The sequence below is a fragment of the Sceloporus occidentalis genome, unplaced genomic scaffold (genome assembly GCF_023333645.1).
Source record: "Sceloporus occidentalis isolate IW3139 unplaced genomic scaffold, rSceOcc1.0.p SCAF_18, whole genome shotgun sequence".
In the NCBI taxonomy this organism is placed as follows: Eukaryota; Metazoa; Chordata; class Lepidosauria; order Squamata; family Phrynosomatidae; genus Sceloporus; species Sceloporus occidentalis.
This window is the reverse complement of record NW_028316998.1, coordinates 8,608,825-8,883,077: the sequence shown is the minus strand read 5'-3', so window position 1 is coordinate 8,883,077 and position 274,253 is coordinate 8,608,825. Positions and strand designations below refer to the sequence as shown.

General features: G+C 39.3%; 3 protein-coding genes across 3 annotated transcripts; 1 reads left to right on the top strand and 2 right to left on the bottom strand.

The window, feature by feature from the left end:
- Nucleotides 1-115,224: 115,224 nt before the first annotated feature.
- LOC149302579 (zinc transporter ZIP6-like) lies at nt 115,225-128,400 on the bottom strand. The gene is made up of 9 exons (XM_089482244.1): nt 127,744-128,400; nt 126,145-126,328; nt 125,571-125,740; nt 123,725-123,913; nt 122,447-122,546; nt 121,053-121,436; nt 119,622-119,702; nt 116,145-116,335; nt 115,225-115,377 (listed from the first exon to the last, which is right to left on the bottom strand). Exons 1-9 carry the CDS (start codon nt 128,398-128,400, stop codon nt 115,225-115,227), a joined length of 2,109 nt encoding a protein of 702 aa, XP_089338370.1.
- Nucleotides 128,401-140,697: 12,297 nt separating this feature from the next.
- LOC149302578 (protein Abitram-like) lies at nt 140,698-153,566 on the top strand. The gene is made up of 7 exons (XM_089482243.1): nt 140,698-140,748; nt 149,659-149,734; nt 151,291-151,342; nt 151,871-152,000; nt 152,195-152,271; nt 152,912-152,981; nt 153,420-153,566. The coding sequence occupies exons 1-7, from the start codon at nt 140,698-140,700 to the stop codon at nt 153,564-153,566; spliced, it is 603 nt and encodes a 200-aa protein (XP_089338369.1).
- Nucleotides 153,567-157,471: 3,905 nt separating this feature from the next.
- On the bottom strand, nt 157,472-260,654 carry CTNNAL1 (catenin alpha like 1). The gene is made up of 19 exons (XM_089482275.1): nt 260,529-260,654; nt 203,667-203,856; nt 193,711-193,898; nt 191,562-191,681; nt 191,162-191,251; nt 190,402-190,572; nt 189,932-190,132; nt 180,028-180,114; nt 175,428-175,586; nt 171,567-171,659; nt 170,850-171,000; nt 166,919-166,956; nt 163,177-163,227; nt 162,530-162,684; nt 161,898-161,946; nt 161,326-161,382; nt 160,722-160,841; nt 158,946-159,029; nt 157,472-157,636 (listed from the first exon to the last, which is right to left on the bottom strand). The coding sequence occupies exons 1-19, from the start codon at nt 260,652-260,654 to the stop codon at nt 157,472-157,474; spliced, it is 2,295 nt and encodes a 764-aa protein (XP_089338401.1).
- Nucleotides 260,655-274,253: the final 13,599 nt, after the last annotated feature.

Sequence of the window (274,253 nt, the reverse complement as noted above, 5' to 3'; positions counted from 1 at the left end):
GAGAGAAGATGACTAGGAGGAGGGGAAGCGGTGCACCACGTGATCTCAGCCCTCTTCTCTTCTCCAACCTCTCCCCTTCCAACAAAAAGAAAGGATCCAAGTAAACCCGTGTCACTCCATCCTCACGTGTGGAGAAATGGCATGTTAATATTCCTTCCACAGAGAAATGATACTTTTACATACATTACATGCATATGCTAGATAACATGCTACAATGATGTCAATCAGCGCTTAAACAGTTAAAAAAAGATTTGTTATTCAAATCATAAATATATATATATATATATATATATATATATATATATATGTATGTATGATGGCGCCATATAAAACAATAATATATATATAATATATATATATATATAAGAAGTATTTAAATTGATTATTAACATGTTAAGCACACTGGTACAATAACATAGTTACATAGTACATAAGGTTGAAAAAAGACCTAAGTCCATCAAGTTCAACCCTTCTACCTAACCTTCCTATTCTTGATCCAGAAGCGGGTCCTGCTCTTGCAATGGTACAATATATGATTGCCCCTATTATCCATTTCAATGTAGACACAAAATTAATACCATTATATCACACAACTTTTTCCCCTTTTTACTTTTTATTTGCTTGTTTTTCATTGTGAAAACACTTTTTGCAGAGGGTGGTAGATAAGTGGAGTGGCCTCCCGGCAGAGACCAAGGACCGATTTAAGGCTCGAGTCTTGACAGCAGGAATAAGGTGCCGACTAGATGGGCCAAATGTTTTTAGGTATTCTGGCTCCTATACAAAAACCCAACTCCTTTCTTAAAACTCCCTTAATACAACCAGCACGAGTATAAAAGCCAGCTCTAGCACTCTACTTGCTGCTAATTTGAATCCTAAAACATGATTAAGGGCTGTACCTCTCAAGGAACAGAAACTCCTTCTTAATATCGCTCTTAAAATACTTTCCAATTGCGTTAATTGCTTTTTGCCAGTACATGAGCAGTAAACACATAGTTCACTTGTGACTCAGTAGAAAAGTCATCAGATACACTCTGCTGAGAACTTATTTCACTCATTGCATCATTTGTTATTAAAGCAAAATATTATGTTTCGGGGCAAAATCTTCAAGAAAATGTTCAGTATTATACAGCAACGATGAGAATGCTCCTAAATTATAGTGAATTAGTTGCACAGAAGTGAAAAATGTTATAATCTACCCATTACTCCTGATGCAAAGACTCTCGTCTTGCATGTTTATTATTATTATTATTATTTATTGTTTTATACAGCGCCCTTACTGTATTAGCTTCTCACTGTATTAGCTTCTACCACTTCTGCTGGGAAGCTGTTTTACTTATCTATCAGTATCAGTAGTCATATTTGGGAACTTCATAAATGAGCTGGTCCTGAGGCACGTAAAAATATTAACCATGACTAGCCCTGCTCAAGTAGTTAGTGTTGTGTACCGTAACCATTGGGTTCTATATAACCTGCCCTAGGGAGAGCAATTAATCTGCCTATCTCCTAAAGCCAACATTTTTCAGTTCAATGGACCCAGTAGTGCAAATAAGGTGGCATTTATGTGTAAATATGTCTATATGGAAATATATAGGCCTAACCCAGGGCAGTACTGCCTGCTGCCCCCTCCGCACCGCTGTCCTTGCTATTGGGCGTCAGTATGTAATGTCACATCCCTGCACTCCAATATGGAGGCCTCTGCCGTAGTGCAAGTGGGCCAGTTGGGAGATCAGTGATCTACCTTTGTGTGCAATATATAGTCATTCCTGTTACCTGCCGGAGCCGCCCCTTGCAGGTAAGAGGGTGCGGCCGCTGACATCACGGGACACACGCTGATGGAGAGTGGGCGGGGAGTGGGGCGTGCCACAATGCCACTCCTCCGAGCCTGAGTTTACCTGCAGCGACCTGGAGACACGGAGAAGCAGCGATACACCTGGAGTCTCCAGGCAAAACATCTGGTATGGCATGGATGGGAAAATAATGGGAGGGGGATTTTTTTTTTTTACATTTGTATCTTTCATAGGATGTGATCCACAGTTTGTTGGACTATACATATAAAAAAGCCCTGTCTATCCCCCGGAAAAAAACCCAGTATATATATATATTGTGGAGGTTCAATAAGTATAAAAAACAGGCAAAAGTGTCAAAAAGCTACAGGATTTAGGAAACCTTTAGTACAGTTGGGGTTAAAACATCAAAACGGGCAAGAAGTATTCCGCACAGCCTACTGTTCTGGCAGCTAGAGGATAAGTATGTGTCTAATCAGATCTGATTAGACCTCTGCTTACTTCTGATTTTGCTCCTTTCCTTCCAGTAATTATAGGCTACAAGACATGGATCTAAAACAATGTTATATTAAGTTGCCTCTTTATATGGTTTTTAATTGTAAAGTCTGTTCCCACTGATATGAAACATCCTTTTGGGGTTTTTTTCTGATCAACAAATCTGTCGCAAGAAGCCCAGTCTTCCTCCAAGTGCACATAGTACTGTTCAAATGATCATGAAATGTCATATTTATACATGTATGTAAGTGTTCTGTTGCACAGTGCATGGTTCCCAGGGGGTAGGGTTGTCTTATCAGGTAACTATGGGGGGGGGCTTCCAGAGGTTGTGCACCTTTTGTGTGTGGTGGCATTACCCCCCAATTAGGATTGCCATAACGGCCATGTTTTCCAGGTCTAGTTTCTCACTGATACGTTTATTTTAACATTAAATGTAAACATTTGATGATTTACATATGTCTTAGAAATTATGCGGACCCCTTCAAAATAAAGATACATCTCCATAAATGTAGGTTATAATGTTAGTATTTTATAGATCTATACAGGTAGAAAGCTATAAATGTATCACATTATACCATTATCTCCTTTCTCCATATCAATCTACTCTGACTTCCACAAGCATTGGTTACATACAGAATAGCTCTGTCACCTCCCCCCACTCGCGCGTTGTAGGCAGCTGTTGACAAATAGGCAGCTCTCCCTGTGCCCACAGTGTATGAACAGCAGAATTAAAGCTTGTGCTGATTCCAGGATTGGAGAGGTCAAGGACCATCAGGTTAGCCAGGACAGTGACAGATAGAATACTGCAAAATGTGACACAGTGAAGGGAGATAGTGAGAAAATAGATTAAGAGATTGAAAAATGAATAGATTAGGAGAGGTGGGCTGACAATAAAAACAAGTGAGAGAAACCGACAGAATAATTGAGATTTATGGGAAATATTCATTTGTGACATCCAATTAAAGAAAATGTAAGAAATTTCAGCATAAAGTGCACTAGCTGAGTGACTAGAAAGACCAAAATAAGCCCATCAGGTCAAGCCAATGCTTAAAAACAATACATATAAAAAAAAACTACAAAAAAAACAATACATATCTGGGAACTGTATCAATTAGCTAACTCTTTATTAGTATCCCTTTAATGGTTCATCACAACAATTCTATTGTAGTCGCTCCCTAGTGGTGGTGACCAAATAGGCCTAGTGGATCTTCAGAACCTTTTCTACTGTGCTTTAATGATAGCTGAATATCCTGTCCAGTGCTTGTCTAATTAGCATAACACAGATTCCCTGCTTAAACACAGGTGTTTTAATTCAGAACATCTTTATCCCAGACAAATAATAGTTGTTGAGCTACCGTAGGTGCCAAAAAGGACCATACACACATTTCTAAGACATCACACATATCATGTTGGGCTATGGTAATTTTCCACCAAACAGTGAGCAAACTTTTAAAAATTATAAAAAAAAGCAAAATTTTTAAAACAAAAAACAAATTACCAGCATTCAAATCCAAACCTTCAAATTCATATTTCCAATGAGGCTTTAGTACCTCATTTTGACCAAAGCAGATATGCAAATACTAGACTTGGGTCCCAGCGGAAAATTCATGTTTGTTCACGAAAATGTTTCTTCTTATCCAACAAAATTTGTCTGTCTTCGGTTCGGACGAAATTCATCCAACAATTTTGTTTTCGGAAATCCTATTTGTCCGTCCAGTTGCCATGGAAACAAGAATTAAAGTTCAATAGGGAATTTGAGACCAAAGGATGGAAGAAAGATGGTCAAAATTATCTTAGCGTTATGGGGTTAAGGTTGAGGATAGTAGTGGATTTGTTAAATGATCTTAATTAAATAAATAAATAAAATTAATTATTGATCTTAATTTAATCAAAACTTTAGAGTCTTAGACACTGTGAGAAATGGCTGGCTGAGCCTCTCCAAGTCTCACACAGAAGAATCTCACTCTGTAAAATACTCAGATGCAGCACAGCAGTGTCACATAAAGCAGTCACAGTGAAATGAATGGATCCCCTGTCTGCTCTGCTCTTATATAGGCTCCCTTCTTTGAAAGAGACAGCACAGCCATTGGACAAGCTCTCAGCATGATGTAACAGGAGTGATCTGATTGGACCAATAAAGATCAACTCACTCAATGTCCCTTCTCTTAGTGCAGGCAAAATGGCGAGATTATCCTCCTCTTAAGTATGGTTACAATGGCATCGGTGGCGACGAATAAAAGAACGAAGATTTTTGTATTGCATTCATTCGTTCCTTATTCGGACTAATGGATGAAACGGTAAAATTCAGCACGAAAGTGCATTCGTACGAAAATGAATGCGCAAATCTAGCAAATATCTGTGATAAGTAAGAGGGCAGGCTGTAGATACCTGACCCACTTTACCCTTTATGGGGCAAAAGCCTAAAAGAAAGGGACAGAGCTTATCTGAAATCGTTTTATAAATTATTTTGTAATGAATGTATTTTTTGCTGTAAATGTTTTACACACAGCACATTTTTATCTTATGTTGTCTTGTGACATGTTTAATACATCTACAACTGAAAGTTAAGGTCATTATAAAGCGTGTAAGTCTTTGCCTAATTACTTCTTTGTATCTCTTACAGTAGACATTTTAGACATTATGATGTTTTGAACTGTGATATTGTAATGTGAATTCATGAAAATACATCTCTAGACGTTCCGTAGCCACAATGAGCTAGAAGAATACTTCAAGCCGAAAACTTCCTTCAGTTAAGTCTTTCTAAGCTGTCACGGTTTTCCTTTCACACCAATTACAGACGGACTTGGTCCACTGAAGTGGACGTCAATTGTCTGGGGCTGTGCCAAATTGCTACTGATCCAGCTATCTCTTTTTGTGAAGGCAGGCAGGCGCAGCTTGAACCATGGTTTCAAAGTCAGAGACTCACAGCTGGTGGTCGGGCCTTTGATTCACATAATAAGAAGCTATTCACTTTGAAAACTTGACAATCTTTGTGTGGCATTTGAAGAAGGAAAAAAAAGCAAATTGTATACATAAAAAAGAAAAAAAAATATATAAAAATACATATTTAGACATCACTAATACAAACGTTCCTTTTTACTAAATGTGACTGCTTATCATACACAGAGTGCATAGATATTACATAATATATAAATGATGTCGATAGATACACAGATAAATCAAATAATGCAAAATGAGATCCGTTGCTTTGCTTATCACAAAATAAACTGAATTTTTTAAACAACTCATGATACTGTTAGATTTAAAAACATGCGGCATACACATGATAAATCACAAGACGCTGTTATACCGTGTATAGCACATATCTAGAAGAAATCCGTTGAACAAATCTGTCGGTGCATCAGTTTGTGAATGAACAAAAAAAATATTTACAACATATTCCAATATTAGAATAATAACTCTATGAAGGTATCGTAGATATAACTAATAAACCTAAATATATTCATACAGAAATTTTTTGCCTATTTTAACAAACTGTATTTTTGCCTTTTTTTAACAAACTACAACAAAAAAGCACTGTATCACATGCCAGGAGATGCACTCAACACAACGGAAGTTTAAAAGCACCACTCAGCGCTATTTTATGGATTATTAAAAGCACCACTCAGCTATTATATGGATTAAAGTGTAAATAATGGCTGAAGTGTCCCTTTAAAAGGCTTGGTTTTCCATGGATTCATAGACCATAACAAAAATGTAGATGTCAGCATTACAATTTGAGGAGGCACAGCCACCAAGATCCTGCCTTGGTTACATTCTAACTAATGGCGTTTTTCATAATTGCACACTTGTTATTAATGTTTTTCGAAGATTCTTCAAGTTGGCATCATGACACAGCACCAAAGAAATATTATGTATCATCAGGTTTATATAAGAAAGTATACCCGAAAGAATGCAAGGTCATTAATCCTGACAGGTTAGACCATCACAACGCAAAAAAACACATTTTAGTGGTATCCATGGTAGTCGTCTACAAGCAGAAATGCATCATTTTGGTTGTGTTATAACTTGAATGGAACTTGAAGACCTACCAAGTGAGTAGAAGCCATAGTAAAATAAATTGAACTTAATAAGCACCAACTACTTGTTCTTCAGCTTATCTACTACGTATCTATCTATATATATGATGCACTGCTCTACAAGTTAATAATTACATTTCCAATGAAATCAGTATCGGATGCCAGCCTTCTAACAGCTTCTCCTCAATCACGATGGTTAAGCTAATGCCCCTTTTCTCTTTTGTTCAGTTGAGCTATGCTCTGTTACCTCTTTTATTTGAGCTGCATGACACTGAACAAAGACAGCAAACAGAGGGACGCATTTGTGAAAAACGGGTTTAAAAAAATTCTATTTGCTGATCTCTGGAAATTTTTGCAATTTCCTGGAAATACAAATACTTTGCAGATATATTAACCACTCTCCCAACTCTAAAATATAATCAACCAGCCCCTCTAAAACCAACATACAAGGACGTTTAGGTGTTGCAAAATGTCTTATTGTATTTATTGTATTGTTGTTTTTTTTTAATCTAAACTGTAAATCATCCTGTCTTCTTGTTTTTTTAATGCTCTTGTTTTGGACTTAGTAAGCACCAACTCAATTTTCCTGCTTGAATGGCGTTTCAGTAGAAAAAGTTTTGGAGAACTTGCTGTATAGATCACGGTTAGTCTGGAGCAACTAATATATTACTTAAATGGGAAGAACTCAAAAATGGCTGAGCTTGGAAGTCATGCTCAGAAAACAAAAACCATAAAAAAGTATATTATCAGCTATAACAAAACAGCCCAGACATCATCTTTTTAAAATTAAAGATGAAGACCAGGCCTACTAAAGTATATTAAACGCTTTATTTAACCAGATAACGCTGACATAGTTTGTCATGGTTTATCCATTTATATATATTTTGAAGTAAACTATATTCATGTGATGGCTAAATGATGTGGTGGCTAAATGATAAGTAAACTGTTGAAGTCTTATGACCGTTTAATTAATCAGATATTTTATGTTCTAGACTGAGGTCAAAAAGACCAGCAATTGGAATAAAATGAAACATATTTGATTCTTTCATACTGGTTTGGTTTTAGGATAAGTTTAAGGAGGATGTCTATTTCTGTTTTGCCACTTGCTTGATTCCTGATACCTGAACAGCATATACCGTATAGGTACTGTGATCCTGCACCCACACAGGGTACCAAACAGCACGGTCCTCTAGGGTATTAACGCCACATCTCAGTTAGGTAATCACCCACGATTTATTTGTAGTCCACGTATGAAGTTATTTACAGGATTACATAGTACACAAATTCCCTACAAACAAAAGCCTAGCTCGTCTGAGCGCTTACTAACATATAACTCCCTCACTACTAAGGGTCTAAACTAAAACAAAACGTAATCCCACCAACCTCTTTGATGGTCTCTTTTGTGCATAGCAAGCTCTGCTGCTTCCAAACAAACTCTCCCTCCCCCTCTGTCCAACAGGTCAGGTTATATTGCAGTCAGTGCAGCTAATTACTTGCAGCTGACCAGTGCATTGGAGTCAGCTTAAACTCCCGGCCTGGAACCCGTGTCAGTCCAGGTGCATGTAAACTGCGGGGTGGAGCACCAGCCTGCCCTATATGTCGTATAAAACCCTGCAAAATCGAGGGGGAATGTATACCCCTTCCACGACAACACCCCGCACCTTGTTACATATCCTCCCCCCCAGCTCAGACCCATCGGGGCGAGCGGCCTTGGACCACAAACAGTGAACTCGGGAGAGGCCATCCACATTACCCTGGGCAGTACCAGCCCTGTGAACCATAGTAAACTGGAATGGCTGGAGATTAAGGAACCACCTGGTAACCCTGGCATTCTTTTCCTTGTTCTGCCTCATCCAGGTTAAAGGTGCATGGTCAGTAATCAGTGTAAACCTTCGACCCAACAGATAATACCTTAAGGACTCTAGTGCCCATTTAATAGCCAGGCATTCTTTCTCAACCACCGAGTACCTCTGTTCATGAGGATTTAACTTCCGACTTAGATACATGACTGGATGTTCCTCTCCATCATGTGCTTGAGAAAGAACCGCGCCCAGGCCAACATCCGACGCATCGGTCTGTACAATGAATTGCTTAGAAAAATCCGGAGCTACCAATACGGGGTCAGAACACAAGGCCTCTTTCAAGACCTGAAAGGCATGTTCTGCTTCTGGGGTCCACTTAACCATAACCGGGCCTTTAGCTTTTGTGAGCTCAGTCAACGGGGCAGTAATGGTGGCAAAGTCAGGGATGAACCTGCGATAATAGCCGGTTAAGCCCAAGAATGCCCTTACTTGTTTCTTTGTTACAGGACGTGGCCAATTGGAGATGGCTGCTACCTTGCTCTGTTGTGGTTTAAGGAGCCCCCGCCCTATCGTATAACCCAGATATTTAGCCTCTTCTAAGCCTAAAGAGCACTTAGCGGGGTTGGCAGTCAAACCGGCAGCCCGTATACTATCCACTACCGCCTGAGCCTTCATCAGATGTGTTTCCCAGTCCGCACTGTGAATCACTACATCATCCAGATAGGCAGCTGCATACTCTCTATGGGGCCTAAGTATCCTATCCATCATACGCTGGAAGGTGGCTGGGGCACCATGCAAACCGAACGGTAACACATTGTATTGGAACAACCCCTCAGGGGTAGAAAAAGCGGTCTTTTCCTTTGCTCTCTCTGTTAAGGGAACCTGCCAATATCCTTTGGTCAAGTCCAATGTACTCAGATACCTGGCTTTACCCAACCTCTCTATGAGCTCATCCACCCGAGGCATAGGATAGGCATCAAACTTGGAGATATTGTTTCATTTACGGAAGTCATTACAGAAGCTTATCTCTCCATTTGGTTTCGGCACCAACACAATCGGGTTACTCCACTCGCTTTGTGACACTTCAATCACCCCTAGTTTTAGCATCTTTTTTACCTCGGCACTAACCGCTTCACGTCTAGCCTCGGGTATTCTGTATGGCTTCAGATTGATTTTCTTTCCGGGTTCGGTGATAATATCATGTTTTATTATGTGTGTTTTTCCTGGTACTGGGGAAAACACATCTCTATTTTTTAACACAAACTCCCTGACTTCCTGTTTCTGATGAGAAGCAAGAGTGTCAGCAATGTACACCTCAGGTTCTTTGCCCTTTGGTCATGGTGAAGACCTCTCGCTCTACCCATGGCTTCAATAAATTCACATGGTAGATCTGTTCTGCCTTCCTCCTACCCGGCTGTCTTACTTTATAATTAACCTCACTGACACGCTCAATAATTTCATATGGCCCTTGCCAGCTGGCTAGGAACTTGCTTTCAACTGTGGGGATAAGAAGCAATACCCGGTCCCCCGGTTTGAAGATCCGAAGCCTTGCATTCCTGTTATAACTGACTTGTTGGGCCCTCTGGGCTTTTTCCATATTCTCCTTCACTATGGGCATTATAGCTTCCATACGCTCCTGCATTTGAGCTACATGTTCTATAACACTACGGTGAGGGGTATGCTCTTGTTCCCATGTTTCCTTGGCAACATCCAAAATACCTCTGGGGTGCCTGCCATATAATAATTCGAAGGGTGAAAACCCAGTGGAAGCTTGTGGGACTTCTCTAATAGAAAACATAAGATAGGGTAAGAGATAATCCCAGTTCTTACCGTCTTTGTCTACCACTTTGCGTAGCATGGCCTTTAATGTTTTATTAAACCTCTCTACCAGTCCGTCTGTTTGAGGATGGTATACTGAGGTTTTTAGCTGTTTAATTTTGAGCAGCTTACATAGCTCGGTCATAATCCTGGACATAAAAGGAGTTCCCTGGTCTGTGAGAACCTCTTTTGGTATACCCGTCCTGCTGAACATCATCATTAACTCCCTTGCAATACTCTTAGAGGAGGCATTCCGTAGGGGAACTGCCTCAGGATAACGCGTGGCATAATCAACAACAACTAAAATGTATTGATGTCCCCTAGCTGACTTAAGCAGAGGCCCTATCAGGTCCATTGCAATTCGTTCGAAAGGGACCTCGATAACAGGAAGGGGTACCAGTGGGCTGCGGAAACCTTTGTGCGGTGCCTTTAATTGACATTCAGGGCATGATTTGCAATACCTCTCTATTGCAGCGTATATACCTGGCCAATAAAACCGGGTCAGAACTCTCTCTCTGGTCTTCTCAAATCCCAGGTGCCCACCTAGCACATGGCCATGGGCCAGCTTTAACACCGTGTGTCTATACGATTGTGGGACCAGCAACTGTTCCATCTCCTCCTCCCCTTTCTTCTCTACCCGGTAAAGCAGGTTATGTTTTACTTTGAAATAAGGAGAACTTAAGTGCTTGTCAGGGTTTACAATGGTATCCTCCATTACTTGCACATTCTCTCTAGCCGCTGCCAGGGTTGTATCCTCCCATTGGGCAGCTCGGAAATTTCCAGGGTGGACTCCCAGATCCTGAAACTCTACTTGTGCTAAGGGGGCCTCATTATGGGGAGGTTCTACTTCGTTACCCAGGCACACTACTGGTGACTCTTGTTCATCGCCTGGCTCCCAATCAATACTGGAGAAAGGAAAAACATCCATTCCTTCTACCTCATGGGTTTCCTCAGAGCCCGTTACCTGAGGAACTGAGGGTTTTCCTGTTATGTTGCAGAAATGGGGGAAGTCCCTCCCTAATACTACATCGTAGGGCAATAGGGGTACCACCCCTACCTGCCATTTGACCTTTCCTACATCCGTGACAATATCAACCTCTGCCGTGGGGTATGAGTGGGTGTCACCATGTATACACACAATATCAAGAAGTTGCCTGGTATCTACTTTCTCTGGCTGAAGCAGAGCACTTTTTATCAAGGTAACTTCACTCCCAGAATCAAGCAATGCTTGTACACTCTTCCCTTCCACCCTCACTGGTCTTAAATGAGTTGTATCAATCGCAATAGTAACCACACACATTTTTGAACAAGTCAACACAGTCTTGTGTAGGGCCCTGGCTCCTACATCACACTGCATGGGCTCTTCACCCTCTGGACAATTACGCGCAAAATGTCCCAGCTCGTGACATTTGAAGCATCTTATGTGTTCCTCAGTCTGCTCTTGTGGCCGCAATGGGAATTTTGGGTGCCTGTTACCACCATAGTCATACTGTCCCATGCGGGGTACAGGGTTTTGTCCTTTGCTTCCGGTTTTCACACTTGTCCGGTTGTTAAGGGATCTGGACTTTGGCTGTGCAGAAGTACTATGCAGCTCCTTAACGGTCAAATACCTCTCAACCAGACACATCATCTCCTCTGGATCCTTCGGGTCCCCTTGGCTGACCCATTGTCGCAGTTCTGTAGGCAAATTCCTGAGAAAGCGATCCATGACCACCATCTCCATTATTTTAGTAGCAGAGTTGATCTCGGGTTTCAGCCATTTCTGAGCAAGCCTCAGCAACTCATACATCTGGGCCCGTGTAGGTTTACCCATGTCATAAGCCCACTTATGAAACCTTTGGGCTCTAAGGGCAGGGGTTATGCCTATACGCGTTAGAATTTCTGTTCTGAGTTGTACATAGTCCTGGGCTTGGTCATCAGGTAAATCTTCATAGGCTTTCTGGGGTTCCCCACTTAGACAAGGAGCTAGTAACCCCGCCCACTGGCTTGCTGGCCAGTTTTCTCTGGTAGCAACCCTCTCAAAAGTAGTGAGATAAGCTTCCACATCATCTGCCTCTGACATCTTATGCAGGAAATCAGTTGCTCGAATACGGGGCCCCTTATCCACAGTGGGGCTCCCTGCAGAGGGCGATAGCACTTTCTGCAAAACATTAGCAAGGACAGCTCTGTCCTCATGCTGGGCTTCTCTCAGGTTTTCAACTTGTGCAGCCAGTACGATTTGTCTCCTGCTGTACAGCAGTCGCCTGTACCAAAGCCTTCACCAGCTCTTCCATCATAACACCAAGGCAGATGACTAGTATGAAGGTACTGTACTGATTGGGTATCCCACCAATTCACAAACAATCTTCAATATGCAGACTGGCAGAGACTTTGCATACCCACAGACCTTTTATGTGCTGTGCCTGCATTCTCCACCATATTGTGATCCTGCACCCACACAGGGTACCAAACAGCACGGTCCTCTAGGGTATTAACGCCACATCTCAGTTAGGTAATCACCCACGATTTATTTGTAGTCCACGTATGAAGTTATTTACAGGATTACATAGTACACAAATTCCCTACAAACAAAAGCCTAGCTCGTCTGAGCGCTTACTAACATATAACTCCCTCACTACTAAGGGTCTAAACTAAAACAAAACGTAATCCCACCAACCTCTTTGATGGTCTCTTTTGTGCATAGCAAGCTCTGCTGCTTCCAAACAAACTCTCCCTCCCCCTCTGTCCAACAGGTCAGGTTATATTGCAGTCAGTGCAGCTAATTACTTGCAGCTGACCAGTGCATTGGAGTCAGCTTAAACTCCCGGCCTGGAACCCGTGTCAGTCCAGGTGCATGTAAACTGCGGGGTGGAGCACCAGCCTGCCCTATATGTCGTATAAAACCCTGCAAAATCGAGGGGGAATGTATACCCCTTCCACGACAACACCCCGCACCTTGTTACAGTACTTAAGAGCACAAAGATTCCTGGCTATACACCAAGTAAAAAAAAAACCTATACGTTAAAAAAACATTTTAAATGGACAGATTTGAATAATTGAGAACTGCTTATCTGGTGATAACTAGAAATTAGTGGAGCATATACAGGAGATGGCAGGACTTTGTCCGTTGCCTCCAAGAGCACCCCTAAACAGTATAGCTCTGCTTTACACATATACGGCCCAAACATGTGTACAACATGCCCTAGCAGCATAATGCAATTCATCCATATCCATATGGGCTTGGATTAGCCATTGGGCAGAAACCTACGTCCCAACAGTCTGGTCTTCAAGGGCCTGTTGCGATTTTAGGGTACTGTCCCAGTGGGGATGATAGGCCAGTTAGGGAAATTCTCATATGTTCGCAGTTGTATTAAGGCTGAAAATGCATTCTTTATTAACTATGCTGTTGTATGAATTACTGTTTTTGCCTGGATGTTCCAAAGGACAGAGTCTGACAGGGTTTTTTTTACAGACTACTTTTCAAGCCATGTGGTTAACATCATATCGTAGTGCTTTGTGTCAGACACATAGTTTGGACCGCTATCGCTCCTAATATTTTTCCTAGAAGTATCCTCGGAAGTCATATAAAAGGTAACCTCAAGTGTCCCAGAGAGCCCCCTTAACAATGAATGTTCATGAATGTATTTTATCACTACTTTTATGAGCATTCTTCAAAGCTGCGAAAAGAAAAACAGCTCAACCTTTTTTTTTTAATAACCCTAATAATTAGGGTTAATTTGGATAAACCTAATACTGTATTTGCTCAATTATAAGACGACCCTGATTATAAGACAACCCCCCATAATTTTAATATTAATTTAGGAAAAAAAGAAAAAGCCTGACTACTCTATAGGAAAAACAGTTTTACTAGTAAATATTAATTCACATGTAAACAATGTTTTCATATTTAATAAAAACATTGATTGAGAAAAATGCATTTCTTGTTTTTATTTACTTTCATTTACCAACCTGCCCCCAGTTTTCCACTTTGTCCCCCTGATATGCCTTATATTCCTATATGTCATTCTGCCTCCCTGATATGCCACTCTGCCCCCAGATATGCTTTATACCCCCCTATATGCCACTCTGCCCCCCCCCAGATTTACCAATGCATCCCCAGACTTGCCCCCCGTACTTCAGACTCCCTGGTGTCTAGTGGGGGCAGCCGGTGAATGTTTGCCAGGGCTTCCATTACCAAGCACCGGAAGGTAGTGTCACGCTGGCACTCTATCATAGAAGCCCCAGCAGAAGTGTCGCCAGCAGCGGAGGTTGTCTGCGTGCATCGTGCAGGCGTTCCCCGGCTGCCAGAGAGGAGGATCCAGGTACCCTGCAGCACTGCAGGAGATCTTAGTCTTATAATCAGACCTCTATTTGAAGTCATAACCTTGTCTTATATTCGAGCAAATACAGTAATACATCAGTAATAGTGGATGTGAAAAAAATTGTGAGATTACATTTTAAATTGTGAGATTAAATTTAAATTATCAAATCTGTTGGCTATGTAGAGAACTCTGCTAGTTAAAGGAGATATTTTTTTTAAATCCCTATATTTGAAAATCAGGGATTATTTTTTTTCCGTTTTTAAAGAAAAATAGCCTTGTATCCTATCTCTAAGACATGTGGACAGGGTTAATTTAAATACAATTAGTAATACATGTTTGTATAATAATATAATCGATGGACTGGCGATAATGACATGGCCCTTGCATTTTAAGTCTGAGGACAACCTGATGAAGTGTAGCAATGACCCACAGTCCTAATGGCTTGCTCCGCCCAGGTGGCTGCGGTGCTGGGGTTGGGGGTCCAGTGGGGCCACTGAAGTGAGATCATATGAGGATGCAGGCTTTGGTGCCTTATAGGATGAACCCCCTATTGTTCTTCCCCTGGTCAGAGGTTTAGATGTAGTGTAAGGAAATTTTATGTTAACAATATGGTCGTAAATAGATGGAAACGTCAATGGTGGAGAGTAATACAGTAAGCCAATTTAAACCTGCATGTAATAGGCATAAAGCTATCCTCAATCTAAGGCAAGACCAAGGAATGATTAAGATCTGAGTCTTTCCATCAGGAAACATGGGCAGACTAGATGGGCCAAATGGTTCTTATCTGTCCTCAAAGTTAAATTCGATGTTGATTCTGATTTTAATATGTGATCAAATAAAATAAAAAATGCCATGTTTATGAATTATGACACTGGAAAAATGAGCAGGCTAGATGGGCTGCTGTCAGATTCTGTTTCTATTGTCCTCAAGCGGTAGCTTCACTCATGTAAGTGGGAATATGTTTATATTCTTATTGTCAGAACACTTTTCAATGTGTATACACAAAATTGCTTGAATATACCAAAGGACTCAGGATATAATAATTGATGGTTGTTTCCATAGTTAGCTACTTCCTATGCTGTTTTACAAAAAATATCCACAGTATATAACACATATTGACATTTTAGCATGATTGCAGAAATGTTTCGCCAAGAGTGCCTTTGTTTTAATTCTGCTGACATGACATTTTGACTCTCACTTTTATTGTGCTCTCTGTGATAGCTCATATTAATAGGTAAAGCATTGCACACTGGTGACGAAAGAGATTCCCCAAAGATTTGGCCAGATTTTTGCCATTGGCATATTCACCTTTATTAGAAATGTAATCAGGGCCGGCCGAAGACTTAACGCCGCCTGGGGCAAAGTTTAAAATGCCGCCCCCCGCCGAGGGGGGGGGCGGCATTATCTACCACCCCCCACCGGTACTTACCCTTAAACAGTCCTGCGGCGAGTCTCCCTGTGCTGCCACGGTGCCGGCTTGTAATGCTGAGCGCCGGAAATTCACGTCACTTCCGGCGCTCTGCATTACAAAGTGCCGCCCCTTCTGAAGTGCCGCCTGGGGCAATTGCCCCAGTCGGCTCCATTGTAGGGCCGGCCCTGAATGTAATGAATGTGCAGTGTGCAATGTATTCATACCCGTTATCTCCATTAAACTATGACATTTGGTTTTATTTCACTGTATTTAGGTCAACAAATGATTCACATATTTTACGCTTTATTATTGATACAGATGTAAGGATAGACAGAAAAAATGGCAAAAATCTGTTAGAAACCTTGCATTTAGAACTTGTATTTCTTTCTCTAACCTTAGATGATGTGGTGTATGTAAAGTTTTAAGACTGAAAAGCTCTAAGTTTGACCACAGGAAATATCTAACACATGCAAAGTGGCCATAAATATGACTAGTATCTAATTTCTTAAATAATTCATATTATTTAATAATTAAATATTTGTTAGATAATACAACTTTGCAGTCCTTGAATACACTTTTATATGAAATCTTACCCCAACCCCTATTTTGGAAAATGTGTCTATATAAATGTGTCATATAGCGATATATATATATATATATATATATATATATATATATATATATATATATATATATTGTGGTAAAGTGTATGGGAGAGTGCTTGATGGGATATATATCTCACCTGGTTTCCTCAGCCAGGCACGATAGCAAACCCAGGAGCCCTCAGGTGAGGCTTCCTAAGCTCATTACTGGGGAGGAAGCCTTAAAAGAGAGGGCTGTTAGGTTTGAAGGAGAGAGGAGAAACTGAGTGAAGGAGCAGCTACAGCCCACCAGGTATGAAGCTTTACCTATGGAAAACCTGTTGCTTTGCTTTGTGCCAGACCTTAGGCTTGTAGAGAGGTATCCGGATGTTTAGTTAGAGCCGGACAGGCTTAGAGTTTGTTTTGTTTACAAGGTGCTCTGTGCCTACAGCATCTAAATAAACACGCTTTACGTTTGAAACCTGTGTGAATACTGTCATTGCCGCCCCATGCGTGAGCTGTTCCCTACAATATATATAGATATACCGTATTTGCCTGAATATAGGCCGCACTTTTTTCCCGCTTTAAGTTTTTAAAGTGGGGGTGTGGTCTATATTCGGGGTCTAGTGCAGGAATGCAGAGGTTGTCTACGCGATGTGCTTTGACAATCTCCCTTGCGGGGAAGTACCGGCGAGGGATATTGTTAAAGCACATCGAGCAGATGGGCAGCGGAGGTTGTTTACGCGCATACCCTGGCGGAAGTGCCGGCAACGGAAGTTGTGTAGGTGTATCATGCAGATGTCCACCGCCGGCCCCGCTAGACACCAGGGAGTCTGCTTTTGTAAGTCTAGTGGGGGGGGGGGAGTATCTGGAGGGGACAGAGTGGCAACTTTCTCTAAGTCTTATTCGTGTTTTAATTAACAGCAACTGATTGCGTGACATCTTTGCAAAATCCAGACAGACCATTTTAACAGTGTGTCCTTGGTCAACATTGTGGATTACGTTTTTAAAAAAAAGTAAGTTAGTTTGCTAACTCCAACTAATAATATTGTATAGAACATTTGCTTGGATACATCTCCCTTCACATAACTTTCCTACTATAGAATAGGCAGAATTTATTTGTACGTGGTTTTGATAGGACATTTACCTTTCATACCACATTAACCAATAAATAATAATTATAAATCCATCTTGTATTTCAAAACCAAGTCCCAGATCATAGGCAATCATATAGGCAATTGGATCATTGATGGCCAGGATTTAAGTGGAAGTAGGTAAAGATAGTATTAGTCTGTCCATCAGTAGAAGTTGACCCTGGCTATTGTATGGATATCTGACATCAGCAGATATATTTTTCTTTGACCTTTGGGTGCAGCCCCTATATGTAAATGTGCTGTAGAAATCAGGTTCACTGATCTTGCTCAGTGCTTAGCACAGCAGTAACACTGGTTTATTTGGTTGTGCTTTTCCCTCTGACACCAATTGTTGATCGAGTCTGTGGTGTTAAGGAGGCCTGTAATGATCAATGAATGACTGTCTGGGATGACAGCTGCAATAACCAGTTAGCAAGCATGATAAGGTGTGTGTGGTTGGGTGAACAAATCTCCCAAAACACTGATGGTGCATGTGGTTAATTAATGCTGCAGATGTTTTTGTTCACACACAAAATAAGAAAGAAGAAAGTGAGCAGAAGAAGAAATGAGTAAAATTGCCTTTTTTTTTTATTTATTTTTTTTACAATATATTTTGTGTATTTTGGTACTTAATTTTTTGTGTAAGCATTGCGTATCAGTCTTGTGTCTGAAAAATCTGCTAGCTTAATCCACTTCTATTCTTGTTAAATTTCAAAAGCTCATATTCTGCTATATTAATGATGAGCTTTGACTTTTGCATTTTAAAATTGTTAAATAATCCTTAGCAAATGCACACTATGTGAGCAATATATCTAATAGAATGTAATAAAATTGCACTGGATTCTAACATTTAAAGAATGCTGAGTATGGTCCTATGATTTGAGAGTCTGAATTAACAAGTGCAGAAAATAATATTTCTTTATAAAATAAGTTTAACTACTTTATTCCCCTGAGGTTGAAAGTGCTTTAGAGAGAAAATTAATAAGTAAACTTCATAAGAGCAACTGCAGTCTTTGTATTTGCATTAAATAATAATGGAAAATTATTTCTAAATGAGTGGCCACCTTGTAAGGCACATTCGCAAGAACATTCCATCTGTTGCCATAGTGATTAGCCACCATCAGAAATAATCCCCTACTTTGGAAATAAATCAGTTAAATTCCTTTGGAAATCAGAAGGAATTGTTGCTATAAGCTAAATAACCCTTGTTTCATATTAGGGTATAATTTCCTATAGGATCATGATATCTTCAGCACTTATTCTCCCACGTTGCTTATGCATACTTTAAAGCTTGGCCATTCTTAAGTTTAGATCAGATCCTTATACACACACGTACATGGGTTGTAAAGTAAAAACAGATTAAGTGAGCAGTAGAAGACAAGCTACCACAGTAACATTGGTTCTACTTACCTCCTAGATCTGTAGAGTTGTAGCACAACCAATATTTGTACATATACCACTAAAAGTGACGTCATGGAGGCATTAAAAAAGAAGTGGAGTGTATTTTTAATGTTATATTGTATAGAGAGTACTTATTTATGTCTATCCTAGCGCTTACATACTTTGGAGCCATGTCAACTGGGAATTGTCAATGTCAGTCTTTTTGGGTTACTGATTTGGAACATAACATATGTTATTTAGTATTATTCCCATCAGCTTCTAAGTCCCAGGTGCAAGGTGTATAACACATATGGTTAAATCTGGTCAACGAAGCTGATACCGGGGAGAAGCAAACGAAGAAAGAAGACAGTACACAGCTGACAGAAGAACAAGAGTCAAGAGAAGAAGTGGAGCTGTGGGAAAGGAAACAGGAATGTGGAGAAGGTCAGTGGAGTAGGAAGAAAGACATAGAGAGAGAGAGAGTGCGAGTGTGTGAGAGAGAGTGACAGTCTGAGAACGCATGAGTAAGAGTGTGAGAGAATGTTAGAAATTGTGAGCAAGAGTGAGTGAGAATTTGAGAGTGTGAGCAAGAAGGAGTATGAGAGAGGGTGATTTAGACTAAAAAAGCAACAAAATGCAAATTAATATTATGGTGATGGAAGATAGGAGTTATGCTGTACCACTGTCAAGGACTGCCACAGTATATAATGATGGGAATTATGGTGTAACACCATCAATGTCTGGCTCAGAATATAGTGATTGTCTGGCTGCTTTTCTGCTCACTACCAGAGTTACTCAACTGAAGGCTAATTAACAGCCTATCAGAGGCAAGTCTCCTTTGGATCAGCTCATTATCCAGCCCACAGCCAGAACCTTTCCGCTGTTGGGTTGTTTCTGGCTGCAAGTGCCGTCTCCTGTGTTTCTGATTACCTCTGCATGACCTGACTTTCCTTGATGTCCCTCCCAGCTCCTGATTCCTGGCTTGTTCCTGACATTTCTGATGTCCATATTTCTGACCCTGGCTTGTCTGAGTACCCATCTTGGTTCCTGATCCCAGCTTGTCTTTTGGTATGTGCTGCTGGATCACGATTTGGCTTTGGTTGCTTGGTTAATACAACAAAGTGTTTTTCACTTTATATTTTGTGTCCTTCTGGTTCCTGGTCCATAAGAGTTATTCTGTACCACCTTCAATATCTGGCTTGTAGCAAAACACTTGTGAAAGTGCCCCTGAATGGCAGTTAGGAAATGTGGTCACCCTTTAGGATCTCCCCTCACCAGCCCTCTCTCAGCGCTGCAGTCCGACATACAGAAGTATTTATTTATCGATCCTTTGGGGTTTGCGTACCCTACCTGGATTTGTTTGAGAACTACGAAAGATGTATGTTATGTATCCTATGGAATATATTTTGGAAAATATTTGCTGTATCTTCTACATCCCTATATCAAAATGGGAGAAAAGGAGACCAACAATTCTAAGCTTTCCTATTTCCAGGAATATGTGAGTGCATTACTAAACAATACATAGTATTTTCCCTGCCATCCCAGGTGACACTGATGAGAGACTCCTCCTCCGTACCTGAGATAGGGCAGGACTCAAAAGGTTAAAAGGCCCCTCCTCTCCTAGCACCCTCAGTGTTTTTTCCTGTCCTACATCAGGTAGGGAGGACTCGTCTCCCGTTTGTTGTTTTTATTCGGCTCTAGGTTGAGCCGGTTCGCCCTAGGGCTAAGCCCCCTCGGGTGGGGGTATTTTCTGCACCGTAGCCGGATGGCTGGTGCCACGCTGCCCGGCGCATACTCACCTCGGCTGTGTGGTGGTCCGTCCGGCTTCCTTCCCTCAGCTCCCGCTGCTTTCTCTTCTGCCGGTGCCTTCTGCATTCCTAGACGCCGCGGTCCGGCGTCTCGGCGTTTTTCAAGATGGCGTCTCTGCTTCTTCCGGCTAGGATTGCTAGGCATGTCCGGTATGCGTTCCTAGCCTCGTTTTCATTCAGATTCAACATTTTGGCGCCAAATTTGCTGCTGTTGCAGCTTGCAGCCTGGTTTGGAGCTATTTAAGCGGTATGGTGAGTTGAGAATGGATTGTTATATATTTTTTCTAACAGTGCTGTTGCATTCTGTCTGATTATGTCTGCTCCAGATAATTCTGAGCCTCCCTCTGTTGAGGAGCGGCCTAAAAAGGCTTTAGCTAAAACTAAGCATGCGCAGTGTTCTGGTTGTCACAGGCCTCTTCAGGATGCCAAGAAAAAGCTCTGTTCCGCCTGTTTAAAGTCCGTGGCGGATTCTGAAGCCTCTGGTGGGAGAGAGTTTTTAGCCTGGCTTAAGGAAGAGATGCAGTCCACCTTTTCTGCCTTTCGTCAGTCAGTTCCTGCTCCTTCCCATCTTCCGGTACGGGAACCATCTCTCCTGGGTTACCAGCAGTTCTCTGACTCCGAGTTGGAGCTGGAGGAGTATTCTTCAGAGGAAGGTGAAATCCGGGAGGAAAGCTCCTTTTTGTTCCCGGTGGAAGAAATCGATACTCTTGTTTCTGCTGTTAAGTCTGCCATGAACTTGGAGGATACAGCGACACCTAAGAGGGATCACTTCTTTTCCGGCTTCTCCAAGCAGTCACCTGCTTTTCCTGTGCACCCTGCCTTATCCGACATCATTAAGCAGGAATGGAACCATCCAGAGAGGAGAGTTAACCTGTCCAGGCGGGTGAAACGCCTTTTTCCGTTTGAGGAGGACTTTGCCAAATTTTGTGCAACCCCGCTGGTTGACACCGCGGTGATGAAAGTTTCCAGAAAGACTGCCTTGCCGCTGGAGGATGGCTCTCATTTCTCGGATCTAATGGAAAAGAAGGCTGAAGCGGCCGTTAAGAAATCTTTTGAAGCTTCCACTGCTGCTTTTAAACCTGGCATAGCATCTGCCTCAGTGTCTCGAGCTGTAAAAATCTGGCTGTCACAGATCGAGGAAGACGTTGCAGCAAAGACGCCTAGAGAGACTATCCTCAAGAACATTGCTGCTATCAAGTTGGCTGTGGATTTTCTCTGCGATGCCTCAATTGAAAATGTCAGGATGTCAGCCAGGGCCTCTGCACTTTCGGTGGCGGCCAGACGGGCCTTATGGCTTAAAGCCTGGGGGGCTGACAATGCCTCAAAGAACAGACTGCTTAATATCCCTTTTAAAGGAGGGTCTCTGTTTGGCGAGGAGCTGGAGTCCCTGCTTGAGAAGACGACTGGTGATAAACATTGGATGCCACAACGCAGAACTGCTGCCAGGAGGCGGCAGTCCTTTCGTCCATACTTTCCAGGCCAGTCCAGGGGCTATGGTTCCGGTTTCTCTCGTCCTGCAAGGGAACATGCCTTCCGGGGCAGATTTCATCGTGAAAGGGGTAGACATGACAGGTTCGCCTTCCCCAAAGCGGCCCAGGACCCCAAAGGTTTTGCATGACTCGGCAGTCATCCCGGTGGGAGGAAGACTTCGGCATTTCATAGACTATTGGTTCTTCATCACCCAAGATTCCTGGGTGAGATCCATCATATCCCAGGGTTATCGACTACAGTTCGAGAGCAAGCCTGCAGACCAGTTTTTGATTTCCCACCTTCCTCAGAACCTGGAACAGCGGGGATTCCTGTTGTCTGCCGTCCAACGGTTTGTAGATACAGAAGTCCTTATTCCCGTGCCCCTGCAGGAACAGGGTCAAGGGATTTATTCTCGTGTCTTTTTGGTTCCAAAAACACCAAAGAGGTTTCGTCTCATTATAGACCTGCGTTTCCTGAACCGTCACCTTCGTTTCATAAGGTTCAAGATGGAGACCGTACGATCGGCCCTGGACTCTCTAAACCTTCAAGACTTCATGGTCTCCATAGACCTAAAGGATGCGTATCTTCATGTCCCTATGCACCCCTCCCATCAATGGTTTCTGCGGATAGCTATTCCTTGGGGTTCAAGAATCAGACATTTTCAATTTCAGGCCCTTCCATTTGGACTGTCTCCAGCCCCCAGAGTATTTACACCAGTGGTGGTGGCCCATTTCAGACGCCAGGGCATTTCGGTCATCCCTTACCTGGACGATTGGCTGATTCACACTCATTCAGCAGCTCTCCTTCAGTCTCACCTTTCCCGGGTGATCCATACGCTTCAGGATCTCGGCTGGATTCTAAATTGGGAGAAGTCCAACTTAGTTCCTGCTCAACAATTGGTGTTCCTCGGCCTTCGCCTGGATTCCTGCGAGGGAAAGGCTTTTCTTCCTTCAAGCAAGATCAACGGTATTTATTCCCTAACCTGCAAGGTACTTTCTGCGCGCAAGAGTCCACTAAGGCTATGTATGTCTCTTCTCGGCAAGATGACTTCAGCAAGGTATGCAGTTCCCTGGGCCCTGGCTCACATGAGGGTCCTTCAGAACCATATTCTTCATCTGCTGGAGGAGAACCCATTCGCCCTGGACAGACTGGTTCGTCTTCCTCCGCATGTCAAGGCATCCCTCTCCTGGTGGCTCCTGCGAGACATTCTGGCCTCGGGAAGACGATGGGCCTGGTCATCCAAGGAGCTCCTTACCACAGACGCGAGCAGAACAGGCTGGGGAGCCACTTATCGGGACAGCTTTGTTCAAGGTCTCTGGTCGCCTGCCACTCAGCTCCTTCCCTCAAACTGCCTGGAGCTGCTGGCGGTGGAGAATGCTCTACATCACTGGGAAAAGCGGCTCTTCGGCAAGAACATCCTGCTTCGTTCCGACAATCGGGCGGTAGTCGCCTACATCAACAAGCAGGGTGGTACGAGAAGTCCTCGCCTGCTGCGCCTAGCTCTCAGGATTTCCTTTTGGGCAGAATCACGTCGAATGACTCTGTCCGCGGTTCATCTACAGGGGTCTTTGAATTCCCAAGCCGACTTTCTGAGCAGGACTTCAGTTCAAAACAACGAATGGGCTTTGCATCCTGCAGCCTTCCACATGATTGTCCAACGGTGGGGAATGCCCGAAATAGATCTTATGGCCTCCAGGGACAATGCTCAAGTTCCAGCATTCTTTTCTCTCAATCCTCAGGACCAGCCACTGGCGGTGGATGCCTTCGCCCAAACTTGGAGTTTCAGCCTCGCCTATGTTTTCCCTCCATTTCCTCTAATATCCAAGGTTCTGCAGAAGATCAAGGCCGACCGGGCGTCTGTTATACTAGTAGCCCCAGACTGGCCCAAACGTGTCTGGTACGCGGGCTTAGTCGCACTCAGCCACGCACCGCCCCTACGGCTCCCGGCTTGGAAAGACCTGCTTCACCAGGGTCAGTTCCTTCATCCAAATCCTGCGGTTTTTCAGCTGACGGCTTGGAGGTTGAACTGAGAATTCTGAGGTCTCGAGGCTTCTCTGAGTCAGTTACGGAAACTCTTCTTCGCAGCCGTAAGAAGGTCACATCCCTCAGATACATTAAAGTGTGGACGAAGTTTTGTAACTGGTGTGGATCCAGGAAAATTCATCCTTCAGACAGTTCTCCGGCTGCCATTCTGGAATTTTTACAAATGGGGTTTGACCATGGACTTCAGCCTTCTACCATCAAGGTCCAGATTGCTGCCATCAGTGCTTTACTTGGCTTCAACTTGATTTCTGTTCCAGTCATCAGGCGTTTTTCCAAGGCTATGGTGCGCATTCGTCCTCGCCCTGTCTCCAAGATGGTGCCCTGGGACCTGAACCTGGTCCTTCGCAGGCTCATGTTACCACCTTTTGAGCCTCTTCAATCAGTTTCCCTACACCTGTTGTCTCTGAAGACGGCCTTCCTGGTGGCCATTACCTCTGCGAGGCGTATTAGTGAACTCCAGGCCCTTTCGATAAAGGAACCGTTCCTGCGGGTTTTTCCGGATAAGGTCGTCCTCGCTTTGCCCCCAGAATTCTCACCCAAAGTTCAGACGGCTTTTCACAGGGACCAAGAAATTGTGTTGCCTACGTTCTTCTCGTCCCCTCAATCGGCGGAGGAAGAAGCGCTGCATACTTTGGACTTAAAAAGATGTCTTTCAATTTATCTGGAACGTACGCAGTCTCTGCGCAAATCTTCTAGTTTGTTTATAGCCTCTTCTGGTCCCAGTAGAGGTCTTAGCATTTCTAAGCGTACAATGGCAAAATGGATTGTGTCAACTATCAGCTTGGCTTATACCGCAGCTGGCAGGGTTCCCCCTCCCGGGATTCGTGCCCACTCTACCCGCGCAGTTTCCACTTCATGGGCTGAACGATGTCTCGTCTCGCCTGAACACATCTGCAAGACAGCTACGTGGGGAACTCTAAGTACTTTTATACGACATTATAGACTCGATCAGATGGCGCAGGAGGATGCGCTGTTCGGTCGTACGGTTCTTGGGGCTGTTCTTTCCCCCTGAGGTTCTTTGTTTCCCACCCTTCTTCTTTGGTATATCTCTCATCAGTGTCACCTGGGATGGCAGGGAAACATTAAGTTCTACTTACCGAGAGCTTCTTTTCCCTGCCAATCCCTGGTGACACGTTTGGTTCCCTCCCTTCCTTTCAATAAATGTTTTTTGCAGCAGTTCTGTGTTCCTGTGTGGTCTTTGATATTCACTGAGGGTGCTAGGAGAGGAGGGGCCTTTTAACCTTTTGAGTCCTGCCCTATCTCAGGTACGGAGGAGGAGTCTCTCATCAGTGTCACCAGGGATTGGCAGGGAAAAGAAGCTCTCGGTAAGTAGAACTTAATGTTTCTTGTTTGCATTATCACACTATATACCCTTTCTATGGAATATCACACTATATACCTCTTTCTATGGCTATTCTGTGAATGGAAGCCTAACTACAACATAGATCATCTCTGAGGAGCCTTATTACCTTCGCTTATATGTGAGTGCACTACCAAACAGCATCAACATTTTGAAATTTTTGCAATATTACACTATACATTTTCTGCTTTTCTTTTTTATGTATACCCCAAATTTGGAATTTTATACTTTATTTAGATTTTTGGGGTTTAATTGAGTGTACAAATTTTATGTCTATATTATTCAATGTGATAGGTAAGTCACATTGATCCACTGTGCAGCTGGTGTGGTGTCAAGCACCAAGTACATTTGTATTACGTACATTTATGAAATAGCCAGAGGACGTAGAGATTAGTACAGTGAAGGAGTTTAAGCATGCATGGTATAGGCAGGGACAAAGGAAAGTATTTAGAAACTGGGCAGACTGGATGCGCCAAATGGTTCTTACCTGCTGGCACATTCTATGTTTCTATAATAATAAGAGATAATAATAATAAAGAGGAGAGATAAGATAAAGAGAAAGCTGAGAGAGAAAAAGGAGGCGAAATAGAGAACAAATAGATAAAAGGAGAGGGTGGCAGAAAGGAGAGCTAAAGAGAAAGAAGAGAGGTTGGCGAGAAATTTGGAGAAAAGGGGGGGAGAGAGAGAGAGAGAGAGAGAGAGGTAGTGTGTTTTGAAAGTGTTATATTAGGGCAAACAAGTGTGCAAATGCATGGGCAAGTGTAAGCCAGGATGCTTCTGTGTAAGGGCAAGCGTGAATGCATGTGTATATATGTGTGTATGGGCAGGCATTTGTAAGGTTAAAGTATATGTGTGTATTATGGATATATCCATTACTGTTACTGTTTTGTGCCCAAAGGGTGTAGCATATTTTTCAAATTTATCCCCAATACCTAACACCTAAAAAAATACTCACTAAGCACTGATAGAGATGATCACTGTAAAATAAACTGATCAAACAAAATAAAACAAGACAAAATAATAAAAATATTCAATCAGAAACAGATTTAAAAGGATGGCACCACTTTGTATCACAGTTCTCTCTCCTACTTACAATCAGAGCTAAGGGCAGGGGGGTACCTAGAGTGAGGTAGATCCTGTATATGGCACTCCCCCACAAAAGAATTAATGTTCACAAGAATATTTATTTCACAAATTTGTAAACTGTACGTCAACTGGAAAAAAACTAGAAATCTGAAAAAATAAATCAGCTTACAATGAAATTAAATAAGTTTAAATAAATAACATTTACTGAACAGATATGGTACAGCATAACTCCCATTACTATATACTGAGCCAGACATTGATTGTGGTTCAGCATAACTTCCATCACTATACACTGAACCAGACATTGAGAGGTAGGCCTCTGTCCCTAAAACAGCCTGCGTGCCTCTTTAGCAGCCTGCCTGTGCCACCTCTGCCCCTAAATCCCCGCCACCCTTTAGGTACTCTACTGGCAAGGGGCAGAGAACAGAGACAAATGCAATGTTTACTAACATTTTTTAGATTTTATTTAAGAGAAAATATATTTACCAAGCAACTTCTCTCTTTTTCTATCAAAGGATAACTGTTTCCTAGAATGCATACAAAGTGCTTTAGAACATAAAATATATGTAGTTTGTACCTAGATGAATATTTGATGTGTTTGTACTTGAAGATTCTAAGGTAAAAGACTTTGCAATGTTTAGCTTTTCTACCTCACCTGTGATATTGGCAGGGCTTTATTTACATATGATTCCCTTTCCAGCTGTTGAACAGATGTTAAGTGCAAACTTGCCACCTGTTTATTTGGAATTTGTTTTTACTTTATTCAGCAACTTATCTTAACTCTCCTATATCCTATATTGGGTTTTTTTTTGTATGTTGACAGATTATGTCTTAATTATACCATAGACCTACAGCTCAACAGACTGATCCTTGGATGCCTATTCTACACATTCTTCATGCTCCTTATTACCTCAGCTGTCAGCATACGGGTTTAGTTTTTGCCTTGGCCAGTCTTCTCCCTGTCATCATCTAGCTGCCTGACCAGTCTAACCTGGACTGCATTTAAAATCAATCCCTTCTATTCAAAAAGCACCATGGCTGTAGAGTCTCTACCAGAAATGCACTTAGCTCCTCTAGTTCTAAAATCTTCTGTAATATATTGCAATGTACTTTTCTAAAGCAGCCTTTGAAATTTAAGAGGTTAAAATAGAATAGAAGATTCATACCTTATACAGTCACAGCAAATCATAATGGTAACAGCTCAGCACATGAGTACATTTTCATCGATTACATGCCCTTACCACTTAAGATGCTGTAATATTTTACTACCTGAATGTGTTACAAATAGCTTGAAGTGCCTAATTACGGAAGTCCATCAGTTACAAAAATTATTAAAAAGACATTATATTATGAAGGCACCTTGAGTTCTGAAAACACTGCATCTTTTGTCAAATAATATGGCAAGCTGTGACTATGCGGGAGATTGAGGGATACTGTACCCCGCCGAGTTATATTAGGGTATGGTACACAAGGACGTTCTGCTCTTTGGTACAATGGAGATGGAAACATGATGAGTAAAGGGTCACAAGCACTGCTTGTGTTGATTACAATGTGATTTCTGGCACACAGCACATGAAACTGGCTGCTTCTAAACATTAATATCCTCAATCAATAACATGTCTCTAGTACACTAGGAAAGCTGTCAGTAGATGGGAGCTGTCAGAGCTGCTAGCCTCGGGCCATCGTGTGGGACCAGAAACTCTCTCTTTCTTGACAGCTGGAATTGCTCAACTGCAGACCAGCACTTTCTATCCTATATTTGTATTCAACTAATATCCATTATAAAGTTTATGTTCCAACGTAAATGTTTCTTTTTATGATTTTCAGCTAGGACATGGAAATACCACTGTCTTAGCTGAGTGCAGACGTTTCTTTTAGGAACTGTATAATTTCCGACAGATGACATTTGCTTATACTTGCTTTGTGAGAACATAAGATGGAACTCTGTTAACTATCAAGGTGCTTTTTTTACCTTTTTAGATGTGAAGCATGTGCTAGGAACACACTTTCTCTATCCTGGTCAATATGATGTACAAACACAGTTCTTTTATTAAGTCAACGAAGTATAATTAACAATTGTGGCTTATGTTATGATTAATAAACATGGCAATTTTTAGACCTTAATCGGACCTTGGTTTAGACATAGAATCATGACAGCCATAAGCTTATCCATGCATGTTTAAATTTCCTTACTGTATAATCTTCTAGCATGTCTACTGGGGGTGCTTCTCAAATGCTTATTTCCAAGTTGATTCACAACACTTCAACTGTATTCAATAACAATTCTGTATATATGTCTATTGGACCAACATATTGATTTCACACACACAAAAAAAAAACATTGCCAACCATAAATCCAATTATAATTAGCTACTGTTACAAGGATATTTCTCTTCCATGTCAAGTTTAAATACTACCAGTGAGCACTACATCAAGTCAATATATCTCTGTACAAATACTTCCACAATTACTTAGACCAATTGATATTCATTGTATCGCCAGTTCAATGACATACTGTATTTCAGCACCAAACATCTTATTCAATTATCGCTGATGAATAAATAGACCTTTATAGTGATGGTTCATCCGCATTAACCACATAATGTTAAGTAAACAGAGATTCCCTCGTTGTAATGGACTATTAGTTTATGTTACATTCAAGTGCAGAAGCCACTTAGCCTGCCTAGTCTGCCTAATTTTACTAATTTTTAATATCATGGCATTTTCTTGTATTAAGGATAACTTTTTGCTTAAGGCATTTGACTTAACTAATGTGTTTACTAAAGGGACATTTCAGCTATCAATGCCTATACCACTGTTTTGCTATTCATATTCTGGCACATGATTATTCATATTACCAGTCGGGTCCAGCACTGGCTCAATGAATATGTAATCCACATTCATGCACATTGGCGGAAAGGGCTCCCATTGACTTCAAGCAACCAATCAACTGCATGAAACCTTTGACCATGGAGGAAGCAGGGAGATGCAGCTTCTACCTAAGTGCTTTATTTATTAACCTATTTATTAAGAATACCTATTAAAATACTCACAAAGCATCTCAACATGCATTCTTCTTTAGCGGGGCCATCAAGGAAAGTAAACTGGCCCTTTTAAGCTCCCATTAGTATGTGTTTTGTATTTGTTATCAACAGATCTGTTCTGGACATGTTCAGTTTAAAAGTTATGGCAAAATCTTTCAATGGACTACACGGCAAAGATCTCCCAATTCTCCCTGCCGGCTGCCGCGCACCCACAGATCCACTCAGGGGACGGGTAACGAAGACCCACAACGCCTCCACAAAGTGCTTTCAAAGCGAACAAAAATTAGAAACGAGCTTCGCACTCCACAAGGCATTTATCTTATGAAATGCGTTAACCTTTGTGTTTTTTTTCCCCCTCACAATTGTACTGGCGCTTGATTGCACATTAAACACTTATATTTATTACCGGGGTGCAAAGGTTGTTTCTAATTTTTTTGGTTCAAAAGTTACCCAAGTTTAATTTTGCTAATACTTTTACTTCTGGTAAAAATGCATTGAGCTAGGCAGATTTATCAACACCAGTTTATTGGGGGCCAGCATAATCTGATCCATAACATTTCACAATTATTAGGAGGCTTTTTCATCCAGGCCCCATGGTGGCACATTACATGATCCCGTAGAAGAAACATGGCAGTTTATATGGAGAATACGAACACACAGTCTGATAGTCTGAAACTGAGGCATTTAAACATGAGTTCCAACCAGGGTTCTGCTGCAGTACCTCTTTACAGCATATTGTAATATGTGTTCTATTGATGCTGATTAAGTCATACATGCGCAGGAACCCTGTTACTCTTTGAAGGTGAACATTGTTTTTTTGTTTTGATGATTTGCAGAAAGGGTAATCATAATTATTGCTAAAATATATTTTTTTTAAATTGGGGAGGGGGCACCAAAGGGTATTCATGTCTGATGTGCCATTTGCTATAGGGTCAGCCTTGCTCAAATGGATTGTGATAGGTGGAATAAAAAAAATGGAGTTGCTCAGGTCTTTATGATCTGTTTGGGGATCTATACTGAGACACAGCGAATCCAGGTTTGAGGACATCATGAACGTCTGAAACACTCACAGCAAGGACAGAATGGATGTTTTTGTATTATCCACTGGGCATGGTTACTAAATGGCTCGCAATTTTTATACAAGCTAATAAAATGAACTGTTGTATGGTTTTAACTGCAAGGAAAATGCATACATTTTTATACTAAACATAAACTGCTAAGATGTTTTTGGCATTAATTATGAACCTTAATTGTTGTTAACAGTGAAGAAAAATGCAGTGTGTGTGATTCAACTTCCTGACTTAACACAAAGTAGCGATTGTAGATACTTGGCTATGACCCATAAACAAGCTACATTGTCATCATGATTGTATTACAATGATTGTATTACAATGATGTAATACATGATTGTATTGCAATGGCTGTAATGAGCTTCCTCTGTTGCAAGAAGCTGATATTTCAGGTGGGCAGTTGTTTAGACATGGAATCAGCACACACACAGGGTTGTGATAATGAGTTAAACGTGTATCATGCATTAGGTTGCATTACTTTTTTTCTTGAGAAAAATAAAAAAATGGTTTCTTATACAGACAATTGAACCAAAACAAATAACTTGAAATTATACATAAACATCAATTTGAGATGAACAGTGGTGGTTACGTACACTGTACTTCATAGCTTGTTTATAACTAAATGTATTACTTTCATTAGTTTAGTGCTTAGGATGCTTAGAAATCCAGAGCCATCTGTACCCATCCGTCTGGAGGTCAAAGTACTTGTGCTGGTAACTTCATTTATTCCACATGGCCAGAAATTGACCTGGTCACTTCTAGGATATGTTAAAACATACCCGGTGAGAATGCAGATTGTTGTTTAACTAGTACTAGAATACCTTTTCAGAGATAATATATAAGGTTAAGTGAATCCATGAGATGATTTGGAAGGAGTAAGAGGAGATGGGAAATCTTCCACAAAACTTGAGATTAGTTGAGTGGTTCAGAGAGGTCTTTCACCAGGTTTTGGGAGCCTGGTGTGGTCAAGTGTCCAGCCTACAGCCAGGAAGGTTCCTAGAGACAACTTGTTCTTCTAATAAGGTTAAGTATGATAACATTCATGTTAAACAGGTTATCATTGTACTATGATAGAGCCACAGTATTCAAAAAAAGATCAATCATCTCCAATTCCCTCCACCGCAAGCATTGTTTTTGGTTTTTTTTAACGGGATTCATAAAACGAGACTCCTCTGCTGCCTGAATTCACTGCAGCATGAAATGTATGAACGTAGGTTTATGTTGCAGACACTCATTGTCAGTCAGTGAGTGGGAAAACATTAGAAAGGTTTGAACCCCGCTCAGCCTACTTTTAAAAAGGTCCAAGTCGTTTGTGTTATGTTACTGGCCATTATAATGTATTGAAGACATTGTATACCTGACCAAAGGTTGTCATCCATTGATGTGTGAAGGAGAATTCTACACCGTCTGCATTAAATGAAATCCAAACATGATTACATAGAATAGAGTTTATTCCCCGTTTTTCATGAGAATTATGTTAATTATTGTACACGTGTGTACCACAGCTAAGAGTCTGATAAATGGATGAATGTGACTTTTTATTTATAATAGAAATTTACAGTACATCATGAGTCACTAGAAAGGTCTTCGTATCTTATATTTTTATAATACACAGCAGACTGGGATTTCTGATTAATCCCCTATAGTTTTCACCAAAAAGGCATTTGACTTTGATCTTTTCTACTATACTTTACAAAGAAAAAAACATATAATGGCACTTTTCCTGTCAGTTTAACAAGTAAAACACAAAAGGATAGCAATTTACTGGGTGACTCGTGTAAAGCGTGATATTTATCTCATACTAAGTCATTTGAACAATAGGCGGAAATTACATTCTTAAAGTAGGATTGTGCTTTCACACAACAGATTTTAAAAAACTCCTCCTAAAACCCTGTCACCTCTCCTTAAGCCAAGTTACCTGTCATTATCCATTTTAGTAACATGTTAACTAACTGAATATGTAAAAGCTGGTAGAGCATATGTATTTATTACGTTATCAGCCATCCTAACTTTCCTTGGAATTTCAATTTTCAATCCATCCCAGTATGTTGGTGGCTCCATTTGCTAACTCACTGTTCTTTTTGGTGGCTACATGTTAGCTTAGTAAACCTTTTGTAAGGATGGGGAAGGAATGAATGCCAGCATTTGACACCAGTTATAGCTTCAATGAGATATAATACCCAATTACCAACCACAGGTGCTAATTTACAAATAAAAAATGCAGGTTATAGATATAATAAATTAATATATTAGTTAATATAGTATATCATTCAAAAACACAACTTGCTACTGTATAACACCCTAAAACATGGTAGCTTAGCTCAGCATTGGGTTATTTGGAAAATATGAATAAATATAAAGTTATCCCATTGTTACAGAAACCAATACATGCCAAAGCAAGAGAGAATAGAGAGAGAAATGCAACATACAGTAAAACCAAATTATACCAAGTACAACCTCTATTTCAGCTAGCACAATAAAATAAAGATAACCATCATGCAGCTTTAATTTACAAGACTCAGGAATTAAAGACCAGAATGGATGAATAGGGGAGAAAAGGTAACTGTATTTTGAAAAGAATAATGTTAATTTTGGAAATACAATTACATTCCCAATGAATTCATAGATTTCAACAGATTTAAACAAAGCCCTCTCCTAATGTGAAATTATTTTATAACAATTGGCTGTGTTTTAATGAATAGAAAGGTATATTGCAATGTTTACCAGGACTATATAACTTTTAAACCATTTTTTAAAATGAAGGCAATGTAACTAAAGGAAATTGACAATTTTAATATTATTACATATGGGCCTCTACAACCCAATGTGTTACTTGTTTTAAATATGTTTTAAATCATCTTACCACTAGGGTCCAATATATAATATGTATTAGACAATTGCAAATGGGCCAAAAACGATTTGGGTACATTTTTCAGTTAGTTTTTGGTTGTGAAACCAAAGACCTCACTCACTGGACTACCTTGTCCTCTGTGTTTGTGGAGTCTTACTTCTCAAGCCTCTTAGGTTTGATGCAGGCTTCATTATCAGACTAATCGGCTTCCATAAAGCTGAGAGCGAGTCTGGCTTTCTGACAATCAGAAGATCTGGGCTATGTGGTTGGGATAGTAAGCAATTCTCCCCACATTCGTTCAAGATAGGAGGCTTATAGGGCAGCTTCAGATCATATTAAGGGTTTTCAAATAGGTTCAAGGTTTACATCTGTTCTCATTTGTTGTGAATATTTTCCATCTAGGTGGTTTCCAAAGGGTCTTGGGACACTTGTACATTTACTGAGCAGCCCAGCATGCTGAGTCCGGGGTTTATCAAAACATTTTGTTCTGCAGTGTTTGGGTATGCTTGAGATGTTTGCGTGGGCTTCAGTCGGAGCAAGTTTATCAAGAATTTTGTGCTCTGGTCAGGTAAGTCTTCTCTTCTATAATATTGGTTATTCATGCCAGTGGCAATGATCTTAAGAAGATTAGGACATTGGATCTGATTCAGTATGGTCCAAGTTGGCATCCCATCCAGTGAGCAACCAGAATCCTAAAGCTGTAGAGTGCTGTCTTAGGAAGATTTGTCACAAGGATTGGCAGCCTAATCTGGGGCTGCGGTGACGAAGATGTTCCCCTCCTGCTAGTGTAGATTGGTTGATATGTGTGTCATTATTTGGGGTAGGCATTTGGGGTGCAACAATATTGCCAGGATGAGTTATTTAAGGTTACCCAATTGTAAGGGTCCCGGTTCGTATCACCTACCGGGACGCCCGCTCGTCCGTAACAGCAGGTCCCGCGTCACGTCCGGCGCCCCCTCCACTCTTGACATGCCGTCCGCCTCCTCCTCTACTCGCGACACGCCGTCTAGTACCCTCTGGCATAACTCTATGCGTTCCCCGACAAGGACGGCGGGGAACGCGCCCGAGCGACGTCACGCACGTAGGAGTGGCGTCCACTATCGGGCAATTCAAAAACTGAGCACTGAGACTCATTCAGTGCTCAGTTATTGTGCTGTGTGGACCGTTGTGCCTTGCTCCTTTAGTCCTGAGATTGACCCTTTGTGTACCAGACCCGGCTATTCCTGAGATTGACCCTTTGTGTACCAGACCCAGCTTTTCCTGAGATTGACCCTTTGTGTACCAGACCCAGCTTCAGTACTTCTGTCTGCTACCTGCTTTCCGGTCTCCACCTGTATTTACCTGACGCTCTTCCTAGGGCTTGCTATAGATTTAATGGAAGTGTTTTGAAATTATTTCATAATTTTAAGGGGTATTTGTTAGATGTGATCGCAGGATGGGTATTGTAATAAAGCTGTTGCCATGCACTTAACCACAACGTCTCATGTCGTTATTTTGGTTAGGGTCAGGAGTGGGATTATCTACTATGTTGTGAAGATCTAGGCCTAAACACTCATGCTGTGGGGCTTAGTGGGACATTAAACTGGCCCTTTACAACATAATGGATTATAAACTTTGAAGATCAGAGCCCTCTTGTACTTCTGTATCCATATGCCTTAACACATTTTTATTATTGTTAGCTATGTAATTTGCCTTTTTGAATGTTATTCATGATTTTGAACTCTCTTTTTTGTAATAGTGCTACGGAAACTGCTGGTTCTGGTAATAAAATGTAATTTAATAGTCAATTATAAAACATTTGAAGACTCTAAATAAATAAAAAAATCCTTTTTTCATTATAATTCCCATATTTTTCCACCTGTCTTGTGATCTGTTGGAGTTGTCATTACACAATGAAATCTATCTTATTAGCCATTCTTTGTCAAGCTTGCAATTCCGTCTTTTGTATTAATAACATTTTCCAAAGTGACACTGTGCATTTTAAAACATAGTTTAACTTCATTCTTCTACACTTTTTCATTTGATATAATTGTATTCAGACTTCAGCATTCTATGTTTGATTTGCAAGTACTTATTGTGGAATACTTATTATTTTCAATTTAGCGCTAAATGTTAAAAAGATGGGCTGCTAAAAAAACAAGTCTTTTTAATGTTTAGTTGCTGTCACGTTAACTAGAACAATGAAACACAGTATAATTAAAGGCAATTTTTTTTTTTTTTTAAACATTACTTAAGTTACTTGTGATTAGGGAAATGGCTAGTTTCCTTTTAACATGTAAACCTCACTCAATATAACTATATGTGTCAGTGGATATATAATTAATATGACTTAAATGCAGGGTACTTTGCATACAAAAATATATTTTAAAAATAAATTGGTAGTCAGGCCTGCAAGGAGCAGTGTCTGCTTTACTGATTATTACTTACTATAATTTTACTTATGTATATAATTCTATCATATTCCACAGCACTCTACAATCGGAAATAGGATTTGGATTTACAGAAAGAAAAGGTAACAAAGGCCCTGCTCAAACAAGCAGTGTGAGGGGGGTACAAAACATTACTCAAAATGTTTAGCTGCGCATATTCATCCCAGTTTTTAAAATAATTTTATTACTAGATACCTGACAGATGGAATTGGAAAAGTGAAGTAATGTTGAGGAAGGACTTCCCTCAAGAATGACAATGATCCCCCACTTACCCCACATTGTGGGCAGTGGGGTTGGGGGTGATTAAATCAACATTGGGGATATAACCATAAAATAAACTAAATAAGTCCAGCCCACTGGGGTAAGGGGATGGCTTTGTGGAATCCTAACTCCAAATCTCCCAGGTATGAGGGGATAGGGTCCATCCAAGCTCCCTTTGGGTCAAGCATAGCCCTTTCTTACTAATTTTTACACCATAGAAAAAATGAAGCCTGGAATTGAAGGGATAAAACATGTTTGTTGGCTGAGCAGAGCATGTATGTATACTCCCAAGCTTCGGTGGCCTCTAGTGGTTTGAAGATGCATTACATCCTCCATAGACTTCAATGCGCCTCCATAGACTTCGGTGTATGTTTTGTGAATTTCTGATGAGGACATACACGTTTTCATTCAACTTGCATGCCTTTTCCTGAAACATGAAAAATTATACACATTTGTATATCCTTACAAACAACTGTTAGTGAGTTGTTTTGGATGTGAAGGGCTAATCTTTTTGGTGAACAGACCCTACCAATATGGTGGATGATGGTGAGTCAGTGCTTTTCAGTTTCACCCTAGATTGACAATTGTAACTTGTACTGGTGAGATAATGTTGCTGATGCGGTTCCATTCTGTGCCTGAGTGCATTGACAGCATAAGTCAATGTTGTCAGCTCATCAGCTAAGAAGAGGAAGGGAAGAAAGTCACTGCATATCTCAATGGATCATAATCCAAAATGCTAACTGAAGTTTTCGCCCATATAGTATTAATTTCATATTCCTTATAATATGCGTAAATCTATGCATTCTTACCTATTGTTCTCTTGTCTGCAGTGAAATGTAACAATTTAAGTGGCTATAAACATAAACACGGAATTGCCTTTATTACTGACCTGGATATGTGCACATATGGTTATGGTTGCCCATGTCCATTTTACAAGAACATAATAACTATATATATATATATATATATATATATATATATATATATATATATATATATATATATAAGATTTGTTTATTTGGCCAACTTGATTAGTTTAGCACATTTTATCCAGTGCACAGAGGACTTGCAATTATTGATGATTGACGCACAGCATGCCTCAGGTGTCTAATCTGTACAGTTGAATAATATCTCCTCTAGCATTCACAATTGACTCATTCAAATGCCTCTGCTTAAAATATGATAAGTGGGTTAAAGAAAAACCTTACAACACATTGCATAACATATTTGCAGGCACTTTCTTTTCATGGTTAATAACATTTGAAAGACTATATATTCGGTTCAATGGGTGAAAATATCAGTAATTTAAATATATTTTCAATTCACTAATCAAGCGTTTCTAAGAATTGAAATAAAATAGTTCTTTTTTCTGGGTAATATATTATACATATTTTCTTCTTAGAAAACTAGCCTTTGTTTATTTTTAATTTGCATATGCATCTGCATTGAGATGATTTGCCAAAGGAATAATTAGATAACATTAGTAAAGTGTGTCCATGCCACATCCACAACATGCCACAAACATTTTGACATGGTATCAGCACCAATTATCACTTCATATCTGAATATACCTTATATAACTAGAGGGTGCTTAATTTAAGGTAGATTTTAAAAGGTTTAATGCATACGGTGGCTGAGGTTTTTTTTTCCCCTCATCTGAATTTTTCCTTTCATCAAACTACCATTTATGCATTTGCACTGCCTTCCAGTACCTCATTTGGCCAAAAGCATCTCCTGCTTTGCAATTTGTATCTCAAGTGAGGTACAGTGCTGGCTCGAGTGAGAGCTTAAGGGGTCTAATAAGACACCGTGCACTCATGTGCAGAAAGATCTCCTATTAATTGAATGGAGTGCACTCCTGAAAGTGATTGGTAGCCTATGATTTAAAGTTAAAAGGGTATAAGACAAAGGGTTAATGTGTTTTCAAACGGGTAGTAGGTATCAGGAATAGACCTCCAGTGGAATCAGGATGGGAAAACATTACAAAAGAAACTGAGATGTCAGACAAGATGGGCCAGTCGATTCTTTTGATTACCATTTGTGTATCTATGTCTCAAATATTTGATAAAGGTGAAGCGAGATATATTGCTTCAATAACACGTTCCTAAATCCAAAAACCAAGTTCATAAGAATGAAGAACTTAGGAAATAAGTAGATGGTGCAAGAGCCTGGAAATTGAGGGATCACACTGTGTCTTCTGTATTTTGGAGGACCATCAGTCAACCTTTGGTGTCTGTGTAGGGCAGTCAGCCAACATTCCATGGTATAAAAAACCCCAAACAATATTGTAACAAAATTTGAATTTTCTACTGTATTCTGGATGTAAAAATTGCTATTTTTTAGAAAGGTATCAAAATTTATTGGTATTTGAACTAGAAATAAGTCCTTCCCGTCCATGGGTGATGGCTGTCTTTTATGATTGCAAGTTTTTTACCAAAATTTGTTAACCAGAAGCCTATCTTCGCAGAATGAAAATGATCAAGCAAGACTAAAATATTTTAACATACTGGTTGAAGGAAAGAAGACTAAAGGGGTGTAATACAAAGTTTAAATACATAAAAGGTTTCAACAAATTGCAAGAGTATCAGTGTATTTTAACAGGAGGAGAAACTAGAGGGTTGGAGGCTTAGATGTAATGTAAGGAAGTTTACTTCATCAAGAGGGTGGTAGATAAGTGCAGGGGAAGATCGAGATCAGATAGGGTTCTGCGGCAACAGTGTTTCAAGGACCCCCATCCACAATAATTATATATAATCATATATATATATATATATATATATATACACACACACACAAATATACAATATACACATGGTGTATGAGCAAACCATTGGCTCCTCAACAGGATTACTACATTTCCCTTCTACAAATGTGGTACGTTTTTTATTCACCCACTGAGAGAGAGAACAATTCACCTTGGCACTGGAAAGCTCCAGACAGTATCATGTCCAGGAATCATACTTAAGTGGGCAAGAAGGGGCCACAGACAAAGGCATAATGCACATTCATGCATACACATGCATAGACATATATGCACAATAGGACAACCAAATGAATTCATATAGAGATAGCCCACATAAATACATACACAAACCTACATACACACTGACCGCCATAAATGTAGATCCAGGTTAATACCTGCATAGTATATCTTCCTGTAGCTGCAGATTTCTGGCTGAGGGATCCTGGTACAGTAATCCTGGCCCTTGCCTTTGCATTACAACCAGAGAGCCATGTAGCTTCTGGGACTAGAGGACATCTTACTGGCTGATATGATACACATGGCAGGAAGGCCTACAAAAAAATACTACAGTTTTTCTGAAGTAATACTGCAGTTTTTTGGACATGAAAAAAATGCAATACTGCACTTTTACTGTAGTATTACTGCACATTTACTGCATTTGTACTTCACTGTACTGCAGTTGTACTGCAGTTATTTTTGTACGGAAGTACAAATGCAATAAAGCTACAGCACATTGAAGTAAAACTGTAGGTTTGCAATATAAAAAAAAAGTGCAGTAAATGTGCAGTAATACTGCAGTAAAACTGAAGTAATTTTTTTGTAAAGGGGAGGAAGCTGACTCTGCCATCACTGATGTCCATAATGGAGTCCACTGCTGGGGTAGTAGGGACTAATTTGGCACCCCACATAACCCCATTTGACCCATTGTTTATCCACCCCTGGATATGTGTTCAGTCTCTCAGCAAAACTGGTACAGATTAATATAGTGAGGGAATTAAGCATTCCCAAATATAGAGAAAGACCAACAACCGAATAAGACTTGAAGTTTTTACAATAGTATAAGACATGCAGACTACATGGAATGAATAGTTCTTATCTGCCATAACATTTTGCTTTTATTTGAACCAATATCTAATTATGGCCAGTGCTGTATTCTGGCCTAGGCCGAGAGTAGGCAAATTGGAAGGAGGTATCAACTTATGTGCTGCTTTACCAGGGACAGGTTGCCCTACTTGGTGATCAGGAGTGATCTCACCTTCCCTAGCTGTCAAAGTCTACAGTAGTATCTCTTCCACTGTGCTGTGATACTTGCTGACATCATTTTGTAGTGGTGGGCACAGAGGACACTCCTCAAAGTAGCCCCTGGCTCCTGAGGCACTTCATTATCTATATGCCATTTTGTTTAAAAGCCAGGTATACTTTTCACACTTTTACAATATTTCCTATGTCATATTTGTCATGAGACATGTGATTAGTTAGTTAGGGTAAGACCATAGCAAAAGCATAGATGATTTATATAGAAAATCAAAAAAGAAGCATAGTAAATAAGGTTGGGAAAAACAATCAAGCTCATCTTGTTTACCATTCCTGTTGCAACTGTTAATTTAATATTTAAACCTGAATACTACAGGTCTATACGCCTGTCATCGACATTTGATCATCGACACCTGCATCAATGAGCCTTGGCCGTCCAAGACCCTGTCACCGGTTCACCACTTTTCCTTCCTTGGACCACTTTTGACAGTTTTGGAGACCAGTTGTCTAGCCATCACAATTTGCCCTGGTCAAAGTGACTCAGATCCTTACACTTGTCCATTTTTCCTGTGTCTAACACATCAACTTTGAGGAAGAAATGTTCGTTTGCTGTTTAATATATCCCACCCACTGACAGGTGCCATGATAACAAGATTATCAGTGTTCACTTCACCTGTCACGTTGCAAGACGTGAAGGTGACAGTTCCCTATTAAGTGCAGAAGTGTGCAAAAATACATCCATGATGCACAATATGGTAAATGGAGAATAGATTCTCCCATAATGTTAAGGCTATATTTTTCTGTATAAATTAATAGACCAACAAATGACATAGCATTTATTAAGATAGGGAAATTAATATTCTACAGTCAAAGACCAATATAATTGTTTAGCTTGATGACTTTCTGTAAATTATATACTTTAAAATTTAAATTTGCTCACAGACTACAGAAAAAAATGCTTTAATTAAACAAACATTTCAAAAAGTAATTGGATTACTGTAACAAGACAAACCATAATGATTTTTCTACTTGCCAGAGGACCGTCTTTACACTTTGACTGCCTCATGAAATGACAGTGGACGAATAATTGAATACAGTATGTCATGTAATTTCTCTAAGAATCAGTAATAGCATGGAAGCTTAGGTACTTAACACAGACAATGTTTTCAAATTATTCAAAAGTAATGACCCTGCATAGTTATGTTTTGTCCATGTGGAACAGAACCTTTAATCTACAATTCTAAATGTATGATGTATAGAAAAGCCCCTTAGGTATAATCATTGAGGACACTTGAAGACTCTTTGTTGTCCTGTAGTGTATATGGTTGGACTGTCTCCATTCTTCACTTTGAAGACCATTACTAGCTTGTTGTCATACTTGCTGAAAGGTTAACATATTTATATTTATATTTTAGAATATACAACATAATTAATACAGTCTTATTAACTTATTTCTGCTTTGATGACTAAAATTGAATAATTGAAATAAATAAATTAAATTAAATACAGTATACCAAGTCAGTAATGTTTCAACATTGTAGAATACATGCATATTTTCTTTGATACAACTGATAAGTATGACATTTGGTGTCCTTGATACAAACCATAGAGCTGGGGACATGAAATCATTTTAAACTAAAAGATACAAAAATAACTACTTCTTTTAACATGGTAACCTCTTTACAACCTCTTTTGTTGTTCTTCAGCTGCTGAAATCTAAGAGGACTGCTCTCTCTTTCTTCATATGATATAAACATAAATAGGATCATCAGCTGGGTACAGTGCTTACATAAAATAAGAAATAATTTTAAAGATAAAATCAGAAACTAATACCCACAGCACTTAAAACCATAGTTAAAATCAATGATTGTCAAGCATGTTTCCATTCATTATGATTTATCAACCAAAATATAAAAAATAAGAAATGCATCTAGGGTATAGAGTCCAGCTTCAGAGTACAATGGAGTGGGCCAAGAGATTGATTATGGTTAAAAGGCAGGGGGTGCACACAAAAGGGCTTCTTCACCAAATTGGGAGCTTACAGGAGAGTTTGTAGGAGAGGACGAGTTGGTTTCAAGGTATTGTAAAAGGTCATACCTGGGAAATCTCTCTGCAAGAATAGCTGGTCCTGTACAATACATAGTTCAGTTACTAAAGTAACTTGAGTGAAAGCTCACTGATTTAATTATGCCTTTCACAGGACCTTCCAACCTACTGAAGCTAACTAGGGTTGGGTATCTAGCATCCCATTTTAAGGAATCCTATCCAGTCACCTAGGACATAGAAATGCCTGGAGTTTTTGTGTGGCACTCATCCTAATGTTCCAATACAAATATTAAGCTGGTATAGAGGGTAATACCTTTTTAGGGGATGCTGTGTCAGGTAAATTGGACATGGGATAAATATGCCATTACCTAGTACTATGATTATTATGCCTTTTTATGTCCATGTTCTACTCATTTTTACCTATGTTTCTCCACGTCTGAACATGACTCATCTACAAAGGGTTCTTTTTTTTTTTCTAGGAATCCTGATATGTAATAAAGTGCTCTATGTGAACTGTTAGGGTGTGTAGTTATATGGCACGATATCAAAAAGCTAAATATAGAATGGGTAGAAGTACTGAAGAGTCTATTGTATGAAGAATGATTTTGATGGTGATAGAAAGCCAAGACTGAAGCCTGGGGTTAGCGGTGTTCTGGAGAAAACATATTCTGGTGGCATTGAGAATGGAGAGATTGGAGTGGGTGGGAGTAGACTAAGCAAATAGTATAGGAGGTATGCCTTACCTGGTTGAATTTGATGATGGGGTAGAAAAGTAGGTTTTTTTTAATTAGTATAGCTTGATTAACTTTTTAATTATTGTTACATGCTGTTAACTCTCTCCATCTCATAGAATGCAAAAAAGCAGAATGTTGCAGAATCTTGTAATACCTTTTTTATTGGAGTAACAGTATTTAAAATAATAGACGAGCTTTCGGGAGTCCTCCCTTTATCAAGTCAAAAGCATTCTTTTGACTTGATAAAGGGAGGAATCCCGAAAGCTCGTCTATTATTTTAAATACTGTTAGTCCAATAAAAAAGGTATTACAAGATTCTGCAACATTCTGCTTTTTTGCATTCTTATACACTGGACTAATACGGCTACCCCAAACTACAGTTCCATCTCATAGGACATACGAGGAATGGGTGAGGGGAGTTAATATGCCTCTCCAAAGTGTTTGGAGGGGATGCTAAAAAAATATATGTTGATTGTATGCCCCCCCCACCACACTATGTTTTAACTGTTATCCCTACTCCATCACATATAGGATAGGGAAGGGGATCATCAGCCCCTTGGTTAAGTTAAATTTAACTGGCGGGATTGGTGGCTCACATTTCACAGAGGATGAGAATTGAGAGTATATGGAGTTGAGTGTTAGTTTATACAAGTAGAAAAGCCTAAATTATAGTGGCTTCTGTATCTGTACTAAACTGGTTAAGATTTAATTTTATCTAGCAATGATTCCTTTTATTTTTTTCATGTTACATAGCTTTGTTATTACTGTTCACCTTCATCGCGTTTTTATCTTTTCTTGTCAAATTCTTCAAAAGTCTAATTCACTATAGTTATATCTCCTCTTAAAATGTTCTAATTTTCCAAGGTTTAACACAGAACATCGGAACTCTAACTCTTTCATCCTTCTTTCTTATAGTTACAACTCATTTTGCTTTTCCTAAGTAGACAAGTGGTCTGATCTTCTATTTTGTCATTATTATAAAAAAATACATCTTTGAAGCTTTACCTGGCTTTAGAAAAATGCAACAAGATGAAATTGGATAGACATCCTATCAAGCCCAATTTTACGGAGTAATATAACAATTGAAAAATAATATGCTTGTGCAAGACCTATTCTGTAACAGTATTGCATACTGAAATTGTATTTCCATTCTGTTTATGTTAGAAATTCGGTGTCGAGGTATTTGTGCGTGTCTGAGTATTTTAGCATGTGTGTTTAGGTGTCAGGCCGGGGTGTGGAGCATAGCGCAGGAAAACAGAACACAGTCCACAAATGCCTTCTGTCCCTTCCACTTAGACACCCCCTTATTTGGCTGCATCCCCCACGGAGACGAAGACACACACCCTCCTCGACAGAAGCGCGTGCACATATGTGAGACCCTGCACATGTAGACCTCAAGGTCGGGCATGCGGCCTACACCGTGGAAGTACGGCCTGTGACAAAGCCTGTAGCATGAGGGCCATAAATGCCACAGTCTGGGGTCCTAAGCACAGTCCTCTAGGGCAATCAGAGTCAGGAACACCAGCTTATAGCAAAACAGCGCTTTATTTTAACTGTTTAAATGCAACACCACAAAACGAAATCATAAAAAGAAATACCTAGCTCCCAATTGGAGCCCTCTCTAACTCTACGATGCTGGCCCAGACTGACCAGCCTAATCACCCACTAACTTGACCCTCCCAGCCAGACCCAGCTAAGCCAGGCTCTGGAAAACCTCCCCCAGACAGCACACAAAAGGTCCAGGCAGGTATTGCCTCACTTGGCTCAGGAATGGTCTTCTTCAGGGCCTCTCTTTGCCCTGGGAGCGCAGGGAACTTCCTCTTCTCCCAAAAGTCTCTCTGATTATCAGGCTCCAGGGGTTTTAACGTCCAGCACCTGTGCCTGATGAATCCCGGACTTCAGACTTCTACCCTCCTGGAAAAGCCGGTATGGATTGGGAGCGGTGGTCCGTGGTGGCAGCCCCCGGTAGGAGGTGGGTTGTGATCTCTGAGCCTGACACTAGGTATGTTAGTATATGTGTTATTGGGTATGTTGTGCATGTGTGTTATTGTGAGTGGTTGTATTAGTGTCTAGTTGTGTTGGTGTGAGTGTCTGGTTGTGTTAATGTCTAGATGTGTGTGTGTATGTTAGAGGGAATGTCTGGGCATCTTAACGTGAGTGCCTTTGTGTGCATGTTTTAGTTTTAAATGTCTAGTTACGTTAGTGTGAGTGTCTAGGCATGTTAGTGAGTTTCTGGTTGTGTGTGTTAGTGTGTATTAATGTTGAATCTCTAGTTGTGCTAGTGTGAGTGTCGGTATGTGTGTCATCCCTACACTGTCCCTAACCATGATGCTTGTTTTCTATGTTTATAAAAAATATATAATCTCTGATCAAAACAACATAACGTTCATGGCTTTTGCAATATGTCATAAATAGACATGAATTCCAATTATATTGTGATGTACAGTCTTAAATCATTTTAACAGTGTTTTTCCTGCAGTTAAACAATTTAAGTTGTCTCCTGATATTTTTACCCGATGGCTGTTTAGAAACAAAACTATTTATGACACTTTCATAACCGTAATATATACATATACAATTACTCACATATCACCTTGTGACAGCGAGATTGTGCCCAAAAACCAGAAGTCTTGGAATGATATTATTATGAAATCCCAATTAAAATAGAGAGGACTATGTCAATGTAACGTCTTCTGAGGCAGAGCACCAAGACATGACATCATGTTCGGGCTCTCTGCAAACGGGATGTTCTGTGTAAGGAAGAGAAAACAGGCATTAGGGGAACTCTTTCTAGGGTCTAAGGCAGTATCCCTCATATAATTTTTTTATATGCTTTATTCTTTCATTCAATTCAGCTGTAAATCAAGAGTACATTTAATGTATCTAATTGCTCTAATGTAGTGATAAATAGTTAAACATAAATAGCAGCTAGGAATGTTTCAACCTAAATAGCACAAGGTTGGATCTTTAAGCAGCTATATTATTTAAATATCATACTACAATAAATATGACTTAAATGTTCTTAGAAACATAGAAAGTGACAACAGATAAGAGCCATTTGGCCCATCCAGTCTGCCCAACATCTGAATACTTTCCTTAGACCCTGGCCTTCACTGCATTAACATCTACTATTACAAATTCTTTTAGTTTTCAAACGCCACAGAAAAAGAACCTTTTTTAACGTTTGGTCTAAAGGACGGTGGTTTCTCTATATTGATCAACCATCTTACTTTACCCCAATTTGGGGAAATTCAAATCTGAAATAATTTTTTAGTACTGATTTTTTAGCCACCAGATTTTGGAAAATACGGGATGTTCAATATTTGGGTGATATTATAAGAGAGGGTAAGATTCTTTGTCTTGATGAAATTTTTATAAGCATTTGCAAGGAAGTCTGACAAAATTTGGATATTTTCAGTTACAAAACACCATTAAGTCACAAGGGAAGTTAAGTTGCCTGTCCTATAATATAGGACTTGGAATGTTTGTTAAAATCAACAGTGGCTAAAATATATGCCGTGATACTAAATATGAGAGGGCTAGAAAGACTTGAACGCTTAAGAAATAAGTGGATTGGTGAAATTAGTAATCTAGAATGGGCTACGCTGTTGAATCTGACGTACAAACTTTCCATCTCTGAATCTCATAGACTGATCCAGTTTTCTATAATTCATATATCAGAATATCTGAATTTTGGTTTAAGGTTTTGAAAATTAAAGGGTCATGTATTGATACAGTTTTGACTATTGATCCCAAATGGTGTATTTTGGGTTTGGTTGACAAAAATAGTCATCTAGATAAATACGCTTTTACTCTAGTCTCTACATCATATTTTAATGCTAGGAAGAAAATTGTTAAAAATGGATCAATCCAAATCCACCATCTATTATACAATGGTTTAAAGTGATCAATAACAACCTACCATTGATTAGGAAGCATTATTTGGTAACGGGGAAACTGGAGGAATTTGAAGAAATATGCAACGTATGGTTGAGCGATCCTAAAACAGGTTCTTATAAACAACCATGACTCTACTTACTATAAATGTTCATGTGATGATCTTTTTTTATTAATCATGACCATACTGCAGGTTTGAAGAATTTTCTTTTGTTCTTTTCTCTCTCTTGTTTGTTTTAGTGATGTAGGTTGGTTAGAACATGGTAGATAAGATGATACTAAAATTATTTTTTTTGTTTCAGGAAGGCTATTCTTGTATCTTGATTGAAATATACATACCTGGGAACTCTCTGTGGTTCACCCAGAGTCTCCAGGTAAAGAGATACTTCCCTGGGACTCCTGGCCACTCTGAGGAGCAGTGTTTAGCCTGACTTCCCTCCTGCTCTAAAACAATTCAATGCTATATAAGGCATTGATAGTATGCCCTTCTCGGCAGCTAGCCATGCTACTAGGATGGCTAACCATGCCCCTTACATGGCTAGCCCTCCTAAGTCTCAGAAGAGAGAGCGCTCCCGGTAGCATGCCCTAGGAAGTTCCCATGTATGTATTTATGTATTCGTTAATTAATTTATTTCTAAAGATACTAAAAGTTTAATAATTTAGGGATCGCAATGATCTCTCCATTTATACATCCTTTAAAAGCTGACTTACGAGGTATCTGAGCCAATGTGTTTATGAAAAAGAACGACAGAATGGAAAAGACTGCGTGTATTTCATTTATGAGTGCAATGTCCCTTTACAACGTGTGATGTTTGTGGAAATGTAGTAAGTAAACAGGTCCCGCACTGAATTTACATTTTATATAAATTAGTGTAACGTAAACTCATACATTATCTGATAGATCTGACGTACGATTATTGTTTTTCTTGCGGAAATGTCCTATAATTGATGTCATAGCAGCTTAGACAATTTAATATTTTTCCTCCTGAGGTACTGTGATTTAAGAATCTAATTCCTGCACTTGATGATGCATTTATAACAGAAATAAATTGTGATGACATGCTTAGTAGAAGGCTAAAACATACTTATTCATGCAGAAGGTCATACAATCATCTATCTTATTAAGGGCATACACAGTTTTCTTCCCAGTACATAAATTGTATACATTGCCGTGTCAAACGGTAAAGTCAGTTTAGACAGGCTTCCATATATAAAGGTTGTGTACCTTAACCTTTTGAGTGCCAGATGTCAGTGCATATTTTTAGTAATGTTTAGGTTACACTATAACTAGGGAAACCCATATTTTTTTGTTTCAGGATAAATTAAGCTATTTATAGATACCTAATTTAAGGCAAACCATGCACCACATAACATGATTTTCCACCATTATTAACCCATACATTCCAAACCATATAGTAAAAGAAACTAAAACGCAATCATTCTCTTAAAAGTGTCTTGCACCCCTAGTAAATGCACAATCCAACCGGGATCCATTTGTTTCCATCATGCCAGCCAGTTGATCAGCTGGCAGCATGCTGTCCCTAGATTTTTTATGCATCATGATTGCCATACTCCATGGACCTGACAGCTTCCTAATGGGAGTGATCAGAATTTATAAAGACACGGAGGCTCCCATTATGCATAACTGTAGGCATCCAATAAGGGCCTATCACGGAAACTCCTCCTCCTATATAACTGCTTGGATCCATCAAACTTCCTCTTTTCTTTGCTGCTCCCTCAGGAGATAAGTATACCATTTTGCCTATTGGTCTATTTGTGTATCTGTATATTCATCCTACCGTTCTGTAGGGAAGGCGGTTGTGCCTTTTCCCCATTTTTTCTCTCTCCGTCGTCGTTTTATTTCTTTTAAAGGTCAGATGGTTACTGGCTTCTGCAGGAGCTTGATATCTCCATTTTCGGCCCTCATTCGACTAGGGGCGCTATGGCTTCCAAAGTTGGAGGATATCTTGAAAGCCGCGGACTGGTCCAGAGAATCAACGTTTCGGGAATTTTATTTTAAACCTGTCACACATTTTTCTTCCGCGGTGGTTGCGCAGCTTTAAACTAGCATAATGGGAGCCTCCGTGTCTTTATAAATTGCCAGATTTTACTAAATTATGACGTAAAGTCATGATTTATAAAGACACGGAGGCGAGCATTATTCCCTCCCGATATTTCATTTTTCCCTTTTTGTTTTTCCTCTTGAATAAAGTGCTTGTTTTCCCCACCCTGGTGTTTTTTGGTGTCTTTATTAATTTCGTATTTTGATCTGTTGTGGGTGTGTGTATTGATTAATTTCTGTTTTATTATCATATAATTTTATTCTATATCTTCAGAATAGACTTTTGTTTATAATCCGTTTTCCTTATATGTCTTTTTTCTTTCAGCTTGAAGTGTCGTCCTGATGGTCTGCCGATTGGATGCTGCCTGTTCCTTATTATAGTTTTTCTATTGCCATCTGTTGTTCATGTGGACTGTTTTTCATAATTTTGTTCTCTTCGGTTCCAGTTCAAAGAAAAGAGTAAGTTTGATGGATCCAAGCAGTTATATAGGAGGAGGAGTTTCCGTGATGGGCCCTTATTGGATGCCTACATTTATGTTGATTGTTTTTTTCTTGTTGTAATTTCTAAATATTCCTTTGCTGCCGAGGGAATAAAGAAAAGAGTTATGCATAATTCTCGCCTCCGTGTCTTTATAAATCATGACTTTACGTCATAATTTAGTAAAATCTGGCAATTTTTAAACATAATTTTACTTTAAGAGATGCTGCTCACCACATACTGATCTGCATCGCCTATTCTCCTCCAGACAGTGCCTTCGCCTTTAACACGAGTCATCTCTTCTTAGCACACGTCTTGCATGTAGTACCAAAAATGCAAGACCACCAGCAGAGGACGTAGGAAAAGGCTGCGTTTCAGCCTGAAAGCTGCTACACTACAGATCGGAGCCTATTTTGCCAGCTATGTATATCCATCATATACACTTTAATACATATTATAGCTAGGTGTTTCCTTTAAATTACCATTTGTGTCCAACTTGAAATGCTTCCCTTTGCATTTGCCTCTTACCCTGTCCCCAAGTCTAAACTTCTCAAAGTGTTTGGCTGCCACTGGTCAATTATCTGCCACTTCGAAGCACAAACCAAACTACGTTGACCTTCAGATGAAATATTCCATGCATAAGTTGTGAGGTACAGTATAATTCATTTGCTTTTGACCACCTCTGCCTGCTCAGGAATTCTGCTATTATCATAAAGTCAGAAGAGCACAAACCTGTCTGTACAAGTGCATGAGACTGATTGGATGTGTTGTTTATACGGTTTAGGTGAAGGTTAGTCATATATAATCTGTTCTAATGCAGGTTACTGCTTCCAACAATCATACTGAATAAATATGTAATATACCGTATGTCTTTTAAAGAACTCCTTGTGAGGTTTAGTACCGGTATTTCTCCATGGCAAACATAACTGTATATGTTGTTAGAAGCAGATATGGGGATAACAGAGATGCCTCATTTCCAGATCTCTGCAAATGAGAGATGATGTAGAGTAAGAATGCCAAATCTGACTCAATGTTAATTTTAATCAAGTTCTCCTGAAAATACCAAGTGCATAGATTTGCACAGAACAAGATAAGAAGGATTTATGTTGATGGAGCATGCATCTCACAGCTCCACCACTAGATTGCAAGTGGTCCGCACTCACTATATTTATGCCACTCAGGACCTCCTGTTTGAAACCAAAGCATGCCAATACAGACTAGTGAGCATAATGCAAATACAAATCATACAACTGCAGCTGTTGGCTGAAGAACTGCACTTGATTGAATCAGATGTGAACATACAGTTTCATTGTAGCAGAAAGTAGTGTAAAAAAAAACAACAACAAAAAACAGACATAAAATCCTGCCATTTACAGATATTACAAGAGTGGAAGCCATTCACGTCATCATACACCATTCACTTTCACTGACCCCATAGACTTGAATTGTTTACAAAGACTTAAATGGGGACCATTCAAGTCAATGTGGGATGCAACTTTATTGGACAAAAATGGATTAGTTAGATTTCTTTTGGGGGGCATTTTTCCTTTTGTTTCAGGCTTTTACAAATTTTGATTTTATTTTACAAATTTTGTTTTTTGAATTGCCGTTTCCTATGAGTACCAGAGACTTTGTAGATCATTGCTAGATGGGCCTTTAAAAGGCAAAATGGTGCTGTTTTATTCCCACAATCTGCACCTCTTTAGTGCCAAGGGGGTGGGTGTGGATTTTCAGGATTTATAGGTAAGGGGTAAATAGGTTTTTAAAATTATTTGTTTATTTTTATATAACTCCTCCATCCCATAGGACAGCAATGGAGAGAGGCAGAGAGGCACAGGACAGGTCCTTGTCCCTCAAAAAAGTTTGTAATACTTTTTAACCCCCTCAACCCGATGGACAAGGGTTCCTGTGGATCATTGCTGGATGGGCACTGAAAAGGCAAGTGATGATATGTTTCCCCACAGGCTTTCACCCTTTAAGCGAAAAGAAAAAATGTCGGTGCGCTAAGCTAGTCTCAGGCTCAAATAATACAAATGTGAAATACGAGGCCTACCAAACAGGTGTAAGCATGCTGCAAGAAACAGTGTATTGGCTGTACAGTGTATACAAAAAACAAAAACTGTCTGCGCTTCTTACCCTAATAAAGTTGGCAACAAATATATAAACATAATATAAATGAGAGGTTTTGGTTATATGAATTGGCCAAAGCATAATTAAGCTCACCCGCCACGTCAAGGCACACTTTTTTTTTCACCCTTTAAGTGCAAAGGCAGTTAATGGTGATTTCCACTGTCCATTTTCCTGATACGTAATGGGTGCTTGAATGGATCTCATCCCCATCTCCTGGGGGTAGGTAGGTATGATCTTTTATTATTATTTTTTTTTTATAAACTATACCCCTCAATCCCACAGGGGAAGGATGAGCTAGTCAAGACAAAGCTTAAGGTGTGTGCCTCTACACATGAGCATTTAATCCTCCTCACCTCAGTGGGCATGGGGTAGGGGGCAAGGATGCCCCTTACAGGGCAAACCTTTATTTTAACCCCCTCCACATTCACAGGTAGATGCCATACAGTCTTCTCTCTTAGTAGATGCTGCGTGTGACTACAAAAGTAGTTTTTTATAGAGTGATGGTGTCACATAGCAGAAAGTTAGAAATTCCCTGTGCCATCACTGATCATACTCCTAAAATGGAACACTGTTCCTTCTGGAACCATTTTTAACATGTTTTATCATTTAAGAACCACTGACTTACCTGCAAACCATGAATCTTTTTCATGTGTTTACACTTGGAGATTGACAACTGGTAATCATTTTGCACCATTACAGTGTATTACAGGGATAAACAAAAAAAAAAGACATGTTAATGTTTAAGAAAAAAAAAAAAGATTAAAAATAAAAACAATTTACCCATAACATTGTAGACCTACTGAAATTTTTTAAAGTGGCTAAATCAGTTTTGTTCTTGTACCAACCCACTGCCAAATTATATACCACGTACAAGTAAGATCTGTGCTGGATAACATTTAATACATAGGAAAGCCTGCACTATATAGGGGTTTTTAAATATTGTCCCAGCCATTGTTCACTAATTAGGCAATCTTATAACACGTACAATGTTGGCTGAGCAGTTTCCAGCAGAATCTGCCTATTGTGCTTTTTTTGTTAATAAGAGGTTTAGACATCACCTCAAATAGCTTCTGGAGCTTGTTAGTGCTTTGTTACAGCATTTCTCCTGATCACTCAACAATTTCCAGTGGAGAAGATAAGACAAAGAATCTCCATGTAGATCAAACTGATTTCCAAGTAGACTTTTCCCTTCTTTTAATATTTGTTTTTAGAAGAAACACGTTGTAGTAATTTGCTTTGATTAATAAAATGTCTATGGTCTTTAAATGTCAGCAAAGTTACTTCTAGGAGATAGCACTATGAACTATAGCTGTGGATTAATGGCACATAGGCTTAGACTTGACAGTGACTCTTAACAGTGACTGCTTTGTTAGTAGATGAATAATTACCACAATGAATTTTGTTGATAAGTCATATGACTTGTTAATAAGTCATATGTAGCAAGCCTGTTTTTGTTTAAAGTGACACTATTAACTTCAATGTATATGACAACTGAGAGCTCCCTTAAAATTTACATGGTTCCCATTTCAAATGTGTATTTCTGCAGCCTGTCAGCTCCAGCACTAGTTTAGCATTAAAATTAGTGTTGTGTCTTCCCAGAAATCCTGGCATGAAATAGATAAAATACTAGCATAAAACAAAATACTAGTGCATGGTTTGATGCATACAAAGTGCATGGTTTGATGGGGTCAATTGAATTCACCAGGTTCACAGATGTCCCAAACAGGACATGGGCACAGACTGGCTCAAATGTCAAAATAAAAAGAATAAAAATGTCACTCCTTCTAAATGTGGCCTTTTAGTCCCTAAACAACCGGACAAACCTATGCATGGGTGGCATTACTGTACTCAAGAGTTGTTCCTGAGCATATCTCAACTGTTTGTCAGTGACATATACCAACGGTTATAAAATAATTACCTAAAAATGACTACCACAAAATATGACACAGGCTAGTAGATGGTAGAATTAGATTTAAAATACTACCATGTGATTGTAGATCACTTTCTAAGCTTGTTTAATGAAATTATGTGCCAGGCATTTCATAGGTCGTCATCTGACCGTTTTTGCATGACATGCCTGACCCGTCAATGGACGTTAAGGGGTTAACAGCCTGAAATTTTTTGCTGTTTGGTTCCTGTATGGTGCTGTCATTTAACTCAGTGTCAGTAGCTTTATATGGCACCTATGATGTTGTCCTTGTTAAGGGAGCTTGTACCTCAGGGGCAGGGTCCCTTAGGGAATCATTGGTATTCAGACCGGTCCGCCTGCTAGTGTAGGGTAATTGCAGGCAGGGTAATGTCAGCACAGTTTTACTGCGGCATGTTGCCGTGTTTGAATATGTTAATGTGATGCGGTCTTAGAACCAGGTATTATGTTCTGTTGAAACTTAAGCATGTTGAAATGTTTACAATCTGGTTCTGCTTGACAGTGGCAATGTCAAGGTGTGTTTTACTAATTAAAAAAATTGATGTACAGGCTTGTCACAGTGTCATACCAGAATTACACATTCCAACTTTGTATATGTTCTCCTGTGTGCTTTTTTGGGGGGTGGGGGGGCACAATAAGTGGTGCATGGACATGTAGTTATTCAATTAATATTTGATATTGTTTGTTATATGTTATAATTTACATAAAACATATCTGTTTAGTACTGTTCAAGCATGAGCAGACTTATTCTAGTTATATGTCTCACAAATGATTTATTCATCAATAAAGGATTAAAGCTGTCTAATTGTGTTTTTACACAAAATACCATCTGCATTGGGTTTTCTTTTTCTAAGTATACAATGTTTCTCTATTACTGTTCCTTATGAAAATATTAAAGAACTATTTTACTAACACAAGGCTTCAATACGGTCTTTGTTCAGTGTCTGGTCCTCTGACACTCCCCATAGCTGAAAGAAATCAATGTTTAAACATGCCACAAATCAATGACGTTTCATCATGTGATGGATGTGTTCTAGCACAGTGCAATACATTCTGGCCGCAATAACCTGCATATTAAGACGTAATTTATTCTGATCAATCCATACTATGAGTATTACAATACCGTATATACATGTTGCTGTCAAATTCTCTGTTGACTTGTGTACACTCAAATGATACCATACTATAAATTCTCACCCTTGTTTGACATCAGATGTCTGCTTAACCCAATTAGCCAAATAATTAACTTAAATATAGTCAATAGCTATTAAGAATGCCCATAGATTGTGTAAATCCACATATTGTAGATATATATATTTATTTATTAATTTTTTGTAGATATTTTAATACCTTGGTATATATTGACATGCAATTGGCCTACATAATCGTTGTGTAATTTTCTGTGTGGACCTACTTTTCTTAAATATGTCATGTTTTTACCGAGGTCGTAGCGGCTTAACAATACAATCATAAAGGTGAATTTCTAGAAACACACCTTATCTTCAATATGGTGCTAGAGTGTCTTTTGTTAAAATTACTTAAATTGTGTATTTTTTAATGGGTTAATCAGGCTCAGATAAATGGGGATATTTATTGATGAGGTAATGAGCCCCAGAGTGATTCTGGTACAAAATGGTATTATCACTATAGTAACACATGAAATAAACAAGCTGAATAAACCATTTTCATTGATTGTATTATATAAGAAAATAAATGTCTCAAAACTATACTGTAAGCTGTAATGGACGGGATGTCACACAAAAGGCAATTTTTGTTGATGTTGCATGAAATGCCACATAGAGCGACCACATGTGAAAGTCATCACCTTGGAAAATGCACATGTGCAGGCAACCAAAATGCCAAAATATTATGTTTTATTTTTTTAGCAAGCGAAACATGTCATATACACATGCGTAAAAATAACCATTAATTAAAGATTTATCCTCGAGGTGAGGAGAGCTAAAGTATTAAAGTGCCCCTTTGGAGGGACATGGACCTCATAAATTGTGGGATAGAGGTCATAAAATGATTTTCTTATTTATTTATTATTCTATGGAGGGTGGAGGGTCCTGCATTTGATAAAATCAACGTTATCGTGTCTCTTAGCCAACAAAATGTGTTCCTGGCCAACACTGAATAAAGAAAATACAAAAGTATGCTATAATAAACCATATATCATATATAAATATTCTATGCTGATTTTAGTAGAATCAATGTCTATTAAGTTGATTAGTTGATTAGGTGTAATATATATACAAAAAATGTTTCCCTGTCCAAGCAAGCTAACTGATTAGAGGAGATTTATATTTTGTCTATGATATCAGATGCCACACAACAGTTCTTGGCATTTTAACACAGTTTAAAGAGGAACCGGATTTGTGTCCTTTGCGTATAAGTTCCACAGCATGTAGTTTTTAATTAATAACTTAGCATATATCCATGCATTTTCACCATTTAGAATCCATTTTTTACATAACACAACTGTTTCATTAGTTGCACAAGAGCAAAACTTTTAGTTTCAGGTCAGAATCAGACAGACGTGTGTCATCCATATGAATGTAGGTTATTGGTATGACTAATGTGTGTAATATGAAGGTCGTGATGTTCTGCTCCTGTTTTGACTTCACAGCATATTCAGGGCTTTATTGACTGATGATGTAAAACACAGGAACAACACGCACGGCCTCTTTAATAGAAGTTTTGCGGAACTGATTATACAGTTTAAAGAAAAATATTCCTTAATTTAATGCATATGATAGCTGAGAGATCGCTCTATATTTTCTCCCTTTGCAAACGCCTGAGTACTGCAGAATAATAAAGAAGAAAAAAAATAGGGAGTTATAAAGTAAACAAAACTTACACCAATATTAGAAATAAAAAACAGCAATACAATTCTCTTTATTCCTTTAGAACATAAATACCATCAACAAATACTCCCTGGTCATGTTTTTTCCTTTATTAAAGCCCTTACATTCCTTAGCATGTATTGTGCCTTAAAGGAGTATCTTAGCAGATAATATAATAATAAAATAAATAATATAATATTATTTAGTTATATTATTATTTATTATTTCATTTTAAATAAGTAACGCACGATACATTTCATTCTGCATTTAAGTTCAACACATTTTTTTTTACAGGACTGTATATATTTTTTTGTTTTCTTACTAAAACAGTTGTTCTTCAGTTCCTAGCTAGCTAGATAATTGAACCACACGCCTCCATCTACTAAAAATAAAGAAATATTATGTTGTTACAATATTTAGTGGAACTTCTTCATAGAGATCAGTAGCCTTTGCATTAAGTAGATTCACAAAACTTAAAAAAGAACAGTGAAAACATCTGTTTCAATGGCTTCCATCTTCGAAAGCCTAATGATTTTCTCAATATGACTATGCATTATAAACACTGAGCAGTTCTAAATCTACTTGCCTCTGATAATGATTTTAATGTAAATTAAATTTAAGCATCAGTTGGAGACATTGAGACCATCTGAAGAATATCAGGCAATCCGACTGAAATCAGACTTGCTAATGCACATCTCAGGGGGGTCTTTCAATGTGCACTAAGTAGATGTGTTGGCCATTATCACGCTCTTTGTGATCTTACTGTGTATTGTGCTTTATTCTGTAGTAAAAAAGCAATTTCCAAAGAAAACTAACAAATACGCAATTACCCATCACTCTGTGCCTATTACTCCCACATGTTAGGACTACCAAATTCACTTTTAAGGAGACCTCCTAGAGGTTTCTAAACAATGCAATTGAGCCAGAGACTTTCAAGAAAGGACAAAGATTAATAGCATGACCTATGGTCAGTCTCCACTTTTTTGCCCACTTGTGCCATTATGGAGTTGTTATTTTTTTCATCTGTATATCAGATGTAAGTGCAGCCCAGTTCCAAAATGCAAGGCAAATTTCCAGCACCAGAAATAACTGATGTTATTCTACTTCTGGACTGCCCTTAATCTTCATAGTAAGGGGCACTAAAGTCTACAGAAAAATGGAAATAAGTCCAAGACAATTTTGAAATACAACAAAGCAAAACAGGGAAAGTAACACGTTGCACTATGTTTAGTCTGAAATCAGTGATGTCTTGAGTACTGACTCACTTGTGGCATTTAGGAGAAAGTTGTTTTCTTTGTATATCATACCGATCCTATCCTGAAGAACAGCGCAGATGCCAAATTTAATGCATGTTTCTTCTTCTGGAAATCCAGAAACATACATTTTGACCCTGTTGTCCATGCATGCCATTAATGGCTCAAGCCTTCAAAATAATGGATATGAATCCGAGTCAACATATCAGACTGAGCCAAGATTGAAGTGCAGTACTGATGGAAAATGCAAGGCAAAATTCCTCTGTACAGGAGAACTGAGAAACCCAGACTAGAATATATTTCAACTGGAATTTTTTAGGCACAGTAAGTAGTTCAAATTTAGATTACCCTATGTTATATTTTCACAATGTCATTTTGTAACAACTGGACTTTTTCTTACTTCCCTGAAATTTACTATCTACTTATTGTTTGTATTCTTATCTTGTTTACATTTTATCCAGTCATAATGAGATATGTTTTCATTTATCAGTTTTATTATACATTCCCTCCCTTCCTTCCTTTTCTATGTGCTTCCATTGTGTGAAGGGTGTCTCTATTCATGACTGCTTTTCTACTTAGCCACCTACCCATCCGTTGTCAGCAATACAATAAATTGCAGAAGAACATCAATGCACCATGCTGAGCCATCAACTAAATGAATAGCGTAACAGTATAAAGCACAACCATATTCCAGTGAAATATCTAATGCATCTGTGGCTGTAATAAACCCACACTGTATATTTAGATGGCTCACCACATTGCAGAATTTCGCATTTTCACACAATGGTTTCTTAAGCTGCTACAAAATTTTATTTTTTAACTCTTTGAGTATTAAGAGTGAGGACACATTTGTAACCTTGGGAGACTGGGTCAATGTTTGTAGTTTTGCTACAGCAAGGTTTAGCAAACACTTTACTTACATACTTTACCTAAGAAACTTCATCAATCAACTTTCAGGATAAGTTAAGATATTGGTTTAGGTAAAAACAACATTAACATGTTAAAGAAACAAAAGATAGGTAGAAAATATCCCTTATGAAAAAATTACTGCAGTTTTTCTGAAGTAATACTGCAGTTTTTTGGACATGAAAAAACTGCAATACTGCACATTTACTGGCATTTGTACTGCAGTTTTACTGCAGTTATTTTTGTACGGAAGTACAAATGCAATAAAGCTGCAGTGCATTGAAGTACAACTGTAGGTTTGCAATATAAAAAAAAAAGTGCAGTAAATGTGCAGTAATACTGCAGTAAAAGTGCAGTATTGCAGTTTTTTCATGTCCAAAAAACTGCAGTATTACTTCAGAAAAACTGCAGTAATTTTTTCGTAAGGGATATATTTCCACAAGTATGCCAACTAGACTTGTGCATTTGGATTCATATGAATTTTCGAAAAGCAGGGAGACCCCAATGAAACAAATGAAAATGAAGCAGAGAGCTTTGAATTGTTGTTGCATTTTGCTCTTACAGTCTCACACTCATGCACTCCGATTATGCGTCTCGCAGCTCTGCTTCTCTAGCATCCTCTTCATCTTCTTGTTCTTCATCTTCTTCTCTCTTCCATCTTTCTTCTTCCCCACCTCTGTGGACATGACCTCCCGGTGAACTTGCACCAAAATGGCAGAACTGCAGGTGTCCTCCTCCAATTGGGGGAGAGGATGTCACTGGAAACAATTTTTCCAGAAGTGCCCACGGGAGGTGGAACTTTCGGGCACACTCTCTCCCCAGTTCTCCTATCGGGGGAAGGGATGTCACCAGAAGCTCCACAATTTTTCCAGACGTTCACCAGGAGGTCATGTCCGTGGACATGAGGATGAAAAAAGGAAGAAAAAAAAGACAAAAGCGAGAAGAACAAAAAGATGAAGAAGATGCTAGAGAAAAAGCTGAGCTGCAAGACACGGAAGTGGTTGGCAGAGAGAAGGTTAGGGAGACATTCAGAGAGTATGAGAAAGAAAGTAAATCAGAATGAGAGAAATTTAATGAGCCCAAGAAATTTGAATGAAAATTTAGTGCTTTTTGCCTAGTTTTCATTCATTTAGTCGGGGATTCTGCCTCCTTTTCGAGATCATAAGAATTGACGAAATATATGTGAATTTAATGAAATAGTATGATTTCAAATGCAAAGTCTACAAAATACTACACTATATGTATTTTAATTTTCTTATTTTCTAAGTTGTATTTATCGTTATGCACTAAGGTAAAGTGTATTATGTTTAAAAGGTTGAAATATAACTAAAGCAAAACTGCAAAAAATGCCCATGGCACTCAATGGTTTATCTAGCATGGTGCCCTTTATTTACATGATGAACTTCCTTTCCCGTAAACAGTCTCCCTGCAGCTTCAGGGCGATTTAATGCCTGTTCCTGTTGCAGGCTTCATAAAAATCCTGGACTGGATTGTCCATTCAGAGCTATACTGAAGTTAGAGCATTGTCCTGCCCTGCTCTTCAAATGCCCCACCACAGGAACTCATACAAATCTGTGGCATTATGCAAGCATTCTAATGCAATATATTCCTGAATATATTCCTCTTTTAAAATAAATGTTCATTTCTAAAAAAAAGAAAAATAATTTCTCAGAGCTAAAAGAAATATAATTTAGGACACACATTTATAAGTACAAATGTCCGAAAATTAGGAGGGACCCCAACAAAACAACCGAAAATTAAGTAGAGCGCTCCAAATTTTGTTTCCATTTCATAGCTTTTTCACGCTCAAACCCCACGTTTTCTCACATTACCTTTTAATGTCTCCTTACCTTCTCCGCTGGCCGCTTTGCAGAGAAAGAGAAGCGTTTCTGCACCTCTCTTTCTCCGCAAATCTGTCTGCATTATTCTGTCTTCTTGGAGTACTTCCACAAAAGGGCAGATGGGCATCACTGGGACAGCCTCTCCTCTGTTGCACCAATCTGGGGAGAGGGTGTGAACTGGGGCTCCAATATTTTACGGAAGCACTCCAGGAGGCATGGTTAAAGAAGGGGATAGTGGGGAGAAGCTGACTAAGAATGAAGACAGAAGAACAAGAAGACCCAAGAGAAGAAGCTGAGATGTGGAAAAGACAGGGACATGAAAGCGGTCAGCGGAGAAGGTAGGAAAACATTGAGAGAGCGCATGAGAGAGAGAGTGAATGAGAGCATTAGAGGGTGTGAGACAATGCAGGAGAGAGTGAGTGAGTGACAACAAATTTAATTCCTGAATGGAAAAAGTCCTTTCAATTTTGTCTGAATTGAAAGGGTAGGAAACAAAATTTGTTGTTTAAAAATGAATCAACCAAAACTGAACTGAAAAATGATTGTACAAAATTATTGAACCAAAAAATATATAATTTTCCATAAACGCCCAAGGATTATGCAGTTGAACACTAGCTGGAGAGCTACCTGTTGGTTTCCCCTGGTGTGGGTGAATCTAGTACAGGTCATTACTTGTGGCAGGGAGCCAAAAACCATTGTAGTGAAGTGCAGGAACTGTCTCATAAGTCAGAAAGTGCCTGCTGCCAAACTGCTCAGTCTGCTAATATTTTCTTTGCTGGAAGTCATAACATTTGCAATAGGGCACATTCAGCAGGGCAGAATATGGCAACAGACTTTGTTTGCAAGTCTCTTTATCAAGCTACCATCTGCTACAAACTCTGTTTAAACGGCCACTGCCATATGTCAGTTTACTTTGTTGGTTAAAAAGACTCATACACTGATTCCAAGCTGTTCACTGACCCTACTCAACTGCTTGTTTCACATAAAATGTAACATAAAATGTAACCTTCATTCACCTGTTAAATACAATTCCACACTTCTTTGCCTGGACCACACATTAAAAGTCTAAGCAACAGCTCAGTGGGTCCAGTGAGCAGTGGCGACTCTAGAAACAATATATAGAGGGGGCACACAAGATACCACAGTCAAACTGGGGGGGCATTAATAATTTCCACCATTAAATCATACCACTGAAAACACACACACACATATATATATATATATATATATATATTGCCAAAAGTAATGTGCTATGGAATGATACTTTTGTTATTGGACAATACAATACTTGATCATTCAACATGGGAAGCCTGAAGCCACAATTTAGTACGACTAATCCTTGAAATCCTTTAAACAACACAATACCTTAACTTTTCCACTAAATGATTTCAGGGCCTAATATTAGTCCCTGCTGCCGATATATATATATAAATATATATAAAAATATTAGACCCTGCTGCCGATAGCAGGTATAGATCAACACAGTAGGGACACAATATGTATATAGGTTGAACTTGATGGACTTTGGTCTTTTTTCAACCTTATGAACTATGTTACTATGTTACATTAACACACAAACCCAGCTTTGCATGTATAGATCAATTGAAATTCACTTGTGATCTCAGCACTGAAGGTATATGTCAAATAAACAGAATCAGACATACAAATCCTGTATTTGCAGGTATACAATAATAATATATGAAATGTAGCATTGCAGGTATAGATCAAATCAATACATGGAAACAGCATTGCAGGTATTAATCAACTGAACAAGACATACAAACCCTGTATTTGCAGGTATACATAAATAATGTATGGAAACATAGCATAGCAGATATGGATCTACAGAAGAACACACAAACCAAGCTTTGCAGGTACAGATCAATTGGAATTCACATAAAAACACGGCATTAAAGGTATATTTAAAACCCCCTAAATTACAGGGATAGATCACAGGTTGCACACCCCAACCACGCTGCCCACATAGAACCTGGCCAGCACCCAGATAACACACATAAGATTTGACGTCTTTGTCCCATATACACCCTGCCTGTGCCATCCTGTTCCCCAAGGCTCAAACATCCTGCTAGTGCCATCTTTGCCCTCCCACAATTATACATCTATGATACACACAATCACATTAACTCATGCTCTCCCTCATTCAGACAAATCATCCACATACTAACTCATGCTCTCCCTCATTCAGACAATTCATCCATTTTAAGAAACTACACCCCTTGGAGCTTCAAATGAGGGGCTACATGTATTTCTAGGACAAAAGTTGAGTGCACAAATAATGATGGAATATGTCGCTTTGGCTTGAAAATATTTTTTTTGCTAACCATAACGACATGTTCATTTGTGTCTTGCGCACTCCAGGTTTGTACTAGAAACACATGCAGCCCCTCATTTGATGCGCCAAGGGATGTCGTTTTTGCAAATGTGTACTTTTTGTGCCATAATTTAACTTCCTACGTGAGCAGTAATGCCACGTCAAGGCTTCAACCCTAATTACTGATCATTCACACGCCTTTCATATCTCCATTCACTCACAGAACGACACGCCATTCTTTCCATACATTTACTCACAGTAGCACACACCATTCTTTCCCCTTACAATCCCAAAGAAATGATGGTAAAGGGAGAAGAAAAAATCACTTTTACAGCAAAAATAAGTTTTGCAGTAAAAATGCAAGGCACTCCAGGGATGATAGGGATCATAGGATTAAAAATTAGTATCGGCCATTTTTAAAAAGGGAATGTGACTTTTTATAGCTATATGATCGCTGTGGTAACATTGGCTACCACAGTGATCATTTAGCTAGAATACTTAAACTTTTTTTTTTTTAAAGTTAAACTACTTTATGTTTAAATAATTTAATTTGGGGGTCTCTAGGCAAATTTGATCTTTTTTTATCTGCCTTTAGAGACCCCCAAATAATTTTTTTTTACATTTTTATTTTTTTTTATATTTTTTATTCTTTTTTTACAATCTATATACTATTGGAAAGGTGAGGCGATTACACATCTAAGCAGCATGCCCCCATACCTCTTTGACTGACAATTGTCAGTTGTTAATAAAGTTGCGCGGTGACGTCATCGCGTCATTGCGCGAGACGTCACCGGGCAGATCGGATGGCCCCGGTGATGCCTTTCAGTGTGAGGGGCAGATCGCCGGGGTAGGTGGTGATGGAGGTCCACAGACCTCCATCAAGGTAAGTGTCACTGTTTCACTGGACTATTAAGGAAGGTCGTCCCCGCAGAAGTTCTTCCGCCCAAACTACCGCTACTGAGAGGGGAATTCCCGGCAGCAGCAGTCCAGGACTTAGACGATCCCAACAGTGGACAACCTCCCACCAGCTGGAGATAGATTCTGAGCGGCAGCAGCCGCGGCAAGGCACAGCACGAGACAGGAACACAAAGCAGGATAGTCAGACAAGCCAGGGGTCTGATACACGGAGCGGATAGTCGGACGAGCCAGGGGTCTGATACACGGAGCGGATAGTCGGACGAGCCAGGGGTCTGATACACGGAGCGGATAGTCGGACGAGCCAGGGGTCAAAACCAGAGATCTCAAGCAAAGGTACCGAATCGTGGAGCAAAGGAGAGTCAGGCAAGCCGAAGGTCAAAAACAGGAAACAAGATGCACGAGCTAGATACACGAACTGAAGACCACAACAGGGTGCTTGTGAAAGGCACAGCCGGCTTTTAAAACTGGCACCATTCCACAAGCCCCTCAGGGACCAGAACCAAAACCACGCCCCCCAGCCTTCCATCAATCCTCCTGCAACGTGCAGTGTGCCCGGGAGGCGGACCGACGACCGGAGGATGGGTAAGTACACTGGCTCCGGGAACTACTGTTCCCGGGGCCGAATCCTCCCCGTGTCCCACTACCTCGGGCGGAGGGTCGTCCGCTGTCCGGGGAGATGTTTTCCCGGGACCCGCGGACAACCCTTCGCCCGCTACTAGTGCCGCGAGCGGAGGACCGCCCGCCGTCCCGAACGGCCGGCGTACGGGAACCGCGGCCAGACCTCCTCCCGGCGGCGTCCGGAGCCGGGACGGAGACACTCCCGGCTGCGTCCGGAGCCGGGATGGAGACACTCCCGGCTGCGTCCGGAGCCGGGACAGTGACAGTAAGATAGTGCTAGTGACGGCATGGTGCCGTCGTTAGCACCTGACTGGGACTGCTAGCGACGGCACCATGCCATCGTTAGCAGTCAAGGACTGTCCTGGGTGGTTACAAATTCGGCGGGCGGGCAACAGGGGTGGCAAGGAATAACCTAGGGGGTGCAATTTCCCCCCCTTGCCCCCCTGTAGCGACGCCACTGCCAGTGAGCCCTGCTCGCGAGCTTACAATCTTGAGGGGAATGAGGACAAACATAAGGAACAGAGAAAGCTTAGATGTAGTGTGGTGGTTTTATAGTCACAGCAAGTCGCACAGGAAAACCACAGAATATACCAACCAAGGGTGACCCAGAAGAGGAAGTCCAGGTTTAAATAGGGACAGGTGGAGGTGTATCCTGCATTAAGGAGGTCACCCGAGGTTATAAGAACACGTTACAGATGTAACATGTAATATTATGTTTTGACCACACGGTGGCACTGTGTTAGCCGCGTGGTCGGCCACGCGGTGAAGACACCGACCGGATAGCGGTGGTACTCGCTGCCCGGGAAGCCGGCCGAGGAGGAAGCGTCGCGGGACCGGAGTCATTACAGTCCTTATAGAGGTAAAAGCTGAAGGTTCGGTAGAAGTAGGTTCCAGAGGTACAGGGCAGCACGAGTGAAATCTTGTAGACTGGAAAAGGAAAAGGTGTTAAGTGAGGAGGAGAGCCTTAGCCAATGGGAATAACGTAAACATCGAGTGAGGGAGTATTTGTTTATGGGGGCAGAAATGTATGGAGAAGCAGTGTTATGGAGGGCCTTATATGTTAGTACCAGGATTTTAAATTTAATTCTAAAGGTAATAGGGAGCCAGTGGAGGATTTCATAGAGTGGGGAAGCAGAAGTGGAGTGGCATGCAAGGAAGATAAGCCTAGCAGCAGCATTTAGGACAGACTGCAGAGGAGAGAGTGGAATACCAACCAGTGTTGTAGTACTCAAGATTGGAAATGATAAATGCATGAACATGAGTTTTTTTTTTCTTTTTGGATTCTTGGGTGAGGAATGGGCAGATAGAAGAGATGTTTTTAGGTATAAGCGGCATGATCCGGCTAGGGACTGAATATGAGGGATGAAGGAGAGGTTTGAGTCAAGGATGACAACAAGGCATCGGGTCTGGTTAGTAGGAGAGATAGTCATGTTGTAAATGGTGATACAGAATTCAGGTACTGGGGTGGAAATGGAAGGAGGGAAGATAATGACTTCAGGTAGCATTGTGACATCCATGAAGAAATAGCAGACAAGCAGTTTTGGTAATATGGGACATGAGAGATATAGAGAGATCAAGAGAAGACAGGTAGATTTGAGTATCATCTGCATATAGATGATGCTGGAGGCCAAATGAGTTGATTAGTTTGCCAATTGATAAAGTATAAAGAGAGAACAGCAGAGGGCCAAGGACTGATCCTTGGGGAACTCCAACCGAATGTGAAAGAGCTGATAAAGTCTTGCCAGAGAAGTTGGCAGATAAGGAACTAACCGAGCTATATCTTGAATGACTGTAGAAGCAAGTTAGTTAAGAAGAAGGTAGTGATCAATAGTATCAAAAGCAGCAGAGAGATTCAAAAGTATCAGGAAGAGAGCCGTTTCAGTAGAGTGAAGGGGTTTGAAACCAGACTGTAGCGGGAATTAGAGGAGAGGAAGTCGGTAATTTAGAGGAGCTAAACCATAGTAACAGCAGCTAATCCCTCAACAGTTATCACACAGATTATACCATAACTCATATTTTACAGAATCATACATTTCATCATAGTACAGAAAAAATAAAAAATAAATGAACGTGCTAATATGAAAGACATATATGATCATTCTTCATTAAGTCCTCAAGGTGCAACTGTGTCCTAGGTCCTGATCGCTTGTCACCAGTCAATAAAGGGGGGACGTGGTTGAAGGCTATAAATCGAAGCTGGGATAATTGATGGCGCTGACCAAGAAAATGCTTTGCCACAGTTTTATCTGTTTTTACATCTCTATAAGCAGTTCTTCTTATAGACAATCTATCTCAGAGGGTCAGATCAGTCTCACCTATATAGGACAGTCCACATGGGCATATACACCACCACATAAGCAAACATTGCTTTTTCCATTGCTGCCATAACAACTTTTTAGAAATACGTTTTCAAGACCTCAGAAGACCATTCTATAGAAAAACCTGTTAGGGATACAGGATTGCTGTATATAAAAACAGTTTGAGGTGTGGCCATAAAAGAGCTTTCAGGACCAGCTATTGTGCCTGATTGCAAATATTGGAGAGAACATAATTTTGGAGCCTTAACCAGTTCAGCAACCAGGAAAGCTGACTAGTTCACCTATATTGTATGGCTGACCATGTAGCCATTAGTAAACACATTATTTTTTGTTTTATTGATGTGTAGCTCTAAGATGCACTCATAGATATCAATCATTCTTAGCTCTCAGTGTTGTGAGACGCCACAACTGTAATAAAGGGTTTTCAATGTTAAAACGTGTGTGCAATAACATTACTAGTTCATAATAACACAATTCCGTGAAACACAATTACCTCTTATATTGTTATATGGTATAACTCCTATGAGAATTGTAAATTAGTTTTCTTCAAATTCAAACTTATGAAGTGAAATTATTAGAACTACTGCATACTGTACACTGTCAATTGACATTAAAATTACTTTGCCATGAATTGTTTGTGTTAAATGATCAGTATACGTACCGGTATGTTTTCCAGAGGCTGACTAAGCCTAGACCTAGTATGACAATTCCAGTTGGCGGCAGGCAGGCCACAGGTTGACCTGTTGGGTGATTATACTTAACAGCATGCCGCTGCTCCATGGACTGGTTGGAGGAGATTACAGATCTCCCTTGTAACCTGCCCATATACACCATGGAAGAGTGTGCCTAGCTGACACAACATCCATAGCGAAAATACTCTATTAAGTCATTAGGAACTACTTTCAGTGAAAAGAAGAACAAGGAGTCCTGGAAGTGAAGGCACACCCCTCTGACCACATGTCCAATTATATGACACCTTTTCCAAGAATTGGTTCCCATCTTTGATGGTGGGTTAAAGGTGATGGAAACCCCTCCACTTAAGATAGGAATGGAATTCCTATAACTCAGGGTCCTTATCTGTTGGGCAATGAATCACCACAGGGGTCCTTTGGGAAGATGACACCTCTAGCCAGAACAGATACAGAGGGCATGCACAAAGAAACACATTAAATCAACCTCAGATTAACTCATTAAATGCTTAAACAAAGAAACTACCCACCTCTGCTGGGTTACCCTTCCATGCATCCACTACATTATATGAGTTAATCATGACAGTCTCTGCTTTGATATAATTCAGAGCTCATGTCAAAGGGATGGCTAAGCGTCTACTGTAGATGCAGGAGGGCAGGATCATACATAGAAAAGGAAGGTTTGTGATAATTATAGGTTATAATAAGATATTCTCCCAGCTAGCAAGAACCAAAGTGGTGAACAACCTAGTGTAAAGGGCTGGCTGGCTACAAGCTACATAAAACACTAACATGTTAGACCCCAAAGGTCTCAAGTTACCTTTTGTTTTCCAATCATAGAGCTCAAGACATATAGGCCTTTTTTTATTTGTATGTGTTGCTATTTTATTAAGATTTTTTGTTTTCATTATAAATCCCTAAGTTCTAATTTGTGATTTTTTAAGTGCCTAGGAAAAATAACATTTAGCATCCAGTATAATTAGCAGTGGATCTTATTAAAGTAAAACTGTATATTAAAATGGGAATTTTAACAAATATTGTGAATGTTGAAACTAGAATTTAATTTTTTTTTGAAGAACAAACATAAAAATATGTTTGAATTATTGTACATAATTTATTTAAATTGGATGTAATGCAGACTTATATGAGAAACATGCAGCAGAAGATAAATTAGGAACAGAGACCTGCTGAGCCATTGTAGACTCATTTGGATATTTTGCATTCATTTGAGAAGAATATATAAAAAAAATTTTTATTTTGCCTAATATATTAGAGGCTGTTAGAGAACAATGAACAGATTGTACTGTCTGTGAAAATTTGAGCAAGAAACTTCTAAATCTCACAATTATTTCTGTGGGAACAACCTACTAAACACAAAATGTATTAGGCAAAATAAATTGGGGTCTATTTAGTAATGCAGAGTATTATAAATAACACGCATGGTTTATGCAGTGGTGTGAAGTGGACAGCCTATGACTGGCATAATGTCTAGTGGTAGCTTCCAAAATAAAGACACAGACATGTGACATTCTGTGACAAAGTGGCCACAGTATTTATTCACCAACAACATGGTTGTAAATAACATCAAGTCACAAAACTAAGACGTATTGCATAACTCTTCAAAAGGGTTCCAAGTAAATAAACCACCCCAAACTACCCCACGATCTAAAACAATACACCCACCAACAACCACCACCAGCCACAACCACACCCAGCTCACCAGGTCCAGTAATAAACATATCCATCTCACCATCCCTAGAGTCTCAAACTACTGAGCACACTCCACTCTTCACAAAGGAAGTATAACTAAAACATGTGAACTAGAATTTAAGAATGAACCCACCACCACCTACAAATAGTTCCTGAAACCTGCCCTCTCTTTCAATTCCCTCTTGAATGCCAACATGCAAAATATTGTTCCTGATATTATTTAAATGAAAACCATTGGATCGCGCCTATTCCTCATAATTTGTCCCCGTTAAATTATGCTGAACCACTACACCCCCTTTCCTCGCTACCAACCGAGAAACCGGCTTATTTATGTTTTTACAAGCCTAGTTAACTGCTGCCACTGACTGGCCGTCAAATAATCTCAGACCACACCAGGATTAAACCAGGGTAGCACACAATCAGCCTCAACAAATCACATTTATTATGCTGAACCAAACAACGAATTGGGATAGATCCAACTCACCCCCCCCAGCATTGACCACCAAAATATCTGGAGGAATTACATCCACCATCCTACGCACTCCTCCTGTAAACCATTCTGCCAGACCATTCCATGCAAACCTGTGCCCTAGTTTGTGCTTCACATCTTTCCAACAGCTCCTAGAAACCCTCCAACAAATCTAACATAAAGGAACCTCATAATGCCACTGACTTCAACACCCCTACTCATCAACCCATCCTTAAAACCCAAAGCGGGAAATGGATTAACAGAAATAGGTGAACAAACAGAAGAAACCTGTATCCACTTACTGTCGAGCTGAAACCATTCGCATCTCTATGACTTAGGAACACCCCAGACCTGCAGCAGTTGCTACGCCAGTCTCAGATGCTGACCTGTATTGAACTGCAGAGGAGGTGAATTGATCCACCTTCTGCTCAGATGCAACAACTCCAGCATCCCCCTCTCTATACCACCTAAGGCCCTCGCTCTAAACACCTAAGGTAAGGCCTGGCAATACGGCCCCCACTCTGCTCCCAGTGTGGTTTTCTTGGGCGTGGTTGTGGTGTTGGGTGCAACATTTCATCCTCAGACACAAGCAGCACAATGTCTTGGGTTGGCCCTACTTCCATCAGAAATAGATTGAGGTCCACAGAACCCTTGATATTTTTTTAATTTTCTCATCTTTGCACCTCACTATTATAAGTTGATGTTTTTTTAAATATATTATTAAAAGTTTAGTTTTAGAGTGATCTGAGGTAGGATTTTTTCCAGTATCTATATCTGACATTGCATTGGTTAGCCTTTTTTCTTTAGCTGTATGAAACCCCTTGCCTTGATTGTTTCCTGTGGAGGTTGCATTTGCTAATACTTAATAAACAACAACTGTTAGATTTATTGGACTCATCATCTTAACCACATTTTCTGGGAACATTGACAAAATGCCAATCATAGCTTGTTTAAGCCTGTATGACTCCAACAACTGTAACATCTTCTAATTAACTGGCAAACACCAGAGAGAAATTTCAGAGGTTCTGCCATTTGTTTTACTTGGGAGCCCTCCTCCTTATCGGAGATATACCGTATTTGCGCGATTATAAGACAAGGTTTTTTTCAGAGCAAATGCTCTGAAAAATACCCCTCGTCTTATAATCGAGGTCATCTTCTAATCAGACCTCGATTAGGTTGCCAGGCTGCTTACCGGTACTTTGGTCGCGAGCAGCGTCTCTTCTATTAGCAGCAGGAGAACAGGAAGCTAGAAGAGTGTCACATAACTCTGCCTCCCCCTCCTTCCTCTGGGGGCGGGGCCAGAGAAGTTGCTCGCACAGCCGGGCCCCTGCAGAAGTCTTCGAGTGAGATATCTACAGTTCAGGTTAGGGGGTGGGGGAGGGTTTTTGTGATTAATGTGTGAAGTATGTGTGATTAATGGAATGAATGAGTATTTAAATGTTTGTGAATGAGTGTGTGTATGATAGCATGCATGTGTAAGGTGGGTGGTGGTGGTAGCATGGCATAGGGAGGCTGTACTCACACTCCTATCATCCCCAGGTTCCAGCATGTATTGGCTGCCGTGACTTGATAGGAGTGTGATTGTTGTTAGCAGTTATATATATATACCTCCAGAAATGCCTTTTAACCCCCTATATGCCACTCTGCCCCAAGATATCCCTTTTAACCCCCTATATGCCACTCTGGCATATAGAGGGTTAAAAGGCACATCATGGGGCAGAGTGGCAAATAGGGGGTATAAGGCATTTCTGGGGGCAGAGTGGCAACCCTGGGGGCAGATGTGCATAACTGGGGGGGCAGGTTGGCAAATAAAAGGAAATTAAAAAATATATATTTTTCTCAATCATAGCTTTTATTAGATATGAAAAAATTGTTTACATGCATTAATATTTACTAGTAAAACTTTTTTTCCTATAGGGTAGTCTTATATTCAGGCTTTTTGTTTTTTTCCTAAATTAATATTTAGATTTTGGGGGGTCGTCTTATAATCGAGCAAATACGGTATATGAATGCACAAAATTTGTTAAAAATAAATTCTATGAATTCAATGCACAAGTCTCATATATGTATACTTGTGTGTATACATATCTACACCAACCTCCATATTTTTTGTTCCTTTTACCAAGCCACATGCTCCAACTTTTATGTCTCTTCTACCTTCATCAACCTCCATATTATTTATTTTCCACCAGATCACTTTTCTGTATTGAACCCGGTTTTCTGTATTGTCCCACGATCCCTCTCCATGATCCCCCTCAAGCCTCTGTTATGTCCCCACTAGCCTCTGCCAAATCCCACCAACCCAATGCCATGTCCCCCGGCACCTGCTTTACCCTCACCAGCCCCTGCCATCTACATCCCAAGCCCCTGCTGTGTCCCCACCAACCCCTGCCATGTCCCCACCAGCCACTGTACTATCCTCATTAGGCCCTGTCATGTCTCTCCAGCATCTGTCATGTCTCCATTAAACCCTGATTGGTTCCCATCAACACCCCCCCAATTTACCTTCTTTTTTCCTGAAAGTGGCACAGTTCCCTCATTGTCTGGTGTAGAAACCGCAGCAGACCTGTACGGCTGTATCAGAAGCTCTTCTGATACAGGGGTGCTGGACCTGCTGCAGCCTCACAGACTTGTGCTTCTGCAAAGTGGACCGGTGAAGGGAGATCTTATGATCCCTGTCACCTGGCACCCCAGGAGTGCCGGGCCTGGAGTGCACCCTTGTTAAGTGGGCACCTGGGTGCAGTAAAGTGAACATAGAGGTGAAATGTGATTATTGTTAATCGTATTTGCATACACTTACCTAGAATGCCTTGTGGTTGTGGCAGGCATACAAGATTTCTGAGGGAAAACAAGCTTTGCTTCTCTGATAAGTGTAGATTAGTGTTTCATAATGTCTCTGCTACCCTTTCATTTTAAATGGGAGGGCTTTCCATCACCTTTACCCCACCATAACTTTTGTTACCTATATTTAATGTAGTTGATAGACACATCTGTAGAATGGCAGATGTGAAATAATATGTTGAAAATGAAAACCTACTGTTTTTCATTTTTTATATGTGTTTTTAAAGGGTTAAGCTCAATGTAGGATACATTTTTAGACAGTGGCGTACCTAGCGGGGGGCGGGGGGGGCAGTCCGCACCGGGTGCCGCTCATCAGGGGGGTGCCAACTTGCCGGCACCCCTCCAGGGACGGACAGCAATGTCCGCCGCTGGAGGAGAAGGCTCGCAGGGGAGAGGTATCGGAGGTCTTTAACAGACCTCCGGCTCCCTTGAGTGATTTTAAGCCGGTTCAAGGGAACCGGCTTAAAATCACTCAAGGGAGCCGGAGGTCCGTTAAAGACCTCCGATACCGCTCCCTCGCGATCCATGCGGCAACTGCTGTTGTGCGCCGGGGTTTGTTGTCAGATCCCGGCGCACAACACTGAAGCCGCGCCCACCGCCGTCCGTGCCCTCTGACCCGGAAGAAGAGAGAAGAAGAGGAGCGAAGAAGACAGAAGAAGAGGAAGAAAATTAGCTTACTGCTGTAAGAAGAAAAGAGGAAAGGTAGGAAATCATTCGGTGAGAGTGGATTGGTATGTGTGGAATCTGTGGATTGTTATGTGTGGATTGGTATGTGTGGAATCTGTGGATTGGTATGTGTGGAATCTGTGGATTGGTATGTGTGGATTGGTATGTGTGGAATCTGTGGATTGGTATGTGTGGATTGGTATGTGTGGAATCTGTGGATTGGTATGTGTGGAATCTGTGGATTGGTATGTGTGGAATCTGTGGCTTGGTATGCGTGGAATCTGTGGATTGGTATGCGTGGAATGTGTGGATTGGTATGTGTGGAATCTGTGGATTGGTATGTGTGGAATCTGTGGATTGGTATGTGTGGATTGGTATGTGTGGAATCTGTGGATTGGTATGTGTGGAATCTGTGGATTGGTATGTGTGGATTGGTATGTGTGGAATCTGTGGATTGGTATGTGTGGTATGTGTGGATTGGTATGCGTGGAATCTGTGGATTGGTAAGTGTGGATTGGTAAATGTGGAATCTGTGGATTGGTATGTGTGGAATCTGTGGATTGGTATGTGTGGATTGGTATGTGTGGAATCTGTGGATTGGTATGTGTGGTATGTGTGGATTGGTATGTGTGGTATGTGTGGATTGGTATGCGTGGAATCTGTGGATTGGTAAGTGTGGATTGGTAAATGTGGAATCTGTGGATTGGTATGTGTGGAATCTGTTGATTGGTATGTGTGGAATGTGTGGATTGGTAAATGTGGATTGGTAAATGTGTGAGAGTGATGGGTGTTATGCTGTACCATTTCCAATGTCTTTTTCATTATATAATTATGCTCTAAAGTACATCATAACTCCCACCACTCTATACTGTTCCATACAGTGGCAGAGCTGGGAGACAGAGTCCTTGCACCCCCACCGCAGGACTCCTGAAAGGTAAGTGAACTTCAATGGGTGGAGAGGGTAGATAGGGAGAAGGGAATGAGACGGGGGGATAGGGGGTAGATAGGGAGAAGGGAGTGAGAAGGGGTAGATAGGGAGAAAGGAGGGTAGCAAGAATATTGAAATAAAGAGTCAGAATGAAAGAGTGAAAATGAATGGATTAATGTGTGGATGAATTGTTTGAATGAGTGAGAGAATTAATGAATTTGTGAGAATGCATCAATGAATATGTGTAAATAATTTGTGTGAAAGAATAAATGATTGTGTGAATGAATTGTGTGAATGAAAGTGAATTAGTGAGTGACTGTAAAAGTGTTTGTGTTAATCATAGGTGTATAGTTGATTTGTCAAAAAGGCAAAGATGGTATAAGCAGGGTGTTTATGGGACAAAAATGGCACAGGCAGGGTGTTTATGGGACAAAGATGGCACAGGTAGCGTGTTTATGGGACAAAGATGGCGTACACTCGGCTGTTTGGGGGCAAAGATGGCACGTCCTATGTGTGTGTAATTTGGGTGCTGGTCAGGTTCTATGTGGGCAATGTGGACGCTGTTTTTTTTGGAGGGTTATTAAAGAAAGCACTATTATATGTTCAGTAAATGTTATTTAAATGTATTTATTTTACTTATAAGTTATTAATTTATTTTTTCAGATTTCTTGTTGTTTACAGTTGACATACAGTTTACAAATTGGTGCAATAAATATTCTTAACATAATTTTGTAGATGTCTTTACATTTGGTGGGGGGGGGGGTGCCACTTACAGGATCCGCCCCGGGTGCCAAATACTCTAGGTGCGCCCCTGTTTGTAGAAGTTTGCATTTATAACATGACAGAGGAACTTTCTATCTACCAAACAAGAAGGAACAGTACAACAGATTATGACCTTAAGTTTTATTCTATGGATTTTCTTATTTGTAGTTTTACAGTAAAAAAAAAAGCCAGTCTGTACTTTCTCTTTTTATCTGAAGTTGCATTCTTTTAAGATTGGTGTGGACTCATCTGTGCAATGACCTTACCAAAGGTGCCATCAGATGTGTTTTGTTTCAAATCTTATATAGACCTTTGGGTTATTTTTGAAGTTTTTTTTTCATCTGTTGCTTTTAAAGAATTTAAACTTAAAGCTATATTGAAGACTTCAAAACACACCACTCGGCTTAACATCCCATGAACATATGTTGTTAAAAGTTTCAACATCAAGTATTTTTTTTACATGCTCAACATTTTTTTAACATTTTACTATTTCCCTGAAGAAAATGCAATTATCTTGGTAAAAGGATTAAAATGCTTCAAAGAAACCTTTAAAGAGACACAGAACTTATCCGATGGCTCTTCCTCTACCTACTTCCCTGCCCAGTGGGATTTAGGGCTTTAAATTAAGACACTACCTTACCCCCCCCCCATACCCATGTAGGTAGGCTGAGGTCCATCCAGGCACCCTTTGGATGTCAGGAATGTGAACAGTAAAAATCACTTGCTTTTTTAGACACCTACTTAGTATTGTCAAATGATGCTTTAGGAAAGGGGAAAATAAAATAACATCTAAATACATAAATACATTCCACACTTTGAAAAATGCCCACTGTTTTCGTGGAAGTAAATTGAATTGAATACCAAAACATTTGGTCAAAATTGCCAAAGGAAATTTCCAGTTGTTCAAGATGTGTAATTCTCTGCCATTTTGGAAGCATTATAGCCCTGGATGAATGAAGGCTTATTCAAGCAACAAATCAGCTCAGTTCTGTTTAACATTTACTATCTTTCACACAAAATCTGATGCATACATTTTCATCGTCTTGGCTATCCATTTATATTACTAAACAGGCAAGATATATAGCGTATAGGGAAATTATGTATCCCAGGGACGAGTATATATTTCCACCCCTCTGTTCATAGCTCTTTGCCTCTATTTTGCAACCCGTTTTTTTACATCATATATGTGTATTTTGCACTGCCTTTGCATTGGTTGCCATAGACAGCTGAAAAAGTAGATTAAAAGGCTATATTTCTTAAATCCTTTCAGTTTTTACTTATACCATCAGGAGACTACTGGATTAACATTTAACGTATGCAAAGCTTTATCTGGATAAAACACTACTTGATTTGCTTTTATATTTCTTTTATCCAGATAAAACAGGAGTGTTAGAACAGTACAAAAAGAATTAACTCTATTTAGGAAAAAAATACTCTTCCAGGTCATCACATTATCTCTAATGAAATAAAATATAAACACCTTAACATTTTTTTAAAAAATATTGTCAATTATTATTATAAAAAAAGCATAAATTAACATGTTGCCATTTAAAAATGGTTGTGTGCAGTGCTGTGTTGGTATTACTAAAGAATACATGCACAGAAGAATTTATGTGCATTCATATACATTTAATAAGATAATGAATATTTTAAAGCATTTCAGTCTTATGGGAACGCACTTTCCAGCTCATGCATTTAAAATATTATAAAGTCAAAGGAAGGATGTACTGAGTGCATTATAGCTTTTATTATTTACTTTAATGGACAGATATGTCATTTTGGAAACATGCCCAATTAATAGAACTAAATTAGTATTTACATTGTGAATTAAAGCTGTCATATACTGTATATGTAGGTATTAAACTTATATACAAGATGATTTATATGAGGGTTCTTGGCAAATGTCTCTAATACTGTACTAGATTTCACTAGAAAGTTAAAAGTTAAGATTTACCAGTTTCATTTTTTGAGAATATACCCAGTCTGGAAAGGAGGCTTCATAATAAAATCCACCCTTTTGAGGGCTACCTCTTAGTAACGTGTGAGAAAAGCTCTCGTTACCTAATGTAACAGTTTGTATTATTCTGTCAATTCTAGTTTTCTTATAACGTTTAAATGTATGTACTCTAAGAAGCACTGCGGAAATTATTGGATCTATATAAAAAAGATAACAACAATAATAATAAAATGAGAGTTAAATTTAAGAAGCCATAACATAAGAAAATGACAGAAGAAGAGCATAAATAAAACAGATAAAAAAGTGGAATAGAGAGGAAAAAAGTAAGAAGGCAAAATTATAGTGTTCATAAACTGATGGAAACAAAGGAGGCAGTCAACCTGAAAATATATAGGTAGTTAGCAGGCTGTTGTAGGAGGCAGCATCAGTAAGTGTTCTGTCTGTGTATATATATATTATATATATATATATATATATATATATATATATATATATATATATATATATATATATAGTACAGTATAGTACAAATGTCGAAAAGCATCAATACATTTCAAAACAAACAACAAGATTTTGGTCCACAACTTTGGAAAAAACTAATAATTTTGATCATTTTAACACGTTCATTAATGTGAATAAATTTATTAGAGATTTAACAGTGAAAAAATATTTTATGGTAACAGCTAGTCAAGTGAAAGGAGTCGTGGATCAAGAAATGATCAACTCAGAAAGGAATCAGGATGCATAATACTTTCCTAGAAACATGTAACTTATTGTTTGAACAATGCCCTGTAATGGAACAAAATCAACATCAAAATCTGAAACCGTGTCCCAGGAGTTGGTTGAAAGGGAAGTAGAAAAAGAAAAACTAAGAAAAAAGATTAATTATAACAACAATAAAAATATAATGAAAGGTGAACAATCGTCTATGAATAACTTATCAAAACATAGGAATATAAACATAAAACAATGACAATGAAACTTAAAACAGTTAAATGATACTAAAATGTATACTAGATAATTAAGTGATCCCACCTTAATATTTCAATCCACTCTAAGCCAACTCCTAGAACATGGCCATAACATTTTGACCACTGATGGGTGAAGTGAATAACACTGATAATTTTGTTATCATGGCACCTGTCAGTGGGTGGAATATTTTAGGCAGCAAATGAACATTTCGTCCTCAAAGTCGATGTGTTAGAAGCAGGAAAAATCGGCAACCATAAGGATCTATGCAGCCGATTCGTGTGTGGTGTTCCTGGAAAAACAGTGAACTGGTGACATGTCATAGGCGGCCAAGGCTCATTGCTACACATGAGGAGTGAAGGCTGGCCCATGTGGTCAAATCCAACAGACGAGCTACTGTAGCTCAGATTGCAGAAAAAGTTAATCCTGGTTGTGATAGAAAGGTGTCACAACACACTACCGAAAGCGCCTACAATGGGCACATGAGCATAAGAACTGGATCATGGAGCAATGGAAGAAGGTGGTCTAGTCTAATAAATAACGTTTTTTTTTACATGATGTGGATGGCTGTGTGTGTCACTTACCTGGAGAACACATTGCATTTGGATGCATCCATGGAGGCCCCACCTCGCAACTTACAGGACTTAAAGGATCTGCTGCAAACGTATTGGTGCCAAATATTACAGCACACCTTCAGAGGTCTAGGGGAGTCCATTCCTTGACAGGTCATGGCTGTGTTGGCAGCAAAAGGGGAAACTACACAATATTACGCAGGTGGTCATAATGTTATTGCTGATCTGTGTATATAGTGAACCACTGTTTTAAAGCCAAACAGAATATATGCCACGAGATAATGTTGGGAACATTTTCCTACTGGGAAATTGAACAGTACTTCAAGGTTACAATGTAGATGAAAAATGGGGGTAGTGAGGATTCAAGTTCTGGTTCTAAGTTTCTCAACAAAGGCTCTAAAGACCTTTTAAATACTTGGGATTATATATGCACATAGGTAGTTATTTTTGTATATTTGTTTATGTTTCATACATATATGGCATGGGAAATCATATTCAGTGACTGTAATCATTTTCAATTTGCACAGCACAATGTATCCTAGTGGGTACACTTGTGTTGGGGGTATGCTTAGAGGAAGGGGGGGGGGTGGGAGTAGCACTGTGAGGGGCATAGCTGGATTTGGGAGGGGTAAGGTCACCTATCCACCCTACCTGAAAAGCTACTTTGAGGTGCTGAGCTGCAAAGCATCAGAAGGTGGCCATTTAGGAGCTGCAATTGTGGTCTGTAAAACAACAGCAGAGATCTCCATTGATTTTACAGCTACCTAGAGGATCTCCTTGATTAGCCCATGAGTCCTGCTGTCCGCAAAAAGCAGCTAAGTGCGACAGCGCCTTTAAATCATCATTAAGTTAGGAATTAACTGAGAAGTTCTCCCAACTAACCCCCATAGACTACGATGTGAGATAGAATTAACCAATGCTAACCTGCAAAATGTAAATTTAGAATTTTGTAAAAACATTAAATATAAGCAGAACATAATTACAAAAAAATAAATTATGTTAAGAAACAATGCAAACACTTTCGGGAATATGTGTTAAACGTATTTCATAAAAATGACAATACCTGAAAAATGAAATTATTGTTTATGATTTATCGCTTATTTCTTTCATAAACTAATGAGCTAACAAACTAACACATTCTTCTAATTAGATTTTAGATCTACTATTGTGCTCTGGAAAAAATAATGGTGTAGAGATTTATGTGCATGAATTTACATATGTACAAAAATATATTCACACATTACAATTTTTTTATGAACAGTATTTAGTAAATGTTACGTGTATAAAATGAAACTATATTAACTATTTCCAAAGTAATAGGCAAGAAACAGTAGTTAGAAAAATGGAAACATGTTTTCATTTCCAAAAGAGAACAGCTTGTAGGTACCGTAGGTATCAAGTTGTGATAAAGGATACCTCTGGACTATAAGAATAGGGCAATATGTCTACTGGCCTAGGCGGGAAGTTAAGGGCATGCCAATAGATAACCCGTTGGTGGGTGCAACATTATTGCAGCCACAGGGTTTGTTAAAATGGGGGGGGGGCAATTACCACTTTCACTCTTATTCCCTGGCACAGAATGTTTTTTTCTGGACCTCTGGTGGAAGAAAGATGGCTGATCAGTCCCAGTTGGAAGGGTTGCTGCAGGGGTATCTGAAACACACATGCGTGCCTTCTCTCTTCTGGTGACGGCTTCCTTAAAGGGGCAGAGCCTCCATAAACACCCTCCTTTGCACTTTTGAGGAAGTTGTCCATGATGCCTTGGTCAGCGGAGCTGGTACCAGGGAGAAGAGGACAGAAGAAAGTAGCAGAAAAAAGAAGACAGAAAAACCAGAGGCAGGAGAAAAAGTGGAGCTACAGAAAAGAAGAAAGGGACTTTGAACGATCACTTGAAACGAGTGGGAAAGAGTGTGAATGAGAGTGAATGAATAAAAAAGTAAGTGAGAATGTGAGACCGAATGAATAGGAGTGAGTGAAAGTGTGAGTATGAGATTAAAAAGGAACAAAATGAAAATGATGATTAATGATGATGATGGGAGATGGGAGCTATGCTGTACCGCCACTAATGTCTGGCTCAGTATATAGTAATGGTAATTATGGTGTACCACTGTCTGTGTCTGGCTTGCTATATAATAATAGAAGTTATACTATATATAGTAAAGTTATCTAGTAATGGGAGTTAGGGTGTACCACCGTCAATATCTGGCTCAGCATATAGTGATTAGAGCTATGGTTTACCACCATCAGTGCCTGGCTCACTCTACAGTCTGTGTTTGGATTTATAATGATGGAAGTCTTGCTATACCACCGTCTAGGTCTGACTCACTATATAATGATAGGAGTTGTAGTTGTACCACCCAGGCTCAGTATATATTGATGGGAGTTACACTGTACCACCCTCAGGCTCAGGATATAGTGATGGGAGTCATGCTGTATCACTCTCAGTATTTGACTTCCTATTTAAGGATGGGAATTACGCTATACCATGTTGACTAACTGTATGCTGATGAGGGCTTTGGTATAACACAATTTTTGTTGCACAGAGGTCGATACAAACTCTGAAATACTGCTAAATAAGCTGTTTCATTTTATGGTGTTCTAGAAATAATTCTATTTGTTGACTGTTTGTAGTCAGAAGAAGACACAGATGACTGAGCACCTACTATATTGCATAGTTTTTTTGTTGTAGAAAAAAGACATGCTGACCAAAGCAATTCTTGTTTTTTATAGAGTGGGGATGAAAGGGTCATATCATGATGTAAATGAATTTCACAACCTTGAGCCACAGATGTGATGAATATGTCTTTCCAAGTTGTCCTTTCTATTAGATTAGCTTCCCTTATTTATATTGCCCATATTTTCTAATGGTTTTCTAATATACAGTACCAAGTGTATGGTTTTAACTATTTATTGCCCATAGGACTAAAGAGTCATTGAGAACTCATGGGAACTGGTGGCAGTGTTGTACAGATTTATTTATTAAAGTATGGATTATGTATATTCTTGCCTCCAGCATTTTATTTTAGTATATCTTATCTTTTTTTTTTTTTTTATATATATATAACAGAATCCAGAGCACATACCTCTATGTGATGTCATACTGCATGTTGCTGGTGGCTGACAACTAATTGAGAAGCTCAAACGTATGATCAGTGATGTATATTACATTTTTCTTCAACTATTTGCACTACAACAAAGGCTTACCTAGCTGCAACCAGCATTAATCAATTAGCTAGGGCTGTTTATTTTTCTTTATGTTTCTATACTGGTGCATATATCGTTTGTAGTATTCAGTAGGTTTATTGACAAGGTCACCAAAATAAAAGTTTACAGAGGGCATTGGTCATTGAAACTTGACACTTTCCTTTTTTTAACAAAAAGAATTTCACAGAGAACCAGTATATTACATCATAGTCTAGTTCTATGAAAGGTGCACAGAAGTGTGGATAAGCAGTGAGTAGGAGACACAGACCTTCCACTCAATGTTACATGGCATGTGGTTTAGCATGCATATGGCTATACCAACACAGGCCTGCATAGACATGTGGTTGGGCCACCACTGCTACACTGGGAAGTAATCATTAGAATAAAGGGCCTAGTGAGGTAATCCGACTCCTCTTGTGTATATGCCTAAAACGTGGCTTTTCATCTGCAATACTTGAGACCTCAACCCAATTTTATTTGTCAGATCTTTATGGTGGGACTATATTCTCCACAAACAGCAAAAGGGTTTAGCTCCATCTTCCAACTTATCTTCTACAAATCTATGATCAGAATATCTGGTTCTACCCTTTTCTTATGTTCATGTAATTATTGAAGTTGTCATATGGACACAGAAGAAGACGACTCCTGGTAAGGAGATTAGCTACTCACTACAACTCCAGTAGTCAATGGCTAGCAGAGGCTGCCTTGGGTCCGTACATTCATTCTCCAGAGATGGCAACACCCCTGTTTTAATGTAAACTGCCCCAGGGTGATTTAGTAATTGCTTTATATGTTCAAAAGCAGAAACTGTTTTGAAGTGCTTGTTTAAACAATGTTATGTGACATTTCAGAATGTGACACCAGGTCTTTTAATCAACTGTTGTAACTGTATGTAGAGTTTAAATCAAAATTACATTTTCGGATTACGCCTTCAATTTAATTTTGTGTGTGGTAAATTCAAAATCGTTTTAATAAATTATGCTTACTTTAAAGATTTGGATACAACATATTCAAGACAGTTTGACCTGACAAAAAGTATGTAGCATGGGGTTCATATCACTCCACATTTCATATTTATGAGTTTGATGACCTAGTCTCCCTGGGTTAATGCATTTTGGATGAACAATAAAGTATTCTCTGTTGAATTGCATGGCTATGTGGACCAGACTGACACTAGGTTGGGGATAAAAGAAGAAATCATATAGTATTACAGGAAGAATTGGAATATTAATGAATTTACAATGGGTTATTGATTGCCTTGCCTATGAAACTGCATTAACAACCTGATTTAATCACAGTGTTGCACAATTAGGACAATGTAAAATCAAACAAAATCCAAGAATTTAAAAAGTGTGAATTATTTAAACTGTATATACATATATATCTGATGGTACTGTTGTTACCATTTAAGTAGAGACATAGAAAGCCCCTTCACCCCTGACAACCCCTACTACTTTTATTTAGACCCTTTAATGAGAACATGGAGCAGAATATCCTTCAAATTGATTTGCTAGATAGTTCCAAAACAAAAAGAAATATTTCTCATTTTGTTTGCATTATTCTCTGAAGTTACAATGGATAGGTTGAACCTTTGAAGTGACACAAATCTCAAAGTATTAATATTCAACTTATTTGGATTAACTTGTTTATTAATACACAATAAAACAAAATGAAATGCAAACGTAATCAGATCTAATGCATATAATAGAAAATCCAATAAAACGGTTTAAACATAAACTGTATATAACTATTGTATTGGCATGACAAAAAAAATAAACAATATTTAAAAGTAAAAATTAATGTTAAACCATTGATGACAGTCCCTTGCTTCTGTTGTTTCCAAACACAATAATGTAAATTTCTGTTTTGAATTACACAAGGTTAAAATTGTCTTCAATACAGTAGAATACAAATAAATATGATGAACGAAGCAATCATCACAACCCGAGTATTTTCTTTTCGATTCAGTCAATTGCATCAAACTAGATTTTCACAGAATAACTTTGGTCTGGATATTGGCTTTCTTGATTAAGTTTCACTATGAAAAACCATTGTGAGGATTAAGAATTACAGTATGTTGAATGTGAGATATGAAATATAATTCTTTAGATGCCTTCTACTAAGTAACAATTCATAAATTAATCATTGTTTATTGATCTATACAGATCCCTAAATGCTTGTATCGTAATAGCATTTGGATGTCTTTTATTAATACATCTCAAAATTGTTTTATCATTTTAATACAACATAATAATTGCATCTATATAAATAAAGCAAAATGTTTCAAATCTACCACCATTAAAAAGTTTAATATTTCATAAAATATGGCATATTTCATAAGTGTATTGTATTCGTATTTTTTCTAATTCGAATATTAATATTTAAAATATCTCTGGTAATTTATGGATAATTTAGATTTAACCCCTTCACGACAAAGCCCGTACATGTAGGGGCTCACAATGCATTGTCCTTAATGGGTTTCAGCACAACCTGTTATCCTTAAGAGGTTAAAAAGAAATTATGAAAAACGGTGGGCATTATTCGTTTTCTAAGATGTGAAGGATGACTTGCAGCCAGCATGTTTTAATGTAGCGCCAATCTTACTTTATAGCTGAATAAATCAGTTTATAGATCACTTTTACGAGTCGATTTATTCAACATCTTAAGAGGTCTATGGAAAACGAAAATGACTTCTTTCTTCATTCTTATTATTTTGCTAATAACCAGTGATGTTTTATTGTAGGGAGGCGCAGCCAGCGTGGGAGGCAGCCCCCCTGCAGTATTACAAGAAGCCTTGTAGTGTCCCTGTTCAATTAAAAGGGACATCGCTAATTTCCACTTACAGCCTATTAAGGACTGTGTCGGTGGTGCGGAGGGGTCGGCTGGTTTAGGGCAGCATAGAAGGTAAATACCTCACTACTAATACTTTCTTAATTTTTTAAGTAATAATTTTACCAGTTGTAGGCAGCCATTACATCAGAGCAGAAGCTGTTACCAAAGACAAAGAGCATGTATACCAGTTGTTGTTTTAGGAGGTCTCCATTTTGTCCAATATGAATGATAATCCACTAGGAGTTTTATGTTTGCTAGTGTTTGTTCTCCATTCGAGTATATATTATTTCATATGGAAGGAGAGGAACCTTGCAGGGCAAAAAAACCCACACCCTACACTCATTTAGAAAGGAAATCCATTTGACTGTGAAGACCGATTCCCATGTGATGTTACTGACATATTTCTGACAATAGAATACATCTGACAAAGATCTCATCAATAACTACAAAGTTCATGTCTGGCTTACAGTGTGCATTAGTAAGTTGAAGACAAGCAGTTAATATAAGGGCTATTTGATACAGATCTCCAACCTTATGAGTTCTTAGATACCCTTTTGCATTCAGTAAAACAATACAACCTGCACACCTTTTCTGTCTCAGCAACCGTTCTTTCATTTTCTATGCCCTGGTATATCCATTGTAGAGTAGAGTTATTGCCATTTAGAAGAACGACCTAGAATATTTTTTTTAAATGGACAACTACTATGGCTGCAGCCACTCTGGGAATTTATTTTACTTTGGAAAAAACTACTGTGGATATGATTTCCATATGCAGGCCCCTTCAGCAACAATGAGGAACATCATTGATATCTTTCGCAAACATTTTATAAAAATTAGACATGTGCACAGCAAGCAAAATCATTTTGGAATACATTTTCATTTAGTTTTGCCCCTTTCTTTTTCAGGCAGCAAACAAGCAATTTTCATTAAAAATAAAGTTCATACGAAAATGAATGCACAAGTCTAATAAATACTGTTTCATTCATCATAAATGCATTAACTTGCGTGTGCCCATATGACATTCCATGTTGTCATGGAATCTATAATACAAAATAGTAAATAATACTTTTTAAATATGTGCTCCAATATACCTTAGTTCTAATACTACAGGGAAAAAGTTTTTTTTTTTAAAGTCACTACTCTTAAGACAGTAGTATTAAAAAATATAATGCAGGGTAAAATATAGAGGATGGACGTGACCCTTTTGAATGGAAATAACAATGTTGTTGTAATCAGTTTTCCTGAAGGGTAATAGTGTAATAAGTAGTAGTGAACAAAACTATGTATAATTTGTGTGGGAATGTCAAATATGGAAAAGAGAAATAATTGTTTAACAAACATATTGTAAAAATGACACAAAGCTTAGTTTATTAGAGTATGAAAACCCCCCGGTCCTGTAAGGGTTAAATACTGCTTGTAAAGCACATTACGTGTATTTTACTCTGTAATAGAAGACTTATCATGCAGTTAGCTTGTGTTGCATTTACCTCAATTACATATATTTTATATAATTTACTCATGCGATTCAGAGCTTCTCAAACATTTATAGTCACTTATCTCATTTTGTTACAAATGTATAAGGAGTAAAAAAAATACATTAGGGGCTGTCACGTAATGCACAGTTTATCGTTCCCAGTATTTATAGAATGCCCAACCTATCACAAAACAGTTACAATATTTGTTGGTAAATGTATGCCTGATAAAAAAAATAGCATATTGCTCAAAAATAAGGCAGGTTAAAAAACCTGAAAACCGGCATCTGCTATTCATACATTTAAACCATAAAAACATGAACAGTAGAAATACACAGCACCTCCTGTACTCAGTATGTAAAGCTAGTGTATCTATAGATCACTATAAACATGGTGCAACAGGGAAATTTTAGGTGCAATAATACTGGTTGACCTTAGGTTGAGTAAGTCAGGGACTGGTGAGGAACTTGAGCACCATGTACGGTTAATTGGCAGGTATCAGTCAGAGGGGTAGTACATAAACTAGGCCGAGACAAACACTAAGGTTATAGGCTGACAGTTAAGCTAGGAACCGACAATATTCAGGATGTTAACCTGCTATTCATGATTCTACATACATGGCACAAATATTAATTTCTTAGCACTTGAACATAACTTTTCTCGCAATGCTATGTCCCTTCCTCAATGGCCCTTGTGATGGTACCAGACTTACCCACCTGTAGATAACGGGAGTTAAATCCGTAGGTCCTCCGTCAGGAGTTAAAGGTCCATAAGAGCGACTCTATTGGTCGCCGGCAGGGGTCTCCTCTAGAATTAACCAATGATCGTTCGTACGGACCTGTAACTCTTGGAGTGGTCTCGAGTTTCAGCACCAGGATTTTAAAAAACTCTGTACGAGCAACTCTATTGGTCGCCAGCAGGGGGCTCGTCTGCCATCAACCAATGAAGTGCAGTTCATTGGTTGATGGCAGAGGAGGCCCCTGCTGGTGACTAATAGAGTTGCTTGTAGGGACCTGGCGCCAAAGCTGCTGCGTAGCGTGTACCATGTTAACCCCGTATTAACCCCTTCTACAAAAACAGCAAAAAAATAAAGAAAAAAAATGAACACGAAGAATGTACATAAATATTTGCCTGAACCGAACACAGGAACGGGTGAATATTCCTGGAAGATTTTTTTCCCCACGAAGACGAACACAAAGACGAACACGAAGAGTTGGCTGGTGCCCAAGTCAAGCAAATATAATTACTTTGTACATCTACAAGAAAACCAGAAATGTATGGGGCGCAGGTACATATATAGGGAAAAAAACAAAAAACAACACAATATAGTGTAGATGGTATGTTCAATATTAATTACTAAGTGATATATTGCACTCACAAGTGAAAGAGGCAAATCCAACCCATCAATATGGACTTTTAAAAAACTTTAATGCTCTTCAAGGTAAATCTAAAAAACAAACTAAAATAGTGCAGTATCTTCAGGTAAAACAGTATATGCCAATGGTAATGCACTCACAGTTTTTTCATGCACGAAGTGCATTTGTAGGCGTTTGGTTAAAAACTCATCAAAAAATGAAGTCCAATTGAGTCTTTCTACGCGTTTCGCCCTTTGGGCTTCTTCAGGAAATCAATTGGTGCAGATGTCTGTAACTATCAGCAAATTCGGTAAAATCGGCAAAAATCAGAAATCTATGTATCTATGTACTCATCTACTTATAAAGTGTAAGCTATACAGAAGATCCTCACATATATGTATGTATGTCACAATGACATACTACCCCTAATTATACAGAATGGTGGAATCTTTCAGTGCTGTATAATTAAATGAGAAAAATATTATCAGATCTTCCCTAGCCCCTTAATACTGCTTGGACTCCATTTGTTATATATACCAGAAGTTAAACCATTAATCTATGCATATGTAGGTGGCTAGGTAGCACATATTTCACTAAATAGAAAGCTATCTCCTCAAAGACTCCTGTAAGCATTTGAGGAAAGGGCATAATAAATTATTCCAGGGTGACATTACTGAACTTTTCTAAACATCTTTCACTTACCGACTGTAATGTGGAATTAAAACTCTCTCACTTATCTCCGTTCATCCCTCCCTTCTCTGAACAGATGACTTTAGGCCCACAGTTTGTCATTCTTGTGGCATTTTAATTTCTTGATAGCCTGTTATGATGCAATCCAAATTACATTTAACATTTCCTCCCTGCACAAAAATCTATGTTAAGCACTTGTATAAGTACCCCTCCTTTTCTGAGGACATTTAGGCAGAGATGATTTTGCATTACCAAGAGATCTGCTTGGCACCTGGATTAATACATTACTTAACTTGTGGGTTTGTTGTGTCCTTCAATGCTTCTTGATCTCCTAGTCACCTGACAAATGTTTCATATATTATATTCCTGTAGAATACGCTTTTACTATTCCAAGTAAGATATTTAACAGGTTCTGTCCTCCCTTTACCTGATGTTTTATACTTTTAAACGTCTCTATTCAAAACTAATTTTTTAGACCTACTTATTTTAACGTCAGCATTATCTGCTGATTCCCTCCATACAAACAGATTGCTTAGCACTTGATGTATTTATAATAGGAATATATAGAACATCACTTGAGTGATGACAATTCTGTTCTTCTGCCTGATAACAGGAACACAAATCACATAACTGAAAAGAATATCTAATCCTTTTCAAGGCCACACAACCCATACTTTTAATCTTGTTATACAGTAAAAGAAGTTTTGTAATTGGCAGATAAATAAGGTCTACATTATAATAGTAACTACTGTATTTGCCCGAATGTAGTCTTTAAAGTGGGGGTGCAGCCTATATTCGGGGTCTAGCACCCGACGCCCGGGACATGCAGTTCCGGGCGCCGGGCAGGCAGCAGGGTTAGGATACAGATCCCCCGCAGTGGTTCAGGGGACCTGCTTCCTACTCTCCGATACGCTCAGACAGCCTCCCCTGCCGGCACTTTCCACGGGGGGAGAGCCGGCACGGGAGGTTGTCTAAGCGCATCGTGCAGACGTTCACCGGCAGTGGCGATGCGCGTAAACAACCTCCGCTGCCGGCACGATGTGCTTTAACTATGTATAACCCTTGCCGGGAATTCCCACGGGGGTGTCCCGGCAAGGGAGATTGTTAAAGCACATCGTGCAGACGTGCCGGCAGCGGAGGTTGTTTACGCTCACCGGTGAACGTCTGCGCGGTAAGCTTTAACAATTCTCCTTACCAGTGCAGCACGGTATACAACTAACGGTGCCGGCACTTCCGAGTCTGCACTGGTAAGTCTAGGGGAGGGGGGCACATCTCGCTGGGGGGACACAGAGTGGCAGCATATCTCGGGGGGGACACAGAGTGGCAGCATATCTCGGGGGGGCACACGGAGTGGCAGCATGTCTCGGGCGGGCAGAGTGGCAGCATATCTATTACACTTTAAATTACATTTTTTCTTTAAAAAAGCACCTAACTTTTAGGGTGCGGCCTATACTCGAGCCAATACGGTAGTACCATGGTATAACTGTCAAGAATTAAGGCAAGGGTCCATAGCCTCTTGTGTTGGTCTTAATGAGAGATGTGGAGCCACTAGTAGATGCTTTGCCATATGTTTCACTTGCAATACCATATTTAGCCACCAGGTAATAACAATATTTAAACAAAATGTTACACTAGTGTCGTTTTAATACAAACATTTGAATATATATAAAATACATTGTTTCATTTATAGACAATTATATGCATTGAATAAGTTAGGTTTAGAGGTTTCATCTTGTTTTCACCTAGTGTCTGTACATATTAATTACAGTATTTTCATCATAAGGGAATATGAACTACAAACAATGTATTATTTGAATTTTATTTAATCTAGTTGTATTATTTTACAGAAGACTTAAAAAAATAGTTGACCTACATTTTTTAATGCAACACTTATGAATATCAGATTATCATATCATGAGATAAATGTTCAGTTTTCCAGCAAAAAAAAAAAAAAAGACCTCCAGATTGGTAGGCAAAGCTGATTAAAGGGTTTTGCAGCTCTTATGTGGATAATTAAAGTATTCATTATGAATATTTAATTTAATAGGCTGTAAGAGAACCCAGTATGTTTTTCATCTGACCATTGTGTGACTTTACTAGCCTACTGGTCTCTAGTAATTTTCTAGACATCAGTTATTAGATTAAGTATTTGGAAAACTCACTCCAAAGTTATTATAAATGAATCCAAAGCAAACCCTGCATATCTTAACTACAAGTGCACACTAGATTGAATAATAAAATAGAGAGAAAAAGTCTTAAAGAGGTTTAAAGATGGATCTTAAATTTATACAGAAAGAGGTTAAGATGCTCACCAAGAACATATAGTCGCTTCGGTACTACGGTACATCCCCACTTTAGCTCTCTTGTTCTATTACAGAAGAAAAATCTCCATCTACATATCAGTCAGATCCTGTTCATAGGGCAGCCCATAACCCAAATGTGAGGCAAATCCACACAGTAGTGTAGAAAATAAAGTACACCCTCTTTGAATTCTATGGTTTTACATATCAGGACATAATAACAGTCCTCAGTAGTCTAAAAATTAGGAAAATACAACAACAACACGACATATTACACCGTGTCAGGATTTATTCAACAAAAATAAAGCCAAAACGGAGAAGCCATGCGTGAAAAACTAAGTACACCTTATAATTCAATAGCTTGTAGAACCAGCTTTAGCAGCAATAGCTTGAAATAATTATTGTCTGTATGACTTTATCAGTCTCTCACATCTTTGTGGATTAATTCTGACCCACTCTTCTTTACAATGTTGCTTCAGTTTATTGAGGTTTGTGTGCATCTCCACTTTGGTCTTGTTTGTCCAAAGGACATTGTCCTAGCTTGTTCAGATGCAACTTTGCAAACCAAAGCCATGCTGCCATGTTGTTTTAAGAGAAAGGAGGCTTTCTCCTGGCAACCCTTTAAAACAAACCATAATTGTTAGTCTTTTTTCTAATTTTGGAACTTTAACATTTCACATGCTAACTGAGGCATGTAGTCTGTCATGTAACTCTGTTTTTTTTTTTTCAGCATTGCACAGTCTGAGCTTGGGGTGAAGTTGCTGGAACGTCCACTCCTGGGAGGATTGGCAATTGTTTTATGAATAATCTCTCTCATTGTAGACAGATTGTCATATTAAATTGTTTGGAAATGGCCTCCCAGATTGATAGATAACAACAATTGCTTTACTATGATCATTGATATTGTCTTTCCTCCTTGGCATTGTGTTAACACACACCTGAATGCTCCATACCAGCAAACTGCTAAAAACGTCAGCTTTTGTAGAGGTGATCACACTTGCTGATGATCAATTAACCAAGAGCATTTGATTAGCAGCACCTGTCTGCTTCTTAGCATCTTAATTCCTATGGAAGCAGTAAGAGTGAACTTGGTTTCTCACACATGGCTTCTCCATTTTGGCTTTACTTTTGTTGAATAACTTATGACACAGTGTAATATGCCATGTGCTGTTGTTCATCTGAAGTTCTATTTACCTAATTTTACACCTACTAAGGAACAGATTATTGTTATGTAAAGCCATAGAATTCAAAGTGGGTCTACATTATTTTTCAACTGTATCGTAAAATCAGTCTAATGGCCAATCAGGAGAGCTTTGTATCTAATGAGCCTGATGGACATTTCACCGTTATCCAGCAGTGTTTGCTGGTGATGAGCCCTTTACGTCAGTGATTTGTCCTCCTGTCACTTAGACGGCCACCAGGAAAAGCTGCTGTTTTGCAGTCTTGGCAACATTTACCAGCCACTGTAGATTCAAAGAGAGTTTACATTTTGTTCTTGTCATTTCATGAGAACAGGGTCATTTGTCCTAATGACTTTCTGCCACCAGCTGATTGCACATAAAATGGTGACCACTACATGGATGCGATTGAGAATAGAGTTTGCATATTTAAAAGATCGAAGGGGGGCCTACTGTAATCTAGCAACATTTTTATTACTGTGACAGGGCTAGTTCTCCATCAAGCTCACCAATATATTACTAAAGCCATTACTTTTTCAGAGAACTACACAATGCAGAAGTGGATTATATTCAATCTTTTGTAGTTTAAATATTAGCCTTGACAGAACTTAATATATTTCAAATTTCCAGAAAGCTGAGGGAGAGGATTTTCCTTCGTATTCCTCACCTCACGTAGTGCCATAAAACTCACAAAGTGATTATAAAATACTCAGGAGAGTAAGCATGAACAAAAAGTAATTCCCCAGCTTGCTGGGGGAAAAAATCACAGTTTTGAAATACTGGGAATAAGTATAATCTTAGTTTTTACATGGTGTTCTCAGTGGGCTACCCTAACAAAAAACAGAAAAGTGATTTTTCTGATTTTTTTTTTGTCATATTAGATTCATGTGAACCTATGTAACCCCTTGTTACACCTTTAAAGATATACCAAAATATATCTTTAAAAGGTATAACAAGGGGTTACATAGGTTCACACTGCAGCTGGTGAATAGGTTTAGCACTGTGTTGTTTTCATGCTTTGTCATATTAGATCCTATTACAATTATGTCAGAAAAGGAAGTGTTCATATGTATGTATGTACAAAATAAAAAAAATGCTCTTTAAATAATATATAAATGGATATTGTGGATACAGTCATTGTGACAGGAATCAGGGCTCAATCCTTCTTCCAGAGGGTCCATAGGAAGCTCCACTTATAATTGCTGCTTTAAATGACTAAAAATAATATAGCTCTTTATGAAGCTATAATATATATACCGTATTTGCTCAATTATAAGATGACCCTGATTATAAGACGACCCCCCAAAATCTGAATATTAACTTATGAAAAAAAGAAAAAGCCTGAATATAAGACGACCCTATAGGAAAAAAGTTTTACCAGTAAATGTTAGTTCATGTAAACTATGTGAACAATTGTTTGTTAATAAAAGCTATGATTGAGAAAAATATTTTGTTTTTATTTCCTTTTTTTTTTCAACCTGCTATGCACATCTGCCCCCAGGCTTGCCACTCTGCCCCAGAAATGCCTTATACCTCATATATGCCACTGTGCCCCATGATATGCTTTTTAACCCTCTAAATGCCACTGTGCCCCATGATACGCCTTTTAACCCTCTATATGCCACTGTGCCCCATGATATGCCTTTCGACCCCTTATGTGCCACTCTGCCTCCAGAAATGCCACTCTGGCATTTAGGGGGTTAAAAGGCATATTATGGGGCAGAGAGGCATAGAGGGAGGTAAAAAGCATTTCAGGAGGCAGAGTGGCATTAAAGGGGTTAAAAGGCATTTCACAGGGCAGACCCCCCATTTAACACTCCCCCTCTCTCCTCCAAACTTACCGGTGCTTCTGAGTTGGGGGGGCGCATAACACAGGAGGATCCAGGTCCCCTGCATCTGAGCCCCCGGTGCTTAGTCCGAGCAGCATGTAGAGCTCCACGCGAATCGCGTAGAGCTCTACACGCTGCCCGGACTAAGCACCGGGGACTCAGAAGCACCGGTAAGTGGGAGGGGGGGGCATAACACAGGAGGATCCAGGTCCCCTGCATCCTCCTGTGTTATGCCCCCCTCCAACTTACCGGTGCTTCTGAGTCCCCAGTGCTTAGTCCGGGAAGCGTGTAGAGCTCTACGCGATTGTATCGTGTAGAGCTCCACGCGATTGTATCGCGTAGAGCTCTACACGCAGCCCGGACTAAGCACCGGGGACTCAGAAGCACCGGTAAGTTGGGGGGCATAACACAGGAATATCCAGGTCCCCTGCATCGCTGCGGGGGATCTGGATCTTAGTCTGATTATAAGACGACCCTGATTATAAGACGAGGGGTATTTTTCAGAGCATTTGCTCTGGAAAAAACCTCGTCTTATAATCGAGCAAATACGGTATATGTATCTGTCCAAAAGCCAGCTGGACCAGGTTGAAGGTGTAACAAGACAAAAACTTTAGTAGGGGTAAACATGGTCTTTTATAGGGTACATATCAAGGGAGAAGACAAAACAAACAATTTGTAGTGCATTTAGTGCAATTACATTTAGTATTAAGACAAAATGACCAATAGGCATTAAAGAATTAAACAACCAATGAATAGTCAGGGCAGGAATGTTAGCACCCATCCCTTTGGGTGTGAAAAAGCAGCCAATCCACTCCGTTGTGATATCCCACCTGGATTATTGCAACTCCCCGCTAACTGGTCACACCCTCTCCCACCTGTCACAGCTCCAATACGCCCACAACACTGCAGCTAGATTCATCTTTCTCTGTCATTATTCCTCATCTACTGCTCCTCTATGCCAGTTGCTGAACTGGCTCCTCATACCCTTTAGAGTCAAATTCCAACTCCTGACCTACAGAGCCCTTAACAACTCCGCACCCCCCTTATATCTCTACCCTCCTATGCAAATACACCCTATCTGCCCTTTTTGTTTCTTTTCATGACCTTCATCTCTGTTCTACCATCATTACCTCTTCCCAGTCCCACACCCAGGATTTCACCTGTGCTGTACCCCTTCTCTGGAATGTCCTTCCCCCTTCTGTCAGATTTTCTCCCTCCTATGCAAATTTCAAAACCTCCCTGAAAACCCACCTCTTTCGAGAAACGTACAAGCTTTCCCCATAACACTCTCAGCCAGCATCCTGCCTAAACCATCACTTCCCCCTCAACTGACTAAATTATAAGCTTGCAAGAGTAGGGTCCTCTTCTCCTTTTGTACCAATTTGTTATTGTTTGTGATTACATTTATCCTACCAACTTTGATTGTAAAGTGATACGGAATCTGTTGGCGCTATATAAATAAGTGTAATGTTACGCCAACGGGGAAAGAGTCTTTTTTTCAAAGGCCCTCCATCGTTATGTACACTATGGGAATTGGCGACCAATGAGGTGAGTGCCTAACCTTTCCATATTACCCTATAGGAAAGGGCATCCCAGCATAATCTAAATTGTATGCAGCTGACAGATACTGATCCCTGGAACACCTTTACCCCAACTAGGCACATTACCCCCATTCCCTCACAGTTTGTATTTAATGATTTGTTCCAACAAAGTTCACTAAAATAATTAATATTTCCTTGCAATTTTGTGCATCAGTCTATGTGTGCTGACAGAGTTACTTTTGAAAACATAAAGATGCACATTTTAAAAAGGTTCTTTAATCTTCATTCTTGTAATTAGTCTACTACTATAATCATAATGGAGTTTTTAATTCTGCTCTTACAATGTGGTCATAAAATAAATGACACCGATATAATCAGTCCGATTCAATGTAGTTAAATAACAGATATGCTGTATCTGAAATGAAGTCATGTCTGTACTTTGAGAGAATCAATGATGTGTATGTAACTGGAGAAAACCAGAGAAATAGAAAGCCAGCTAACATATCTATCTAGAGTGTTTACATATGCAATACATTGGTGGCAGACAAGGGAATTATAGCATGATCTCCAGGTTACTCATGCATGAATTTCTTATTAGATAGGGTTACCGTAAATTAAAGTGGTCCTGCCATCTTTCGTATCTCTAGACTGATCACACAGAAAAAATAAAAATTGTGTAAGCAGGTTCTAATTTACTTGTTTACTTGACTTGGGTGCCAGTGGAAAATTTGTGTTTGTTTTCGGGGGGTGGGATGTCTTTGTATTCTACGGAATTCGTCCAATATTGTAATTCTCGAAAATCCTATTCGTCAGTCCAGCTGCCATGGAAACAAGAAATAAACGCATAGAAGTTGGAATAGGGAGTTTAGGACCAATGGATGGAAGAAAGAGCTATAGGGTTAAGGATAGTATTGGACTGGTTAAATAATCTACATTTTAATAGGTGTTATTAATTAAATAAAACCAATTCTTTAAAAATCAAAACTTTAGAGAGTCTTAGACACTGTGAGAAATGGCAGACCAAGTCTAGCACAGATTAATCTCACTCTGTAAAATGCTCAGATGCAGCACAGCGGTATCACATAAAGCAGTCACAGTGAAATGAATGGATCCCCTGCTTGCTCTGCTCTTATATAGGCTCCCTTCATTACTAGTCTGCTTTTTTCCTTTGAAAGAGACAGCACAGCCATTGGACAAGCCCTCAGCATGATATAACAGGAGTGAGCTGATTGGACAAATGAAGATTAACTCACTCAATGTCACTCCTCTTAGTACCAGCAAAATGGCGAGATTCTCTTCCTTTTAATGAAGATAAAATGACGGCCACGGCGGTGGAATGAACGAACAAATGACTGAAGATTTACGTAATGCGCACATTATTTTTTTTGTTTCTTTCGTCCAATGTTGCATCCGTTCGTTCATTATTTGGACGAATGGAGGAAATGGCAGAATTCGGCACAAAACGCATTTGTACGAAAACGAATGCGCAAGTCTATTGTTTACTAATCAGTAATGTAATTGCATGTATCAGAAAATAATAGTGGCGAAAAACTAATAGTATGTTCTCTGCAGCTAGATAAACAAATGTATCTAATTCAACACACATATTTATTACAAAGTAAATGAGCGTTGGCTTCCTACAAAGTAACTATAGCAATTGCTTTTATGGGATAATTCAATTTTTGCTTCTTTTTTTTATTTTGCCTTGTTATCTAAACTAGATTTAATATAGAAAAGACAGCATGGTTTACACATGGTTTACCATCTAGACTCCAATGCTAAAAATGCTGGCTGAAAAAAACAAAGCATAATAGATTTGCCTAGTATGATAGTATAACATATCTGACTTTATATGGGTTGGCACATGTCACATGACCTGTGTGCGCTAATCAATTTATATTTTAACTTTCACCGCTCATATGTTTCATTACTTAGTAAGCCTATGCCTACAAGCATAAAGGTTGTATACCTTTCAGTCACCGAGAGGGTTAAAATACCTGTTAACCATAAAGTATATGAAAAAAAATAATTTAGGTTCATATTCTTTTATTGCTGTAGGGGACTTATGTTTCTTTAGCAATAAGGTCATATGTGATTCACCGTGACCTGAACAGTCTAATGTTGATTGCTATAGGCACTATTATGCTCATGACCAGAAGAATCTAACTAACAAAAAAAAAACAATTAAAGCAAAATCATAATATTAATTGATCCCCTATGTTATAAAATAATAATGTCCCAATAATTTCTTTTGCATTGGATGTGGATTATAGCCTCTTCTAATAAGCCATTGTACAATATCCCTAGGATGTGTGCTTTTTGGTCAACCATGTTTTCCTTCTCATTTTGAAGTAAAAATGTAAGGAACTAAAGTTGGGGCTGGCCTTACCATATATCCTACCACTTTTACTTCCTCGGCTACTATTTTAAGTATATTATGGATGCATTAACGTGTACAATTAATAAGAAAAGGCGCTGTGCTGGCATAATTTAGTAGTGGGGCGCCTTTCTATTTCATAGACCAGTGATTCTCAACCCAGTGTTTAAGACACACAAACAGGACAGGATTTGGTAAATAGCCACCTTATTTCCCAATATGGAAATTGGTGTGCTTTGTGGATTGGTGTGGAAAACGCTGTCATAGACATCCCTTGGTGTCATTATTAAAGTAGGCCATGATGTTTTTGAGGACTTTCGGTACTGCATCTGAATTGATTCATTACTTATCTGCTCAAAGCTACCCAGATGCTCTATACACCTGTTATCCTGTTCTATGGTTTAAACGAGAGTGATATATATCCACAGAGGTAACAAGAAAGGGCACCAGAATCTGCTGGAAATGTAATACAGAGTAATTTCAAGAGTTAAAATGAACAGTGATTGCTTTCAGGTGCCTCAAGACAACCCATTTCTTAACAGCAATGGGTTTATAGGAGTAGCAAAGTGACAGGCCACGTTTCTTTCTGTACACACTAAACCCAATACCTGGCTCAGATGAATAAAACATCATTAGACCACACTTCATAAAACATGCCAACACAAGATGATCAGAAATATGGAGTGGGGCCCTATGCATTGCTGAACACAATCCAGAATGAACTAACAAATTCTTTTTTTTCTTTTTCTGTATATACATGGCAATTGCAAGGACCAACCTTAGAAGCTCTAGGTCACTTCATAGCTCAGATGGATGGCCACCTAGTTTGCCTATTGGGTAGGGCCAGTTCCTTGCCATTGCTTCCTAACCAGTATCTATCTGTGTAGATATAGTTTTTGTTTTTGGGGGCTTTAAAATGTGATCAGTTTCCGAAATGCCATGGTTCATTTTTTATTTTTAACCTCTAACTGAAGACTGTAATAATAGCATACTGCATTATTTTAACTGCATCATAAAATCCTGCATTTGTAGATAACACAGATTTCTGGCTCCAGATAGATACAATTTCTGCACTACAGGGAGCAAATGGAATATCAGTCGGTAGGAATTTCATTAGTGAAGAAAGCAAAACATGGTTAATCTGATTGTTGCATTGCATTAATATGTCTGTGTTCAATGTATGTGACAAGTACATATGATAAGTAATGTATGATGCACAATGAATAAATTATATAGCTTAATTATCCTGTGGGATAATGTTTCAAAGAGATAATTTGCCATGGATGCAAAAAATTCCATTGCTCTATTAGATAAGTAAAGTAAAACGGTAGTAAACTATAATATAACATTCTTTTTAGCATTACTCCTTCCACAAAATATGATCATTGCCTAGATTTAAAATATTAAATATTAAGATAGAGTGGTGTTTGCATTTGCCTCAATAACATGCACTTTTCATAAAGCTAATCTAAGTGCATATACAGTGGGGTAGAAAAGGTTTAAAGGTTTAGGGAATTGATGGATTACGATAACATTACGTGTGTGTAACTAGATGCCTCACAAATATTAAAGGAGAAATATAATATTAGCTAGGGAAAGAGTGGTTTGATCCCATGTACAAAAAAAGGTGTACACAGTAAGTTATTGGTCACAGAGTGGGGAGGTGAATGAAACAATATCCAATGGTTTTATGAAATATGAAAAGAGTGGACAGTACAGTTGAAATGGAGTTAAATGGAATAATAATCATGGGACTGTTATGCAATAATGTTGAACCCCCAACTGTACTTTTCAGGAAAAGGGATAGAGAGTTGTTTGAGGTTGGTCAATTGGTATTCCAGTTGACGCAAAGGAGTTTATGCAGGTTATGACATCATAACTTAACTCTTTCAGTGCTTCTAATAAGAAGCAGGTGGTGCAATTTTCTTTCTTCCACACTGGACCACCAGGGACATGAGTTGAAGAGAGCTCAGTGCAGCTGGGACCCTAGAGACATAAAGGTCATTCATAGCAAAACCACCTGTCACCCTAATATTTATGCCACCACTTTTCATTCTTGTCAGTGAGTGGACCATCGAACTGCGTTTTAATCAGTTTGGAGAACAGACCAATTCAGCCAGCACAACTAAATATGACATGTAAAAGTCCAAACCTTCAGTGCAGTAGAATATGGTGACACCATATAAACGAAAGACAACAAGGGTTCATTGGTTCCATGTTCGCGCGTCTGAGTATAATGGTACAGGACTAAAAATAGATGGATTTATCTAGAGAGTCATGTATCCAGGAGGAAAAGATTGAGAAGTGGTGGCATAAAACCAGAGACCAGGAAGTCTGGCTTTCATTTGTGTATGGGTCATTTTAGAATCCTAGAGTGGCTTATATTTCCATGTGTAGAGATGTATATAAGGAAAAAGCTTAAAGGTATGAGTCAGGAGAGTTGAGAGCGAACTGAGAACATTTCTACGAGAAAGTGGTTATGGACAATATCATTTCATCAGAGAAATCCAGATGAATTAGCAGGAAGACAGGATCTTTGTATTTGATTTAGTCATTACAAAGGACATACTATCAGAGAGTTTAGATTAGAAACATTCTGAAGAGTCAGTGATTGTTAGAAGAGATGCAAGTGTATGCAAATGAATATTCAGTTCATACTAGTTGGAATTGAACTTACCTTGTCTTCGCGGCATCGCAGCATCGCGGCAGTTCCCGGAAGTGGAAATCCGCAGGTTCGCCGTCACGGGTTACAGGGCAGTGTGAATGAGCCTATTGGTCGCCTACAGGGACCTCCTCTGGCATCAACCAATTGGTCGCTCGTACGGACATTTAACCCGGCACAGACTAACTAATTGAACAGGGAGGGAGACCAGTGGGATGTGCCGGGTAAGTTGCAGCATTGGGGTTTTAAAACCCCAATGCTGCAACTTACCCTGCAGATGCCACTGGTCTTTAACTAATTGAACAGGGAGGGAGACCAGTGGGATCTGCAGGGTAAGTTATGGCACCAGGAGTTTAGCAGTCTGTATGAGCGACCCTATTGGTCGCCAGCAGGGGGCTCGTCTGCCATTGGTTGATGGCAGACGAGCCCCCTGCTGACGACCAATAGAGTTGCTCATACAGACATCTAAACTCCTGGCGCCAGAGCGGCTTTAACCCCGTATTAACCCCTTAACCAGGGAAAACGAAGAAAAAACTAACACGAAGAATGTCCACGAATATTCGCCCGAAGAGAAGACAGGAACAGGTGAATATTCACGGAATACGACGGTTTTTTTTTTCCCGAAGAAGAACATGAAGAGCCCCCTGGTGCCCAAGTCTAGTTTTTACTTCACTACAACTCCTGAAAGTGACATTTAATTTTCAGTCATTACACTGATGAAAAAGTGAGATGGAGAACCAGCTCACCCTGCACTTCTGAATACTCTAACCCAGGGGCACAAAACAGCACAATACACCAATAAAGAATAAAACCTTTCGGACCATACATTGTCGTCGGTCACACTACACATGAGTACCCAATTGCACTGACCCCAAATTAAATAATTCTCCTTAATATCTGAGTAACATGAGGGTTTGATGGTAAAACAAAATAGTTTTAATAGTAAAAGAAATAATGAAATAGTTTTTTCTGACTAAAAAAGAACATCTTATTTTCTATGACTTACCAGGAGAGAGGATTAAATATTCAGTGAAACCCAAAATATGATGTATAGCGTTTACAGCTAAAACTATGATTTAAACAGCATTGCAGAGAGAGTTACAGTTGACTGTTTTAAATAAATTGTGTCTGAAATCTCTGCATGGCCTATTCATTAGGTTGTGGCTGTGGTAATAGATCAGTTAGTGTCCAACATTGATGGAATATTCCAAAAACAATGGTAGTTCTCTAATGAAAAGAGAGAGGTTGAAGGTTATATATTACATCCTAAATTCATTGGCTTTGTGAACGCCGGCATCGGATGAGTTATGGAAGACCCTTCAATTCACAGCAAGAAATGATTGGAGTGCCTCTCACTGCTGTAAAGAAGCAATGCGTTAGTGAAGTGATTTGTTTCTTGGGTAGTGAAATTGATTAAAGGAAACCGAAATTGAATAGTTTCAAGAAAAGTTATCTAAGTAACTTTACAAACAAAAAGTCAACAAGAGTGGACAACCTATCTTTGTATTTACTAGTCAGCTCACGTCCTGCTTAAGTTATTAACATATCTTGTACATGGATATTCAAGGGGTTTTCCTAAAGAAGAGGAGCCAGATTGTAATTTTGGCTAACACTGAGGGGTCTATTCATTAAAGGTGTGAGTGTGTTCATACTAACTTTCCATGGCAATCTCCCAAAAGCTGGATAAAAACATACAACTTGCCTAATCATGAATATCAACCAGTCAACAAGTCAAGTTGTAATGGACTTCATAGCAATGCATATGCTTACCTGGAAACTCTCCGGGGTTGACCCGGAGATTGCCGGGTGAACGCTGCTCCTCCGGTTCCCTCGGGTCAAGACCTGAATCCTCCGGGTCGCGGGAGCGGGGTCTTGACACACCACGCTCCCAGCCCATTTTTTCAATGGATCGGGGTTGTTTCCCGCTGCCGTCAGCGGGAACACCCCCGACGTCAGCGGGAACTCCCCCGACATCAGTGGGAACGCCGCTGACATCAGCGGGACTGCCCACCGTCAGCGGGACCGCCCACCAACGTCAACGGGACCGCCAACTGATGTCAGTGTGCAGTCCTGGCCGCGTCCCCCAATGAAATGAATTTCTGCAGCACTTTACTTTCCATGAACAGACAAACTGATACATTTGATGGAGAGAGCCCTTCTTGCAAGCTTACAATCTTTAGTTGATTCCTTTTAGGTATTTAAATGTTTCATCATATACCCCTGTCACATCTTCCAGGCTGAATCCATGAACCATTTTAGTAGCCCTTCTCTGAACTTTCTCCAACATATCTATATCCCACAGTCTCCAGTACTGTACACAATACATGAGCACTTCTCTCTTTCTACTGCTAACACCTCTCCCTATACAACCAAGCATTCTGACAGTATCAAATATTCTATACTCTGTCCTTGGGTTTTTATGCCCTAGGTGCATTGCTTTACATTTATCCACATTAAAAGCCAGTTGCCATAACTTGGACCATTTTTCCAGTTTGCCATGTGTTTATCCCTCCAAGCAGTTGCGGCTGGTGGGTAATTCCAATGGGGGTTCGCAATATATAAATTTGGAAAATTAAATGTAACATAGTAACATAGTTCATAAGGTTGAAAAAAGAACAAAGTCCATCAAGTTCAACCTATATACATATTGTGTCCCTACTGTGTTGATCCAGAGGAAGGCAAAAAACCCTTATGAAGCAGATGCCAATTGCCCCATACCAGGGGGAAAATTCCTTCCCGACTCCAAATATGGCAATCAGAATAAATCCCTGGATCAACGTTCTGTCCCTATTAATCTAATATCCATAACTTGTAATATTATTGCTTTCAAGAAACACGTCCATTACTACTTAATGTACAGGTTAAAATACATTTCCCTAAATTAACCCTAAAGACCCCATCAACTGTAACTGCCCCTAAATTAACCCTAAAGACACCATCATCCATAACTGCCCCTAAATTAACCCTAAAGACTCCATCAACCATAACTGCCCCTAAATTAACCCTAAACACCCTATCAACCATAACTGCTCCCAAATTAACCCTAAACACCCCATCAACCATAACTGCCCCTAAATTAACCCAAAAGACCTCATTAACCATAACTGCCCCTAAATTAACCCTAAACACCCCATCAACCATAACTGCCCCTAAATTAAACCAAAAGACCTAATTAACCATAACTGCCACTAAATTAACCCTCAACACCTCATTCACCATAACTGCCCCTAAATTAACCCCCACCTCACCTAACTTTCAGCAGCCCAAATATTAATTTTACACTCACAGTTAGCGTCCACACTGCTCAGCAATTAATCGATCTGGAAAGGGGCGTGGCCAATCGTTAGAGTGACTGCAGGGATTGCAGTCAGACACTGGGGAGAGCGGGAAGACTCCAGGCTGGGCAGGCAGTTTGTTGGATGGAAGCTGATGGCTGGGAGGTCCTTCCCCGATCGCACAGCTTTTATTGTGCGAACAGAGATCAAATGGGCGGCTTCGCCGGCGCTTTAGCAAGCACGGCAGCAATTGAACCACATAGGGCAGTGATGGCAAACGCGTGGCACCCTCCCCAGAGAACACTGAAACCCTCCCCAGAGAACACTGAAGCCACGCCCCCCCGCTCTCAAACATCTGACGCACCTGCGTGGGATATCACCTGACACACGGACATCACAGGAGCGACTGGGGACTGACCCCACACCGATTCCAGCAAATCAAGTAAGTTTTATAACCAATTTTAAAAAATACATGCACGTGTACAGTTGTTGTTTGTTTTTTTTGTTTTTTTCAATAAAAAAAATGTTTAATGGAAAGCTCTGTTATTGTGTTTTTCTTTTTAAACAAAAGCTGTTAATTAGTTTGAATAACTGTACGAATTGTTTTTTCTAAACTAAAACCTCGTTATTCAGGTTTAATTGCAGTGTTGGCACTTTGAAAAAAATAAGTCGTTTTGGTTTGCAGTTTGGGCACTTGGGGTCAAAAAAGTTTGCCATCACTGACATAGGGTCTCTTCCTATCGCACGTGCGGTAGGAAGAGGCATAGGCAGGTTACATCAGGGGACAGGAGGCTTCATGGCACGTGAACCCCAAAGTGCAAAGGGAAAAAAAATTGCTAAATTCATGAAAAATCCATTTTAATCGAATTTAGATTTTTTATTAATTTTGAATTTTTTTTTCCTTTTGCACTTGGGGGTTCACGTGCTCCTATGGAGGAGCCTCCACTGCCTCCAAGAACATCAACTCTGTTGCAACTCTTTGTGTCATCAGTTAAAAGTCACCTTACCATCACGACCTTCTGCAATATCACTAATAAAAATACTAAAGAGAATAGGTCCAAGTACAGAGATCCACAACATTGACCACAACCCTCTCTTGTCTCTTAACCACTGTCTAATTCTACAATACTTATGCATCTTTGTCGTCTGTATGATATTGAAAGCTAAAATGAATGTGGGGTAAGGACCAGCATAAGTGTCAAGTATATATACAGTTCATCTATTTAGACTGATTTATATAATATTGTGACTGCTTAACAAAGAAACAAAATACATAAAAACTAACATTATGGTGCCATGCATTTCTTAAAATATTTATAATTGTATTAACATCTCTTTTGTAGTAATATTTGCTAATACTTATTGTGCTACAGACATTTAAGACATCATAAAGACGTAGATTCATATAAATATATTTTTCCTCCAAAAATAACTTCACTTGACAACTCAGATTCAATGTTGAAGGTGGCACACTGCCACCCAGTGGCTTATTTACATACCATAATTATTTTCATGGTATATTTATTTTGTGCAACAATTGAAAAGAAGACATTATCTTTCATAGAAAGCAAACAAACTTCACTACTCTCTCAGAGACCATCTTATGTGCATTTCGGTGGAATTACAGTGGTGGATATTTTTACTACACTGACTAATAATAATAATAGTTTATTATTATTTATTATTTAAGTAACAGATTGTAAGATCAGGAGAGCAGGGCCCTTTCTCCTTTAGTTGGTTTTAATCTGTATTATTGTTCTTGTCAATTTTAATGTTATTAATTTTCATTCTCTCCTATTGTTTTAATATTTGATATCATTGTATGAATAAAATGTAATAGACCCAGGCATTGTGAATATTCAATATTATATGTTCATATTGTTACACAATAAAACATGTGTCTTATGATATGTCTATATCTGGGAAAAATCAGTGGAGATCTGAAGAGCTACAAAGACAATTGCCCAGAGTCAATGGAAACATAGGAAAAAGTAATACGCCAGCTGTCTTACTTGTTATACATACTGTAGGTGTTAAACTAAATTTACATATATTCATATTATTAAATATACTGTGAATATATATATATATATATATATATATATATATATATATATATAAATTATTTTTTTTATCCATTTATTTCTGGACAATGAATTTCCTACTCTTTTGGTTTTTGATTTGTAAATTAAGTTCCTTGTCTCTCACTCACTCTTTCTAACTCTCTCTTATACTCTTTCTCAATGTCTCCCTTCCTTCTACGACAACAGCTTTTGTGTTTCAGCTTCTCCCTTTCCTTCTCCTCCTCTGCAGCTCTTCTTCTTGTTCTTCTGTCCTTCTTGTTGTTCTTCTTCTCCTGGCTCTCCCCTGCATTACCCTGGCCTATGGATACAAATGCTGAGCACATCCTCTCCATCTACTACCTCATCCTACTACACCAGGCCAGGATAATGCCTTGAAAATATAAACCTTTAACACCCTGTCACGTGTTGAAGTAAAGTGAAATAACAGAGAAATCAAATATAAAGTAAAAATAATTCCCTATTTTACACTGCCGCAGCCCAACAAAACACTCCTCTCAGTGTTCAGAAAACGTACAGAAACAGCAATCGGGGCGCATGTGTATATAGGAAAAAAAGAAAAATATATCTGATAACGTAAGTGTGATAACGTATGTAAAAAACAATATATGTGATGAGTATATGCACTCACAAGTATAGCCGGTGAAAGAAAGCAACCACATAGTGCAGTAACTTCCTGTGACATAATAAACAAATGTGAATGCACTTCCCAGATGGTTGAATTCATATGGTATGTTCAAACTCATAAAAAGTCCAAGGTTCAGAGAAAGGAAGGAAGATCCTCACGTCAGGAAATACCAATCCTCCTCTGTGTGGTCACTGTCTCAACGCGTTTCGCCTCTTAATGGGCTTCCTCAGGAGAACAAATTCAGAGTAATATATTGCGGTTGTTTTCATTTCTATATTTATAGATTTTAAAGAATAAAGAACTGTTTTTTTACCTTTGAAGAGCCTCTTTCACCGGCTATACTTGTGAGTGCATATACTCATCACATATAGTGTTTTTTACATACGTTATCACACTATCAGATATATTTTTCTTTTTTTCCTATATACACATGTGCCCCGATTGCTGTTTCTGCAGGATAATGCCTTGGACAGCCGGGACTAATGGACTACACAGAAGGAGACACAAAGAAACCAAGAAGGTAGGGTGGCGTTGACAGACAGCCAGAGAGAATGAGAACATGCAAGAGAGTCAGTGAGTGAGTGAGTAAGAATGTGTGAGAGAGTGAGAGTAACCCAATGAAGCACAAACAAAAATTTGAAGCTATCTGGTTAGTTTTCGTTTGTTTCGTTGGGGCCCCTCCTCATTTTCAGACATTCGTATGAATTGACTCATTTATCAAATCGTGTTACAATTACGACGCATTGAGTGTTGGGAGCTTCATGAAATGGGTTTCCATGGCCGAGCAACTGTACACAAACCGAAGATCACTATGCGTAATGCCAAGCATCAGCTGGAGTGGTATAACGCACACCGCCAATGGACTCTGGAGCAGTGGAAACGTTCTCTGGAGTGATAAATCACTATATGGAAGTTTGATCGGGGAATCTGGCTTTAGTAGATGCCAGGAGAATGCTATAGTACCTACCGTAAAGTTTGTGGAGGAGGAATAATGATCTGGCACTGTTTCTCAGGGTTTGGGCTCCTTAGTTTCAGAGAAAGTTAAAGTTAAAGAGTAAAGTTAATTCTACAGCATACAATGACATTTTAGGCAATTGTATGTTTCCAACTTTATGGCACACGTTTGGAGAAGGCCCTGTGCACAAAACAAGGTCCATAAAGACATGGTTTGCCAAGTGTGGTGTGGAGGAACTCGACTGGCCTGCACAGAGCCCTGACCTTAGCCCCACTGAACACTTTTGAGATTAATTGGAATATCAATTGTCAACCTCAATGCCTGACCTCACAAATGCACTTTTGGCTAAATGGGCAAAAATTCCCACAGACACACTCCAAAATCTTGTGGAAAGTTTTCCCAGAAGAGTGGAGGCCCAAAGGGTGGACAAAGTCCATATTACTGCCCATGGTTTTGGAATAGGATGTCCAACAAACTTGAATCCGTAGGTGTGATGGGTAAGTGGCCAAAAAACAAAACATCTGATGCTTTTGTTTAGATGAAAGGATTAGAGAGAATGAAACAGGAAGTGTAGATTGTAATTGTGTCTTCGTTGTCTTTATTCAATCGTAATTCCCCTCTTAGTGTACCCACACAAATTATAATTTTTTTCCTCAGCAGAAGGGCCTTCTTTTGGTATGAATACGTTGTACTAGTGTGTAAACCTTTTGCAGCTAGTACCAATGGGAAAAATATTCATTAACGTGTCCTGATTTAGAAACCATTCTATTTCACTATGACCATTTTGACACCTGTCAGGCATCCAAATCTCTTCCAATTTTTTTTCTGTGGTTTTCACACATACTTTGCAATTTTACTTTCTATTAAGTGCCCATAAAATAGGTGGCATCATAAAAGAAATCCATTGCCCCCAATAGAAATTACCCCCATAAAATCATTATTTGTGAAAAATAGTCAATCAAGATTTTTTTTTAAGGATTGTGGGGGGGCATTGTGGGGGGGGGACAGTGGGAAAGTGATTGTTAAAATCAGATAAGACAATAGGGGATTTAAAAATGTTTTAAATATGTATTATTACATTTTTAATCCTATTGTCTTACATTGTTTTTATATTGCTGCCTATAATAGAGCAATTCACACTGTATTTTATGATCCCAGGAATCTGTTTTAGCACAGAAGAACCCCTATGATGTCACTGATGATCAGTAGGGTTCCCCTGAACAGTTCATTTGACAGCCTGCTCTCCCGCGCACCAGCAGGGATTTACACCTGCCGGTATAAAATTGGCATGACATCCAGGTGACGTCAAGAGTCCTGTACTACCCTGTACATCATCTGTCCTTAACGGGTTAATATGAATTTGTCAATTAAGAGGCTATCTGCAACACTTTAGTGTCCCGTTAATATCTGTGCATGTTTGGTATTTTTAATTGATTTAAACCTGATTAGTATAAATGGATTCAGAGCCGGCCTTAAGCGTTGTGGCGCCCTGTGCGGACTATTCCTCTGGCGCCCCCCCTCACTACCCGCCCTCTCTGCCCCTTCAAACTACCCCCCCATGCCCCTTCAAACTACCCCACCTGTCCCTTCAAACTACACCCCCACCTGTCCCTTCAAACTACACCCCCCCTGTCCCTTCAAACTACACCCCCCTCTGCCCCTTCAAACTACACCCCCCCTCTCTGCCCCTTCAAACTACCCGCCCTCTCTGCCCCTTCAAACTACCCCCCCATGCCCCTTCAAACTACCCCACCTGTCCCTTCAAACTACACCCCCACCTGTCCCTTCAAACTACACCCCCCCTGTCCCTTCAAACTACACCCCCCTCTGCCCCTTCAAACTACACCCCCCCTCTGCCCCTTCAAACTACACCCCCCCTCTGCCCCTTCAAACTACACCCCCCCTCTGCCCCTTAAAACTACACCCCCCCTCTGCCCCTTCAAACTACACCCCCCTCTGCCCATTCAAACTACACCCCCCCCTGCCCCTTCAAACTACACCCCCCCTCTGCCCCTTCAAACTACACCCCCCCCTCTGCCCCTTCAAACTACACCCCCCCCCTCTGCCCCTTCAAACTACACCCCCCCCACTTACCTTGTTGCCGGAGTCCTGCGGTGAGAGCGGGAGGCATCCGTCTTCTCACTCTGCCGCGGTGCCGGCATTTCATGTTGAGAGCCGGAATAGTCCGGCGCTCAACATGAGATGCCGGCACAGCGACGGAGTCACGGAGAGTGAGGGGCGCCGAGCGGTTGCCGAGAACTTCACGAGCAACCGCTCGGCGCCCCTGACCGGGACTTAGATTTAAGCATCGTTTTTTTTTTTAAACTTTATTTAACATGAATGATGTTAAATAAAGTTTTAAAAAAAACCACAAAAAAAAAAAACGATGCTTTAATCTAAGTCCCGGTCAGGCGCCCCTGCAACCATGGCGCCCTGTGCGGTCGCACAGGTCGCACACCCCTAAGGCCGGCCCTGAATGGATTAGACAACCTTACAATAGGGGATTTGGTTGGCAAAAAGCCATATCACTGCACTAAGAACCTCTGTTTCTCTAAGTAGAGCTTTGCTCACAAGTTCAGATAAAAGTAAAAGGCAAAACAGCACATTTTGCCTTTAGGCTTTAGGTCAGCAATTAGAAACAGTTAATGTAGCAGAAAAGAAGTTCACTTATGCTTCATATGAAGAGGCTGCCCATTCATAGGTCTATTGGAGTAGGTACAGCGATATGTATGTAGTAACATAAGTTTGGAGATTCAGGGAAGTCGGGGGGCATGGACCAGCTATTTCAGTTTTTTCACCCAGGTTCTAAGCATCTACAAATATAGCTCTTTGGACCAGTATAGATAACCGGTGTGATGAGTGGAGCTCATCCAAACCCCCAACCTCTGTCTGAAAAAGGTTGGTTCATTGTCTACACCAGCCCTGCAAGCGCAAGCACAAGCAACCACAACTGTGGCTGGTTCACCATTTTTATTTTAGCCATAGATTCAAAATTCCAGGAACTAATAAAACCACAAAGGTCTCATAGCTGTACTTAAGTGGAATAGCACTGCTGAGCGGTCCTGTGGATGCATTTTAACTCCTGAATGTTGCCCTAATGTGGATCAGTCGAAGAACAAACATTTGGCAGGAGTCTCAAGGCTTTAACTTTGTCATATCACTGTTCATTACGAAGGGACTACACAAGCAAGGCTGAGCTAGCGCCGTATAATGAGTAATTCAGTGGGAGAGAAGACTGATAAAACTTTATGTATTGGGAGAGCAATGCAAGCTCTCCCAGCAGTGGGCGCTCACTGGGGTTAAACCTTCACATTGTATATAGTGAAGTCAGGGAGTTAAATCCACAACCCTCCTATAAATCACAGAAAATCTGTTCACTTGATGTTTTTCTAACGATATAAAGCCACTACTTTGCAAACTCAATACAATAGTCACAATGCAATACCCAGAATCTGCAGAATTTAAATAACTATTATCATTCACTAAACCATCTGTTTGCCAACCAGATTGAACATTTCCACTCACTATGCATTTATGATCATAATTATTATTATATTCCCCAACAGAAAGAGCTGAGTTAGTCCTTGAATGTTAATGTAATATTATAGTCTACCTGAATTACCATACCTGGCAACTTTCAGAAATGTCCCACGTGAGCACCCCCCCAAAAAACAAAACCCATATTTGTTCTTAATGTATGTAATAAAATTACACCAACAATATTTATCCCTATAGTAAGGGTATCATGTTAGACAGGCTGTGTGTGTGTGTGTTTGTGTGTATATGTATGTATTTTTGTGTGGTAGTGTATGGTGTTGAAGTGGCTGTATGTTTATGTATATGTGTGTGTATGTATGTACGCATGTATGTGCAATGCTGTCCCTAACCACATACATACATTTATATATTCCAATCCCTTACCCATAATCATTATCCCCCAAACATATTCATACCCCCTACCATTATCGTTGTATTTCTCTCCACCATCATTTCAGTCCCCTACCATGACGACCCCATATTGCACCACAATCATCCCGCTCCATCTTCATACCCCTAACATCTCATCATCGTCATACCCACCCAGCACTATTTCCCCATCATCTTCATAGCCTCCCCCCGTATTCATACAAATATATTGCTCACCTCTCCTTTCTCAGCCTTTGAGTCATAGAGGCTGCTGTGCCTCGCTTTGCATGTCTGAATGGGAGATCTGTGACTTAGGCGGCTCAGGTGCCCCCAAACAGCCAGGCAAAATCATTCATGTGGGGTATCGCTGCGCTCAGGAGATGTTGCTGAACACATATTGGGGTGTTTTGTGATAGTGACATAAACTAGAACATTTTAATTCATACCTGAAGTAAAATGTGTATGACAAAACAAATGCAAAAAAATGACTACCATAAAGTTTGACAAAGACTGGTGGTAGATATGGTGCATGGAAAGAGTTAAAATACTAGCATTTGGAATACCCTGGGCTGTCTAGTTTTCAAAAATATATGACTTGATGGGGTAAATTGCATTGGCCGGGTTCAAAGATACCCGAAATGGCACATGGGGGCAAGAATTACCAGATTTGGAAAAAATGGCTTTGAAATAGCAAAACGCTACCTGTACTTATTGCCCCATAATGGGTAGAAAAAAGCAAAAAAACATAAAAACATTGGGTATTTCTAAACTCAGGACAAATAGTAGAATCTATTTAGCAGGTTTTTTCATTACCTTTTATAGATGAGTAAAAGATTTTTCAACTAAAAGTTAGAAACAGTCATTTTTTTCTAAATTTTTCACCATATTTTATAATTTTTTTAATAGTAAATAATATGATACAATCAAAACAATGTCATCTAAAGAAAGCCCTTCTTGTCCTGAAAAAAACAATATCTAATGTGTGTGGGTTCAGTAAACGGGAAAGAAGAAAATTACAGCTAAACACAAGCAGCGCAGAAATGTTAAAAAGGCCATTGTCACAAAGGGTACAAAAAGTAAAATCAGCCTTTGTCTCGAAGGGGTTAAATATGTATTTATTTATTTATTTTTAGTAGCGACACTACCACTTCATCAGGAATTCAGATCAAGTGTGGTACCTATTAAACAAAATGGCATACAAGTATTGAAATATGTCTCTACAGCAACAGAAAATAGACAAAACAATGGTTTGAAGTTGGTTTATTTTGACCTAGAATACAGCATTGCTACAAGAATGAAACTAACAAAATCACATATATATATATATATTATACACATCTGACCCGACAAAATGCACTGCAGCAAATGTAAACAATGTAAAAAGGTTGCGTAAACACAAGCCCCTTATGGGAATTCTAATGGAGTAGGAGATTGGCAAGAATAGCATAACCATGTTTGTATATTTGGTCCTACTAATCTGGCTTTGAAACTATTTCCAAATACAGTTTTGTGTCAATCTAATTTTCAGGGATCACTTTATTAGGGCTAAAAGACTTTCACTCAGAAATGCTTATTCACTGGTGGTTGTATCGAAACCGGTTAGGTAACATTGCTGGTTTCTCTGCGCACGCACAACAATGCGTACACACAACACTCTCAAAGCAAGCATTCTTCTCTAGGAGGTGGTAATAGATAGATCTGTGGAAAGTACTTCTTAGGTTTGATAGAGGGGGTAACCTGCCATGAAATCTAAACGGATGGGCCAAGCATTTGAGGCACTCTTTAAAATAGGGAGGCCGACAGGACATCTATATTTCATATATTTGATTGACATGTAAAAAAAAAAAAAGAAGAAAATAAGAATGGAGTGTGACAAAACACAAAGTGCAAAGATGGCGTTTCTAGGCCAGACTAGTTGGCTGTTCCTGTGACCATCCCACCAGATAGTATACAACAAAATGGCCGCCTGTCCAGTAGTGCTTCATGGCTACACCTAGCTATAAGTGATGCACTACTGGGGGGCAAGGAACAGCAGCCAACCCTTTGGGGTACCAGGTCTTAATAGATTCTATTTTACTGATTTCTGTAAAGAACATATGTAAAGAAGGCAAAACTATGATTCAGCTTTTAGCTATAGCCAGGCACTCTTTAAAAAACAGATAAAAAAAACAAAAAAGGAAAAAAACCAACTATTTTACTGTATAAACAGCATCTTTCTATCCAAGGGTTTCTTCCAGAAGCAATGGACCAATTTTACTATGTGTTTGTTCAAAGACAAATCCCCTGTTTACTATGTAATGGATGAATACAAAATAACATACTGTTTTCCAGGCAGAAATGACTTTCTTTACGAGTCACTTCCACATATTTAGACTATCACTTACTAACATATAGTAAACTGAGAACATTAAAAAAAAAAAAAAATTTCTATAAAATAATTACACAATCTAGTGTGGCAAATAAAAATAAACTCGAAAATACATATTACAGCCAAGACAATTGCAGAAAGTACATGGATTGTGGTAATTTACAGTGATTAGAACAGGCCAGATATAACTATAGGGGTAAAAAATGACGTACACGTGACACAGGACAGAGCTGTCTGTTCCCATAAGACTTCCTTGTTTGTAAGGCAGTCCTCAGAACCTCTAACAAACCCCCTGCCCCCCTTAAAATCATGATACTCCATCGCATTATGATATGTATGATGTACTGTGATAATGGCGTCATGGAAAGGGATTAAAAAAGCGGCATCTGTAACACTTGGGAATGTTTACATATGTAGTAGATGCAAGCATATAGTCAATGTGCAGACTTCCTATGAGAAAAGTAGTAAGGGAACAGCATTTATGACATGGGGTCTTATCCACTACAACCTGTATTCAAGTGACCTTGACTGGAACGCTACGGAATTCAGTAAACGAAGTTGGCACATACCCTCTGCAATTGAGACTTTGTACCTGGCATGCAAAGTCCTGGCTTATCCAATAGGTAAAGGTAACTCATGGCTTAGAAGTATTTTAACCTCACAGTTACCGAGCCCTGATTATGCGTAAGTTAACAGGACATGGATCAGGAAACAATATACTCTAGAAGAGTTTCTCAGCGTACCTTGGTATCGATACTATACTGGCAACATCTACGGGGTATGGAAAAGCTCTGAATTCTAACAGATGTAGTAGGTTGCTGATATTAAAGATGGATAGCTAAAAAGAAAAATTAAAACATGTCTAGAAATGAGTTTAAATGCTGAGGGTTTAACATATCTGAGAGTGACGGGCTAGGAAATATATACCGCTGGTAACGGGTCTTCAGTGTGCTTAGTTTGTGCCCCAGGTTTAGAGCCATGGCAAACCGTGGCTCGATGTCCATTTTATTTGTGCTGCTCTATGTCTGGCTTACCCACCTCTAATACAGTATGTACGTCATTTCGATGAGATGCTTATGTGAGCCATTAAACGAAGTGCTAGCATTCTTTGATATCTCGCCATACCAACTGAACAGGGAAGGGGCAACTATTTCATAGTCCTCCATTTAACAGTCCCCAGAGAATTTTTTATACTGTATTTACATGCTGGTTGAATGTAAAAGTAAATGATTCATTACAGAAGGAGATCTATGTGTCGCTATTTTACAGCAGGTAAACGCATTCCCACAATCAATCTAAATTACATTTCATCTCTAATTGCCGTAGGATCATCACCTCTGATCTTGGTACACTTTCCACACTAAGGAGTCACAGCAACCAAAATTGCTTTAACGTTATCATAGATTCCCACATTATAGGTTTTTGTTACGTGCCAATAACTTATACACTGTGTTGCAGTACATTCAAGGCACCGACTTTTAAAAAGAGAAAGAAAAGGATAAAGGGATATTTGCAAAACAGAATTTGAGCTGTAAAATGTCTTGGCTTGTTTTTCTATTCACAGCAAGCAAAATAAAATACACTTGAGTAAAAAATCTACATCTGTAACAATCATACACTCACTCAAAGACACAAGGTACGCCACTTTCGGATGCCTTGTCCATCGTTTCGTACCTCAAGATCAGATAGTCAATGATATAGCAGACTGGACCAAATAAAAAAAATAGAGAAAAAATTGGCAAGGCACTAAATTACAAATCTCATGTCAATGTGCTGCGGGTGAAAGCACTAAGGGGCACGCTAGCCTATTCATCTAGGTTGACGTGGTCTAATATGGCACCAAAAAAACAAAAACAAAACCTGAGCTCAGTAGAGCTCGTCACCACTTCGCTCGTTCAGATCCACAGCAAGTCTTACTTGTAGAATAGCTGTAGATTCTAATGAAATCAACAAGGCCTCTGAACAGAAAGTTTGCCAAGTGCTAAACTCTAGAGCTGGCCCAAATTGCCTGTATTTGATATATCTAATTTAAATTTCCTAATGAGCAAATGCCCTGCTGTGGTCCACTTCTTACGTACATTACATTAGGTGTCCACGTAGCAGCCTCTTGTAACCATATAGTAAAGCAGCAGCGCCAATACTTTGGTCTAATGCATTTTAGGACTAAAAAAACAAAAACAAACTTAAAATGCAGTAACAGTTCCACGAACAAAGAATAGACTGGAATCAATGCCAATTCTGTCCTTATTTGTTGCTGTAAACAATTCAGCTTATTAAATAAATAAATAAAAAAATGATTTCCCATCATACTCTTGGCACGAACGTCCAGCTTAGTAATGAAGCCTTGCGCAGTCTTAACTGCGTGTTCTCTGACGGCAAGTACCAAAGTGCAGTAAACTTTTTGAAATAAGGATGGAAAACATTTCTACGAGAAAGCATTAGATGTACAAAACCACTCCAGTTCCCATATCATTAATAATACGATAACTTGTTAATTATTTTAGTGCCTCAAAGTAAACAAAACTAGACAACCTAAAGTTATAGGTTAATGCTGAACACGATTTTGTGTTCAAAAACAGAAATAACCAACATGATGAAAAATCCTAGTAGAATTCCAGCGTTTTGTAACAGAAAATATCCCCAGCGGCTGCAGCCATGATCACTTGCATCATTATGCAACATTTCTGGTACCTGCAGGGGGGACAAATGACATCATCAACATTACTTTACAGCTGAGATACATTGTTAATAAACAGAAATAAACATAAGTAAGCTTCTTTTAACAACTAGCCATGAAGTCTGTTACATGCCAGAGTCTTAAAATATCTACAATAACCACATTCCATATAATTAGACAAAATAAGGAGTGAAGATAGACATCCTATACAAAAGAGCTGTCAACATTACCCATTTGCAGACAGAGGATTTGGGCAAAGAACCAAGTTGAACAATAGTTTGCCAACACTGCTCTGGCTTAAATACAAATGACATGAATAATGTGCTCAAGAATATTATATCAATCCAACTTTACGTGTCTATGCTAAGAGCAATAAAAAAGGACCTTAACCCTTTAGGGAAGAGGGCTATTTACATTATAGGGCCATATCTGCTCCATCATTGCCATTATATGCCTTGGCGCGGGTGTAGTTTTTCTTTCTCACAATACGATGGACTATTACATCCAAGGCATTAAATGAAGATATTCTGGGCTGTAATAGTATGTTCACTGACCGCCGTGGTTAATGAATGTTAATTCATTTGGGGATGTGTTATTATCCTATGTATTTTTATAAATCATAAGACTGCAATAACCTTGGTTACGAGCCATTAGCTATGGTGCTACAGTGCAGTAACCGACAGCATGGGTCAAACAGGACACCCAAGAAGCAGAATACACTTTGTGCTGAGACAGGAGGAGTCATATATGGACCCAAAAGAAGGAAAATAAACACACTTACCATGTCAACAAACGCCACATACATGAATAGGCCAGCTGTAAGTGCAAAGATCCACATTGACACATTTTCTGCATAATGGCCAATAAGAATTCCAGTTATCATGCCCAAGTAGGCAAGCATGGCAGACAGCGCATTGTACAGCATTGCCTGCTTCACGGTCATACCAGCCTTCAGAAGAACTGCAAAGTCACCTGGGTACAAAACACAAAGGATACACTTTGGTTGGATCATCTCAGCCCAGAGAATATGCTTTTAAATAACCAAAAATACAGTTTTCTGTTATTAAGGTTGTTTCACACCATACAGATCTCTTCCATATCTAGGAGATCTCGACCTCGTCAGGCAAATGTCCTAACCCAGAATCTCGACTATTAGGCCCTTCATGAACAAAAGCAGGTACACCAGAGCTTGCCATGTTAACCGTATGTTTGTTCAAGCATTCATCTCCTGTATTTAGCGTATCTGTCCAAAGTAGGGCTTTGGTTTTAAACCCGATTCATCTATAACTCAATATTCATTACTAATTAAATAAAGGTGTACTACTTTTTAATGTTTCATAGCCAAAATATTCCCGTACATATTGCACTTTCCCCTTAAAGTTGGGGTTGGTGGGCTGCAAAGTTTTAATTTTTTTGATTTTCTGTTGGGGGGGTAAAAATATTTCTTAGAATGGTATATTTTTGCACTGTATAACACAACAGTCTATTGTTGTGGATTCCAAGGATGTCTTTTGTAACTAGAAGGCTCCCATGATGATGATGATGATATACTGACATCACAGCGGTCACTTTTTATTTTTGTAAGAGGGAAATTATTTTCTCGCCCTGATCTCCCCAGCCCTGCAGCCACGCTTTCCCCGATCACATCAGTTGTTCACCATGAAATCACTAACGACTGCGAAAGCCGCCAATAAGACAAAACAGTAGGACTACTTTTTAAAAAAAGAAATAAATGCCAATATATAATTTTTGATCATGTGGGACAAAAAAAAAAAAATCCTAGCATAGGATGTCATTGTACCTTAAAGGGTTAAACCATGAACTGGTTATGATTTTATCTTAAGAATAGATGCCTCAATTGGTTTTGGGTTTTTTTAGACACAAGAACTAGATTGTCAGGTTTTAGTTTTTTTAACTTGATAGAGGACATCAAATGATAAGGTGTCCAAAACAATAGGCGGTGGAGTGTTTATTTTCTGCATCAATAAAATTCTGCTATGAAAAATTTAGCAACAGGTCACAACCTGGCTTTTTGTCGACGGATTTGAACTGATTGTGCTGATTGTATGTTTTTGGGTTTTTCTTTCTACTGAAAATCACAATAAAACCTGCATAGTCATGCAAAGGGCCATGCCACAACCTTTATGTGTATCAGCTAAAAGAATGAGCAAATATCCATTTAATCAAACCCGACGTGTGAGAACTATGATGGAGAAGAACCACGACTGCCATTGTAAATCTATTTCAGCATCTGTATTTTTAAACTAATTCTTTTTAAACTAATTTTAAACTAATTGACTAATTCTTAATTACGTTGGTTATACCGAATAATGGATTCCTTCGAAAAAGCAATAAAAGACCAAACATTCAACTGCTGTAGCATTTGAAGCCTGCAGCCCTTCATATGAAATTTTTAATCAGATTAACAGATTTTTCTGTGAAAATGCTAACGCAGACTATTTTGGTAAGAACAAGGCATTCACCGGTACAAAGCATTGTTTCTTACTGGCCCTGGTAATGCACGTAGCATATGACTGTTGGAAGCAATGCATTCCTATACATACTATACTAATGCTTTTCCTATACAGATCTTCATTTCTATAAATACATCCGATTTTCTTTCATCAGCAACAAGAGAAACATGGAATATTAATCGGTTAAGGTGCGGGGGGGGGGTTAAACCGACCAACAAAAAAGTATCCCCATCATTACAGTTTTCTTTGCAAGTCCGCATCTACAATGTATCCTGTATGTCCCCAACGAGTTCTACAAGGGGCTGCAAGGCTAGAATGTAAACCTCCTTTAAAAAATAACAGATTAAAACACTGGCTTTCCTTATGTTACATTTTATCCCCTATGGATAATTGCATTTGAAAGGTACGTGTCTAATACAACGTTTTGGTTTATTCTTTTAAGATGTTTGTTTTCAATTGGACATGAGGCATGCAGAGGATTTATTTCCAATTGAGTAATAAGTCTTTTAGAAAACTGATCACTTTGTTACGCAATTTCATTTGCATTTTATTTAAAGTTCCTGTTCGGGAAGTTGAGCCCTTGCGCAACCGCTAACAGCAGTACGTGAACTATAGACAACTATTTATTGGGAAGAATGGTTGACACTGCAGATGGCTGCGCTTCAAACGCAAGCACAAACACAGTAATGGCGTTCTTCTAGTTGTAACTGGCCAGGTCCCCCAAATTATTCACAATTATCCATCAATATTATATTAATGTGTGTTAACCCCATAAAACCTTTGCGAATCTGCAGGGGACCTAAGGCAGCCCTGGTGAGCCGTCATTCATCCACCCCACACCGGTCTCATACGAACATGTGGGGGCTTTATGAACTGAAGCCTTGCGCTTACACTAAACAATAGGCTTCTTTCATGGTGAGCGAGTTCTGCTGATCTGTCACAGACAGATCAGCAGCCTCGGAAAACTAGAAAATATATACAATTGAACCAATTAGGCACTATGGCTGCCTGCTATCACGCCATTTAACCGTTTATTTTCTGTGTGCCTACCCTGCCGTATTAAGCGATCTGCTCTGTATATTTCAAAAACTATACAGTAACCTATGAACGTGGCATATTTCTGTCATCTGGAGAGGCAGCTGAATACATGTTGCTGATAAAATGTGCAAGAAATGGCAACCAACACAAAAAAATAATAATGGTTAACTCAGGCTGCATGAGAAGAGGCTAAATGCTCCCAGTGAAATACACTGGAAAGTCTACTTTTCAAAACGATATACTCTGTGGGTGATTTATTGTTTTATTTGTTTTTGATTATCACTACAAACCCATATACTAACTATGAAAATAATGCAAGACTTCAAACAGCAATGCATGCCATTTAATAGCTACAAAGGTATATAAGTTTTTGCATATGAGGGGTTTACAAACTCAGGACACTTATAAGAATATATTTGGGGTACTTTAGTGATAATTACCATAGCAATCCATGTTTTTTAATATATTATTCATACCAAATTTTGGACCATATATTTAAAAGTGGTATAAAAAGAAAGCCTTATCTGAACAAAATGATGTTTACTTAGAGTAAAAATGAGAAACAGGGATCATAGTTAAACATACTATATGTACTTACTATTCCCAGTAAAGAAGGGGTTAAAGGGATAAGACTATTCTAAATGACTTATTAATCACACAAGCTTAGCGAGATGGAAAATGCCACCTGTTACTCCAAATGCCAAGTACATAGCAGCCCTCTTTTACACCCAGTCTTCTTTACATACCTAATTCATGTGGCAATTCATGACAGAAAACAGCCACAGACGTGCTTAATCCACTGGATAAACCCTCGGTAAATGCCGCTCCTGTAATTCAATAGGCATACATTTAGCACCAAAAAGCAGAAATAGGGTGTCATCGGAATAATATACCGCATCTAACATTCAATTTTTAAAATCATACACACGTTATTTAGAAACGCAAAGAAAATATGAAAAAAATACTCGCTTGTGATACAGTCCATACAAATTCTGAATAATAATTATACATCCAATACTTAAGGCCACTTCTCCTTACTTATCCTTTGGGCATCTCTGTAGCCTCTGATCACCCCATTCTCCTGCAAACCCTTCATTCTTTACAGCATCTGTGACACGGCTCTTCAGCTACTCTGTCTCTCTGATGGCGTGCTTTAGGGATCAATTCCGGGGTCTCTACTCTTCTCTACAAACACTAATATCTCATCTTTTGGACTCCAGCACCACCTCCAAGATGATAATACACTAATCTAACTTTCTCCTGACCCGTCTCCCTCTCTTCAAACTGCTCCTGGATGACATCCCACTACCTAAAGCTCAACGTAACAAACACTCAGCATCTGGTTATTCACTCATGTCCTCTATTTCCAATATGTCCATCGTTGTCCCACAAGCTACCCAACTGACCACATCCCGCTCTAACACCCACTCACTCTCCAAATTCTGCTGACTTTACCTTAAACATTAGCTTATATATATACACACACACATCTAAAAAAAAAAAAAAAAGGATAATCATTAAATACTGAGGTATATACTATAACAATCTATTAAAATAGTAAACTGTAACATCACTACTTTACACAGTATGGGAAGTTATAGACGTTAAAAACGACTTTTCTGTGATTGAAGAATTGCATACAACCTACTAAACTATTGTAAGCTAACTAACTAATACTGTAAGAAGGTAGCAGAATAACCACTTTGCATTGCTACAAACCAGCCAAGGTAATCCTGCAAGTTTTACTTTACTGAGAGGGTGCTAGATAAGCACAACCGCATCCCAGCAGAAGTGGTTGCATTTAATATGGTAGGGGAATTTAAATATGTCAATATTGCAATTTTCTGTGGACTTTTAAATACCACATCAGAAGACTGACGGTGGATTTATTAAATTTATGCCATTGTAGGGTGGAAGGAAATAGTTGTGCCGAAGCCAAAGTGTGCAATAGGTCAGCACACCCTGCCAACACCCTGTAACGACAAAAAGCTAAACCATACTGGGACTTAGGCCAAGGATCAAAGTCACAATGAGAAAACAAGATAAAAAATCTGTTTAGGGTTGAAGGCGAGATGCCAATGTTACATATTAAGAGATTAATGGTGTGTGTAGAATGGGCATTTTGAAAAAATAAACCTGTTACCCAACAGTACAAAGGAAGGCTTTGTTTTGCTTACCTATGGCTAAGCCATCACTAAAGTTGTGCAAACCATCACCCATGATCACCATCCAGGCCAACGTGGCAATTCCGGCATCTTTTAGTTCTTCCCTGGAGTAGCGCTGAGAATGGCTGTGTGGGTGGTGGTTTTGGTGATGGTGGTGGTGGAGAATGTGATGATAGTCATGATGATGATGAATCAGATCATCAGACTGACCAAGAGTATCATGGAAATGGGAATGACACTTGTTCTCACAGCCTCTAGATCCATATTTTAGGTAGTCTGCTTCATCATCTGGATGAGCAATCATTATTTCTTCCTCTTCTTCCTCCGGGGCTGTTGGCTGTCGACTCTGGAACTGGGAGGCATCTTGTGTTTCTGTCTCCAAATAACTCTCGTGATCTTGAATTACAAAAAACAAATGTGAAACAGATTTAATATAAGTTTACTTATATACCAGCTGAATCAGAATGACCAAAAATATAAATCAAACTGTTTCCAAAAAAATAAAGAATGATGTAATTTTCAATTAGAAAATATTGCCAGTAGCCCGAGCATGTGAGAAAACAAGGTGTGCTCTCAAAATATTATCATCTGTGTTGGTGATGTCAGAGATACTAGGATATACAAACAGCAAAGACACAAATGTTCTGCCATGACTTTACACTGAGCCAGACATTGATGGTGGTACAGCATAACTGCCATCACTTTACACTGAGCCAGACATTGATGGTGGTACAGCATAACCACCATCACTTTACACTGAGACAGACATTGTTGGTGGTGCAGCATAACTGGACAGTATGCTTAGAATTCAAATCGAACAACGTAATACATAACAATGTACCACAAAACAAAGTGATTGTTCATTAACGTGAGTGCTCTTGGGCAATAAATACAAAGTAAATAGTAAGTCAATGACCACAACAGTTACTTAAAACTACATCTAACTGAACCATCACAACAGTTGGTGGAATTAACTTAGAGTTGATCAAGTTAGAATTTGTATTTTTAAGATTAGGACTTAAGAAAGAGTATAGGACAGTATTGCATTTTCATGTGCTTTTAAGCACTATATACCCATAACCCGTAGGGTCCCTGTCTAGTTGCAGAAATAGGGAGTGTTGAACCCTCGCCAAATCTACAGCTGATAAAATATGTTCAGGACATAGGACTGTTATCGAAAGAGCAAAAATGTAATAATGATTATATGATAATGATCCACATGGCTTGTTTGAAAGAAGCTAGTCTTAAACACAGAAAGAAAGCATACAATAGGTAACTGTAAAATATCTTAAACTACAGTGCAATATATGGGGACAATTCAAATTAAATGTGGTTTAGGAGCAATTGTTCTATTAATGATAACATTAACTAAAATGTATGTCACGCGACAACTTCAATGGACTTACTAGAGCCGGCATCTGATCCTCCCTTCTCTTCAATATTTGAATGATTGGACAGGTTCTTTTTAATTTCTAATTCCTCTTCATTTTCATTCTTTTTCTGATTCTTAAAGAAATGTAAAAAAAAAAAATGGAATGGGGGAAACTATTAATTTAAACTACAGTACAGTTTTAGTTAAATTACTCATTTCTGAACTGCTTCATTCTACAAAGCTTTGCTTAAGCCAGGAAAATGACATGTATTAGAAACGCAGGGGGTCTATTAACAAAAGTTTTGCCAAGATTATACTAATGCTGTGGTAGCCGTTCAACCATTGAAATATGGCTTGTCAGGCATCCTGGATATACCTTTCGTAATTAATTTCTAACATTTTTGTTTTATTTGTACTTTTGCCCCTCTTATGCTAAAAAATCCTTTGTTAATTGTTAAGTAACTGTTCCACTTAGACAAGGCATTTATGGTACTGACTTCTAAGCTAAGGAAAAAAAACCTTAGCAAGTCAGTGCTTTGATTTTTCTTAGGAAGGTGTAATCACATCAAATAACTATAAATAAAAATAAACTTTTAGTAAAAGTTTACATGGTAACAACCTATTAGCGTCTGTTTTTGTGTCCACGACAAAAATGGATGCAACTTGATTAAATAGTGATTTCTGGGAAATGTGTGGGCATTCAACTGCACTAGGAATGATGTTTGTAATGCGGCATTTTGTTACAAAAGTGTAATAGAAGAAAGCACCTTTCATTTTCTGTGATACAATTCCAGGAGGAGAGCTGCATTGTGCTTCTAGGCAAGGCTGCAACAATTAGCAATAAGGTGTAACCAGGTATTTATTTATTTATTTGGGAGGAAAAAGTATAAACACTAATGCAAGTCAATAAGCGCAGGCTCCTCAACAAACAATGAACAGACTTAGTAGGGTTCTTTAATATACATTCTTCACAGTTATAACCCCCCCATCCCATTGAAATCAATGCACATGTGCACTGTGTCTTTTTAGACCCCTCTGAAGCCCTTGCTAAGCCAACAGTGGAGAATATATCATGTGGGTACAGGCAGCAGGAGACATGTTTGGCTGAACATATCTCCTGCAAACCTGGGAGAGGGGAAGACGCAAATGCATATGTTGTCGAGAACACACATTCAGTGCAGAACTGCACTCAGATTAGACCGTTGAGTGGTGATGGAAGACAATAACACAATCCTAAACAAACATTAGTATTACAATGTAAACTCAGCAGATTCAGAAAAAAAAAAAACTATAAATACTGCAAGAATATTACCTTTTGCTTTTTGTCCTTATATTGCTTGATCAAGGTGATCAAATGCTCCACCAGAAACATCAAGTACAGTCCTCCCAGTGCTGTCAGTCCTTTCCATGTTGCATCTAAATGATCACTTTCTTCTTCTTTGTCATCTACATGGCCGCTTGCATCTGGAAACCCACCATGGCTGTGATGTTTTGAATGAGACTAAATCACAAAAATGAAATTATGACAATGAGATTTACGTTCTTTTGAGATGTCCCTTTTATGTCACAAATAGCTGATGGCTATAACCAGTAGTTGACTAGTGCCCTTGTGGAGATAAAATGCTTTATTTCACCCATTGGGCAAGGTTTCAAAAATATCAAGTGAGATACAGTATTCTCTAAATTAATCTGAGGAGGGATTTCATTGAAACCCTGTTCTCAAACATGGCTTACATGGAAAAGTAGGCAAAAAAATGGGAAGCTTTGCCAGGTACAAACTACACCTACAAATTGAAGTGAGATTAATACATTTCGATAAAACCTCAATTACGTGTAACTGAGACCCATTACTTGTCAGTTTACCCTACAAGAAGGGTAGTGTTAGGTCTGGATACCTCCAAAAAGATATGATCGGATTCTAGTTTATCGTGAACAATTAATAGATATTCATGTATATATATATATGCTTATGTGATTTGCTTTGTATACAAATACCGTATTTGCTCGATTATAAGACGAGGTTTTTTTCAGAGCAAATGCTCTGAAAAATACCCCTCGTCTTCTAATCGGGGTCGTCTTCTAATCAGACCTCAAATAGAGTCTGATTCGGAGACTAAGATCCAGATCCCCCGCACCGCTGCAGGGGACCTGGATCCTCCTGTCTCACCCCCCCCCCCATCATACACACTTACCGGTGCTTCCTGCTGTATTGCCGGGGCAGCGGGTTGACGTCTACGCGATCCGCGTAGACAACGTCCGCTGCAGCCGGAAGGAGGTGTGGCTAGCAGCGGGGGTTGTCTGCGTCCGTCGCGTAGACCTTCCCCGACTGTCAGAGATCTCTGATCTCTGACAGCCGGGGAAAGTATACGCGACGGACGCATACAAACCCCCGCTGCCAACTCCACCTCCTTCCGGCTGCAGCAGAAGGCGACGTCAACCCGCTGCCCCGGCTGGAAGCACCGGTAAGAGAGGGCTGAGAGGGGAGAGAGGAGAGAGGAGAGGGGAGGAGAGGGGGAGGGGGGGGGGGAGAGTGTGTGTGTGTGTGTGTTAGTTAAATGGGGGCATAGGGCATTTCTGGAGTGGCGTTAAGGGGGCATTTAATAGAGCACTCTGCCTCCTGAAATGCCTTATACCTCCCTATATGCCACTCTGCCCCATAATATGCCTTTTAACCCCCTAAATGCCAGAGTGGCATATAGGGGTATAAGGCATTTCTGGAGGCAGAGTGCTCTATACAATGCCTTTTAACTCCCTTAATGCCACTCTGCCTCCTGAAATGCCTTATACCTCCCTATATGCCACTCTGCCCCATAATATGCATTTTAACCCCCTAAATGCCAGAATGGGATATAGGGGTATAAGGCATTTCTGGAGGCAGAGTGGCATATAGGGGGTCAAAAGGCATACCATGGGGCACAGTGGCATATAGAGGGTTAAAAGGCATATCATGGGCCACAGTGCCATATTGGTGTGGCAAGCCTGGGGGCAGATGTGCGTAACTGGGGGACAGGCTGGAAAATACAAGAAATAAAAACTTTTTTCCTAAGTTAATATTCAGATTTTGGGGGGTCGTCTTATAATCAGGGTCGTCTTATAATCGAGCAAATACGGTATATAAAATACACTTTAGAAAAACATACACAAAAAAACAAACTTACATGTGGAAGGAGATGTAAAAAGGCATCTCCACTCAATGTGCCAACCGCTAGAGCCACTAGAAAACTTAATAAGAATTTGAAGAAGACTCTGTTCATGAGTGGTACCAAAATAATGCCCAGCAATGACAGAACACTGATGACAGTGATTGATATGAAGCCACCAATCCAAGCTGTACAATAGACAAGAAAATAACATTCAGATGCAATACTCAAATAGGGATTAATTTATTAATAGGCTAAACATACAGGGCTGATTACAAAACAAAATAAATATCATATACACATGGGTTTCCACCAGGAAGGTTAAAAGTTGCAAACAAAAATATGAACTGGGTTATCTATTATGTTGAGCAAAATGGCACAAGTAGATCTGTAATTTTGTTATTTCACCAAATGATCTCGACGTTTAAGAAAAAAAAAAATTCTGCTATGACTCACAACTATTAAAATAACGCAGTATGTGTTTTTAATTGAAAGAACAACTTAGCTACTACAATTTAACGCATGAGAAATATGTACAATATCAGAAGTCTATTGCAGAGCCGAGCGTTCAGGCTGAACATCGAATTCTTACCTACTTTCACGGAATACACGCTAGTTTCGCTCAAAGACATAGCTTTGTCAGGTTTGTGGGCCAAGCAGGACTGCCTATCGATCTGATTAATAATGGCCGGGCAGATGTAGCCAAATTCTGCTTCTCCGAGAAGCACCTGGACGTCCATCCCGTGTGTGCTGAGGATTCGGGAGGCATTCAGACACTGAGTAAAGAAAGATTAAAGAACGATATTAAATGTTATATATTTTACAGACTTAGTAGGTTTCAAAATACAAATACACAGTTTGCTTGTCATCTTCACAAAGCATTAAGCGGTCCATGGAAATGAACAGATCTCGATCACGGAACATGGATGAGTTTGGAAACAACTGAAGAAATTGCAAAGTGAATGCAAATGAAAACACGTCGGCAATTCATATCCGGTAGTTCTTTTGGACAAAATTGTGAGTGGTTTTCTGAAAAAAAAAATGCACGTCCCCAGTTCGGGAATATACTATTTAAACTTCTAATGAGAATAGTTTGGATACACGTCTGGGGCAGGGTTAAGATATACATTCCTTTCCTGAGTTTAAGTGTTCTATTAAAGGGATTACAGTCCCCGACAGCTTAACTAAAGACAAATGCATATTAAATTTCTTCGAGATATGAAAAAACACCTAGGCAGTAGAAGCTGCCGCTCCCCACCTAATCTATGGTCTGACGAGTCTATCTACTGAAGACCCCCTGCTACATCTGTTGAGCCAGCGCTGAAGAAGAATACAGGTAACTTTATCACATGCCAGGAGATAGAAAACAGCTCGGGGTAGGAAAAGGGATAAATGCCATAGTGGGGGATTCTGCAGACCCCCCCAGAAATCTGCAAGGGTGAAACCATGTTCATTAAAGGAGCCTCTCAGCTAGCACATGCATTGAAGCGCATCTTGATGGTTGGAGTGTCCCTTAATGTGAAAAAGTAAGATTAGCTTCATGTAAAAATTAGAACAATGAGTTTGTTACATGAGCTGCTCTCTCTTTTACATTAGTGTTTATAGAAGGTGCGCATTAAAATCTATAGGGTGCATTTCTATTACACAGGCAAGCCTAGAGTAATCTGAGCCCGGGGGCTTGTAAGCTTTTAGATGTATTGTAATCGTAGTCACTTTAGTGTTTCACTGGAGGTGATTTACGGTTTTCTAATTCACTATATTCTTGCACAATTTGTGATGGCAGCAGATGAACACCGGTTTACGCTCTTACGCTATGATTAGATTTACCAGACCCGACAAGCTGGAAGAAGCAGTGACAAACAAGCAATCTGGAACTATTCTGCATCTCACATTCACTTTGCTTTCTGGCGCAATATCTTGATTTTTTTTTATAACTGTGATTTATGGGTTTTTTGGATTATTCATCTGATTTTGGCTCACATACCACATAGTTTCCCAATTTTAGTAGATTACTCGTGATGTGTAACATCTGTAGGATGGAGCAATAATAAGTTTGTGAAAAGCACACGTGGCGCGTGTGGTTTGTAAGTCAGATTCAGATGATGGTCACATACTGGATATCACCTATGTCCTGCCTACCTGTGATATACATCCAATACCCTATAGGGGATTCTGCATGCTCCGGACATACCTGCATCCTGACAGTGTAGGGGAGCCATGCACTGACAGCATTGACATAATAAGTGTATACAGCGCTGGGTACGTTGTTATCCCATCTCACCCACCGTGACCCCTTTACCTCTATGTGCTGTGCCCCCGCAGCGACACTGCCAGACTTGCCGCCAGCGCTGTGACTCTCCTCCGCTCTCCCATTGGTCTGGGGGCTCGGTGACGTCACGTGTCCCCTGTCAGTCGTCTCCCCCTCACAGGTTTGGCCGCGGTCCGGGGAATGGGGGTGAGGGAGGTGGTGGTGATGATGATGATGGGGACCGGGGTGTTTGTGATGGTGAGGGTGCTGCTCGGCCTTCCTGTGAATGCTCCTCAGCCTCTCCACCCCCAGGCTCTTGAGCAGCTGCCGGAAACCGGACCAACTCAGGCTCTGGTTATTATCGCCGTACCGCTGGAACAGGAGCAGCAAGTGGTGGCGCTGAGCGCTCGCTGCCAACACGGAGTCTACCAGAGGGGGCACGGGGCTCGAGGACGGCACCAGGCTACTACCGGACACAGAGCTTCCTCCTTGAGGTGGCAACGTGACGGTGATCGCTACGTCTTCCCCGGTGGTCCTCTGACATAATATGGCGGCAATTAGCAGCCAAGAGAAGTCAGGCCGGTTTACCGGCGGCCCCATCCTTGTAAGCGCAGATTCCGTCTCATCCGCACAATGGGAGAACGAACCGAGACACGAGGGGAGGACACGCCTACGGTGTCATTGTGCTGACACGGAGTAGGGGCGGAGTCAATGCCTGGTGGTTGACCCCGCCCCTTCGGTAGTGTGCCCAGAATCAGTTTGATGCTGGAAAATTTTAACACCAGACCTGAAAGCCACATGCCTGACGTAAATGAGGCGCTATTATTTGGATACAAAACAAAGAATTTGATGGCAGATAAGAACCATTCACTCCATTGAGTTTGCCCATCACATTCAGGATAAAAGTATGCCTTTTAACGCCCTACATGCCACTCTGCCTCCAGAAATGCCTTATACCCATATATGCCACCCTGGCATATAGGGGGTTAAAAGGCATATCATGGGACAGAGTGGCTTTAGTTCAAGGAGCTGGGAGGTGTTCTTGATCTAAGGCTTGTTGTTTCATGTTTAAATCACATTACTGTGTTAATCTCACCCGCTAATATTATTTTTTTTTATTTAATGCCAACAATTTACGCAGCGCTCAATTACAAGACATATATTGAAGGGGTATGAGAAGACTAGAATTGACAGACTAAGACAAACCAATACTTTAGGTGGAGAGAGTCCTGCTCGCAAGCTTACAATCTTGAGTCGGAGTAAGTTCCACTTATCTACTACGGTAGCGGCTAGTTCCTACCCAGTAGAAGGACTCTGGTGATGTCAGCAGACCATGTGACTGTGTGGTCACATGGTACAAAGAACTACAGGAAGAAGAAGAAGCAGCAGCGCGGGACGTGCAAATGGGCTGTGCTGGGCTGCTGTTTCTTTTTCAATAACATGGGATGTGAGGATGAAGCTTTAACAGAACTCCTGAAAATACAGAATGTTATGGAGAACACTCACTGGCACGAGAACGAACCGAGACACGAGGGGAGGACACGCCTACGGTGTCATTGTGCTGACACGGAGTAGGGGCGGAGTCAATGCCTGGTGGTTGACCCCGCCCCTTCGGTAGTGTGCCCAGAATCAGTTTGATGCTGGAAAATTTTAACGCCAGACCTGAAAGCCACATGCCTGACGTAAATGAGGCGCTATTATTTGGATACAAAACAAAGAATTTGATGGCAGATAAGAACCATTCACTCCATTGAGTTTGCCCATCAGATTCAGGATAAAAGTATGCCTTTTAACGCCCTACATGCCACTCTGCCTCCAGAAATGCCTTATACCCATATATGCCACCCTGGCATATAGGGGGTTAAAAGGCATATCATGGGACAGAGTGGCTTTAGTTCAAGGAGCTGGGAGGTGTTCTTGATCTAAGGCTTGTTGTTTCATGTTTAAATCACATTACTGTGTTAATCTCACCCGCTAATATTATTTTTTTTTATTTAATGCCAACAATTTACGCAGCGCTCAATTACAAGACATGTATTGAAGGGGTATGAGAAGACTAGAATTGACAGACTAAGACAAACCAATACTTTAGGTGGAGAGAGTCCTGCTCGCAAGCTTACAATCTTGAGTCGGAGTAAGTTCCACTTATCTACTACGGTAGCGGCTAGTTCCTACCCAGTAGAAGGACTCTGGTGATGTCAGCAGACCATGTGACTGTGTGGTCACATGGTACAAAGAACTACAGGAAGAAGAAGAAGCAGCAGCGCGGGACGTGCAAATGGGCTGTGCTGGGCTGCTGTTTCTTTTTCAATAACATGGGATGTGAGGATGAAGCTTTAACAGAACTCCTGAAAATACAGAATGTTATGGAGAACACTCACTGGCACGAGAACGAACCGAGACACGAGGGGAGGACACGCCTACGGTGTCATTGTGCTGACACGGAGTAGGGGCGGAGTCAATGCCTGGTGGTTGACCCCGCCCCTTCGGTAGTGTGCCCAGAATCAGTTTGATGCTGGAAAATTTTAACGCCAGACCTGAAAGCCACATGCCTGACGTAAATGAGGCGCTATTATTTGGATACAAAACAAAGAATTTGATGGCAGATAAGAACCATTCACTCCATTGAGTTTGCCCATCAGATTCAGGATAAAAGTATGCCTTTTAACGCCCTACATGCCACTCTGCCTCCAGAAATGCCTTATACCCATATATGCCACCCTGGCATATAGGGGGTTAAAAGGCATATCATGGGACAGAGTGGCTTTAGTTCAAGGAGCTGGGAGGTGTTCTTGATCTAAGGCTTGTTGTTTCATGTTTAAATCACATTACTGTGTTAATCTCACCCGCTAATATTATTTTTTTTTATTTAATGCCAACAATTTACGCAGCGCTCAATTACAAGACATATATTGAAGGGGTATGAGAAGACTAGAATTGACAGACTAAGACAAACCAATACTTTAGGTGGAGAGAGTCCTGCTCGCAAGCTTACAATCTTGAGTCGGAGTAAGTTCCACTTATCTACTACGGTAGCGGCTAGTTCCTACCCAGTAGAAGGACTCTGGTGATGTCAGCAGACCATGTGACTGTGTGGTCACATGGTACAAAGAACTACAGGAAGAAGAAGAAGCAGCAGCGCGGGACGTGCAAATGGGCTGTGCTGGGCTGCTGTTTCTTTTTCAATAACATGGGATGTGAGGATGAAGCTTTAACAGAACTCCTGAAAATACAGAATGTTATGGAGGCAGAAGAAAACTTGAATCTGTAAAATAATTCACAGTGAGTCTCTCTCTCTCTCTCTCTCTCTCTCTCTCTTTCTCTCTCTCTCTCTCTCTGTCTCTGTGCCAGTGATTGTGTGTCTCTCTCTCTGTGCCAGTGATTGTGTCTCTCTCTGTGCCAGTGATTGTGTCTCTCTCTGTGCCAGTGATTGTGTGTGTGTGAGTGTGTGTCTCTCTCTCTGTGTCAGTGAGTGTGTCTCTCTCTCTGTGTCAGTGACTGTGTGTCTCTCTCTCTGTGTCAGTGAGTATGTGTCTCTCTGTGCCAGGGAGTGTGTGTGTGTCTCTCTCTCTCTGTGTCAGAGTGTGTCTCTCTCTCTGTGTCAGAGTATGTCTCTCTCTCTGTGACAGTAAGTGTCTCTCTCTGTGCCAGTGAGTGTCTCTTTCTCTGTGCCAGTGAGTGTCTCTCTCTCTGTGTCAGTGACTGTGTGTATCTCTCTCTGTGTCAGTGAGTATGTGTCTCTCTCTCTGTGCCAGTGAGTGTGTGTGTCTCTCTGTGTCAGAGTGTGTGTCTCTCTCTCTGTGCCAGTGAGTGTCTCTCTCTCTGTGCCAGTGAGTGTCTCTCTCTCTGTGCCAGTGAGTGTCTCTCTCTGTGCCAGTGAGTGTCTCACTCTCTCTCTGTGCCAGTGAGTGTCTTGCTCTCTCTCTGTGCCAGTGAGTGTCTCACTCTCTCTCTGTGCCAGTGAGTGCCTCGCTCTCTCTCTGTGCCAGTGAGTGTCTCAGACTCCCTCTGTGCCAGTGAGTGTCTCACTCTCTCTCTGTGCCAGTGAGTGTCTCACTCTCTCTCTGTGCCAGTGAGTGTCTTGCTCTCTCTCTGTGCCAGTGAGTGTCTCAGACTCTCTCTGTGCCAGTGAGTGTCTCAGACTCTCTCTGTGCCAGTGAGTGTCTCAGACTCTCTCTGTGCCAGTGAGTGTCTCAGACTCTCTCTCTCTCTGTGCCAGTGGGTGTCTCAGACTCTCTCTCTGTGCCAGTGAGTGTCTGAGACTCTCTCTCTCTCTGTGCCAGTGAGTGTCTCAGACTCTCTCTCTGTGCCAGTGAGTGTCTCAGACTCTCTCTCTCTGTGCCAGTGAGTGTCTCAGACTCTCTCTCTCTGTGTCAGTGAGTGTCTCAGACTCTCTCTCTCTGTGCCAGTGAGTGCCTCAGACTCTCTCTCTTTGCCAGTGAGTGTCTCAGACTCTCTCTCTGTGCCAGTGAGTGTGTCACGCTGTCTCTCTCTGTGCCAGTGAGTGCGTCTCTCGCGCGTCCGCTCAACTCTCCTGCACATCATTTTTTAGTGAATAGACTCATTTGTTATAGACTAAATGCCATGTCTGTAATTGAGACCTTCACAATGTACATGAGAATGTGATAAAATAAAGCAACAGCTGTATATGTTTCAAAATAATAGTAATAATAATAATATATGTTGACGAATAATTAAATGAACATAACGTATGTAATATATCTGGAATTGCAATTAAAAATCAGTTTGTTTGTTTTTTGTTTTTTTTCTTCTACAGTCTATCTCAACCACTCACAAAACATTAACTTTTTAGTGACATGGGTAGATTAATAGATTACGTCCTCATGGTGGCAGCTTTTTGGAATAGGAGCCAGGCATAAGCTGTTGCCCACGGAGTATTGTGCAGCGGACAAGTGCAAAGGTATTAGGAACAGCTCAGCTGTGTGCGTCGGACTGCCATACACAAGAGAGAATATCCAAGAAAGACACAACCAATGGAGCCTTTCTCCTGCTCAGGTGATTAGGGACCACACAGGGTTAAGGTGTGAATCCAGGACAGATGGAAGACAATTATACAATTATTCTAGTCTTGATGTTCGAATAATTGGAATTTTAATAAAGACAGGAGGCTCATATTCGCTACAATACCGGTAAGTTCTCTTCATGTTTATCCTTCTTCCCTTCCACAAGTGGCTGGTCCAATTTTTCCCACTATTGGGAATTACCGTATTGGCTCAAATATAGGCCGCACTTTTTCCCCCTACTTTAAGTCTTTAAAGTTGGGGTGCGGCCTATATTCGGGGTCTAGCGCAGCAGGGTTAGGATACAGATCCCCCGCACCGGTGCAGGGGACCCGCATCCTACTCTCTGATACGCTCAGACAGCCTCCCCTGCCAGCACTTTCCACGGGGGGGGGTGCCGGCACCCGAGGTTGTCTAAGCGCATCGTGCGGACGGTCACCGGCTGCGGAGGTTGTTTACCCGCATCGCCGCAGCCGGTGACGCACAATGCGTTTTACCTCTGCCCCCAAGACTTACCAGAGCAGACTCCCGGGTGTCTTGCGGGGCCGGCGGGGGACATCTACGCAATACGAGTATACAACTTCCGGTGCCGATCAGGAGGCATCCAGGGACACCAAACACTTACCTTTGGATGGACTGTGACCGCTCCGGAGAGCGGTCACAGCCGCAGCTGCCAGTGATCTTCTGCAAGATGGCGGCGGCCCGGGAAAAAAAACAATAAAGGTGAAAAAGTTCGCTAGACGTCTCCTGACCCTCTAGAGAACTCTGGCTCCATTTGCAGGTTGAATACGGGTACTGCATTCAACCATGCAAGTCAATGGAGCCCAGCTTTCTAATCACAGTGTGATTAGTAAAAATAAATTAAAAAATAAAATTAATAATAATTAGAAAAAAATAGTAAAAAAAACAGTAAAATGTAAAAATAATTTCCCACTGATGTCACTATCAGGGGAACCTGCAAGTTGAAAAAAATTTTTACATTTTTTTTTTAAAAAAGGCAAAAAAAATAAAATATATATATAAAAAATATATTTTTGTGAGCAAGTCCTAAAATCAGCACATTAGCTTAAAACATTTCTCGCATGGAAAGAGTTAAAATACTGGCATATTAAATGCCCATGGGGTGTCTACTTTTAAAAAATGTATGATTTGATGAAGTAAATTGAATTGGCCAGGTTCAACAATGTCCCAAATAACACGGGGGGAAGGATGGCCACACATCTAATTTCCAATTAGAAAAATGCACACGTACCAAATGTGGCCTTTTAGTTCCCCCCAAAAAACCCATGCATGTGGGGTATCACTGCGCTCAGGAGATGTTGCTGAACACATATTGGGGTGTCATGTGACAGCGGCATAAACCAGGAGCTGTAAATTCATACATAAAGTAGGTGTGTGGGGGAAAAATACACACAAAAAAATACTACTGCAAACTTTGAAAAAATTCTGGTGGTAAAATGTGTGCATGGAAAGAGTTAAAATACTAGCATTTGAAATACCCTGGGGTGTCTATTTTTCAAAAATATATGGCTTTATTGGGCACACTGAAATGGCCCGGCTCAAAGATGTACCAAATAGGGCATGGGCAGTGGATCCCTAAATGCCAAAGTTCAACATTGAAAAATGCGCATTTCCCAAATGTGGCCCTTTTGCCCCCAAACAGCCAGGCAAAATCATTCATGTGAGGTATCGCTGTACTCAGGAGATGTTGCTAAACACATATTGGGGTGTTTTATGATAGTGACATATACCAGAACCTGTTTATTCATACCTAAAGTAAAATGTGTGTGAAAAAACAAATGCAAAAAAAATTACTACCATAAAGTTTGACAAAGGCTGATGGTAGAATTAGTGCTTGGAAAGGGTTAAAATACTAGCATTTGGAATACCCTGGGCTGTCTAGTTTTCAAAAATATATGACTTGATGGGTTAAATTGCATTGGCCGGCTTCGAAGATACCCGAAATGGCACATGAGGGGAAGAATTACCAGATTTGGAAAAAATGGCTTTGAAATAGCAAAACGCTACCTGTACTTTTTGCCCCATAATGTGTAGAAAAAAGCAAAAAAACATAAAAACATTGGGTATTTCTAAACTCAGGACAAATAGTAGAATCTATTTAGCAGGTTTTTTCATTACCTTTTATAGATGAGTAAAATATTTTTCAACTAAAAGTTAGAAACAGTCATTTTTTTCTAAATTTTTCACCATATTTTATACTTTTTTTAATAGTAAATAATATGATACAATCAAAACAATGTCATCTTAAGAAAGCCCTTCTTGTCCTGAAAAAAACAATATATAATGTGTATGGGTTCAGTAAACGGGAAAGAAGAAAATTACAGCTAAACACGAGCAGCGCAGAAATGGTAAAACGGCCATTGTCACGAAAGGTACAAAAAGTAAAATCAGCCTTTGTCACGAAGGCGTTAAATTTAAAATGTATTTAACTATTTCTGTTGTAGCTCCTTTCTCCCTTTGCTCTTTCAAGCTATATACATTGAGATCCCTTCGCCTTTTCTGGGGGTGGATGAATTGCTGGAGTAACCCTTCTCCACCAGTTTGTGAGAGTGAGTATGTGTAGGTGTACATTGTTATTGCGAGTATATGTGTGTCTTACTGTATGGAGTTAAAAAGTGCTTATGTAAATGTGTTAACAAGTGAGCATGTGGAGTTAGAAATTGTAAGTCTATGCTGCTAGGTTATAAGTATATATGTTATTGTATTGTGTTAGCATGAGTGTGTGTTTGTATTTGATGTTAGAATGTGTTAGTGTACGGTGACAGAATGAGTGTGTGCTGTTAGCGTCGGGGATGAGCCTAGGGTTAGTAGTGTGAGGGAGCGAACAGAAGGAGATAGTTTGTGTATGTATACGTAACTGTATGGAGTCAAAGTAAGTGGTTGGTGCTAGAGTGAGTTTGCGTATTAGTATGTGTGCATGTTTTAGTTTTGCATTTATAGAGAGGATTCTGATGCATTTTGGATGAAAAAAGTTAATTATAAGGTAACACTCAGCCATCATATGCATTAAATAGTGTTCTAAACCATTTGTAAATAAGAAAAACTACATCAGCTTTGCGGGTTATTCTGGAGTTCTAGATTCCTGTGCACATAATTTATTTAACAATTGTGCCTTGCCTGTAATATGATGTATTTTAAAATAATGTAACACACTTCTCATATATTTATTTGAATTCAATGTTGTGTTGGTGTTTTTATTGTTACAACGTTGCTCTGTGTAGTGTCCTCAGTTTGCCTCACAATTTGCTTAGTTTATTCTAGTTTATTTATCTTGGAGCCGCTCCAGCTATGTAGTGTATGACCCAAGGTGCCCTTTGCAGTGGGATTTATCCATGCGGGTGTCAGGCAGTTTAAAAGCAGCATTCAAACATCTACCTATTTGTAACCACATTTTAATTAATAGTTTCATCAAATCGTAAAATAAAATACAATTCAACAGTTTATTGGTCTGCGCCGTAATATAAGTCAAGTAAAAAAAAGAAAAAGAAAAAAAGACTCAAGAGAGAAAAAAGAGCAACTGCTGCAATACTACCAGTTGGTAGTATGCTCTAAATACCAAAAAGAAGAATATACAAAATCTATAAATTCTGGTGTATGCGCTAGCTCCAAAACAAATAAACAGGTTACAGAGTATAAAAATATATTTAATAGATGCTTATTGCATCAATATTTAAAATACATAATTGAACATATAAAAATCAATTGATATAATATACAATTTGCAAAACAAATGTACAAATGCCAGTGACCTGACGCTTTCACCCTCAAGGGGCTTCTTCAGAGGATTTTTAAAGCTGGTTTAATATAGACACTGTAACCTTTAAGGCCTGTTTTGCAGAGTATAAGCAGTGTAGTGTGGCTGGATTCAGTATAGTGCAGCTTGATTTAATCCAAAACTGTGTATATCCCTCACCAGGTTCAATTCTATTTTAAAAGTGAGGTCTACCGGCTACCCAGATTGTAGAGTTATCAAAGAGATGCGCTCATGTTGAAGCTTCTATTAAATATATTTTTATACTCTGTAACCTATTCGGCATGACAAAAAGAATTCTGCTCCTAATTCAAGATGTTACAAGTGTTACAATTACAAAATATGTTTGCCATTCTAGACAAAGATATTCTAGGATTGCAGGTCCAGGGACCCTCAGCCCAGTGGAGGCTCCTCCATAGGAGCACATGCACACGTGAACTCCCAAGCGCAAAAGGGAAAAAAAAAATAGCAAAATTCATCAAAAATCCATTTTAATCTAAATTAGATTAAAATTGATTTTTGATAAATTTAGCAAATTTATTTGTGCGATTGGGGGAGGAGCTCCCAGCCATCAGCTCCCAGCCACCACACTCCCCGGCCATCCCGGAGTCTCCCTGCCCTCCCCAGTGTCTGACTGCAATCCTGCAGTCACTCTAATGATTGGCCCCGCCCCTTTCTGTATAGCGTCCACACTGCTCAGCAACAACAGTGAGTATAAAATTAATATTTGGGCTGCTGAAAGTTTGGGGAGGTGGGGGTTAATTTAAGGGCAGTTATGTTAATGGGGTGTTTAGGGTTAACTTAGGGGCAGTTATGATTGATGGGGTCTTTAGGGTTAATTTAGGGGCAGTTATGATTGATGGGGTCTTTAGGGTTAATTTAGGGGCAGTTATGGTTAATGAGGTCTTTAGGGTTAATTTAGGGGCAGTTATGGTTGATGGGGTGTTTAGGGTTAATTTAGGGGCAGTTATGGTTGATGGGGTCTTTAGGGTCAATTTAGTAGCAGTTATGGTTGATGGAGTCTTTAGGGTTAATTTAGGGGCAGTTATGGTTGATGGTGTCTTTAGGGTTAATTTAGAGGCAGTTATGGTTGATGGGGTCTTTAGGGTTAATTTAGGGGCAGTTATGGTTGATGGAGTCTTTAGGGTTAATTAAGGGGCAGTTACGGTTGATGGGGTCTTTAGGGTTAATTTAGGGAAATGTATTTTAACCTGTACATTACATCGTAAATGTACATTTCATTTTCAAAATGTATACATTGTGAACCCCCATGGGAATTACCCACCAGCCGCAACTGCCTCAGCCCCAGTCTAGTGTTCCCAAAGGTTCCGCGATGGACTCCAGCTCAATGGGTCAGTTGGACTTTGATTCCCCTTGTAATTGTCTCATATACACTATGGAGGTTTGTGAGTAGCAGAATTTTATAGTACTGTATCATTCCCCTGTGCCACAGAGGACGCACAGTGCGATGAAGAGGACTTACATGGACCCATGCAAGGAAATTACCTGGAGCAGGCTAGTAATACTGCTCTTGGCATAAGTACATAAGTATCCCATTATGGTCAAAAAGACATAGAAAAAACTATGTAAAGGAAAGACTGCTAAACATGCAGATCTTGATTATGAATACATCGTATCTAATATCCTCTAATTCTAACATGGTTCGGAAAACAATGTATAAGAATACCTTGGTACAATGACCCTTAACCCGTTATATGGATGGAGGCTAAACCACCTTGACTATGCACTCTCAGCACGTTATCAGTATCCTGTATTTAACGGGGCTATGCATGCAAAGAAACAAATTAAGCTATCTGGGGACACTAACCCATTAGCAGAGGCAGAATGAGCATCGGTAATATGCAGATGGTCTTCAGTGGTTAATGTCATATGAGGAAGGTGCCTTAGGCATACATTGACCACATCAGCCATATTTTGAGGCACCTATACATGTTGCTGACCAGCACAGTTCATCAATGTGTACAGAAGGGAATCAGTTACCCAGTTATACATCCCACACGCTACAGGGCTGCACCTTACATATGCTGGTCAGCAGTGTGTAGAATATATATGTTCCAAAAAACATGGCTGATGTGGTCACTCAACTAGGACTATTTAGTTTTGCTCTCAGTAACATACTTTAATATTCTCAATAAATTTCAATAAATAGGGCTTCTTATTGACCTATTTGTGCATTGTGCATTGCAAATAAATTATTGAAAGTGATTAAGTAATCTTTCACAATTTCTCACGATTCATTTACCATAAACACAGCTGTAAAATTACATTTATATTTCGAAAGTAATTAAGTCACGTAAAACATATAATACAATTAAAGTCATTGTTCAGTTTAAATTTACCTATATAATTAAATGTGTAGTTATGTTGCTTTGAGTTTGAGTTGACTTGTAGGTATTTATAGAGCAAAAATTATGTAGAAATAACTGGTGCTTTCTCCCTATTTTAGAATTTTCAGAATGTAAAAACTGAACTGTTTTAAAATAAACAAAAATATAAATTTTTCAACGGCCAATTTTCTTATTAACTCTAATGATTTTTTGCAGTATTGCGTGGGCTGGAAAGGAATTTGCCAATTAGTTCCAGGCATTGAACATTGAAAGTGATAATAATTATTGTACATGTTCATACTAAGCTGCTTTTAATTTGCACACACCAGTGCGTTCTAATGTAAAAATTCCCATTTTCTTACAGTGATAACTATGAAGTTATATTAAAATAAGTTCCACTTTTATAACTTTTTCCTGGCTTTACTCCATGGTGTAATTGTGTTTCTGTAGGTTAATCCAAGTAATAGAAAAGAAGAATAATAGAACAGAAGATTCTCAGCCGCATTACAGGGATTGATGGGGTTTTTTTCCCTAGAGAAGATTACCCATACTTTGTACAATAAAACTATTCCCCCCCAGCTTGTATTTATTGCACCAAATAGGAAGAATAATTAGTGGGGGCGAATAATTATATAAATCCTAGGAACAGGACAATAATATCAGCGCTCCCATTATATGGGTTTATTGCTCTATGAGCTCTATTACACATTATATTAAGTATACAAAGTTTATTGAGATTACAAAACAATACATTCAAAAATTAAAATGGATTTGCCATCCTTTAAAACAAAGTTAATCATCCAGAATTGAGTCATTAGTAATTATCTAAAAAAGATATGGTAGCTTCACTATTAATCCAGGCACTGTGCACCTCCTAAAATGCAACAAATGTAAGTCATTTTAAAATCATATCAATGGGTGACATAAAAAGAAAATAAAAAAGCGCTGTGTAAATTGTTGGCGCTATATAAATAAAAGATAATAATAATAATAATAATTAATAAAATAAAAAATTTGATCCTGACTATACTCTTGTGTGGCTTTTACATGTATGACAACTATGAGACCACTGCAAGATGTGACATGAATGGACCCTTTGTACCCGTTAAGAGCTTATCATGTGAAACTAAAAAGTTGAAACAAGTGAACTTTCTGGCTTTAGGCTTAGCAGGAAAAGCTTCTTAATGTGCGAGATCAAAGGGAATGTAATAGCGGTTGAGACATTTGTAATACTAGATTACTTAATGCATCAACCTTTCAATTGTTCTTCATAAAATGTAACGTTATAATGAATGCAAGTAAAAATAATGTTTCTCACAAATTATATACTGCCTCGCATTTGTGAGCCTTATATACAGGAAATGGACACCTGTATGCATCTCAATTCAACAGAATCTTTATGGTAGAATATTTCATGGCCCTTTTTAAAATCTGATATTATGGCTTTATATACAAATGATGTATTTAGGCAAAAACTAGGATATTTTCTGGAGGAATGAGTGTTATGTTTGTTTTATAGGGTGGATCACAGGCTCTCCTTTCATATATTTGAGTAGCAGATCCTACTACATGTTTCCCCATTAGCCCATGGACAATGGTTTAAAGGCCAAAATATGGATAATTTAACACATATGATAGCTGGCAGGTCCCTTTAAATTCATACGGGGTCTGCCTTGCAAATGCATAGGGGGATTCTGCAGAAAACCCTGAGCCTAGGGACAGAGCAGATAACAAGAGGTTACTTTTTATAGGCATTATGTACAGTGAAGGTGGTAAAGCTCTGGAATTCTCTAGCTCAGGAGATAAGGTACTTTAGGTAACAACGACTGATTTTCTTTTTTTTTTTTTATTAAACAAAGAAGGGCATTCATGGTATATACTTTAGTTTATAAAATGCTTTATCCAGGGGTCAAATTTACTTTTCATGAAGGTAACTTTATAGGGAAAAGCCGTGTTTGATGACGATTACCTTTTCTCTGGATCTTAGCAATGCTGTATTAGTAATATCTTTGAAAGGTTAAAGTTGATGTCTTCTTTTAACTATGTAACTTTGAAATCAGTTTGTTCCAGTTTTGGTTTTACTATTGTGGTAGATCTCCTGTTGTAACTCAAAACAAGCTTTTGAAAAATAAAAAAATGTCCCAAAACAAAAAAACTAAAAACAGAGAGATTAGAAAAACCGTGTGGACCTGAAAAAAATCGAAAGATTGTTATAGTACCTAGAGATAAGTGCAATTTTTGCCATAATATGTACCTTATTCTCTAATGAATTGGTTGCGCTTGTCATGCTTGTCATAAAGGGTAGTCATTAGATACCACATAATTATTGTCATGCCCCATTAACCATCTCCGTGAAGAAGGGATGGACTGTCTCTTTATAATGAATAGGTCTCTGGGTTGACCCAGTACGAACTGTGATATGATATATTTAACTTATTTTCAAGATCACAATTTAGTGAATACAAAAGTAGGCTACCAATTACAGTATGTGTGCTGATTTCTGTTTGTTGCGTGTTCTCCAAATAAAGTAGGCATGGGCGTACAACAGATAATGAAATATCTGAGTGAAAGTGTAGCCAGTTGATTTCAGAACGGATGTTGTATTGAAAATGCAAATGTTCACTTATTGCTTTTCCCTAATTATCATGGCGTGGTTTCCAACCTGTTGCACCTCTACTTCTTAGGATGGTTCTAAAGGGTTTTGTTTTTAGGGGTAATTTGGGGGTAAAAGGCTAACATTGTAAGTACACTGCCCTCACTTGCTTGCATTTGAACATACTACATGGGTTTCATACACAGTAGGCAGTTTTTGGTAGGTTTTGTGTCATGAAACTCATTCTGGCACATGGAGCACCTTCTGCTTATGCTCCAAGCAGGAAGTGCCCATGGAACAAACCACTTAAGGCAGAGGGAGATGGAATGTATTCCCAATAATTTTACCTAACTTGTCCCGCAAGCTTCTAATCACACTTTGATACACAGGGGTCAGCCAGCTCATATCTCAATTTTGCAATTGAGTTAAATACCACTGTATGGTGGATCCAATATGATTTCAATATTGAAATACAAACCAATTCTCTCAAATATTTATTATATTCATGGTCTCAGGCATACAAGGCAATTATTATTTGTTCCTAAGTAATAAAACCTAATTTTGTTATGCACCATAACATTAGTCTCTATGCAAATAAAGGATTTTTTTGTAGATCTAGCATTTTAAATGATTTGTGATGTGCTGACGATGTATAGCAAGGCTGCGTTATCCATGTCACCACAGGGAATGCATAGTCAGAGGATAATAAATTGTCAAGAAGCCCTGTGGTTTTCATGCACCATTAATGTAGTTCAGAGAATTATTAGCCCGGTACTACTGCGATAGACAGGGAATTTGATTAAAAAGATTTACACTGTAGAGTTTCTACATTAGTTTGGATTGCAAAATAGAAAGACAGAAATTGGCCTATCTAGTCTTCCCATCTTTCTACCTGCTGTGAGACCTCAAAACCTGGTCCTTGGTCTAATCTTTTGTTCAGGACACACTTATTAAGTACGGTAAATAGAAGACTTACGTAAAGGCAGTCTACATAAAACATTCAAAGTCGGGTGTAAATAAAACTCTGCATTTATTAATTCAATTAAGAACAAAATAAGTGGTAAGGCTGGATGCAGTGACAGGATGAGCCATACCATTTAACTACTACTTCTGCTTAAGCAAAAGTTTCTTGAGTGAGTTGCACTTAGTACTAGGTCTAAGTCATTTGCCATATTAATGTTGAATACTGATCACTTCTTGAGACAATTCTTAGTAAGACTATCACTATCATATACACTTGGACTCGTGAAAAGCAGGAATTCCATAGTAGCCTTACATTCTACTGACATACTGCTCATGCTTGTATAGAGAGTCATTGTTGACATCAGTGCTGCACAGTAGTAGTTTTTCCGAAGCGCTTCCAGGTATGGTTAGGACACAGATAAGAAGCAAATTGAAAGACAGGAGATTGCAGGGCCAAAGGTAGTGACAGAGGGCCGAGAGGCAATTTGGCTGGTGTTGGAAGACCAGATACTGGGACAAAGGGGGGAATGAAGTGGGAGACAATCATGTGAGACAAGATGCTAACCATACTGGGTAAAGGTGAGTGTTGACCTGGCAGGCACATGGGAGAAGAATAGTGGTGGTTTATATAAAAGGTCAAGGACAAGGAGGGGTTGATGTTTGTAAGAATTGGACAAATGTGGAGAGTGTCAAGGCATACTGAAAATGCTCAATTTGAAGGTGCCACCATCTTTGAAGTCCCATGACTCTTTCAGCTTTTATATGTGATTTTGTGAATGCATTGCTAATAGACATATGGTTCCCATATTGGGATCAATGCTTTGTTGAGTCGTTTAGGCATTGCTATTGTTTTAAAATAACTTCTGCTTTAAAGTAGATGTGTCGCTTTCCACAAATCTTACAGCTCTATACACTAAAAAATCCATATACCTGAGTTTACAGATTAAAATAAATATATTATTCATTCCTCCCCATTGCTTACCTATTGGTAAGTTGCTAATTGTTGGTGATTCGTTCAAAGTCCTTGTAAGGAACCAGTGAGAAGAAGGGAATGACTGTCAGAACAGGAAATTGATCGTATAATATTGGCTCTGCCTCATCGAGACACAGATCTTGTCTTCCATGCGGTGAACTTTTAAGCCTTAGTAAATCGATTACAGTGACCGTCAAACAAGAAAGCACAAGCTATAGGTTGTTTTAATGAATTGATTTAGTTATGCCAAAGGCTGTAATGGGAATATTCCCTCTTTACACAAAAGAATGAAGTTCAAGTCCATAAATAATTCTATGTTATCAAAGATAACTATAATTCATAAAAAAGACTACTTTTAAGTTTGGCAAAGAACAATGTAGTATTAAAAGAACTTCTCACAGAAACGTACAAAATGATGACACTAATTAGATGGCCAGTTGAAATGAACGCATGAATTGTTGTTATGGATGTCTGTGATTACAGAGCTGAACTTCATACACAGCTCCAGGCTGCAGACTGTTAATATTAGCTTGACACATGAGCCTATAAGTAAGAAAGAAATTAATGTGGCCAACCAACTGGGTAATTAGAAAGACAGCTGAATAGCTAATCTTGCACAACATCACCTTCAGGCATCTGGTTTAGAAAAGTACTATAAAAAGGAGAAACTATGTAATAAATGGCAAGAACATACTACCTAATATCCTATATTGCCCCAATCGCCAATAAAAAGCATATTAAAGTACATTGTGAGTACTTCGCAGGAGAGGGCTGGCAGCTTCTGGACCAGGGGCAGGCCCATTGGCCCCTTGTACCCCTCACATATGCACACATATTTACATGCACATTTAGACAAACACATTCTCAAGCTAACACACACACCCTCATACTAACACATACTCCATCTCACACACACTTACACATACATGCTCACACACTTACACATGCACACTCATGCTAACACACTGTCATGGCTGCGGGCAGAGCCGGCCTTAGGCGTTGTGGCGCCCTGTGCGGACTACTCCTCTGGCGCCCCCCCTCACTACCCCCCCTCTCTGCCCCTTCAAACTACCCGCCCTCTCTGCCCCTTCAAACTACCCCCCCATGCCCCTTCAAACTATCCCTTCAAACTACACCCCCCCTCTGCCCCTTCAAACTACACCCCCCCTCTGCCCCTTCAAACTACGCCCCCCTCTCTGCCCCTTCAAACTACACCCCCCCTCTGCCCCTTCAAACTACACCCCCCCTCTGCCCCTTAAAACTACACCCCCCCCTCTGCCCCTTAAAACTACACCCCCCCCTGCCCCTTCAAACTACACCCCCCCTGCCCCTTCAAACTACACCCCCCCCTCTGCCCCTTCAAACTACACCCCACCCTCTGCCCCTTCAAACTACACCCCCCCCTCTGCCCCTTAAAACTACACCCCCCCTGCCCCTTCAAACTACACCCCCCCCTGCCCCTTCAAACTACACCCCCCCCCTGCCCCTTCAAACTACACCCCCCCCCCTGCCCCTTCAAACTACACCCCCCCTGCCCCTTCAAACTACACCCCCCCCTCTGCCCCTTCAAACTACACCCCACCCTCTGCCCCTTCAAACTACACCCCCCCCACTTACCTTGTTGCCGGCATTTCATGTTGAGAGCTGGAATAGTCCGGCCCTCAACATGAGATGCCGGCACAGTGACGGAGTCACGGAGAGTAAGGGGTGCCGAGCGGTTGCCGAGAACTTCACGAGCAACCGCTCGGCGCCCCTGACCAGGACTTAGATTTAAGCATCGGTTTTTTTTTAAAACTTTATTTAACATGAATGATGTTAAATAAAGTTTAAAAAAAAAACACAAAAAAAAAAACCGATGCTTTAATCTAAGTCCCGGTCAGGCGCCCCTGCAACCATGGCGCCCTGTGCGGTCGCACAGGTCGCACACCCCTAAGGCCGGCCCTGGCTGCGGGTACAGGGTAAGGTGGGAGTCTCTGCGCAGGGACCAGATTGGGCAAAGGTCCTTGCAGGGAACAGGCAGGTGTAGGCACCAATTACAAGAACAGGACTGACAGCAGCCTGGAGAATTGGCAGATGTCACCAGATGGGCTGGGGAACTGTGAGATGACAAACAGAGTCAGATGGGATTGGAGTCAGGCTAGCCAAGGTCATACACAAAAGGCTCTTAATTACCTGACGGGACAGAGGTTTGACACAAACCTGACACACTTGACAGGGACATGTGGGGAACAGGAATCCCAGTGGCCACCTCCTGATGGTGACACTGGTAGGTGCATTGTCTGACATGCTTAGAGTTGCTGGTTCAAGTACCATGGTTCCTGACACACTTATACATACATACTCGCTCACTCCCTCCCTCACCTGCAGCTCCCTCCCTCACCTTTTACCACAGGTCATGCAGCATATTATGATGACCCTGCTGTGTTCCTGTCTCCCTGAACGGTCCAAAATTGTTTACAATGGGCTGCTCCGATTTTGGCATTTGCCTGGTAAGCAAATTTACACATTCCACACAAACATCCCTCTCATCCACAGAGGTCACACTATTACACATACCACTGTCAGCCACATAGCTCAAACTCTACCCACATACCGCTCCCAGAGATCCCACTTTATCACGCACTAGTCTCAGCCATACACACCACTTTCTGCCACATAGATCAAACTCTTATCACATACAATGTCAGCCACAGAGACCACATTTAATCTGAAACACCACTGCCAGGCCAGCCCCACAGAACACAATCAACCAAACCACTCTTGGTCACACATAATGTTTCAAATATTTACACAATTACATGCAATTTTGAAAACTGGATTTGCAGAAAAATGATTATTTTTGACAGTTTAAGGCAGGGGTCCTCAAAACTTTTAAACAGGGGGCCAGTTCACGGTCCCTCAGACCGTTGGAGGGCCGGACTATAGTTAAAAAAAAAAACTATGAACAAATACCTATGCACACTGCATATATCTTATTTTGAAGTGAAGAAACAAAACGGGAATAAATACAATATTTAAAATGAAGAACAAGCAAAGTTAAATCAACAAATATACCCTCCCCCCTACCCACTATATATCCCCCCACCCACTATATACCCGCTCCCCCCTACCCACTATATAATCTCTCCCCCCTACCCACTATATATCCTCTCCCCCCTTACCCACTATATGTCCTCTCCCCCCTTACCCACTATATATACTCTCCCCCCTTACCCACTATATATACTCTCCCCCCTTACCCACTATATATACTCTCCCTCCTTACCCATTATATATCCTCTCCCCCCTTACCCATTATATATCCTCTCCCCCCTTACCCATTATATATCCTCTCCCCCCTTACCCATTATATACCCTCTCCCCCCTAGCCATTATATACCCTCTCCCCCCTACCCACTATATATCCCCCCCCCTCACCTTGAAGTCCAGCGACGGGAGCACGATGCTTCTTTCTTCCTGCACCGCTCGCTGGTGCCCGCTGCTTCACTGCTGAGCGCCGTAATATGACGTCATATTTCGGCGCCCAGCAGTGAAGCAGCGGGCACCAGCGAGCGGCTTTTAAAGGCTGTCTTCTTTTTTTTGATGCGGGGGAGAACGAGGGGCGCCGAGCGGTTGCTAGGCGCCCCTCTCTCTCCTCCGCATCAGTGTTTAAAAGCCGCTTGCTGGTGCCGGCTGTTTCACTGCTGAGCGCCGCAATATGCCGGCATATTGCGGCGCTCGGTTGCTCCCGGCGGTCCCCGCGTTTTTAAAGTAAACGCGTGCTGCAGGGACTTCACAGAGGCATCCTTGTGTTCCGAAAGCATCTTTCGGAACACATGGATGTCCTGAGGCAAAAACACCCGGCGGGCCGGGTAAATGCGCTCCGCAGGCCGCATGTGGCCCACGGGCCGTAGTTTGAGGATCCCTGGTTTAAGCTAATATATTTATGTATTGTTCACCCTGTTCTTATCAAGATGGTCTCATTATAAAGTTGGTGTTTGGTGTACAATTAAGCAGATTCTTACTTGTTCAAGCCTAAGACTGTGTCTGCGTCTGTGATTTGCGGACAAGGGACTCTTCATCGTGGAGTGTAACTACTTTGTTAATGGAAATCTGGAGTATATACTGAGGGGACCATAGGAGATCGCTGGAACTGTTTACAGCAGAGACCATCCATCTCTACAGGGTCCGTCACACTATAATTATCTGGCTATAGGGAGATGACCCCTATCTTTTTCACCCAAAGATGGCAACCCTATACCGACAGTAGGTGTGGCTGTGGCAGGTGGTAGTGTTAGATCAATTGGTTACTTGATTGGCTTCCCAGAAGTAATGACTACTATGAGGGTTTTGTGAAGGACTACAAACAAGGGGAGAGTCTGAAAAATTGAGGTAGGTAGTTCCTTAGGAGGAGGACAGGTGAAGACCATCAGATGAGCTGAGGGACTGATTAGGTGTGTATTTGTAAGGAATAGAGTAGAATAGAGGCGATGTACATGGAGGAATAGAGTAGAATAGAGGCGATGTACATGGAGGAATAGAGTAGAATAGAGGCGATGTACATGGAGGAATAGAGTCGATGAGGATCAAGATTCAAAATTGAATTCTAAAGCGTAGAGGCAGCCAGTGAAGAGATTCAAGAGAAAAAACAGAGTTGAAATAATCATGTGCAGGAAGGAGCTAATGCGAACAGAGTTTTTATGACATAGGTGGTAGGGTTGCTATGATCCTGTATCTGACTGGCCTGCCCACCAACCGGTTGCCAGATGAGTAGCCTAGCCTGACCACCTCTATATAAAGCCAGTTGTTTTGCAGGGAGAAGGTTGTATTAAGTGAGTTTAGTCTTCCTGCTGACCTCTGAAGCATGGCTTCTGAAACTGAATGTTTTAACTCCTTAAGGACCCAGACTTTAAATTTATATATGTATTATATTTACAAAAAAAACCCATTGTATTCACAGTTTCAAAATGTATAGAAATGATGTACAGTATACATGTCCCTCCTTTCTATGAGATCAGAATGTTTAACAGTACCACAATGTTCTACAATCCTAAAAGACGCAAAAATGAAATATAACACACCGCAGAAATGTGTTTAGAAATCAAACTGTATAATTACAAATGACTATCCTACTCAGTTGCGTGCGTGGAATCTGCTGTTGTGAATGCGCAGCTAGCTTCCAGGCTTTATTTATGTTGAATCTTCTTCCTGTAGTGGCTTGGCCCCTCCCACAGGCTGTGTAAAGGAACACGTGCTCCCGTCTGCTGATGCTGATAACCTGGCTTTGGGGAGAGGAAGTTGCTGGTCCGGTTGGAGCTGACTGTAAGCTATCTGAGCCGTCTATAAAAATGTGTTCTGTTCCAAAATAATGAAATCGGGTTGTTTCTTCTGGTTTCGATTAGTTGGGGCTTTACCCCCCCCTTTTTTTATTTATCAATCATAACTGTTTTGTGATACAACATAAGATACACAGGTGATCATAAAACACACAACAAACAAACAAACAAGACAGCAGTGCTGCTGATTGCAAATAGTGTAATAGCATGACAGTAATATTTTTATTTTGGAGTAAAATGGCCAGATTAACCATTTGTATGGTTTTCATATACTGACTGCTTGGGACCTTATTGTATGCTGATGTGGAATATGGTGGCGTGATATAAATCAATAAATAATAATAGTGGAATTTTAGTTTAGTTATACTATAAAGGAAAGACGATGTTAATAGTTAAAGAAAGTGTAAAATACCGTGATACCCTTCTGGTTTCTGTGCAGTAAGTCACCATGCGCTAATTATAATAACCTTGCATGTTGATGACATAGGCGATGATGCATTAAGGACGCAAACCTTTCATTTGGCATTATGAGCGGACTGAACCTGTTAAATGGACGGTCACAGCCAGACGAAACACAATAAACACTTGTATACGCAGATTCCCTGCTTTCTCTTTAAACAATATTTTTCGGATAAACGTTGCGTGGATTGCAGGGAAACTGGGATCAGAAAAGCATCCATAAAAAGTGCTTTATAAGGGTGTTTTAGGATGAAATATTAGTGGGGGGGGGCATGGTTTGACTGCCGCCTTCATGTAAATCACACATTTCTTCTGGGAGGGTTTTGCTATTTATTTTGTTTTATGATGGCTAATTTTAATGTCCAAGCAAATGTGTTGTAGTAATATTAGAAAATCTATTTTTTTTTCTCTTAGATGGCAGAAGATTGTCACGAACACAAGGAGTTCCCGTCTGTTGTAGATCGTTATTTTACTCGATGGTACAAACCAGGTACTCACAGATGCAATTTTTTTTATTTCTCCAATCAGTTTATTATTTTTTTTTCCCCAAAAGCTGAATGGGGGAAAGGTTACAGAAGGCAAAAGAGGGTCCAACCTGATGCAGCTGTAGTTGAAAAAGCAAAGGAGTAGAGTATGGGACGAACAGGAAGGAATACTCCCAGAAGAAGGTATTGGTGACCCACTGGTTCCATTCATGAGTCGTTCAACGTAGACTGCGTCTGGAGGGCAGCGGCAATCATTTGTAACCAATAGAACCAGGATCTATTATAACTTTCTACCTGTCTTGAGTTCTCATGGCCAATTCTTCCATAGTCTTAGTGGATTCCACCCTCCCCAACCATTCCCTAAAATATAGAGACACAGTGGCTCCCCAATAATAGACTTTTTATGCTGCTAAGGTGGCTAAGGAGGGAGTTTATCTGTAACCCTATGAAGTAGAGCATGAATCCTGGACCAGAAAATGTTTTCAATGTTAAGAGTTAAAACATTTGAGAACAAAGTTCTGTCTTTTCTGCTTCTTTAAATCATTTTCAGTCCTAGCTCTAAATTTTTCAAAGCCTGGCTGAATTTAGCATCTTATCTAGTCTTCACACTCCCACGATAAAAATGTATTGAACGTTTTGAAAATGTTATATATCCTCATGGACATAAGGATGTGGGAACATAATGTCTATAAAATCCGAGTTAACAAATCTATCAGATGTGTTTAAAGTAAATAAATGCGTCCGTTGGTAATGTACTAGAGCAGTGCATCCGTCAATTCCGATAGATTAGTCGTCCTCCGAGTAATGCTATGCTTCATAAACCGACATGATGTTTTACAACGCGTAAGTATCAAGAGAATGGAGACTTGTGCTTAGATAAAATCCAATCGTAAAGTGTCTCGGCTAATAAATTAGACAAAAGGGAGTTGAAAGTCATTTTAAGTGCTTTGTACATAGTTTATCTCAAAACTTAACTTTTATAGCAAACCTACTTCAATTTTAAAGGGGGGGATGATAATGAACCCTATAAAGACATATATTAAAGTTCCTGCTTAACTTTGCCTTGTTGTTCAGTTGTAGTGTCCAGAAGAAATACCTCTTCCACAATGCAGCCATCTGAAGTTCCTCTTCTTCTTTCCACGAGCAATGTGGCTGCTACATAGAGAGTATTTGCCTCTTTTTTCCCTCTGACAAATCAACACCGGCAGAAAAAAAAAGCCGTGATGTTGCTTAAGTGAAGAATAAGATGAACTCTGGAAGGCTGCATTTATTTTTGACATTGTGTTAATATAGCATTCATGAAAATTCTCCTTTGAAACCATCTTGGGCCATGTTCAGTAAGCAGATGATTCTGTTGAGTGACAGTTTACTGCTTTGTGTGTACAATGGAAACAAGATACATTAAAGAGCGTACATTGCTGTTGGATTTAATCTGTATATCATAATATGACGCCATGATAATCTGTGTAGTATGAAAACCATGACAAAATTAACTCCATTACTTAGAGCGTTGACTGGTTTATTAACGCTATAATTGTACTTTATATTTTTGTCATTTCAGACGTGAAAGGCAAAGCTTGTGAAGACCATTGTATACTGCAGCATTCAAACAGGTGAGCGTTTGCTATGAAAGTAAACACTACATACATACCGTTTGTGGACAGTGGTTATAGTCCTCAAAATTACAATGCCATGTCACATCTTTATAATGAAGCTTGCTGAGTTTGTAACCAAATTGTATTTTTATACCGTCCTATGTCAAAGATATGCTTGTTTAAATTATAAAGTTGTTGACTTCTCCCCCTAAACCTTTATTCTTCTCTCTCGTGACATTCTGTCATTAATTGCAGTTTGGCTAATTACCGGTAATGGCTTAGCATGTTTGCCTAGTAGGTTGGAATGAGATATCTATGCTAGTATGCCTGCATGACACAACTAATACGAGGTCACTTAGCTATTTTTTTAAATTGTACTTTACATGACAAATATGTTAATTATTCAAAACAACACGGATTAGCACTTTTTCCCAGGGAGCGTGGAAAAAGCTACTATATATTTGCCACGTGTCTGGCAATGGTTACAAGGATGTGAAAAGATCTTATTTTATGTGCTTGATTTTTCTTCGTTTCTTCACTCGGCAGAATCTGTGTAATAACGCTGGCAGAATGTCACCCGCTTATTCAAGACGGTAAAACTATTCAGAGTATCAGTTACCAAATCAGTGCCAATTGCAGCAGGCTGCAGAACAAAGTGTCTGGAAAATCCAAAAGGGTGAGGTATTCAGCAGTGTATTAACGCTCGATGTAAAAGATACGAGCACGGCAGATCCACCCCCGCCTGCAGTCGGGGGTCTCCCACGTTCCCTTCATAAATGTCAAGCGGTCCAACGTACATGTATGTGTGTTCACTAACAACCTTAATGATTGTCGCATTCACTTTATTTTTTATTTGGTGTTGTATTTTAGGGTGCCCGGTTCCTTACAGAATTTGCTCCGTTATGTAGAATATCCTCTTCTGATGGTGAAGAATATACTATTTACAGGTGAGGATTACTTTACCCCTACTCCTCAGATTTCTGGTGTGTATGGATATGTGTATAAACCGAGGTTTATACTGTTGAAAGCTCGTCCTTAAAATAGAATATTGGTCCAATAAAAATATATTTTATATTGCAGAACTAATTTCTTTTTTTTTTTTTAAATTATATGCAATTTCATCATTCATCCAAAAACTACTTAACATGAATCAACTGTGTATAAAATCTTTGTATTCAGGGCTCATTTCCAGCAACATTAGTTAATTTTGTTTTCCTCCATAAAAGCCCTATTTAGTTAATGAAAAGTAACATTTTTAATGAATGTGCTTCAACATGTGAACCGTTAAAAGGGCACAAAGCACATGAATTTGGTAACATTTCTTGAAAGTTTTCTCACTGCAGTTTTATACAGGGTCCGATCAGTCCTTATTGTAGGGAAGGTCAATGGGGTTGGCCCATCTACAATGCACATAGTTAAAAATATTCATGTTTGCCTGCAACCTGGTTTAGTAATTACACATCTTTAAAGAAGATTAAAACAGTTGTCCAGTTCTCATTTGTGGCGTCGCCAGACTTTCTGCTCAGTGATAAGGTATACTAAAGCGAATATGCAGCGGCCTGTTACATATGCTGTTTTATTTCATAGTTGCATTAGGGGCCGGCTATTGGAAGTAAATGAAAATATTCTACAAAACCCAGGATTATTGAAAGAAAAGGTAATTTATAACATTTGGCGTGTTTTTAGATGCCTGCATGTCCAGCATCCTAATTTAGACTGTTTATACTGTTAGAAAGAGGAGAGCGAACACATGTTCTTATTGGTTGATCTTCAGCATGAAGTTCTATTGGCTCTTCAACTTCATAGACCTCTTACGTCTGTCTGACCTATAACCGGTTAAGGAAATTGTAAAATTTTGCACGTCTGGAAATCTACCATGAAATATAGACTTTGGGTGCAAAACAGGGTGTAAAATACAATTTGTGTGGCAGAATAGCTTAATCCATCTCACGACCTGCAATGTACTATAGTCTCTGTCTTCATCCATTAAGGGACTGAGTGGCGGGTAGAGGTTCTGTCCTGTGAGTACCTTTTTAGTATTAATATTTAAGGTTTTTTGCTTTTGTTTTTCTCTCACTTTCTCTCTCACTTAAAGCCATCCACAGAAGGTTATATCGCAGTTGTCCTACCAAAATTTGAAGAGAGCAAAACTGTTACAGATGGTCTTCTTTCCCAAAAGGAATATGAAGAAATTGTTTTGAGGAGAACACAAACAATATCAGACAATGCTAAAAATGTATAATGTTTTGTTTTTAGCTTAGGCACAGTGTACATTGTAAGATAACATGAAAACAATAATGTTCTTGGTGTATAATTCCTCTTTTTATGTAATACATGGCACAACAAAACTCCAATCTTCTACTTCCGCCTTTTTATGAAAGGTCCAAGGCTGACTTTATAGCCCGTAGTAAAAGATGTTGGCTAGAAGGAGAGACAAAGACCCAACAATGTAAAGGACATATCAGCTTTAAGAAGTATGGAGCATGTATGTGTAGCTGTAAGTATAGAGTCGGTCCATCAGTGGAGCCTTCAGGAGGAGAAAAGGGTCAATGCTAAATCTGATCCGCTCATGCTAAGGTTCTTGCTGCTCTAATTGCGGTTCTAAAGCAGGTACGTGGCAGAATTTGCTTACTGCCCCAGCAAATGTCCTGAATAGATATTTTTCTTGTAAATCTTTTAGATTGCCAATAGGCAAGCTATCAAATCCTGAGGAATATTTCCTTTTCATTCGTGGCCAGCGTATGTTTAGTAGCAGCTCTTGCTATAATTGTTTTCAAATTGTTTCTGGAACAAATAAGATGCTTTGTACTCTTATGAACATAAAATAAATAAAAAGCAGATGAAGTCATTGTCACCCGTATCCATTTGTAGTCAATTTTTAATGGAACGTTGCAAATATTACCAAACTAGTTAAAGACTTGCAGAGATTTTGTATGTAGGATGTTATAACTCTTATACCCTTCTAGCTGAAGATTTTTCAGGTTCAATATGTTTGTACTTATACAGAGTCCAGTAAGCGGTAGCTCTTGCTGAGGCACATCATTTACTGATAATGTTCACTTCTTCAGTTCTTCCAGTAACCAGGGCACGCACCAGGTTCAGATAAAAAGCTGAAAAAGGTTTAACTAAATGATCCACTTAACTGTTCTTTGCTACTTTTGCATGGCACTATACATTCAGTATTTGCCGCTTCTATTTTTGCATATTTGTTACTTATATGTTGCAGATCATTGAACTAATTAATTTTAAATACACAAATATAACCCGAATAAACTCAAGATGCAGTTTAACTGTGGATTTCATGTATACAAGCAGAAAAAGCTATTCAACTTTACCTGACGCTATTTAAAAAAAAAAAAAAAGAATTCCCCTTAGTTACTAAATCAACCAATTAACCAAATTGAATCGATACTTGAGTTTAATTTCGCTAGCTGCACCCAGGCATGATTACTGGCAGCCCTGTTGAATCTAAACATCAATTAAGTAGAACCTGTTTTTGCAAAGTTATTAACTCTTTACTTTCAATAAATTAAATGATCATTTAACCTCGTAAGGGCAGGGCTTTTTTTTGTACCCTTCGCTACCGCTGTTACAGTGCCTTGCAAAAGTATTTACCCCTCTGCATTTTTCCTTTTTTTTTTTATTTATTTTTTTTACCATTACACAAAATTGGTGAAGGAAATAAAAATAAATATTTTGCATCTTCAAAGTGGTAGGCATGTTGTGTAAACCAAATGATATAAACAAATCTGAACAAATTTTAATTCCAGGTTGTAATGCAACAAAATAGGAAGAATGCCAAGGAGGTAAATACTTAAAGGCACTGTAACATCTTTTGCTGGGCTTGCGCTTAGCGTTTTTTTTTCTTCTCTCCCGTTTAGTGTACCCACACAAGTTATGTATATTTCTGTTCAGAACAAGAGGGGCTTTCTTTAGCTACCATTTTTGATCATCTAATTTTGTATAAAAAGAAACATGGTGAAAAATTGAAAAAAGCACTATTTGAAAAATATTTTACTCCTCTGCAAAAGCTAATAAAAAAAAAAACCTGCTTAATTGATTCTGTTTAGAAATACCCACAGTTGTAGGGCAATAGGTACAAGTAGCGTTTTTCCTTTTCTGGTAATCCTGCCCCATGTCCTATTGGGACATTTTTTAAGCTAGCTGATTCAATTTGCCCCCATCAAACCATATATTTTTGAAAACTAGACACCCCAGGGTGGTATTTTAACCCTTTTCACACACTAATTCTACAACCAGCCTTTGACAAGGTAAAGTGGTATAAAAACAATTTCTCCCACACAAATTGCACTTCAGGTATGAATGCATAGCTCCTGATATGTCACAGCCAAACTCCACAATATGTGTTCAGCAACATACCCTGAGTATGGTGATACCTGGGTTTGTTTGGAGGCTAAGACCACATTTACCACCTGGTCACCCCCCCCCCCCTCCATATGTCCTATTTGGGACCTCTTTGAACCCGGCCAATTCAATTTAACCCATCAAACCATATATTATGGAAAACTAGACATCAGAGTATTTCAAATGCTAGTATTTTAACTTCTTCCATGCCAGGAGTTTTTGGAAGATAGTGCTAATTTTAGCACTTGCTCATTAAAAAAAAATATTTTGACTTTTTGTTGGAACTGGGATGGTTCCCCTGACGGTGACATCACTGCATAATCTTTAATTGTTAAATTTTTATTTTATTGTATAGTTTACTAATCACATTGATTCTAAGGCTGGGCTTCATTGACTATCATGGCTGAATGCAGTACTTTTTGATCGCCTCCTAAGCTCTTTTAAATCAGGTGTCTGCTGCCATATTCACATCCCAAGGAGGGGTCACACGGGGCCCTGTTGCAGTTTCAGGTGTTGTTGAATGCCTCAACATCGGGGCATTAGAGCAGCACTGTTTTAGCTTATTTAATGCTATGACGTGCCAGGCACATCACCAGTCATTAAAAAGCTGCATTTTGTGTTTACTCACATTGTCTTTGTCTTATGTCAAAATTAGTTGGATGATTTCAATGTGACAAATAAGCAAAAATAGAAAAAATGGAGCAAATACTTTCACAGCACTAAATCTTAAGTTACATATCTAAATTTTTATTAACTAACAGGAACTTCTAAATACACAGATAAGCCAAGTATTTTGTACCAAAAAAGAGGCGAATTTGAAACCATTAAGATTCATTACAATTTTATTTTAAAAATAGAATCTTACATTGTAAATGTTAATGTAAAAAAACCAACATTTTCATGAAACTTAAATATGGTATACATTCTGAGAAAATATTTTTGACATGCATCTCAAAACCTATGAATAAGAGAAAGTTATTAGTGAAATCAGCAAATCTACAGGCGTGACAACATTAAAAACTTTAAGAAGTCTACAATGCTTTCATTGTGGCCAGCATACCCAGCAGCTAAGGTTTCCAAAAATAACAATGACCAACCTTAAGTCACAGTGATCCGTTTTTTTTTTTTTAATCTAATCAAACTAAATCTGAAAATAGTTCTCTCTGAGGAAGTTGCCTCCAATAATTTTAAAGATTCCAGCAGCAAATTTACAATAAAACACATATTTTGCTCAAATTGTCAAAAAAGTGGCAGAGGTGCAAGTTGTGACGAAAGTGTGCTGTTTTCTTTGTGAACAAGGACAGCTGATTAGGACTTCGGCCCAGCAATCATTGCCCTGATACAGGTAAACAGATACATTACGTGTGATAAAGCAAAACCCAGCAAGGATGACAAATGTTGGTAGTAGTTTGAAACATATCAAATGGACACCATATTCTGCATATTACAATAATACAAACCATAGCAGCATCTTTGGGATAAAAGGTTAACAATAAGACATTCACAACAGAGATTTTGATTGAGCATTAAAATTGTAATAATCGAGAACAAAAACATTCACCGTTGGTTTAACTCGACATACAAATCTGCAATAAGTACAGTGGTAACAAATAGGATGATGAGAAAAAGTACAACAAATATTCAGATGTCAACTTCTATTGTCCCATTTTCCCCTGCTCTTTGCAGAACCTGCCCTGCCTGTCATTAATATGCACTAAGTTTAGGCATTTGAACTCCAGTGCCCATCTGATGCCCTGTGGGTTATAAATATATATATGTAAACTACTTGCTTTCCAAAAACGTCAGATTAGCTACATGATGTTCCAAAGACTTTACTCCGAACGCTTCTACGGATTTTCCATCTAGGCTGTCTTCATGCGTGACATTCTGTATCTTATTTTCCCTCCATAGCTGTGGGCTCCGATAACATCCATTACCTGCTTTGCACTGGAGAATAATAATAATAAAAAAAGAAACAAAAGCTACTCATCTCCTTACATCACATGGGGATTGATTATTTCAGATACAACTATTACAAAGCAAAGTAGAAAAGTAGCTTTATTGTAATAAATGATGGGCTATAGAATACCAACTGCTCTTAATGTAAGTAGGTTTGGTGGATGATGATAAATAATAGAATTGCTACGATTTACACTTTTTATGTGTGCATTTAAATATGCCAAATCCCTTACTTTAAAAGCAATAGTATTATTTTACTGATATAATAGGAATAGTATCCTATTAAAATTTTTGAAATGTTTTGCCTATGGTGAAATACATGCAAACCTTTTAGTTCTGACAAAATGCTAAAACTTACATTGGAAATTTCCTTTTAAAAGTTACATTGGTTATCAATTTTAGACGACTCAGGGCCGGCCCGACAATGGAGCCCCTTTTTTTTTTTTTTTTAAAGCGAAAGAGAGAGAAAGGGGCACCGAGTGGTTTTCGCTTACCAAGCTGTCAGTACCCGCCCGGCGCACCTCTCTCTCTCCTCTGCGGCGAGATTACCTCATTTCTGGCACTCAGCATTACAAGCCGGCACCGAGACCGAACAGATAATAGGGAAGATAATAGGGAGGGATGGAGGGAGGGAGAGGAAGGGTAAATAATGGGGGGGGGGGCGGCAGGGACGGAGGGAGAGGAAGGGTAGATAAGGGGGGGGGGTGTAATTTGCCTTGGGCCGGCCCTGAGAAGACTTTATACTTGTCCTGATCAGCAGCCTCCGTTTTTTTTTATTGCTTAGGACTGGGTGTCCCTAGGCAGTGTTCCCTCTAAGCTGTGCGCTTGTGCGCGCACACATAGCTTTTTTAGAGAGCGCACATGTCCAAAAATTGTGCGCACAACAGTTTTTCCCCAAAAAAAGAAAAAAATTATATTTTTTTTGAAACTTTATGCGGCGCGGATAATGTGCGCACAACATTTTTGCTCTGTGAAACTTTTTGCACAAGAGAAATTTTCTGCGCACGCCAACTAAGAAAAATTAGATGGAACATTGGCCCTAGGCATCGGATAATTCAATGACATTTGATTTAATTATATGGCACCTATATGTTTTCTTTGATAGATGTTTGATAGATTTCCTCAGCAAGCTGGAGGTGACAAATTCCTGTAGTTTTAGGAACAGATATTACCCTAACCTAACTTGTAATATATTTTTTTAAGCGTGGAAAGGAAAAATTAACGCATTATCTTTTCAAGGGCAAACACATTACGCAGATTGGATACATTTAGATTATTAAAGCAATTAAATGCTTACCTTCCGTAGCAGCTTGCAGCAGATTGGAAGAACTTGGGATATAATCATCATGATAGCTTTTGATTTCTGAATACATGCATCAACCTATGCATTTTAAATGGGAAAAGAAAGACAATATTCTATTAATGCATAAAAGTGAACTGAGGTGTGCTAACAATAATGTTAGGTAATTGCTAAATCAATGGATTTACGAATAAGGTCAACAATCCACCAAGTGCCTTTTGCACCGCCACCAAAAAATACGAATGAAGCCTTTCAATGATCTAAATCAGCTCCGTCAGGAGTAAATGCCAAAAATGTCTTGACCAAATGATACATCTGTCAGTACACAGTAGGAGTGAGTAGGGTCTATATTTGGGATTTCCTAGGAAAATTTTATTTTTTTCCCATCACTACAAGTTTTTATTTTTAATAAAAGTTGTTTTATTTATATTCTTTTTATTAAGTTTGTATATATTACAACTATTTAATTCCACCTAGTGGTCTAATGGGAGTATAGACCTGGCTTGGTGTTACTAGACTGTCCAGAAGAGACTACTAGAAGTTGGGAGAACCATTACCGGCCCTGCCTCTGCTAAGCAGGCAATAGAGAGGCACGGGGGGCTCAATTACCTAAGTGTAGAAATTCCACCTGAAATCAGCCCCTGGCATTGCATCCAGCCAATGTAAAAGATTCTAATACATTTTTTAACCTCAATTAAGAAATGGACCATATATAATTATTGGTATAGGCAATAGTCAAAGATATGTAATCATTGTTCATAAATAAATGATTATTAAGATATAGTAATATGTTTCAATGATAGGCTTCAAGGTTTCCTTGACCTTAAAATATGGAATGAAGGATTTGCTGAACAGGCATTCTATAGATAGGATAGAAGCTTGCTAATGCATGGTATAGTTGTAACTCTAAAAGGGCATTACAGTATACGTACAGCCACCACCTAAAATAGGGTTTCGACGTGTAAAGATCTTAGTGAGCATGTTTACCCAATTAGGTGAAGACCAATAGACTGACAAGACTGACATCATTATTCAAACCGTGTATATAAGTTAAGGCCTTGGAGAAGCATAGGAGGAGAGGTAGAGGGGAGATGTACTTGCCTTCCACGGACTCTTCACGTCCCAACACTCCCTCCCTCCATCCTCAGGAATGCATAGGACAGATGTCATGAACTAAATTCCTCTCCAAGGTTTTGTAAGACTTGTTTTATATTATTTTTGTTATCTAATTTTTATATTCTTCTATTTTTGTTCGTATTAAATGTTTTACCTTTGTTTGCATCTAAGTGACTCTGCCTATTTTTGACGCACATACATTTATATGTGATCCAATTATTTGAAGTTTGTATTGGCCGTATACATTTTATTACAGCCAACTAGCCACCATTATTTAAATAACAGACCAAAAACAATTTGTATTTGGGATTATAAAACTAAGAACAGCATTGGAAGAATGGGAACATTTGTGGCATGCTACTCTACTATTGCAAGGTAGGGGTCAGTATTTCACCTGCAAGTAAACTGTTCTTAGAAATATTCAGTTCTACTAGTAAACACACGAGAAGACAAATGTAACCGTGTGCATCACATTGCAGACACATTTACCGTGCAAGTGATTGAATTATTAATTTGGTAAAGTGATTTATTCTGGGGTACTAGGTATGATGATGACTATGAAGTCCAGTGGTCTTTCATGTTAAGGTAAACTTGCATGCCTTCGTATTTTAAAAATGTTAACAATTCTGCAAATTTATATCATCAACATTTGAATACCTTGGTAAAAGTGGCAGCTTTTCCCTGAACGGGCGTCCTGGCTGTCATCTGCAGCTGCTGGCTCAGAGGAACGAGCTTTTCAATTTCCAACAGAAGCAAAGGCTTGTCGTCATCTTCAAGCTGGGGCACAAATTGCAGAGATTTCACAAGCGTGTGCAGGGAAACTGCAGGGAGCTTAGTGGTGTTGGCTCTTGTCTATGGTAGACAAGTAACACTGAATTGTCTCTTCTTTTAACCCATGATATCCGTGAACATGCACTAATGGTGAGTAGTAGCAATAGTATGATTTTCACCCCTTTTTTTCTTCCAAAAAGACATTTTGTAGCAGCACATACAAATGGGGGCTATGTATAAAGAGCAATTCTGGTAGTTTCTGGAATTTTCGCACCAGGGCCCTGTGGCTTCCAGTTACGCCCCTGTCAACGCTAGTATATCATACATGATTAGGAGAGTGCTACATCCCCATACCTGGGCTCCGGCTAACCAGAGCCTTCCCTTGCGGGACGAGGCCAGGACTGCCCCCGCTGACGGCAGCGGGAAACACACCCATTTAAAGGGTGTGTGCTTGGTGTGTTAACACAGAATATTTATTATTATATTTTACCTGATTTGAAAATGCATGGAGTACCGAAGACAGCTTCAAACCAGCAGCAGCAAAAACCTGAAGGGAGAAAATACATGCTATGTATGACTGGAAGAAGTACTAGCATCATTGTGAGTAAGGGGTATTTTGAGGTCTATTCACCTCAGCAGGTGCATTAAAAAAATAAAAAGGGATTTTGCAGCAGCAAACTCGCACTAAATTTCCCCAATGGGGATTAATTTACACGCAAGTTCCATGTAATCCAACTCACAAATTTCCCCAAGCATTTTCAGAGGAATGCAGAGTAAAAATCCCCCAACCCAAACTCATAAACACGTTTTAGTATTCAAACAATAAAGTGGGTCCCTTGCTATGTGGGAGCAAGGCAGTCTATGCTATTCCTCCATGATTCCCAGTTGTTCATTAAAAAGAAGAGGTGCTGGGCTATGACATCACAACTTTAAATACGGAATCACTTATAAAACAGTTTGGTGAATTATACAGGTTTCAAGCCAGAGATTGCTTAAAATGAAACGACTTTAGAACTGTAGAATACTGCTATGATGATAGTGTTTCAGGAAAACCCAGCTTACCTCAGCTTGTTGAAATAAATCTTGAGTGGTCTTGAGCAACCCCTCACCCCTAAGGAGAAAACATGTCAACAGCATTTATTTGATCCTTGGATGAAGGTATACGCTAAGTGTCAAGGCAACATTTATTTTTAACCTTAACAAATTATTCGTTAGTTTTTAAAGTATTCACTGCATAATAAAATGGTGTGTTTGAGATCAAATAAAACACATCAAAAAACAAACAAATATTTGGCAGGGATTCCAGGATAGATGACTATAAATGACTCTTCATAGGTATATGCAAATATGCTTTCGGTTATTTAAGCTTGTACCACACCTCAAGGGCTGACACATGAATATAATGGATATATAACCTCTTCCTTCTAGATAGGAATAAATACAGCTTGGGGAAGATATTTGTGTTGTAGCAACATGATCACCACTGCAAGCAGATAATGAGGACATAACAAACAAAGGCCATCCAACTCTTGTTTGGCTATTTTAACATAAGGACTAAAATGACATCATTAGAAAAAGCACCGGTGTGATCAAAATCAGCTGTATTTATTCCCTCCTCATTTTCCATTACAATATGTTGATCCAAGAATTGAGCACATACACCTGCCACACGGCACTGAAGATGGGAGACATACCTGGTGAATAAGTACATGGTGTAAGCCATACTGGACATGGTCTGCCCATTTCTAACCACTTCATTCTCTTGATCGTCCCATTTTTCAGTCTCTGAGTCAACGTCTGATGTTAGCAAACGTAACTCTAGTCCCAACTTGGCAATTTTTCCTTGTTCCTATATGACATTCACAAAGAAGAGGCCCATGCTTATATTTACAAATACAGCAAGCTGTGATCTGGACCCACCCCTTACGCAGAGGCAATCAGGGCTCCCACCCGCAAAACCCAATGCTGCTTCCCACTCTTCCTCACACTTGTGCTCACCAGGTCTGAGTGAATTGGAGCTATGAGATATGATGTCATTCTAATAATCTGCTCCTTTCAGACTTGTTGAGCATAAGCACAATGGACAGCAGGGGCTCTGAGTAATTGAGCCTTGTCTCTCTCCGAAATGCACCACAAAAAAAAAAAATGCGAGGGCTTGGCTTCCCTAACTATTCCCTTGGAAATGTACCCCCCATTTAATGGACAAGAGGGATTGGCTGGACATTAATAAAAGTACTTGCAGGATATAAACAAAAAAGGATCAATTACTTTGGGGATGGTTGCAGGTAAATCCCAATTCCCTGTATAGCAGCAGTTAGTTTAATGCTCCACCTTAACTTACCTCCACATCTAGCTTCATCGGCTTCAATGTTTTCAAATTCCCGCTATGCTTCTGGAAGGAAACAAGGCAGAAATTACACAAGATGGCATTTTATGAGGATTCAATGATATGCTCATGGTATCAAAGGCTCTCAGTTATTATGTCAGAACTACAAATACCTTACAAATAGATAAAACACTACACATTTCTGAAACATCATCAAAATGTAATTTGCTGTATTAGTAAAGCTACTTAACTAAGCACTTAAAAAACAGACCTTTTATCTCAGTCTGTTCACTTTAGTGCCATTTGATTTAAGTGTATACCACGGCCATGTTTCTGGGTATCAGAAAAGTTTTAAGAATCAAAGAAACCATCCATATTTTATAGTTATACTTTTTAGAAGAGAAACTATTCTCACAAACATATTTTGTTGAATCTACTGTAGCTGACCAACTCTATACCCAACGCATTTCACTCATTAACAAGGATGCCTGCAAAACTACTAAGAGAAGAGTTTGGAAAAGTGAATCCTTAATGGAAAAAAAAACATATTCAAAGCAGCATTTGTAATAATGTTGTGTGCAGTGATTCTTTTGTATAATAAAGTAGCAGCTGCACGGTTCAGGCTTATGGCAGCAGGGAAATCTCTTGTTGCCTTCCATATTCTCTATGTATAATTTATCATTTAAAGAGTAGACGTGTTCCAATAACCTGGAACATTTACCTTTCAATACTTTCATATATGAAAGAGGTGAAAAAAAATCAAACAAGACAGAAGTACTTGATTGTGATGGACTTTATGGATCCAACAGAATGTCTTCATTTAGTGTAAGGGTGTTACAACGTAGCTGCTTTCAAAATGTGGTACTCCACATATTCACCTTTTGGACAAGGTCCAGCTGACAGGGAGTATGGGAACCCCACTGTTAAGTATTCTTAATCAACAGCTTGTCGGATTTGCTATTTTCTGGTAAAAAAGTGTATGTGTAGCTGTCAATGTTCATGTCTCTCATCAAGGATATTGAAAGCAGGGAGCAATCTATAACTTTCAGTAGGTGAAGACTTTACAGCATGCTGGGTACATACTGAAAGATTTAGTGTCCTAAATATATCTGAAAACTATTTTTGCCAGGAGTGTGGTGGTATGATCAATAAATCGAATAGTAATTTTCCAGAGCACATTAAATTTAATGATGCATTTTGGAGGAAATCCACTGTGAATCAAGTTGACATCCTTTCAGGGAAGTCCTGTAGTATTCTTGCTTCACCTAAGTTTCAATCAATTTTAATGTCAAGCTAGAAGTACTGCTGAAACCAAAATGTTATGAATGCTACATGGACGCTCCTAATAGGTGAAACAAATGTACAGAGATACCAGATGAATCCTTTCTAGTATGTCATGTAATTTCTGGGCAGCTTGTTGCGACCTCTTGCAGTGCCAATATACCAGACCTAGGATGGAATGGCAGATCCTCAGGTGACCAGGCTCCCCCGTACATTGATGCTTAAGGGGCTGGTTACAAGGGAGATCTCTGAACTACCTATTTTACAATATGGTGGACGGTGTCTAGCTAGCATTGTCTCCATAGCACATATACTCCAAGTATCCTGCTTTTTGGACACTATCCCTCAGTCTCGTTGTCCTGCTTTTGCAGGGACACAAAAAAAGCAATGTCCCACTCTGTAAATCTAAGGCTAAGGCAGCACTGTACTAAGCTACATCTCTAGCCTCTTGTAGTTAAAGGTCAATAGTTACAATTGAACTGCCACCACCATCAGCATTTTAATTTAACACAATTAAATATAGTTAATGTTCTTGTATGTCAATCAGTGTAATTGTTATGGAAATGTTTAGTTAAAAATACCTGTGATCTGTGTCTTAATGTGGCACAATTACTGTTATTCTATCAAGTTCCTGTTCTTAAGTTCTCTTCCTTAATCTTACGCCATCTGTACAATGACGGCCTGGACCAAACAATATGACTCGGCCAACAATGAGTGAGAGAGAACATAATAGCAAGGATCCTGAGAACAGGAAGTTAAGATGATAAGGTTATGCAGTAAATCATCTGTGACCAGATCAAGTAAAACTAAATCACTTATAGGGTTAGTCAAATCCTTATGAATGCATTGCTTACAGTGGTTATTTATTTATTTATTTTACTTGATTTTTGCTGAACATTGGCCCTATAAAAACAACCCTTTGTATATTCAGCTTGGGGAAAAAATGTGTTTTTGCTAGACACAACAAATCCCTTTCAAGCAGGCTTCCCCTCCTGGGCCAGTAATTATGAAGGTAATGAAATTTCGGAAAAAGATATCTTGAGTTTCTTTGAAATCACCGCAAAATCCTAAAATATTAAAACCGTACACACACAAAATAATTAGAATTATAACACACACAAATAAAGTATGCAAATGCCATAAACTCAGCTTCAAGCGTCTACGCTTGTGACTAATGGTGGGGAAATTAGATTGGATTGACTAGTGTTTAATTTCCGTTGCATTTAGTTATCAGCCTTCCCCTTGGCGAGGATTAATATGCTTTCCACTTTGTGCTATAATCGGAGCTGACAAATGCACGTGTTTCCAGATGGCTTGGCTAACACTTGAAAGTAACATATCGCATTGTTGCGATATACACATTCCTCAACGTGTAAATGGAAACAGAAGTCGGGTCCCGACTGTGCAAACTAGAAAGAACAAGGTTTGTATTCCTTGTAAACAAAATGTCAAAAGATGAAACAATGTGATTGGAAGATCCAATGGTCCAGATCCCCTATGCATAGAGTACGGCATTTAAAAAAAAAAAATGGAGCCCCAGGCAAATAAAGGATTAATTGTTCAGACATGTCAATCATTAAAGGGCCAGATAGCTTCCGCTAAGTCTAAATTATAAAAAGCTCTTGAGATTCTTTAATACTGGACATAATTTTTAGCTTAAAATTACAAGTTATATATTTAAAACCTCTTAGTATATTACGATTTAAATGCAGATGTGTTTTAGGTAATTTCCATAGTATACAAAATATTACATGTACAAGAATAACTTAATGATTTGTGGGTTCTATATAAGGCTGACATATGGATTTGGTGTGTAGTCATCAAAGGGCCCTTCACTTCAACAAAACATTAACTGTGTCATCTAATTTTATTCTTCCTCTGAAAGTAAAAACTATTCAGAAAAATGTAGGAAGAATTTTCCATTTCTACTGCAACAGCCTATGAGTCCCTGATTTTGTCGCTCATGACAATTGAGAAGTCCCTGAAAAATGATGTTGTCAGATTTTTCATGATAATTATTGGTAGGAATGGTTTGGAGCATTCAACAGTGCCATTAAGGATGTTTTAAAGGCTTATGTTTTATTAAATTCCAAAGGTGTTCCGTTCTGCATGGTAGGTAGAACAACTTGGCCTGAGAATAGCCCCTTAGATGAAAATTGCGATCCCAGGGTATTCACTAAAACGTTTGAGCCTTTCTCGCAGAGGAAACTATCCATTATCCTTCACAAATCTACCACAATATCATGCTTTTCAATACATTTGCATAATACAAGCTCTCCAACCTTTGCAGGAGAAAACATTATATTATTGCTGTTTTATGATAGCATATACACTTACTAGGTTTTAACTAAGACAATTTAAATAATAGAAATATTTCTTTATTGAAAGGAAAGGGTTCTTCCCAACACACTTAAACTCCTTCCCAGAGCTTTTAGGAGTCCAACAGGTGGCCACAGCACAGAAAAAGATAACTTACCCCTGGTCTTGGAAGTGAAAGATAGGCTCGTTTCTCTCCTAGGGGCAACATAGATATGTGTCAGAAATATTCCTTAATGACATCAATCATTAAAACATATGAATACAATAAAATATATGTATAACTAACATATAGGAAAGCTATATGTTTTGTGACTCAGAGAAATGTTTTGAGATGGTCCATCTCTAAACCAGTCGATGGTATTTTGTCTATACACAAACTAAATATAAATGCATTGGCACACTTTAATCCAATACAATGATAAAAGTGTCACACCTACATCCCTCTTCTCTATGCCTCATGGGGACCCTAGGCAGCTGCTTAATGAGGTTATATGGCAGAAACAGCTCTGAATTCACAGCCTATCCGTATTCTTGTTAACTGTCCTGATTTGGTCGAAACAGGTCCCGCTGGCCAGTTTTTCTCACTTGTGTCCCATTTTCCCAGGACTGTTGTGAAACAGACATTAAACAGGGGGATACAGGATTTTACATGGACAGAGCAACTAACAGAACTTTGTATAATGAACATAATTTCTGGGCTCCATATATAGATTTATTATTATTTTTAGTATTATGAGTATATTATATATTATTATGACTAGTAAACCACTACCTACTTCATTCAGTTTCACTGAAAAACACTCCTTGTTTTCTATTTTCTTTGGGGCACCTCTGGGTCCACTTAACTCATTCGCAATCTTTGTACATGCATTCGCAGTGTTGTGCACATGTATATTCTAGACAATTCACATGGTCCAGAATTGAATGCTCCCTTTACCTGTCCAAGGAGGGCCACATATTTCACTATGGAACCTTTTTGGCATTGCACATCTTCTGTCGTAGGCATATAATCACAAAGCAGCTTGTTTGCTTCAGTAAATTGCTTTAACCGGAGCAAAATTGCTCACTGCTTATTCATTCACTCTGAATTCAAACAATTACGTGATCATGGCAAACACATTCCCTACATAAGCTTGCATTCTGGGCTCTGATAGGGAACTTGAAACAGATAAATGTATCTATTAGTACTTCTTGGATAAAGGCAAACCGCTTCTGTTTAGACACACAAATAGCAAAATAACAGCTGCTTATTGATCCAAATATAGATTTCTATTAGAAAAGCCACATGCAGCAAACCATACTCTCCCCAATGCCATCAGAAAAACAAATTCAGTTTTCCTCAAACAGAGTAAAAATTACTGAATTACAAGTGATTACAAGTGATACAGACTACAAACACCTGTCAGGAACTACGGGACTTGAGCCGGTGGCCCTGAGCATAGCTGACTGTTGACCTACAGGTGTTGCCACCAGGAGGCTCTGTGGTCCCCATGTCCCTGTCCAGTTTGTCACTGGTTCCTGTCACACCTGAGGCCTGTCACGTAATTAAGGGCCTTAACAACGCTGGAGCATTGTAATTCCTGGCCTTTCAGTAGCGTGAATCCTGGTCGGGTTTATTAATCACAAATTGTTCTCATTAAATCAAAGGCTGGAGACCCCTAGATCAGACAGTACACTGGGAAATAACATGGTAATAATTTTTAAGAGCCAGTTGAGGATGCAATTTGTATTTTTTTTCTCACTTGCTTATTCACACGCCATTCATCAGGAAAAACGCAAGAATAAATTATCCGCTGTGAAATACAGTAATTGCACTTAAATAGGAGTACATCATTTTACATAAAAAATAATCAGAAGCACATAATATTTCACATGAAGTGACTGCTCAGAAGTTCTATTTATTCAAAGGAATTTGCCTGCATATTTTCTCGCAGTGTTAAAAGAGGCAAAAAATAATGAAGAAATTCACAGAGATTAGCAATTTTATTATGTGATTCACAAAACAGCCCTTATTGAGTGTTATGTTCTAAAAATCAAGTTACCTATGGTTTAAAAGTTTGCAGCTTCTTTCTCAAGTCCACCAATAACCCTTCTAGCACATGCATAACTTTGATAACCTGTAACAAGTATTGTAATTTTAATTCGATATATTTAAAAGGGTACAATTACAGAAATTTATATATGTTTATAAAAAATATATAAAAGTTGAAGAATGCCCAATGTTACTCTGGGAGCAATTCTATAGCGGACCGGGAGCTGCTGCTAGTTGATGCTCATCTGTACAATGCCATGAAGGAGAAGGAAATATTAAGTTCATAACATCTTCATCTTATCATTATCTTTATCTGTTGATCCTCTATCAAATTATTTCTTAAAATACATAAGAGCAATGCAGCAACCAAATGGAAACTCCCCCATAGAGCACAATAAATGGTGTCATTTTTATATACTATTACTTAAGTGTGAAGTCAAAGAAACCATGATCAATATGTATATAGGTGCAAGAATTCCAATATGATATGTGATAGTGGCCTTAAATACCCAGGGACCGCCAGATCTCCAGATCTTACTTAAATAGTAGAACCTTCACACCTACTGGGCAGTCTGTATTTATATTATACATCCAAAAATTGTTGTATGTATGGTTACTAAACGTACCAAAGATCTAACTAAGAAGCAATAATGTCTATGATAGTTTGGTAACACTGTACCACTCTGGTACTTGACTCAAGTATCCATCCCAGCACCTAAGGCTGATGCAGGATGGCTGGGGCAGTTCTCAAGCAAGTTGTACATCATGATCAGATGACCCCAAAGGCAGAGTGTCAACCAGTGACTGACCCACTGCATGTAAGCTACAAGCTTGGTACTAGCAACAGGTCACATCACATATGTTTCCTTTGGTTACCCAGTAATGCAAGGAAGGCAACCGTGAACCAAGACCCAAAACAGGCTATTCCACCTATTCCAGGAAAATTGGAAAACTTGATGATCAGACATTAAAATCATAATGCACCTATATGCAGGATTTAAACATACACATGCATACATTATATCATTTAGTAATGCCTATTAAGCCTAGATGTTAGCAATAAGGAGCACCTTTTATGAAGATCTCCTTTACATTTGTCTGCCACTCAGGCATAAGTTAGTAGTCATTAGGTACCTTGTGCACAAGGTGGCAGCAGGGTAATACTGTGCATCCTATAGTATTATGTAATCACTATAAGCTTCAGCTGTCTTCAGAGCTAACAGTAGAATCATCGTAGAATCATCTATGTGTTTCACTCTGCGTTTTTCAACACGGGTAATGGTTAGCCATTTACTCTGCCGTGCACGGAGAGGCTGGGGGATTTCTTTATTTAACAAAAAGGAACAGCCTTTAAACAGCGTTAAATAAAATGCATGAGCATTTCTTTAAGCAGGAAACCAACGAGGCATCGACAGGACACCTATGGTGTTATGCATATATTATGAATATCCAGCTTTACATTTCCCGGAGCTGTATTTTTTTTTAAAGAAAAAAAAAAAAAAAGATTACATTCGTACACTTTTTCATTGTGTGGCTGCATGTATCCAGCAAAGCAGCTGCACTTATGGGATCAACAGAGGTTGACACTACTGGTCACCAGCCCTGTGGGCATTTGACCAGTGTGCCCGTCCTGGCATGGTTCCTGCATTTATGCAGCAGCTGGGCCTCTTAGTCACCAAGACAAACACAAGGTCAGAGTGTCTTACATCCCATGGACATGACCATGTAAAAAAAACTTAAAAAAAATCCCAAAACCTTAGTTTGCATTGTTAAAGAAATGAAACATTTTCCCACATGCACTTACAGAACAGCTCTACGGTCAAGGGAAATGCATTATTTAGGAATGTATTTTTAGAAGTCAAAACCAAGCTGTGCATACTTCACTTATATGTTGACTTTTATTGTCTCTATCAAACACTCATCATCACTCACTTATATTAGGTGACTGAACAGCAAATAGCCACAGGTTTTACAGAACTATATGTCAAGGTGTCCTATTTTTTTTTGCAACCTGTGATTGCTTTTGAAAATCGCCTTTGACAGACATTGTTCTTACCTCGCCTCCCTTCGAATACATCATTAATTTCTCGCAGGAGAATGGACATATCACTCATTTGAGATTCCCAGGCCTCGCAAAAAACGTCAAGGTTTTCTTTTGCAATTTTACTGGTCGGGTGAAGAGCCAACGTTTCTGCAGCAGACACAATCTACAACATAAGAGTAGAGAGACTTATGTTGCAAATGCAACTACTTCTCAATAGACAAAAAATAGTTCCTACATGATTATGATAAGGATGCCCCCTCTGTGCGTCTCTATAGACATGTATTGGCATAACTGGGGTCTTTTCAGGTTTGAATGGAAGATTCCATGTGCAAGGGCGTTCCTGCCTACTTCCCACCCACTCAAGTCTAACTGGGACTAGCCACACTACCTAAATAAGACGCCATGCCTGGTAGGCTAGGTAGTTCCTAGATATTTGCTGAATGTAACATTCAATTATTACTGGTGATCGCCTTTAAAACTCTCAGCGTGCAGACACAATTTGGCAGCAGTTCACAATTACAAAAGATTTAATTGCTGGTTTGTAAATCCCAGCTTTCTTTTCCCAATATTTCTGCTATGTGTAATCTAAAGACTCAGATTTCACTAGTGAACGATAAAAATATTTCCATCTAACATATTTGTATCAGCCCTTAAGCAAATATTTTACTCGCATCTGCTGTCTGCTTTCATTTTAAAAAAAAAAACACAATAGGATGGAAACCACCATACCTGTGGACCAGTCACCTGAAAGGTGTCTTCTGCGTGAATGCATGTAATTTCCAGTGGTTCCGTGCCTGAAACATGTCTCAACAACCGACAGCTCTAGAAGAACCAAACAGTTTCATTAACAAAGAATGCTTTTTATCTTCATGAAAATCCTGTGTGCCACCGTACCTCTTCTACTGATATCCGATTTGGTACAGTAAATCCTGCATAAAGTATGCATATCATATTTAAGAAACAAAAAGAGAATAGATGAAATTGTTTCCACAGTAGGAAAAGACATGAGCCTAAGGCTTTCAAATTTTATTTTACAATTGATGTGGTTTACACCTCTTCCAAACTATACTTGGCTCCGGGCTCCCTACTCAAAATATCACATCACACCTACAATGGGAAACATAGATACAAATTTGTGTCTGCACTAGAATTATTTGTATCTGTTGACTGATTTCTAGGGCTTAACAAAAAAATGAATAACACTAAGGTAGTACTAGGTAATTGTTTGCGCCCTCATGAATCGGGAGGGCTTCCATTGCAAAACATACTGTGTCGCCAATGAGATGTAAAATTGCTTAAATTGCCATCAGAGTTAAACCACTTGATCAGATTCGGCTCAAGTCAGATGCATCAACGCAGAACTCAAAACCCTATCTGAGGAAAAAAATGATTTGAACAGAGGTTTAACCCTTCTGAGTTTAACAGAGATAACAACAGGAATTTAGCTGTGGCTCCAACAAACAGGGTTTTCTGCTCGGCACCTGGTTGAAAGGGAAAGGGGCCAGAATTTGAACCCTCTGAGAACCAAGGAACTTGGCAGTAAAAAGCACTCTCTGGCAATGACAACGTTGCAAAGAGGTGGGAAGACTTTTTGCACCTCCTGAGGGGCCAAGGTGAAATGCCAGAGCTGAAACAAAGAGGTCTATTTATTAAGAGCTGGACTGGTATGAAAAGTGTTATCTCAGGGTATTCACTAAAATATATTATGGGACAACTTGGCATTCCTTGCAGGGTTAATTTACCAGGATCCCACTATGTCAGAGCCTGGCCAGTGCCATTCCACTAGTTCCTTTTCAGTCCTCGTTGAAATCAATTATTCAATTCACAACTACAACCCGGGTCTCTCTATAAGTACCTTAGTTTTTATTTTTATTTTTTAAACTCAATTAAGCTTAGCTTCTGGTTGTAATTACCAAATGAATGTGCAGAATCACAATCATCATAGGCCATTCCTCCACGATATATGTTATGGATAGATTTTAAATTTTTTTTGTTAAAAAAACAGAAAGAGAATTTGAAGGCAGAAATGAGCCATTTGGCTTATTTAATCTGCCCATATTCCTGCTTTAAAGACTCAAGACATTAAAGACTCATACCTTAAATCAGTCCTTGGTCTTGTCCCTTACTGTGTTAAAGGAGATCACAAAGTGACCTTTAAAACGGCTCTAAAATATCTAATGATTATAACAACTGGATATTTTGTGAAAAGATCAGAAATCTGCGATAATCAAAATCTTTTTTTACGAACCAGTGCGTAACTTAATATGACTGGCTTTGATTTCATAATGTTTCCTGGGTGGTACAGAGCATAAATCCAATAAATCACGTATTTCATGCCTACTCGTTTACATAAACTGTGTAGAAACTCCTATTTCCGAGTGTTTTGTGCAAATTTATTAAACCATTTTAAATGTTTTGGAAATTGATGCTCTGTTTTGCCTTTAGCAATATAACATCCATGTAGATGGGGTCATGGGTTGCTAGTAGGGGTAATGGAGAACATGAGCTTGCTGACAGGAGGAACAAAACAACCCAGCAGTTTCTAAGTGCCTTGTAAATACTGTGAATGATTAATGAAATCAACTACTCACATATTGATAATCTGCAAACTCAATTTAACATGGTCAACCATACCACAAAAAGTATTTGTCAGTCCCATTTAAAGCTAGAGGTACATGCATCTGTTTTGTTGAAACGTAGAATTTTACAGCAGATAAGAAACATTTGGCCCATCTAGCCTGTCCCTTTTGCCTGATGTAAACACTCAACCCTAAAACAGTTTAGGCTAGTTCTTATAAGCAAGGGCGGATCCTGTATGTGGCACCCTCCCAAAAAAAATTATTGGCAAGAATATTTTGAATAAATTGAAAAAAGATAAAAAATCTGAAAATATAAATTATTAACTTAGAAATAAATTAAATAAGTTGAAATAAATAACATTTACTAAACAGATATGGTACAGCATTACTCCTATCACTATATACTGAGCAATACATTGATGGTGGTACAGCGTAACTCCCATCACTATACACTAAGTCAGACACTAATGTGGTAGGCCTCTAAAACAGCCTGTCTGTGCCACCTCTGTCCCTTTAGCAGCCTGCCTGTGCCACCTCTGCCCCTTAAAAGCCTGCCTGTCCTCATTCATTCATTCACCCATTGACTCTCCCGCACACACTTGCCGCTCTTGCATATTTAAGTGGTGTGAGGGCCAGCCGAGCATCACTTGGGCCGCGCAGACGTCTGCACTCTTGCACTACCTGAAACGTCCACCAAGTAGGTAGATTGTATGGTGCTAACTGTGGGAAGTACCAGTTCTGAAACCGAAGAGGGGCACACAAACACACATTCCTGCATTAGATTATGAGCAATAAGATTGCTTCATACATATTACAATACTCAATTCAACCTGGCTCAGTTTAATTAAAGAAAATAGAAAAACAGGTCAGGTCAGCATCTGGAAGGTGGGAACAAATGTTAAAGGGACACCCCAGCCATCACATTAGGCTCTTTAATGTATATGATAGCTGAGTTGTCCCTTTAAATTTATGTGCCCCTCTTGCAAATGTATTTGTCCTCTTCCCTGCCCCTGTGGCTGAACGCATCTCCTGTGAGTCAGCACCAGCACTGGCTCGGCAAGTGATGGGGGTACTGATGTGCGGTTATTAGCCAATCAGTGGCACGAGTCATCACACTGTGGAGGACGAGCTGCAGATTTGCCTAAGGGTTTTTTTTTTAAAATGTATTTTCTTTTTCATGTTTAATTAATAAATATTACATTTTGTTAATATGCATTACATTTTAGGAGACTGCATGGGATGCTGGAGCATACTTTTTAGGTTTCTAAAGAAGGGACCATGATAATGGACTTGCATGCTTCAGTAGCATATTTGTCAGGGGGTGTCATCGTAGCTATGCCCCAAATAGGTATTCTTATAAGAAAAAGATATGGAATGTAAGACTACAATTTGCTCATCTAGTATGCCCACCCATTATCTAAAAGAATCAGACTTAATTTTGTTTGTTTAATAACTCCATGTTATCAGAGCTCCAATCTCGGCTGCAAGCATTTGCTATTCAACTACCACTCCAAAATGGTCTTAATGTTGCCACTGAATTGTCTAGCATTCTCCCATCCTTTGTCAATCCATCTTTCATGTGAAAGGCTTTATTTTTGTGTCTTTCTAAATAATCTGAAGTATTTTAAATAGCTCTTTGTTATCATCCCTCTCATTTTTTACCTTCAAGCTATACATGTTAAGGACTTTCACTCCATGATGTGCCTTATACCTTTTCCAACCTATGCATGGCTCTGGGCTCTCTACTCAAAATACCACATTAGTCCTACAGTGGGAAACATAGATAAGAATTTGTCTGCAAACTTAAAGAACTTTAATACACATTCTTTGTTCATTAAATGCCTAGGACGCTAAAGTGTGCCTTCAAGAAAACCATAGGATGGCCTTTTCATCAGCATGCACACTAGCCTGGGTTTGTGTGAAACTACTGCACATTTGTTACATATAATTCTTCTTCAAATAGATACAAATGCAATGTGACAATTATGGGATTTAAGCCTCGGAAACTTACTTCAACAAGTTGTTCCTTCTGTTCAGATAGCTTGCATGTATATTGAGCCACTGCTTCTAGGTTTCCTTCTGCCCCCGCAATCTTAAGCGCTTTCAGGACCATGTGGTCTGCATGGAATTTTAACAAGTCGGCTGCCAGTATTGTAGCTGAACTGTGAAGCTAAAAGAAACGGAACATTTGAATACATAACATTAGAAAACAGGTGTCATGTCCACACCACATCCAGAAACACACACAAGTACACAAATATAAGTTTACAGTATGGTAACTTCCACAACAAACGTAATAAACATCCATTAACCTCATAATTAACTAAATGCATATTTAAAAACTTGGAGCCCTACTGCATCAGGGGACTCAGCATTAAAGATGAGCCCAGCATCCAGAAATCCGTCTATGGGCCCTATTTCTCCCTGTCAGGATTATGGCTGAAGCCTCTTTTTCTGTGGGTCTACCACACAGACTTCCCCTTACAGCAAGCTTGCTGGTTATGACTCTCCTCTTAAATGCTTTGCCGCCGATGATGTACCAGGCACGTCCTAAAAAAATGCTCCTACAGGAGCAGTGATGTGATCTGGGAGGGCTTTTAAGCAATGACAAACCAGGTACGACGCAATAAATTGGTCCTACAGGAGCAGTGATGTGATCTGGGAGGGCTTTTAAGCAATGACAAACCAGGTACGACACAATAAATTGGTCCTACAGGAGCAGTGATGTAACTGGTATGTCATCGCTTAAAACCACTCCCAAAACCACCAGTCTCCCACAATCCATCAGCATTTCTATACGCCATTTATTTTATTTAATCAATCAGTTTATGTATGTAGTTAACCATAAGGGCCAAGGGGGTTTTCTTTTTAATTATTAATTTATTTAAATAATAAATGATTTATTTTAATTTTCTATAGATATGCAGAGAAAGAGAAGTGTTTCTGCCCTTCTCTTTCTCCACAAATCTTTTGCCCTTTTGTGGAAGTGCGTCAGGAGGCCTGACAGAAGACAAAAGACATGGAGACAAGCGGATGAAGACAGAAAAAAGAAGAACAAGAAGATGCAAGAGAAGAAGCAGAGCTGGAGAAAAGGAGACAGGGAAATGGAAGAAGGTAGGAAGACATTAAGAGAGAACGTGAATAAGAGGGAGTGAGTGAGAAAATATTGTTTTAACCTTCAAGTAATGTTAAATATTTTTAATTAAATTTTCTTTAAATTAGTACCAAAATATAGGGGTGTGGCCTATAATCATATATAATAATTTGTGTGGGTATACTAAATGATACAGAGAAAAAGACATAGCAAAAGCACGAAAAATCTCATTATTATAGTTTTGGAAAACAATTCATTTTATGTATAGTCCGCAAAATACTACTGTTCACGCAGAGAAAGCCGTGCTTTACTATACTATACTGAGAAGAACGTACACGACACAGAAAATTATCACATGAAAAAGTATATTATTCACATTTCCATGCGCTCAACAACTTTAATGTTGGCAAAATAGCAAATATAATTTTCAGCATTCAGACAAATACCTTTTTTGGTCTCTCTTTGATATTCATGTAATACAACACTAGCAAGCGAGGAACTAGCAATTTGATCTGTGCATAACAGCAGCCCCGTTACATAAAAGCAATCCAAAGGCAGTGATGAGTGGCTGTTTCCGTACACTCTGCATCTGACTTCTAACGGGAGAGAGATTTCTCTCGCTGGGAACATCAGACTCTATTCTATAAGTCATGTGCCTAATAAGTCATCTGTTTCTTTTCGATTTGCTGAAAATGTGTTTTCTTCAAATCTAAAGAAAACAGATGTCACTCAAGTCTCTATTTTAAGGGTTGCACCACCCTATAGTCAGATGATACAGTTACACTCTCTACTACAGCAAGTTTTCATGCTCATGCAGTGTGCGGCCTGGCATTTCCAGCAGGTGGCAGATCGGGTAAGAGTGGAGAGATGACAACCAGCGACCCACAGGGCATTGCCACGTGTGCCAGATGGCCAGCCCAGGCCTGCTATAGTATGTGAACGAGACATTTCACCCACTACATGTATGTTTTCATGCTGTCTGTTTTGCATACGCATTTGCCCATTTCACTAACCCCAGCTAAATGCCATGCAGGAGATGTGTTCGGGGGCACACACATCTCTCTCCATGTGATCTCGTAGCCTCCAGTGTGCTCCAGTGCTCGGTCGGTAAGTGGTGCAGGTCTATTCAGACCCCCCCCCCAAGGGCATGTGTAGAAACTGCTTCCATTGATGTCAATGGGAGTACTTTCCTGCAATTGATTGGTTGTTTCAAAAAGTGCAAATTTTTATAAGTGGGGGTATCGGAAACATTAAACTGTTCCATTAAGGAAATAAAACATGATACATGTTTTTTTTATTTAATTACATAAAAGCAACAAGAAAAGTAGCATTTTCAGTTCATATGGTAATATATCAGTACTTACTTTTGTTTCACATGATAATCAAGTGTTCCCAGGAAAAATATGAATGGGGTAACATTTTAGATGACTAGAGAATTATTTCTGCGAAGGGCATTCAACATTACTAGGAATAATATTTCCAATGCTACATTTATTTACAACAGTGTTGAATTCAGGATGGGAAAGTGGATGTGGACTAGAGGGAGCACCACTTCCTACCACCACTTTGATGACTAGCTGACATAACCAGGGCCTCTGGGGCAAAAGTTCACAAGTATGGCTATGAGTTGGAGAGCATTACTTCAAGGAGAAGAATTGTCTTTTATCGTTCACACTAGTATATGAGCCCCAATAAGAACACTATTTCTATTTATCTATCTATCTATCTACTCACACAAATAGATCACACGGAAAAACAGTAAATCTCTGGAGGTCAAGTATGAATAATAAATAGATCAGATCAGATTGCCTGTCATTAGGAGACCGGAAGTCTGTGATTTCATTCTGGCACTATGACCTCTCTCCATCTGACCTTGTGAGCGTTATACAACACTGTACTCAGTCTCAGCTTACCTGACCATATAAATCGACTCTAGTACAAGCAAAAAGCGGATGCGTTTCCAGACACCCATTTGCATACACTTAACTCATTCCTGCCCCAGATACTGCAAACTAATAGAAACTAACAACCCTTTGGGCAGTATTATCTATCTCAGAATAGGCCATAGCACTGAAGGGGTTAAAAAGGAACAAACTCTATTCTACCCCTAGTCAGTTATTAATACACATTGTACCGATAGGAAAAATAGTTGTATGTCCGGCTACAGAATTAAAAGGCCGGTAATGGTACATACACAAAACTAATCAGATTCTTATAGAGTTTATTAAAAACTTGAAGATGATTTGGAGCAGTGGGGGCCCTGGATAAAGGAAATTGCTTCCAAACTAAAGCAATGCTATTGGGAACAAAAGTAATTTAATATTCTTACCCCAAGAGTGTCCTTCAAAAGCAATATTACTTTTCAGATTTGTTTTGGTTTAATACGAATGTTTAGAATGTTAATTCGCTGTTACCGGTAATTGTGAAGAAGGCTTTTGATATTTTTAACCACCTGTATTCCTGTTACGTATAAATGATAAGCTGCAGTAACACGTAGTTGATGCTTAAAAATATATTGCAATATACATTGGATGGGTCAAGAGGGCCTTGTGAGAATAATTTGAAAAAAAACTTTGAACTTCACCAGTTTAGTTTTCTTCCCCCTTTCCCTTTGCTTCTTAATCCCTTTCTTTTTTCTACAAGCGCAAAAGACTTGCAGAAATGTGTGTCTCTGTCACATTGAAGCTTTCTGTCTGGGACAGGCAAGACACGCACGACTAGCATGCAAGCAGATATGGTCGTTGCACTTCATCAATTTTCAGACAAAACAATTTGGATCTCTTTTTAGTGGTTTTTTTTGTGTGAACATATAAAGGAGTTCCTATACTTTTCTTGATGCATTGCAGCAGAAGACATGCTGTCTATGTCACATCCATGCAATTCTTATCCAAACAATGACCGAAGTGTCCACTCACTAAAAAGAGTTAACAGGGGTGTTTACAATATTCATTCATCAGCTCCTTGACTTCACCATTGATTATGAATTAGCTCCGATGAGCTTCTGCTGTAGAAAGAACATGTGTGGTCCTGTATAATGTATAGTTAAATTGGTGAGATGTCTTAAAATCCTCCTCACACATTGAATTATGCATTAGACAGGGCCTTCATACTGAATAGTTAATTAAGGGAGTGAAACCCACAATTCTCCCTTTGGTGAGTAAACCTAAATGCAAAATCAATTGCCCCGAAGGTGTAAATAATATTAGCTGCCCCCTTCTCATCTTGTGCATGATGGTGATGGCACAGTCAAATCATAAGCTATAGGAGCACTGACTGGAAACTGGAGAAGGAGCTCACAAAATTCCTTGGATCGAAATCTCGGGGTTCACAATTACAACTTTGTGCAAAAAATGAGGCATACGTTAAAAAGATAAAAGAGAGAATGAAAAATAAAAACACCTTTTGGGGTGTGTATGAAAGCTTAAACCGTGATCACCATTTCAACTTAAAAAATGGTTCTTTATTGGACCATCACATTAGTTACAAGTCCCTTCCATTTCAAATTTGTTCTACTTACTTCCCTCCTCAGGTCCATAATACACTGACATGTTTTCAGTATAGCTATTTCTAAATCTTCCATAATGTCCTTTGTCTTTTGGGTTTGCTGCAAAAAAAAAAAAGTTATGTTAAACATGAAAAGCCAACAACAAAACATTTGTTATAGTTATAAAACAGAAAAGGAGGCTGAATGATTGCACCAGAGCAATGAAAAGAGGAAACCTACCCATCTATTAACCTTTTGGTCTCCCACGTCCATAACTGAATACTAACATGCAATGTGATGGATCTTATGAGAAATAATTTTGAAGTAATTATATAGAATTTTGGTTGTGTATAAACATCTGGAGATCTCAGTGCACAGAACAAGAATAATATATAGAAAAGAGGTTTATATTTTCTCCATGGTGAATGGTAGCTGGACCCAGTTTCATCCCCACTGTTACAATCATCTCTAAAGTGCTGAAATGGAAATCAGACAATACTAGCAGAGAATATGTCAATAAAAAAGCTCTATTCATTTATATGTGACGATTTCACATGTGAAGATTTTGCGAGACCTGCAGTAGGAAACTGGTCAATCCAATAATACTCATTGACAAAGTTGGTTTAGTTTGACAAGTAATCTGGATTATTGTTTTTTTATTTATAAAGTGCTAAAATTAAATAGAAATTATCTCCTGCGGAACGACTGCGTGCTGTTTATTGATTGGATAAAACTTAGTAATGTATTTCTATTGGCTAGTTAAATAGTCTGTCCTTCTATTGGTTTTGTTTTATATATGGTTGTTTCCCACTGGGTCTGTCTTAATGAAATCCCCAATTATCATAGTCTCTATTTCATCACAGAACAAATCATTGTTGAGTAAGTAAACCATTCACGTACGAATTTACGAAATATAAAATGAACAGCAGTCTGAAATTACTCGTGGCTTAAGCTACAGTATGAACACAGACAGAAGACACTGATATACTGCTAATCTAATTTAAGTGAGCACATAGTCAAAGATAAAATAGAAATGTTTGCTCTCGGGCAGTATATTAACAGGTAGGCCTTTTAAATGAAAAGATGTCCAAACATGATATAAGACTGTTGATTCCATCAAAAAAGGGAAGCGTATTTCAAAGGAAATGAAGGATCTGTTGATAAAAACCCAACAGCAAGAAAAGCCAGATTTCCCAGGAGTTAGAAAAGCATTAATATGCTGCTCTGGTTTGATACAACATTTTAACTGGTAAAACCGACTTTTTAGCCAACCTGCATAAGAAAACCAGGGTTGGAGGTAACCATATGATTATGACAACAACAATGTATTGAAGACAGTATTTATTAAATTGATGTGCTTAAAGCTTGTAATTAATAGATTTACAATTTACAATACATGAAAAATACCGTATTTGCTCGATTATAAGACGAGGTTTTTTTCAGAGCAAATGCTCTGAAAAATACCCCTCGTCTTCTAATCGGGGTCGTCTTCTAATCAGACCTCAAATAGAGGTCTGATTATGAGACTAAGATCCAGATCCCCCGCACCGCTGCAGGGGACCTGGATCCTCCTGTCTCCCCCCCCCACACTTACTTACCGGTGCTTCCTGCTGTATTGCCGGGGCAGCGGGTTGACGTCTACGCGATCCGCGTAGACAACGTCCGCTGCAGCCGGAAGGAGGTGTGGCTAGCAGCGGGGGTTGTCTGCGTCCGTCGCGGATACCTTCCCCGACTGTCAGAAATCAGAGTTCCCCGCACAGGTGCCGGAACTCTGATCTCTGACAGCCGGGAAAGGTATCCGCGACGGACGCAGACAACCCCCCCGCTGCCAACTCCACCTCCTTCCGGCTGCAGCGGAAGGAGACGTCAACCCGCTGCCCCGGCAATACAGCAGGAATTTGGAAGCACCGGTAAGTGTGTGTGCGTGTGTGTGTTAAATGGGGGACATAGGGCATTTCTGGAATGCCTTATACCCCTATATGCCACTCTGGCACTTTGGGGGTTAAAAGGCATATTATGGGGCAGAGTGGCATATAGGGAGTTATAAGGCATTTCAGGAAGCAGAGTGGCGTTAAGGGGGCATTTAATAGAGCACTCTGCCTCCTGAAATGCCTTATAGAGTGCTCTATACAATGCCTTTTAACTCCCTTAATGCCACTGCCTCCTGGAATGCCTTATACCTCCCTATATGCCACTCTGCCCCATAATATGCATTTTAACCCCCTAAATGCCAGAATGGGATATAGGGGTATAAGGCATTTCTGGAGGCAGAGTGGCACATAGGGGGTCAAAAGGCATACCATGGGGCACAGTGGCATATAGAGGGTTAAAAGGCATATCATGGGCCACAGTGCCATATTGGTGTGGCAAGCCTGGGGGCAGATGTGCGTAACTGGGGGACAGGTTGGAAAATACAAGGAAATAAAAACAAATTTATTTATTTAAAAAAATAGTTTACATGAATTAACATTTACTGGTAAAACTTTTTTCCTTTAGGGTCGTCTTATATTCAGGCTTTTTCTTTTTTTCCTAAGTTAATATTCAGATTTTGGGGGGTCGTCTTATAATCAGGGTCGTCTTATAATCGAGCAAATACGGTATGTAGGTGCAACTGTACTGCAATAGTTGAATTGCATAGGCTTTTGAGTTGGTCGTGTACTAAGTATGCTTCCTCCCTTCTCCTAAGTCGATGTATTTCACCTCTGGTTTTACTATAAGGAGATGCACATTGTCTATTTAAATCTAAAAACAAGATTTTCAGGTCTAATTAACCTAAGGGGGTTGCCATAACTTTGGGCATAGATTTGGACATCTGCTTTATAAATGCAACTGACCTGTGATTGGGTTGTGTTCTACAGCATCTTATACATACACTTTCAGGATATAATCAAACTATCTATACATCTTCTTTCACAACACCCATGCCCTCTACACTGCACAACCACATCGATTTCAGGACAGTCCTGAAATCAGATTGCCTGCGACACAGCACAGGCTCTTTGATTACAGAACTATCTGTAGGCATCACGCGGTCACCCTAAATCGCACGTTTTTGTTTGCAATAGCAAATACAGGGCTGTAATCAAGGGTAGGAAATCTCACAATGATTCAAAACTGAGTTTTTAAATAACAACCACAGTTTTGACAATCCTTTCAAATTCATCTAAAAAAAGGCAGTATTATGTAATTTTGTTCTTTAAGAAATATGAAAAGAAGAGAACAAACAGTTTTAGCCATTTGGTGTCTAAGGTTTAACTACTGGGAGCTATCAATCAGTTCTTTGGAATCAATTATATATAAAGTGTTGTTAAACACGAAAGACAACATCTCAATGTTTACTGTACTTTTTACACTAATGCCATCTAACAATGGTTAACAGAAAACTAAGTTCCTGATTAAAACTTTGCTGAATTACAAATGTATCCGTGCCATCCATGGATTTATTATTTAACTGTGCTTTCCTGCTTATACAAAACATTAATTGTAATTTCTAGATTGCTAAAGTTATAAACCTTAGCAGATCTGTGATTTTATTCTATCTCTGCAGGTTTACTCACAAAATAAACAACAAAGAGTTTTTCGATGCTTCTTCAGTTTCTGTGGCCTATTCATGTCTAGTTTTTTGTCACATGACAAAATGATTCAAGAACCGATTATGGGACGTTTGGACATTCAGCAGCACTAGGAATGATATGAAAGGCAGCGGTGCCTCTAGGTGGCCATAACACACGGAGGAAGAATAGCGGCTGTCAGGAGCCGGTTGTGTTAAGCATCGGTTCAGTTTTTCAGATCCACAAATCCCTGTTTTTGTGCTTAGTTCGGGTGTTGTGTAGAATGTTACCTATGCATGGACTGTTCATAAAGCCTCTGCTCAGCCTGAAACGAGAATGCACATGGCATGACATTATACAGGAAGCCACCCTAATGCAGGCTTTTCTCAGAAGCTTTATTCAAGGCTCTTTCATTTGAGGACACTGTATTGTCAGATTGCGATCTGAATATGGCACTGTACCCAGCAATCCAGAACATATGGTTACTCTAACTGTAATTCAGTCTTCAGGTGACTGTGTTATGCATTAGTACCCTACAGTTCATGTTACAGTTATGCATTAGCATCTTAAAGTACATCTTACAGTATACTCCATAAGGCTTTCAGAGCTTTTTCTTTCAAGAAGTCATGATGACCTGCTTTACACATGAAAGCAGGAATGTTAGAAAGCTTTCGTTAAACTGGTATTCAGTTAGAATGAAGTAATATTTCAAATGGCTACCTGCATCATCCTTAAAAAAACAAACGGAAAAACTCAATCAACTTAAGAACTGAAACCACAATACTGTACAGAAAATATGGTGGAAGATCATGAAGGGTTTGGAAACTATTGTGTTGATTCACCGAACAATCACAGTAAGTTTAAATATTTTGTGAACTATGCATTACAAGTGGACAACTTACAAGGGCCAGCCCTGAATAATGCATAATTAATAGAGCAAGCTATTTTCCAACTCTTCTGCAATTGTGTGTATTAACCCCTATGATGCTAGACTTTGTGTCGGACCACACTGTTCTACTTGTGAAGCAGAAAAACCAAAATTTAGAAACGTTAAAGTTCTACCTTTTCTATTGCTATTATATCTGACTTAGTTCATTGACTAAGCCATAAGCACCTGAAGAAAGAACAACTGTATTAACCTTCAATGGAGTCCCATCAACCAAAAACATAAATAAATAAACAAAATATCAGCTACAAGCAGAGTAAAGTGTACAGTGGCACCTTATGGGTAAAATCTTTGAATTAATATGTAAGACTTCAACTTTCTTTTATTACCGTCTTCCCTGAAAAAAAACAAAAAAAAAACAGAAAATGCATAGAATGGAAAGATAACGGATTCTGAAATGCAGTAAAAACAGGACAATAAAAATAAAGAATGCCGTTAGTTTCTTTTTTTGCCAATTTACATACTGAGAGGGAAAACGATCTTGTAAGAAATAAAACAAACCCAAAATTGGTATTACTGGTGTTAACATAAAAGCATAGCCGACATTATAGCTCTTGTAAAGTGACTAACGCATGCTTATTTATCCATCTTAAAATGTGAATTATAATGCTATACTGCAAACTGCGCAGTGGAATTAAAGGTAATTTCACATTTTAAAGGCTATATTCCTTAAACAAAGAATTGGGCTACTTTCTTGATTATGCAGTATGTAGGGCTGCAACAACTAATCGATAAAATCGATAATAATCGATAATTAATGAAATTCGTTGGCAACGATTTTCATTATCGATTAGTTGAATCGATTTTTATCGATTATAAAATGAGGGTTTTTTCAGAGCAAACGCTCTGAAAAATACCCCTCATTATATAAACCGTTTCAGTGACTCACAGCAGCAGCTCCTACTTACCAGTCCCTCCCTGTAATCACTGTGACAACTGGCCCCGCCCCTTCCTTCTCCCAGAAGGCCAGAACCACATGGCTGTGACACTCATCTAACTGTAAGTATAAAATTAATATTTGGGCTGCTGAAAGTTAGGGGAGGTGGGGTTTAATTTAGGGGCAGTTATGGTTAATGGGGTGTTTAGGGTTAATTTAGGGGAAGTTATGGTTAATGGGGTGTTTAGGGGCAGCTATGGTTAATGGGGTGTTTAGGGTTAATTGAGGGGCAGCTATGGTTAATGGGGTGTTTAGGGTTAATTTAGGGGCAGTTATGGTTAATGGGGTGTTTAGGGTTAATATAGGAGCAGCTGTGGTTAATGGGGTGTTTGGGGTTAATTTGAGGCAGTTGTGGTTAATGGGGTGTTTAGGGTTAATTTAGGGGCTGTTGTGGTTGATGGGGGTCTTTAGGGTTAATTTAGGGGATGCTGTGGTTAATGGGGTGTTTAGGGTTAATTTAGGGTAGTTGTGTTTGATGGGGTATTTAGAGTTAATTTAGGGGTAGTTATGGTTAATGGGTTGTTTAGTGTTAATTTAATGATGAGGACTGAGGGTTAATTTAATAAAGTTAACTTAAGGCGCAGTTAGAGGTAAAGGGGGGCAGACTAAGGGGAATCTTAATCCTGGGGCAGTGAAGATTAACCCAGTACTTATTTATAAAAGTATGGTGTCAGTGTGATGCGAACAGGTCTGTGACTCTGAGGGGACTATGAGATATCTGGGGGGTATAAGGCATATCTGGGGAGGATGGAGTGACATATCTGGGGGTATAAGGCATATACGATATATAAGGCATATGTGGGGAGGGCAGCGTGGCATGTCTGGGAGGCAGTGTGGCATGTCTGGGGAGGATGGAGTGGTGTATCAGGGGGTATAAGGCATATCAGGCACAGTGGCATATGTGGGGGTAGAGTGGAGTGGAATATGTGGGAGGCAGCGTGGAGTGGCACATGTGGGAGGCAGCGTGGAGTGGCACATGTGGGAGGCAGCGTGGCATATGTGGGAGGCAGCGTGGAGTGGTATATGTGGGAGGCAGCGTGGCATATGTGGGAGGCAGCGTGGAGTGGCATGTCTGGGAGGCAGCGTGGCATGTCTGGGAGGCAGCGTGGCAAGCCTGGGCTCAAATGTGCATGTGGGAGGCAGCGTGGCATATGTGGGAGGCAGCGTGGAGTGGAATATGTGGGAGGCAGCATGGCATATGTGGGAGGCAGGGTGGAGTGGAATATGTGGGAGGCAGCGTGGAGTGGTATATGTGGGAGGCAGCGTGGAGTGGTATATGTGGGAGGCAGCGTGGAGTGGTATATGTGGGAGGCAGCGTGGAGTGGTATATGTGGGAGGCAGTGTGGAGTGGCATATGTGGGAGGCAGCGTGGAGTGGCATGTCTGGGAGGCAGCGTGGCAAGCCTGTGCTCAAATGTGCATAAATTGGGGGGGCTGGTTGGGAAATAAAGACAAGAAATGCATTTTATCAGTTTTTTTTTTTATTCTGCATTTGTATGTAACATCATTTGTTTATTAAATTATTTTAAATAAATGAAAAATGTACATTCATTTTTTTATCCGATTAATCGAAAAAATAAGTATGGTTATCAGTCAATTTATACTAGACTCGCCACCACTGTGTGGTGGAAAATAAAGTACTTCCAGTGTATGTCCAAGTAAGTTTCCATATCTTTCACCCATAGAAAAACCCTGCAGAGCAGATTACAAAATGGAAACATGTGAGATTGACATCGTTTTTCTAGTACCTGATATTGTCTACGTCATTTGTTCATTTTGTGGGCAATAGTCAACAGGCTCTTTAAACATGTAGTAACCACTGCTACGACCAGCAAGTGAATGTGATTTTAAATCATGCAATTTGTAGGCAAAGTAAAGCACATGAAATGAGAACTGTCATGTCCTCACACGCAACTCACGAATCTCCCTGTTTTATCCCTATCCCACAGGCAGTGAGGTAAAGGGTACATAATAAAAACCTCAGGGGATATGAAACCAATTAGACCCCCACCCCATGCTCAATGGGAGGAACTGAGTCCATCCTGTGCCAACCCTATTCTCTGCATCCGATACCGGTTATGCTCCCCTGTTATTTGTTCCCTATCCCCTGTCCATTAGTGAATCTAACTATTGGAGGTGGCATATCCTATTCTGTGGAGGGGTTAACTTATATGGTCCCACCATATATTAAGTGTGGACCACTGATGGGTCCCAATTTCAGTGTAAAATGTAAAAATGAGTGGGGAGCTATCATATAAAATTGTTCATTACAAGAGTTGCTAGGAATGAATGGTAGAAGATAGCAGACAGAAAGATAGCAAAAACAGTTTCAGACAACTCTCTATACCACAGAGAATTACAGAAGGTTTATTCTTATCAGATTTGACCCAGTCACTTTGCCAAATACATGTTACAATTATCTTAGCACAGTTAGGTTTTTAAAAGCTTTTTCCAGTCTAACAACTACATTGCCCTTAATAAAGGACAAGCTTTGTATTCTTTTGTCTTCAATATGGTAACACTAAGAATAAATCTCTTTGTCCAACAATGTCTTAAGTAGCCACAAAAACACATAAACATCATCCAATAGCTGCAACATGAAATACAAATGCCCCCAAACTTTGACTTTGACTTGTGGCAAAGGTGGCATCCTATGAAGAGCTCTTCAGTAGGATCTATTCTACTGCCAATGTTTGTCTATGTAGACGGCTGCCTATGTGCTTGATTGTACATACCTGTTAGCAATGGATATGGCTGAAATGCCCACATTCCTTCTGTCATATGGTATAGAAAGCAGTGGAAATATTCCACTTTAAGCAAGTTTCAGAATATTATTCAAAGAATCAGAAAAAAATGCACTACCTGTCTCATGGATGCATCCAAGTGAATCCACTTAGTAGGCTTGTAGTTGGTATATTTGAACCTGTTTACATTGGTATTTCTGCACTATACATCTGATACGTTTTTATTGTGTCTGCAAGTTTACTAATGGTTAAACAGACACATTAGAAAAATGTATGTCAAGTATATCAAGAGTTACCAGAGGGCACATGCATGTGAAATTCTCAGAGTAGGCTACTCAGATCCATGTGAGCAGCACAATACAAATGGCACAAGATTCTGTTTTCAGTTTAGTGTCTAGAATATTATATAGCCAACTCTAAATAACTATTAACTTTGGAAATGATAATGCAAGCAAAGAAAATAAAGGTGATTTGTTGACTTGATCTACAACTGTTGGTATTTTGGTATGAGTGTACCACCAGCAAACATCTACAGATAATGAGGGGGATAATGTTACCATGTAATTCACAAAACTCAAACGCTATTCATTCTAGTTTTTGTCACTAGCAGAAGCTTAATGAAACGAGACTGTATTTGAAGCTGCCAGAAATCAAGTCAATATGGTGTATACCTTCTTGTGAAAGCTCTCTATAAACTCATGACATACGATTCTGCCAGACTTCTCTAACTAGCAACTTTGCATATGTACGAAGGTAACATTATACCGTGATCAAGGCAGTAAACAGTATATACAATGCACATGGTTTATTAACCCTCAACCTCCAATCATAATAACATCTGAATACCAAGTATGTGAGTAAAACAGTCTTATAAGAAGTGGAATCACACTGCATCACAGAAGTCTTTTTATTCAAATACTGTAGAGAAATGTAAACTCATTGACCTCACTAAGCATTATAAAATAGCCAACCACATGAAGCTTCTTCTGTGAGGTTAGCTTGGTTAGCACTGTACAACGTATAGTCAAAGGAACAGGCTAGTCCAGCACTTATTTTGTAATGCATGTTGGAGACAATATTCTAATGGATTGCAATTTTACTGCTTGCAAATTTTATCAAGTTGCAGTCTCAATTGACAATTGTTGCAGTCTCAATTGAAAACAAGAATCAATGTTATATAAACATCTTGCATATGCCCAGTAACACTCTCACGGAAATCACTGAAGAATCAGCCAATTGCATGCCATCAAAGCATCAGTTTCCAGCATACATGTGATTGGCTGCTGTTACTCCCATTGGGAGTTTTACTCACCATGTACAAAGAAGCATACTGAAGTATGCTACCTGAGTTCAGTGCAGCCGGCTAGAGGAGGAGTTAAATGAGACGGAAGTTTCTAACTCTAATAACTAAAGAATGCCTCCATTGATTTGTATGGCAAATAAGACATTGAAGTCCACATAAAATCGACTCGAATATGCATTTAACCTGCTCCATTAAATCAGTGAGGTTTCTTCAATGTCAACTCACTGACTTCACAGGGTGTAATAGAGGACAAGATCAACCCTTCCTTCAGAAGAAACATGCCAGGTATAGCCTTTCATAATGTATTGTGAAGAAAGTAAGTCAGAACCTCACCTTTCCTGCAAATGCCCATTGTAATAAATAAAACCCACAGAAAAGTCACAAGAGAAGCAAATGAAAAAATATCTGGAGGAGTTTGCAGAATATAAAAAGATTTACTTTGTTAAAAAGCTCTTACAGCTTGCATCCACACTGAAACCAGCTGTTCTAGCTCCATCTTGGCCTGGTTAGACAGCTCCAGAATACGTGCTCTGTTCTCGTGACTGGTATATGCCGAGTCTGTGAAGTCCTCTGTATGCTCCAAAATAACTTCAAGCATAGTGGAGAGATTCTCTTTGGAAAGGAAATACAGATTTTCCCTAAGTCCTTCAACTTTATTCTAGGGAACAAAACAAAATGTCATAATTTGTAACAAGCAACGTGCTCAGATAAGTCACACAGATGCAACCAAGTGTCCAACATGCCTACAACAGCAATTGTTTTCTTTTGGAAACACGATTGCCTGTATTTTATATCCGTACGTCAGGTCTGAACAAATTGTAGCCCTCTAGCTGTTGTCAGATTCCAACACAAATCACTTTAAGCACATCAAAAATGCTCAAGGATTATGGGAACAAAGTAAATGCAATCAAAGAACCCCTGGCTCACCTTAAACTCTCTGATGCCTGTATAAATACTGATAGGCGCTATTTCGGGTTCTTCGTTCGGTCGGGAATCGGTTACAATTTCTATCACCTGCTCCAAAGCCAGTCTCATTCTTTGAAAGACACCTTCTTTATTAATACGGGCTGATTCACAATCCGGATGCCTGAGGCAAGTCTTTAATTAAACAATAAACATGTTTAATTCACATAGTTATATGGTATAATAATTAGTATGTCAAGTTTGTATTATCACAAAGGTCCATTTCAGCCTAGTGATAATCTGCCGGTCAGTAACATAAAAATATAAGCGTAAGATTTAAATGGCTCCTCTGTCACTGACACGTAGTAGTAATACAAGCTATAATGAAGTAAAGCGACAGTCATAAAAATGCAAAAAAATTAAAAGCTAGTTTTGCATTTATAGCTTCATTTAGTACTATGCACACGTTCTGCCTCTGTTCCTTTCAACCGAGTAAACCTCCTTATAATTTCATATTGAGGAAGTTGGGCTTTGAAAATGAACCCTGTATATTCAATACCATGTTAATTAACTAAAATCTGGCACCATTTCTTTCTGTTTCTGGATATGTCAGCTTTTACTGTCCCAAAAATGTCAATTTGTTATGTTACATACTACTTGTTATGTCCTGTCTACCCATTGTACAGCGCTTTGTACGAAATTTGATGGCGCTATATAAAACAATAAAACATAATAATAGCGGATGGAATACTACACAGTTTACAATATATTAGTGGAGACCTGCCTTGGAAGCTGTGAGTAACATCATAGTACATTTTTCAAGCACCGCTCTGGCTGCGGCCATGCTGGCTTTTTTCTTCTCATTTTTCAAGTCCTAAAAACATGAAATTTCACATTAAAGACATAACTTCTAAGCCTCTGACCTCCTAAGAAGCAAATATGTAAAAAACGAAAAGCGGACACTTATTTACTGTCTACTGTTGCACAGAGAACACATTTTCTCACATTTGACGGTGCAGAAAAAAATATTTTTGGCAGTTATAATTAAAATGTTATTTTGACCCCCAGTGTTATGAACGTGGTTCCCACAGAGATTAAGACGGACATGTATTGGAGTTGCCATGCCCTTATTCTGTTCCCATGGCCAAAATAAGTTGTGTACAGAACTTTTACATTATACCTACATTTTGCCTGTCCCCGGTAAGATGAGCAAACTCCACCATTTCATTACCAAACTGACTGAATATCTGCACAAACTCCTGAAAACTGTTTACTTTTTCAAGTTGCTCCATTGTTGCCAGAACCTGTTAAAACATAATATATGAACAATTCAAGAAAGAACACGTAATTAAAATATAGACATATAAACTATAGGTCTAATACATTTTCAATTGTGCTAAAAACTTAGAAAGTATTTTGATTTTGGACTGAAATACTGCCATACTGCCAGGGCTGGAACATAAACAAGGACACCCAATCAACCCGCTATATAAAGGTTAAAAGGTAATATGTTTATATTAGACACTCTACATATATCGCATATCAGAATGGAGCGATGTAGAACATTCAATAATGTGGTTTGGCCTCTGGTGCATATGGAATAGGTTGAGTCAGACAAATGAATTAAACAACCCAAACCTAGCATTTTCTGAACTGCCAGAGAAACAAACAACTGGTCTAAAGTAATCCACAACGAGTTGTAAGATAACATAACTGCAAGTACTTTCAAGATGGCAGCTCTATACCTTGAAGCGCCAGGAGCTAATAACATATAGTTAAATGGATCTGATACTCGCACAGGTCCAATCTACTTTTTACTATAAGGTAGATTATATTTGTATATAGTATGTCTCTGGCATGCCTTGTGTGACTATGACTGCTAGGGTTAAGCATGATAGTAAGGCGTATTTAGAGCCTGCTTTACTGAAACACTTCTTACACCGCTCTGTGACTATATTCCTATTAGCATCAAAGGTTTATCAATCCATATCTCCCAGACACACACGCCATAACAATATTAAACATGCAGTTAAAAAATGTTCATTTCCCTGCACTTTATGGCACCCTTTGGTTTAGCTTTTACACATTTTTATCATTAGCTAACGCAGAAGCCCCAGCTATGTAACCATTAGTGTTAGTTTATTATGCAGCTTAACGGCTTCCAGTATTTTACCAAGACTGATTACCGATGTTACTGTAAATGCATTGTACTTGCACAGATTAACTCTGTCCCTGCCTTACCAAAGGGTACAATACAACAAAATAGTCAGCACAGATTTAAAGCTCAACCTTTTCTAAGTGATTGATAGCTGAACGTGTTTTCCAGCATACATCTCATATATTGATATAGGTTTTACAGATTCATCTCTTATTTACTTTTTTAGGTTTTGTATTTTTCTAATGTACTAAACGTCACTCCTCGTGGCCCAGAAGTTTTTACCTTTTATTGATCCAACAAAGAAAAAGATATAAAGTCACATAAACTTTTGGGACAGGCCACAAACGAATATGTCAGTCAACATCTATGTTGGACCAATTTAAGTTATCACCTTCTACTGAAGACTTCATCCTGGCCAATTATTTATTTATTTTTTTGGTTTCTTGGTGTATTTTCCCTTTTCAGAGCCGGCCCTTACATTACGGTGCAAGCTTAATTGGCAAAAAGAATTACATTAGAATGCGAGCATAATTGGTTAAAAGAAATTTCATTAGCGTGCATGATTATTGGCAAAGTTAATTTTATTAGAGGGTGTTTCCCGCTGCCGTCAGCGGGACCGCCCACCAACATCAGCAGGACCGCCCACCAACATCAGCGGGACCGCCCACCGACAGCATGCAGTCCTGGCTGCATCTCGCAAGGCAAGGCTCCGGGTAGCCGGAGTCGAGAAGTTCCCAGGTTTGATGATAGAGTGTGGGCTATTTTGGTAAAATGAATTACATTAGAGTGTGAGCTTTGTTGGTGAACTGAATTACATTAGAGTGTGAGCTTTTTTTTGGGGGGGGGACACAGCATTTCATCCTTGGACCCAGGCAGCACAATGTTTTGTGCCACTCCTGCCCTGTTTAGTCACAAATTAAAGGATGTGGATACAGTCTGTATGCATATGGGAAGCAAATTCTACTAAAGGCACAACATATTAAAATGCTTTATGATTCTTTTAAAAAATGCAGCAGTTATCGGTTTTAATAATGTCCATATGATGAATGGCTAATGATGTCCTGGGGAACAGATCCCACAAATAAAAAATAACTCCAAGGGGCAGACTAATAGAAAAAAAAATCTTGAATGTTGAGTGTAAATTACCAGTAATTACCCATTTTTTGGATAATTACCTTATTTCTCGAAGTGATAATTTGCTTAACAACAATCCTGTCAGCCAACACCAGGACCTTGGTAACGGAGGACAGAAGAAGTCTGGCTGCTTTTACCACTCCCATCTTGTCAGTAAAAATGGCAACCCGTCCATCAGGATCTCGACATTCCCCAATTCTCATGTCTGTCAGTTGGGCAATAGTTTCACCTGCGATGGAAGAAATATGGAGCAATTTATTAACAAGAACCAGTATTAACTCTACCAGACAGATTATGATTTTTCCTATACCACTGTATACATCATGACCATGTAATAACTGGTAAATAGCCTTTATTAAAATCATGACAATAACACTCAATTCCTAAATGTGTTCTAAAGGACTATACACACCCTTGATATACACACATGGAAGTCTTGTTTGTTTGATTGACAGAAAACGTATGGACATAAAATTGTTTTTATTTTCTTTTGAAACTGGTCAAGTCATTTGCTTTTAAGATTTTGGAGATTAATTCAAATAATTTAAAATGAAATCAAATATGTAATTCTTGCTTGTTGGCCACACCTTTCTCTGAGTATTGTTTAATTGATTATATTATTATCACCACATGTATACAAATATGGGTTTTGGAGGCTTAATGAAGGACACAAGTTTGAGGTTCCATTAATTATGGAACTAGTTCCCGATTGCATGGCTCAACATTACTTGATCATATCATTCACAAGCAAATGGTGTGTTAAAGAAAGATGAACATCCATGGAAACATTACAGATAGCCTGGTGCAACAGCTATGACATTTATGTGTCCCGTGGCATAACATACAATGGTGAGAAATAGTAGGTTCACCACAAACACCCAGTTTTTACAAACCTGAATTCCTATAATGTATTTTCCATCTATAGAAACCTAGCATCATACATATGGTGAAGGCCCTCTTTGAAATTCTCTTAAAAATCACTTCTGGAGAACGCTCTATATTTTACATAATTTCTCTTTTTTCAACATCTTAAATATACTTACTCAATCATGGGCTATTAAAGCATCTCAACTGTATGTACTACGACACCTCTGGAACAATGTATTTAAATAAAGGTAACCTTTAAAGGAACAATTAATTTTATGGCACACAAATTGGCGCATGTATTAGAGCTGGGAAATTAAACTTCTGCCTAATCAGTACTAAAAGCAGCAGCCCATCCCAGCACTTAGCTAGTGAACATGCAGTTGGCTGCCACTACTCCCATTGAGAGCATCTGCAGGAAGTGTACTTAAGTATGCTTTATATTTCCACTTCCTGCTTTAAGAAAGAGTCAGTCAGAGGGAGAAGAAGAATGAGACACAACCCCATATTTTAACAATGTATATATATATATATATATATATATTGAAAGAATGCATATTCAAGTAATTAGAAATTACTGATGGGGCTCTCATGTACTTTTCACAGAAAATGCTAGAGGAACATTTCCTGGCATACTAGTTTCATGTTTAAAAACACGGATAGATCCATGGCCTGTGTCCTTTCCCCCCGTAGATGACGCCGGCGCCCCCTCCTGCATACGGGACCCAAGAACTAAGGCTCCACCCGCGAATGATGTAGATGGGGAGGATCTCGTTGCGGATGACGTCGGCACGTCCTCTCGCGTGACGAGCGCGATGACGCACCCGGAAGCGATCCAGTGTATACATAAGGACTTACGGACTTCCAAGCAGATAGGTCTATGTTTTGTACTTTATGATTTTATGTATTGATTTTAATACTCCTGAGGAAGCCGACGTACGATCGGCGAAACGCGTCGAGGGATATAATAAACCGAATACTTTTCCAATATTTGGTTTAACTCTATTTTATTCACACGCACATGCACTATTCTTTCTGAGTGGTGCCACCGCAATTGTAAGTGCATTTTCGTTTTCTTCATATCCGACTATCGAAGATATTGCACCATTTTGGTCTACTTTCATTTGCAGCACTCAAGATTCTAACATGGGATTGTTGATGAGCTCATTACACTCAGTTCACTTGTGAGTGGTTCTTATTTTTATAATTTATTTTGTGATTTTTACATATTACACTATTGTATTTTATTTTTCTTTCCCTCATGTATATGCGCTCCGTATTGTGTTGTCTGGTTGTATATACACCTTGAGGAAGAGTGGTTTTGGAAGCTGCTATCTTGAGGGAAGTATTTATTTTGTTATTATCACACACGTGAGATTTTTGGTTTTTTCTTCTTTTCCTAATGGTAACATTATTTAGAATCAGAATGCAACTCTTTAATAAATAACTGAATTTTTATTTGCTGTACATTTTAATTATATGTTTACATGGTGTTCTAAGTTTTTGATTTTCCTTCTGGGAAAAGACTGACTAATGGAATAAGATCATCCGTCAAATATTAACCATTAGAATATTAATGGGCCAACAATATTGATAGAAGAAAGAACATGAGCTGCAACCACCAGGGCTTTTCAAAGCACACAACAGGAGATGCACTTTGGATAATAATCTAATTTCTACAGGTTATTCTCCTTAAATATTCTATGCCTCCCCAAAACAATGGTCCATCGTGTCAAAGGACACCATAGAATGTCCTCTGTTTTAAGGTTTACCGACCCCACAGTGTGTTTGATCTCCAGGGATTCAGGCTGAATCTGATCACTGTCCGGTCTCACCTCTGACAGCAGGAGAGCTGGATGTGAGCGGAGAGAGACAGTGTTACAATGCTTGATTAGAGAGCCGTTACTGTAATATTGTTTATTGTGTATATTGCTGAGTACTCAATCACTGGCAATAAGTATGCAACGTGTCAGGAGACATGTTTGACCAAACACATCTAATGTAAAGTGAAAACCGGTAGCTATGGGCTGGGGAAAAAGTTAAAATGCATATAGGGAAATTTTCAGACTTCCCCCCATACATTTGCAAGGGGTAATTTCAGCTATTAGATGTATTTAAGTGCTTATGATGGGGATATAAATTATTTCAGTTTAATTGTATTTAGTTCGTTTATAAATGCATCTCCTTTTTTGCAGTACGATTTTCATGTTTTATGTGCAGCACTTCATAAAACTTTTATGCTATACGGATTTCTTATAGCCTTGTGCTTTAAGATTGTCTTGAAGGCTACACCATAGATGTCTCTATTCCTCCTTCCTCTATGATGATGTGTAACATTCTCTCCCACTGAGAGGCCTCAGCCTATTAGCCTCCTGCAGAGACCTGTGTATTGGATGCCTCTCCCCTCTTACATGAACGGGAAACAAATCCAACTTACAAATCCTTGAGTATAAACCGGTATTTGTACATAATCCGTGTTGCTTGTAAAAGCAGAGACTTCTTTTTTCAACTATAATTGAAGACGAGACCTCCTGAAAGCTTGTGACTAAAGACTTCATCTTTTCATGGGTCAATTTGACTATTGATTTATTTTTGTTAATAAGACTATATGATGATAATCTTTTAAGTAATATAATTATTTAAGTACAAATATCTACAGCTATTTATTTTTCCTATTTAGTCATGCATTCACATGGGATTTACATGCAACTGGCCTAATGCTCCTTAAAGTGTCATCATAACTGCCACCAACCTGCAGGGGTACCCCTGTGGGGTCACTGATGGTCCCACTGCAGCTGATCACACATAGGGGTTTAATACTAAAGCAGGAGTTGACAAGAGAGTCACATTAAGCAGTTTAAAGGCCAAACTCTAGAATGTTTCTTCTGCAAGAAGCTTTGAACTGGACCTTCATACCACTTTGTTCAATCAGTAAAGTACCTTTCAAGACATCTTACTAATTTAATTAGACATTATATAAGGTTAGCTCACGGGGGGGGGTATACACAGTGAAGTTGGTGAAGTGAAGCTGCATCTTGCCTGCAAACTTTCCTTCCAGCTTCCACTGCTGTATGATCAAGGACCAAAGGAAGGCTGCTCACGACTCCACTATACATTACGAAAGGCCAACTCCAGTAAGCTTCTGCTGCAGAAAGAGTTTGCTTGACCCTGTATTATGTATAGTAAATCAGCAGGATTTCTTCAAAGTCTCCTTACACATTGAACTATACATTATGCAGGCCCAGCACAGTCCTTCTTTGTGGAGAAACATGCCAGTGGTAGCCATTTATAATGATTAGATGATTGAAACAGTTAAAGCCACAACTCTCCCTTCAATGAATAAACTGTTTTTTTTTGTTATATTTTTCCAGTAAATAATTAATTCTTGCTGGCAGTCATGTGACACAAGGAGAAGATGCTGATAGGCTAGCAGCAGATATAACATTTTAAAGCATGTGTTGTTTAGTGTATTTAAACCAGTTATAATAATGATAAAATACATGTTTAAGTTCCTTTGCTTAACCTAAACGCTCCATTAATATTTTATTTAGGTGGCTCAGCCCCATTCAATTGATTCACAGAGATCAGAGTGAATCCAAAGAATTACATGGTAAGCGAAGTACCGATGCATTTGTGGCCCTGCCCTCACCGACCCACAATCAGAAGGCAAGATTTAGATTACAATCTCTGTGCTTAAAATACCAAGTAGAGCAGGGGTTCACAACTGCAGTCTTCAAACAGCTTAATTTCTAGCAAAGATACACAAGATTCTGTTTGCAGCCCTCGAGGAATGGAGTTGTGTAGCCCTGCTATATACCCATACTTAGGCACTCTATCTAGGGTTTTGCCCAAATCACAGGGTCTTAGGGTGAAAGGGCAGATTCTCGGGGTCCCAAAATCTGAAGACGATTCCTTTCTATTCTAGGCGGACGTGATCATTTTTAAGACTCCCAACTGTAGTTTTTGCTACCAGTATGGTCGATATCCTTGCTTGAATTTAAGTGATTCAATTAAGTGTATCTTTAATACTGGCAAGTCATGATTTCCAGGAGGACCGCTATTAAAAGCCATTGGGTAACAGATTAGGTGAGTTATTACATCTTAACAATGGGCTATTAAATGTTACTATTTCAGGAGTGTGCGTTAGCTCAACTAGAAACTTCCCAGGTATAGCAAGTGTCCCGATTTGGACATCGGAAATGTTGAGGGTATCCACATTGAGACACCACTGTGCTGGGGGGGGGGTACGCGGCAAGAAATGGGCATGATGGAAGGCATTTTCGCCCACCCCTCTTAACCAAATAGCAAAATGGGAGCTGCAGTGGAGGTCGCCTCTATTGATTTTCTAACACGGGAGATATGCTGTTGTGCACTCACCAACCTTCAAGTCACTGTTAAAGTGAAAATGTAGTTACCGTAATTATTTTGAACAGCTTGCCAACTCTTCCTATAAAGCAATATTTGACTAGCTCTCTGATAAGGATTCAAATAAAAACCCCTGTTCCAAACCCAGTTGGTCAGTGAGTTATATTGCCATTTAGGTAAATAAACCTGACTGTCTTCACTGCGGGGCACACTTGTATTTGAATGACGCAGCACAGAGAATCATTGGAAATCACAAGTGAACAGCAGGAGTCCCATTCAACTGCAATATAATCAGCCCACAAAGGCATGTAATATGTTTTTACATTTGTTAAAAAAATAAGTATAGATTTTTCATGGGGTTAATGTGCACTTTATATAGTAAAAACAAAAAATAAAATATTATATTATAAAATAAACATATTGCATTTATTTCAAAAACTAATATTTATTTTATTAAAAATCAATTAGGCAACACAGAAACTGGCTGCTGAGTGAATCAATAAAAACATCAGTGCTGCTAATACGTTTTATTATATTTAGGCTTTAACTATATAACACATAAACACAAATAAAAGATTTAACTGGCCTATTTTTTCAGCACAGGCACACATTCAATCAATATATCCACTACTTGGGTGCAGATCTAAATGCAACTCAGTGATGTAGGTCCTGTAAGAATCTTAGTTGGTTGCTTAGGGTCCTGATTAGTTCATGTGGAGGTGCATCTACCCTTTGTAATGTGTTATGCCCTTCCAACAGACACATATACTATATCCCTGACTTCTAAAGAGCATTGAGCACTAACACTCTAACAACATACAGTAACAAGCATACATGCGCTAACATAATATACTCACACATGCTAATAGCATACGCTCATGCACACATGCTAACACCATACGCTGCATACCCAACATATGCATGGACTAATAGTATATAGTAATCCACATTCTCGCTAACATATGGTCACACTCTACCCTCCTGATACACAATAACACACATCATACACTTACACATACATACTGCACATGTATACACACACATCCATGTAGCCCTGCTGTCTTCACTGCAGCTCCTACTCTCTAAAAACTAAGCCATTTAGTTATTTTCTGCTGTCGCTATCTGTGTATCCTTATGCGCAGGTGAAGGTTTTCTTTATTGTAGTTATAACTAGGGCAGTTCATTACAAACTGTGACATTCAAATGTTATTTAAATATAAGGAAACAAAAACAGCACACGCACATGAATGGTGTTTCTACTAAATTTATGTAAGCTGGTTGAAAAGTTTTGTGCATATTCAAAAAAACGACAGAAAGTAGCACTCTTTCTCCCAAGGAGATTCTAATAAAAATGAAATAATGGTTTCCCTAGCTATTTGTATCACAAGCATCGTGATGCCAACATAGCACACAGCCCAGCATCTACTTTAAGGCTACATCATGATATTTTTCTTATATCATTAGGAGTTTTTTTTTATATTGCAAAAAGATGAACATTTACTTACTTACTTTTAAGGAAGAACAACAACGTGTATGCTTACAATTACACTGATTGTATCAGTAATTAGTATAATTTCGACATCATTTGGGGAAAATTTTTTTGTTACTGAAAGCTATTATAATTTGCATGAAAAAACAAAACTATTATTGCAAGTTCAAGCAGTGATTATGTTGCATTTAAAGTACAATCTAAAATGCACACCGTGGCACTGTACCTATAAAAGCATAGGAAAGCTGATAGAAAGCTCACACACAAATGACAATGAGTCAACATCACTAAAAACATAACAGAAGCTGTAAATATGGCGTCACAAATTCCCGCACGTCATCCTGTCATACACAAAACAAGCCAAAACAATGTAATCCACAAAATATGACCAGTGTTGGCATGCAGCCTGGAAAGAAAATCCACCCCGAGGCCATTGAAGCAGTGGGAGGCTTTCAAATAAAAAAAAGGGATTGTTATTGTATGAAATACTGACTGACACCCTGCCTGTCGTGGATGAGAGAAAGTGAACACAGGTCAATACAGTCGGCAGACCTCTAAGTTATTTAGGGAATGCGGCAGCCTGAAGTCTAGGGTTTGCAGCTACATGACAATGCGGCGTAAAGCATATACATCACCATTCATAATGGTATTTGCAGAACTAGAGGCAAAAAGTTGTGAATTAACCATATGATCACTGGGAAGCGTACATATTGAAGTGGTTTAGACAGAGATCTGATGCATTACAACTTAGAAGTGCTAACATATTTCGTGACACTGTACAGTCATACATAAGAACATATTTAAACATGCAGGAACAAAAGGTGCTCTCTAGAACATACAGGCTAATAGGATACTATTATTTGCATTTAATTAATTGGACTGTTTGTTGGGCCTCTTCACCCTAGAACGCGTAGTATCACCATCACCCCAGGTATATCGAGTCAGGGTAGGTATCAGTGCAGAGCTGATATCAGCTGTTGTGCAGAAGATCAAGGGAGAATCTTAGTCAAGGCAGGCCAAGGTCGGGTATATCGGAGCAGGACTTGCGACATCAGAACACGGGAAAGGCAGGAACGAAAGTCAAGGCCAGAGGTCTGATACACAGTTCAGGATCCACTGGCAACAGTACAATTCGTGGTCAAGTTTACTTCTATGCACTGGCCCAGTCTTACAGTGACTCTGCCCTGGTTACACAGTATATTCCTCGTTATGTTTGTCTTTAGCACATGCCTAATACATTCAGGTCTACAATGTCTAAGTTTCGTCTCTGCTTGGGGCCTTTAAAACCAACACATAACACAAACTATATGGAGGATTTTTCCAAAAACGAACTTACCTTAAATAACATGACACTGGGATAGTTGCAACAGAATAATAGCAACTTGATGAACTGGCTATTGGTTAGAATTTCCTGGAATTCTGATCTGAATGATCTACATCTGAATGAAAACTGATAATGTGGTTACAAATAAATATGGATGATTGGGTGAATTAAAAAAACTATCCTCTAATCAACACTGATGCCAATGCTTCTGCTAATTATACCATTCTCTTTAATTTATTCAGCATTGGGATGTCTGCTGGCTACCGTACCATCAAAAAGAACAAGATGTTTGATAACACCTGCCAAATTTTGGCAAACTAAATTAAACTGTAAACATCTTGTTCTTAGCAGTTGTCCACATGATACACACAGCTGGCGTAAGGCAGCCTGCCCAGTATCCCAGTCTAGCCAATAGTGTAACGCAGAGATGTACGAGAGCAGAAGACGTGCAAAATGAAAAAGGATGTTCAAAACCAACTCATGCACAAGACAACCAAGGTACCTGCCTAGGGCCAAAGGTGCTTGGCGGAGCATGGTCCACCTGCACATATAGCACCTTATCTAGGGCTCCGTGGAGTGTCAGGCTAGCACAGGACATGTCTGTGCTTTGTCATTAACGGAGATGCATATTCAAGAGGACCTGTCCACACTTGTCAAGGACACAGGAGCAGAATTGCATGGGTAAGACATTTACCCAACTCAATGCATAAAGAAAACAAGACCCACCACTTTTATTCCAACGCAAGAGCAGTTGGGTCCCTATCAAGACTGAATACATACTGAAATAAATTGTGTATTATGCCTTGCATCAAACACCCAACAAGACTTAAATTTCAACCGTGGTGGGAAACAGATGATTTTCAAATGAGAAACTGCTGGGTCTCAGATAGATATGTATATATTTAGGGAAATAAAGCCAACCATCTAATGTTTATCAGAGGTAGGGCACTATATCAAATCAGGCTTTCTCAGGTAGACATATTATACATCTTGACTTTACTTGGTCACATTCACTTGTTGCTTGTAAAGAAGTCCGTTTTGAAGTACAGTAGAGGTACTACCGTAGCGGTTAAGATGCCAGCTACTGTCTCATGATTCCCATACCAAACTTAAGTTGAGGTACAGGCTCGTTTACAATACCCCTACATGTGCTTAAAAACAAATGTGGTTAATGTAGTTTTAGTTAGGTGAATGAAAGATGGATTTCTGTCCTGCTTGCAAATGCTACTCGCTTGATACAGACCACATTTTTTATATATTTACATGATTCTTCTAAAGTAAATACTTTTTCTTAAACATAAATATTCTTAGAGATGCCTGCGTACAAAAGAAACAGATGAGCCTTTCAAATCAATCCATTATTCCACCAGCATGGAAAATATCAACGTTGATTACAGAACGTGGGCTTCTATTGTAACACATACTTTGATTCATGAAGCAATGAAAACAATGTCCATTTCAACATTGTTTTACCTACGTAATGATGATAATGCATTTTCTTAAGATGCTAAAGGAAAAAGATGCTTTACGGTATAATTGTTAGGAAAGAAATGTATATTTAGTGCTCTCAAGTTACTGCTTGCCTTGGTGGTTCTTTTCGGTGGAATTTTATAATCTGGGGCATTCTTGCTAAACATGATGTATTTTTTAACTGTGGATTAGAATACCGTGCAAATACTTCTAAATGAGGAATGTAGGACATTAGTCCAGTAACAAAGAAAAGTGCAATCACAATATATGTCATGTACAGTTATCTTCCATAAGACTAGTTGCTTGATCAGAGCTGGCCCTACCATATGGGAGAGCTTGACTGCTTATTAGGCACTGTGTTGGTAGAGGATATCACTGTGTCCAAAGCTCCTCCTGACTGGCCTATTCAATAGGTTGTCATGGTGATAAGGCCACTTTTCAAGCTTTCAACTTGAATCGCTTACACATGTTCAGCAATTACTTACCTGCTCGTCTGGCCTCAATGCAGGCAAAGGTCATTTCCTCTTTCAGCTCACGGTTTTCATTGCCTATCGTTTCTCCCACAGTTACAAACCTCGCCACAGCTTGATTGACAGCCTGGCCAACCCGCTGAATTGCCTGCAAAGTCTTCTCTGATTTCTTTGGTTTTTCTTTATGGTTGATAAGTGTTGTTATCTAAAAGATAAAAAAAAAAAATCAAGATCAGCGTCTGTAAAGTTATAAGCAGCTCATGGTTCACTTGTGTTCAAATACCAACACCAATGTTCTAACAAATAAAAATAAAACAGTCCAGGCCAAGAAGGGGTTGAACCAATCAGCTAATGTTGGCAGTGGCAAATGTACTCCTAGAATAAAATCAACTAGCTCCACTGTATTGTATGTCCTCTAAAATAGAACCACCATAGAGACCAATAAAATTATTGGTCCACTTCGACCACTCTGCACCAAATAACTCTTTAAACATTTTTTTAAACTCTGCATTGTAAGTGTCAAATGCTGTTGGCTCATCTTAAAAGGACAACTACATTGAAGACAAAGCACTCGCTTCGATTAGCCCTTTTAAGATTTTCAGGATCTCTTTATTAAAAGAGTGAATATAATAGACACTGCTGGTGTAAGGTGATCATGAAAGCCCATGGTGCTTTGCAATACTAAAAAAAAAAATTATATTAAGAAACTGTGTTTTAACAGTCACTGCGGAAGTCCAAGATTAGCTAGATGAATCACAGTTTTCCTAAGAACAGAGTACTTTCACTGATTTTCAATGCTTTGTGACCATTTGTTAAACTTGTCTGCAGTGTTTACATTTCCATTTCTGTCCTTCCTGTAATGTATTAGTTCACAGTGTTACTTTGAATTCTAAATTAGAATGGATTTCTCTGAACAGAGTTAACACATTCAATTATTCAGTTTACTGCAGTAGCATTCACCTATCATAATTTCATAATAATGGATTTCCTTAAGTAACGAGCACATTCCAGATCTGTGCGTTTTTCTTCTTTAGTCAATCGGCTTTGTTGACACGTAGCTACTTTGTTTTTATGTCACCAGATCTTAGTGATACGTCCTGAAAATCATTTGTGTCAGAATAGCCAAGAGATACTATAAATCAGATGCAAACTACTATTATTCTATGATGCCAAGATTAAGCGTGGCATGCAACGCAGAATAAAAATGGATGTAATGAAACAAACCAAGAGATTTATCTCAAGGACAGGGAAAACCTTTAATAGACATCCAGGAAGACCAAGTAGAATTACTTACATATAGACATAGTACATAAGGTTGAAAAAAGTCCATCAAGTTCAACCCTTCTACCTAAACTTCCTACTCTTGATTAAAAAAAAAACCCTACTTAAGCTACTTCGAATTCTGCCATCAGGGAAAAATATTCCTTCTCGACTCCAAAAGGCAATCGGATTTCTCCTTGGATCAAGAAGCTTTAAAATATGAATTATATTTATAGCCCTGTATGTCATGCCTCTCTAAAAAAATATCCAGACCCCTTTTGGAGGCATCTAGTGTATTTGATAACACCACCTCCCTAGGCAGTGAATTCCATACCTTTATTGTCCTCACTGTAAAGAATCCTGTCATCTATGAAATCTCCGCTCTTCCAGTCTCAGAGGGTGACCTCTTGCTCTTTGTACATTTCTGTTAATGAACAGGTCACTGAAGAGCTCTTTATATTGGCCCTGCATATAAACTCATATGCCATATTCAAAGCACGTATTGACAAATGCAGAACTTATCAATTGATATATTTGATTGGGAATAAGCAAAGGTAATAATAATTTAAATGTTTTATCAAATAACACAAAGAGATGCAGTAATCAATGTGGCCAGTAATAATAAACAGCATCATATTGTGTCAAAGAGTCATAGTGACAAGTAGAGCTGCTGGGATACAGTAGAGGTTGTGCATCTAGCTGCATGGGCCGGCAGGGACTTGGCCTAGTTCAGAGAAAGGAATTGCAAGGTGGAGCTGACTTGATAAAAGTGCTCCACCTGACTTGGCATTTTGGCCCTCAAGACAGACTTTCAATGTCTGGCTCAGTGTGGCATATTCTGCATTACAGCTGGCTCTCCAATCTAGTTATGCATAAAAGGTTATTCCGGCACAAACGTTTTAGAAGTGATTGTGTCACCATACCAACCAATGGCATGTGCTTGTTAACTGGACCGTACCATTCATCAGCGGACCAGCTGTGCTAATATAAAAGTCGACCATATAGAAAGCATGGTGTTGTTCCACTCAAACAAAGCATCAATTGCACTCTAGTATGTTAAGAAAATAACCCTTATCAGTTATGTCCCTTTATTATTTTCTTTTAAAGGGTTAGACACATAAAAACAACCTCAGAAGTGCTTTCCGTTTCTATGGCAATATCCTATCAGCGCCTGTTTGTGTCATGTGACAATTGTGTGCCTGGAAAAAGAGGCTTGGGCATTCAATAATAGTAGGAGTTTCTAAAGCAGCGTTTAGTTACAAGTCTGTTAAAACAAGCAGAGTAGGAAGAAGAATACTAACAATGTTGCATTTTTAGATCACATCTACTTGTATACCACCACATCATTAAACTAGTTGTAAACAGTCAAATCAGTGCCTGGCTCCTCTCTTCTTCACTACTTCTCTATGACAATCACACTTAAAGAAATGGAGTCTTGTATACATTAATTCAGTGGCACATTGAAGAGAACCAGGATTTGTTTTACATTGTTTCACTTTGTTCAGCTGCAGATCTTAATTTTGTCATTATAGGGTGGTCTTGTGCTAATGACGTTCTACCCATGCAGTCTTCTTCACCACAGATGTGTAGTCATATGGTCTCAGAGTCTACTGTTGACAATTAGGACAATATATCTAGTTGATTGGACCAAGATAACAAACCTAAATTAATATCAGAAGTCACTATATAGCTGTTACAGACATCCTATTTGCGAAAACTCACGGAAACTGCCACAACGAGAGAAAATCTGCTGTACAAAAACAAATAAAAAAGGATGCGCAAAAAAGGGTTTCTTACATACAGAAGAATAGTTATATATTTTATGTTTATTTGCAGGCTGGGGAAAACCACTTGGCAATTATTGGTAAAGTGCTATGTTTCCATGCTTCATTAGGAAGTCCCGAGGCACTAAAGTCGTTATTAAAAAACAAAACAAAAAAAGACGTAAATAAGCTTTCTTTGGAAGACAACAGAAAATCAGATTAAGGAGTCCACACTTACTCAAAAGGCACATGCTGCTTTGTTTGTAATTTTTGCAGTGGCTGCAAAGGACATCTATCATTACCTTTCATCTCTGATCTTAATCATCCATTGAAGAGCTAAAAGACTGAAGCAATACTTCCAATCTCCTTTACTCCCAGTGCCACACATATCATTTGTTTATTCAAATCACTCTGCTGTGCTGTTGGTATTAGGGAACATGTTAAATCAGTGGTTTACTAAGCTAGAACACTCATCTTCTTCACTATTCCAAATTGCCTTTTATTTCATGCTAGACAATGGAAGTTAGCTATGCTAATGGATTCAGGAACAAACGTAAAAAAACAAAACAAACCTACAGATTTTTCGTTTATCTGCGTCACTATCAATCACATCACCGACACAAACAACAACAAAAAAAGCCTACGCGGTTTGAACAGATCTATAGTAACAACATTTAATACTCATTCTTCTACGTGAGACTTGTCTTAGTGTTATATAGTGTTAAGCCAATCCTCTCATGCAGAAGGTGGAGATACATTGCTTTGTTTACAATTCTATCTGTAAAGACTTTGCCCCGTATTATTCCATACATCAAAATGTCACTTAACAACAATAGCTAAGGTTTGTCTTGGTCACACATTCAGGGCATAATACAAATGTAAAGAAAAGCAAAAAATGGAATAATCATAAACTGCTTAGCTTCATCGGAATAGGTTTAAAGGTACACAGAGAGGCTGTTGCATAGTTGATATAATAAATGGTAGTGTGTGCACACAATGCATTACATATACATACATATATATATAATGTATAGTGGTACCTATACAGAGGTACCAAACAAACCATTAATAAACATACCTGACTTCTAATTCAGACTCTTCTCCTTGCCTGTTTTTGTCATCCTTAACCTCGTACTCACAACCTAAACCTTGTTCTACTTCTTAGACCCTAAACCTATATTGCACTCCATACTCCAGGAAGCCATTTTGAAACACCACCACAACTGTGCATGACACAAAATGTTATTACAGTTATTACCGCCTTTTAATCCCTTTGGCTATGCTTAACCCCCAAGCAATGAATTCCAGACAATTATTATATTAAGAGAGAACAATCTACCTTAACAGAATAGTTTGTAACTAAACCTATGGTGACGTCAAGCGCTTATCAGCTAGAACACCTCTTCACACTGGTATACCAGTCGGAAGAACATGCATTCACGTTGTGTTTTATTGCTGCTATGTGACCTTCGTTCTTTGTATGTGTTCAGAGATTTTTTGCTTTGTGGAGCATAAGCGAGTCTGCATAAAAAGCCATTTATTTTTATTACATGCTTAGGCAGTTATTAATTCAAGGTCCTTCAACTAGGGATTTTATTATAATATTTAGTTACATGATTATAATATTTAGTTACATGATACACAGTCCAACATCACAGCATAATGCGCTAGAACAACAGTTGCATGCTACAGAGTTGTATACATACTATTGCATCACTAAATACTAAATAAAAACAAAAACCTGTGTATTTGAAAGTGACACAGAGGTAGCACTCTGGATTTAAACATAAGGATGTGTACGTGAAAAAATATAATAGTTTCTATTCACTAAGAAGTCGAGTGGTCAGTCGAGCTAAGGGCTAATGAGACTTTTCCGGCTTCATAGAGTCTACTGCCCTTGTGCGTTAACACTCACAAAACAATTTGCATATTCACTAAGTTTCAAGAGTTGATGGAAAATACAGATAACAATATAATAAGTAGGGAGATTTTTCTTTCCTTTGAATGGTAGTGAAAAATAGATCATATTTATCACATGCATGTGATAAACTTGATTGTCAGACAACAGAGGAGGACAGCTGTAGAGATGCGGTTTCTACTTCAGGCAAGTGTTCGGTTTTTCTGTTTCGGAAGAATGCACTCACTGAGTACTTTACTATATGGAGCTGTCAGGGAGACTAAGGTGTCCCTTTCTAACTTAAAAGTCTCTGATTTAACTATGCTTTATATAGGGTAAGCTCGGCTCCCCTTGCAGTAAAAGAGCCTAGCCCCTCATAATACATAATGATATCAGGGTGTGGAAACATTTAGCTCATTACATGAGAATATGCAAAGTTTGTAATGTAAAACTAACATACTATTACAATAGTGGAGAATGAATATTAACAATAACACAAAAAAAAAAAAAAGAAAAAACATAAAAAAAACAACATGTTAAGATTTCTTGCATGTAAGGGGATGAGGGCCCTGATCTTGTGAACCTCCTACAAGTAGCACTTTCTACTTAAACATCTATTAAATTCTACCATTAAAACCATATTAAAATTGACTCAGCATCCCTACCCTTTTCAGTAGAAATCACTTTTGAGATGAACTCACTTAACACATAATTTTCAAATGTATCTTTAAAGTGAAACAGTTAATTGTGTTATTTGTTGCACAAATATCTGGCTACTTATTTCAAGGCTAGCAATGGGATACGTATGTCCATCATAGCTCATGCCCAAAAAGCACTGACTATTTCATCTCTGCTACCATATCACCTCAGTTACCTAGTGAGATTAATGAATATAAAGGATCTGACACACAAGAATTCCAGGAATCTTAGTACTGCCATAAAGAACTCAGTCTTGTTTTTGCCATTTGACTTTTACATAAATCATGCTACCTGAAACCATTGTACACATCGAAATGGAACACGCAACAGAAATATATTCTGTTTTCAAAGAAGGAATAGGGATTAAAGCTTAAAAGCTTTAAGGCATATGATAGCCGAGTGCTCCCTTTAAATTCCCCAAATTTCCCTTTAAGTCATCACCAGTGGCAATATTCGTCTGTCCCTTACCATCAACCTCAATTTGCCATGCAGCTGATCACATCTTCTGATGCACGGTATTATAACCACCAATCAGTTCCTCCGTAAGTTAAAATATATATTTATATATATATATTTTTTTTTGTTTTTTTTTTACTTTAGTAAATGCTTACTAAAGTGCTTAAAAGTATTTTGATATGCATTAGTTGGTGAGACTTCTGCATGGGAAACTGACAAACTACAAAATCAAGCTATATTCCAAAGAAGCATATATACTTTATAGTACAAATGTCCTGCACAATTCAACCGTGCTACTGGAACAAGATATAATATAGTTCACAAGCTCGCACACATCACTCATACTTACCTATTTCTGAATACATTTTGAAAACCAATCTTTAAATCTACCTATTTAAAATAATTTGTTTGGTTTGGCACTTCTACTATTTTTGTCAACTTTTTCATTTAAAATACTAAAGTTCTTTTACACATTTTGTATTAATACATTCCCAAAACTAACTACAGCTGGTGCTTTGTCACCTGCAATATCAATGTAATTGTTTTAGAGATTTATAATTTTAAAATTAAAAAAAAAATATACCGCTGGGTTAACTGAGATTGTAGAATAAGTTTGCTATAATAGCACCTGTAGCCAAATTCTTCTCCTGAGTCTTATATCTAATTGCCCATCAGTGTGGTTGGGACATCAGTAGGCTCTTATCTGCTGGTTCTGAGTAGAAATGCACTTGTTCATCAGTAGATAAATTGAGGTAAGCTAGTCAATTTCACGTGAAATACCATTATTTACAGACATCGGTGTATGTACAAAAACCAATATATGAGATTCAGAGTAATTCCGAAAAACTTCAATACTGAGGTCTAGACTGTTCATCCCTTGTATTAACATTAAATCTCTTCATACAAGAAGCCTGTGCAGCTGCGTCCACTCAAACGTATGATAGAACATGTTTTGTCAACATCTGCTCTTCCTCCTCAAACCAACAAAAGCAGTTCACCTGCTACACAAAAGACGCATAATTGGATCATGAGATGCGCAGGAAACAAATTGCTTATATTAATGAGTGGTATTCAATGAGACTACTGGTAACTACATTAGACTGAAACTGCTGAAGAGAGCAGATATTTATCTGATGTAGTACTCATTTTGTACCCATTTAACAGTGTTCTGAACACCACTTTTTTATTTTTTATAGTTGGGTGAACGGTGTTGGCTCAAGTTGGACTTGAGCCTGGTGACTTGCTCAGCCGGGCTCATCAACATTGGAATAATGAAAGTAGTGTCAGTTAATTGAGTATTATGGACTTTATTTTATGTTTCCATTGGTTGCAAGCAAATCTGATTGTTGAATATATAGTTCATGGAATCACATGACATTACTTTCCAGTCAACTCTCAATCTCAATCTCAATTGATAGGAAAATAAGTTTAGTCTACGTGTATCACATTTACAGGAATGGGTAACAGTTTAATCAATTAATATCAGTGTCTCAAAAATATCATGAATATGAACACTAAGAACTGTGCTTAATCTACACAAGATTTGGGATACCCTCACCTTACACAAGAATGGGTTACATGGTAGGTCAAGAGACGTATATGATAGGTGTTTTAAACTTGTCTTTCACTTTCAACAGGAGATGCAGAACTCAATCTGTATAGAATTAAGCAGAGAAGTCTCCAAGAATTGGCATCTACATTTCTACTTGAGTATGTACAGAAATCCTTACAGTTCATGTCAACAGTTCATAATAAAAATGGACATGTTTTGGAACTAGACCAGATTTATTAGAAATATAATAAGCAGTGTTTGATGGAGAAAGTAGGAATAATGTATCCTGACAATTGTTAATACTGGGGATTTTCCATGTACTTTTAAGAAATAGAGCAAAATAAGTAATTTCAATATCATGACCAAGAATGATTGCTGAGAGAAGCAATAGAACAGGATCCAAAATTCACTTCTATTTTTACACACATAAAAAATGAGCAGCACGGACCAGATGGCTTCAAGTAATGAAAATGTGCAATTCACAGTAAAAAGACTCAGAACAGATCATAAATACTAAAAACTGAAGAACAGACTAGGGAACCAATGTCACTTTATCTGAAAAAATATCCAGTTCTTAAATAACACAATGGCAAGAATAAGAAATATAAAGGATAAAACCATACAAACAGCTAAATTAAATGTGAAAATTGTTGATTTTGTTGGCCTGGTCAAGAAAAGTATTCCTTTTGTCTTAATGCAGCATAATACAATCATTAAACCAGAATTCTGTGTACATGTTAAAATAAATGTTATTAAGGCTAATGTTTGCATTTAGGTCTAGAGTAAGGCTATAAATTAGTTAGAGAATGTTGGAGCTAATGAGATTTGGTAGGGTCCAGTGAATAAGTACATGTAAACCCATTTTGAATGCTTAAAGATATTAGAAGCCATTTTTATTACCTGTGGCTCCCTGATTCCGGTAATTTGTGAAGTTGCAGGTCACATATATAATGATCTGAGGGACCATAGGGCTGTACATTTTACAGTCAGGTCGATTTATCAGCCCTTACCTTATTTGCCTCCATAAGAATCTTTTTCACAACTTTTGCGAATGCTCTTAAAAAACCTGCAAACTTCAGCAAAAGAGAAATCGAGTTTTGAAGCAGGGATTAAACAAGTGGCTAATCCTACAGTTAAGATAAAGAAGGCACAAGGTGAAGCTCCGCCAATATAAAAGGCAATATATAACCTTTATATAATACATTTAAATATAAAAAAGGTTTTTTTGAAACAAAAATTCTAAAGTAATTTATCAACAAGTATTTCTGATGCCACTAATAGACATTACATTTATAGTAAACATTGTAACCTCTCTGTATGCTGCTTAAATTTACTAAAATGATGATCTATCCCAGCATGCCCCTGTCCCCCTACTCAATTATGGTTGTACATCTCTAGATTGTTACTCGTTTGAGCATGGCCCTCCTCACCTGTTGTCTCTGTAAGTCAAATTGTTAGGTTACATACTACTTGTTGTTTCCTGTCCACCCATTGTACAGCGCTACGGAATTTGATGGCGCTATATAAAACAATAAATAATAATTAAATATATTTGTGAAGGTTGTCGTCTTCTATGAGTATCAAGTCTGTATCAAGGGGATCTGGACACATTTTTACTGTTTGTTTAGGCTTAATTAAATCTAATTGTTCAAATACTTTGATCTCAATTGGCTGGGGGAGTTGCTTTTATCTGCTTAGACATGCAGTGATTTTATTTGAAAAACTAAAGTTTGAGCGCATTTCACTATGTGCCCTTGGAATTGTATCACTGTTGATTGCAAAACTAGACAAGACGTCCAATATGGTTAACATCAGGGCCCAGGAAAGGTGTTATGTTACCTAGTTGAAGCACCCACTGAGTAAATTCTAACAAGCTGTTTAATATTTAAGTGTTCAGCTTTCTATCGGATCAGTCTATTATAGAGACGTATTACTAATGCACAAGACACTGTGCCGTACTCTCTTTAGGATAAGACAGTCCTAAATTGTGATAATGGACATACTGTATACTATTTCAATGCCAAGTATGCGAGAAGAGAGAGTACAGGTCAAATCTACCCTATAAACAATAATTCCCAGGTCCCATAAATCAAGAATATAGTGTTACTGTCTTTTCAGCAAAGATATTTAGCAAAATTCATTTATTATAGTATGTTGTTTGGAGAAAATCCAAAAACAGCTTTTTTTGCATAGTGACATATTTATCTTGAATGAGAAGGTCTGCTGACATCAGGAAAGGCAGAGTAATCCACCTCTTCTGTAATGAGTCACAGTGAGCAGCCAAGGGGTTTAATTGTATTAATTAACATTAACTATTAAACAGCTGGGTATTTCATTTCGATGTTAGTAATACAAGCCAACTCATTCTCCGGCATATTCTTTTCAAAGTGGAATTGTCACAGCTTCACCTATTGAAACTTGAACATTTCATTGTCAGAAAGCATAAATATTTCGAAGGTATTTAGAGTAATGGAAGCCGAGACCTGTGGCAGATCCAACATTATCTAATTCATTTTCATTATCTAGTCACTTTTCTATTATTTATGTTCTCCTAACTCCACCATTACAAAGGCTCTCTAAATAAATTAACAGCAACGATAACTTGGAGGAAAGGAACATCATGAGAAAAAAAAGAAAATATCAAATATATACAGTATTTCCCCATAGTATGTACCGTATTGGCCCGAATATAGGCCGCACTTTTTTCCCCCATTTTAAGTCTTTAAAGTGGGGGTGCGGCCTATATTCGGGGTCTAGCGCCCAGGCAGTCCCGGGCGCTGGGCAGGCAGCGGGGTTAGGATACAGATCCCCCGCAGCGGTGCAGGGGACCTGCATCCTACTCTCTGATACACTCAGCCTCCCCTGCCAGCACGGGAGGTTGTCTAAGCGCATCGTGCAGACGTTCACCGGCAGCGGCGATGCGCGTAAACAGCTTCCGCTGCTGGTACGTCTGCTCGATGTGCTTTAACAATCTCCCTTGCCGGGAATTCCCACGAGGGGAGTCCCGGCAAGGGAGATTTTAAAGCACATCTTGCAGACGTGCCGGCAGCGGAGGTTGTTTATGATTGCATCGCCGCTGCCAGTGAACGTCTGCGCGAACAATCTTTCTTGCCGGTACTTCCCACGGCGGAAGTGCCGGCACCGGAAGTTGAATACGCGTTATGCGTAGATGTCCCCCGCAAGACCCCGTGGAGTAAGTCTGGTGGGGGGGGGACATCTTGGGGACAGAGTGGCAGCATATCTCAGGGGGCTTAGAGTGGCAGCATATCTTGGGGGGGGACAGAGTGGCAGCATATTTCGGGGGGGTAGAGTGGCAGCATATCTCGGGGGGGTAGAGTGGCAGCATATCTTGGGGGGGTAGAGTGGCAGCATATCTCGGGGGGGGTACATCTTTGGGACAGAGTGGCAGCATATCTCGGGGGGGGCAGAAACTTTTTTTCTTTAAAAAAGCACCTAACTTTTAGGGTGCGGCCTATATTCGGGTGCGGCCTATATCCGAGCCAATACGGTATTTGTGTTTTCATACAGTTACATTTTAGGTAGGTGTGAAAAAAGAATTTAAAGTGAGAATGCTTTCAAAATTTAATATTTATATTTATATTTATTTAATATATATCTTTTTTTATTATCATTTAACAAAATTCAAAGCGAGTGAACAGAACAAAAAGCTCAACCAAATATGTGGTATGACCATCCTAGTCTTCAAAACAGCACCAATTCCTCTTGGTCGCATTAAAGTTCCCTGACAGCCCCACCACAGAAGAATATATGTTATAAACACCCTATGCAGCAGCTCTGCAGCTTCCCTCCTCCTCCACGGTCCGATGCTTTAAGCGCCCTTTTGAAATCAATGGGAATGTTTCATGCACATGTACACTGAATACAGTCCTGTTGAGCCAGAGCTGGAGCCCACTGGCAGTAAGTATACCATATCCAATTAAATTCATCTGAGCACATCTCCTACACGGGAGGGGGCAGGTAAAGACGTAAATACATATGGGGGAAATTTGCCCAATCCCTCCATACCTTTGATTGCATATGATGGTTGGAGTGTCCCTTTAACAGGACACTTCCCATAGCGGAATCTCACCAACATTTTAGACAAAGCAAAACATAACTGTTGTTCTGTAGTCCATGCCAGACAGTATAATTGATTTCTTTTGAATGCTAAGTGTCGTGTACAGGAAACTGTGTTGTCTGGAGTAAATTGCAGAGTTTAGTTTGCTTAAATTCTTCATAAATGAACCATGCCTCATTTCAGAGTAAACAGCTTTATGTGATGTAGTAAAACCCTCAACAATACAGAGATGCATGGAGACCCACTACCACCCCATCCTCAGAAAGACATCAAATTATTTTATGATAGCTGCTTGCATGGTACTTCTCGGGGCCCACCGAATAATTAAAGAATGAAAACTATAATAAAACATCATTACTTCCAATTATATTAACAAGGACGTACAAAAGACAGATCAGTGTCCACTTGGTGTGAAGGCCTGCTTTATGGACAGCACACAATGTATATTCTGATAACTTGTAGCTAAACACAATCATATGATGTTAAAACACACCATTGTTAAAAATGTTATCAGCTGCAGTTTGACTTAAATATATAGATTACAGCTCAACACAATACGAGTGTGCATATGAAGGCATCTAGGCCCACTTCCCCTACGGACAAAGTAATGGTCCTTCAAGTACACCTTAGATGCTGTAAAGCTGGATCGTTATTGTGAAACACACAAATAAGGAGCTTGCACAATTTATAAGCTATTTATATACCATGCAAGTTGTTAAACTGAATCTTAAAAGACACATAATAGAGAACATTCTCTCCAAAATAAAAGTGAACAAATGTTGAGTGAGAATGTGTCCGCCTCCTTACCATCCATATTTTAACTGCAATCAATCTGGACAGCAAACACTCGACCTTTTATCACCTGTCACTTTAATTTTATGCATTATTGAAGCATGGTATATTTCCCCCAACCTAGCCTTCAAGCTCTAGTAGCAATGTGTCACTGAGCATTAACTATCGGAAGAGTGGCGAAGCTTCAAACAGGAAAAGGATAATTATTGGGAACCAGTAGCAGAAAAGCCTAGACCAGTATGCGTACTAGTAACATATACCAATACACAAACAAAATGTTATAAGTCCGTAGACGTCGTTACAGGCAATCCAGTTCTGGAAAACATAATGCAGTGTATGGCTCACGGAGTTTATACTACCAAAACGATCACAATCATGCATCTGCTGCTAGCCTCGGTTAAATGTCTATCACAAATCTCGAGAGAATACATCACTTCCTATCATGTCGCCTCCAGCACGCAATAAGAACATCTGTCCTACATCCAATAGCCACTATGAAATAGCATTTAAAAAAAAACTACAGCCTGTTACAAGTGAAATGATGAGGGGAATTTACTACTAGCCTTGATTAAAATTCTGAAAAACATAAAATTTGACAGCTGATAATAATCGCTTGGTCGACTAAGTCTGTCCAGTGCCATATCTGGTTTATTACCTGCTCAGACTACTGGAGCCTTTGCTTTCATATTTATTGCAGACAATACAATGTCTATGCCTGGCATAACTTCTTGTATGCATTTATTTGACCATCTTTCAGAGACAGTAATCTTGTTTCTTACTAAAGACAGCAGGCAAATGTGTTACTTTTGGTTTTTTTTAGAAATTAATTTTCAATCGAATTTCACATTTCATTTTCATCAATTACCGGTATGTCATTTTTTTTTTCTAACTGTTCCATTTAATAAAAAAAAATTGAAGGACTTCTAACCTTCGCTGTGCCTTTTAGTATACTGGCATGTTCATCTAGCAGGCCTGGATGGGGCACTGTTGGGTTCAATCCTTAATTTGTTAGGGGAGAATTTATTAGGAGCCAATGGATGCCTACATATCAGTATGTATCCTGCTCTGGCCCGTTACAATCCCAATGAACTTAATTCTAGAGCCCATAGAGAGAAAAAGTATTGTGAGACCTAGATTCCATGAGACAGCACAGTTCACTTGTCCTTGCATCCTAGGTCTTTCACCGATATAACATCATAATGAATAAAGAGCAGAAGATATGGCCTTGTAAGAAATAGCAATAGGTATTGATCATTATTACAAAAAACAAAATACTGTCTGCGCTTCTCACCCTAATAAAGTTGGCAACAAATATATAAACATAATATAAATGAGAGGTTTTGGTTATATGAATTGGCCAAAGCATAATTAAGCTCACCCGCCACGTCAAGGCACACTCTTGATCATTATTACCAGTATAACAACATTGCTGTCCATAATGGCAGTTTAAATACATTTCTGGAGCCCTGGTGGGGAGGCATTGTATCCAACCACTGCCCCTCACTATTGGTATAACATTAAGTACAACTTTGCTATGACATGCTACCCAGAACTGAGCAGAAATAAAGAAAAAAAAATAGTTTTCAAGCCAGAGTCCATTTGCAGCAGCTCTTATCTTAATGAACTCTTGATTAGGGCAGTTTGTAATCATTTATTCATAATTTAGCCTCTGGGGAACTCGGTGTCTCCTAATCAGTTTAAAGCCATCTGTTGGCTGTGCTAAATGTAGGAAAATAAATAACTAAAAGAAAAAAAAAGACTATATTTGTGGAGGCAGACAGCATAAGAACAGAAATGTTTTATGATCACACAGTAAGCAAGGCTTTTACTGCTGCAAAATCTGCCATCTGAAGATTAACTTTTAAAATGTCTTAAAACAAAGTTACCAGAGCAGAGATGCAAATTCGATGTGAAATACTAGGTGCCATACATTGATAGAAAAAACATACCTAGATCATTAACAAATGTGCGCTATAGGCAACTGCCAAAACAAGTAAATAAATATGGGGATGGTGATATGGAACAAGTAAGCAACTGGGATGGTCAAACCATACCGATGACACAGGTGGTGCCTTTATAAAGAAAGGAAGTTCATCTGTAATGGGACAGCAGATATGTTCCAAGGACATCAGAAGGCCTAGGTCCAGCCCTGGTAATTGTGTTTTTCCACGTCCGAGACACCAAAGTAATAATGAAACCTGGCAATTGACTATTGGCTACATGATTCCAGCCAGTCATGGAATACACAGAAGTCATAGGTACCTCAGCATCGCCACAGTGGAAAAAAACACCAGTACAGGTTAAATGTTTTAAAAAAATATTTCCAAGGAAAACTAATCTTTAGGTAGTTACGGCATTTCCAAAGGATTGTGCTGCATTTAAACTGCATTCTGAGCAAATTACAAAAAAGAATGTGTTTCAGGGTGCTACCCTTCCAACGCTACCATTAAATTAAACCTTTACATGGTTGAAACCAAGAGACCTGAATTGATTGCGCTTCCAGGGATTTTTAAATGAGGTATGTTACAAAACCCCTGTAAAATCCAAGACGTAAGAAGCCACATTCCAGCTATTTAAGGAGGACTTACTACTCCTAAAATCTTCTGCCAATCATAGTCAATTAGCTGCTGTACTCTAGTGAAATTGAAGGGGATCCCTGGGAGAAGAGCAAAGGCAAACAATAGCGCCAAAGGAAAAAAAGCAAAGGGATGAATGCCAGTTTAAATTATTTACGCTTTTAAGCTCCACTATTTATAATGCTGAATCCCGCTAAATTATCTAAAACGATCACCATATGATTCCGTAAGATAGACTTCCGGCTCTCAAGCCCTTAAAATGCTTGTGTCTGAAAAAAAAGTTAAAAATAACTTTAAAATAAAATTCCAGAGAGCTAATCACTGAATTCAAAGCATGACCTACTTCCTAAATGACAATCTTACCAGAGGACCCAAATTCATTTAGAACAAGCACTGTGCACAAGTGCTGAACTGCCGTAGTACCTACAATGCGGAAACACGTGTAGGGAAGATTTCAATGTGCTTTAATATGAAGGAACTTTGTGGAAGAGTCCTCTACTAGTATAACTATGCATTATTTTAGTAAATTAATAGATTTACCTATATGGTATGAAAAGTATTGAAAACATATTAAAAAAAAATAAAATGTATATAAACTAAAAACTGATGTGATCTGAGACAGTGCTGAGCTATGGAAGTTTGTACAATTAAAGTCTAAAGAACCGATTGCCACAAGCAAGCGAACAAATACCGTATTTGATCAATTATAAGACGAACCTGATTATAAGACAACCCCCCCCCCCCAAGATTTTATTAATTTAGGAAAAAAAAGAAAAAGCCAGAATATAAGACTACCCTATAAGAAACGTTTTACTAGTAAATATTAATTCACATGTAAACTATTTTTTCATATTTAATAAAATCTATGATTGAGAAAAAGGTTTTTTATTATTTCCTTTTATTTGCCTACCTGCCCCCCAGTTATGCACATCTGCCCCCATATATTCCTTATACACCCCTATATGCCACTCTGCCTCCCTGATATGCCTTTTAACCCCCTATATGACACACTGCCTCCCTGATATGCTTTTTAACCCCCTATATGCCACTAAGCCTCCAGAAAACCATTATACCCGCCTCCCCCTAACTTACCAGTGCATCCCTAGACTCATCCCCCGTGCTTCAGAATCCCTGGTGTCTAGTGGGGCAGCCGGTGGACAACTGCACGATGCGTGCAGGGAACCCCCGCTGCTGCTGGACGGAAGGTCATGTCACGCCTGTGCTCTGTCATAGAAACCCCAGCGGAAGTGCTGGCAGCAGCGGAGGTTGTCTGCGCGCATCGTGCGCAGCACTGCAGGGGATCTGGACCTTAGTCTTGAGCAAATACGTTATTAATGAAGTAAAACTATTAAACTGTTATAGTTTTCATCATTAGTGGTGATTATAAAAACATAGAATAAAAGTTGAAATATCCACAGGATCTTTTACCAAAAAGGTGACAAAATCTAAAATGTGTACTTATTAAAGATTCCTTGTGCCCATAGTAAAAAGTACTGGAATGCTAGCACACTATTTATGGTGCGGAAACAATACAAGACCTGGCTGCTAAAGAAGCCAATCAGTGCCAGGAAAGTGCTCCCACTGAAATCAATGGGAAGGTGTTACACATGCGCACTGAGCTCAAAACAGATACCAACATGCAGTGTGCGCCAGAGCCAGTGGTGTAGCTCACTGGAGGTAAGTAAATCAGATCGGCTGAATGCATCTCATGCAGTGCAGTTAGCTGGGGTGAGGAAAGGGAAAAATGCATTTGGAGGGATACTGAAGAATCGAAAAAAACGGAGCAGTGAGTGAGCAGTAACTTTAACAGGAAGCAATAACTTTTAAGCCCTGAGAAAAGGAAGTTATAACGATAGCTTTCATTATACACATACCCTAGGTTTCTAAAAAGGTATAATTTCTTTTAGTCTGTATACTGCATTATACACGTTTATTTAGTCATGTGGGAACCATATCTGGAAGGCTCTCTGGCACTTCCTGAAAAGAAAAGTTAGGCAGGAACTGGGGAGAACTCAGCAGAAAATGTGCCCCCACCTGGAGATCAGTAGTGGACACCATGCCTTGGCAACCAGCCACCATGCCTTTTGCCTCTGTGGCAAATTCAGTGAGCTCCTAGCTATGAACATAATGTAGGGTTGGAACATACACAAAGGATATTTCTAAGCATGGACTTTAAATTCCAACCACTTTTATCAGCTTGCCTGGCATGTTGCATATTTTTGCCTCAGTCTTTTCGCTAGGCAAAACTAAGTGCCATCTGCTGTTTTTTATATTTAAACTGTATATTTTATTACAAAATCATCCAGTGGCCCAGATCAGACCAGAACATTCAATGTTCCCTGTGTTGCATTTAAAATGCATTCTGTGTCTATAAAATCCTTCCTGTGACAAATTACCGCAAAACCATTATTTTTATGGGCAAAAGGGAAAGGGCTCATCATACTATTTCATATAGTTTACTTCTATTCCAGCTTAATACAAATGCAAGCTGTGTTATCACGCGTTCTACTTGTAATATTTCAGTCATTAACTCTAAGTATCCTCTTTATCCCTTTTCTGTTTTCTTTCTATTTTGTTCCTTCTCCTATTTTTTGCCCAATTGGCAATCTTGGGTAGTGAATTCTTGGACCATTAATCTGTGCCATTTTTAGGCAGCAAATATCTCAATAAATGCTAGGTGGAATAATCCACTGCTCCATTCTCAATCATAGTAGTATACTATAATATTATATATATATTAAGAAAAGACTTGTGTTCCATCTTAAAACCTGGGGTACTTTAATATGAATTCTTCTTTAGTAGGGCTGTAAAGGACAATACACTGGTCCTTGAAGTAATTGATCAAATATATCAGTATTACTCCTTCATTGTTTTTTTTTTTTAAGTTAAACAATGGTCCAGGAACTCATGATTTGCAGGTTTTAAACATGCAAATCATTACTGGATCTTTTATTTTAGTGTAGTCAATGTGATCGTGTTGGTGGGTTAATGGCACGGGTAGGCAAAGTGTCCATGACAATGCTTGTGGAAGACACTATTGCTTATGAGACAACTGTCGTTCACAAAGAATGTTGCTGGCTACCCCCAGTTAATTGTTTTGCTTTTGTATATAAATCTCTTTATAATATAAAGAATCTACAAGCTATAAGCCATTATAAGGCACTTTTAATGCATATGACATCTGAGAGGTCCCTTTAAATGTTTCGGTGGTTCCCATTGCAAATGCATAGAGGGACTCTAAAGAATACTTCCCGTTCCATGAATTTGCCTCTTTTCCGCTCCCAGCTACTTGGCTCACCGGAAACACGTTTGACCATTGCTGCAGCTTCTCCTAAAAGTAAGCAATTTAGGTGTCTTGCTTTGAGGGTTGAAGAACGCATATTAAAGCACTTACAACAAAGCATTCTTTGATGGTGAGGCTGCATGGGACACTGGAGCGTCCCTTTTAGGACCTTTCAATCTGTAATAATGTTACATAATACATGTACGTTTTAAAACAAATAAGAGATCATTCCAGATTCTTAGCGCAACATCTTACCCTGAGACAGCAAACATGACTGCTTCTTTCTTTCTGCTGTGCAACTGGTTGTCGGTTTCAGGTTAATGTACAATCACTGTCAACAGTGAAACCCAGCAACAGTTTGCTGCTTGGAAAATATTTATTGCATTAGTCTGAGCAGATGGCTCCTGCTGGTACAAGCAAAGTACTCAGAACAGGAATCAATCAGAAACCAGCCCGCAACTACAGTAGGTGCTTTGTACCCTTACATAAAAAAAAAGAAAGAAATATATTGATTACAAAACATATCAGTGATTAAGTAAAGAGCGACTCCAGGCGCATGCGTTAAAAACGTGTCCATAGCTGAAATAAAAATTATTGTATTAAATAAAGAGCATGTTCTTGCTAGGAGACTATTTTCAGGAAATGGGGTGTATTTTTTGTCGCACCTTTCCTACCGAGTCTTACACATTTGAGTAAGGGCAGATGTCCAGTGCAAAAGGAAATGCTTCCCCAATTAATGATTTTTAATAGCACACTAAGAACTATGATCAAAGGCATATTCTGGTCTAGGCCTAGGGCAGCTGCTCCAGAGGGCTGGCAGCCCCTATGGTGCATAACTATTGGCAGACCCTACATGCCATTGCTTCATGGGCCAGCTGGGGAAATCAGCGATTTCTCTTCTTACTGGCCCATATACACTATGGAGGATAGTATCTAATCTTACCGGCCTCCGTATTGAACTTACTCCATGCAGTTCATGTAGTCATATGCTGGCGCTGAGCATGGTGGATGGCAGCCAAAGAGGTTAAGGGGTCTCTAGAGGACCAAGATATGCCTGTGACTATGGTGCACAAATCTGTTAAAATTCGACATTTTTACATTAAGAAAGAGGATTCATTGAGAAACAAGAGTTATATTCTCTTGTCCTGAAGATTCAGCCAGCTCAGTATCCACTCAACTTCTATAATGGAGAGCATGATCTTCTTAAGACATCCTAAATGCATTTTGTAATCTCACGAGCCCCTTGTTGTGCTACTGTAGTATTTAGTAAAAATCATACAGGCAGACTTCTGCAGGGGCCCGGCTGTGTGAGCAACTTCTCTGGCCCCGCCCCCAGAGGAAGGAGTGGGGAGGTAGAGTTTGTGAGGACGCTGCTAGCTTCCTGTTCTCCTGCTGCTAGTAGCAGAGATGCTGCTCGCGACCAAAGCCCGGTAAGCAGCATGGCCCAGCAGAATTTTTTTGAGGTCTGATTAGAAGACGACCTCGATTATAAGACGAGGGGTATTTTTCAGAGCATTTGCTCTGGAAAAAACCTCGTCTTATAATCGAGCAAATATGGTATATATACCGTAATGCTCTGAAAAATACCCCATGTCTTGTAATCGGGGTCGTCTTCTAATCAGACCTCAAATGAGGTCTGACTATTAGACTAAGATCCAGATCCCCCGCATCGCTGCAGGGGACCTGGATCCTCCTGTATGGTAACCTCAGCTGCTGCCGGCGTCTATCACCGAGCGCCGGCGAAAGTGCCAGCAGCAGCCGAGGTTGCATACGCACGTACCTTCCTACTCCCGGGATAGCCCGCCCACTGCGGGGGAAGCAGAGCCGGTTGGGGAGATTCCTCCAGAAGCAGGACCGGGACCCGGCGGCACTGTGCCGTCCCAAAGCAGATCCGGTAGACCTCTTCAATTTTCTGGAGGAGGCGGGGCCTAGCGGGGTCACACAGCGTCATGACGTAATCCCGTGGGAGCTGCAGCAAGCGCCTGCTGAGGCATCGCGGTGAGTGAAGTGCCTAAGTGGTATATTAGTGTCTGGGTAGGTAAGTGTCTGGGTGGGTAGGTAAGTGTCTCAGTGGGTAGGGAAGTGTCTGGGTGGGTAGGGAAGTGTAAGTGTCTCAGTGGGTAGGTAAGTGTCTGGGTGGATATATTAGTGTCTGGGTATGTAAGTGTCCCCCTATATGCCACTCTGTCCCATGATATGCCTTTTAACCCCCTATATGCCAGAGTGGCATATCATGGGACAGAGTGGCATATAGGAGGGTATAAGGCATGCCTGGGGCAGATTGGTAAATAAAAGGAAATGAAAAACAAAAAAATAGTTTACATGAATTATTATTATAATCAGGCTTTTTTCCCTAAATTACCGTATTTGCTCGATTATAAGACGACCCTGATTATAAGACGACCCCCCAAAATCTGAATATTAACTTAGGAAAAAAAGAAAAAGCCTGAATATAAGACGACCCTAAAGGAAAAAAGTTTTACCAGTAAATGTTAATTCATGTAAACTATTTTTTTTTATAAAAGCTATGATTGAGAAAAATATTTTTTTTGTTTTTATTTCTTGTATTTTCCAACCTGTCCCCCAGTTACGCACATCTGCCCCCAGGCTTGCCACTCCAATATGGCACTGTGGCCCATGATATGCCTTTTAACCCTCTATATGCCACTGTGCCCCATGGTATGCCTTTTGACCCCCTATGTGCCACTCTGCCTCCAGAAATGCCTTATACCCCTATATGCCACTCTGCCTCCAGAAATGCCTTATACCCCTATATCCCATTCTGGCATTTAGGGGGTTAAAATGCATATTATGGGGCAGAGTGGCATATAGGGAGGTATAAGGCATTTCAGGAGGCAGAGTGGCATTAAGGGAGTTAAAAGGCATTGTATAGAGCACTCTGCCTCCAGAAATGCCTTATACCCCTATATGCCACTCTGGCATTTAGGGGGTTAAAATGCATATTATGGGGCAGAGTGGCATATAGGTGTATAAGGCATTTCAGGAGGCAGAGTGCTCTATTAAATGCCCCCTTAACGCCACTCCAGAAATGCCCTATGCCCCCATTTAACACACACACACACACCCTATACCCCCATTTAACTAACACACACACACACACACACACTCTCCCCTCCCCTCCCCTCTCAGCCCTCTCTTACCGGTGCTTCCAGCCGGGGCAGCGGGTTGACGTCGCCTTCTGCTGCAGCCGGAAGGAGGTGGAGTTGGCAGCGGGGGTTTGTATCCGTCCGTCGCGTATACTTTCCCCGGCTGTCAGAGATCAGAGTTCCCCGCACCGGTGCGGGGAACTCTGATCTCTGACAGTCGGGGAAGGTTTGCGCGACGGACGCAGACAACCCCCGCTGCTAGCCACACCTCCTTCCGGCTGCAGCGGACGTTGTCTACGCGGATCGCGTAGACGTCAACCCGCTGCCCCGGCAATACAGCAGGAAGCACCGGTAAGTGTGTGTATGATGGGGGGGGGGTGAGACAGGAGGATCCAGGTCCCCTGCAGCGGTGCGGGGGATCTGGATCTTAGTCTCCTAATCAGACTCTATTTGAGGTCTGATTAGAAGACGACCCCGATTAGAAGACGAGGGGTATTTTTCAGAGCATTTGCTCTGAAAAAAACCTCGTCTTATAATCGAGCAAATACGGTAATATTCAGAATTTGGGGGGTCGTCTTATAATCAGGGTCGTCTTATAATCGAGCAAATACGGTGTGTGAAAATATATATATATATATATATTGCCGAAAGTAATGTGCTATGGAATTATACTTTTGTTATTGGGCTAAAATAATACTTGATCATTCAAACATCATGCCTAGGTTCCAGCACTTACACATCCATGCTATCACACACACACTCATTCACAGATTAATTCCCTCAATCACGGATACTCATTCAAACACCCTCCCCACCCCCTTACCTGCACTGCAGCTCCTCGATGCCGCTCACAGACTTCAGCAGAGGGCGCGGCCTACCTCTGCGTTCTCTGGTACTGCACAGAGGAAGCAGGACTGGAGCAGAGTCATGTGATGTCACGTGAACTCTTCTAAGTTCCGCTTCCTCTATGCAGTACAGAAGACCCTCCCACAGGTAAGTAGCAGGGCTGGAGGTGGGGCCCGCGTAAGATCGCATTGCGACTTTATTCCAAATTCGGCAGGGGGGCAACAGGGGGGGCAAGGGTTAACCTAGGGGGGGGCAATTGCCCCCCTGTAGCGACGCCACTGGTCATGTTTACTTATGATAAATAAATCAGCATCAGCAATTATTGATTTGTTTTCAAAGTTTTGGTCTACAGACTTTTAGTCCACTACCACTGGTCGTTGGTCAAATGGTGTGAGAGTTTGTGTATGTACCCCTGCCAGCTGGGGAAAACGCAGGGGTAGAATATGACACCACCTTATTGAAGAATACAACAGACATGATTAGAAAACTTTTGAAAGGGAAGGCATGTGTTAAAATAAATAACCTGTACAAATATGGAGCAAATGGAAATTTAGTTTAAGAGTCTGATGGAAGTCAAACTGCATTATCATGGAAATGAATGTCATTGTGATGTTAACACACAAAGCACACAATAAGAAGAAGAAAAAAAAAGAACAGATGTAAGGAGACAGTTTAACTTGTATTTTGTATCGGTTAAATCCCTAGTAAAACACCTGAAAAAAGTGTTGTCAATGTAGTGGTCTACAGAAAACCCCATGTAAAATAACATTTTCAATGATAATAATAACCATCAAAACAGTCTTTAATAGAAAGAGATAATCTCTAGTTTGCTTTTATTTCCAGTATTTTGCTTCAGGTAATTAAGATTATTGCTGAAGCTCATTAATACAAAATAAAAAAATACAAAGTAAAAAGACTGGAAGAAAATTTTAGGAAATTTAGAAAATTTGGAAAATTCATGATTATACTAAAAAAAAAAAAAAAAAAGAATCAAACAGCTACTATTTTGTTACATTTAAATATTTACGGCAGAACTTCATACACATTGAAATAATATTTAGGATTATTTTTTTCTTTAACGTTTTCAGTCTATTTCATAAATTGTATCAAAGAGACAATCGTCTGACAACGAAGGAAAAGGGAACTCTTTAGCTGCAGCTTCTCTAAAAGGTAGGTGCTTTTTCTTAATCTTTAGTTGCAGGTTCTCCGCTTTTTCTTAATTTGTAAAGAATAAATAATAAATTACTCATACAATACATTGATATGCATTCAATGTTGGTCAGACTGTCATTGTAATTGTAACAGTTATCTGTGAAATTACCAATAATAAATTTATCACAGGTTGTTGACTTGTAATGAGCCAGCTCTTTCGATTTTAAACACATTCAGAGGCTTAAGCAATGTTTTTTTTTCTCTAGTTTGTGTAGGAGAAATATAATGTCATTTGGACAAGTAAGATCCACAAATTGCCTATATACAATGATACAGCATGAATAGCGTACTGGTGCAAATGATCTGATGACTTTCCATCACTTAAGATTTTACAATCGGTTGCATATACTTTTTTTCTTTCTTTTTAATCCAAAGTGTCTATACAAGCCTCAATTTCTGTATAACCTTGTGAAACGGAATATTATTTCCAAGAAGCACTACGATATAATCCAAGCACCCGTGGAGCTTTTCTGCCGGCTATTGTGATTCGGTAATACGTTCAGACTGGTGTATTTACTAGCTGTGAGTGCGGTCATTTCCAAGGTGTATAAATCCCTTGTTTGAGAAAGAGGTTGCTGAACTTTATACGAACAGTTCTGTTCTTTCGTCTTCTTCATAACACGTTTATTGTTGTATACTTTTTGACATTGGAAACTGAGTGCATGAACGAAGGCTGGCCATCTTATTATCAATATTATTGTATTATACCAAGATATCTACATACGATCCCAAGTTATGTGAATGCTTAACTGAAAAACAAGCGGTCGTAATGGAGAGATGAGAGAACACAAAAGTATTCACTTAGCATGTGGCCATTTTTTACAAATTAGACTATCCAGAGAAACGGACGTAAATGATTGTGTTTGAGATGCAGAATGAATGCAAAACTAAAGACAAGCATACTCCTTAATAATATCAGTGTATACAAATCAAATATTAAATAATAAATGCAGTATTAGGTCTTGGAAAGCCCTTTATTCGCTATCAAGCCATATCACTAAACATGCATCACGCATGGTTAATGAGGTTGACGTTCCTTGAAAGTTATCTCCCTGATTTAATTATGCATTATATAGCGCCAGCTCTGCCATTCCTACAGGACAGTCGTCAAGTGACGTTGATGACTTGAAACTGCCGCTTTCCTGCAATCTCCATAGTTGGCAAATATACCCTGCTTGAGAAGGCACAATTTTATATCATAATGCACATCACCATGACAAAACCTGGGATTTTTATTAACAGGCTCATTTTAATGATTCTTGTTCCAGATCATAATATTGCAATGGAGGCCATGAAAGACTAGTTTAGAAACGCTGCCAACGCCTCACATGGCATTCAGTGATGTCACTTATGACCCACAGCAGATCAATTAAATGATAACAAGCCAGCAAATGGTTCAAAAATAATTAGTTAACATATTCATTTATGGAAGAGAAAATGGACAGGAGAATTTTCTTAGCTCATCAAACTAAAACATTGCTATCCAACTTCTTCACAACATGGACTATTTTATAATCTACACACTGGTGGATTTACAGTTTACCAATGATTGCTCATTTACTATACCTTTATGTATTGTTTCAGGAGCGGCAAGAAGCAACTATGGTACTGGTACATGAATACATACAATTTTTGACATGTCATGGAATACTATTTTAGGAAGGGTTTGGGATTTTTGTTTCATATGTAAAAAAAGGGGTGCTTAATCCTTTAAATGATCGATGAACGAAAACACACTGCATTGCATCAAAGTTAAATCAATGAGATTATTTTTTATTCAGACACAATAAACTCACAGATGCTCTTTATCTTGTTTAGTTTTTTTTTGTTAAAATCCATTTCTGTTTCCTGCCCCATCTCACATTGACTGAGAATAATTTAATTCTAAATGAGACAAAATGTATTCAAGCACTATGGATTTTTAGACCGCTTAATGTGCATTATGCGTGGGTATCTCTGCTATTGAGATATATAATCAACCTTGATTTGAAATGGGCAAAGATAACGTTGACGTTTGAGAATACAGTAGTTCTGCACAGTTGCTGGAATTTCTCTCTTATTCAGCCTCGTTTAGAAAAATCTATTCCTGGCATGCAACTGGCACATCTGGCTATATACAATAATGATCACTGTAGATTTTGGCAGTCCACAAAAAACTTTACTTGTAGTATCCCTTGAAAAATTGCCCTAAGCTTCTTTTATGATCCTTATCAAGACAGAAATGACTGTTGATGGGCCATTTACTAACCTTTAATCTCAAAAATCCTTTCCAGTTTGAACTCCGAGAACAATACTACTGAAATGTGTAATTTTGAGATTTCAGAATTATAGACTCTGAAATTGAAATGTGAATTGGGACTGTCATGAAAAAAACTAGTAAAACTATTACTGCAGGCAGATAAACCGTAGACCCTTTCCTGTAAACATATAATTGTATATTTTTCCTGCCTTTATAAATATTTAAATACAGAGATCGATGAATTGTCAATGGAAGACCGGGTTGGACTCACTGTAAGGGTTCTCCCCTAGGCTGTTTTGTTTTTTATGTTTTTTGGTGTGAATTGTGCGCACAGAGATTTTTTGGGTAACAGGGGATATGGGTAGCATTTACACCATGGGTTGATCTTTTATGTCTTTGAATGGGTTTCCCACACAGTCAGTTAATCAGTTAATGTGTGTTGGACAAGACTGGATAATGCACATTTGCGTGTGCCATTCACATTTTGGGCCACTTTTATGCAATTTGTTCTGACCACAGCTGGATTTGCATCTGAAGTATGCTATGCACATCCTAGCATCCTGTCTTACCTGCCTGCGGTTTACCTATCCAGGTATCCGGCTCTGTCCTTGCTTTGCCTATAATACTCAGTGCCGAACCTTACCTGCCTACACTTGAGCCTCCTCACTTGTCTAAGTCCCTGTCCTCTTAGCTTAGGGCTCTACTCCGTGCAGTGGCGGAACTACCAGGGTCGCGACTGCGACCGGGCCCCGGCGGCAGGGGGGCCCAAGCCAAGGGGCCGCCCGAAATCTTTTTTCCGTTTTTGTTTTTTTAAAAATAAGGCAGGGGCGTCCAACATGCGGCCCGCAAGACCTCGAGGTGCGGCCCGCGTAAGATCGGCAGCCAGGGCAACCGATCTTACGCGAGCCGCACCTCAAGCCCTGCTACTTACTTGTGGGAGGGTCTTCTGGACTGCACAGAGGAAGCGGAGTTCACGTGACATCCTACTTCCTCTGTGCTTTAGCAGAGAAGGCAGAGGGAGGCCGCGCCCCCTGCTGAAGTCTGTGAGCGGCATCGAGGAGCTGCAGTGCAGGTAAGGGGGTGGGGAGGGTGTTTGAATGAGTGTGTGTGATTGAGGGAATGAATCTGTGAATGAATGATTATATGAATAAATGAGTGTGTGTGATAGCATGGATGTGTAAGTGCTGGAACCTAGGCATGATGGGACTGTGATTGCTGTTAGCAATCACACTCCTATCATGCCAAGTCAGCCAGTACATGCTGAAACTTGGCCAGCTGCCCCCCTTGTGTAGTGATGCTGCCAGCAGCATGGGGTCCGCACTTACAGCCACCCTGTACCAGCATGTACTGGCTGACTTGGCATGATAGGAGTGTGATTGGTAACAGCAATCACAGTCCCATAATGCCTAGGTTCCAGCATTTACTGGATGGATGTGTAAGTGCTGGAACCTAGGCATGATGGGACTGTGAGTGCTGTTAGCAATCACACTCCTATCATGCCAAGTCAGCCAGTACATGCTGAAACCTAGCTAGCTGCCCCCCTTGTGTAGTGATGCTGCCAGCAGTATGGGGTCTGCACATCACTTACAGCCACCCTGTACCAGCATGTACTGGCTGACTTGGCATGATAGGAGTGTGATTGCTAACAGCAATCACAGTGAGCACAGTCCCATCATGCCTAGGTACCAGCATTTACTGGTTGCCTGGGTATGATAGGAGTGTGATTGCTGTTAGCAATCACACTCCTATCATGCCAAGTCATATTGCTAATTTTGTCCAATTGTGTGTTACCTACTTTTATTAAACATGTGAGTTATTATTTTTTTTAAAGTTGGTGGTCATTTTTGGTTTTGGCTAAGTGAACCCTGAATGTTTTGGTCCAGAATTTTCATTTTAGTTCATCCCTAGAATAAATCTAGGGAATCCTGAATTTGTAGTCGCAAAACTCTCAAGGCCCAGAAATCAGTGAGAGGAAGAGTAAAGGTTTTGTGTCATTTTACTTTATTTTAATCTGCATATTTTATTAAAGGCCATATTTTTTGTCACAGTGAAAAATGAGTGCGGCCCGCGCAAGTATACAATTCTGATGAAGTGGCCCACTGCAGAAAAAACTTGGACACCCCTGGATTATGCCCTTTGTACATGCGCCCCTTTTTCTTTGATTTTTTTTACAGATATGATTCAATATGTAAGTTGAATTTGTTGAAAAAAGATTGTTGGGTAAAAATCATGTTTTGGGGGGGGGTGAGGGGGTGGGGGGCCCTTAACAGATTCTCGCACCCGGGCCCTGAGGCGTCTAGTTAAGCCCCTGACTCCGTGTTAGGTCTAAAGTTGTTAACAGACATGCCAAATCTAAGCTAGAATGACCAGATATACCCCTTTAACTGACCAAGTATCCCCTTTTAGCGAATGTTCACAATCTGTTTGACGTGTGTTAATGAAGGGACTATGGCTATGTTAAAGTTATAATGGTATGGTGAAATTACTGTGGAGAATGAAGGGCAGAATAGAATACTAATATTACTTCCTCCTAAATCTATCCACATATCTACTGTATGATGGTTTGGGGCTCTATGGCTCACACTATCAATGCACAGGCGTACTGAACCACGTACATCAGTAAATTCCAAGGTGGAGGTTTGTGGACAAAAAAAGGTTCAGAAACTACCAATGTGCTATAGTATAGATTAACTTCAATTGATTAACTTCAATTATTTAAATGATCAAAGTCTAAAACCAGTCAAGAAAACATTATTCCACAACGGTAATGCACTGTTATGTAGAACGTAGTACGTGTCCGTATCCATCAGACCATGTAGTTTTTGTCGGTTTTAATCACACCGGAATGTTTCTAGGGAAAAATCACCTTCTATAGCTTAGCATTTGCGTTCTGTTCAGAGCTCTCTTACTCTAACCCAATGTGTCCCAATAGCTCCATCGCCGGTGAAGGCTTTAGAGACTATTCAGTAGAATCTCTGTAAGTGCCTATTTAAGAATATACTACAGGGCATATTTTGCGGATAAGGAATCATACCCATATGATGCTTAAAGGAGGCCTGTGTGAATCTATAATACCAGGAAAACAGCAAGCAAACAAAAAAAGCTATCATCGGGAGTATATTTTTTTAAACGTCAAATCTATATGCGTTGGTAACATGCTAATAGTAAAGATGTAACACACTGTAGTAAGATAAAATAAACATCCTGCACACGCAGAGAGGAAAATTATTCTATTTTCAAAACATAACTGTATTAGTCGATAATTATTATTATTACTTAAAATAAGATTTGGCTGTAATGAGGATCTGTGGCAAGAAAGCATTTAAAGCACCCTGGCTCATTTGTGGATTTAAAGACCTCTGAAAATGCAAACAGTGTTGCAAGTCGTTTATTGAAAATAGGTTCTCTGTGGAGCACGACTTGCTCTTTTCCAATAGCTCTGTTCTCCGCAGCTTTGACAGCTGAATGTGTCCCAGCTTCTCTGCTCAATCTGCCGTGTATCCTGTGAGCAGTGTCCCTATTTGAACCAAACTATAAAGTAGGACTCTGTACAAGCATCGCATTTATCTGTTTTAACAGAGTACAAAAGGTGCACACCAGCTAAAATCTGATTATAACTGATGCTCTTTGAGAAGTACATTGGTGTAGAAGGAAACAAATATCCATGTTTATTAATGTTAATTATTGTATTTTTACACATTCTGTGCTTTTGTTCACATGCTTCATGTCGCCGATACACGTTAAGTGTGCCATTTGATTTGCCTTGTGGACTACCGAATGTAACACTTTTGTAACCAAATGCAGCATTCAACATAATTAGTAATGCTGCTTTTAAATGGGGCCAAATATTACCTAATAACAATTCTTAAATCATAAGAATGTTGTTACAGAAAATGAAAAGGATGAATAAAATTACCAATCTTCTAAGAATTATTTGCTTAGAATACAATAGAGTGTAATGAATGTTTTGTTTAAGTAATACAGTCCCTTTCACAACCTGGCAAGGAAGCCAGTAAGTGTTAAGTACTGAATCAGAGCAAAATCCAGGGATCCATGGCTTTTTAAGCTGCGTCCCCCAAAACTGGATCATGTTAGAATTTTAAAAAGCCCTGTCGTGTATAAGTCAACATCGACATGATAACCAAGCATGACGTGGGTTACCTTACCAACAACCCAGATCTCAGTATCCAATATATGGAGGTAATTATGTTATCAATTACCTGTTGTGATAGTTACAACACTTGGGTAGAATTTATTACATGGAAATACTCACCCCTTTTTTGCATCTAAGCACTTTAGCAAGTTTGTTATTCTTCTCAAATAACATGACGCAGATAGAAGAAAGAAAAAAAAAAGGCTAGGGGATTTGAGGCCAAAATGATAAAATATGCATAGGCATTCAAGTTACCAGAGCTTGTTACATTTACAAGCAAGTGTGCAAGCTCAAATGTTGAGGGGAAAAAAAATAATCTGATTCACCGTAGCCCTTAATTAAATTGATGGATGAGCACAGGGGAGAGAACATGATGCTTTGACAGGGTACTAAAAGACGACATGAAAAATTAAAAACCCTGCCTCAACATGGCTTAACAAGGCAATAGTTTCCATCTTCAACGTGGCTGCCTATGGCAGAAGGAATGTTTAACGCGTACATTAATAAACGCCAAACGCTAACAATCTACAGTAAACCTGTTTAACTACAATAAAATATGCATGACAAAAGCAGTAGTAGTCTAAAACCACTAAAAGGTTTATTTTACGGAATTGGGGAGAAGCTAGAAAAACTCAAAATTGTCTTGATTTCTATTTTAAGGTTTGCTTTTAGACGTGTATTCTGTATCACAGTGACAAACTCCATTCAAGTTTTGGAAAAAAAAACAAGAATAATTACACAACTCTCCTTTGAAATCCTTCTACTGGTTTCATTGACTGCCCGACTGATGGACAGGGTTAGGTCATGGAAGAATTGACTTGCAACTGGTGTGTTTGGAGACACCCAACTCTGAAAAGATCTTCAAATAAATTGTTGTAACTCAGCTATGTGGAATACAAGCAATTTCTAGCGTAACATATTGGCAAAATGCTTCTCTAATGATCAATTACCCCATTAAACTTAAAATTGGATTAGTGAACACAACAGTGATGGTTGCTGATGAAAATCTTCTGTATGTCTATGAAGATATTCCATTAAAACTCTGCAATTTCTAGTTACAACATTAACAACGTCTACGCTGTATTTCTGATGCATTCTATGCTATTTTAATGGACAAATATGATTTTCTTACACCTCCCCCGAGTTTCTAAGTGACCCCATAATTTAAAAAAAAATAAATAAATATATATATATATATATATATATATACACACTTTAAGCAAATTATTACACCTTAGTATTGTTTTTCAGTATGGTCAGAGAGTCATTTTGTTTTATTTGCACTAAGAAACATGTTCCAAAGGAAGGAACCAAGATGAGATACTGCAGATTGTTAAAAGTGAAAGAGACAGCAGTCAGTAAATAACTGCTCTTTTAGTGCTGGAAAGCAGTGGTGGAGACCATCCGATACACAAGAGTATCATAAATCTGATGAGAAAGCTGCACGTTGAATTTTTTTATCTTTTACTTGCAGGGTATGGTGAGCACTGACTTAATATATAGCTGGTAAAGCAGAACTAATGTGTTTTATGTATACTTTATTAACATGCGGGATATATACCACCAACGTAAAATTACACACCATGGGTAATCACACTGCCAACTTATTTCTGTTATGCATATCTATATATCATGCATACATACATACATACATGCAGAAAAAGATACTTGAATAGTCAAAATGGCTAAATGTCTTATACAAAATTATTATATTATTATTTTTGTCCAGTTTGTCTTAGTATATACTGTACATATGCATACAAGTATAGCCACATACACACACATTATTTCTAATGATTTATTTTTAATAATGTAACAATGAAAATAAAAACAAAAATAGACTTACTCCTAAAGGTTAGTTACTGGATGGTCTGTTAATATTTTGCTTGGGTTGGGGGTTGCCTTATTTTAATTAGGGAGGCAGTGCACCAATTTAAAAAAATAAATAAAGACAGCATTCCAATTTAATTATAGAAGTCCTTACAATGGTGTAACAGGACTCTTAATAAGCAGCTTGGTTAGCTTTTATTTTCTTCCTTCTTTCTACATTAATCCAAGAACAATTCTTGTGATTTGTTTCTTCAACAAAGGTTGCAGTTCTTTTCTAGGCAATCGATATTATGTGATATATGTGTTTGCCATGAAATACAAAGTGAATAATGTACAGGAAACCTCTTCCTGCTGAACCAACCACTCAGAATATTAAATTTAAACCTTGCTTTTGTTTTTCCTAGACCTACTCATGTAGGTCAGGACTTCCCTCTTCAATGGTGTCATGTAAGTGCTGATGAATTCTATTCTATGCTTCAATAATCATGTCACCATGGGTCAGAGCTTCCAAATAAGTGAGAGCTGAAATGTCATAATATTATATTAGTCTGTACAATGCCTGGGCTTTCACAAACCATCCTAGTTCTCTTTATGGCCAAATTTATTGAAAATTGGGAGATAAACCAATTGGTTTTAAAAATTGGAGATAAACCAATTTAACGGATTGTATCATTGTATCATTTCACAAGTAAAACTGGAATGTGACAACTTCATTTTGTAAATTATCTTAAATTGCACTTCCTTCCACTCCATGATTGTGGAGTACTTTTGCAGAAGTACTCCAAGAGACCAGAAAAATGCAGATGCATACACAGAGCAAAATAGTTTCTGGACCTCTCTCTCCATTAATTCATCTGCATTATTGTGGCCTCTTGGAGTACTTGACATGCACCTCTCTTCGAGCCTCCAATTAGGTCAGTGAATGAAGAAAGAAGACCGATGAACAAGAAGAGGCAAGAGAAGAAGCAGAGCTGCAGAAAAGGAGACAAGAACATGGAAGTGTTCTACTACATACAAATAGGGACTTTGTTGGTGTATATTTTTAAAAAATTATTTTCTCAGTATCAATAAGGGTTAAATAAGGAATCTCCCAGGGCAAACTAAACAGAGTTCTCATTCTGGGAAATGGCTTCATGAGGTGATGAGGTTCGCTATGCATAGAGGCAGGACTAACCTGTGGTGGGTATGGATGACTGCACATGGGAAGGTGTAGCCCCTGGCAGTCTTAAGCATATGGGGAGAAGGAAAGGAAACAGGTCAGCATTGGGTATGGCTCCCCTGGACAGAGAAAAAAAAGGTAACTTACCCGAAGGCCTGGGAGCCAGTGCATCACCAAGAGACTCTGGGTAAAATACAGTGAGCTCCCAGATAAGAATATATGTTCAATGCTAAGTGGTACACAAAAGTGTGCTATTTAGTAGGTGTTGCTTTAATGTCTTGACTTTCAGATCTCTTTACTTTCGTATATGATGTTTGTCTGGCACAAGGTACAACAACCTACAACAAAATTACTTTTCTATAATTTAACAAGCCATAGTTTACACAGGAATCCTTTCACGTTCTGCTTCCTCTAGTTAGGATTTCCTGTGAGAAAATACAGCCTTTTCATAGTAATATATTACGGGGTGAATCGCTGGATGTTGTATATCTTGATTTTTCCAAAGCATTTGATACGGTGCCACATAAAAGGCTGGTACATAAAATGAGAATGCTTGGGCTGGGGGAGAATGTGTGTATGTGGGTAAGTAACTGGCTCAGTGATAGGAAACAGAGGGTGGTTATTAATGGTACATACTCTGAGTGGGTGACTGTTGCTAGTGGGGTACCAGAGGGGTCAGTTTTGGGTCCTATTCTTTTTAATATATTTATTAAATGACCTTGTAGAAGGATTGTATAGTAAAGTATCAATCTTTGCAGACGACACTATGCTCTGTAACGTGGTTAACACAATAGAGGACAGTGCACGATTACAAATGGATCTGCATAGGTTGGAGGCTTGGGCTGGGATGTGGCAGATGAGGTTCAACACAGATAAATGTAAGGTTATGCACATGGGGGAGACAAATCCAGGCTGAGAATATGTATTAAATGGGAAAACACTGGGGACGACTGACATGGAAAAGGACTTAGGAGTTTTAGTTAACAGTAAATTTACCTGTAGCGACCAGTGTCAGGCAGCTGCTGCTAAGGCAAATAAAATCATGGGGTGCATCAAAAGGGGCATAGATGCCCACAACAAGGAAATAATTCTACCACTGTACAAGTCACTAGTCAGACCACACATGGAATACTGTGTACAGTACTGGGCACCAGTGTACAAGAAAGATATAGTGGAGCAGGAGAGGGTTCAAAGACGGGCAACCAGAGTAATAAGGGGAATGGGAGGACTACAGTACCCAGAAAGATTATCAGAATTATGGTTATTTAGTTTGGAAAAAAAGACGGCTTAGGGGGGACTTAATAACTATGTATAAATATATAAGGGGGCAGTACAGAGATCACTCCCAGGACCTATTTATACCCAGGACTGTATCTATAAGAAGGGGACATCCTCTACGGCTGGAGGAAAGAAGGTTTCTACACCAGCACAGATGGGGGTTCTTTACAGAGTGGTGTGATTATGGAACTCTCTGCCAGAGGAAGTGGTAATGGTAAACTCAATAAAAGAGTTCAAAAGGAGCCTGGACGTGTTTCTTGAAAGCAATAATATTACAAGTTATGGATATTAGATTAATAGGGACAGAACGTTGATCCAGGGATTTATTCTGATTGCCATATTTGGAGTCGGGAAGGAATTTTCCCCCTGGTATGGGGCAATTGGCATCTGCTTCATAAGGGTTTTTTGCCTTCCTCTGGATCAACACAGTAGGGACACAATATGTATATAGGTTGAACTTGATGGACTTTGGTCTTTTTTCAACCTTATGAACTATGTTACTAATTATGATGTTATCGTAACATGTCTTGAGTGTACTTATTTTTACGTGCGTTTCTTCACAAGCTGTTGCACCAATATGGGGTTTCAGATAAAGCATCTGTGTCTCATGGGATTATTGTATACATATGTCTTACCATACCTAATAACTCTCCAGGTATGCTGACTTAGAGTTGTTCCTGATCCAATGACAGACCCAGCCTGATGATGTGGGGTTGTGGCTAGCCCTGAGCACACAGAAAAGGGTCAGGAAAGGGGCAGAAATTATTAGGTGGACTGCCTGGAGGCCTGCAGTTAAGCGGTCACACACACAGGTAGAAATCCTTAAGAGCTCTTATGCATGGGTATTATATATAAATATTTAATATATAACTAGTAGTGTATTCTTACCTAGGCCTAGAGGTCTGTATCACCTTTTCTTCATTACCTGGTGGTAGATCACCCTATTGGACGGTCATCTCCCTGGTGCGCTACTTTATGGGCTGGTAGTGGGGACCTACCTTATATATGTCCAATCTGTGCCTAGCAAGTATAGTCCGACAAAATCAACAGTGGAGAGTTCCAGGTGGTCCCAGCGTATGGCAAAAGGGGGAAACTGACTTTAGGTCCATCGGTCCCCTGCAGGACCATGCTTGCACCAATCAACGAAAACAACAAGGAGGAGAAAAAAACTACGGAGTCCTTAAGGTTGATCTAATGCTGGTAAGTGTTTAATAATGTTGACATGGGGTAGAGCAGACCACAGCAGAACAAAATAGCCTAACCACTTCCGAGCACAGTTCTACAGTTGACCCCAATAGAAATGACTATACTTTCTGCAGGTGCAGGTGGCAGAAAGACAGGGAGACTGCACACAGTACAGACCTAACCCAGTTCAAGACCGCACTTGACAATATCTCAGTTTAGATTTATGCAAGAGGAGCAAAGCTTTTATAATTATTTCATTAATATTGCAATGGTTCATACTTTTCTCTAGTTATGCTAATGCTTTCCGTAATCAATGGGATACATAAATAAATTGCGTAATTATGTATGTATTTGTGCAGCTACAGGAGAAAAAAATTCCCTATACCTTAATACTATAGTAGGTTCTGCCCAACAGCTGGCCAATAAACATAATCATAAATATTATAGTTAACCATTTACTTAAAATGAAACCCCTCAGAACTTTTTTAAAACTATGATCCGTGTATATGAATGTACATTTTTTCATGGTGAAATAAGGAATATGTCCTCTTAATTACAACGTTTGAACTCCTGGACTTCTGTGCCCACCTGCAGCGTGTCTTTAAAGAAGACTTCCGTTCAGAACCATGGGGGCCTACAAAGGACAGATCATGACCAAGCACACAGCCTGCGTGCCCACATGCTTTACACCTACTCTGGGGATGACGTAACAGGATTAGTTTTACACGTCACCGGACTCGTGAAGACTCACATACCACTAACCCGGTTACACACTAAACGCGATTGAAGCAGATGGTCCGAGGTGAGATTGTTTTTGTTTGTTAACCGTCACGTTGACCCTTCACATACACCATTCCTGAGAAACACTGAATAATTATGCGACCACACGTTACATCAGAGGAGCGACTTGGTGTTTATAAAGCATGAGGATTTGTTCCTTATAAAGAGATTTCTGCATGTTCACATTGACATTGACGAATTTAACAATATCTACATTTGGTCTATTTCCTTTTCGGAAGAGGAGATTGGATATTAATTCATGTTTGATTTGGATAGTGATGTGGTGATTTGGTTTACCTTTCTTGATGATTAGTTTTTTGGGGGTTTATCTTGTATTTGTGGATTACCTATGACCTAGAGATTTACTTATTTGATTAGGTGAAGGGAACGTGAAGGTTACCCCAATCATCCATAGCAGACCCTCAGAACGCAAGACCAGCGGTATGCCAAATTTGTGCATAAAATCCACAACACTGCCACCGGGTATATTAAAGGCTAGTAATGCGAAGTCATACAGAAACAAAGCTAGATAATATATTTAGCAGACATTTCCTGTGGGGAAATGTGTCAACTTCTCAGAAATAATATACGAGATCCCCAAAATAGAAAAACTTAGTTTACTTATCAGCTTTTCTTAGCAACATTTTTTTTTTACTAAATCGTGCTTGTGTAGTTTGTTATTACTGTTTTCTCACTTACACTGCAGTAATTAAAAAGTGAAATTCTACATACCAAGTGCTGAAGTCCCTGCCTTCTGTATAAGGCCCTTCAGATGTTCACTTCCCTCCGGTTTTGAGTCAACCCTTCTTTGAAGATGTAATTCGCTTTACTTTTTTTTGTGTGTGTGAATCTATTAACATAACAATTGGGTTAAAGAGGAACTTGATTTTGCTAATTACTATCTTGAGTGAAAGCTTCAATCTCCCATTGTTTTCTACAGTGATGATGCATTTGAATGCATTAAAGAAACTGGAAAATCTGTTAAGCTGGACCACCAAAGCACAGAGTCGGAGAGCCCAGGAGAAAGGGATCAGAGCTCTAAGACACGTCACAGACTATGAAATGCATTTTTGATGGAGAATTAAATTTACAGGTCTCCGGTTTACTGCACAGACAAGAACATCACTGCAACCAACAAGAAATTTACCACTCGACAACCATTAATAAACAATGTTCTGTCAAAATACTTAATCCAGGATAGACACATTTCATCAGCATAGGCTTTTTAAAATTACAAAAAAAGTACAAGGTATGACCCTCTGATTTGCTTCATCGGCACTAAGGCAATAATTAGAATTGGGGTTTAGCTACAGCTGGAAAGCTAGATGCTAGATAGACCCTGGACTTGTTTCCCCCCCCAGTCCCATGATATCTCCTGAACTGCCGTCAGTTCCAGACTGGGGATGACAGGGTGGCCCTAGCACTTTAACATACAGCGTGGGTTACGGCTAGATACGAGGCCGCACATTATGTGTTTTAGTTCGCGTAGAGTGCTGCCAGTCCCATCCAGCACTCTGTAGCACCCAATGTGCTGCTGGAGCAACTGAAAGACTATAGAGGAATGTCGGCCAGCAGCCCACTGGCCATTTGCCCAGTTTGTCAGATGGCTAGTCAGGGCCTGACTGCTCTGAACAAACCCTCTCCTATTTATATATCTCAGGCAGAGCATCTTTTTTTATTACACTATTTTCATTTTGATTTAAAATTGCAGATTTCAGCACCATAGGACTGTGCAACCAACACAATGTATCTGATCTCTGCCCATGGCATTCACAAAGGAGTGTCTCCTTCAAGGAAGGCCACATAATTGTTTTTTTTTTAATTATGGTTATGTAATGATTGCGGTTTTGAGTAAAGTAAAATAAATCTTTAAAATATGCATTAATCATGAATCTTTCAGCCATTAAACCCATACATGAATTTTTTCATGTATTAAATGTTTTTTCAAGGTAAGGAATTTCCACGCAAGAACATAAAATTAATAATCATGTTGCACAACATCCATGGGAGGCACAGATCTCAATTATTTTTTTATGTTCCTCGAGGCACAAAGTTTTTATGCTAGTGCCAATCCCATGATAGAAAGTGGAAGAACAGATGGGTATTTCGGACCTGCAAGGAATTGTACATGCTGTCTGAAAACATGTTCACTTTTTATCTTAAAGGGATATTAGTGGTGATATTATTATTATATATTATTATTATTATTAACCCCTTCATTCCCCTATAGACGTACCGGGACGTCCAAAAACGCCCACAAAGAAACCCCTATGGACGTCCCGGTACGTCCAGCCCTTCGTGCAGCGTCAGGGACACATCCCTGCCGCTGCACAGGAGACCAGGCTATCGTTTGACAGCCTGGACTCCCCCCTGTCAGCAGAAGCCGGCATCGCCGGCTTTCTGCTGCCCGATCTCCCCTAACAGCTTCCGGCATGAAAGCCGGTAAGCTGTTATGGTTGAAAGTGCCCGATCGCGCAGTTGCAAACGCGGGATCGGGCATTCCCTTCCGGGTTACGTCACTGCTGACGTAACCCGGAAGGTCATCGGCGGACAGGATATCCCCTGCGGGGATATCCTGCCCTCCGATGAGGCACAGAGACGCTGTGAGGACCTGCATAGAGATCACAGTGTGATCGGTGCAGGGGGGTCGCGGGGAGGGGAGTGAGAAACCATCTCTCTCACTAGGGGAGAAAAGCAGAAAAAAAAAAAAGTTAATTCATTGAAAAAATAATAGTAAATAAATCATTAAAATAATATATATAATACAAATTTTTTTTATAATGTGAGCTGTGATGTCATTATGACATTGCGACATCACTGGCATGTTCAGGAGGTCCCTAGGAGGACCTCTAACCATTTCTGTGTAAAAATAATATACAAAAAATAAAAAAAAAATGTAAAAAAATGAAAATTATTTTTTTTTAAAAAATATATATAAAAAAGATAATAAAAAACCTTACTTCCCATTGCCCTAGCATAACATCTAGCCAGTATAACACTTCTGCCCCCGTTCACAACCCCCAAACCCGTTAAGCCATAGGCATAAAAATTATACAAAATTGTACACCTTATAGTATGCTCCCTGGTGCTGGGAAAGTCTGGAAAATCTATATAAATTAGGTATTTCTGAAATCAGGACACCTGAATTAATAAACGTGGAGGGGATTTTCCATCACTTTACCTAATTTTGTGAGCATTCAGAGGGAAAATGTAAAAAAAAATTAGTTTAATTTTCTAATCTTCGCTAGTTTTTACTAAATTTCTCATTCCAAATTTTCAGCTAATCATCCAACTATGGTATCAAACGAAAGCTCTATCTCTCCTTGAAAAAACAATATATAGTTTATATGGGTACACTATTCACAGGAAAAGAGAATCATCGCTAAACCGACATACCCCAAAAATGGCAAAATTGCTCTGGGCTTTGAGGTACCAAAACCCCCTGGGATTGAAGGGGTTAATAATACACCAACTCTGCTTACTGAATTACTCAGACTAAAGGAAATTGTGTATTGTTTTCACTAAATCCAATTTTATCATACCTTCACCCAGTTACAATTTGCACACCCTAATGGTTTGGAGGCTATACCCCAAAGACATTAACCCATCAATTGTTAAACAAGTAACAATGTATTTTTTTCATTTTTATGTTGAATCCATAAAAAAACATCACAGAAACATAGACCTTGACAACAGATATGGACCATTCATCCATCTAGTTTTTTTATGAAAGAAAGTTATGGGTTAAGGAATTAATATTTATGAAAAACTAAAGAAAGTAACAGAAATTTAAAAAGTTACAACCTATTTTGGTCAACAATAAAAAGCATTTGGATGATAATTTTAACATTGGGTACAATCCTCAAAGATTCTTCAAAAGGTAAAGTAGGTTCAGAAATGCTGCAGGCTAGAAAAAATGTTTCTACTGTCATAAAGGAAAGGTTTTAATTACCATTTCCAAAGAAGCGAAACAAGCTTAGGACAACATACAAAGGACATCCTTAATCTACCGAATTCATTTCTCTCGTACTTGATATTCTTAATATAGTTTGCAATCTGAATATTATATGCTTATAAGGAGAACAATATTTTCAGTATATGTTCTTTAAAATAAAATACACTTTGACACTTCGGTGGGTTTCCCTCTCAATCTATTAGACTGGGACGAACTGGAAATGGAAAAAGGAGCCGGTACTTTAAGGTCAGCAGCCGATGAATAACTTGAGCGCGTCTGCCTGCTGTATGCACTTGTGTGCATGTTACGCTCTTACACTTATAGATGCCAGGGAGCAAGATGTTTTAATTACAAATGAATCTATTGGGTTCTCACTGAGAATTTTGTTCGGGATCATTTGTAAAGAATGAAAGCAAAACATGTTTTTGACTTCAGATCACTCCTCTATTATAGAAGAATCAAAATGGTTTCACATTGAGCTGCTCTTTTCTCTTTTAACACTTGCTTTTTCTTAATGATAATTATAATAATATATTCTGAGGTCGGTAAAACTGGCTTCAATGTGTAGCCACCTAGCCCACTCTGGCCTACAAATACACTTAAAAAGAAGATGTTGTCCCATCCTGTGTTTACCCGAACCTCTACTAATTGGATTCAAGGTTTCCACTGCAGAACACGTACACCTTTATAGCTGTTATATAAAAAGGTACATATATTTTCACACAAGAAAAGTGTTGCTCATTGTTACTATCCTAAATGCATGCTATGAATGCTTTGCTGGTAAGGTCCTTCAGAATGTAAATGGTCCAGCTGGGGAGCTTAGAGATCTCCCTTGTAATTGAGCAGCGGGGTATTGGAAAGCCTGATCTCCCAATAGGCTGACCTGCCTCTGGTGTTACAGCAAACAAGATGGCCTTAAATTACTAAAAAATAGTTCCCGACATAAAAAAGGTACAGACGGAATTCATACTTTGTATTATGACTCAAACCACACATTTCTGTGCACAATATCCATATACAAAATGTCCTTGTGGTATTGTGTGTTTTGTTAAAAAAAAACAGATCACGAAGTATAACAGATTGTTAGCTTTATCCAGAGCACTACACATGTGAAGATGTTATTTTAAGCTTTTTTCTATGTCGTAAAGGAGAAGTAATATGACACATGGACATTTGAGGCAAGCTCCTAAAAGGCTTGAACACCTTTGGAAATGGCTCTAATCTTTCTATTAGCCCTCCATGCAGTGTGTGCATTACAAGCTTAGATATGTAAACCTTTTTTCCATAAAACCCATGACCATATTAATTGAAGAACTAAATCAATAGGCCAAGGTAAAATGTGACTTGTGACAGTAAAATGGAGAAGCACCTTGTGATGATAAAGTAAGATCAGTAAGCGCTATTTATATATGAATGCGGCAAAGGGTGTCATAAATGCACTTTAACCCAAAGATGGAATAACTTTCATTATCATGTTATAAAACAAAAGGCTTTTTAAAGCTTACAGAGGCCTTTCTTTCCTCACTGTCAGTTCTGATGATGTTGTTTCTTTCTAATAAGGCACAAAATGGAGCCATAACAAAGCCTCCTCTTACCCAATATGCTGGGGAGACGCAAATTTTTAGAAAGCACTAACATGGACATTTAACCTGATGGAAACCGTAGCTTTATCTCCGTACTTTATTCTCTAAAGAATTACAAATAGAAGAAAGTTTTTTAAGGGCCAACCCTACCAAACAGACATAGTAAGTAGCTTGAGGTACCATCACCAGGTTCTGGCACCATGAAAATTCACGCAGGAGGGTGGCACCAAAGACATATTTGGCCTATGAATCTAGGGATAGCCATTAATGATACATACCGTATTGGCTCGGATATAGGCCGCACCCTAAAAGTTTGGTGCTTTTTTAAAGAAAGGTTTTTTTTCTTTAAAAAAGCACCAAAAAAACATGCGACACTCTGTCTCCCCCCCCCCGAGATATGCTGCCACTGTCCCCCCCCCCGAGATATGCTGCCACTGTCCCCCCCCCGAGATATGCTGCCACTGTCGTCCTCCCCCCCCGAGATATGCTGCCACTGTCCCCCCCCCCCGAGATATGCTGCCACTGCCCCCCCCCGACTTACCAGAGCAGACTCCTGGGTGTCTTGCGGGGCCGGTGGGGGACATCTACGCAATACGCGTATACAACTTCCGGTGCCGGCACTCAGCGGATGTGCTGGCACCGGAAGTTGTATACGCGTATTGCGTAGATATCCCCCGCCGGCCCAGCAAGACACCCGGGAGTCTGCTCTGGTAAGTCTTGGGGGCAGAGGTAAAACGCATCGTGCGGACGGTCGCCGGCTGCGGCGATGCGGGTAAACAACCTCCGCAGCCGGTGACCGTCCGCGCGATGCGCTTAGACAACCTCCCGTGCCGGCACACCCCCCCCGTGGAAAGTGCTGGCAGGGGAGGCTGTCTGAGCGTAATGGAGAGTAGGATGCAGGTCCCCTGCACTGCTGCAGGGGATCTGTATCCTAACCAGGCTGCCTGCCGGGCGCTAGACCCCGAATATAGGCCGCACCCCCACTTTAAAGACTTAAAGTGGGGGGAAAAAGTGTGGCCTATATTCGAGCCAATACGGTACTTTTCATGAAACGGCTAACATTTCAGGCATTTTTACGTATGTTAACCAATATTTACTTATAAATTCAAATTACAATTTCACTAAAGACTGCAGTGTATTGTTTATTCTTGCTACACACGTTACACAGCCGCACTGAGGGTTACTTCTATTATGCTCACTCTGGGTGATCGCAATGCCATCTTGAAAGCATCTTTAACTATCGAATAGAGTGACTCATTTATTGGCCTTCAAAAGTGGATAATAAATAGTCGATTTCCTCTTCCTCTTTATTGCTTTTTTGTACCAGTATATCTTGCACATCTAACATGAAGAGGTGAAGTAAATCTTACGCATGGATGAGAGAACATTGAACACTAGGAATTCAAACTGTGGCATTTTAAGGGTTTGGCATTTAAGGTAAGGGATTAGAAACACCAGAGTCACCACAGTCTTCTGGATTATACAACTAAATTTATCAGGTCATTAGCCCGTGTTACTGGTCAAAAATAATGTGATATAATGTGATAACGATATAGCAAAATCGTACGTGTGTATAGTACTAAAATGTAAAATATATATATACACACACACAAATAATCACACACACAGTATACAACTAGAATTGACAACACTACACATTAGTAATGCTACCAGTGGACACCAGTGGATAAGGTACATATGTATAACATGTAATTTGCTTTTAACACAGTCAGTAGTAGTTAATAGAGGCTCCATCTATCTCATCCTTGCCCATAATCTGTAATGCATTGCAATGATACATATCTGTACAAAAGCCTTTTATGTACTATAACTGTAATGCTATCTTCTGGCCTCCATCTTAAAGAGAAACTGTCACCTTCACCGCAATAATTTAGTAAAAACCTATAGGTTGTGACTTTTGTTTCACCGTGCAATTGTTTTAGACATATTTAATTAATAACAAGGGGTGCCCGATAGCAAAACTAATTCATTATTTATGAGCTATATAAATTCTGATTCAGGAAATACCCCAATGCTGTATGTATATATATATATATATATATATATATATATATATATATATATATACACATATACACACACACACCTGTATACTGTCTTACCGCATGTTACTTTCTAGTCATTTTTTACAGGGTAGCAACTAAATGTCACAGGATATTATGGAGCATCAAAGAGTCATCCAATACAGAAAGTGAAGTTTGGACCATTAAATGTGATTACAGCTGGTACACTGACACAGTGTTTGATGGACCTTTAAATAATTCACAACCTTCCAGATACTAGGTGGTAGGGCTACATTCCTCCCAACCACCCCGATGTGACATTCCTCATTTTCATGCCCTGTCCCGCTGAGCTTTCGCAGGCAAAAGGGATCACGGGCCAGTTAGGTAGATCTGAACTATTGTTGGTGATTATGGTTCTTTATTACCATGGCCTCATAACAAAGCACAAAATGACAAAACCAACCAAAGTGGATTTCGGCCTTTCTAGCGGGAAGTGTCGAGGAAAAGATAAACTTAAGATGTGCCTCTTTCCTCAAGTGTTGACGGTAGCCAGTTTTAAATTGAAGCATGCTTTGTTTCCTGTTAGTCGCAAGCATGTCCTCTGCTTACTTTCTGTGTGATCTTTAGTATGTCATACTTTTAACTAATCCTAACCAGTGAATCAGAACAGATAGTGATGGTTAAATGATACATTAGAATACTAACAGAAAAGAAAAAAAGTAATGGTTGTGTCATTCAAATGTATTGGGTAGGGGAATTTCTAGTAAGATTGTTTTGTGTCTGAGATGCCTCAGCTGATGACGTTGGCTCGAGGTTGATTTTCTTAATACTCAAACTATAATTTGGAGTCCGGGCATATACTTGAAAGGTTATATCCGGACACAAATTCTCCTGATACCTTATTTTAGGTGCATGGCCAAGATATATTTACTGATCATGTAAGCATGCTATTCATACGTTCCTAGTGCATCTGTAACATCCTTCTAATAAGAGAGTATAGTGGCATTTTTGTATGGCCCACCAGCATTTACAAGGATTCATTGATAGAAGGATCACTAGCTACACACGTAACAAGATTCCATGTATTCATACCAAGCTGTGAAATTGCACATCGATATTTCAAGTGATGTACAAGCACACAGGACAAAAACAGTATTTTCCATTCATCAGTGGTGCACACGTCGGATCTAAAGAAAGTCCAGCGGGTGGATGGTCAGTGGAGAATATTTTGAGTTTTAATCCAAGATGATACCTCTTACTGGGGCAACACAAAAAAGATATAGTTTATCATAATTCAGGGCCTCAGAGGTTTTAAGATTAAATGGTAAATTAAGGAGAGAGGAGTCTGAAATACATACAACGGGAGTAGAAAGTGACACTGGTTAAGGGGATTAGCATAAACGGATAATGTACAGTCAATATGGACCCATGATACAGACTGATAAAGGATTAAAGGAGCCAGGAAGAGTGCAAACGTGGTGAACAGGGTGTAATTACAGAAGTGTGTCATAAAACCACAATCTTGATTTAATTCTGGAAATTGAGAGATATTTAATTCCCCATGTTTTAACATCAACGTGCTTATGAATTTGCACTTTGAAATGAATACAGCGTGGTCTAACATAATGTGTCTAAAATAATTCTGGCCAACCGATGTCCAGTTTGAATAGAGTGTCTATAGTGGATCAGCGTTGCGCAGTTATTGCTTGTCCCCCCCCAAAAAAAAATTTCTATATTGGAATTCTTTGCACTGTATCAGTTATATAACTTTTTTGACTTTGCAAGCAAGTACTCCATGAATCTTTAAAGTCCTGTAGTGACAGCTGGAGTGATGTAAAGAACACCGTCTTTGGACTCTGGAGCAGTGAAAATGTGTTCTAGGAAGTGATGAATCACGCTTCGCTATCTGGAAGTCTGTTGGACAAATCCGAGTTTGGCAAGGTATCTACTGAACTGCATGGTGCCTAATGTAAAATTTGGAGGAAGAGGATAATGGTGTGGGGTGCTTTTCAGGGTTTGTGCCCCTTAGTTCCAGTACAGCATACAAAGACATTTTAGACAATCTTATGCTTCCAATGTCTGGCACCAGTTGGCAGCTTTCCTGTTCCAACAGTATACAAAAGTAAGGTCCATAGAGACATGGTTTGGTGTGGAGGAACATCAAGTGGCCTGCACAGATCCCTGGCCTTAACCCCACTGAACACCTTTGGTAATAATTGGTATGCTTATTTCAAGCGAGGCCTTCTTGTCCAACATCAGTACCTGACCTCGAAAATGCTGTTTTGGCTGAATGGGCACAAATTCTCACAGAAAATCTTGTGAATAAACCTCCCCAGAAGAGTGGAGGCTGTTATAGTCAACTCAATATTAATGCCTATGGTTTTGTAAGTGGATGTCTGACAAGCTTATATATGCGTTTGATGGCCAGGTATCCCCATATTTTTGGTCATATAGTGTATTTCAACAATTTTCCTTAGCGTCGTAAAAAAAGCTGAACAGAAAAGTACAATGATACAAAAGAAATTTCACAATACATTACAAATCAGTTTAGCCTGATCAATAAAGTAAAGAAATACAAAAAGGTATGTAGTTAAAACTAAATTCATATAAATATACTTTAGAGTAGTCAATGAACCCATCAAATTATGGAAAATCTGCATACTCCAAAGTCCTTCCAAAGTGTGTAGTGAATCGAAGCGAGAAGGTTTAGATCATAAGACTCACCTGTAAAGCTTGTGGTATACTGTAGGTTTTATTTACAAGGTTTCAGCTCACAAAACCAATAGCACACTACACTTTTCTTTTCACCTCTGTGGTTGCTTGCTGGTATAGATAGAGGTTAAAATTGCATTGCGGGCTGGCAACAGAGAACATTTACTGCATGGTAATTATGATAAAACAGTACCACAGATTATTATAGTCTAGTGCAGAGTTAGCCAATATGTTACTTTTAAGCTTTCGGTAAAAGGTCTATGGTCCTCAGCCAACCTTGGTCCAGCAAAATTCTGAGGCTCATGGGAACTGTGGTTTATAAACAGATGTATGGTTAACTATTGTATACACATATCCAGCTGAAAAGTGTAAGGGCTAGTTTTTGAATTAATATATTGTCATTTATGTTGTTATCAGCATCCTATTAAACAGTTCTATAAAAAAAAAAATGCACAGAGGTGTAATTCAGCAACTAAAGATAAGTGGAGGCACAAATAGCGATCTAAATTCTCCCTTTTCCCGAATGCTAATTACAGTGTATTTAATTGAAGTGTCACTTTATGTTTGTTTGCTATATGGTATAATATCAGTAAGCATGTGTACATGACCTTAGACCCATTCTAGAATGGATAGACATTGTACAATGTGGTCCAAAACAGCTCAAGCTTTTCTGAGATAAGTCTGTCAGACACATGAAAAAAAGCAAATTTGTTCCATGAGTTTACGCAATACAAAAAGCTTAATATATGCAAATCTGAAGATAACTCATTCTTACTTCTAAGAGACAGTCGATCCTTTTTAAGCAAAAATACAGAAAGAACAAAAGAAACTGTTGTTCTGCTTACTGAAATCCATAAAACATTTTGCAAAATGTCTGGCAAACACATCCAAGTTGCCCCCATACTTTCACAGTTGCATTCGATTCAATTTTGTTTTCACTGTTCACCATGCAAAATATAGGATAGCGACAAACAATTTAAGTGATTTCAACAATTGTTGGACAATAATTGACATTGCTGTAACAGCACATGCTACCCATGATTCAGTTGAAATTAATACACATTAGACAAAGCTCATTCTAGAAATCTAGAAATAAGTCCTTTTTAACTGTTTAATCACAAATTGAATTGAAATAAAAAAAAAAGGCATTTTAGTTGGTTTTATTTACAGAGCACTGGATTACTTAAGTCTAGTACATCAATCTACAGAGTGAGTTCTGATTGTTCAATTGGTGACTGGCACCCCACCAGCCATTAAGGTATTATTGTTTTTGGCAGAATTGTCCTGTATTATATATTACTGTTGAAGTAAATAAGGTTAAATGCAGGGAGCAAAGCCTTTCTAAAAGCTTTCTGTCTTTTAGATCATCTAAAATACTACTGACATAGATTCTAAATGCATGCCTGGTTTTAAAAGCACATTGTTAATCCACAGTACCCAGGAGCAGACTATTTGGCACACCTGGCAATAGCCCAGTGAGCTTTTGACCATTGCTGTCCCACAATTTCTCGACTGCAGATCGAATGCTTCATCGTGTGCATCAGGCGGCAGCTGGAGTTAAATTGCCAGAGCCGCCTCATGATTGCCATTCCTGACTATACATCATACATAGTTTTATTCACATTGACCCAGCAGGAAAAATGGGCAGACATGTAAGGCACAAATGGGTCTTATCTGCCTTCAAATTCTATGTTTTTAAATCATAACATTGGCATTAGCCTTACTTCTGCATTAAGACAATGTCCTTGAAAAAATACATGAGTGCTTTTAGCAGGCCAAGATGGAAAAGTAGAAAATCAGATTCACAATTAACTTTATTTTGTAATCTATTTTACTTGGCAACATTTATTTCACGAGGTCTATTCTGGCCAATAACAAATCCTCTTAATAAACTTCCAAGCTATATCATTAAAGAATACTAAAATCTTGGCTCTATGCATTGACAGATGATTGGTACTTTTATTTAGGCAACTTCTTATTTAACAAGTATCTTACAGCTATTTAAAGGTTGCCATTTTACAGTCAAAATCAGGTCTGATCACTGCCTTGTCTGTAAAGAATGTCTGAAGAGCCAACAAGTGTGGGTTAAGATGAATGCTCAACATAAATAAGATGGATGGTGCGTTCATGACATGGATAAAATTCATGTTTTGTTTTTTTTTAAAAGGAGGAGGGAAATAGCTAACCTTCTAATTTCAGAGATCATCCCAACGATTTTACATGGAAAATCTAATAATGTTAATAATAAAAACATTGCCAGCATTCTTCACTCTCATGCAGCTCAACCGATCTTGAAAATATGTGAGCTATTAGAAAAATCATACCAGGTCACAATGATGTACATACCTAATAGGAGTACAAAAATATGTCTAAACATAATCAGCTTTAAGAAAGAATGATGTGCTTGATGTTCTAGATTTCACACAATACAGAAGAATAAGAACTTGTTATTTTATATGAGAATATAAAAATCTTGAACCAGATACGTCAGGGTTGTGCTAAGGCAGACACATAGGATGCGCCGTGCCCAGACACCACTATAGGTGGGACGGCAGGTTGGGGAGATCTTTCTCCAACTGGCCCACCAAGCTGCAGGGTGCAAAGCCAGTGGCACTGTTGGAACAGACCTGCATGATCCATCTACTGTACCTCCGGCTGCTTGGTTTGGAACAAATTGATGGAGATATTTTTTAGAAGGGTCATTTTCTAGAGGGGTTTAAAGACAGTCTGTGCCATAACCAGGAAAAAGCCTTCTTGGCATCTTTACAAGGGATTTCAAATACAACATCAGTCTACATCCTAGCTTAACCGCCTCAGTGCCAAGCCATTGTGCATGTTGTGTACAGAGCTTTAGTTGCCAAACCTCAGAAATCAATCGTCTTTGCAGAAAGAAAAAAACAATAATGACTGTAACTTCTTTAGCGTAATTAAGAGCTCTCCATAAATTAAAAAAAATAGAAGGATAAAAGATTTGGCCCTATTAACAACTATGGCATAACAGACATGACATTAAGCATAATATATATTTACATATATATATATATATATATATATATGTATATACATATACTATATACATGGTCCTGGCAGCATGCCATTGTGTGTGTGTGTGTGTGTGTATATATATATATATATATATATATATATATATATATATATATATATAGTGAAAATAAATAAATAATTTATCGGCCATAAAGTCCTACGTTTCTAGAACGGTTATCTTACTGCACCCTCGTAGTAGTCCTTAGATATTTCTTAACATACAGAAGTTAAAAACTTTGCAAAGCTTTACCAGCATCAGCAGTTTGTAACACATTCCTTGAGGAAGCATATTTCAGAGAATGGGATTTAACCCTAGTATTCTCAAAGTATTCTGGGAATTCTAGTTATTCTGAGCCAGAAGAATTGTACTTGGGAGGAACCAGCAATACTTGCTAAGTCCGGTCCATATAAAATCAGGAAATGGCTAGCGATCTGCAGGAAACTGTTTAATTCATCTCAGGAGATGGTTTCAAAAAATCTTTTTAAGTAATTATACTAAATTGTCACAACAACCTTCTTGACGGAGCTTTATGGTTACATAATCAACTAAAAGTCCGGATACAGTGTTAGTTCTGACGCTTGCCTCCACAACTTGTTTAATCAGAATGGTTGGTTATCATGCCAACTCATAACTAATAACAATGTCCCTGTGGTAATTAGAGATAACTTAATTGGTTAGTGGAGTGCTAATTATAGAAAACTTGAAAAAGCCTCTTCTGCTTCTTCCTCTTGAGAACAGAATTTGAGAAGTTAGATTAATTTATAACATGCTAATTTAAATGCTAATTCATGGGTTATTCCCAAAACACTTGCTGACAGTCCAAAGTAGTACGGCTATGGAACATTTTTTTCTTCAGTAAATCTTGATTTATGTTTTTATTTGGCCTATTTTATACACTGAGAGTCCTGAATCCCAATAAAAGCTTAGCCATGTTCGCATCTTTGGATCCCAAAGACATAACATTTGGGATCTTACTCATCACCATACCTGGGAACTTCTGGGCTTTCCATTGCAGGACGTGGCCAGGACTGCCCGCTGACGTCGGTGGGAGGTCCCCCATTTAAAGGGAAAATGGGCGGTGAGCGGGGCATTTCAAGACCCCGCTACCATTTCTTTTTTTTCTTTCTGCTATATAGACTGATCAGTCGTTGATCTGGTCTTAGATTCGGGATAACTATTTGCCTATCCTATACATGTTTACATTCCTTAATGGTATTAGGCTCTACCACTTCCTTACATTACATCTTAGCATGATGTTGCTTAGCACGTGCAAGCACTTCAGGTCTAAAACTTAACTTGCCAAATTTACTAAAGCAGGCATGAAAGAATGAATTCATCATAACAGTCCACATAAAAGCTTTTCAGCAATTTTTAAAACTCTAAGATGTCACGAATTATCCTCCATTCCCATAATGTCTGTAACACCAGAATAATAGACAGTGAATTAAAAAAACGAACACCAAATGATAACTACGGAAATATCCTTGGCTACCATTTGTCATGCGCTAATCAACAAAACGTGAAATGCGTGAGTGTCCTGGAAACCATGGCCAATATCGTCACACCGAGTACCACCTGTGTGTCTTCATGGCTCATGTGTATTGGGGTCCATCTTTTCTGGTTTAGCACAGTAGTTCCATGACTGCCAGCAGTGACAATCTCACTTATACACATGTCTTCTTAAAACATACACTCTCTCTTCTGCACCTCTCTGTGTCATCCCAAAGGTCACACTGATGATCCATGGCCCACAATCTGACAAACCAAACTAGGGTACTATCCTTCTAATATCAATGAGCCTTTTTATCATATAAACAGGTGCATATCTCATAATGTATAATAATCATATATCATAATGTATAATAATAGTACAAAAGAGTTTCCACATACAAGCATACACTGATTGTTATTAATAACAAATATTGCTGTTAATTTATAATGGTTATTTACAATATATACTTTTCCTACTATAGATTCTGTAGGGTATCTTAATCAGCAAAGTTGTTAAAAAAAACAAAAACACTCCATGACACTCAGGAAGGTAGGTGTATTATTTAAAGCCCCTATGTGCATGTCAGCAGCACTGGAATGGCTCAGAAATGCATCCTGCCGTTTATTTATAAGCTGGAAAGCTCAGTTGCACGCATACCTGAAAGACTTTGCTCCCACAAGGCCTTCACAGCAAGATCCTATAAACCCTATTTACAGCAGGTTGTAGAATGATACATCATGCTAAAATACCATGCTTAAAATTGAACATTCAAAAGTGTGGGTCAGCAGGTTTCACTTCTGATAACCTGATATCTCTCACTATTAATGCAGCCCCCTTTTAAGGGGAAAAAGATTCTAGAGGGGTGAGGACTTCTAGATATGATGCATAAAGGGTTAAGGGCAAGGGTTTTCAACAGTGGCGTCGGCAGGGGGGGGCCAGAGGGGGCCATGGCCCCCCTTAAATCATGCTGTGCCCCCCGGTGTGCCCCCCCCAATTGAAACGCCGTCTTTTTTCTTAATAGATCCGGAGGAGAGAGAGAGAGGCGCCGAGCGGTCGCTGAGGAATAAGTTCTCAGCGACCGTTCGGCGCCTCTCACTCTTTTCCGCGACCGCGAGGCCTCTGCCTTGGTCGCAGTGCCGGCATTTCAAGCCGAGCGCAGGTATATGATGTCATATCCGGCGCTCAGCAATGAAGCCGCGCACACTGCGGCAGAACCAGGAAGACAGAGACCTCGCGATCCCGCCGCTGGACTTCTACAAGCCCAAGGTAAGTGAACTTCAAAGGGGGGGAGGAGGGTAGAAAGTTAGGAGGGGGTTAGAGAGTGAAAAGAGGTAGATAGGAAGTGAGAAGAGGTAGATAGGGATACATTGGGAGGGAGAGAGGGGGTAGATAGGATAGATTGGGAGGGAGAGGGGGTAGTTAGGATAGATTGGGAGGGAGAGGGGGTAGTTAGGATAGATTGGGAGGGAGAGGGTGTAGTTAGGATAGATTGGGAGGGAGAGGGGGTAGTTAGGATAGATTGGGAGGGAGAGGGGGTAGTTAGGATAGATTGGGAGGGAGAGGGGGTAGTTAGGATAGTTTGGGAGGGAGAGGGAGATATTAACATATATTGGCAGCAGGGGCTAATATTAATATTAATTGGCAGCAGGGTCTAGTATTTATATTCATATTGGCAGCAGGGTCTAGTATTTATATATATATCGGCAGCAGGGGCTAATATTAATATATATTGGCTGCAGGGGCTAAGTTTATATATATATTGGCTGCAGGGACTAATAATATATATTGGCAGTAGGGGCTAATATTAATATATACTGGTAGCAGGGTCAAATATTAATATATATCGGCAGCAGGGTATAATTTTTATGTATATCGGCAGCAGGGTATAATATAAGTATATATCCGCAGCAGGGGCTAATATCAATATATATCCGCAGCAGGGGTTAATATTAATATATATCAGAAGCAGGGTGTAATATTTCTATATATTGTCATCAGCAGGGGCTAATATTAAAGAATGAGAAATAACTGCCTAACGTGTGTGTGTATATATGTGTGTATATATATATATATATATATATATATATAGTGTATATGTACCGTTTTATAATTGGCCCCCATACTTTGGTTCCTGGCCCCCCATGTGCCCCCCCTAAATATGAAAGCTGGAGACGCCACTGGTTTTCAATGAAACTTGGCAACACTTGTAGATCCACAGACAGAGGCGATTCCTCAAGAAAATGAGGAACTGCAAGTCACTTTGGCTCTGAAGATGTTAACAAGAAAGGAAACAGACGGGAGAGGGGGAGACTCTGTAGTCACCTAACACACAGCCACATATTAAAACCCTGGACCAAAGCCAGAGGTACAAAGCATGTGACAAACTCCAGTCCTGCCAACTTCCTCTAGTGGGGCAAAAGATAATTTGGTTGTGACTGAAATACTACACTGATTGTCACAGAGTAAAACACTTACTAGGTAATTCTGTTGCACAGAAACCAGTCACTCAAAGCTGTAACTCGGAGTATATTTTAGTGTCTTACATTTGTCACTGAAGAATACACACATTATAAATTCCTGAAATGATATTGTGAGTATATTCCATAAAAAAAAAAAAAAAAAAAAAAAAAATGATATATATATATATATATATATATATATATATATATATAAAAATATTTCACATAAGTTGTTTTGTTTTTATACACAATGTTATATTGTTTATATTCACACCAACAAATTAAACACCCAGTTTGCAACAATAAATTATTGTTTCAACTAGAGTTTAGAGAATTGCACTTAGTGATATTAGTTGGACTTGGTATTAAAATTGTTCACAATACGCAGGAGTTGTCGCCGCTGGCCTAATAATCCCTTGGGAGGATAAATGGAAGACACAAAGTGTGATACACATTCCTCAAAGTTTTATTGCTGTAATGTATTTTTCTTGAAAACAAATTCGTGATAAAAAAAAATAAAATGTGTTCCTTGTACAAATCACATAGATCATTCTATGAAGTGTAATCTTAGTCTTACTAAGCCTGAGCCATGAAATTAGACAAATATAAACATTAATTTCTATAATACATAACGATAAAATTTATTTTCATGCTTTTTCAGCAGAGACAACTCGCACCCATCTGCGTCCTCATCACACCTTCAGAGCCCTCTTGGAGCAGTGGAATAGACACACAGCAGTAGGTGGTCTGGAAAGGGGAAGCAACAAGACTGGTTCCTCTCTTGTTTATACTCTAATGTGGCTTGGCAGTCATACTTATGAAAGGCCCCAATATTTGATGTCATGGCATTTTACTCTAGGACACATTTCTTAATAAGCGGGCGGTATCAGGCAAATGCCAAATCTGTGTCAAGCTTTGACCTTACTCTACTCCTGAGCTAAGCCGCCAGAAGACAAAGAGCAGAGCTGCCTGGGGACTCTGCACTTAGTTGATGCTCACCCCTTGCGCCACTGCTCTCCTGAAGTTTCTCAGCTTAGAATAACCTATTAACAACTATATGTTTTGTCTTAATCCACATGGAACCTCTCCTATTAAATCCAGTCTATCACTCAAACCGAGAAAGAACAGGGTCTGCACATTAGATTAAACCGACACATTAGAAAATCTCGGCTTCAAAGTGTAGTGGTTTTCACAGCAACTCACAGCTAAGAAACCTTAACAACTGCCAGTATGAAAAAAAAGCATCAGTAATGAGGTTCAAATTATGGACGCAGCTTCTTCAGTTTCTTTCTTATATCACCAGCAATCTTGGTGTTTTATTGCATGTTTCTTGTGGTCGTACGTCTAGGCCACCTACCTGCTTTTCCCCTAGCCTAACATAGTATCCTGTGTACAAATATACTTCACTATGACTATGCAACACAAGTGTGAGGTCTCTACCCACTGATAGAATATTATCTCAACAACAACATTATGATTCTAACATTGTTTAACTCTCAAATCTGGCTTTGACGTGTATGCCTTTGAAAAAGAATATTACAATTGGTTTAATAAAAAATCATATTAATCTTTATGTAATACTTAACTAGAAAATTTGCATTTGTTTTAAATATGTTTAGTATGTACAAAATGCAGGAATAAAAACATGTTTTATTTACACAGTATGTATACACACATCATATATAGCACAAAAGAAAAATAGCACATGGTACATGGGCACAAATCAAAAAAGATACCCAAATATACTAGAGAAAGAACACAGACCCCAAGGCGTCTATCACTGACCCATACAGCTCTATTATTAGCGATTCATTTTTAAAGCCCAGTATATTTGGCAGAGTAACAGGCATTGGTTTACAGTGTTTTTGCTTGCCTGGGGCATAAACATTATTATTATTTATTCATATATTGGAAGCATACCGCTGTGCAGTACAAATTGTGTCTAAGACACACTGCATTCAAACTATGTTTAAGAATGATCTCCAACACACTGCATTCAACATTGAGAGTGATCAGGTATATTTTGGTAACAGCTCAAAGGGTTAAGTTAATGTTATCTTCCAAGTAGAAACAATAGCGATCAAAGATTTCTACCACAATGCCAAATTATCAACCAGCGGGAAGGGTTAAATGTCTGGTGTTCTTATAATCAAGAAAAAGCCCAGCGCCCCTGAGGTATTTGTGACAGCTTGAAATGTAACAGAGAACAGTCACTTGCCTATACATTTCCTAGCCATAATACTGCATTACACATCCACTTATACCAGTTACCATATTGGTCTGCTCCTGAGTTTGATAATGCCAGTTACCCCATTCATCTGCTCTTGAATGTGTCTAATGCGGGTTTATCCCATTGGTCTGCTCCTGAGTTTGCCTAATGCCAGTTACCCCACTCATCTGCTCCTGAGTTTGCCTAATGCCAGTTATCACACTGATCTGCTCCTGAGTTTGTTAATGCCAATTACCCCACTGATCTGCTCCTTAGTTTGTTAATGCCAATTACCCCACTGATCTGCTTCTGAGCTTGCCTAGCACTGCATTGCCAGTACAGAATGTCCAGATCTGCAGATTTCTATTGTATTTTGTCCTCTATTCATACTCCTATCCTTCCAGTAAGGGTCAATGCCATAATTACCATGTACATCAATTGTGTTCGATATATTTAAATTAAACAAATTCATGTTTTAATTATTTGGTGAACCATAGCGTAAACATGTGAACTTTAGCCAAGCTTTTTAATTTAAAATGATGCACTGACTCACATTACCAAGAATGATATACAATGCCTAAGACAGATAAAGATTTAGACGAAATTGATGCCTTTGAGGTGGATTTAAATGTATTGCTGGCAGGGGAGATAAGTGGGATTTGAGGCTTCTGATAACGCAAGACAGTTGGATATCTACCAAGTTGATAGTTAATTACAAACCAAAATAATAAAAACTAAAACAATATATGAACAGCTACATATGTCTAATGTATCCAAATGTGTTTGTCTAACCCAAACAAGAATTCAATTCTAGATCAGCTACTAGAAGAGTGCAAGAAGAGTCCAGTTCTAGTGACCCATAGCATCCTGATGTCATATAATATTAACACAGATAAGATGCTACTCCAAACACAACTATTCCAAGGAAGCTGGCTGTTCCTATTGAAAATCCTTTTTTGTGGGACTGTCCCTCTTACTCTACTTGTGTGTTCTCCCCCAACAACAATCACCATGCACAGACCCTCCACAATACAAAGAACCCAGGCTAAACGATACTCAATGAACACCAGCAGTGATCTGCTAATGGCAGGTAAGTCCAGAAAATCCACGCAATACCACAATCGCTAGAGCAAGTTTCATTAACCCCTCTCTGTCCGGATTCTGCAACAATAAGGCTGCTAGTTCAGTAGGTGGTGGCGAGGGGTTAACAGTTCTCAGATCTCAAGTCTGTATGTAGGTTTTCAGCGCTTACCTGAGATACCAGCGGGATGAGAGTCTGCTCCACGGATTTGGTTTTGATCTCCAGACCTGTGTCCATGCTGAATCCGGAGGAGGATGAAGAGGAGACCCCACTGCTGCTGCACGGAGAAGTAGCCATGGCTGGGTAAACGCTTTCAGATTAGTCCCAAGCTGTAAGCGACAGCCTGTGCCTGCCTGCCTGCCTGCAGATCTTACTTGGATCAGCAGAAGCACTGTATGTGCGTGACTCTGGATCTGCTGACTACTTCTAGAGGTTCTCTCTTCTGCTCTTCAAAACGTAAAAGCACACCTCCAGAACAAGAGGTACCAAACTACAACTACATTAAAGCACACATCACAATCACAGCCCCATGCTGCAGGGAAGCACCACTCCAGTGTAGAGTCCAAGCCTAGGACACATCCTCCCCCCTCCTCAAACTCCTCCTTCTCCACTTCCTACCTCCCAACCCACCAAGAAAAAAGATCTTCTGAGACTTTCCCATTCCTCTCAAATTCCTTTCTGCTTGTCTTAGGTGAGCAAACACAACTGCCTCTCTTTAACAACAGGGCATCATGCAGGGGTTAAAACCATTTGCCTTATACAATCAAAAAAATGGTGGTGGATGAAAATGTCAGTAAGCAAGTGACTTCATCCTTTAGCATATTCCTATATTAACTGTTTGGTTTTTATTTAGTGCCCTAATTACACTTACATAGTGCCTTGTGTACAAAATAACCAGATACAAAGGGTGTTTACATGCCAAAAGTAATTCTGGTGCAAAGTTTCAAACTCTTCTTATCACCATAGCAACCAATCTGCAGGACCAGTCTACTGGTTGCTATGGTAATAAGACCACTCTTCATACTTTGCTCCAGAATCGTTTTAAATTACGATAATTTACATATGCATATTATGTGTTGGGATTATTATTTTTTGTGTGTTATTCGTTAATGTTATCAATGTTTTGATATAAAACAACATACTTTTTAGTTATATTGCAGTTTAAAGGTAGGGAAAAACCCAATTCTTGTGAATCCTTTTGAAAAAAAGGCACTTGGGCATACTCAATTCCATTTGATAGGTTGTGGTTAACTTTGATAAATATTCATTGCTTTAATAAATATTTATTTATCTGGAACACCGTCTTGTATGGTTTTGAAGGACATTAAAGGGCAGCTCCCACTGACCCCACGCTTGCCGCTTATTGTCCCAAAAATAACAAAATAAATCTTTGTGGCAATTTGTAGTCCATGGATTTGTAGTCCATGATTTTGTCTGCATAATATATATATATATATATAATATATATAATATATATATATATATATATATATATACATATATATTATTTGCAAATTTACTTAGGATTGCTTCCACAGAAAACTGTCAATTTATGTTCAGCAACATCCTTGGGCACAGTAATATTCTATATAAAAATGATGGTTTTGGTAGGTCAAAATTCCTTCTTACTATTATTTTTTTTTATTGTTAAAACCCTGGGTTTGTTTTTATTTTATATTTGTAGTGGGAGGGGTGTTTTGGCATTTTTTTGTTATTTATTTTAATTTGTCCCACCATAAAATTTGTCCTACCATATCATACAGGAAAAATCAGGGAGAAAAGAAGGAGAAACAAAATAAAAAAAATACGAATATTAAAATAGCAATAAAAATTTCAGTAAAATAAACATTGTAAAGTTGTTTCAGCTGTTAAGTATTTTAAGGCTGTAATATTATATTCTTATACATTTCCTGGTTAAAGTAATTACTAAAAAAAATATGAAACAAACAATTATTAAGACAATTTTTGTCTTAATAATGCTCTAATTATACACTCACTGGCCAATTTATTAGGTACAATAGCTAATCAGCCAATCACTTGGCAGCAGCTCAATGCATTTAGGCATGTAGATATGGTCAAAACAACTTGCTGAAGTTCAAACCGAGTATCAGAATGGGGAAGAAAGGGGATTTAAGTGACTTTGAACATGGTATGGTTGTTGGTGCCAGACGGCCTGGTCTCAATATTTCAGAAACTGACGATCTGCTGGGATTTTCACGCACAACCATCACATGGTCCAAAAAAGAGAAAATATCGAGTGAGCGGCAGTTGTGTGGACGAAAATGCCTTGTTAGAGGCCAGAGGAGAATGAGCAGACTGGTTCAAGATGACAGAAACACAACAGTAACTCAAATAACCACTTGTTACAACCAATGTATGCAGAATACCATCTCTGAACGCACAAGATGTCGAACCTTGAAGCAGATGGGCTACAGCAGCAGAAGACCACACCGGGTGCCACTCCTGTCAGCTAAGAACAGGAAACTGAGGCTACAATTCGCACAGGCTCACCAAAATTGGACAATGGAAGACTGGTAGAACGTTGCCTGTCTGATGAGTCTCGATTCCAACTTCGACATTCAGATGGCAGGGTCAGACTTTGGCTTAAACAACATGAAAGCATGGATCCACCCTGCCTTGTATCAGTTCAGGCTGCTGGTGGTGGTGGTGTAATGGTGTAGGGGACATTTTCTTGGCACACTTTGGGCCCCTTAGTACCAATTGAGCACCGTTTAAATGTAACAGCCTACCTGATTATTGTTGCTGACCATGTTCATCACTTTATGACCACAGTGTACTCATCTTCTGATGGCTATTTCCTGCAGGATAATGCACCATGTCACAAAGCTCACATTATCTCAAACTGGTTTCTTGAACATGACAAGGAGTTCACTGCACTCCAATGGCCTCCACAGTCAGGGCCGGCCCGACAATGGAGCCGAGTGGGGCAACCGCTCCAGACGGCACTTTTGAAGGGGCGGCACTTTGCCGCCCCAAGCCCCTTTTTTTTTTTTTAAAGCGAAAGAGAGAGAAAGGGGCGCCGAGTGGTTTTCGCTTACCAAGCTGTCAGTACCCGCTCGGCGTCCCTCTCTCTCTCCTCTGCGGCGAGTCTCCCTGTTCGGTCTCGGTGCCGGCTTGTAATGCTGAGTGCCGGTAGATAAGGGGGGGGGCGGCATTTTAAAATTCACCCTAGGTGGCATTTTGCCTTGGGCCGGCCCTGTCCACAGTGACCATATCTCAATCCAATAGAGCACCTTTGGGATGTGGTGGAAAATCTGCAGCAACTGCGTGATGCCATCATGTCTATATGGACTAAAATCTCTGAAAAATGTTTCCAGCACCTTGTAGAAAGTATGCCACGAAAAAAGAAGGCAGTTCTTAAAAGGGGGTCCAACCCAATACTAGGTGTACCTAATAAAGTAGACAGTGAGTGTATATATATATATACAGTATATATATATATATATATATATATTAATTGTTAATACAAAATGAAACAAATGAAGCTTTCCAAATGTATAATTATATAATTGTACTGTTAAAGGCAAAGGAATGTGACATTCGGTGTACAATATACATACATCCCAAGAGTTCCTGTTTAGGAAGGACAATCACTCTTATCACTCTTAAGTGTATGATGGTGTTTCAAGGCCAAACAAGTTACAATAATGTGTATTGAAATAGCGGAACATGTTCATAAATTAAATTTTTTAAATAAAAGGAATATTTTTTCTAAATGTTTTATTAAGCTACATAATTACAATGTTGGAGTCAGATCTCTTAAATATTTATATATTTTGGCATCCCCTTCCCCAAAAGACTTTTCCCCGCAGAGAAGGACCAAGAAGATCTGGACCTTCTGCAGCTTTTCAGGCTAGGGAGGGAAGCAAGAAGTTGCATATCACTTTGGGGAATACAACCTCAGAAGATGAAGATTATGGGTTCTGATGCCCATCATGGCCCTTAAATGGATACTTTTGCACTATTCACCTTTTGTTTTCTATATATCAATGCACGGAACCTCAGGGCTTCAAAAAATAGCATATACAATCTTGATAAGAACCTGCCCCTACCTATCCTTGTGACCACATCCCTAAAACAAGTGCTTCTTTGACCATGTTAGGAGCTACGCAATATGTGATGTTCCATCAATATTAATATTAATTAAAAACAGATCGATTTTCCTTCATGTTGATGGCCATAAGGATACCCTGATAACATAAGTCATAGGATGAGTTACTAATTTATTGACTGAAGACTTTTGCAATTGTGCTTTTGAATTAATTGCTTTAAAACCATTGATTATTTTAAATATAGAAACAAGTATGACGTTATGTTAATGCCATCAGATGTAGAAGGGTCGGAGTGAACTATATTCCGAAGACTAAACAATACTTGATGGAGTCATTACTTATGGCCTGCTACTGGTAGAGAACGGTTTATTCCAGGAATGTGAATCAATACAAATCTACAATGTCTTGTTCCTGGGTAAGTATACCCTGAAGCTATGGATACAACTTTGCTGCTGTATACTATAAAGTTCTTAAGTACTCTCCTCTATTAGTATACAGAAGAGTTAATCACCGTCTGGCCAACCAGATTGTATCTCTATTTCAAAAGTGAAAACTATCCTTCAGGGGCTTTGATTTTGGCTGCATACCAGAAACATATAAGGTTTTCCCTGTTTCGACTATCCTACTATTTACATTAACAATACAAATATAACATATACAGTACATATATAATATACTGTATGTCAGGGTCTTAAGGTCACTATACCTACAAGAAAGGTAACAAATTTGTCTTTAGGTTAACAAACAGGAGATTGTTTTCCAAATTGGGCTTATTTTGTGAAACTAACCCACCTACGCACACTCAGCCCCGCTGACGCATATTCACACTGAATGCCATCATGTCCTTGTGTGTTATTAATCTTTTGCAGTTGCTATTTGACATCTTCATGGGTTAGCCTCTTATCTAGTGAGAATGAAATCATACGTAGGTTTTCTTCAAATGGTCCACCTCTGCCACTTAATTTGTGTAAACAGAGGAAAATACATTATTCAGTTTGTTAGCTTTCTCTTTGTCTTCATTGACTACATACCCGATATTTGACCCTCAAATGATCAAATATTTACATTAACCATATTTTGCATTCATATATTTGTTTAGCATTGGACTGACTTTACTTGGCAATCATAGTATCATTTGCTATTTTAGCTGAACACATGACCTTATTTCCCTGACTTATTGCATGTCTTATAGTTCACAGACATTGGTGGTATTCTATTTACAATGTTTGTCCCAGTCAGTTTTCCACAGAGAAGTATTTAAGTTAAACTTTGGCTTTTTGAGTGTATTACTTTAGTTTCCAGGTATGGTTCATAATTAAGGAGGGTATTGGTTCAGTTGCAGATTTAGGTCCACGCTGACTAAAGTGTGGCAATGATGCCTGCAAGCAAAGAGGCAGAGATCTGTACTCAACCAGGACACATTTTCAATGCTGTAAACTTATAGTGTATTTGGGTTAAATACTGCTTCTGCGGGGTCCAGGTTAGCATCTTCAGTCTCGTTGCATTGGAAGCAGCATTTGGTTAAACGTATCCCAGCCCAGGTCCCACCCACCCCAAACCTTCAAAGTCTAGCCCCCCCCCTAACTATTGATGCTACACCACCTTCCTGTCTCCAATAAGGACCGGAAGAGCTATACTCCTTGAGTGCTACTCAGAACAAAAGGCTTCAGTGAGAGCATGTGCTTGCCTGGTGAGCATATTATCTCATTAGGTGGAGGTGTTGCCCAAATAATAAAATCATCATTGCATTGCATAGAGACAGGAGTAGATAACTTTTAACCATAAAACAAGTGTCGGGAGGGAGTTGAATGCTAAGAAATGAAAGGCTGGAAATATGAAATTCCCCAATTATATGATTTCTTACATAGATGTATACCAGTATTAGCAAATATGTGCATGGTAGCCTCATCCCAAGTGGACTCTTCATAAGTGGACAAATACGAGTTACACTAGGTTATCTAGGCATCCATCTTTGGTCTTCATGCTTTCTTAAAATTATTCACCTGGCAATCATTAATCTCTACCAAATTGTCCTCTCTTACAAGTATGCTTATTTGATACCTGCATCTGGTCTGCCCTGAACCCCTCATCTCTTGCTTAACCCCTTTTGTTCACCTGGTATGCTTATTTGATCTCTGCGTCTGGCCTACCGTGAACCCCTCATTTCTTGCTTAACCCCTTGTTTTCACCTGGTATGCTTATTTGATCTCTGAATCTGGTCTGCACTGAACTCTACTCTGTTCTGTCTCCTCATACATAAGTTTCAAAAGATCTCTGAAACGCCACCTTTTTTGAAAAGCGTACAACCTAATCAATCCATCTGAATGACCAACAACATCTACAGATCATCCTGACTCAATCAACTCATCCCTATCCAAACATTTATCATCTACTGTTTTACTCCCTCCTCAACCACTGACTAGTTTGTAAGCTTGTAAGAGCAGGGTCCTCTTCTCCCTTTGTACCAGTTTACTCTTGTGTCTAATTTTAAATTTGTTTTACTGATTAATAACAGCTCTACAGAATCTGCTGGCTCTACATAAGTGTAATAAGTAATAGGTGTACATAATAAGTGTGATGTAATAGTAAAGTACCATCGGAATAACTCATATCAGAGGTGCGCAATTGTCCCCATGGGCCTGTCAAAATTAATAACAAAGGGCCCGGATGCAACATTACATGACCCTGCATTGGAGCTGGGAACCTGGCAGGTGAGCTTATAGCAAGAAAGGTAAGTATGTGTACTAAGAGGGAAGATTTTGTGTGTGTGAAATAGAGTGTTGATACAGAGTGCTGTAGGGATCTAAAAAAAAGAATTGTTGCTCTACATAAAGATGGCCTAGGCTATAAGAAGATTGCCAAGGCCTTGAAACTTATCTGCAGCACGGTGGGTAAGACCATACAGCGGTTTCACAGGACAGGTTCCACTCAGAACAGGCCTCGGCATGGTCGACCAAAGAAGTTGAGTGCATGTGCTCAGCGTCATATTCAGATGTTGTCTTACAACGCACACTGCATGAAATTGGTCTGCATGGCTGTCATCCCAGAAGGAAGTCTGTTCTAAAGATGATGCACAAGAAAGCCAATGAACAGTTTGCTCAAGACAAGGACATGGATTACTGGTACGATGTCCTGTAGTCCGATGAGACCATGATAAAGCGTGTGTGCCTGCAACCAGGTAAGGAGTACAAAGACAAGTGTGTCTTGCCTACAGTCAAGAATGGTGGTGGGAGTGTCATGGTCTGGGCCTGCATAAGGGCTGCCGGCACTGGGGAGCTACAGTTCATTGAGGGAACCATAAATGCCAACATGTACTGTGACATACTGAAGCAGAGCATCATCCCCTCCCTTTGGAGACTGGGCCGCAGGGCAGTATTCCAACATGATAACGACCCCAAACACACCTCCAAGACAGTACCACTGCCTTGCTAAAGAAGCTTAAAGGTGGTGGACTGGCCAAGCAGGTCTCCAGACCTAAACCCTTTTGGGGCATCTTCAAATGGAAGGTGGTGGAGCGACAGGTCTCTAACACCCACCAGCTCCGTGATGTTGTCATGGAGGAGTGGAAGAGGACTCCAGTGGCAACCTGTGAAGCTCTGCAGAGTGTCATTTATTCAGTGTTGCCACATGAAAAGATATAATGAAATATTTACAAAAATGTGAGGGGTGTACTCACTTTTGCGAGAGAGAGTATATATATATATATATATATATATATATATATATATATATACTGTATTTGCTTGATTATAATATGACCCCTCAATATTTGAATATTAATTTAGAAAAAAAGAAAAAGCCTGAATATAAGACTACCCTATAGAAAATAAGTTTTACTAGTAAATAATAATTCACATGTAAATAATTTTTTCATATTAATAAAAACTATGATTGAGAAAAATGCATTTCTTTTTATTTGCCAACTCCCCCCCCTGATATGCCTTATCCCCCCTATATGCCCCCCCCCCAGTGCATCCCCAGATTTGTCCCCTGTGCTTCAGACTCCCTGGTGTCTATTGGGGCAGCCGGTGAACATCTGCACGATGCTATAAGACTAAGAACCAGATCCCCCACAGTGCTGCAGGGGACCTGGATCCTCCTCTTTGGCAGCCATTCGACATCTGTGCAATGAGCACAGACAACCACTGCTGCTGCCCGGCAGCTGGGGCTTCTATGATGGAGCACCACAAGTTCATGTCATGCCGGCACTCATAGAAGCCCTAGCGAAAGTGCCGGGAAGCAGCGGAGGTTGTCTGTGCGCATTGAACAGATGTCAAAGGGCTGCCAGAGAGGAGGATCCAGGTCCCCTGCAGCTTTGTGGGGGATCTGGTTCTTAGTCTTATAGTAAGACCTCTATTTGAGGTTGCATTATAAGTCGAGCAAATACGGTATATATATGTATATAATTTAAAAATATACATGCACTGCATGTAGTGCAGCATATTTTGGAAGGATAGCTTGTGGGTTTTATTTGATTTAATCTCTTGAGCCCAGATGTTGCCAAATATGTCATATGATAACTTAAAAAAGCATGTAGGCAAGAAATATCAGAGTGTCAGCTGGCTAGTGTCCTTAGTGTTTTTATAGGTTACTGTATAATAAAAGGGAAGATACAAGTGAAGTTGCCTAATTAGTACAGTATTAATACAGATATTTTACTTTGTATACAATGTGTATGAATACATTAGGAACAGAAGTCCCTGTGCCTTTTATTTTTGTTGAGGCACAAAATAGTAAAACATGCTTTTTAACACATAAACATGCCTAAAATTAAACATTTTTAATAATTCAGGGTTTTATCATCAGGATGTTTTGTGCAGTCTATGAGGTTTATAAAGTTTGTATGTACTACTTAAAATACATGTATAGTTTGTGGCATATTTAAAATTGTATCATTGCAGAATGTCCATATTTAAAACATTTTCACATCCTGAATTTTAATTTGCTATTACTACAGTAACATAGGAAACCCTCTCCCTTTGGACAATGGTTGGTGTGCATGAAAGCAACTAGTGGGCCAATAACTTAAAGGGTCAGTAGCATGTGATAGTGGCAGTTCCTCAAGGTAGGCTTTGACCATTTCAGAAGCGCTAATCTGACTTTGGGGAGCTTGAGTGGTACCCATCAAAGTATCAAGGTCCTCTGCTCAAATTGCTGGTGCTCCGGTAGATCTAGTGCTGCTGCTCTACATGGATGCAAGGGATTGGGAATTGGACATGTGGGTGGTGCTACTGCAACAGCTACTGGAAATTTCAATTTCCAGCTTTTGCATTTCTCATTCACTTAGCTTGCCCCTTTTGTGCTGCATCTCATGCACCCTAAGGACAAGCATGTCCCTCCGAATTTTAAAATTATTTTTAAGGCCCACTTGCCTTTAACCTTTGGGTCACAGACGGTGGTCAGTGTGTACTATGGGGTGGTTATGATGCCTTGCATGCAACCTGTCAGCTCCTCTATCAACGTTCTGATCAGCATTTCAACCTCTGTGTAATCTTTCCCAAGGAAAGACCTAATTTTTCGTTGTCCTAACACGTTACCCCGACTCACTACCTTATAATACAACTTGCACCTTGCAGTGTGCCCATCTCCCACGTTCTTACAGTTCTCCCACACTTTATTATGGCATTGCCCACCAGAAGAGGTAGCAGTGGTGCTAGTGGTTGTGATGGTGGAAGGAGCAACACACTTAACAGATAAATTATTAGAAGATGTGTCACTTGACTCCTCTAAGTCTGGTTCATAATCTAAATCCATTGTCAATTACCATATACTTTTCCGAATTGACATGAAGTAAAGCACGCTCCTGCTGCAAGAGTAGACCTTCTCTCTTCTTCCACTTTCTTCTGGACCAAAAAAATATTCGCTGCAATCATCTGACTGTGCCTGACCATCTTTGCTCGGGGGAGTGCTGGCAGTGCTTGCGGTAGTGGTAGAACCAGGGGTGGTTGTGGTGGCAGTGGTAGTGGTTTTATTCCGTGCTTCACCATAGAATAGCTTGCAAGCTATCTTTGTCCTCGACCCCACTAAGTCACCAACCATGATCCCTCCATAAGTCCTGGAGGTTTTGCGTTATTGAGACAAATCTATCTTTGCCTCAATAAATGAATTAATATACAGTACACTACAGCTTCTCCAATCCACCCCACCCCAGGGTTCCAAAACGGGTTGTAATGGTGCTGAAACAGTTTGTAATGGTGGCAAAACACGGAAAATAAATGGACCAATTTTACCTAAATATTGGCATTTTTTGCCATTCGTTTTCCTTTTTTTTCATTGGGATCCTCCTAAACCTGCAAATTTCAATAAAAAATAAGGTTCAAACAAATCTGAGTCTAATGCAAAAATTAAGCTTGAACGAATTTTAATGCGAGTCTACTATATATCTTTATATGACAATGCTAACACACACATATATATATATATATATACACACAGTATATATATATATATATATGTATATATATATATGTAATAAATATTATTAGATTCACAACACAAAGGCTTTTTAACTATTGCTTATACATTTTATTTATACTGAGTTCTGTACTCCTGCTTATTACTGCTTAAACTAACTCTCATAATATATTAAACTCTGTTATCTAGAGCTATGTGTAAGATAAAAAACTGACATTGCTCATTCTTTTGCCTTGCAATTTCAGATACGCAAAACTCTCAATATCCTGTGTCTTTATTGTTTGTCCAGAAAATCGCATAAACATTCTACCCCCCAACACAGTATTATTAGATATTTTTTTAAAGGTCAGCTTGATGTGGAAAGTATAGAGTGTTGAAGTAGTGACATTTTGCTTATACAACCATCTGTTGTTTTTGTATCCTTGTTCTTTGCTTGAAAAATTAGAACAAAATATTTACCTGCTGCTCCCCTCATAAGCTGGCAAAGGTAACATTTACCAACTAAAGAGAAAACATAAAAATATAGTGAACAACTTTATGTTTTATGATTACATCTGGAAAAGAAGGAATAAAGATCTGTATTTTATGAAAGTGTGTCCAAAAGTATATGTCAGTGCTAGGGCTTACAGATCAGGATGTAAAAGTACTCTGGTGGGATGAAACCATAATTTCAACAGGACAACTCTCTATTTTCCTGCAATATAATTATTGAAACCTGCATGCATGTTTAAGTGAGAGGCCTAGCATCTTAAAGGGGCAGTCATCTAAATTTTTCTTTGGATCAGTAAATCCAGCTGTGTTTGTTTACTGTCCTTGTTTTTCAGAAAACAAGCTGCATTTGTATTTTCATAGGCAGGGCACATGCATACACTCCAAATGTGTTCAACCCTAATAATCTTGTTCAGGATTAAACCAGTTTAAAACTGGCCTGCCATATGCATGATAGCTTGATAGATTCCCTCCTTGACTTGGATGACAAAAGAAGAAAGACAGTCTGCATGACATAAGGGAAGAGATGCCCCAAAGCGAGTGTAATGGGTGCTCAGCATTCTGGTTCTCTGAATAGCAGGGGCACATTGGGCTGGGAGTTGGTGCTAGCTGAAAAGGGTAGAGCCTCTGCTCACACCATCTACCCCCAATTGAAGGAACGGGGAAGAAACTGTCCACATGGTATGGGCCGTGAGTCTGCCCTTTTACTCAAGCCAAAATACTGCAGAAGAGAGGTGCAGAAACACTTCTCTTTCTCAGTGAAGCCGGATGTAATACTGGATAGAAGCAGACAAAGAAGACAGAAGAAAAAGAAGAGGCAAAAGAAGAAGCAGAGCTGGGAAAGGGAGACAGGGACCAAGAAGCGGTTGACTGAGAAGGTAGGGAGACATTATGAGAGGATGTGAGAGCGTGAGCAAGAGTGAAAGAGTGTGAGTGTGAGTTAGAGTGAGTTATATTATGTTTATATATTTGTTTCCAACTTTATTAGGGTGAGAAGCACAGACAGTTTTTGTTTTTTGTATACACTGTACAGCCAATACACTGTATTTGCAGCATACTCACACCTGTTTGATAGGTCACATTTTACACATTTGTATTATTTGAGCCTGGGACTAGCTTAGCGCACCAACATTTTTCTTTTCTCTGTGAGCTAATGTGTGCTGCTCATCCATAACCTTACCATGGTGTAGAAAAGATCTATAACCTTGTGTCACGGACCGGGTACACAGGTAGGGCAGGAACCCAGGTGCAGGGGATACCACCGACAGGCGTAAATAAACGAACCACAGGCAGTATATGATAATATAATCTGTATTGCAGATGATGGCAAAACAACATATACAGATGGAAAGTCTCTTGGCTGGAAACCCACTGGCGGGGCACACAGATAGTAGCCCTCTGGATGGGGCGCACACGACAGGTAGCCCTCTGGATGGGGCGCACACAACAGGTAGCCCACTTGCAGGGCACTCGGCTTGGGAGTCCGCTTGCAGGGCACTCGGCTTGGGAGTCAGATTGCAGGGCACTCGACTTGGGAGTCCGCTTGTGGGTCGCTGGCCGCAACTCAAGAACAGATCAGGAACGGATCAGGAACGGATCAGGAACGGATCAGGAACAGGTACAGCATCAGAAACAGGTAGTCCAGAAATGTTGATGTCAAGGCCCCGACTGAAGGGCTGGGCAGGTTTATAAAGGCTGCGTAATCCAGGAAATAAGGTGCAGCTGGACATGTCAATCAGGTCTGAGTGCTGCAGAGTGACAAGGGCAGCCACTAGTGGTTGGCAAAGAAAATGAGCAGCACAGAGTGTAAAGAATTCCAGACAGCGAAGGGTGAAAAGTTACACTCTGCTGCCCTTTGGCCACAGTTCTGATCCTCCTGTCACCATGTGTGCCTACACTAGCTACAGTGGTACTGCCCTCCAAATATTTTGGCAACACCAGTGTGCCAACAGTGTAAGAATGGCATGCTGTGCACTACTGGTGCTCCATATGTCAGAGTAGATGGTTTGTCCACCTGCCTTGGACAACTCATCCTTCAACAATGACACACAACACTGGTAAAGGGAGTGTGCTACAGTTTTGCTGTAGTAGCTGCCTCAGATTGCTCCCCCTCCCAATCATGGAGAAAGAGACACTCCCGACAGTTGACCAAGCAGCCAAAGACACTGTCGATTACCACAAGGTGGAGTAAGGCCCACTGGACCTTCTTCTGGACCATAAAAAATATTTGCTGCAATCATCTGACTGTGCCTGCCCAGCTTTGCTCTGGGGAGTGCTGGTATTGCTTGTGATAGCACCAGGGGTGGTTGTGGTGGCATTGGCAGTGTTTTTTGTGATAGCAGTCATGGTGCACCACCATCAATGTCTGCCTCAGTATATAGTGATAGGAGCTATGCTGTATCACTGTCTTTGGATTGCTATATAATGATAGAAGTCATGCTGTACCCCTATTCTGTACCCCCATTAGTGTCTGGATCACTATGTAATGATAGAGTTATGCCATACCACTGTCTGTGTCTGGCTTACTATGTAATGATGGGAGTTATGCTGTACCATGCCCAGTGTCTGGCTTACTATTTAATTATGGGAGTTATGTTGTACCATCATCAGTGTCTGACTTTCTAAATAATGATAAGCGTTATACTGTACCGCTGTCATTGTGTGGCTCAAGAAATAATGATGGAAGTTAGGCAGTTCAACCATCAGTGTCTGGCTCAATACATAGTAATGGGATTTATGCTCTACCACATATGTCAGACTCACTATGTGCTTATGCTTACTATGAGCTAGAAAGATAAATAAAATTAAAAAAAATGTGTCAAAGGTGTTACCCTTAATTGGCCCAACAAAGAAAAAGAGAGCGTAGAGTCTTGACCTCAAAAGGTCTCTTCTTTACAGAGAATTCCAACTAAATATCCAG

What these genes read in the sequence shown, in the direction of transcription:
- LOC149302579 (XM_089482244.1), bottom strand. Translation starts at nt 128,400, where the DNA reads ATGGGGCCGCCGGTAAACCGGCCTGACTTCTCTTGGCTGCTAATTGCC. An exon ending in TTTTACATCTCCTTCCACAT is followed by an intron (nt 123,914 to 125,570) that starts GTAAGTTTGTTT and finishes TTTGTGATTTAG; the next exon opens with TCTCATTCAAAACATCACAG. An exon ending in ATGTGGCGTTTGTTGACATG is followed by an intron (nt 115,378 to 116,144) that starts GTAAGTGTGTTT and finishes TCCCCCCTGCAG; the next exon opens with GTACCAGAAATGTTGCATAA.
- LOC149302578 (XM_089482243.1), top strand. Translation starts at nt 140,698, where the DNA reads ATGTACAGTGAAGGTGGTAAAGCTCTGGAATTCTCTAGCTCAGGAGAT. An exon ending in ATACTGCAGCATTCAAACAG is followed by an intron (nt 151,343 to 151,870) that starts GTGAGCGTTTGC and finishes TTCACTCGGCAG; the next exon opens with AATCTGTGTAATAACGCTGG. An exon ending in GAAGAATATACTATTTACAG is followed by an intron (nt 152,272 to 152,911) that starts GTGAGGATTACT and finishes TTTATTTCATAG; the next exon opens with TTGCATTAGGGGCCGGCTAT.
- CTNNAL1 (XM_089482275.1), bottom strand. Translation starts at nt 260,654, where the DNA reads ATGGCTACTTCTCCGTGCAGCAGCAGTGGGGTCTCCTCTTCATCCTCC. An exon ending in TTACCGGGGACAGGCAAAAT is followed by an intron (nt 191,252 to 191,561) that starts GTAGGTATAATG and finishes TCATGTTTTTAG; the next exon opens with GACTTGAAAAATGAGAAGAA. An exon ending in TTATGGACCTGAGGAGGGAA is followed by an intron (nt 175,587 to 180,027) that starts GTAAGTAGAACA and finishes CGTTTCTTTTAG; the next exon opens with CTTCACAGTTCAGCTACAAT.